Below are 243,793 nucleotides of genomic sequence, written 5' to 3'. Positions count from 1 at the left end.
TTAGAACAGAGGTGAGGGGGAATTCCAGAGGATGGTGAATCTGAGGAATTCATTGCCTCAGAGGGTTGTGGGGGTCAAGTCATTGCTTGTATTTAAGGCACAGTAGCATATGGTTTGTAAAGTGCTCGTGACTGGGGTTCAATCCCTGACATTGTCAGTAGTTTGTACTTCATCCCCATGACTGCGTGGGTTTCCTCTGAGTGTTCCCGTTTCCCTCCTGTTCCAAAGACATACGGTTAGCGCTGGCACTGGAAATGTGGTGACACTTGTGGACTGCCCTCCAGCACAATCCTCACTGATTTCACTGTACGATTCGATGTACACGTGACAGATACAGGCAGAGTTTGTTAGGCTCCTGATCGGTAAGGGCAAAGGCAGAAGAATAATTCAGAAAACCAGGATGAGACATGGACGAGAGGCGCCTCTAGGCCCTACCCCCTCCCCATCTCTATTACTGGGCTTCGGCCCTCTCTTCCCCCCCCCCCCATTCCTGATGAAGGGTCTCGGCCTGAAACGTTGGCTACTCTTTTCTCACGGTTGCTGCCTGACCTGCTGAGTTCTTCCAGCGATGTGTACGTATTCTCAGGATGAGACATGATCGGATGGTGCACCAGCCTCTATGTGTAAAATGGCCTAACTCTGTTCCTGCATCTTATATCCATTCCTGTAGTGTTATTAGAGCAACAGACAACCTGCTGGAGGAACTCAGAGACTTGAGCAGCATCTGAGGGGTTGGGGGAGGGGTAGAGTGGAAAAATGGTCAATGCTTCAACTCCAGACGTTGACAATTCCTCTCCCACCACAGATGCTGCTTGACCCATTGAGTTCCTCCAGCATGTTGTGTGTTGCTCCAGATTCCAGCATCTGCAGTCTCAGTTGTCCCCCATAGCATTATTGGGTAGAGTGCACACGGTCAGAATTGCTGTGTGGGCTAGCATAAACTCGATGGGCCAAATGTCTTCTATGTTGTAAAGAAACATGGAAACAAAGGAGGAATTCCCATGAGAGTATCAATACTGTTCTTAGTTGTGTTCGTTAGATCTCATTAATTTGTTTTCTGTATTTTAAATTGGCTTTTAATGTTTCTTAACCATTTGTTTAATTTGCATCAGTTTTATCATTTTAGAGATACAGCACAGTTACAGGCCCCACCAGCCTAACAAACCCACGCAGCCCAATTGCACCCATGTGAACATGTTAACCCGTACATCTTTGGAATGTGGGAGAAAACCGGAGCTCCCAGAGGCAACCCACAGGGTCACAGAGAGAATGTACAAATTCCCTACGGACAGCGGTGAGAATTAAACCTGGATCACTGGCACTGTAATATCATTATGGCATCATTATGTTACCATGCCGCCCCAGTTCTTGAATATATGTGTGTCTTCCTGCAGGATTTTGATTGGAAGCAGTCTATTAATCAGGCAACAAGCCAATTCTCATGCATTCTAGGCTATAGACTTGGCCAGCTCCAACACGGGCATAACTCTCCCCACCATCAAGGACATCTTCAAAAGGTGATGCCTCAAGAAGGCAGCATCCATCACTAAGGACCCTCACTGCCCAGGACATGCCCTCTTCTCATTGCTGTATCAAGGAGGAGGTACAGGAGCCTGAAGCCACCCACTCAGCATTTCAGGAGTAGCTTCTTCCCCTCCGCTGTCATATTTCAGAATTGTCCATGAACCCACGAACACTACCACAGTATTTATTTTGCATTGTAACTTACAGTAATTTTCATTTCCTGAACTGGTCTGCTGTCACAAAAAGATGAGTATTATAATGTACGTGTGTGTTTGATGGTGAGCATGGATTGGTTGGGCTGAAGAGCCTTTTTCCTTGCTGGATCCCTTGATAACTCCGTGTGTGTGTGTATTCTTATCGAGAGGAGGGTTATCATAATGGTTCATACATTTACGGTAAGTACTCCAAAGCTGGTGTGGATGTTATGGAGAAAATTTGAAATGCAACTGTTTGTACAACAAAGAACTGTATTTGTCCAGGATCATTTTGCTCCAGAACTTTGGATTCTCAGAATCAGAAGAATCAGGTTTATTATCATCGGCATGTGACGTGACATTTGCTAACTTAGCAGCAGCAGTTCAATACAATTCTACAGCCAATCCTGAGATTTGGCCAGTTGTCCCTGATCCATCCCTGTTCTGGTCTCCCTTTGCATACACTCCTAGTTCTAGGAGGTTCACTAGAGTGATCCTAGGAACACAAGAGTATTATCTGAGGAACTTTTGATGTCTCTAAGTCTGTACTCCATGGAGCTCAGAAGGTCGAGGGGGTGATCTCATTGAAACTCACTGAATACGGAGAGACCTGGATGGAATGGACATAGAGAGGATGTTTCCAACAGCATAAGAGTCTAGCAACTGAGGGCACTGCCTCAGAATAAAGGGATATTTTTTAAAGACTGAGATGAAGAAGAATTTCTGCTAATCGGTGGTGAATCTACGTAATTCATTCCCACAGAAGGCAGTGAAGACCAAATCATTGGGTGTTTTTAAAGTGGAAGTTAATAGGTTGCTGATTAGTAAGGTTGTCAAAGGTTATGGGGAGAAAGCAGGAGAATGGAGTTGAGAAGGAATAATAAATCAGCCATGATTGAATGATGGAGCCGATGGGCCGAATGGCCTGATTGTATGCCTACATCTTATAGTCTCTCCTAGGAAACACAGGATCTTTGCAAAAGGAAGTTGGCCTTTAAGCATCTTTATGTTTGGATCAGCCACAGAATTCTTAAGGCCATAGTGTGTAAACCAGACAAATTCTGATGCAGTGTTAGAGAAGCCAGGTGGGATTGTATTATTCAACCTTGTCTATCTAGGGGACAATGTGAAGTCACATGGAATGGGCAAAAACACAGGAAAATGAGACCAGGAATAGTTATAAAATCCAGAAATTTATTAAAAAATGTATATTCCTTGGAATACTGTCTATCATTCCCATCAGATGTGACCCCCCACCCCCCACAGTGGTTTAGAGTAGACACATCAACATTCCTTGACACAGGACATTTGACACAGTAAAATCCTTTACCAGTAGTCAATATCACGCATTTGACACAAACTGGGGCAGGGGTCCAAAAGCTGGGATGGACTTTGAGGAGGCTTGAAGGAAAGCTGGTGAAGTTTAGGGAGGGGTTTCTGGTGGTTGGGCAACAGGGTAGCTGAAAGGGCATTTGTCAATGTCAAAGTAATGGACATCTGTTCCTGGAGATGAAACACATTAGTAGAGGGGTGAAGAATGTAGCTAAGAAAGGGAAGGTTAAGGTCAGGGAAATGAGGGTGAAACCCTATTTGTTCACCATAAGCTGGTTTCCTCATGGACGTTGTGCCCAAAAGATCTGATCAGGTCAACACTGTTTTGTAAGAAGGAAGTTGAATTCATGTAGCACCTTTCACATCTCAGGATATTCTTTGTTACGAGTTTTAAGGCCTCCGGGAATTTGATTTTGGTGATGTTGATTGTCAGATTAAATTAAGACATACTTGCACTGGTATTTTAATAGCTGTAGAATGTGCCTTTATGACTGAGGTTCCATTTCTTTGCTGCATTTTAACTGATGTGACCATTCATGATTTAGACATATAATATGGAAAAGGAAAGATACCAGGAAGAACTTCTGTTTCACTCCAAAATACTGCTGTAGAATCTTCTGCAAACACTTGAGAGAGCAGAGACAATCTTGCTTTAATGTTTCATCTGCAAGACACCATTGACAATGCCACACTTTCTCAGCACAGCAGGAAGCCATTGCACATTCCTACTGATCACATGACTTAGAGGTGAGGTAACAAACCAATGAGCTAGGTGCAGAAACAGCCAATGATAAAGTGCTTCCATTACCTTAGGACCCTGTTCAGCCAATGAAATGACTTTTCATTGTGAGAAACATATTAGCCAATTAGTGCGCACTCCCTCAGACAAGAAGAATGAACAGTTAATCAGAATGTGAATATTATACTGGGTTAAATATCAGCTATAACTCCATTTAAAGACATAATTACATTGGTATAGTTTAGATCATAGGACATGCCTTTGCAAATTATTGTTCTGACACATTGATGCAGATTTATCAATGTGACCCATTCATTATTTCAACATTGACTATAATATACAAAAAGAATAATAACTGGTTCATATTGGATATCTACAGGATTGGTTAGGAGAGAGGCATGAAAAATTCCAGGACTATCTAAGTGAGGTGAGAAACCCGGATCTTCGGATTCTCCTATACAGAATGGCTTTCTACAGTAGTGATCTTTATGGCTGAGTTATCTTTGAGATCTCAGCTTAATGCCAAATGGGTTACATTGGCCAGACTGAGACAGCTGAGCGTTTTGGAAACCCCTGCAAAAACAGAGCCTTCCCAATGTGTCTTCACCTGCAAGTTTGTCTGTGCCTTCAAACTCAATGTGTGCTATGTTGTGTAATGTCCAGCAGGGCTACCTTGGGCCGAATGGCCGCCTTCTGTGTTGCATCATTCTAAATAAAGCGTAGAACCGACATCTCATTGCTGCCAAGTTTATGACCTCGTTTAGATACAGGTAGTCCTGTAAGAACCCAAAGTACTTTTTTACACCATGAAGTTGGTATAAATCACTGCTTTCTCCTTATTCCACCATCAGTTCCAAGCTAAACTCATTGCCTTCTCTGAGCTGATGTAAAGTCCTGGTGCGATGTGGATTCATTGCAAGTTAGGGACGACAAGAAGGGGCTTCCACTCTGAGAACGAAGGTGCACTTCTGTCAGCTAAGGTACCCATCCAACGCTCAGTGGGAACCTCCCGCAACCATCTCACCAAAGGAGATGCCACCAGTCCATCGCATCAATCCCGTTTCTTCTTCATGTCAAATGGAAATAATACAGGTGTGGAAAATATTGGACCAGTTCGGAAACTGCACAAAATTGACTACCTGGAAATGAAAGAAAGTAAATATGTCACATGGTGCAAACAAAATTTAAAAAAAGTTGCAAAGTAAATTTATTATCAAAGTATGTATAACAGATAGAACCCTGAGATTCATTTACTTGCAGGAACCCACAGGAAAATAAATAAATACAATAGAATCCATGTAAAACAAAGACAGATTCCCTGAAGATGAGCCTATATGCTGTGGAGTTAGCTGAGTTCTGAGGTGAGTGAAGCCATTCACACTGGTCCAGGAGCCCAATGATTGTAGGGCAATAACTGTTCCTGAAACTGGTGATTCAAAAACTTGTGATTTTTTTCCTGCAAGTTTCCCACCAATATTCCATGATCTCCACCTCATTTCCAGGAACCCTGCCCTCTCATTCTCAGTTACAACTCCGGCCTGATAAGTCTCTGAGATCACCACTGGCAGACATATCTTCAGTGTCCTGCCCTCTAAACTCTCTCCTGAAACCCAAGTCAGAGGGCCTGGTTAAACCAAAACTTAAAAGTTCAAAGTAAATTTATTATCAAAGTATCAAAGTTTCTGTCACCATATGCTATCTTGAGATTCATTTTCCTGTCAGCATCACAGTAGAACCAAGAAATACAATAGAATCAATGGAAAACTGCACACAAAGACCGGGGCTGATGTAACCGGGGTAGAAATGAAGGCAAACTATGTAAATACAACAAAAATATAAATGAATAAATAAGTAAATATTATTGAGAATGTGAGTTGTACAGTCCTTGAAAGTGAGTCCAAAAGTTGTAGAGTTGAGGTAGATGATGGATAACATCATCGTTCCGTTCAATACGGTGCCAGCAGACAATGATTCCTCAGGCGACATATTCTAGATAGCCATCCTCTTCAATTATTTCACTTTCTCTACATCTTTTTCTTGCTCTTTTTGAGTGATTAATAAGGTGAATGGTGTGTTGGATCTCATTAACTGGACTGAGTTCAAGAGCCACAGGGTAATATTGCAGCTATATAAAACTCTGTTAGACCACACCTAGAATATTGTGTTAATTGCTGGTTGCCTCATTGTAGGAGGACACAGAGGAGCTCTACCAGGATTCTGCCTGGATTAGAGAGCATGTACTCTCAGGAAAGATTAAGTGAGCTGGGGCTTTTTTTCTTTGGTGTGAAGGAGAATGAGAGATGACTTGATAGAAGTGTACAAGATGATAAGAGACATTGATAGTGTGGACAGCCAGAGGCTTCTCCCCAGTTTAATATGAGAGACTGTAATTTTAAGGTAACTGGAGCAAAGTATAAAGGGGATGACAGAGGTAAGTGTTTTTTTTCAAACACAGAGTGTGGTGGGTATGTGGAACACCCGGCCAGGGATGGCTGTCAAGGCAGATACATTAGGGATATTTAAGAGACTCTTAGATGAAAGCAAAATGGAGGGGTATGTAGGAGGGAAGGGTTAGATTGATCTCAGAGTAGGTTAAAAGCAAGATACAACAATGTGGGCTGAAGGACCTGTACTGTGCTGTACTGTTCTATGTAGATATAGATAAAAGAAAAATGGACTGCTATGTGGGAGGAAAGGTTCATTTGTAGTGTATTAAAGATTGTGAGCCAAAGGGCTTGTTCTATACTGTACTGATCTATGTTGCATGTTCTATATATTTCAGGAATACAGGACAAAAGGATGGATCAGGACAGCTGTCTAAAGTGTACAGTTCTAGTGTACAGAATAAATCATAAGAAACAAATATATCAATTAGAATGTCTGAGAAATAGGCACCCTGCCAACAAACATTCTCTACAGTATTTCACATCTGATAGTAATGATATTCGATCTCTCTTTTCTTTCGGATTAGCTTGCCTGATAATTCAATCACAGTATGGGTTTAAGGAGAAGCAGTTAGTGCTTAGGAAAACTTGACCTGCGACAATTTTTATTCACGCACCTTAAAAGCATCCTATCTGGATGCATCACAGCTTGTTGTGGCAACAGCTCTGCCCGAGACTGCAAGAAGCTGCAGAGATTTGTGGACGCAGCTCAGGACATTATGGAAACCAGCTTCCTCTCCAAGGACTCTATACATATTGCTGCCTTGGTAAAGCAGCTAGTACCATCAAAGACCCTGCCTACCCCAGGCATGCTCTCTTACCCCCTCTCAAGGGGCAGATGATGCAAAAGCCTGAAAGCACATAACACCAGGCTTAAAACAGCTTCAATCCCACTGTTAAAAGACTATTGAACAGACCCATAATATGATAAAATGGTCTCTTGACCTGAAAATCTATCTCGTTATAGTCTTGGACCTTATTGCCTACCTGCACTGCATTTTTTATGTAACTGTAAAACTTTATTTTGAACTTCATAAGACTATAAAACATAGAAACCAAATTAGGCCATTCAGCCCATCAAGTCAGCTCTGTCACTCGATCACAGCTGATTTATTTTCCTTCTCAACTCCATTTGCCTGCCGTCTCCTAATAACCATTTCAACACTGACTATTAACCCACGCTTTAAATATACCCAATGACTTGGCCTCCACAGCCATCTGTGACAATGAATACCACAGATTCACCATAATCTAGCTAAAGAAATTCCTCATTTATGTTCCAAAGGCATGACATTCTATTCTGAGGCTTTCCACTCTGGTCCTAGACTCTCTCACTATTTGAAATATCCTCTCATGGCCACTCTATCCAAACCCTTCAATATTCAGTATGTTTCAATGAAACATCCCCTTCATTCTTCTAAACTCCAGTGAGAACAGACCCAGTGCTATCAAAAGCTCCTCATTTGTTAACCCTTTCATTCCTGGGATCATTCTTGTAAATCTCCTCTGGAACCTCTCCAACGCCAACACATCCTTTCTTAGATAAGGGGCCTTATACGGCTCACAAAATTCCCAGTGCCAACTGAACAATGCTTTAAAAAGCCTCTGCATTATATCCCTGCTTTTATACTCTAGTCCTCTCAAAATAATTGTTAACATTGCTTTTGTCTTCTTTAACCTTCACTCTTATTGTTTACCTTTTAATACCTCAATGCATTATTGTAATGAATTGATCTATTTGTATGTTACCCAAAATATGTTTTCCATTGTACCTCAAGCAAACTGTTTTTAAATAGCATCAGTTGTACTGGTTTGTGTTCAAAAAGCAGTGATTTCTTTGGTGGGAAATAAGCAATAAGATATTTCAGAACTGTTTTGCTCAATGTGGTTTCAAGCATTCAGACTTGGAGTTGCCAAGAACAGCCAGGAGTGAAAATGAAACAATTTCACTACTTCAACAAGTTAAGAACTATGAAGAATTTGAAGGTATCGACAATCATCTTGAATATTAAACTTTGGTCCCACCGGACACTCAGCTCTCACTTGTGTGGCTCCAAGTAGCTGTTTGCATGCGACAGTGACCATACCCTGGTACACTGCTTTGACAGGTGGGCTAAACTTTGTGAGGGTAGCCTGAGTCTCATACCCATATGAAGCCACTTTCAAGGAATTATGGGTCTGTATACCCCGGTACCTTTGTTCTACTGCTCCTAGTTTTAAGCAACTCCCTGAATTTCTAAACAAATCCCTGAGAAGACTTATAACTGGAGGATCAAGTCATTCCTCAGAGCTGTGGAGGCACTTGGCATAGGCAGAGGTTAACTGCGTCCATGACAACCCGGAAGCAGTTAGAAGCACAAATGCAAGAGATTCTGCCGATGCTGGAAGTGTTGAGCAACACGCACAAAATGCTGGAGGAAATGCAGGTGGCAGCACATATTGAAGGAAATAATGGTCGCTATTTCAGGCCCAGGCTCTTCACCAGGGCTGGCGTTTTGTGTGTGTTGCTTCCATTTTCCTGCACTATCCCCATACCCGTTGCCTCTCGTGATATCCAGAACTTTATCAGTGTCTGCCTCAAATGAACGTGAAGACTGAATGCCCACAGCACTCTGATATACAGAATTCCGCACATTTAACATCCTCACCGCCAAAGTGCTGAATGGCAAACCCTTCTTTCAAAGACTGGGAACCGTTAACACTCCAGGCCGTTGGATACTAGTTCAGTGTCCACTCTGCTCCGTTATGAATACCCTCAGCAGTGGGATTGCTCCCTCAGGCAGCAGAGATCGTTTTGGGGAAACGGGACAAAGACAGCGGGAACAATTAGTGACTTAAAGAAGGCGCAGAAGACAGGAATCAAAAACATCCACACTGACCAGTTGTGCCTTCCTTTACGTTACAAGTTACATGTGAGACAAATGAAAATAAACACATTTATTGAAGAAATGACCTACCACATTATCAGCTGGTAACTTTATGTACAAGAATCTTGATTTTCAGCGATGAATTGGACATCTTGCTCTGTCTCCCACCTGTGGAACATTAATTAATATTAACAGGGTTGCACAGTGGCTAATGGAATCTTATTACAGTGCCAGTGACCAAGGCTCAATTCTGCCACTGTAAGGAGTTTGAATGTTTTTCACGCATGGGTTTCCTCCAAGAGCTCTGGTTTCCTCCCACAATCCAAAAATGTCAGTAGCTTGATTGGTCACATGGGTGTAATTGGGTGGTGCTGGCTCATTGGGCCAGAAGAGCCTTTTATCATGTTGAATCTCTAACTAAGTAAAAAAAAATCGCTCCAGTAATCTAGATAGTTTGCAATATTAATGTATTACAATTGGTGAACCTCAGATTTAAGGCTAAATTAGAACATAGAATATAGAACACTATAGCACAGTACAGACCCTTCAGACCCCATTGTTGTGCCAACCCTTTAGCCCCAAGATCCTTCTGTTGGTCCACACTCCTCCGAATCCTGCAACTAATCTTCTATTCTGCTTTCAGGTTCGCCTTTCCGAAGTGAATCACTCCACTCTTTTCCAAATTTAACTCCATTTGCTAATTCTCAGCCCAACTCTGCATCCTATCAATGTGTCGCTGTGACCCTCGACAGATTTCTACGCTGTCCACAATGTCATCAACCTTCACGTCACCTGTGAACTTACTAACCCACCCTTTCACTTCCTCTCATTCAAGTAGCGTATAAAGATCACAAAGAGCAGGAGTGCCAGGACAGATCCCGGTCACTGGCCTCCATGGAAAATACAGTATGTTCTAACTAAAATCACCTTCCACCTTCTGTGGGGAAACCAGTTCTGAATCCATGCAACACAACTGGTAACATGGAACTTACAGGAGACAGGGGAATTAATATTTCAGGTCAAAATCCTCCATCATTAAAGCCTGACACATTAACTCTATTTTTCTCTCCATAGATGCTGCCTGACTTGCTAGTAAAGTATTTCTACTGTTGTCTGTTTGCATTTTATGTTTCAAGTGGCTGTAGTTTCGTACATGTATGTTATGTGGTACCCAATGGACAGTAAGGTTTATACCACATGCACTCTGAGCAGTTCTGGGAGGCAGGTAGCAGGAAGGATGTGGGAAAAGTGTAGATGCTTCGATGGCAAAAGTTCAATAAGGGGAGTAGGCATAACCCTGGTTATTAGAGACCAGTAAGTCTTACTTCAGTGGGGGGCAAATATTGGAGAGGATTCTTCAAGACAGGATCAAGCTGCATCCATAGAGGGGGATAAACAGTTGATGTTTCGGACTGAGACCCTTCATCAGGAATGTTTATTCATTCCTATAGATGCTGCCTGACCTGCTGCATTCCTGCAGCACTGTGTGTGTGTGTTGCTCTGGATGTCCAGCGACTGCTTGTGTAAACTCTTGTGTTTACCTTGCTGCTTCACGCTCGTTGTCTGTTGGGTTACGTCTACTGTTTCGCTTTCTCTGTGGAGAGAGGCACACAAAGGGTTAACGGGTTAAGATTGAGCCTCCAGTCCATAAGAATGTTGCTCGTAATTGCAAGCTATAAGACCATGAAACATACAGTGCGAGCAGAATCAGGCCATTCAGCCCATCAAGTCTGTTCTGCCATTCTATCATTAACCCTCTCAATTCAGTTCTTCTGACTTCTCCCTGGAACCATTGACACCCTTACTAACCAAGAACCTATCAAGCTCTGCTTTAAATATACCCAGTGACATGGCCTCCACAGGCACCAGTGACCTACCTTCTGTGTCTGGACGATGAGGCACGTGAGAATCACAGTGATCGTCGCAGTGCAAGCAACGGTGGTCAGAATCACAGGAAAATGGTCCATTAATGTGGCACAGTTGATACAACCTCCCTTGATATGATTGAGATCGCTTAGTGGCTGATCTGTAAGGAAAGCAATATTTCTCTGTCAACACATTGCAGTGATACATGGATTCACGTGCATTAAAGTGAAGGGTGATTCCCTCTGGTAAAGTCTGAAGAAGTGCTGCGGGTTTACTGCTCTGGGAGATGGGTGGCCTGTAGCTCCCAAAGTGGCCACCGAGTGTAAATCACCATAGACTGAGGTCTGTTTTCTTGCAGGCTTTCACAGCAGATGGAAAGAAACACAACGGAATCAATGAGAAGCTACGCACTGAGAAAGACGGACAAACAAGTGATATGCAAAGGCAACAGATTGTGCAAATACAAAAACTAACTAATAATACATAAATAATATCGAGAACATGAATTGTAGAGTTCTTGAAAGTGAGCCCATAGGTTGTGGAATCAGTTCAGTGTTGGGGTGAGTGAAGTTATCCACGCAGGTTTAGGTGTCTGATGGTACTGCTTTAGGGGAGAGGTGATCTACAAGAGATCTTCAAGCTCATGTTGACATTCACAAGGGCGGCACGTGGAAAGGTCTGAGATCAGAGCTACGATATGAAAACGTCACAGATAAATCCCACTGAAGATTCAGGAGAAATTGTCCAGCATGGTAGCAGAGCAGATCGCGTAATGCTAATACAGTGGTAGCAACCCAAGTTCGGTTCTGCCACCATCTGTAAGGAGTTTGCACGTTCTCCCCATGACTCTGAGTGCTTCAGTTTCCTCCACAGTCCAAGGGTGTACAGGTTGGTAGGTTAACTGGTCACCTGGTGTAACTGCATGATGTCTCATTGGGCCAGAAGGGCCTGTTACCATGCTGTATCTCTAACTAAAATAAAAACAAAGAAGCTATTTTACCAGATAATTGCTGTAACTTGGGACTTGTTCCCACCAGGGTGTAGCTGAGATGATCTGCAGCACAGTGAAAAAGTTAATAGATGAGGAACTGTGGAAGGGGCACCTGGAATTTAAGAATGTTCATGGCATTTTTTTTGAGTTAAGTGGCCTGATTCTGAGTTGTAAATGATTACAATGGTAGGCTTTATAGTCCAATGGGAAGGCCAGTTTGGTCCATTCCGCCTCTGTCTGCAAGGAGTTTGTACGCTCTTCCCATGACGATGTGGGTTTCCTCCGGGTGCTCTGGCTTCCTCCCACAGTCCAAGGACGCATGGTTGGGCTCTGTAAGTTGTGGGCATGCTCTGTCGGCTCAGGAAGCACGGTGACATTTGCGGGCTGCCTCAAGCACACCTCGAACTCTGTGGGTCATTGACACAAAATGACACTGTATGTTCTGACATACAAGTGACAAAGAAAGATAATCTTTAATAACTTTATCTTTCTCCTGCCACTCTAACTCCCCTGGCATTGATTTTAGTTACTGAATTCCTCACAAGTCCGTGCAGGCTCGTTGGGCTGTAAGGACCTCTTACCGTGCTGTAAGGATCAGTTACCGTGTTGTAAGGATCAGTTACTGTGCTGTAAGGACCTGTTACCGTGTTGTAAGAGCCTGATGCAGCGGAGTTCATGGCACCATGGGTGGCTCTGCGGCACAGGAGGGAAGGAAAAGGAGTGGGAGAGCTATAGTGATAGGGGATTCGATTGTAAGGGGAATAGATAGGCGTTTCTGTGGCCACAAACGAGACTCCAGGATGGTATGTTGCCTCCCTGGTGCAAGGGTCAAGGATGTCTCTGAGCGGCTGCAGGACATTCTGGAGTGGGAGGGTGAACAGCCAGTGGTCGTGGTGCACATAGGTACCAACCATATAGGTAAAAAACGGGATGAGGTCCTACAAGGTGAATTTAGGGAGTTAGGAGATAAACTAAAAAGTAGGACCACAAAGGTAATAATCTCTGGATTACTACCAGTGCCACGTGCTAGTCAGAGTAGAAATAGGAGGATATTTCAGATGAATACGTGGCTTGAAAAATGGTGCAAGGGGGAGGGATTCAAATTTCTGGGGCACTGGAACCAGTTCTGGGGGAGGTGGGACCGGTCTAAACAGGACGGTCTGCACCTGGGCTGGACTGGAACCAATGTCCTGGGGGGAGCGTTTGCTACTGCTGTTCAGGAGGATTTAAACTAATGTGGCAGGGGGATGGGAACAAGTGCAGAGAGACAGCGGGATGTAAAATGAGGGTAGAAGCAAAAAGTAGTAAGGTGAAAAGTAAAAGTGTCAGGCAGGCAAATCCAGGGCAAAAATCAAAAAGGACCACTCTTCAACATAATTGTATAAGGGCTAAGAGTGTTGTAAAAACAAGCCTGAAAGCTTTGTGTGTCAATGCAAGGAGCATTCGTAACAATGTGGATGAATTGAATGTGCAGATAGTTATTAATGAATATGATATAGTTGGGATCACAGAGACATGACTCCAGGGTGACCAAGGATGGGAGCTCAACATCCAGGAATATTCAATATTCAGGAGGGATAGACAGGAAAGAAAAGGAGGTGGGTAGCATTGCTGGTTAGAGAGGAGATTAATGCAATAGAAAGGAAGGACATTAGCCTGGAGGATGTGGAATCGATATGGGTAGAGCTGCATAACACTAAGGGGCAGAAAACGCTGGTGGGAGTTGTGTACAGGCCACCTAACAGTGGTAGTGAGGTTGGGGATGGCATTAAACAGGAAATTAGAATGCATGCAATAAAGGAACAGTAGTTATAATGGGTGACTTCAATCTACATATAGATTGGGTGAACCAAATTGGTAAGGGTGCTGAGGAAGAGGATTTCTTGGAATGTATGCGGGATGGTTTTCTGAACCAACATGTCGAGGAACCAACTAGAGAGCAGGCCATTCTAGACTGTGGATAAATGTGAGGTTATCCACTTTGGTTGCAAGAACAGGAAAACAGATTATTATCTGAATGGTGGCCAATTAGGAAAAGGGGAGGTGCAACGAGACCTGGGTGTCATTGTACACCAGTCATTGAAAGTGGGCATGCAGGTACAGCAGGTGGTGAAAAAGGCAAATGGTATGTTGGCATTCATAGCTAGAGGATTTCGAGCACAGGAGCAGGGAGGTTCTACTGCAGTTGTACAAGGCCTTGGTGAGACTGCAGCTGGAGTATTGTGTGCAGTTTTGGTCCCCTAATATGAGGAAAAACATTCTTCCCAAAGGTGAGTACAAAGAAGGTTCACCAGATTGATTCCTGGGATGGCAGGACTTTCATATGAAGAAAGATTGGATCGTCTAGGCTTATACTCGCTGGAATTTAGAAGATTGAGGGGGGATCTTATTGAAACGTATAAAATTCTAAAGGGATTGGACAGGCTAGATGCAGGAAGATTGTTTCCGATGTTGGGGGAGTCCAGAATGAGGGGTCACAGTTTAAGGATAAAGGGGAAGCCTTTTAGGAACGATATGAGGAAAAACTTCTTCACACAGAGAGTGGTGAATCTGTGGAATTCTCTGCCACAGGAAACAGTTGAGGCCGGTTCATTGGCTATATTTAAGATGGAGTTTGATTTGGTCCTTGTGGCTAAAGGGATCAGGGGGTATGGAGAGAAAGCAGGTACAGGGTTCTGAGTTGGATGATCAGCCATGATCATACTGAATGGCGGTGCAGGCTCGAAGGGCCAAATGGCCTACTCCTGCACCTATTTTCTATGTTTCTATGTACCAACGCAATTAACTTCAATCACACAACTCTGAACTGATTCTACAATTTACAGACACTCTCAGGTACTCTTTACATCTCATGTTCTCACTTCTGTGTTACTTGCACAGTTTGTCTTCTTTTGCACGAGTTATTGTCAGTTTTTGTTTGAGCCTACTTTGCACTTTTCCGGATTGAACCCTATCTGCCTCTCCTCCATTGATTGGCCAGATATTCCATCGTGAGCGAGCAGAAAGTCTGACAGAGGTCCACCCACTCAGCCGGGCGTTAATCTTCCACGCCTGAAGTACCGACTCTTGCACTTTGCATTGCAGAAGAGTTCCCTTTCCTCTTGCCACTCAGGCAGGCTGGGATCTGATCCAAGTTTTACTAAACTCAAAGGAGTTGCTGAATGCAAAGTGTTGTGATGTGGTCAGAACAGGCTAAATTAACAATTTTAAGGTGGAATGGAGGAGAGCATTTCAGACTGCCTGTTCCCACTGGGAGCTTCATCCTTAACGTCTGAAACTGAAGAAGGAAGTGTTCTGCCTGTAATTCCTTTAACTGTTACCACTCTAATATTGACCTTATTGAGTGTTGTAAAAACAAGCCTGAAGGGTTTGTGTGTCAATGCAAGGAGCATTCGTAATAAGGTGGATGAATTGAATGTGCAGATAGTTATTAATGAATATGATATAGTTGGGATCACAGAGACATGACTCCAGGGTGACCAAGGATGGGAGCTCAACATCCAGGGATATTCAATATTCAGGAGGGATAGACAGGAAAGAAAAGGAGGTGGGTAGCATTGCTGGTTAGAGAGGAGATTAACACAATAGAAAGGAAGGACATTAGCCTGGAGGATGTGGAATCGATATGGGTAGAGCTGCATAACTCTAAGGGGCAGAAAATGCTGGTGGGAGTTGTGTACAGGCCACCTAACAGTGGTAGTGAGGTTGGGGATGGCATTAAACAGGATATTAGAATGAGTGCAATAAAGGAACAGTAGTTATAATGGGTGACTTCAATCTACATATAGATTGGGTGAACCAAATTGGTAAGGGTGCTGAGGAAGAGGATTTCTTAGAATGTATGCGGGATGGTTTTCTGAACCAACATGTCGAGGAACCAACTAGAGAGCAGGCCATTCTAGATTGGGTATTGAGCAATGAGGAAGGGTTAGTTAGCAATCTTGTCGTGCGAGGCCCCTTGGGTAAGAGTGACTATAATATGGTGGAATTCTTCATTAAGATGGAGAGTGACATAGTTAATTCAGAAGCAAAGGTTCTGAACTTAAAGAAGGGTAACTTTGAAGGTATGAGATGTGAATTAGCTAAGATAGACTGGCAAATGATACTTAAAGGGTTGACGGTGGATATGCAATGGCAAGCATTTAAAGATCGCATGGATGAACTACAACAATTGTTCATCCCAGTTTGGCTAAAGAATAAACCAGGGAAGGTAGTGCACCCGTGGCTGACAAGGGAAATTAGGGATAGTATCAAGTCCAAAGAAAAAACATACAAATTAGCCAAAAAAAGCGGCACACCTGAGGACTGGGAGAAATTCAGAGACCAGCAGAGGAGGACAAAGGGCTTAATTAGGAAAGGGGAAAAAAATTATGAGAGAAAGCTGGCAGGGAACATAAAAACTCATTGTAAAAGCTTTTATAGATATATGAAAAGAAAAAGATTGGTCAAGACAAATGTAGGTCTCTTACAGTCAGAAACAGGTGAACTGATCATGGGGAACAAGGACATGGAAGACCAATTGAATAACTACTTTGGTTCTGTCTTCACTACGGAGGACATAAATAATCTTCCGCAAAAAATTAAGGGACCGAGGGTCTAGTGAGATGGAGGAACTGAGGGAAATACATGTTGGTAGGGAAGTGGTGTTAGGTAAATTGAAGGGATTAAAGGCAGATAAATCCCCAGGGCCAGATGTCTGCATCCCAGAGTGCTTAAGGAAATAGCCCAAGAAAAAGTGGATGCATTAGTGATAATTTTTCAAAACTCCTTAGATTCTGGATTAGTTCCTGAGGATTGGAGGGTGGCTAATGTAACCCCACTTTTTAAAAAAGGAGGGAGAGAAAAACCGGGGAATTATAGACTGGTTAGCCTGACATCTGTGGTGGGGAAAATGCTAGAGTCAGTTATCAAAGATGAGATAACATCACATTTTGAAAGAGGTGAAATCATCGGACAAAGACAGCATGGATTTGTGAAAGGAAAATCATGTCTGACAAATCTTACAGAATTTTTTGAAGATGTAACTAGTAGAGTGGATAGGGGAGAGCCAGTGGATGTGGTATATTTAGATTTTCAAAGGACTTTTGACAAGGTCCCACACAGGAGATTCGTGTGCAAACTTAAAGCACACAGTATTGAGGGTATGGTATTGATGTGGATAGAGAATTGGTTGGCAGACAGGAAGCAAAGAGTGGGAGTAAACGGGACCTTTTCAGAATGGCAGGCAGTGACTAGTGGGGTACCGCAAGGCTCAGTGCTGGGACCTCAGTTGTTTACAATATATATTAATGATTTAGACGAGGGAATTAAATGCAGCATCTCCAAGTTTGCGGATGACACGAAGCTGGGCGGCAGTGTTAGCTGTGAGGAGGATGCTAAAAGGATGTTGGGTGACATGGATAGGCTAGGTGAGTGGGCAAATTCATGGCAGATGCAATTTAATGTGGATAAATGTGAGGTTATCCACTTTGGTTGCAAGAACAGGAAAACAGATTATTATCTGAATGGTGGCCGATTAGGAAAAGGGGAGGTGCAACGAGACCTGGGTGTCATTGTACACCAGTCATTGAAAGTGGGCATGCAGGTACAGCAGGTGGTGAAAAAGGCAAATGGTATGTTGGCATTCATAGCTAGAGGATTTCGAGTACAGGAGCAGGGAGGTTCTACTGCAGTTATACAAGGCCTTGGTGAGACCGCACCTAGAGTATTGTGTGCAGTTTTGGTCCCCTAATCTGAGGAAAGACATTCTTGCCATAGACGGAGTACAAAGAAGGTTCACCAGATTGATTCCTGGGGTGGCAGGACTTTCATATGAAGAAAGACTGGATCGACTAGGCTTATACTCACTGGAATTTAGAAGATTGAGGGGGGATCTTATTGAAACATATAAAATTCTAAAGGGTTTGGACAGGCTAGATGCAGGAAGATTGTTTCCGATGTTGGGAAGTCCAGAACGAGGGGTCACAGTTTAAGGATAAAGGGGAAGCCTTTTAGGACCGAGATGAGGAAAAACTTCTTCACATAAGGAGTGGTGAATCTGTGGAATTCTCTGCCACAGGAAACAGTTGACGCCGGTTCATTGGCTATATTTAAGAGGAAGTTAGATATGGTCCTTGTGGCTAAAGGGATCGGGGGTATGGAGAGAAAGCAGGTACAGGGTTCAGAGTTGGATGATCAGTCATGATCATACTGAATGGCAGTGCAGGCTCGAAGGGCCGAATGGCCAACTCCTGCACCTATTTTCTATGTTTCTATTGCTTCTATGACCTATTTTAATGGCATTTGTTGGCAGTTGGAATGAGGGATCACAAAGTACTTGGCAGAAGTATAATTCTAAACTGTACTCTTTTATATTCTGTGGGCACCTTATCAGGTACACCTGTGGTTTGAGTATCTCCGAAACTGCTGATCTCCTGGAATTGTCACGTACAATTATCATGTACAGGTCTCCTGGAATTGTTCTCTAGAATTTAAAGAGAATGGTGCGAAAAAAACCCTCAAAACATCCAGTGAGTGGCAGCTATGTGGGTGAAAATACCTTGTTAATGAGAGAGGTCAGAGGAGAATTCCCAGATTGGTGGAAGCTGACAGGAAGGCGACAACTCAAATAACCATGCGTTACCTGGGCTGATAATTTTGGTCACCAAATTATAGGAAAGGTGTCAACAAAATAAAGAGAGTACAGAGATTTACTAGAATGTTACCTGGGTTTCAGCACCTAAGTTACAGAGAAAGGTTGAACAAGTTAGGTCTTTATTCTTTGGAGCGTAGAAGGTTGAGGGGGGACTTGATAGAGGTATTTAAAGTTATGAGGGGGATAGATAGAGTTGACGTTGATAGGCTTTTTCCATTGAGAGTAGGGGAGATTCAAACAACATTACATGAGTTGAGAGCTGAGGGGCAAAAGTTTAGGGGTAACATGAAGGGGAACTTCTTTACTCAAAGAGTGGTAGTTATGTGGAACAAGCTTCCAGTAGAAGTGGTAGAGGCAGGTTCGATTTTGTCATTTAAAGTAAAATTGGATAGGTATATGGACAGGAAAGGAATGGAGGGTTATGGGCTGAGTGCAGGTAGGTGGGACTAGGTGAGAGTGAGCTTTTGGCACAGACTAGTAGGGCCGGGATGGCCTGTTTCCGTGCTGTAATTGTTATATGGTTATATGGTTACAGCAGTGGAGAAGAGAATGTCTGAATGCACAACACATTACACCTTGAAGTGGATGGGCTACGGCAGCAGAAGACCAAGAACATACACACTTTATTAGGTAGAGGAGGTACCTAATAAGGTGGTCACTGAATGCAGATTCTAGATGTTCCAAGCATTCACCCATTGTACCTCCCTGTGTCCCAGCTCTGGGTCTCATATGCAGTTCAGTGGATGCGAGCTTGCCTCAAGGTTTGGAGTTCAAATCTCTGTCTGATGGTTTCAACCAAATACCTGGGCTGATGATTGAGTGCAATGTGGAGGGAACGATGCCTCACTGCAGGCCATTCATTACTCCTGCTTACCCATCCAACGTTCTGTTCAATGTTTACCCATCAAGACATCACCAAGAGATCAAATGCTGCTTGCGAGAACTTGCTGTGCACAAGTTCCCATCTTAATGAGGGAAGAGTGGTTTGTAGTACAGAGACATAGAGTCATTCAGCACGAATACAGGCCCTTCGGCCCATCTGCACCATGCTGACTAAGATGCCCGTCTAACCTAGTCCCATTTGCCCACATCCCTCTAAACCAGGTGTTCCAAACCTTTTTTTATTTCATGGATCAATACCATTAATCGAGGTGTCTGTGGATCCCAGGCTGGGAACCTCTGCTCTAAACCTTTCCTATCCATGTATCCATAATGTTGTACCTTATTGTTCACCTGCCCAGCATTGTCTCCAGAAACAGCTAGGAATGAAAGCGTTAACATATGAGGAGCATTGGATGGCTCTGGGCCTGTATTCACTAGAGTTTAAAAGAATGGGGAGGGGGGATCTCATTGAAACCTATTGAATATGGAAAGGCCAGATAGAGCGGATGTGGAGAAGGTGTTTCCTATAGTAGGAAAGTCCAGATTCAGAGGGCACAGCCTCAGAATAGAAGAATATCCCTTTAGAAAAAAGATGAGGAGGAATTTCTTTATCCAGAAGGTGTGGAATCTGTGGAAGCCAGAGAATCTGTGCTTTATAGAGTTGATTTATATTTACATTCATGGTTATTCTGTTTTATTATTGTGTTCTTCATGCTTATCACATTATTTTATGCTGCATCAGATTTGGAGAAACAACCATTTCACTCTCATTTTCAACTGTCTACTGAAGAAATAATCTTGAACCCCTCTAAGTTCATCACCTTCTAAAGCAAAACAACACACTTGATTGGCATCCCACAGGGCACCGTGGCTGCTAAGAGTGTGACCTACAAAATGTCGCTTGCCCACATTATTTTGACTTGTAGCCTCCAGACTTGCAACCTCCCCCAACAAGGACAGCAGGCTTATGGGACCGTCACCCTGTCCCACATGGTGCATGTTTCCTTCACCCTACATGTTAGTCGGGGTGCTTAAGATTAGGAGGTGTGTTTGGTTTTAAAGCATGTGAATTGGGTTAGGAAATATTGGCTAGGGTTAGCGGGGGTTTTGGCTAGAGGAGGTAGGGGTGTTGCTAAGATTTGGTGGGGTTTTTGGCTGGGATTGGTAGGGGCATTGGCTAGGATTGGTGAGATTGTTGACTGGGGTTGTTGGGGGTGTTGGCTGGGATTGGCTGGGGTAGACTGAGTGTGTTAGGGGCTGGTGGTAGTGTTGGCTAGGGTCGGTGCATCCCAAATGGCTCTCTCTTTCATCATCATCGGCTGGAACCCTTGGCACACTCTCCCCAACAGGTCTGAGGACATCTTCAGCAGAAGGACCACAGGACTTCAAAAAGAAAGCTCACTACCATGTTCCTGGGAGGGGCAACATCCCCCCTCCCTCCAAAAAAGAAAATAAATCCTTACTTTACAATTATCTTTTGAAATATGGCCAAATTATACTGTCTCTTGCTTAAAGTTCTGCATTATTTGAAGAGATCTGGCATAGCTCCCAGAATCTCTTCCACATAAAGATCCGTTGTATTCCACATACTAATGACATTGCTGAGGACATCATTTATCAGAAGTGTCTACAGATAGATAATAGAGGCAATTAACATCTCCATGCTCCTGATTTTCCTGATGTCTATAACCTTGTCTTGCACAGTAATCTTCCAAGGGCTCTGTCCCTGAATTGAATTGTTCCATCTTGGGCACTGTGCCTTCAACTGCGAGAACCCAAAGCTTTTGGAATCCTTCCCAGAGTTCTTCTCCCTCCCTCCCTCTCTCACTCATTTCTTCTGCCTCTCTCTCTCTCTTTCCCTTTCCCTCTCTTCTCTCCCACTTCCCCTCTCTATACCCATTTTTTCTCTCTCTTTTCTCTCAACCCCACTCTCTTTCTCTAACTCAATCTCACTCCCTCTCCCTACTCTGTCTCTTTTCTCTCTCTGTCTCTCAGATATTTAAATAATGAGCAGGATAGAGAAAGGAGATTTGGTTGATGTTGGTGCACTTGGATTTTCAAAAAGCCTTGACAAGATGCCACACGTGAATTTGCTTAATAAGCTATGAGCCCATGGTATTACAGGAAAGATGGATGAATCAGTGGCTGATTGGCAGGAGGCAAAGAGTGGGAATAAAGGGAGCCTGTTCTGGTTGGCTGCCAGTGACCAATGGTGTTCCACAGGGGTGTGTTGGGATCGATTCTTTCGATTTCGATGATGGAATCGATGGCTTTGCTGCAAAATTTGCAGGCGATATGAAGATGGGGGAGGGGCAGCTAGTTTTGAGGAAATAGAGAGGCTACAGAAGGACTTAGACAGATTGGGAGAATGGGCAAAGAAATGGCAAGATGGAATACAGTGTTGGGAAGTGTATGATCGTGCACTTCGGCAGAAGTGAAAGGGTTGACTATTTTCTAAATGAAGAGAAAATACAAAAATCTGGGGCACACGGGGACTTGGGAGTCCTTGTGCGGGATTCCCTAAAGGTTAACTTGCAGGTTGAATCTGTGGCGAGGAAGGCAAATGCAATGTTAGCACTCATTTCAAGAGGACTAGAATATAAAAGCAAGGATGTAATGTTGAGACTTTATAAAACACTGGTGAGGCCTCACTTGAACAGTTTTGGGCCCCTTATCTTAGAAAGGATGTGCTGAAACTGGAGAGGGTTCAAAAAGAGGTACATGAAAACGATTCCAGGATTAAATGGCTTGTCATATGAAGAGCGTTTGATGGCTCTGGGCCTGCATTCAGAGGCATTCAGAAGAATGAGGGTGACCTAACTGCAACCTATCGAATGGTGAAAGGCCTTGATAAAGTGGATGCGGAGAGGGTGTTTCCTATGATGGGAGAGTCTAAGAGCAGAGGACACAGCCTGGTTGTCATTATTTGAGGAGACAGATTTAGGTGTGAAGTCCTGTGATAAAGTGGATGCGGAGAGGGTGTTTCCTATGATGGGAGAGTCTAAGAGCAGAGGACACAGCCTGGTTGTCATTAGTTGAGGAGACAGATTTAGGTGTGAAGTCCTGTCGGTAGAACAGGATGATGACTGGTAGTGGATCAGTCTGTGTACTATAGAAATTCAATAGATCACATCCTTTAAATTATGGAGTCTTACAGCAAAGAGAACAGCCCTTTGGCAGGTGACCAGGTAGAGAACGGAGGGAAATGGATCATGAGCAGGAGAGGAATTTAGTTTTAATTGGCATTATGGCCTGTGGGCTGAAAGGCCTGTTCCTGCACTGTACTGTTCTATGATCTATGTAATACATCGATCCAGTGGTCTATTGGAGTTATTGACCAGGAATGTACACCAGAGTTCATACACTAGATCAGGGGTTCTTAACCTGGGATCCACAGGGGTCCGTAGATTGATCCCAAGGGGTCCATGAACTTCAACAGGAAAAAATTTACATCTTTATTTTCACTAAAAGTTAACATTTACTTCAATTAGGAATGTAGGCAACATAGCACAGTAGTATTAACAATACCTGTGACTTTGTTACCAATAGAAATCACAGATATTTTCATATCACATTAGAGATGTTACAAATATCTCAAAATATTGCTCACTACTTGTTTTTAATGCATTAATAATGCGTACATATATTACTATATGACAGATTTCTTTTAAAAAAAATTTTGAAAAGTGTTTCAATATAATGGGCTTCTTTTGTTACCAATTTTTGTGACAAGTGTGCGCCTTGCTTAAAGTAAAAATGAACGTAAATAAGTGATTATGTGGACTCTCTTATTCTTCTTCTAATTGTTTTTATGTTTTAGAGTTACAAAACAGAACACCTTCCGTGACCTGTGGCACCAGGGAAACCTTCCACCCAGGATGGAGGTGCGGTGAAGATAGGCAGTTGTGGTGGAAGCAGTAAAATGATGGAATTTGATGAATAATCCATCCTATCAACCCGAGGAGGAACTTCTTCACTCGGAGGGTGGTGCAAGTGCGGGACGAGCTGCCAGTGCAAGTAGTGGATGCGTGCTTGATTCAACATTTAAGAATATGTTGGACAACCACATGGATGGGAGGGTTATGGAGGACTGTGGTCCAACCGCGGGCTGATGGGACTAGGCAGAATAATAATTTTGGAATGGGTTAAACGGGCCAAATGGCCTCTTTCTACGCTACCTCGCTATTTCTCTCTTGCACTTTTTCTTGTAACTTATAGCAACGTTTATGCATTGCATTGCTGCCACAAAACAAACAGTACAACATAGAACGTGGAACAGTACAGCACAGCACAGGCCCTTAGGCCAACAATGTTGAGCTGACCTTATCAGCCGACTCCAGGACCAATCTAACCCTTCCCTTCCACATAGTTCTCCATTTGCCAGCATGCTACGCTGGTGCCGGAAGCCTACTGACACTTGCACAATGCTTGCTGAGTTGATTTGCTGCCAGCGACACATTTCAGCATACGTTTGAATGCACATGTGAAAACAGCACTGTTTCATCCTGATCTTTATTTTTCTTTCGTCCATGTACCTATCTCTTAAATGTCCCTAATGTTTCTGCCTCTACCACCACACCCTGCAGTGTGTTCTACGCGCCTAACACTCTCTTTGTAAAATAACCTATCTCTGACTTCTTGCCTATATTTTCCTCCAATAACGATAAAACGAAATTCATGGCACATGTCAGTGATACTAAACCTGATTCTGATTTTGAATGTGGCCTGGGCTAGTCAGCCAAATGCTGAACCTTCCTCGGAAGGGTTTATGCCAGAATCTAAGCAAAGACATGCAAAGCCTACATTCCAAGGAGATCAAATCCAGATTGAGTGACCTGGGGCCAACAGGCTACGGAGAAAAAGTGTGGTAGAGAAAGTGAACCCAGTATTCTAGGTGAGTAAGATGCTGTCGCATCAAAGGAGATACCTTCTAAAGCATTCAGATACTGAAAATATTTCTTTGAAAGTCAGTGATTTGCTGTGCTAGCGGATTGAATGTTGCCCGCAATGTGAAACCATGTGCCCAGCTGACTCAAAGTCAAGTCAACCAGTCATTGCATGGCGGTAACGCACACACAAATTCTGGAAGAGCTGTGCAGATCAGGCAGCATCTATGGTGGGAAATAAACAGTCAAGTTTTCAGACCGAGACACTTCAGCGGGACTGCAAGAGAAGGAGAAAGAATCCAGAATAAGGTTTGGAAAGTTACCAGGTGAGGGGAAAGGTGGGTGGGTGGGTGGGTGGGGAGGGGGAATGATGTTGGAAGCTGGGATGTGATAGATGGTGGAGGTAAAGGGCTGAAGGAGGAATCTGGTAGGAGAGGAGAGTGCACCATCAGAGAAAGGGAAGGAGGAAGGGCACTAGAGGGAGCTGATTCAGCTACTCTGAAGTCACGGCAACTAGATCTCAGAAGACACAAGGGATGAATTTCCAGGGGCCAAGCCTGGGCTGCAACTTGGTTAATGTATAATTCAAATAAGGTGGGGGGGGAGGGAAAGGGGCACGAGCAGGTGAGGCCAGGTGAGGGGGAAGCCCGCTGGGTTCTTGCAGGCTGTTGTCAAGAAGTTACCAGTCAAGGGATGTCTGTCACAGGACCAGCTCCAGAGGCCACGCAAAACAGCAGGCTAGAAAAAGCACTGAGGGTGTGCTGCTTAAGAAGGAAGAACAGCCCAAGTCCCGGATGCTGCTGGGACAATATTTTAGTAATTTTACAGCAATGGGAATATTTGCTGTCTTCCACAAGAACCAGTTCACAGGAGGATTCTTGCCTCTATCTGGGCAGAAAGAGATAGCAGGGTTACTTGTGTTTCAAGGTGGTGAATGTGCCCTTGGCACAAATCTATAGATTGGGTGGAAGTAGTAACGCATACAAAAGGATGGAGAGAGGTCATACGGCATTAATAGAAAGCAATAAAGAGTCGATGTTTCGGGCCAAGACCCATCATTGAGACTCAAAATGGAGTCCTAAAGAATCACAGGATTAAGCAGTGAGACTGTTCATTTGTATTTGGCATATCATGTACAGTACCATGAGACTTAGGAGTCATTTGGCCCATTGAGTCTGCTCCACCTTTCAACCATGGCTCATCTATTTTCTCTATCAACCCCATTCTCCTGCCGTCTACCTGTAGACTTTGACATCCTTGCTAATCAAGAACCAATCAACCAAGATCAGGATTCAAATATATTTATCATGAGTACATCAAACCATACAATGAAATGTGTCTTTGACGTTAATAAGCAACACACCCAAGGGTGTGGTGGAATTAGCCACACATCCCTGCGCCAACATAGCATGCCCACGAGGCTTGACAGAACAACATAGGAATACAGGAAAAGATAATGTTGTGCGCATCCTGTAGAAGAATTATGTATCCATAAGAATTTTGTTATTTTCACAGTATAGTACAAAAGTCTTACACACATATATTGTATATAGTTAGGGAGACTGAGACTTTTGCACAGCACTGTAGTAATTTTATGTATCATACTGTACTGCTGTCACTAAAAGAAACAAATTTCATGACATGTGTGATGATGATAAACTTGATTCTGATTTGGGTCTCTATTGTGGACTGAGAGAGGGAAGGGGGCAGGGAGAGGGAAGGGGGCAGGGAGAGGGGAATCACGGTTGGGGAAAGGGGAAGGGAGAGGGGAGGGAGCAGGAAGCACCAGAGAGACATTGTGTAATGATCAATAAACCAATTGTTTGGAATCAAGTGACCTTTCCTGATGTCTCAGGACTGGGTGTATCTGCACCTGCGCCATTCCCTGCCCCAGCACACCTTCTCTGCCACGTGTCCCACACCCCTCCCGCGGTGCCCCATCCTCACCCTTCCCAACATCCTTTGCATCTGCCAGATTTACAAGCTCGCTCTCCGCTCCACGTTGACAAATACAGTCCTATGCAAACATTTTGGGACCCATAACTACATACATGTGCCTAAGACTTTTGCACAGTACTCTATATCAACTGAGTGGCCTAAATCAAACACAGATTGAGTTGGAAGTCAGACTGCATTCCACTGTGGAGCCCTGCCAAAAACTCCAACCACTTAATTGGTAATACCACAATAGGCATTTGACCTACTGATGTCAAGCCATCCTCTGAGGCCAGACACCCACAAGAGAGAATGAAAACAATCAAGGCAGAATTTTGAGCATTAATGTCACACAAGGAGATAAGTTTGTAACTTCAAGCAGCAAAGGGGAAACATCTGGATTCTAAAGCAATTTAGTGTGTCAGTCAGGACACCAAACTGAGATGGAGAGCCCTAAGAAGAAGTCAATGCTGTAGCCACTGAGTGCAAGACTTCTAATAATTTTTTGAAGTTTTTATTTATTGATTGAGATACAGTGCAGCTCAGGCCCTTCTGGCCCTTCATGCCATGCTGCACAGCAACCCCCAACATAACTGTAACCTCATCAAGGTCGCTTTACAATGACCAATCAATGTATCAACTGGCATTTCTTTGGATTGTGGCAGGAAACCAGACGGTCATGAGGAGAATGTACAAACTCCTTACAGACAGTGGCGGGAATTGAACCCGGGTCACTGGTACTATAAAGCATAATGCTAACCATTACGCTACTGTGCCACCCATAATTTAGCAACTACAGCTTGGTACTACAGTTGTCCAATACCCATTCATTAGGTACACCTGTACACCTGCTCATTAATGCAAATATCAGACAATCATGTGGCAGTAACTCAATGCATAAAAGCATGCAGACATGGTTGGGAGGTTCAGTTGTTATTCAAGCCAAACATCAGAATGGGGAAGAAATATGATCTAAGTGACTTTGACCATGGAATGATTGTTGGTGTCAGATGGGGTGGTTTGAGTATCTCAGCAACTGCTGTTTGCTTGGGGTTTTCATGTACAACAGTCTCTAGAGTTTACAGAGAATGGTACAAGAAACAAAACAACATATAGGGAGCGGTAGTGCTGTGGGCGAAAATGCCTTATTACTGAGAGAGGTCAGAGGAGAATGGCCAGGCTACCTTAAGCTAACAGGAAGGTGACCGTAACTCAAATAACCACACATTACGACAGTGGTGTGCAGAACAGAATCTCTTAAAGTACAACACGTTGAAACTTGAAGTGAATAGGCTACACAAACGTACACTCAGTGGCCACTTAATTAGGTGCAGGAGGTATTGAATAGAGTGATCACTACAGTAGATTCCGGTTAATTGGGACACATCGCGATCAGTACATTTTGGCCCAATAAAGCAGCTGCCCCAATTAGCCAGTTTCATGGAAATCGTTAAAAAGGTATACAAAAGACAAACTACTGTTTAACTGAGTAACAAATTATGTACTTAAATGAAATATGGAACAAATATGGAACCTTCATAGATGATTTTGACAACTACTGTACATGCTCCAAATCTTAATTTTCATTGTAGCATTCAAATTGATCATTGACATATTCAAATTCTTCATAGTTCCTAACTTGTTGAAGCAGTGAAATAAGTTCATTTTCACTCCTGGCCATTTCTGGCATCTCCAAGCCTGAATGCTTGAAAGTGCAGTTCTAAATTGTCTTACTGCTTACTTCTTGCCCACTATCAGAGACAAAAATCTCTGCTCTTTAAACACAAACGCACACAACTGACGAGCACAGTCAACGTTTTGGGCCGAGACCCTTCAGCAGTACTTTTTCCATAGATGCTACCTGGCCTGCTGAGTTCCTCCAGCATATTGTTTGTGTTGCTTGGATTTCCAGCACCTGCAGATTTTCTCAGTCCTGCTGAAGGCAGCATCCATTATCAAGGGCCCCCACCATTCAGGACATGGCCTCTTTTCATTACTATCATCGGGGAGGAGCTATAGGAGCCCAAAGACCCACACTCAATGTTTTAGGAACGGCATCTTCCCCTCCTCCATCAGATTTCTAACAGTCCATGAACCCATAAGCATCACCTCACTCTTTTGCTCTTCACCTGCACTGCCTTTTTCACACAGGTGGCTCCCAGGGCTGCGTCCTAAGCCCCCTCCTTTACTCTCTACGTACCCATGACTGTGTCACCACCAATCTGCCAATTAAATTTGCTGACGACACTACACTGATTGGCCTAACCTCAAATAATAACGAGGCAGCCTACAGAGAAGAAGTCGTTACCCTGACACAGTGGTGTCAAGAAAACAACATCTCCCTCCAAGTCGCAGAAACAGAGGAGCTGGTTGTGAGGAATGGAGACAGGTTCATCCTGATTGACATCAATGGATCTGGGGTTGACAGGGTGAACAGCTTTAAGTTCCTCAGCATACACATCACCGAGGATTTCAAGTGTTCTGTACATACCGGCTGTGTGGTGAAAAAGGCAGAACAGCACCTCTTTCACCTCAGATGGTTGAAGAAGTTTGGTATGAATTCCCAAATCCTAAGAACTTTCTACAGGGGCACAATTGAGAGCATCCTGACTGGCTGCATCACTGCCTGGTATGGGAACTGTACTTCCCTCAATCGCAGGACTCTGCAGAGAGTGGTGTGGGCAGCCCAGCGCATCTGTAGATGCAAACTTCCCACTGTTCAGGACATTCACAGAGACAGGTGTGTAAAAAGGGCCTGAAGGATCATTGGGGACCTGAGTCACCCCAAACAATAACTGTTCCAGCTGCTACCATCCAGGAAATGGTACCACAGCATAAAAGCCGGGACCATCAGGCTTCTTCCACCAGGCCATCAGACTGAGTAACTCATGCTGATACAATTGTATTTCTATGTTATATTGACTGTCCTGTTGTACATATTATTTATTATAAGTTACTATAACTTGCACATTGCACATTTAGACGGAAATGTAACGTAAAGATTTCTACTCCTTGTGTATATGAAGGATGTAAGTAATAAAGCCTATTCAATTCAATTCAATATATTCTTATTGTAAATTTATATCAATTTTTATGTGTTACTCTGTACTGCTGCTACAAAACAACAAACTTCACCACACGTCAGAGAGAACAAACTCGATCCTGATTCTGATTCATACAACATAGAACATTACAGCAAGCACTTTAGCCTTCGATGTTGTGCTATCCTTTTAACCTACTCGAAGACTAACCTAACTCTTCCCTCCTGCATAACCCCCCATTTTTCTATCATTTAAGAGTTTCTTAAAAGTCCCTAATGAATCTTCCTGTAATACCACCCCTGGCAGTGCATTCCACGCACCCATATTTTTGACTGAGTGTCTGGCTTCTACCACATGGTTTTATCAGGCACTGGTGCACATTGAGAGTTGATTGCCTTCAGAAATAATGTTTTATGGTTGGCTTTTGCCAGAGTAAGGAGAATACTAAAGAGGCAGCACGCTCAATGTGAAATGCGCTAATAAGTCTTCTCACATTAAAGGCGTGACCTGCAGAAACTTTCTTCAATCATTGATGTCCTGATAACAATGTCATTGTGCAATGCTTCTGTGAAAGTCCTACTGAGTCATAATCATACAATGCTTAGAATTGCATTTGCTTTTCTTGAAATTCTGGCGTAGCAGACCCACTTTTCACTCAACACACACAAAATGCTGGAGGAGCCCAGCAGGTCAGGCAGCATCGATGGAGAGGAATAAAGGTTTCGGGCTGAGACTCTTCATCGGGACTGGAAAGGAAGGGGGCAGAAGCCAGAAGAAGAAGGTAAGGGGAAGGAAAGGAGCTCAAGCTGGCAGGTGATAGGTGAGACCAGGTGAGGGGGAAAGGTGGCTGGGGGAGGGTGGGGGAAGGGAAAAGCTGGGAGGAGATAGGTGGAAGCAGTAAAGGACTGAAGAAGTAGGAATCAGATTGGACCATGGCAGAAAGCGAAGGAGGAGGGAGGTAATTCAGCTCCACTTAAGTCATTACGACCAGATCTGAGAAGCAATGAGAGGTGAATCTCCAGAGACAAGTCTTTCAACATTGGCCGGGCTGCAACTCAGATAAGATATACTCCAAATAAATATTCCCTATCTATTTCTCTCACATCGTTTGAGGAAGCCAATGGACCCAGCCTCTACCAGATCCCTTCCTGTAACTTTCTTAGGTCAATTGCCCTCTCTTGCACATTTACCTCTGCCCTCCTTGGCCTTGAAGGGGACGAAAATGTGGGCAAAATGAAGCAGACACCAGGAAAGAGGTGTCCCGACCCACCACAATCTCCCAGACCCTGTTGGGGGTGGGGGGATTCATGCTTTAATCTCACTGAATTTACAGCAGAGAAACAGGACATTCTCCCCAACAGGTCACCAAGGGGATGGGTGATGACACAGCAAAGTGGATTCAGTTGCGATTTGATTGGATGGGCTGGTGGAGTAGACTGTATGATCAACTGGGTTACCTCTACAGCCACTGCCAATGTTAGACCCATAGCTGAACTATTGTACCTCCTAAAATGGAATAGCATTTAATGGCCTGGCATTGGGGCATCAGGACATGATGTCCTTGCCCACCACTAAAGGATTTGAGGATATTCTCACTTGTCACATCTTGATTCCTAGCCACAAAGGCAATGTCCCTTCAAATGCTCTTCCAGTGCGCGCCACAGTAGCCTAGAGGTTAGGACGATGCTGTTACGGCTCGGGTGCCTGGAATTCAGAGTTCGATCCTATTGTCCTCTACAAGGAGTCTGTACGCCCTCCCTGTGGAGCGCATGGGGTTTCACCCAGGCGCTCCTGTTTCCTCCCACGTTTCAAAGAGGTACCAGTTAGTAGGTTAATTGGTCCTTGTAAATTGTCCCGCGATGAGGTTAGGGTTAACTTGGGGTTGTCGGGGGTTGCACTGCTCGATGTGCAGGAAATGCCTAATCTGCACTGTATCACTAAATCAATAATTTATAAAGGCACCTCCTGTAACTCACAGAGTGACCACTGAGTGCATATTCAAGGTCATCTGCTGCTGTAGACCATCCACTTCAAAGCTCGGTGTGTTGTGTTCAGAGGTGCTCTTCTGCACACACTGTTGTAATGAGTTACGGTTGCTTTCCTGTCATCTTGAAGCAGTCTGGCCATTCTCCTCTGACCTCTCTCATTAACCAGGCATTTTCACCCACAGGACTGCTGCTCACTGGACTTTTGATTTGTCTTTCTTGCCATTCTCTGTATATTCTAGGGACTGTTGTGCATGAAAATCCCAGTCTGCCACCAAGAATCACTTCACGGTCAAAGCCACTTGGATCACATTTTTTCCCCATTCTGATCTTTGGTTTGAACAACAACTGAACCTCTTAACCACGACTGCATGCATTGATGCATTGAGTTGTTGCCACGTGATTGGCTGATTAGATATTTATATTAACGAGCAGGTGCACAGGTGTACATAATAAAGTGGCCATTGAGTGTACCTGTGTTCATCTTAATTCCTATAACCTTCTGATCCTTGCCTTCTGAGTCCCCAAAATTAACATTCGATGGCAGCTCGTTTTTGGAAACATTTTAGTGGGATAGGTGGTGATCTAAATCAAGGACATTAAGATCTAACTTGTCATACGCAGAGCTTGTACCTGCCCTGCACTTTTGCTGTAGCTGTTACATTTTATTCTGAATTCTGTTATTGCAATGGACTCTGTAATGAAATGATCTGTACAAGCAGTATGCAAAGGTTAGCTCTAGTCATAGAGTTATAAAACTCTACAGCAGAGAAACAGGCCTTTTGGACCATCTAGCCCATGCTGAACTAATATTCTTCCTAGTCCAATCGACTTGCACCTGAACCACAGTCCTCCATACCTGTCCCATCCCTGCACCAAAGGTCACTTCAGTGTTGAAATTGAACTTGCATCCATCACTTCCGCTGACAGCTCGTTCCACACTCACAACCCTCTGAGTGAAGAAGTTTCCCCTTAAATATTTCACCTTTCACACTTATCTCGTGACCTCTAGTTCTAGTTATATCCAACCTCAGTGGAAAAAGCCTTTCATTTAACTTGTCTATACCCCCATAATTTTGTATATGTCGAGAAGTCCCCTAATTCTTCTGTGCTCCAGGGAATAAATTCCTAACTTATTCAACCTTTCTCTATAACTCATGTCCTCATGTCCCATCAACTTCCCTGTAAATTTTCTCTGCACCCTTTCAATTTCACCTTTCACCCTTAACCCCTTAAGCTTCATTTGTCTCAAGTACATTGATACTTCAAAGCAAGCAAGACAAGCTTCCTCACTGTATCTTGGTACATGTGACATTTCTATTCTACCTCAGTATTTACGACTCTGTATAGATATGATCTGTATGAATGGTATGCAAGACAAGCTTTTCACTGTATCTTGGTATACGTGAAAATGAACCAGTTCCAATTCCGAGACGTGGGAGGTTGGGTGCAGAAAAATGCTGATGCCTGGTGGGAGAACAACTGGAAGGGGTTTACAGTGGGTTCAGTCTGTAACTGCAGCTCCGTCCTCGGGCTTGTGGTGGAGATTTATTAGCTGGCATAATGGAAATGCTCAAGTTGCCTGGCTTAACACACGCACATGTCCGCAGAGGCCTTGGGTCACTCTACATGTTCCCCTGTGCAGTGCTTTAGTAAATACTTACTGGCTGTGAGAGAGTGTCTCTTAGCACGGACCGGCCTACCCCGCTCCGGATGTGTGTGTTCACACCTGGGCACACAGGTTTTAGTTATCTGCTCCAGAGTGTATAAGGTAGAGTTGGAGACACGCCCTGGGTAGAAAAGGGTGGGGTGCTGTCAGTGTGTTACATGAAAGAAAGACGCCTAGCAAACTACGTGATTCGTTCCCTACACATCTACTGAAAGAGGCCATCTGGCTTAAATGGTCTATGCTGCCACTTCTAATGCCTCCATCCCAATTCTTCCAAATCCTTTTGTCCCTCAACGACATCTAACTGCCCTCTACCTGAGCCTCAGTTTGTTCCTGTTGAAGCCATTTCTAGGCTTCCCTGTTTAATCTCAGCAACCCTCCCCTGAGAACCCACCACCCAATCACTTCTAAGCTGGGACCAGGGCGATTTAATTTATTATTTAGAAATATAGCGCGAATGGGCCCTTCCGGCTCCTTGAGTCATGCTGTCCAACAGCCCACCCATTTAACTCTAGCCTAATCACAGGACAATTTACAATGACCAATTAACCTACTAGCCCGTATGTCTTTGGATTCTGGCTGGAAAGCAGAGCACCTGAAGGAAACCCACACGCACACTGGAAGGAATGTACAAACTTGCTTACAGAGGACACTGGAATTGAACTCTGAACTCCAATGACCTGAGCTGTAATACCATTCTGCTAATCTCTATGCTACCATGGCACCCCCATTTGGAAGCCCAAACATATAATTCCACAATTATTTTCTGTTAAAACTCTTCCCAGTGAACTGTGATGAAAATTTGACACCTTAATTGATTCAATCAGACCATATTATCAATCTCAGAACATCACTGCCCTCGTTTCACGATAGCAGAGCGGCTACCATAACAGCTTACAGCACCAGTGATGGGAGTTCGATTCCTGCCACTGTCTGTAAGGAGTTTGTACGCTCAGCCCGTGACCAAATGGTTTCCTCCGGTGCTCCACCTCCTCCCTCATCCCAAAGACATACAGGTTAGTAAAGCTGAATAAATTGTAGGCATGGTATGCTGGTGCCAAAAGTATAGCCGTACTTGTGGGCTGCCCCTAGCATATCCTTGGGCTATGTAGGTCGTTGACGCATTTCACTGTACATTTATAACGTAAGGTACCTGTGACAAATAGAGCTAATCTTTTTTCAAAAAAATCTTTAAGGAGGAGATCTTTCAACTCCTCAAAAATCTTTCTCCATTCAATTAATTTTACTTATGATTAATTGGCCCCTGTATGTTGAAATATACAATGAAAAGAGTCATTTGTATCAAACCAAATCAGCGAGGAATGTGCGGAGCGTGCAAGTGTTGCAACACCAACAAAAGGGTTGGTGCCCCAGAAGCATGGTGACACTTGTGGGATGCCCAGCACAACTCTCACTGACCTTGCTCATCTTCATCCCCCAATCCTTGCTACCTTTGCCTGGGTACTTTAAAGCACTGGTATATGAAGAAGATTATTCTCGGGGCCTTTGATAGTTAAGTTACTTGATAGACACGAGGTGACTCAAAACCTGAATTACTAGATTGTAAATTAATTTTTGCAGAGTTATTTTCACTTGGTTGCTTAGAGTGAGAACTGAGATTTGGTGAAATAATGCTACGCTTCCACTAAAGATTCCCTCAGGGCATTCCACCTATTGTCTTTCCAAACTGTTAACACTTCAATCTCCTTTTCTCTGACAGCTGGTAAGGGAGGAGTTCTCCCTCAGAATCTAACAGCTGCTGTGCTAACAAAACCCAGGCCTATCCAGCCAACTCCACTCAGTCAATGAGAGTGGACCCATGGACCAAACACACTCACTCAGAAACACCTTTATAAGGAGAGCTGGGGTTGGGGGTGTCGGTGGGTCACCAAACCTGCAGCCTTGCCATCCCCTGCTACGTGCTCTGGGTACCTCAATGCCCCATTGTAATGTGCATTGCCTCAATGCAATGATGTAATGAATTGACCTGACAAACAGTATACAAGACTAGTTTTCCACTGTACCTCAGTACCTGTGACAGTAATAAACCGATTTACCAATTTATCAGTTTCCTACTGGTTTGGGATTGAGCAATGTAGCTGATGAGAAAACCCAGCCAAAATAATGGCTTTTGTGGACATGATCTCCCAGCAGCCACCCATTTCAATTTGACTTGCCATTCTCACACCAACATATCTGTCCATGGACTCCTGTATTGCCAGGAAGAGGCCAAAGACAGGCTGGAGGAGCAACAACCCATATTCCTTCTGAGTAACATCCACCTTGATGGCATGGACATTGACCTCCCTCCATTTCTCCAGTTCCTCCGGCATTGTGTGTGTGTGTGTGTGTGTGTGTGTGTGTGTGTGTGTGTGTGTGTGTGTGTGTGTGTGTGTGTGTGTGTGTGTGTGTGTGTGTGTGTGTGTGTGTGTGTGTGTGTGTGTGTGTGTGTGTGTGTGTGTGTGTGTGTGTGTGTTTTTCAAGATTTCCAGCACCTGCAGAATCTCTTCTGCCTCTAACTTGCTAAATGCACTCCTAAACAAAGTAAATTGCTTTTGGTTTTAATCATGTCCGGGATCAGAGCTGACCAATGCTTAATTTGGTGTCATGGGATGTGGAACATGTTTGGTCGAATCATCTGAACATCTGTTTGTCAGAACCATTAGATCAATCATTTTGTGTCACTGATCGTCACACAAACCTCTGAACTTTGTGACCTCAGCACTGGCAGAGAGGCTACAGCCAACGGTAACTCACTTGTGAGTTTTCACTGGATTTACACTGTCATATTATGTTCAAGTTCTGGAGTTCATACCTTTAAAGGTGAGAGAGATGAGGAAAGTTTAAAGGAGATATGCGAAGAAATTTTTTTGAGACAGGGAGCAGTGGGTGACTGGAATGGGCTGACTAGATAGGTGGTAGAGGCAGATATGATAGTGATTTTTAAGAGGATGTTAGACACGTGGATGTGCAGGGATTAGAGAGATATGGGTCACATACTGTCATAAGTATTTAGTTTAATTCAGCACCGTGCTTGACACAGACACTGTGGGCTGAACGACCCGTTCTTTGGCAGAACAGCAGCACCCCAACTTCCTTAGAGGGCTAAGGAAATTTGTCACATCCATGTTGACCCTCACCAGTTTTTACAGATGCACCACAGAAATCATCCCATCAAGATGTATTGCAGATTGGTACAACAACTGCTCTGCACCATATGAAACAGCAGAGAGCAGTGGACAGAGCCTAGTCCATCAGGTCCACCAGTCTGCCCCCCACCGACTCCGTCTACACTTCCCACTGCACCAGTAAAGTCCCAGCATTATCGAAGATCCCACTGACCCAAGCCATTCCCTCTTCTCCTCCCTCTCATTGGGCAGAACATACAAAAGCTTGAAAACGCACACCTCCAGGCTCAAGGATAGCTTCTACCCTTCCTGTTATTGGACTGTTGATTAGAGCTCCTGTAAAATAAGATGTCCTTTTGACCCTGCTATCTACCTTGTGGCCCTTGCTCCTTTTTTTCCCATAAGATACAGCGTGGAGCCAGCCCTTCTGGTCCTTTGAGCTGCCGATTTAACCCTAGCCTAATCACGGGAAAATTTACAATGAACAATGAACCTACCAGCTGGTACATCTTTGGACCTTGGGAGGAAAGCCACGCGGTCAAAGGGAGAGCATACAAACTCTGTTCAGGCAGTGGTGGGAAATGAACCCCAGTCACTGGTACTGTAAAGTCTCATGTTTATCACTACGCTACCGTCTAGCTGCACTTCGCCTGTAACTGTACACTGCGGGCCGTTATTGTTTTTCCCTTGTACTACCTCAATGCACTGATGAGACGAACAAGGGGAGGGCAGTGAATGAGAGAGACCCTAGGAAGGAAGAGCCTGTGGCTCAGGCTGAGAGTCAGGAGCATTGGAGGAGTGGGGAGGGGTGGGGGGGACTTGTGAAACACAGTAATTGACTTACTGTCCATTTCTTTTCAACTACTGAGGACATCTGCATTAATTTTGACCTGATTTTGCCCTTAATGACTTCAAAAACCTCTGAGCAAACAATTAAACAAATCCAGAAAATTGGGGTATTTTGTACTTTATAATTGGGTCCTTTGTCTAAGAAAGGATGTGCTGGCATTGGAGAGGGTCCAGAGAAGGTTCGTGAGAAAGATCTGGGGAATGAAGGGGTTAATGTTTGAGAAGCATTTGATGGCTCTGGGCCTGTACTCACTAGACTTTAGAGGAACGGGGGGAGGGGGGAAATTTCATTGAAACCTATCAAGTATGGAAAGACCTAGATAGTGTGGATGTGGAGAAGATGCTTCCTATAGTAGGGGAGTATAAGACCAAAGGACAAAGCTTCTCAATAGAGGGGCACCCCTTTAGAACAGAAATGATGAGGAATTTCTTTAGCCAGAGGGTGGTGAAGTTGTGGAATTCATTGCCACAGACGGCTGTGGAGAACAAGTCATTGGGTATATTTAATGCAGAGGCTGGTAGGATTTTTGATTAGTCAGGGTGTCAAAGGTTATAGAGAGAAGGCAGGATAATGAGATTGAGAGGGATAATATATCAGCCATGATGGAATGGCAGAACAGACTCAATGGGCTGAATGGCTAGATTGCACTCCTATGTCTGATAGTCTTACAGATCTCCTCCCAGTAAGCCTAGCCAGTTGGAAAGCCTTCCTTTCTCCCCACTGCCCACAAGAAGGTGCAAAGACTCAGCAGGTCAGACAGCATCTATGAAGGGAAATGAAAGTTGAAGGTGTGGGACAGAACCCTTCATGAGATAAACTGCGGAATTCCTCCAGCATCTTGTGCACTTTGCTCAAGATTTCCAGTATCTGCATAGCCTCTTGTGTTTTCCGCACTGCCGTCAAGTCCTTCAACTGACCTGAGAAACCTTATCATCTCAGTCCACGTATATGTTACCTCTCTCAATTTTGCACACGTGTAATTTATGCTAACTTAAGTTTATGTCAACTTATGTTTGTCCTCATCATGGTAGTGCAGTGATCAGAACATAGAACATAGAACCTAGACATCTACAGCGTATTACAGGCCCTTCAGCCCACAATATTGTGCTGACCATGTAACCTACTCCAGAAACTCAACCTATTCTCATAAAACATGCTCTCCAATCTAAGCAACAGGCTTGTAAATCTCCTCTGCATTCTCTCTAGAGTATCCACATCCTTCCTGTAATGAGGTGACCAGAACTGAACATAGTACTCCAGGTGGGGTCTAACTAAGATCTTGTATAGCTGTAACATTACCTCACAGCTCTTGAACTCAGTCCCATGGTTAATGAAGGCCAACACACCAGAAGTCTTCTTAACAACCTGCACAGCAGCTTTGAGTGTCCTATGGACACAGAGTCCAAGAGATATTTTAAGATCTACACTGCCAAGAGTCTTACCATTAATATTATATTTTGTCTTCAAATTTGACCTACCAGAATGAACCACTTTATACTTTATTGTCACCAAACAATTGATACTAGAGCGTACAGTCATCACAGTGGTATTTGTTTCTGCGCTTCGTGCTCCCTTAAGTACAAATTGAAGTAAATATAATAAAAATTTAAATTGTAACTCATAATTAGAAAATAGAAAAGGGAAAGTAAGGTAGTGCAAGTCAGGTCCGGATATTTGGAAGGTACGGTCCAGATCCGGGTCAGGATCCATTTAACAGTCTTATCACAGTTGGAAGGAAGCTGTTCCCAAATCTGGCCGTACAAATCTTCAAGCTCCTGAACCTTCGCCCTGAGGGAAGTGGGACAAAAAGTGTGTTGGCTAGGTATGTCTTGTCCTCGATTATCCTGGCACCATTGCTCCGACAGCGTGCAGCGTAAAGTGAGTCCAAGGATGGAAGATTGGTTTGAGTGATGTGCTGGGCTATGTTCACGATCTTCTGCAGCTTCTTCTGGTCTTGGACAGGACAACTTCCATACCAGGTTGTGATGCACCCTAGGAGAATGCTTTCTACGGTGCACCTATAAAAATTAGTGAGGGTTTTAGGGGACAGGCCAAATTTCTTCAGTTTTCTCAGGAAGTAAAGGCGCTGGTGGGCCTTCTTGGCAGTGGACTCTGCTTGGCTAGACCAAGTCAGGTCATTTGTAATATTCACCCCGAGGAACTTAAAGCTTTTGACCTGTTCCACTTATCTGTTCTATTATTCTTATCTCTTACCTGTTCCACTTCACACTTATCTGGGTTGAACTCCATCTGCCACTGCTCAGCCCAGTTCTGCATCCTATCAATGTCCTGCTGTAACCTCTGACAACCCTCCAGACCATCCACAACAGCCCCAACTTTTCTGTCATCAGCAAACTTACTACCCCACCTTTTTACTTCATAATCCAGGTCATTTATAAAAATGACAGAGGAAGGGTCCCAGAACAGATCCCTGTGGAACACCACTGGTCACCGTCCTCCATGCAGAATGTGAACCTTTGCCTTCTGTGGGCAAGGTGGGTCTCCTTGGATTCCATGCCTCCTTACTTTCTGAATGAGCTTGGCATGGGGAACGTTATCAAATGCCTTACTGAAATCCATGTACACTATATCCACTGCTCTACCTTCATTAATGTGTTTTGTTACTTCGTCAAAAAATTCAATCAGGCTTGTAAGGCATGACCTGTCCTTGAAAAAGCCATGCTGACTATCCCTAATCAGATTATGTCTCTCCAAATGCTCATAAATCCTGCCTCTCAAGATCTTTTCCAACAAGTTGCCCCCCCCCCCCCCCAATGGAGTAAGACTCATTGCTCTATAATTTCCTGGGTTATCTCTACTCCCTTTCTTGAACAAGAGAACAACATTTTCAACCCTCCAATCCTCTGGTACTTTTCCCATCCCTATTGATGATGTAAAGATCATCATCAGAGCCTCAGCAATCTCCTCCCTTATATCCCACAATAGCCTGGGGTACATCTCATCTGCACCTGGTGACTTATCTAACTTAATGCTTTTCAAAAGCTCCAACACACCCTCTTTCTTAATGTCTACATGCTCAAGCGTTTCGGTCTGCTGTAAGTCATCCTCACAATTGCCAAGGTCTTTTTCCCTGGTGAATACTGAAGCAAAGTATTCATTAAGTACCTCTGCCACCTCCTCCAACTCTATGCACATGTTTCCACTATCGCACATGATTGGTCCTATTCTCACAAGGATCATCCATTTGTTTTGCACATATTTGTCGAATGCCTTGGGATTTTGCTTAATCCTGCTTGCCAAGGCCTTCTCATGGCCTCTTCAAGCTCTCCTAATTTCACTCTTAAACTCCTTCCTGGCAATCTTGTCATTTTCTAAAGCTCTAACAGTACCTAGTTTCTTAAACCTTTTGTAAGTTTTTCTTTTCTTCTTAACTAGATTTTCAACATCCTTTGTACACCATGGTTCTTTTACCCAACCATCCTTTCCCTGCCTCAATGGAACATTCCTATGCAGAACACCATGCAAATATTCCCTGAACATATGCCACACTTCTGCCGTGCATTTCCCTGAGAACATCTGCTCCCAATTTATGCTCCCAAGTTTCTGCCTAAAAGTATCATATTCCCCCCTACCCCAGTTAAATATTTTTTGAAATTGCCTACTCCTATCCCTCTCCAGCTCTATGATATAGGAGATAGAGTTGAGATCACTATCTCCAAAATGCTCTCCCATTGGGACATCTGACACCTGACCAGGTTCATTTTCCATACCAGATCAAGTACAGTATCTCCTCTAGTTGGTTTATCTACATATTGTGTCAGGAAACCTTCTTGAACGCACCTAACAAACTCCATCTCATCCAAGTCTCATTGCTCTAAGGAGATGCCAGTTAATATTAAGAAAATTAAAATCATCCAACACAACAACCCCATTATTATTAGTGTAAAGCTATATAGCACCAGCAACCCAGGTTCAATTCCTCCTGACATCTGAAAGGAGTTTGTACTTCCCGTGATCGTGTGGGTTTCCTTCAGGTGTTCTGGTTTCCTTGCATGTTCCAAAGACAAATGGGAGACATTGTGGGCATGCTATGTCGGTGCTAGAAACATGGTGACACTTGTGGGCTGCCCCCAGCACATCATCGGACTGCATTGGTCATTGATGCAAACAAGGCATTTCACTGAATGTTTTGATGTTTCAATGTACGTGTGACATAGAAAACTAATCTTTCTCTTTCTCTTTATAAATGTAACCACCTATCCACAGACAAGGACCATGTGTAGGCAGATGGAATCAGTTTAAGCTGACATTGTGATTGGCATTGATGTTGTGGGCCAAAGGACAGGTTTATTTTATTTAGAGATTCAGAACTGGTTACCTACTGTATGATGAACATTTGATGGCTGTGAGTCTTACTGGACAGAGGAATCTCATTGAAACCTACTGATTATTGAAAGGCTCAGATACACCATAAGACCATAAGATATAGGAGCAGAAATAGGCCATTCGGCCCATCCAGCCTGCTCCGCCATTGAATCATGGGCTGATCCAATTCTTCCAGTCATCCCCACTTCCTTGCCTTCACCCCATGCCCTTTGATGCCCTGGCTAATCAAGAACCTATTTATCTCTGCCTTAAATACACCCAATGACTTGGCCTCCACAGACGCTCATGGCAACAAATTCCACAGATTTATCACCCTCTGACTAAAGTAATTTCTCCGCATCTCTGTTCTAAATGGACGTCCTACAATCCTGAAGTCGTGCCCTCTTGTCCTAGAAACCCCTACCATGGGAAATAACTTTGCCATATCTAATCTGCTCAGGCCTTTAACATTCAGAATGTTTCTATGAGATCCCCACTCATTCTCCTGAACTCCAGGAAATACAGCCCAAGAGCTGCCAGACGTTCCTTTCATTCCTGGAATCATTCTTGTGAATTTTCTCTGAAACCTCTCCAATGTCAGTATATCCTTGCTAAAATAAGGAGTCCAAAACTGCACATGTGGTCTCACGAGTGCCTTATAGAGCCTCAACATCACATCCCTGCTCTTACATTCTATACCTTTAGAAATGAATGCCAACATTACATTTGCCTTCTTCACAACTGACTCAACCTGGAGGTTAACCTTTAGGGTATCTTGCACAAGGACTCCCAAGTCCCTTTGTATCACTACATTTGAATTCTCTACCCACCTAAATAATAGTCTGCCCATTTATTTCTTCCACCAAAGTGCATGACCATACATTTTCCAACATTATATTTCATTTGCCACTTTTTTGCCCATTCCCCTAAACTATCTAAGTCTCTCTGCAGGCTCTCTCTTTCCTCAACACTACCTGCTCCTCCACCTATCTTTGTATCATTGGCAAATTTAGCCACAAATCCATTAATACCATTGTCCAAATCATTGACATACATCGTAAAAAGCAATGGTCCCAACACCAACCCCTCTGGAACTCCACTGCTAATTGGCAGCCAGCCAGAATAGGATCCCTTTATTCCCACTCTCTGTTTTCTGCCAACCAGCCAATGTTCCACTCATGCTAGTAACTTCCCTGTAATTCCATGGGCTCTTATCTTGCTAAGCAGTCTCATGTGTGGCACCTTGTCAAAGGCCTTCTGAAAATCCAAGTACACCATGTCTACCGCATCTCCTTTATCTACCCTGCTTGTAATTTTCTTAAAGAATTGCAGTAGGTTTGTCAGGCAGGGTTTTCCTTTCAGGAAACTATGCTGGCTTTGGCCTATCTTGTCATGTGCCTCCAGGTACTCCATAATCTTATCCCTAGCAATCAATTCCAAAAACTTCCCAAGCACTGATGTCAGGTTAATAGGTCTATTGTTTCCTTTCTGCTGCCTCCCACCCTTCTTAAGTAGTGGAGTTACATTTGCAATTTTCCAGTCATCCGGTACAATGCCAGAATCTATCGATCCTTGAAAGATCATCGTTAATGCCTCCGCAATCTCTCCAGCTACTTCCTTCAGAACCTAAGGATGCATTCCATCACGTCCAGGAGATTTATCTAACCTCAGACCATTAAGCTTCCTGAGCACCTTCTCAGTCATAATTTTCACTGCACAAACCTCACTTCCCTGACACTCTTGAATATCTGGTATACCGCAGATGTCTTCCACTGTGAGAACTGATCCAAAATACGCATTCAGTTCCTCTGCCAACACTGCATCTCTCATTACAATATCTCCATCGTCATTTTGTATTGGTCCTATATCTACCCTCGATTCTCCTTTACCCTTTATATACTTAAAAAAAGCTTTTAGTATCTTCTTTGATATTAGTAGCCAGCTTCCTTTCATAATTCATCTTTTCCTTCCAAATGGCCTTCTTAGTTTCATTCTGCAAGTTTTTAAAAGCTTCCCAATCCTCTATCTTTCCACTAGTTCTGGCTTCCTTGTATGCCCTCTTTTTTGCTTTACTTTGGCTCTGACTTCACTTGTCAGCCACAGTAGTGTCATTCTTCCATTCAAAAATTTCTTCTTATTTGGAATATATGTCTTACACTTCCTTCATTGTTCGCAGAAACTCCAGCTATTGCTGCTCTGCTGTCCTTCCTGCAAATGCCCCTTTCCAGTCAGTTTCGGCCAGTTCCCCTCTCATACCATTGTAATTTCCTTTATTTCACTGAAATACCAACACATTGGATTTTATTTTTTCCTTCTCAAATTTCGATGTGAACTCGACCGTATTGTGATGACTGTTCCCTAAGGGTTCCTTAACTTTATGCTCCCTTAACACCTCCGGATCATTGGACAACACCCAATCCGGTACAGCCAATCCCCTAGTGGGCTCAACAACAAGCTGTTCTAAAAAGCCAATCCTTAGACATTCCACAAATTCTCTCTCTCGAGGTCCAGTGCTGACCTGGCTTTCCCAATCCGCTTTCATGTTAAAATCCTGAATGATTATCATGACATTGCCCTTCTGACACGCCTTTTCCATCTCCTGCTGTAATTTGCAATCGAAATCCCGCCTGCTGTTTGGAGGCCTGTATACAACTGCCATTAGGGTCCTTTTACCCTTGCCATTTCTTAACTCAACCCATAGAGACTCTACACCTTCCAATCCTATGTCATATCTTTCCAATGGTTTAATATTATTTCTTATACACAGAGCCACACCTCCCCCTCTGCCTACTCACCTATCTTTCTGATACACCGTATATCCCTGGATGTTCAGCTCCCAATGGCAGCCATCCTTTAGCCATGTTTCAGAAATGGCCACAGCGTCATACTTGCCAATCTGTAGCTGAATTTCAAGATCATCCATTTTATGCCTTATGCTGCGTGCATTCAAATACAACACTCTCAGTCCAGTATTTGTTGCTTTCTGTTTTAACTGCACCATGCCTCTATTGCCCTGTAACTCATGCCATTGGCTTTGATTAAGCCTCATCTCCTGCCTGTCCTTTTATCATCTCTGTCGCACGCTATCTTTGATTTATTTCTATTTTCCGCTTCCTCAACCCTATCACTCTGGTTCCCATCTCCCTGCCAAATTAGTTTAAACCCTCCCTAACAGCTCTATTAAACGCTAGGATATTGGACCCCTTTGGGTTCAGGTGTAACCTGTCATTTTAGTACAGGTCCTACCTCCCCCAGAAGAGGCCCCAATGATTCAGGAATCTGAATCCCTGCCCCCTACACCAGTCTCTCAGCCACACATTAATACACCTGATCATGCTATTCTTGCCCTCGCTAGCACCTGGCACAGGCAGCAATCCTGAGATTACTACCCTAGAGATCCTGCCTTTCAGCTTCCTACCCAATTCCCTGAATTCCCTCTTCAAAACCTCCTCCTTATTCTACCTATGTCATTTGTACCAACGTGTACCAAGAATTCTGGCTGCTCACCCTCTCCCTTCAGAATACTCTGCACCTGATCCGAGACATCCCGTACCCTGGCACCTGGGAGGCAACACACCATGTGGGTATCTCTGTCAGGCTGACAGAGCCTCACTATGGAATCCCCTATGACTACCGCATTCCTCATCTTCCTCTTTCCCTTCTGCTCCACGTAACCAGGCTCAGTGCCAGAGACCCGATCGCCGTGGTTGTCCTTCATCAGGTCACCCCCCCTCAACCGCATCCAAAATGAGATAATGATTACTGAGGGGGTGGCCACTGTGGTGCTCTCTACTATCTGAGCTTCCCTGACTGTCACCCACTTATCTAACTCCTGTAGCCTCGGGGTGACTAACTTCCTGTAGCTCCCATCTTTCTCCTGTTCACTCTCCCTAATAAGCTGTAGGTCATCGAGCTGCAGCTCCAGATCCCCGAATGGATGTGGAGAGGATGTTTCCTACAGTGAGAGAATGTCAGACCAGAGGGCACAGCCTCAGAATAGAAGAATGTCCCTTTAGAACAGTGATGAGGAGTAATTTCTTTTGCTAGAGGGTGGTGAAGCTGTGGAATTCATTACCACAGATGGCTGTGGAGGCCAAGTCATTGGGTATACTTAAAGTGAAACTGATAGGTTCGTGATTAAACACGAGGAAATCTGCAGATGCTGGAAATTCAAAAAACAACACACACAAAATGCTGGTGGAACACAGCAGGCCAGGCAGCATCTATAAGGAGAAGCACTGTCGATGTTTTGGGCCGAGACCCTTTGTCAGGACTAACTGAAAGGAAAGATAGTAAGAGATTTGAAAGTAGTGGGGGGAGGGGGAAATGCAAAATGATAGGAGAAGACCGGAGGGGGTGGGATGAAGCTAAGAGCTGGAAAGGTGATTGGTGAAAGTGATACTGAGCTGGAGAAGGGAAAAGGATCATGGGACGGGAAGCCTCGGGAGAAAGAAAAGGTGGGGGGGGGGGGGGTGGTGGGGAGAAGCACCAGAGGGAGATGGAGAACATGCAAACAACTAAATATGTCAGGGATGGGGTAAGAAGGGGAGGAGGGGCATTAACATAAGTTAGAGAAGTCAATGTTCATGCCATCAGGTTGGAGGCTACCCAGCCGGTATATAAGGTGTTGTTCCTCCAACGTGAGTTTGGATTCATCTTGACAGTAGAGGAGGCCATGGATAGACATATTAGAATGGGAATGGGACGTAGAATTAAAATGTGTGGCCACTGGGAGATCCTGCTTTCGCTGGCAGACCGAGCGTAGGTGTTCTGTGAAACGGTCTCCCAGTCTGCGTCGGGTCTCACCAATATATAAAAGGCCACACCGGGAGAACCGGACGCAGTATACCACACCAGCCAACTCACAGGTGAAGTGTCGCCTCACCTGGAAGGACTGTCTGGGGCACTGAATGTTGGTGAGGGAGGAAGTGTAAGGGCAGGTGTAGCACTTGTTCTGTTTACAAGGATAAGTGCCAGGAGGGAGATCGGTGGGAAGGGATGGGGGGGACGAGTGGACAAGGGAGTCGCATAGGGAGCAATCCCTGTGGAAAGCAGGGGGGGGGGGGGAAGATGTGCTTGGTAGTGGGATCCCGTTGGAGGTGGCAGAAGTTACGGAGAATTATACGTTGGACCTGGAGGCTGTTGGGGTGGTAAGTGAGGACAAGGTTCATGATTAGTCAGAGCATTAAAGATTACAGGGAGAAAGCAGGAAAATATGCTCAGTATACCTGTCCACCTGCCTGTTATTGTAAATATCCAATTTGCCAATCATGTGGCAGCAACTTTATGCATAAAAGCATGCAGCCATGCTCAAGATGTTCAGTTGTCATTAGACCAAATATCAGAATGGGGAAGAAATCTGATCTAAGTTACTTTGACCATGGAATGATTGTTGGTGCCAGATGGGGTGGTTTGAGAATCTCAGAAACTGCTGATCTCCTGGGATTTTCACACACAACATTCTCTAGAGTTTACAGAGAATGCCGCAAAAACACACACAAAAAACGTGCAGGGAGCAGCTGTTCTGTGGGTGAAAGGTCAGAGGAGAATGGCCAGACCAGTTCAAGCTGACAGGAAGGTGACAGTTACTCAAATTACTCAAGGAACCACACGTTATAACAGTGGTGTGCAGCAGAGCATCTCTGAACAAACAAGATGTTGAACCTTGAAGTGGATGGACTACAGCAACAGAAAACCATATCGCGTTCCACTCCTGTACCTAATAAAGTGGCTACTGAGTACAAATCTGCCCTGGTCGAATGGTAGAACAGATGCAATGGGCTGAATGGCCTGAATGTGCTCCTATGCCTTATGGTAAAAAGCTCTTCCGACTCAATAAACTCCTGTTGCTGAATTACACCCATGTGACGTCTTTGGAATGTGAAAGGAAACAGGAGCATCTGAAGGAAACCCATGTGGTCACAGGGAGAGCGTACAAATTCCCTACAGACAGCGGCGACGTTGAACACGGGTGACTGGGGCTGTAACATCATCACGCTGCCACGTTTAAGCCTATGCTCTACCCATAAGGAGCACTGGGGTCGACGACCTTGTGATGCGGAGACACAGCTCCTTAGGCAAGTCCTGCTCTCCCATGGTGGCTACTGGTCAGTCGGCAGGACTGGTCCGAAACATCGACTGTACTTTTCACCACAGATGCTGCCTGGCCTGCTGAGTTCCTCCAGCATTTTGTGTGTGTTGCACTAATGGAACACTGCCTGGGTCCTTGTATGATTTATTAGTGTCTATTTTACTTATTACCCAGTAATAAGCTCTATGCCCTTTCTGCGTACTGTTTGACTGAAACATGATCCCAGGATGGACACAGGTACCTTGAGTGTTGGACCACAAGTCTACTGATTAGATGGCCACACCACTGTGTCCAATAGTATATTGATCAACAAGACCTTTGGTAATATCAGACAGACCAATCTCTTACTCAACATGGCAACTTCCTTTCATAGAGGTGCCTTTTATCGAACCACATTAAGCACACATACAGTGCTGGCCAGGACACTTCACTGGGACTTTCCCTATAGTCACACGTTCTTCAGCTATAATCATTTAAGTGACATAAGCTCAGTCATTACCACGTTTTTCAGATGGTGAGACTGTACATTCACTTTTAGGTTTGACTTTGGTATTCTAGTTTTGCACACATCTTCATGTTTATAACAGAAACACAGAAATTAGTTGAAAGCTACTAAAAGAGGTGAACGCAGGATAGAGATGTACAAAATTATGAGGGGTATAGATAGGGTAAGTGCAAACAGGTTGTTCCAACTGAGGTTGGCTGAGACTAGAACTAGAGGTCACGGGTTAAGCATGAAAAGTTTAAGGGGAACCTGAGGGGGTACATCTTCACTCAGAGAGTGGTGAGAGTGTGGAATGAGCTGCCTGTGGAAGTAGTGGATGAAGACTTGATTTCAACACTAGAGAGAAGTTTATAAAGATACATGGATGGGAGGGGTATGAAGGGCTACGGTCCGGGTGCGGGTTGATGGGACTAACCAGAATAATAGTTTGGTATGGACTAGATGGGCTGAAGGGCCTGTTTCTGGGCTGCAGAGCTCTACGATTCTATGATGGCAGGCAATAATGTCAAAAGTATTACTGCTAACCCTTAATCAACTGGAATGCTAAATTCATGCAACATCCCCTCTTGCACTGGGCTATTTGTTAGTTCCATTCTGCTGAAGGCAATGAGGCCATTCACCCCATCACCTGCACTAGTCCCTGGTAAAAGTGGCTCAATTTAGATCTTCAGCACCGACATGGTAGTACAGTATATTTATGTAATTATGCCAATTTTATCCGTCCCATTCTTTAACCTCCAACTTCATTTTTTTGTAAGATTTATTATTCTTTATAATTGTTGAATGCTGTTTTACTGTTGCATATCACACACTAACCAACACACTACAGCAAATTCTTAATACATATGAAAGTATATGATGAATCACCTTAATCCTTGATCCTAGTGACTCTACAAGTGAGTCTTCTAAGAGCACAGATTTTCCTTGCAGTCCCTTGCACTCATGTTGTTAGTTAATCAGTTCCAGAATAACAAGTCCTTTGCATGGGAAGAGAATCTCCCAATTTCCCTTCTGATTTCTGAGCAATTATGATTAAAAAAAAACTGGCATGCAAGATCATTTTCTGGGGATTTCTGAAATTTCAGAGAGGTGTAACCAAGTTGAACTTCAGAATGCTTGCTGACTATAATTAGGCTTAGTTGAATTAGATGTTTAGTTTTCACATTTGTTTGCATTTTGCTAAGCTTTAGTTGAAGCAAAGTACTTTACAGGCTTATTTTAAACTTGAAACAGTTCATTATTGAACTGAAGCCTACTGGGGAAAAAGTAAGTCTGTTTGAAAGTTGATGTCCTCAAAGGAAGAGAGTGAATTAGTGTATTTCACAGGCGAATTAACAGTCACTTGAATCACAAATAAAATAAGACTTTTACAGCATTTTTGACTCTGCAATTGATTCACTGGCCAGAGAAAACATCTTTCCCATTCGCATTTTCTCAAACGTCTTAAGTGTAAACACCACCCCTTAAACTGTTCCAACTGTGAACTCTCTGAGCTCTCTGCTGAACCTTTATCCCAGGTGATGTCTGGGTGAAACTTCTCTGTTCAATGTCCAGGATTTTAACATCCTTCCTAACATGTGTTGGCAGGAACTGTGCACAATGGTCCCAGTGTGACCTCATCAAAGATCTGTGAAGATATCTCTATTTTTGCAATCAGTGCCCTCCTGTATAAAGCAACAAAGAGCATCTATTTATATGAAAATGACTAAATGCAAACAACACAAAACATCCTTACTCAGAGACCGTCTGGAACATAGAACTAATTACATCAGGAAGTGATTGATATAAAGAGTTGTGCATGGGCTCTTTAAGTTAACTCTGAAATTCCATTGATCTTCACACTGCAGCCTCCAAGTATGCACAATGTGTAAACATCGACAATGGCCTGTCCTAGTCCAGCTATGTTGATGTCAAGAGCAAGAAAGCTCAACAAGGCCTCCACTTCTTCAGAAGGCTAACAAAGTTGGCAGGTCCCCATCGACCCATACCAATTCACCACAGAAAGCATTCTATCTGTTGTGTCATGGTTTGGTACGGCAATTGCTCTGCACGTAACTGCAGAGAGTTGTGGACACAGCTCAGCACATCACGGAAACCAGCCTTCCCTCCATGGACTTCCTCCACACTTCTCACTGCCTCAGTAAAGCCGACAACTTAATCAAAGACCCCACCCACCCTGAACAGTCTCTTCTCCCCCTCTCCCATCAGGCAGAGATACAAAAGCCTGAAAACACGTACAACCAGGCTCAAGGACAGCTTCTATCCCACTGCTACCAGACTCTAGAATGGACCACTTGTACGATAAGATGGACGCTTGACCTCACAATCTACCTTGTTATGATCTTGTACTTTATGATTTACCTGCACTGCATTTTTCAGTAGCTTTTACGCCTTCTTCTACCTCAATAAACCATGACGTGATTTGATCTGTATCAGCAGTATGCAAGACGAGCTTTTGTACATGTGACAATAATAAACCAATAGCAATACTTGCACAGTCCCAGAACTAGGGGGACTGTTTGTGCCATACAACAACGCACTGCTGTAGGGTGTACATTTCTGTCTGGAGTGTCTCGGAAATTGCTGCAGAGTTTCTGAGGGTCCTTTCATAAATTGCTGGTGTCCCTTCATCTAACCAGGAGACTAGCACTAAAATGCAGGGGTGCTGAAATTCTGAGATAAAATCAGTAGGTTAGACAACTTCTGTGGAGTGAGAAGCAGAATCAACATTTCAGACTGGTTTCAGCACCCTCTATTTCTCTCCACAGATGCATAGTATCTCCCATTTGAACAGCTAAAATTCCTCACTCTCTGGGGTTGTTAAAAGGAGTTAAAAACAGCCTTTGGCCTTCAGCGTGGTTTGGGGGGTCTGTGGCCTGAGGCCTAGATGTCACTAGCAGCCTGCTCTATCCATGGAGTCTGCAAACAGACAGAGGGGTGGAGAAGGCAAATGATATGTTTGTCTTCACGGTTGACCCATTAAACATAGCAGTTGGGAAATCATGATACAGCTAAATAAAACTCTGGTTAGGCCGCACTTGGTGTATTGTGTGCAGCTCTGGTTGCTCCATTGTAGGAAGGATGTGCAGGCTTTGGAGAGGATGCAGAAGAGGTTCACTAAGATGCTCTCTGGATTAGAGGGTATGAGCTGTGCGGAGAAATTGGATAATCTTGGTTTTCTCTGGAGTGGTGGAGGCTGAGGGGAGAGCTGACAGAAGATTATAACATTATGAAAGGCTTTGATAGGGTGGACAGTCATAATCAGGTAGAATATCACTGTCATACATCATATTGTTTTGCAACAGCAGTACATTACTATACAAAATAATAAAATACCAGAAGTTACAATAAGAAACAGCAAATTAAATAAAATAAGCAGTGCCAAAAAGAGAGCACAAAATAGAGTGGTAGTGTACATGCATTCATTGTCCATTCAGAAATCTGACAATGGCGGGGAAGAAGCTGATCCTAAAACATTGACTGTGTGTCTTCAGGCTCCTTGATGGTAGCAATGAGAAGAGGGCATGTCCTGGGCAATGGGGATCTTAAACGATGGATGCTGCCTTTTGGAGGCATTGCTTTTTGAAGATGACTTCGATGCTGGAGAGGTTAGAGCCCGTGATGGAGCTGTTGAGTTTGCAACTTTCTGCAGCTTTTCCTGATCCTGTGCAGTGGCCCCTCCATATCAGATGCTGATGCAATCAGTTAGCATGCTCTCCAGGGTAAATCTGTAGAGACTCGTGAGAGTCTTTGGTGTCATACCAACTCTCCTCAAACTCCTAATGAAATATATTTGCTGCTGTGCCTTCTTTGTAATTGCATCAATATGTTGGGCCCAGGATAGATCCTTGGAGATTCTGATTCTGGCTCTTCTAATTCTGACAGCATTGCTAAGAGGCCGTTAGATGAGCACATGGGTAGGAAGGGAGTGGAGGGATGGGGATCATGTACTGGCTGACAGGTTTCTGGTTAATTTACCATCTTGGTTGGTACAGACATTATAGGACAAAGGGCTTGCTCCTGCACTAAACTGTTCAGTGTTCTGTGTAATCCGAGCCCCTGGGTTATTGCAAACAACAAAGGCACAATATGTGAAATAGGGTGGGGAAGGGCTGTGGGAGGCAGTGATAGTGTAGGTGGGGTGATAACACTGAATTTGGCAACAGGCCCAGTCAAGTACTGACATAAACCCAGCCCTTACATAGTTGAACCCCAAGTCAAGTTTCTCAAATCAGCATCTGGTTCATGAACTGACTGTGACTCGACTCTGGTTCGTGAACAGTCCCTAACTCGACTCTGGTTCGTGAACTGACCCTGACTCGACTCTGGTTCGTGAACTGTCCCCGACTGGACTCTGGCTCGTGAACTGTCCTTGACTGGACTCTGGTTCGTGAACTGTGCCGGACTGGAATATGGTTCGTGAACTGACCCTGACTGGACTCTGGTTCGTGAACTGTCCCTTACTGGACTCAGGTTCGTGAACTATCCCAGAGTGGATTCTGGCTCATGAACTGACCTGAAGAAGGGTCTCAGCCTGAAACGCTGACTATTTATTCATTTCCATAGATGCTGCCTGACCTGCTAAGTTCCTCATGCACTTTGTGTGTGTTGACGTGGACCGGAATCTGAGTCATGAACCGAACTGGACTGGACTCTTGTTCTTGAATTGACTCCAGACTTATTAATGCGGCTGATTCTTACCCTCCCTCTGAAATGGCCCACAAGTGTAATTAGCAATGGTCATTCGTGTGAAATGAAAAAGTAGATTTAGAAGGATTCGTTTTTAACCAAAGCAACTGCTGTCAAACTGTGCCCGGATATGAGGATGTTTGGGGCCTTAACAATGACACCCTTTACTTCAGAGCCTGTGATCAGCAGCAGAGTAACACAAATCTCAAATAATCTCACCGATGCGATCAGTGTTCCTTGATGGAGAAAACATTCCACTCCCATTAACCTCCTGCTCCCACGATCCACAGACACAGCAAACTGTGTGTCAGGCATGTCGGAATATGAGCTTCTGCTTTTAGTAACCTAACATTCACTATTAATCGTCTGTGCTTTCCCCCTTGCAAATAGTTCAAAGTCACTGAACATTCAGGTTACACCATAAACTGATTTTATCTTTTAAAGATAACATTTGGATTTGAAATCTCACACAGCTTAGGCACTTCCAAATGCCTTTCACACATTGTACTTGCACCCACCTCTACACCCTTCCATCTACCCACCATCCTGTGTGAAAATCTGGTCCTTCAGGTGAGGCTTTATCAGGCACTGCTCAGACCACACTTGGAGTATTGTGAGCCCCTTGTTTATGAAAGGATGTGCTGTCATTGGAGAGGGTTCAGAGGATGTTCAGGAAAATGATGCCGGGAATGAAAGGGTTAACGTATGAGAAGTGTTTGATGGCTCTGGGCCCGTACTCACTGGAGTTCAGAAGAACGAGGGGCAAAGGGGGATCTCATTGAAACCTACTGAATATTGAAAGGCCTCTATCGAGTGGACACAGGAGAGGATGTTTCCTGTGGAGGGGGAGTCTAGGATCAGAGGGCACAGCCTCAGTCTAGAGGAATGTCCATTTAGTACAGAGATGAGAAGGAATTTCTTCAGCCACTGGGTGGTGAATCCCTGGAATTTATTGCTGTGGAGGCGAAGTCATTAGGTAAGTTTAAAGTGGAGGTTGACAGGTTCTTGATTAGTCAAAGGTTACAGAGAGAAGGCAGGATAAGGGAGTTGAGAGGGATAATAAATCAGCCATGAAGGAATTGAGGAGCACACTCGATGGCCCAATTCTGCTCCAATGCCTCATGGCCTCATGGTCTTATTTGACTCTTTCCCCTTTTGCCTTAAAGCTTTGCCCTCACTCACCCTGGGAATAAAGGATGTGACCGCTCACCTTATCTATGCCCCCTTGTGATTTTAAACGGCTCTGTAAAATCACACCAGAGGAAACGTCTCAAGCTGCCATGTGACTGGCTGATGAGATATTCGTATGAAAGAGCAGATGTAAAGGAGTACCTCGTGGAGCGGCCACTGAGTGTAGCTGTGGACCATGCTAGGAATGAGCATCAGAGTTGTTGTCGATGGGTCTGGTGTGTGCTGTTCAGTTCCTGTATGAGGCTGGTGTATCTCACCCTCTGCCTATCAGATCGCCGGATGCCAGCGGCCCAAGAAGAATACGATAGTGTCTCGAAGCTGCATTGCTGCAGCGCCATTGTTTTGTGCCATGAAAAAGCAAACACTGGCGTTTCAGTGCATTCTCTTGCAAAGACAAGATGCTGGAGCAGAATTAGGCCAGTGGCCCATTGAAACAATACAAAACACTGGAGGAGCTCAGCAGGCCGATCAGCATCTATGGAAGCAGCAGAGGTTTCGGGCCGAGACCCTTCTTCAGGATTGGAAAAGGAGATGAGAAGTCCAGTCCTGACCCAGGACTTTTCCAGTCCTGATGAAAGGTCTCGGCCTAAAACATCCGTGGATGCAGCCTGGCCTGCTGAGTTCCTCCAGCATTTTGTGTGTATCGCTTGGATTTCCAAAATCTGCATATTTTCTCACACTGCTCCACCATTCAATCATGGCTGGTTTTTTAAACCCCATCCTCCTGCCTTATCCTCCTTTGCAATCAATCTCTGCCTTATAAATACTCAATGACCTTTGGGGCAATGAATTCCACAGCTTTACCATCTTCTGGCTGAAGAAATTCCTCTTCATCTCTCTTCTGCTGTGCTCTTGGATCTCATGATATTGTGTATTCCCTTATTTTGTTCCACCTCCTCACATGTGGATGTTCTGGCATTGGAACTGGTTTATTAATTAATTTACTGAGATACTGTGGAAAGCTTATTGTGTATACTTTTCATATGGGTCAAATCATTACACTGTGCATTGACGTAGAAAAATAAAACAATAACAGAATAGAGTGTTACGGCCACAGAAAAAGTGGAGTACAGGCAGTCAATAAGGTGCAGGGTCATAACTCTGGGCCTCTTCTCACTGGAATTCAGAAGAATGAGGAACGGCCTCATTGAAACCCACTCAATGTTGAAAGTTCTTGATGGAGTAGATGTGGAGAGGATGTTTCCTATGGTGGGAGAGTCTAAGACTAGAGGACACAGCCTCAGTATAGAGGGATGTCCTTTTACAACAGAGATGAGGAGGAACTTCTTTTGCTAGAGTGTGGTGAATCTGTGGAATTCTCTGCCACAGGCGGCTGTGAGGGCCAGGTCATTGGGTATATTTAAGGCAGTGGTCGATAGGCTCTTGATAAGTCAGGGCATGAAGGGATAGAGGGTGAGAGATCGGGGCTGAGAGGGAAATAGATTAGCCATGATGAAATGGCAGAGCAGACTTGATGAGCCAAATGGCCTAGTTCTGCTCCTATATCTGATGGTTTTATAATGAGGTAGATTGTGAGGTCAAGAGTCCATCTTATCATACTACATTTAATAGCATTTGTAATGGCGGGTTAGAAACTGTCCTCGAATTTACTTGTACATGCTTTCAGGCTTAAAGAAGGATTAAGATTAGCTCAGTTTTATGTCCCACACATACATCAAAAAATCAAAAGACAGTGAAATGCATTGTTTGCACCAAAGAGCAGCAGAGCCTAAGGATGTGCTGGGGGCGGCCTGAAGTGTTGCCACACTTCTGGTGCCAAGATAATATGCCCACAAATTCCTGACCCTAACCTGTACAACCTTCAGAGTGTGGGAGGAAAGCAGAGTACCTGGAGGAAGCCCGCCCTGTCACGGGGAGATCGACAAACTCCTTACAGACAGTGTGGGAATTGTATCTCCATCTTATGCCAAGCACTATGCCACCACGCTGCCGTGTGTATCATCTGCCCACTATGAGGGGGTAGAAGAGAGAATCTCTGGGGGAGAGTGGACTCTTTGACCATGCAGGCTGCTCTACTGAGCCCCCAACCCTGTGTTGAACTTAGGTAATAGACACCTTCCCTTCAGTCCACACGAGCAGACACAGGGACACAGTGGGTGTGGAATTTCTCTGTGTTGTGCGTTTCTCCCAGGTATACCGTCCTTACACACGTTGCCCGAGCAAGCTCCCAGAAGGTTTTCGTGGACTCTTGCACCTTCAGTGATTGCTTTTCACTGGCCTAGACTCTGACCCTCTGAATTCCTCCTCTTTCATTATAGCTGGACACAGAGAACATAGAACATGACAGCACAGTAAGGCCCTTCAGCCCATGATGCTGTGCTGACCTTTTAACCTACTCTAAGATCAATCTAACCCTTCCCCCTCACACAGTCCTCCATTTTACTTTCCCCCCCGTGCCTATCTAGGAGTTTTCTAATGTACCTGTCTCTACCACTCCCAGCAGCACATTCCAGGCTCTGTGTAAAAGCTGTAGCTCTGACTTTCCTCCAGTCACCTCACATCTTGCTGATATTGAGATATGCCTCTTTAAGAGCTGGACACAGAGACTGCATCTGCTGTGTAGATACCGGCAGCTGTGAGGGGGACAGCACCGGAGTGCCGTTGGTAGAGCCACTGCCTCACAGTGCCAGTGACCCGGGTCCAACGTGCCCTCGGGCACTGTCTGCGTGGCATTTGCATGTTCTCCCTGTGACCATGTGGGTTTGCTCCAGGTGACCAGATCCTTTGCCCATCCCAGAAAATTGCAGGCTGATACAGTAGCTCAACGGACCACTGTTAAACAGCCTCTGGTGTAGTTGGGTGGTAGAATCTGGGAGAGATGATGGGAATGTAAGGAGAATAAGAGTTAGTATTGATGTAGAATTGATGCACACGGGTGGTTGATACTCAGTGTGGACTTGAGGGACAAAGTGCCTGTTTCTCTGTGATAGTCTCCCTCTCCTCTCTTGCGCTAAAATTCTTGCAACACAAGAGAGAACCCAACTGGACAACTCCGTGATCCTTGAAATTGAAAGCCTTGATCTTTGCAAGTCTTTCATTAAGATGACCAAAAAATATTAATCTTATTCTATTAAAAGTAAAATTTATTAACATATGTTACCAAATACTACTTTGAGATTCACTTTCTTGCAGGCATTTACAGAAAAAGAAATATCCAGTAATAGAATTTATGAAAAGCCATACATAAAGACTGATAAACAACTAACGTGAAAAAGAAGACAAATTGTGCAAAAAAAATACAGTAGATTCCGGTTAATTGGGCTAACAGTTAATTAGGGCAACAATTTATTTGACCATAAAAGGATAATCATCAGACTTTGGAGCAGAATAAGGCCATTTGACCCATTGAATCTGCTCCGCCATTTCATCATGGCTAATCGAATTATTCTCTCAGCCCTAATCTCCTGTCTTCTCCCCATATCCCTCCATGCCCTGACCAGTCAAGAATCTATCAATCTCTGCCTTAAAGACTCGGCCTCCACAGCTGCCTGTGGCAAAGAATTCCACAGATTCACCACTCTCTGACTCAAGAACTCCCTATTCATCTCTGTTCCAAAAGGACGCCTCTCTATACTGAGGCTCTGGCCTCTGGTCTTAGACTCTCCAACCATAGGAAACATCCTCTCCACATCCACTCTATCAAGGCCTTTCAGCATTCGATAGGTTTCAATGAGGTCACCCCTCATTCTTCTGAGTTCTAGTGAATACTGGCCCAGAGCCATCAAACACTCTTCATATGACAAGCAATTCAATCCTGGAATCCCTCTCCAACTTCAGCACATCCTTTCTGAGATAAGGGGCCCAAAACTGCTCACAATACTCCAAGTAAGGCCTCACCAGTGCTTTATAAAATCTCAATATTACATCCTTGTAATAGGACGACTCTAAAAGAACAAAAGCTAAATCGTTGAAATTGCTGGGATTCCTTTATTTATTTGGGACATTATGCCATTTACTTGGGGCAGGAAACTATATATCAACAGTTTTTAACACGTGTTAGTCACGTGCACTTGCGTGGCCATTAGACACTGCACTATGCCTAGAGTTTTTAAATAGTGTGTGTGTGTGTTTTTGTGTTCAAAAAGCAGTAATTTTTGCCAGTGAGAGTTGGTGAGAAGTAAGCAGTAAGCCAATTCAGAACTGTTTTGCTCACTGCATTCAGTCTTAGAGGCGACAAAAACAGCCGAGTGTGAAAATGAAACGATTTCACTACTTCAACAAGTTAGGAGGTACGAAGAATTTCAAGATATCGACAATCATAGAATATAGAATATTATAGCACATTACAGGCCCTTCGGCCCACAATGTTGTGCCGACCCTCAAACCCTGCTTCCCATAATAACCCCCCACCTTAAATTCCTCCATATACCTGTCTAGTAGTCTCTTAAACTTCACTAGTGTGTCTGCCTCCACCACTGACTCAGGCAGTGCATTCAACGCACCAACCACTCTCTGAGTGAAAAACCTTAAAACATTGTGGGAAATTAGTCAGTTATCTGCATTAGATGTTTAAACTGATTTTGTTCATTTATAGTCCATCAAAAGACCACAGCAGGTGAATTCCTCTGTTAATAACTATTAGGAACTAATGCAGTTTTATATTATTGTGGAAATATTGGTAGTGTTATTGTCTATAATATATTTCATTAAAATGCACTACATTGTTACTCAGTTAAACAGCAGTTTGTCTTTTTTCCAGTCTCTTGACTATTTCCATGAGACTTTGGCTAATTGGTCCAATATGTATTGTTCCAGTTGTGTCCTAATTAACCAGAATTGTAGAGTCCTTGAAAGTGAGTCTGAGGTTGTAGAATCAGTTCACAGCATCTGTGGAATTGTTGACATTTTAGTTTGAGTCCCTGCATCCTTTTCTCTCATGGATACAGGTCAATCTGCTGAGTTCTTCAGGCCATTGGTTCAGTGGTCCAGATTTAGACCATGAGACATAAGACCAGAATTAGGCCATTCAGCCCAGTGAGTCTGCTCCACCATTTCACCATGGCTGATCCCGGATCCCATTCAACCCCAGACACCTGCCCTCTCACCATATCCCTTGATGTCCTGACCAATTGGGAATATATCAACTTCCCCTTTGAATATACATCTTCTACATCTTTCTGCATCTACAATATTTCTACATCTCCTGTCTCCCGTGTCCCTCTCAGACATTGTTGTGTTGTTTTCACCCTGGCCCTGTTCATTCTCCCCATATTCCCATGAACCACCCCATTTGGGAACTGACAGGGAACATGGAGAGAACTAAAGCATGGACTTATTGTAGGATGCATGTAAACGGGTTCTCGGTGGTTGTTATGGACTAGGTGGGCCTATTTCCATGCTGTACCTCTCTACGACTTACACCGAAGCAAAAAGTCCCAGGACTTTGAAAGGAAAGACATTATGAAACTGGGGAGGATGCAGAAAAGATTAACCAGGGTGCTGCCGTGCCCCGAGGGAAAGATTGGCCATTCTGGATCTTCATTCCGTGGAGCACAGGAGAATTCATAGAAATTTACAAAATCATGAGAGGCACGGATAAGGTGGATGGTCACTGTCCTTTCCCCAGGACTGGGGAGTACAAAACTAGTGGAAAGTTTGAGCGAGATGGGGCTTTTCTCTGTGGAGCAAAGGAGGATGAGAAGCGGCTGGGATTATGTGAGGCACAGACAGAGTGAACAGCCAGCAGCTTTTTCCAGGGTGGAAATGGCCAATAACTAACAGCTGGTTAAGGTGAGTGGAGAAACGTTTAGGGAAGATTCTAGAAGTTACTCAAGAGCCCACGGCAGCATGGCGTTTGCGTAACATTTTACCGCGCCATCTGTAAGATTGGGGATCAATTGCCACTGCTGCCTGTAAGGAGTTTGTACGTTCTCCACGTGACTGCGTGGGTTTCCTCCAAAATTCCTAAGATGTACAGATTAGGGTTAGTGAGTCATGGGCATGCTATGCTGGCGCTCGAAGCATGGTGACCCTTGCAGGGTATGTTGGCGCAGATGGCACATTTCACTGTATGTTTCAATGTACATGTGACAAATAAAGCTAATCTTTATCTTTAGCTTTTATCCTGTTATCAGACTCAGAAAGGAGCTCTCATACACAAAAGACAAACACTTGATCTTCTGTTGTCTATGGAGCAGCTGTTGTTCCACCTGGATCTTGAACTAGCTTTTAAGCAGTGGCTGTCGCCAGGGCAGCAAACTCTCTTTATCTTCAGCTGTCCTAGGCTACACACAGCAGGAGCTTAATAAGGTCCCAAAGGCAGCCACATCAGGGAGTGCAGAATTCCCAGCAAGAATTTCTGGAGAACACTTGGACCACAGGGCAAGAAGTGGCTTGCACAGTTGTTCCCCACATGCACAACACTGGCATCCTTTTGAACAGCTGGTGTCAATCCAATTCATTGGCACTGTCAAGTCAGGGAAGCACTCGATGATTCACCAGCCGTGTCTCTATTGTCTAGTGTTCCATAGCATATAAGGCACTGGGACATCTGAACTACCTCATCCCCAGAGGTAGCAATGCCCTCTCAAAGGGTGGATCTTTGCACGGCAATTACTGCTCCAAGTGACCCAACACTAACCTTTTTCCCACTGTGTTTGGGTTCCGTGAGAGCCCAAAGGCAGCTGTTACATGCATTGGCCTCTTCTGCACCCACAATGCAGTGTAGCATACCGGGTACCTTCAACATCACCCAGGGTGTAAAACCCTCTGCAGTGTGGAGCAACAACCATCCCCTTGGAGATTAGTCAGCCACTTTCCAACTGAGGCACACTGAATTCCTCACTTCCCTTGGGGTCAGGAAAGTGTTGTCAGACCCCAGACGCACATACAGAATCGAGACACAAGGCCGGCACAGTTGCGCCACAGTTAGAGTAACACTTTACAGTGCCGGCGACTGTGGTTCAGCTCTCACCGTCCATAAGGAATCTGCACATTCCCTCTGTGACCACACGGATTTCCTCCGGGTGCTCTGGTTTCCTCCCACACTCCAAAGACACATGGTCAGGGTTAGCGTTAGTAAGTTGTGGGCGTGCTACGTTTGCGGACTGGCCCCAGCACACCCTCAGCCTGTGTGGGTCATTTTTGCAAACAATGCATTTCACTGTATGTTTTGATGTTTCGATGTACATGAGACCTAAATCTAATCTAATCTTTAGATGCCCTTTGCAATGTGGTCCTGACTGGGTGCTGTCTATTGAATGGACTTCTGACCACACAATCTACCTTGTCATGACCTTGCACCCTATTGTCTACTAACACTACACTTTCTCTGTAACTGTACCATCAGTTCATACATTGCTTTGTTTTTTCTTTGTATGACTTTAAGATTAACTTTATTTACCACATGTACATTGGAACATACAGTGAAATGCATCATGGACATAACATTATTATCAATACTCGCTCTGCTTTTCCTTTAATTGGGCTTATTCTATGGTACGCCTTTTATCTGAGACTTGCTTGCTGGTCTCTGAGCTGACTTCACCGGCAATCAAAACGTAATGAGGCAGCACAATAGCGTAGTGGTTAGCACGGCGTTTTACAGCAACTGGGGTTCAATTCCCACCACTGCCCATAAGGAGTTTGCACGTTCTCCCTGTGACCACGTGGGTTTCCTCCCACAGTCTGAAGGCGTTCCAGTTGGTAGGTCAATTGGGCATTGTAAATTGTTCTGTGATCGGGCCAGCATTATATCGGGGGATTCCATGCAGTAACACAATAAATGAATAAATAAATAAATTAACTAGTGTTTTTTCCTGCCAGCAAACCTCTCCTCCAAGACCAAGAGCAGAGCCACTTCCATACTGACTGAGCGCTAAAGAAGAGGCTGGTATCGGTGTTGGTTTATTATTGTCACATGTCGTGTTCAAATGGCACAGCAGACTTGATGGGCTGAAGGGCCTAAGTCTCATCAAGTATCTAATGCTCTAATGGATTTGGGTGGGATCAACTGAGCAACAGCGGATGTGTTTCTGCACATGCTATCCATAAGACTATCCCGCTTTCACGGATTGCAAGTAGATTGGTGGTAATGTAAGGTGTAAGGTTTCTGGTGTCACACTATCATGATTAACCTCCCAGCTGGTTTTAACAGGTATTGGAAGAGTCACTGTTGTTTTATGAATGGTTAAAGCACAACAGAGTGGGTGGGAAGCCAAGTAGCCATATGAACTTCCAGCCTCCCTGACAATGCCTACAATGATCTGGCTTTTCTCATGAAAAGATCACTAGCCTGTCAGGGATTATACTCAGAGCAGAATTGTTTACTACTCCACAATTATCCCCTCTTGGATGAACATCTGGAATGTCTGCTTAATGCACAAAAGTTGGATTGGACAAGTAGAAACGAACTCCAATATAACTGTTCTTTTCCAAGCTTGTTTTCAGAGACTTAATTAGAAGAGGCCAAAATAGATTTGTTTTCCTAAAGTAATCTTTATTATGGGGATGAAGTCATGCACCATTTGACCTTTTACCAGTGGTTTTCTCACAGGAACGAAGGACAGACTGGTAAAACAATGCAACAGAAGGCCTACAAAAAAGTCCAGTCCATCACAGGAAAAGCCATCCCCACCACTGAGCACCTCTACAAGGTGCACTACCACAAGAAAACGTCATCAAGGACCCCCAGCTTCCAGGCCACACTCTCTTCTCGCTTTTACCATCGGTCAGGAGGTACAGGTGCTTTAGGCCCCACACCATCAAGTTCAGGAACAGTTATTACCCTTCAATCATCAGGCTCCCGAACCAAAGTGGATAACTTCACTCAGAACAGAACAGCTTCCTCAACCGATGGACTAACTTTCAAGGACTCAACAACTCATGTTTTCAATTTTATTCATTTATTATAATATTTTTCTTTTTGTATTTGCACAGTTTGTTGTCTTTTTCACATTGGTTGTGTCAGTCTTTGTGTGCATGTATTTCCAATTGATTCTTCTGTGTTTCTTTGTATCTATAAATGGCTGCAAGAAAATGAGACTCAGGGAAGTGTGTGGTGACATATACATATTTGATAATAAATTTACATTGAACTTTGAACTTGGTTCTCTGTTCTGGCAATACCTTGAAGTCCTTTTTAATCCCTTGCTAGGCCTCTCTTCCACTGTACCCTCCTTTACCCCTCCCACATTGTTAATTCATCTGTCCCTAAAGACATCCAAAAATCCCTCCAAATCTGGCCTCTTTTATTTTGTGAGGGTCTCAATCTATATCTCTTTGCCTTTCTCTTCCTTCTAAATCCTTGGCCAATTGACCTCATTCATCCCAGTGCAGTTTTTGTGATGAACATAGAACATAAAAATTTATAGCATGTTACAGCCCCTTCGGCCCACAATGTTGTGCCGACCATGTAACCTACTCTAGAAACTGCCTAGAATTACGTTACCGCGTAGCCCTCTATTCTTCTAAGCTCCATGTACCTATCTAATAAAGACCCTATTGTATCCGCTTCTACCACCGTCACTGGCAGTGCATTCCACACACCCACCACTCTACGTGTGAAAGACTTACCCCTGATGTCCCCTCTCTACCTACTTCCAAGCACCTTAAAACTTTGCCCCCTCATGCTAGCCATTTCAGCCCTGGGAAAATGCCTCTGACTATCCACACAATCAATGCCTCTCATCATCTTATATACCTTTACAAGGTCACCTCTCATCTTTCATCACTCCAAGGAGAAAAGGCCAAGAATCTATTGGACAGTATACTTAATGTAAGATTTAGGGGTTTGGATAAGCATGGGATTATGAGAGATAATCAGTGCGGCTTTGTGTGGGACAAGTTGTACCTTAAAGTGTGATTGCTTTTTTCTGAGGCAACAAAGATGATTGATCATAGAAGGGCAGTGGATATTGTTTATACTGACTTTAGTAAAACATTTGTAAAAGGTTCCTCATGGTAGGCTGAACCAGAAGATTAAGATGTGAGTTTAAATTCATACAATGGCTTATTCATAGAAGAGAGAGGGTGGGTAGTGGTGGAGGGGTGTTATTCTGACTAGAAGTCTGTGACCACTGGTGTTCCAGAAGTGTGGATACTGTGTGGATTAGAGGATGTGTGTACTATAAGGAGAGTTTGGTTAAACTCATTAACACTGGAGCCTTAAAGACTGAGGGGATATCTGACAGAAACTTATCAGAGGCATAGAAAGAATTGTCAAATACTAGAAGGCATAACTTTAAGATGGGGGGTGAGAAAAGTTTAGAGATAGCATACAGGAGAAGTTTTTATTTTAAACACAGTGACAGCTGTGTGGAAAGCCCTCAGGATTTGGTGATAGAAGGAGACACGTCAGTAGCATTTCAGCAGACACATGACGATGCTGGGAATGCTGGGAGCGACACAGACCATCGGCAAGGATGATGGGATTAGTTTAATTTGACATCATGATCATCACAGACGTCATGGGCTAAAGGCTGTACGGTTCTACAATAGGAGCAGAAATCCTGATTTTCCAGTGAAGAAAGGGAATGTGGTGGAGGATCCCATTTATTCTCCCTGTCTCACCCTGGCATTTAAAACATCGGTTCCTCTGTCATATTCATTGGTCAGTGTTAACCTGCTTGAGTGGGATTACACACAAGCCTAATGAAACAAAGGTTCTATGATTAATATCTCTAATCCTGTCTAATCCACAGCCCACTTTCAGATACCCAATACAATTCACTTTCAAGGACTCTTCATCTCATGTTCTTGATATTTATTGCTTGTTTATATATTTTTATTTTTTTTCTTTGTACTTGCACAGGTTGTTGTTTTTTTATTGCACATTGGTTACCGTCTGTCCTGCTGAGTGTGATCTTTCATTAATTCTTGTTTCCTGTATTCACCATGATGAATTGTCTGATTCAAACAAATCTACTGATTTAAGATGGTGCTGGTGAAGCACAATGACTACTTATCAGCAGCAAGCAAAACGAAGAAAACTACTAACTACTTTATTAATCACACTCTTTCTGGTAAACAATCATGGCAATCAATTATCTGTAACTTTTCTTTCAGAGTTGAGCTTTTGAACCATCGGTACAACCCAGCACTCTTTTATTACTGTGAACTGAAGTCTCAAAGGTGCAGGACGGTTGCGACAGAGCGTGTACAGGCCGAACTGAGGCAAGGTCCGAGATCAGGGAATGAGCCAATGTATGACCGTTGCTTGAGTGGACTTGGAGGCGATTTGATGCAGCAGAACCAAAGTGAGGCAGAGCTGAGGTGCAGGACAAGGAAAGAACTGAGGTTCGATCGATTTAAGAGCCGGGTTGAATTGGAAAGGTCAGATACAGACCAAATGGGTCAATGGCCTTAGACCTGAGAGCATATCGAACTGGCAGGGCCCAGGTCTGAGAGCAAGGTACAACCGGAGGTTTGTTTAAGTGTTGAGACAAATTGGAAAGGTAAGGTATGGGCTGAATCGAGGTGGTGGGGTCCAGGTCTGGGCCTGAGAGCGAGGACAGAGCTGTGGTTTGATCAATTTAAATGCTGGGCCAAATAGAAACATAGAAAACCTACAGCACAATACAGGCCCTTCAGCCCACAAAGCTGTGCCTAACACAGGGGTGTCAAACTCATTTTAGGTCACGGGCCGGATTGAGCAAAATGCAGCTTCATGCGGGCCGGATCAGTCGGACGCGTGCGAACGCACCTTTCGTTGCCTCCGTTTTTTCAGCCTGCTCTCATGTGTCTCAGTCTCTGCTATAACTACAAAGTGTTTCACTTTACAAATTCCGTTTCTTATGAAGAAGACTGCCGAGCAAGACTGCCGAATAAACACTAAAAACCCTGAAAACCTGGTACCTGAATAAACTCAGCATTAGCCATATCATACGCCATAGGCGCTTCGATTACTGGGGCCAGCTTTAATAGTAATTAGATATTATCTCGCAGGCCAAAGATAATTCCACCGCGGGCCGGATTTGGCCCGCGGGCCTTGAGTTTGACATATATGGCCTAACATGTCCTTACCTTAGAAATTACATAGCCCTCTATTTTTCTAAGCTCCATGTACCTGTCCAGGAGTCTCTTAAAAGACCCTATCGTATCCGCCTCCACCACCATCGCCGGCAGCCCATTCCACGCACTCACCACCCTCTGCGTAAAAAACTCACCCCTGACATCTCGTCTGTACCTGCTTCCAAGCACCTTAAAACTATGCCTTCTTGTGCTAGCTATTTCAGCCCTGGGGAAAAGCCTCTGACTATCCACACGATCAATGCCTCTCATCATCTTGAACACCTCTATCAGGTCACCTCTCATCCTTTGTCGCTCCAAGGAGAAAAGGCCGAGTTCACTCAACCTATTCTCATAAGGCACGCTCCCCAATCCAGGCAACATCCTTGTAAATCTCCTCTGCACACTTTCTATGGTTTCCAACTCCTGTATCAAATACTGTATTAAGGGTGAAAGGTAAAATATTTAAGGGGAAGCTGAGGGGGAGCTTCATCACTCGGAGGGTCGTGCGAGTGTGGATCAAGCTGTGAGTGGAAGTGGTGGATGTGGTTCCAGTTGCAACATTTAAGAGAAGTTTGGATAGAGAGTGGAGGGCGATGGTCCAAGCATGGGTTGATGGAGGAGAACAGTTTGGCATGGATTAGATGAGACACAGGACCTGTTTCTGTGCTGCAGTGCTCTATAGCTCTACGAGAGGTTGGGTTGTCTTCTTTGGTATGTCTGGGGCTGACAGGAGACCAGACAGCAGTTTAAAAAGTATAACAGGCATACTGTAGATAGCGTAGACTGGCAGAATCTTTCTCCCAATGTAGAAATGTCAAGTACTAGACATGTTATTTAAGGCAAAAGGGAGAAAGTTAAAGGAATTCTGCAGGGCAAGTTTTCTTACACTTTGATAGTGGTGTGTGCTTAGTATGGGCAGCCGGGGGGGAGGGGTGGTACTTAAGCATTTGGTAGATGGGCAGGTGAATACACAAGAATAGACGGACACAGATCATGCACAAGCAGAAGAGAATTAGATTAACTTGGTATCATGTTCAACATAGACATTGTGGGCCAAATGGCCTGTTGCAACGATGTACTGTTCTACATTCTATCCACAGTGTAGGTTGCTAAACTCCCGGGTACAGTTGGAGCACTGCACTGTCTAATGAGATGATAAATGGGGCTCCATCTCGCTGTTACAGCCCACGTACAAGGTCCCCCTGCTACTTTTCAGAAAGAAAATCATGGCCTTTGCCAACATGCTCCATTCAACACTAACCAGACACTTTAACTGTTGATCAATAGGATGGTTTGTGAAGTCTTGTTCTTTGTGAATTGGTCCTGCATCAGTCTACAAAAGAACTGTGATTAGACCAATTCATTCACTATGAAACTCTCTGGCACAGGACATGAAAATTATTTCATGGGACGAGCCAAAGAAGGGATCTGGGATTCCGGTTTGAATGCTGATGTGCAATTTTGTGTTTTTGTTGGTTTTTTTTCAGAAGTTTCCTCTCTGGAAATTCCTTTCTCAAGGACTGTTGGTAGCAAGCTTCCAGTGGTATGACTCAGCCCTCCCATAGCAGGCCACACTCCAAGTCCTTCTCAGGCAATGAGTCAAGGCCAAACACTCCTTGTCATAACAAGGGATCTAGTCTAACCTAAGCTGAGAGATTCCCTGATACCTGTCAGGCTTCACAGTCTTCCGATCAAAGAACAGCTGCAATTTCTATAGATGTAACTTGGAGAGCACCCCAACTGGTTGCAATACCATCTGCTACGGAGGGACCGATACACAGGAATAGAAAAAGCTGCAGAGGGTTTTTAATATATTCTTATAGTAATCTATAGCAATTGTTATATATTGCATGGTAATACCCACACCATCCAGGACATGCCCTTTTCTCATTAGGAACATTGGGGAGGAGACACACTGAACGTTTTCAGAATACCTTCTTTGCCTCTGCCATCAGATTTCTGGGCAGTCCATGAACTCGAGTTATTTCTTATTGCAATTTAAAATATCAATTATGCCCTGCACTGCACTGCTGTCACAGAACAACAAATTTCACAAAATATGTCAGTAAAAATAAACCTAGTTCCGATTCAGACTTGAGCATGACATATCTGAAAATATGACAATGGGACGTAATTCCTTCCAACCTCTCAGGCTGCACTGTTGCTCAAATGGACCATGGCTGATCTGCATCGGATCTCCACTTTGCCACTAAACTCCGTCATTCCAAGGTCAATTACCTTAATTTTAATATTTTTGATTAACCCCCCCCCCACCTTCCCCGAGCCTCAACAAATTTTAAGAAAAAAGTAAGCATTCATATAGCACCTAGAGACCTTTTTAGAGACATTTACAGCAATTTGAATGCGGAGGGATATATGAAGCTTTAGGAAGTAGAGGACTATGCTCATTTAATCACTGATGGATGTGCCTGGCACCTGCCAATGCTTAACTGAGTTTGTATGTTCTGCCCGTGACTGTGTGGGCTTCCTCCTGGTGCCTGTTTCCTCTTACATTCCAAAGGGGTTCAGTTAGGGTTAGTGAGTTGCGGGCATACTATGTTGGTGCCGGAAGCATGGCGACACTTACAATCTTCAGGCTGTGCTGGGGGGGTTGCAGACGAAAAGCTACACTTTAATTGTTTTGATGTATGTGTGACAAATAAAGCTCATCCTTGAAACTTTAATCCTTCATCTCTTGATCTACAGGAGGCGCAGCCGCAAAAAGGCAGACATCCATCATCAAAGATGGCCACCATTCTGGCTATTCCATCTCCTCGCAGCTACCATTGGGCAGGAAGTACCGAAGCTCAGGTCCCACACCAGTAAAAGTTCAAGAACAGCTACCTCCTTCAATGCTTTAGTTCTGACACCAACCAGCGCAATGTGAATCACTACTATAGCAACACTATCAACACTTTGGTCACTTTATGCTACAATGGACTTAGTTTTATTTGTCGTTTCACACAGCATGCAGGTGCCCAACAATATGGTGACCTGGTCATTAAGATCTTTAGGAATTCAATGAATCTATTCATTTGGTAAACGAGTTAGTAATCAGGTCCTGTCAGATGGAAGTAAAAGGAACCTTGCACACAACATCAGTAAGACCAAGGAATTGATTGTGGACTTTGGGAAGGGGAAGTCAAGGAAACATACACCAGTCCTCATCAAGGGATCAGCAGTGGAAAAGGTGAGCAATTTCAAGATCCTGGGTATCAACATCTCTGAAGACTTATCCCGGGTGTACCATATTTATGCAATTATGAAAAAGGCATGACAGCAGCTATATTTCTTTAGGAATTTGAGCAGACCTGGTATGTCAGCAAAGACTCTCACAGGGGTACCGTGGAAAGCAGTTGCATCAGCCTCTGGTATGCAGGGGTGACTGCACAGGATCAGAAAAAAAGCTGCAGAAAATTGCAAACTCAAAAAGGTGGCACCTGTCATTAAAGACCCCCATATCCCCATCACACAGGCCATGCCTTCTTTTCATCACTACCATCAGGGAGGAGGTAAAGGAGCCTGAAGGCACACACTCAATGCTTTAGGAACAGCCTCTTCCCCTCAGTAATCAGATTTCTGAGCAGACCCATGTACACTACTTCACTATTTCTCCCCTTTTTTTGCTCTTTTTGCACTACTTAATTTAATTTTTATACACAGTATATTTCTGTATTTCACTCCACTGTTGCCGCAAAGCACCAAATTTCACAACATACTATATGCTAGTGATATTAAACCTGATTTTTATTCTGAGGTAAAACACCTCAAAGTCACCCTGATTTATAAAAGGGATGTGTTCTTTGAAAGCATTTCATTAGCCAAAATATCACTAATTGAAATTGTATGATTGGTAGTTTTGGAATTGAAATTGGTTTATTATCCTCACGTAAACTAAGATACAGTGAAATGCTAGTATCTTGCGTACTGTTCATACAGATCAGATCATTACACAATGCACTGAGGTAGAAAAAGATAAAACAATAACAATGCAGAACAAAGTTTAACAACTACAGAAAGGTGCAGTCCAGATAAACAATACAGTCCAAGAATATAACGAAGTGATTGTGAGGTCAAAAGTCCATCTTATACAAAGAGTACATTTGAAAGATTTATAACAGCGGGATAGAAGCTCTCTTTGAGCCCTGTGTTACGTAATGTCAGGCTTTTATACCTTCTGCCCAGTAGGAGAAGAGAGAAGAGAGAATGCCATTTGGTGCATCACTTTTCTATTTGTGCAGAGTGGTGTGTTAAGGGAAAGAAAATTTGTAAACTAAAGATTCATAGCCTTGGTATTAAAGCAAGTTCTTGCAAATCAAACATTCATGAATTGAAGAATTACTCTTTTAGAGAAGCAAGCAGGGGTGTGACCAGGAAGATCATCCTCATAGCTTGGGTAATGTTTAGACCTCAGCCAACTTTACCTAAAATGCTAACTGTTAGGTCTTTGTCACGTTGCAGTTTGTAGGAGCTTGCTCTACACAAACTGGCTGTCGTGTTGTAATACTGAAAGGGAGAAGGGGATGAAGCTGTCTCTCTTTTGTCTGGGGGAGCCTGGGACCAGAGGGCACAGCTTCAGAATAGAAGGACGACCCTTTAGAACGGAAATGAGGAGGAACTTCTTTAGCCAGAGGGTGGTGAATCTGTGGTTTAGATTGGCACAGACGGTTGTGGAGCCCAAGTCATTGGGTTGATAGGTTCTTCGCTAGTAAGGGCGTCAAAGGCTATAGGGAGAAGATAAAAGAATGGGATTGAGAGGGAAAATAAATCAGCCATAATGGAACGGCGGAGCAGAGTCAATGGGCCAAATAGTCCAATTCTGCTTCAATGTCTTGTGGTCTACTGCATTCCTATGAACACCACCTTGTTCTCCACACCAGCTTCAGTCTGACGTGTCTCTGCCTCATTCTCTCCGAGGTCGAACTACACATCCAGAGGGGTAGTTTGCTCACCTCCAGGTGAAAGGACAGTCGGGGGACACTAAATGTACTCAGACAGAAAGAACTGGGGCATCGTGCACTCCTCTGATAACCTCACCAACTACAGGTAGGGCACGACTGTAGCAGAGAAGAGAATATCTCCTGGCTTGGAGAATTATAGTTGCAAAGGGAGATACAGGCTCGATTTAGGTTGCTCTTTTCAGGAGAGTATGTGGCTCTGGATAGAGTAGGAAGGAAGATGTTTGAGAGGCATGGTACACTGGTGCCAGTCTTGAAGCACTCCAGAGACCTGGGTTCAGTTCTGTCTCTGTCGCATCTTTGTGCGGGTTCCTATGACAAAGTGGGTTTATTCCGGATGCTCTGGTGTCCTCCCGTGTCCAAAGGAGCTGTGGGTAGGCAGGTTCGCGGTGTGGGTGAGTGCAAGAGGCTTAGGCGGAGCGTGGTGATGAAGTGCTTGCTGACTGGCATGGGCTTGACAAAGTTGTTTCTGTGCCGTGTGACTCTTTGACTTAATATGTAGACAATATGGATTCAAAGCAATTGATTAGAGGGGACCCAGGAAGTTTGTTATACCCAACTGGTCTGGAAAACACCGCTGAGCTATACTTGGAATGAAGGAATGAGAAACTGTGGACTCAAAACTGGGAACAGGGACAAAATTGGCCAGCATGGGTATGATGGGCCAAAAGGCCTCTTGCTGTGCTGCAATTTTTTTGCAGCCCTGTGGCCATCCTGGTCTCCCAACGTCTTATGCTGAATCTCACCCTGTGGTTTAGACAACGCCAGGAATGCTGCTGGAAAACCTGGATGCCTACCTGCGTCTGGCTCCTCCACCCTGCAGATGACGTCGGAGTCACACGGGCTGCTGTCCTCTGCTGACTGGAAGGCGCCAATGATTTCGTTGAAGTAATTGAAGTATTGCCTGGGCTCCAGGTTGGATTTTTCACAAGTGTATTCGGATTCATCCACGTAATCCTGCATCAAAACAACAAGATAGTTAATTAGACCCCCAGAGTGTCTGGATACAAACTTGATTATATAGAACACCATTAGACCAAAGACAGAGGAACAGAATTAGTCCATTTGGCCCATCGAGTCCATTCCGCCATTCCATCATGGCTGAATTATTATTTCTCTCAACCCCATTCTCCTGCCTTCTTCTCATAACCCTCGATGCTCTGACTAGTCACTTCAAATGTACCCAATGCCTTGGCCTCCACAGCCACCTGTGGCAATGGATTCAACAGATTCACCTCCCACTGGCTGAAGAAATTCCTCCTCATCTCTGTCCTAAAGGGATGTCCTTGTGTCTGAGACTCTGTCCTCTGGTCCAAGGCTCCCCCACTATTGGAATCACCTCTTCAGGTCCACTCTATCTCGGCCATTCGATATTTGGTAGGTTTCAATGAAAACCCCTCATTCTTTTAAACTCCATCAAATGCTCCTCATACTTCGATCCTCTCATTCCCAGGGTCATTACTTGTGAACCTCCTCTGCACTCTCTCTAGTGCCTGCACATCATCTCTTAAACAATGGAACCAAAACTTGTCACAATACTCCAAGTGTCTTCTGAGCAATGGCTCAAAAAGCTACAGTATTACCTCTTTGCTTTTATATTCTAGTCCTTCGAAATGAATGTCACCATTGCCAAGGCATTGGGAATACTAACACTGGGTACCTTTCACTGGAGAAAGACATCACCCAACCCACACTTTCAAGGAATCTACAACTCATGTATTCAGTATTTTATATATACACATTGTTTGTATTCTTTTGCACATTGTCTGTTTGTCAGCCTTTGGTGTAGTTTTTAATTGATTCTATTATATTTCTATTCTACTGTAAATGCCTGCAAGAAAATGAATCTCAAGGTGGCATGTGGTGATATATTTGTACTTTGATAATAAATTTACTTTGAACTTTGAACACTGCATCAAAAGTCACAACACATGATCTGCACAGCTCTTCAAAGGTACATGTATACAGGGGTAACTCCAGTCTCATTGGCGGGGGGGGGGGGGGTGGTTTTTTGTAGAAAATGTCTACATTGCGATATTTCATATTGCGAAGCTGCACCCATCAAGAAACGTGAGTTGACAAAAGTATAACTTTTGTGTAGTCATGGTTACAATGTTCACATAAATTTCAGAAGGAATTTTAATTTGGCATCCCACATTATCAGATAGTACTTCTGTGAATTCTATTAGGACAAATTTTCATTTCCTGAACACCATTTCCCCTGGCAACCCCACTCAAACAGCTAACATTTGTGAAATTATATGATGAATCAATTATTTACAGAGATGCTGTATTTTTGCCAGGATTTAAAATGAAAACATTTAAAATTTAATTATGAATTCTTAATCTTCAACCACACAAAGCTCAACATTCCAGACACATAAAATCTCCACATTATTCATCCAAATATTTTCAAACACAACTGATCTCACATCTGGTATTAAAATTTTTAATGTTGCTTGAAGATGTTTCCAAGCATCAGTAAGATATGGGCTAATAAAACTCCATTTATACATGCACAGTAGGGAGGATCCTGATTAGCTGTATCATGTCCTGGATAAGGAAGTGGAGGGATGGGTTAGTAAATTTGCTGATGACACAAAGGTAGGGGGTGTTGTGGCTAGTGTGGAGGGCTGTCAGAGGTTACAATGGGACATTGATAGGATGCAAAACTGGGCTGAGAAGTGGCAGATGAAGTTCAACCCAGATAGGTGTGAAGTGGTTCATTTTGGTAGGTCAAATATGATGGCAGAATATAGCATTAATGGTAAGACTCTTGGCAGTGTGGAGGATCAGAGAGATCTTGAGGTCCAAGTCCATAGGACACTCAGAGCAGTTGCACAGGTTGACTCTGTGGTTAAGAAGGCATACAGTGCATTGGCCTTCATCAATTGTAGGATTGAGTTTACGAGCTGAGAGGTAATGTTGCAGCTATATAGGACCCTGGTCGGACCCCACTTGGAGTACTGTGCTCAGTTCTGGTCACCTCACTACAGAAAGGACGTGGAAACCATAGAAAGGGTGCAGAGGAGATTTACAAGGATGTTGCCTGGATTGGGGAGCATGCCTTATGAGAATGGGTTGAGTGAACTTGGCCTTTTCTCCTTGGAGCGACGGAGGATGAGAGGTGACCTGATAGAGGTGTTCAAGATGATGAGAGGCATTGATCGTGTGGACAGTCAGAGGCTTTTCCCCAGGGCTGAAATAGCTAGCACGAGAGGGCATAGTTTTAAGGTGCTTGGAAGAAGGTACAGAGGAGATGTCAGGGGTAAGTCTTTTACTCAGAGAGTGGTGAGTGCGTGGAATGGGCTGCCGGCGACGGTGGTACAGGCGGATACGATAGGGTTTTTTAAGAGACTCCTGGATGGCTACATGGAGCTTAGAAAAATAGAGGGCTATGGGTAAAGCCTAGGTAGCTCTAAGGTAGGGACATGTTCGGCACATCTTTGTGGGCCGAAGGGCCTGTATTGTGCTGTATGTTTTCTAGGTTTCTATGTTTCTGTGACCTGGTATATAAACACCAATGGCCAAGAATGGAAAAGCCTATAAAAAGTGATGGATACAACCCAGTCCGTCACAGGAAAACCCTTTGCCACCTTTCAGCACATCTGCGATAATCAGTGCCACAAGAAAGCAGTGCCCATCACAAAGGAGCCCCACCATCCAGACCATGCCACCTTTAGTACCTCCTGTACCCAATAAAGTGACCATTGAATGCATGTCTGTTTCAAGGTTCAACATGTTGTGCATTCAGAGATGGTCTTCCGCACACCACTCTTGTAGCACGTGGGTATTTGGAGTTACTGCCACCTTCCTGTCAGCTTGAACCAGTCTGGCCATTCTCCTTACAGCTCTCTCATTAACAAAGCGTTTTCACCCATAGAACTGCCACTCACTCGATGTTTTTTGTTTCTCGCACCAGTCCCTGTAAACTCTAGAGGCTGTTATGTATGAAAATCCCAGGAGATCAGCAGTTTCTGAGATACTCAAACCACCCCATCTGGCACCAACAATCATTCCATGGTCAAAGTCGCTCAGATCACATTTCTTCCCCATTCTGATGTTTGGTCTGAACAATGTCTGAACCTCATGACCATGTCTGCATGCTCTTATGCACTGAGTTACTGCCACATGATTGGCTGATGAGATGAGTGTGTGATGAGCAGGTGTGTGACTGAGTGTATATAAGATTAGCTTATACGTATGCACATAAAGTGACGTCATGTGCAGAAGTATCTCAACATAAGTTGACTGCCCACACAGAGTGGACATTAGGTACCTTACCTTTCCATCTTCAGACAGACAGTTGTGAATACCATTCAGAATCCGGTGGAGCTTCTCAATAATTAAATAATTTGATGAGTTCTTGGCAAACTTATCTGAAAGGCTGTCTAAGCTGAAGGACATTTCGGGTACTGTTAGATGCAGCCAACATGTATCTGTCTGCAAGGGGGAATAAATGAACAAATTAACCAACAGTAAGGCAACATCATGGAAGAGATGTTCAGAGAGCTGAGCTGAGATGGAATTGACCAGGGCTCCCGGGTATCATCGCAGCTCTATAAAACTCCAGTTAGTTCACACTTGGAATATTGTGCTCGGTTCTGGTCACCTCATTACAGGAAAGATGCGGAAGCTATGGAGAGGGTGCAGAGGAGATTTACCAGGATGCTGCCTGGATTAGACAGCATTTCTGATGGGGATAGGTTAAGTGAGCTAGGGTTTTTCTCTTTGGAGTAAAGAGGATGAGGGGTGACTTGTTAGAGGTACACAAAGTGAGAAGAGGCATAAATCGAGTGGATAGCCAAGGACCTTTTTCCCAGGGAGGAAATGATTAATACCAGGAGACATAATTTTAAGGTGACTGGAGGAAAATATAGGGTGATGTCAGAGTGATTTTGTTTTCTCACAGAATGGTGAGTGCATGGAACATTCTGCCAGGGGTGGTGGCAGAGACAGATATATTAGGGACATTAAGAAACCCTTTGATAGGCATTTGGATGATAGAAAAACAAATGGCTATGTAGGAGGGAAGGGTTAGATTGACCGTGGGGTAGGTTAAAAGGTCGGCACAACATTGTGGGCCAAAGAGTTAGTACTGTGCTGTAGTGTTCTACATTCTATATCCTAATATATAGAAACCCGGTAATGATATAGAAGTTAAATCAATCCTGTAAGTGGCACTCTCGTTAGGAGTTTGAGAATACTTGGTATGTTAGCAAAGACTCTTATAAAGTTGGACAGATGTTGAATGGAGAGTATTCTGACTGGTTGCTTCTCAGCCTGGTAGGAGGCTCTAATGCTCAAAATCGTAAGAGGCTGCAGAGGGTTGCAGGCTCAGCCAGATCCATCACGGGCACAAACACTGAGGACGACTTAAAGAGGTGGTGCCTCCTGAGGCATCCACTGCTAAGGAGCCTCATCATCTGCGACATGTCCTCTATTCATCACTACTATTAAGGAGGAGCTACAGGAGCCAGAAGACCCACACTCAATGATTCAGGAACAGCTTCTTTCCCTCTGCCATCAGACTTCTGAACTGTCTATGATTCTCTCTATTCCTATTTTTTTCCCACTACTTATATTTTTGCTGGAAAGGGAGGTGCTGCCATACTAATGGGGCTTGTGGGATCTTGCTGTGTGCATTTTTGCTACCGTACTTGCATACATCCTGCATGGAAAGTGTGCCCTTGGATGCGAGGTATTCTGGTTGAGAAGAGTGAAATAGAAACACAATTTCCTTTTGATCGTCAGCAGTTTTTATCGGTGCACTGAAAGCATTCTGTCTCGATGCATAATGGCTGGCGATGGCACACGACCACAAGAAACTTCAGAGCATTGTGGACACAGCTCTGCACATCACTGAAACCACCGTCCCCTCTATGGACCCCATCTATATGTCTTCCTTCCTTGGTAAAGCAGCCAGCAACATCAAAGTCCCATCCCACCCCAAACATTCTCCCCTCTCCCTCTTCCATTTGGCCAGAAGATACAAAAGCCTGAAAGCACAGTCCACCAGGCTCAAGGACAGTTTCTATCCCACTGTTATCAGACTCTTGAACGGACTTCTTGTACACTCAGCTGGACTATCTACAGTGCCCTGATATAATCATGCACTTTATAGTTTACCTGCACTGTACTTCTTCAGCAGTCTTTACACTTTATTCTGCGTTGTCAGGGCTTTTACCTTATTCTAGCTCAATGCACCGGTAATGACTTGATCTGAATGAACAGTAGGAAAGACAAGTTTTTCAACGAATCTCGGTACACGTGACAACAATAAACCAATACCATTCTCAACTGGGTTTGGTTTTAAATACATGAAATAAAAATAGGATTGGATCACATGGTCCCTCCTGACTCTCTACCATTTGGTAGAATCCTGGTTGATCTTGACAACTACCTCACTCTTCTTCAGTGAGCTAAAAGAATAACAACAAAGAAGCTGGAGAAACTCAGCGGGTCGGGCAGCGCCCGTGGGGGGGGGGGAAATGTACAGTCAACGTTCTGGGTTGAGACACTTCATCTGGACTTAAAGGTGAAGGGGTTGTGGCCAGTTTAAAGGGGTGAGGTGAAAGGTGGACCAGGTGAGGAAATGTGGAGGAGGGAGAAATGGAAGTAGTGATGGAGGCTGGAGGTGAGAGATGTGGTTGATGAAGTGCTGCAGATGATGGAATCTGATGGGAGAGGAAGATGGAGCATGAAACCAAGTAAGGGAGTTGGGGAGAACATACGGAAACAATGGGAGGAGGTGGGCAGATGGAGTGGGTAAAGGAGAAGAAAGATGGGGTGAAGAGTGGGTCAGGATGGACTGTGTGTACCAGGTGGAGAGGGCAGGATACCTGAACTTGGAGAACTCAATATTCATACTCTCTGGTTGTAGAATATGAGGCCTCTAGTTTCAGCCTGGCAGTAGAGTAGATTGAGGACAGCCAGGCTGGTGTGGAAATGTGGAGCAGAATTGAAATGACTGGCAGCCAGGAACTCCAGACAACCATGGCGGAGAGTGTGCAGGTACCCCGGTAATGAGATCGGTAAAAAACTTTAGGAACTCACTAAACGTCCCAGAATGTGAAGGGCCTGTACTGTGATGTAGCGTTGTGTTCCAAGTTGCATTTCCCATGTTCTATGTTCACTAACTCTACTCACTTGGTAGAGAGCAACGCCAAAGATTTTAATTTCTGGCGAGCGTTCTGTTCAGAGTCATCTTGCATTCCTTCAGGTTCAACCTTAAAAGCTGCCCTGTTTCTTCCAGCTTTCCTGCATTGTTGGCAACTCTCTGCTGTCACAAGACCTGTGGCAAGTAACTTGGCAAACCTCGGAATGTCAAAGAACCTGCCAAAAGTGGGGAGCGGTGACCCACGGCACCGGGATCCCGATCCGGCACGAACAATGGGTGTGCGAGCTACGGAAACATCATTGGAGAATGGAGACACACCACAGTTTTCACATTCCCTGGCTTTTAGAACATAGTACATAGAACATAGACCAGTACAGCACAGGAACTGTACAGGCCCTGGGATCCACAATGCGGTGCTGAAAAGTAAATGTCTAACTAAACTAATCCCTCTGCATACACAATGGCCATTTCCCACATAATCTTGTGCCTATATAAACATCTCTTAAAAGTCTCCAATACATCTGCCTCTACCATCACTCAAGGCAATGCATTCCAGGTATCCACCACTCCTTCGAACAAAAGGTGCAGTTTAAGTTTACCTTCGCTGTTTCGAAATTCAAAAGGAGGCGTACAAAATGAGAAGAGGCACAGATTGAGTGGATGGACAGAGACTTTTGCTCAGGGCAAAAAATAGCTAAAACAAGGGGGGGGGGGGTCATTTTAAGGTGATTGGAGGAAAGTATAGCAGGGATGTCAGGGGTAGTTTTCTTTATGCAGAGAGTGGTGCGTACATGGAATGCTCTGCCGGGGGTGGTGCTACAATCAGATACATTAGCGACATTTAAGAAACGCTTAGATAGGCACAGATTAGGCACAGATAAACGCTTAGATTATAGAACAATGGAGGACTGTGTAAGAGGGAGAGTTTGATTGATCCTATAGTAGGTTAAAAGGTTTGCATAACATTGTTGACTGAATGGTCTATACTAAACATAGAAAACCTACAGCACAATACAGGCCCTTCGGCCCACAATGCTGTGCTGAACATGTACTTATTTTAGAAATTACCCATAGCCCTCTATTTTTCTGAGCTCCATGTACCTATCCAGGAGTCTCTTAAAAGATCCTATCCACCACCTTCACCGGCAGCCCAGTCCATGCACTCCTCACTCTCTGCGTAAAAAAACTTACCCCTGTCATCTTGTCTGTACTGTGCTGTACTGCTTTATGTTCTATGTTCAAGGGCAGTTAGTGGAATGGGGAAGGCAAGTTCATGAAGAAAATAAGAGCATGAGTAGGCCACTTGGACCCTCAAGCCTGGCCTGCCACTCAATATGATCACAGGCTGTTCTGCCCCAGGCCTCAGCTCCTCTCTGTACTGGTCACGCAGCCCTCAACCCCTTGATCTTTTCAAAACACATCTACTTCCTCCTTGGGTGCCCACAGTGACTCAGCTTCCGCTGCTGTCTGCAGTCCAGAATACCAAAGATTCACCACCCTCTGCAAGATCTGGAGACAGCAACAAGGAAAATGATCTATGTAGTACAGTGCAGCATAGGAACAGGCCCTTCAGCCCACTATGTCTGTGCTGTACACAATGCTGGATCTGCTTGTGCATAATCTACATCCCTCTATTCCCCGCATGTTCATGTATCTATTTAACAGCCTCATAAACATCACGATCGTATCTGCTTCCGCAACCACTCCTGGTAGCTATTCCAAGTGTTGTAATGTGAGTGTAAGTTAATACTGATTGGGAGCTGTTGGTAACGAGAGGCGGGCTCCGGGGTTGGCGGGGGTTTTTACTTCCCGTGTGCATTGTATGCAGTTCCACCGCCCAGGCCGCACGAGGTACCTGAAAGCCTCTGTATTGTAAATATCATTTGCCGTCCTTGATAAAGATGTTCTTTTGGCTATGAACTTGCTGAGTGGTCCTTTCGTAAAGTAGAAGTTACCACACCAGGCACTCATCATGCTGTGTAAAATACTTGCTCTGTACACTTCCCTAAAGTTGAACTTTCCTCCTGTTGGGATGAAGGCATACCCTCTACAACTTGACATCTCTACTCTGGGGAAAAAAGATTCTGATTATCTACCCTATCTCTGCCTCTTATAATTTTATAAACTATTCTGTCTCCCCTCAGCCTCTGCCGCTCCAAGGGAAAAAAAACGTAAGTTTTCCCAACCTCTCCTCATAGTTCATACTCTCTAATCCAGGCAGCATCCTGGTAATCCTCTTCTGCATCCTCTCCTAAGCCTCCACATCCTGTAATGGGGTGACCAGAACAACACACAATACAGCCGGCCCTCCTTATCCACAAATTCCGCATGCGCGAATTCAACCAACCGTGAATCGCCAAAACCCGGAAGTGCTCTTCCAGCACTTGTTGTTCGAGCATGTACAGACTTTTTTTCTTGTCATTATTCCCTAAACAATGCAGTATAACAACTAGTTTACATATCATTTACATTGTATTAGTTATTATAAGTAATCTAGAGATGATTTAAAATATACGGGAGGATGTGCGCGGGTTATCGTGGATCAAGATTTTTAAAAAATCGGAAGTTCTCTTACTAAGTAAGTCCGAGCAGGTACATTCGGTATTATTTAGCATCAGTTAATCAAACATTTGTCTTAATATATAGTATATATTTTACCTTTATATGCATATAAAACGCTTAAGAAAGTATGTTTCAGTGCTGGGCTCGGGAACAGAAGTTCCCGAGTTTGATCCAGTGACAGACCGCTCTCGAGTGCGCTCTCCACCGTGCTGGGTTGATGTGGAGGATCGAAAACCCAAAACCCCCAAAATTAAACCACTGTGTTGTTTAGTAATAATTGTAGCCTTCATCAGGGCAACTTTATCCTTTAAAGTTGTTCTGATCGTTGACCGACGTAGCCTAACACTTTTCCAATGACCGATGGCGTTTCACCTCTTTCCGATCGCTTTATTATTTCCACTTTATTTTCAATCGTGATAGTGATTATTTTTGTGAACAGAAACACTGCGGATTCAGAGCTCTATCGCTGGGTCCTAATGTCCACCGCACTGAGACAGGTTAAATAAGGTCTGGGGTTCCGCTGGGTCCTAAGGTCCACCGCATTGAGACCCAGTTTGGATGAGCATCCGCGTTTTTTGGTATCCGCGAGGGGTCCCAGAACCAATCCCACGCGGATAAGGAGGGCCAACTGTACTCCAAATGCAGCCTAAACAAAGTTTTATATAGCTGCAATAAGACTTCCTGACTTACACGCCCTTTTCCAGTTGTTCTCCAAAGAAAGTTGGAACCTTAGCCTCTACTTCACAAAGGAATCAGTATGCCAGAACTAATTGGTGCCAAGGCTAGTTTTGTGTTTTAAACTAACTCAAGGCCAGAATTTTCTGAAATTCTAAGCCAACTACACTCTCTTTAGTGAGTCTTCAGAATCAGAAATATCCATGTGATGTGGAATAATGAGAACCTCTATATGAATTTCTCCAGTGCGTGGGGCATAAATAATAGGGGAATTGGAGACCATTAACGGTGCTTTATCTTGTTAATTCAAACTCTTTCAATGATGAGTAATGAAAGCATCTGAGAGGGACTCTTTGATTGGACAAGGAGATCGGCGGGGTAGTCATGTGACAGAAGCACCATAGGTGGCTCAGAGAGAGCTAGACTGGGGTCACCATTATGTGATGTTGCCATGGTAACTGTTTAGTTGTCATGCAACCAATGGTATACTTTAACGAGAACTAAAACACTTTAGCATTGATTAGAAAAGAACAGATATACAAGATTATGCAAGATTAGGGAGGTCATATTTAACTATACAAAACATTTGTTAGGCCACAGCTAACAAGTTTAGGTCACACTATAGGAAGGGTGTAGAAGATGTTTACATAGATATTACCAAACCTTGAGAATGGTAACCAGGAAGGTCTGGATTATTTTCTTTGGGAGAGAGGAAGTTGTGGAGAGATTTAATTGAGTTGTTTAAAATTGTACTGAGACTTGCAGAGTGTGAATTTCTTGAGCACCTTCATCCCGTCTGCTGAAACAGGTGGGATTTCCTGGCTGCCCCCAATTTAATTCTACTTCCCATTCCCATTCAGACATCCCAGCCCATATCCTCCTCTATTGCACTCACAAGATTGGAGGAGGAACATCTCATATCTCATCTGGGTAGCCTCCAACCTGAAAGTACAAACACTGAATTTTCTAACCTCTTGGAATTTCTCTCCTCTCCCCCTTCTCTCTTTTCATTTCCTCATTCTGATTCCCATCTTACCCCTTCTCCTCTCCTCACCTGCCTCCCTCTCTTGCCCTTTCTCCTATGGTCCACTGTCCTCTCCTATCAGATTCCTCCTTCTTCACCTCTAAGTTTTCAAGCTATCACCCCCTCCTCACTTCACACCTCCCTCTCTGACCCACCCAACTTCCCCATCACCTGGCTTCACCTACCACCTGCCGGCTTGTACTCCTTCTCCTCATTCCTCCTTCTTATTTTGGTTTCTGCCCCCTTCCTTTCCTGTCCTGAAGGGTCTCATCCCAAAACATCGACTGTTTATTCATTTCCATGGATGCTACCTGACCTGTTGAGTTCCTCCAGCATTTTGTGTGTGTGTTGCCCTGAATTTCCAGCGTTTGCAGGAACTTGTGTTTATTAGTTTATTATTGTCAAGGTATGCCTTGCAGATGGATCCTTCCAAACATTAGTACAATGAGACGGCACAAAAAGGAAAAGCAATAACACTGCAGAATAGAGTGTTACTTTATGATAATAATAACAAATTTCTCAAGCTATTTTCAAAGTTAACTTCCTTTGAAGTTAAGTGGAAAAGAAACTTACTAAAGTCAACAGGTAAAATGTTTACATACCACATTAGGGACTTTAGAAATATATCTTATCTGGATTTTGTAATCACTTGGCAAGTTCCCAACCTAAAAGAAAAATAAAGAAAAACTTAAGTGACAGAAAGATAAACCTGACATTCTGCAAAGAACAAAATAGAGCTTCAATCATAAACACAAGAGATTCTGCAGATGCTGGAAAGACAGAGCAACACACACAGAATGCTGGAGGAACTCAGCAAGTCAGGTCGCATCCATGCAAATGAATAAACAGCCGATGTTTTGGGCCAAGATTCATCTTCAGGACTGGAAAGGAAGGGGGTAGATGCCAGAATAGAAAGGTGGGGGAGGGGTGGAGGGAAGGAAGACTTGCTAGAAGAAGTTGGATGAAGCCAGGTGAGTGGGAAAGGTAAGAATGTGAAGGAATCTGTTGGGAGAGGAGAGAGTAACTTGGGAGAAGGGGAAGGAGGAGGTGATAGGCAGGTGAGTACAAGTGGTGAGAGGCCTGGGTGGGGAATGGAAGACGAGGGAAGGAGGAGGGAATTTTTTTTACCATAAGGATAAATTGATGTTCATGCTTCAGATTGGAGGAGTCTGTGGACTGATACGTTGGAACAGGACGGGGATGGGTATTATAACGGTCGGCATATTTGTATATTTACACTTGCAACTGCGTACATTGAGCACGGTTACAAGGAGCTCTGCTGCAAGAAACGTTAAAATCCTCCACCAGCCAGACCATGCTCTTCTACCGCTGGCTAGGAGGAACAGGAGCCTTAAGACACACACATCATGTTCAGGAACAATTATTACACTACAACCATCAGGCTCCTGAACTGGTGTGGGTCACTTCACTCAACACTGGACTAATTCCCCAACCTATGGACTCACTTTCAAGGCTCTGCAATTCATGTTCTCAGTATTATTTTATTTGTACAAATTGTACATTGGTTGTTTGTCAGTCTTTATGTATAGTATTCAGAATTTCTATTGTATTTCTTAATTTTTCTGTAAATGCCTGCAAGAAAATGAATCTCAAGATAGTATATGGTAACATAAGCATTTTGATAATAAATTTATTTTGGCTTTTGACTATGTATGCAATTAAGTACTAAATGCATGATGTGGCATTGGACCTGGATATGGGACTGAGAATTACCTCAGCAGACAAGAGGCTCCGGCAGAAATCGGATTGTACTTGAATAAATCTTAAAGGGAGGGACAGACCTTCACTGTACGGTTGATATGGAGTCTACTTATAAAAGACAAAGGATTCGACCCCAATGCAATCTTGGAGCCCGTGCCCAATCTGGAAAGGCCTTGTGCAATATTTGGTGCTTTCCTCGCAGCTGATCCTCTTCCACGTGTCTAGTCCGGACACTGTCTCCGCTGGAGGAGAAAGGTGTGATCAGTCCTCCATCCCGAGACCCTGACTACCTCCAGCAACAGTTTCAGATCCAAAGTTCAAAGTAAATTTATTATCAAAGTGCGTATATGTCACCATATACAACCCTGAGATTTATTTTCTTGTGGGCATTCATAATAGAGTCAATGAAAAAAACACAAGCAAAGACTGCAAACAACCAGTGGAGATCCATCCACAAGAAGATGTCAAATACACCCCTAATTCCACGCATCTAACATGCAGGCCGTGCTCTGCTGGAGGAACTCAGCGGGTCACTCGGCATCTGTGAGTGCAGGAGGATAGTGCAAAGGAGGCAGTATTATAAAGAGGAGGAGGAGAAGGGGAGTGAAGGTACCAGCCATCACACCTTTTAACACTAAGACCTGATACAGCGTCTCGACCCTACACATTGACCATCCTCCTTTGCCTCCACAGATGCTGCCTGCAAAGGGGTCTGGGATTGCAGATCCATAATTCCTTGAAAGTGGTGTAAGGGGATAGGGCTGTAAAGACAACTTTTGGCATACTTGCCTTCATAAATCAAAATACTAAGTACAGGATTTGGGAAGTTATGTTGAAGTTGTGAAGGATGTTGCTGTGGTCTAATTGGGAGCACTGTCTGCAGTTCTGGTCACCAACATACAGGATAGTATGTCCAATCTTATCAATAAGATTGAAAGATTACAGAGAAAATTGACAAGGAAGTTGCCAAGGCTACAGGACCAGAGTGAAAGGGGAGGGTTGAATAGGTTAGGACTTTATTCCCTGGAGCGTGGGAGGCTGAGGGGAAATATTAAGGGTATGCAAAATAATGAGGGCTATAGTTCAGGTAAATGCAAGTTGGCTGCTTCCACTGAGGTTGGATGAGACTAGAATTAAAGGTCATAGGTTAAGGGTGCAAGTTGGAGTGGTGAATGCGTGGAGTGAGCTGCCAGTGGAAGTGATGGATGTGGGTTTGATTTCAACATGTAAGAGAGGTTTGGATAAGTATATGGATGGAAAGGTGTGGTCAATGGAATTAGGCAGAATAACAGTTCAGCATGGAATGGAAGGGCTGAAGGGCCTGTTTCTGTGCTTTAATGGTCTATGACTATGACTCTTTTCCTCCACCCTACACTGTTAGTGTTGGCAATAGGGCTTCCATTGCAACCATGCTTTGAACTTTTAGAAGAGGCAGGTTTAGGACGAAGACTAAAAACTTCCACAAATACTTCTGCATGGATCTGCTTGGGTCGGGGGTTGTCAGAAACTCAGGACTTGCTTCTGTGGTGTAATGCTTTACGACTCTCTGACTCACTGAGATCCCCCAGCAGTTTGCAGCTCACTCCAGGTTCCAGCGTCTGCGGTCGCTTGTGCCTGCAGCTACCGCGCACAGCTCTGCAGGAGACACAGCGGGATCAGCCCGCTACACTGGGGACAGACGGTAGACCCCACCCCAGCAAAGAAATGCTGTTTTTTGATGTGAAGGACATTCCCCAGACCAATGCATTTCCCTTTAAGAGGGACAACTGTTTAAAATGCACACAGCTAAGGTCAGCGGGAAGATATTTACATGTAAAAAGGGACACCGCTAACTCACAGCACGTCAGTCACGGACACCAGGCAGAACAGCGCACTGACCTGAATTACTGGTACTCTCTCTTTCTCCTAATCCACTGAATATTTCCAACAAATTAATTTGGATGACAGAGATTTTCTTTACAGTTGACTGCTTATTTCATTCACAAATTATATTTCAAATTTCTTGTACTATTCTATCACTTTGAGGCTTAGTTTTACAGGCTAGAGAAACAGGCCCTTCTGCCCATTGAGTCTGTGCTAACCATCAAGCATGCACTCACTCAAATTCCCTTATATTCTCCCTAAATTGCTTTCCCAGATTCTCCCGCTTACCTACACACACAAGGGGGTCACTCCTTTACATTTTAAACAAACCAGGATGGACTTGAAAACTCTGGGTGCAATGGACCACTTAAAAAGGAAAGTTAAAGTCTGTCCCGAGCCTTATTGGCTCATCAGGCCAGTGCTTATGCCGATTTCTGTGGCGTGAAGCGACTGAGAGTACAAGACTCCTCCCACACCACCCCCTCCCAACCCCGCGGATAGGACGTCAGTCTATTGCAACTTGAAAAGGAGTTAAAGGCAATTTTGTATCCTGTGGCCCTAAATTACCCAGCACCACAGAAAATAAGAGAAAAGAGAAGCTGTTGATGCTGGAATTTGGAGCAAGACAGAAAAAAAACCAAACTCCACGGGTCACTCAGCATCCGTGGAGGTGGAGAGATGGTTGGCTTTCAAGTTGAGACCTTACATCAGTTCCAGTTCATGTAAAGGCTCTGGACCTGTACTCACTACAATTTGGAAGAAGGAGGGAGGATCTTTTTGAAACCTATTGAATGCTGAAAGGCCTAGATAGAGTGGATTTGGAGAGGATGTTTCTTATAGTGGGCGAGTCTAGGACCAGAGGCCACAGACTCAAAATAGAAGGTTGGCCATTTAGAAAAGAGGTGAGGAGGAATTTCATTAGCCAGAGGGTGGTGTTCATTGTCACAGGCTGCTGTGGAGGCCAAGTCACTGGGTATACTTCAAGCACATTTTAATAGGTTCTTGATTAGTCAGGGCATCAAAGATGGAATTATGACATTGTAGCCTTTAGTGAGACTTGGTTGCAAGAGGGGAAGGACTGGTAGCTCAGTATTCTAGGGTTCCATTGTTTTAGACAAGATTGAGCAGGGGGGATTAAAGGGAGAGGGGTGGCAATACCAGTCAGGGAAAATGTCACAGCAGTGCTCAGTCAGGATGGACTGGAGAGCTCGTCTAGTGAGGCTTTATAGGTAGAATTAAGGAATAAAGAGGTATGACGATGTTAATGGGATTACATCGTAGACTACACAACAATCCACAGGATTTAGAGGAGCAAATTTGTAGAGAGACTGCAGACTGTTGCAAGAAACATAAGGTTGTGATAGTAGGTGATCTTAACTTTCCACATATCGACTGGGTCTCCCATATTGTAAAGTGGCTGGATGGGAAAGTGTTTGTCAAATGTGTTCAGAAATGTTTCCTTAATCAGTACATAGAAGTCCCAATGAGAGAGTGTGGGACTAGATCTTCCATAAGGGAATGAGACAGGGCAGGAGGTGGAAGTTTGTGTAGGGGAACACTTTGCATTTTGTGATAATGATACCATTAGTTTCAAGGTAATTATGGAAAAGTACAGGTCTAGTCCTCAGGTTGAGATTCTAACTTGGAGAAAGAACAATTTTGATGGTATCAGAAAGGATCTGGCAAGTGTGGATTGGGATAGGTTGTTTTCTGGCAAAGGTGTAGTTTGTAAATGGGAGGACTTCAAAAGTGAAATTTTGAGAGTACAGAATTTGTATGTTCCTGTCAGAATAAGGAGCAAAGTTAACAGGCTTAGGGAACTTTGGTTTTCGAGAGATATTGAGGCTCTGCTTAAGGAAAAGGAGGAGATGCGTTGCAGGTACAAGCAGGTAGGAACAAATGAGGTACTTGAGGAGTATAAGAAATGCATGAGAATACTTAAGGAAATCAGGAGGGCTAGAAGAAGGCTGAGGTTGTTCTAGCAGACAAATGTATTAAGAGCAAAACGATAGCAAGGGACAACATTGGTTTTCCAGATGATTGGAGTGTTAATCTATGTGTGGAGCCGAAAGGGATGGGGAAAATGTCAAATGGATCTTTTTGCATCTGAATTTACTGTGGAGATGGATACAAAGTCTATTCAAGCGAGGCAAAGCAGCAACAAGGTCATGGACCCCATAGAAATTACAGAGGAGGAGGTATTTGCTGTCTTGAGGCCCATTAGGATGGATAAATCCCTGACAAGGTGCTCTCTCGGACCCTGTGGAAGCCTAGTGCAAAAACTGCTGGGACCCTAGCAGGGATATTTTAAACAGCCTTAGCCAGGGGTGAGGTGCCGGAGGATTCGGGCTGGCTAATGTTGTCCCGTTGTTTAAGAAAGGCCCTAAGAATAAACCAGGAAATTGTAGGCCAGAGAGCCTCACACCAATAGTGGCAAAGTCACTGGATGGTATTCTAAGGAACTGAATATACAAGTAACAACACACACAAAATGCTGGTAGAACACAGCAGGCCAGGCAGCATCTATAGGGAGGAACGCTGTCGATGTTTCGGGCCGAGACCCTTCGTCAGGGCTAACCGAAAGGAAAGATAGTACGAGATTTGAAAGTAGTGGGGGGAGGGGGAAATGCGAAATGATAGGAGAAGACCGGAGGGGGTGGGATGAAGCTAAGAGCTGGAAAGGTGATTGGTGAACGTGATACAGAGCTGGAGAAGGGAAAGGATCATGGGACGGGAGGCCTCAGGAGAAAGAAAGGGGGGGAGGAGCACCAGAGGGAGATGGAGAACAGGCAAACAACTAAATATGTCAGGGATGGGGTAAGAAGAGGAGGAGGGGCATTAACGGAAGTTGGAGAAGTCAATGTTCATGCCATCAGGTTGGAGGCTACCCAGCCGGTATATAAGGTGTTGTTCCTCCAACCTGAGTTTGGATTCATTTTGACAATAGAGGAGACCATGGATAGACATATCAGAATGGGAATGGGATGTGGAATTAAAATGTGTGGCCACTGGGAGATCCTGCTTTTTCTGGCGGACCAAGCGTAGGCGTTCAGCAAAACGGTCTCCCAGTCTGCGTCGGGTCTCACCAATATATAAAAGGCCACACCGGGAGCACCAGACGCAGTATACCACACCAGCCGACTCACAGGTGAAGTGTCACCTCACCTGGAAGGACTGTCTGGGGCCCTGAATGGTGGTGAGGGAGGAAGTGTAAGGGCAGGTGTAGCACTTGTTCCGTTTACAAGGATAAGTGCCAGGAGGGAGATCGGTGGGAAGGGATGGGGGGGACGAGTGGACAAGGGAGTCGTGTAGGGAGTGATCCCTGCGAAAAGCAGAAGGGGGGGGAGGGAAAAATGTGTTTGGTGGTGGGATCCCGTTGGAGGTGGCGGAAGTTACAGAGAATTATATGTTGGACCTGGAGGCTGGTGGGGCGGTAGGTAAGGACAAGGGGAACCCTATCCCGAGTGGGGTGGCGGGTGGATGGGGTGAGGGCAGATGTGCGGGAAATGGGAGAGATGTGTTTGAGAGCAGAGTTGATGGTGGACGAAGGGAAGCCCCCTTGTTTAAAAAAGGAAAACATCTCCTTCGTCCTGGAATGAAAAGCCTCATCCTGAGAGCAGATGCAGCTGAGACGGAGGAATTGTGAGAAGGGGACTGCCTTTTTGCAAGAGACAGGGTGGGAAGAGGAATAGTCCAGGTAGCTGTGAGAGTCTGTATGCTTATAGTAGATATCAGTAGATAGGCTGTCTCCAGAGATGGAGACAGAAAGATCAAGAAAGGGGAGGGAGGTGTCAGAAATGGACCAGGTAAATTTGAGGGCAGGGTGAAAGTTGGAGGCAAAGATAATGAAGTCGACGAGCTCAGCATGCATGCAGGAGGCAGCGCCAATGCAGTCGTCGATGTAGCGAAGGAAAAGAGGGGGATGGATACCCGTATAGCCTTGGAACATGGACTGTTCCACAAAGCCAACAAAAAGGCAGGCATAACTGGGACCCATACGGGTGCCCATGGCTACAACCTTGGTTTGGAGGAAGTGGGAGGAGCCAAAGGAGAAATTATTGAGAGTAAGAACTAATTCCGCTAGACAGAGGAGAGTGGTGGTAGAGGGGATTTGGTTAGGTCTGGAATCCAAAAAAACACCGAAGAGCTTCGAGACCATCTCGGTGGGGGATGGAGGTATATAGGGACTGGACGTCCATGGTGAAAATAAGACGGAGGGGACCAGGGAACTTAAAATCATTGAAAAAATTGAAAGCATGAGAAGTGTCATGAACATAGGTGGGAAGAGATTGAACAAGGGAGGATAAGACAGTGTCAAGGTATGCAGAAATGAGTTCAGTGGGGCAGGAGCAAGCTGAGACAATAGGTCTACCTGGACAGGCAGGTTTGTGGATCATGGGTAGGAGGTAGATACGGAAAGTGCGGGGTGTGGGAACTATGAGGTTGTTGGCAGTGGATGGGAGATCCCCAGAGCTGATAAGGTTGGTGATGGTATAGGAGCAGTGGATGGGAGATCCCCAGAGCTGATAAGGTTGGTGATGGTATAGGAGCAGTGGATGGGAGATCCCCAGAGCTGATAAGGTTGGTGATGGTATAGGAGCAGTGGATGGGAGATCCCCAGAGCTGATAAGGTTGGTGATGGTATACAAACCTCATAGTTCCCACAGCCTGCACTTCCCATTTCTACCTCCTACCCAAGATCCACAAACCTGCCTGTCCAGGTAGACCTATTGTCTCAGCTTGCTCCTGCAGTATGCGGTAGAAAGGAGGAATCTGGGAATGGGAATTTGGGAATCTGCAATCCGTAATCCCTTGAAAGTGGTATTACAGGAAGATAGGGTCATAAAGAGAGCTTTTGACACATTGACCTTCATAAATCAATGTATTGAGTACAGGAGATGGGATGTTATGTTGAAATTGTATAAGACTTTAGCGAAGCCTCATTCGGAGTACTGTGTGTAGATTTGGTCATCTACTTACAAAAAAAGATGTAAAAAAAGATTGCAAGAGTGCAAAGAAAATTTTACAAGGATGTATCCAGGACTTGAGGTCCTGAGTTATTGGGTAATGTTGAATAGGTTAGGATTTTATTCTACAGAACACAGAAGATTGAGGGGAGATTTGATAGAGTTATACAAATTTATGAGGGCTATAGACAGTATGTTCCTTAAGGTTATCATAGCTGGGGGTAGTAGTGGGGAAAAGCACCCATTACCTATTCAATGTTCCCAATGGCATGCATCTCGAATAGCCTCCGTCGACTATGTTCAACTCCTGGGCTCCACATGTGGCTTATGAAGCCCAGTGGAACTGTTTCTACTGACAGGAGAAGGGGCAAAGGTGGGTTACCGGTGCTTGAAAACCAGTCGCTTCAGGCAAATGGGGCTCATGAGGTATGGTTGGCAGCTCACACAGGTGAAGGACAACTCTGATCTCAAACCTTTGCTGCCTTTGTGGCTCGACCACTTATGGAGGAGGTTTCAGGAGAAAACCCTGAAGAAAAATCCGGAGCTGGAGTCCCTAAGGCAGTCCTACATTGAGTTCAGTCCTGACTAGACACACTGCAGTTCCAAAACTATTCCTGTCGTTCCTTCGGATTCACCAGCTGTGTGGAGAAGGGGAGCATGCTACATGGACAACAGCTTGTGTATCTCCATATCGTATTGCCCTGGCTCGTGTATCGCCATATCATATTGCCCTGGCTCGTGTATCTCCATATCGTATTGCCCTGGCTCGTGTATCTCCATATCGTATTGCTCTGGCTCGTGTATCTCCATATCGTATTGCCCTGGCTCGTGTATCTCCATATCATATTGCTCTGGCTCGTGTATCTCCATATCGTATTGCCCTGGCTCGTGTATCTCCATATCATATTGCCCTGGCTTGTGTATCTCCATATCTTATTGCCCTGGCTCGTGTATCTCCATATCGTATTGCCCTGGCCTGATTCCCTTTACACGGTCTGGAACATACTCAGAGACAGACTCCTCAACAGTTTTGAGTCTAGAATTCCACAGATTCACTGCACTCTTGGTTGACCTTGACCAATGGACGGCCTCAAGTGGATAGGTTTAATGCAAGAAGGCTCTTCCCTCTCAGGTCAGGTAAGACTACAACTAGAGGGCATGGGTTAAAAGTGAAAGGTAAAATGTTTAAGGGGAACGTGAGGAAGAATATCTTCACTCAGATGGCGGTGAGACTGTGGAACGAGCTGCCAGCACAAGTGGTGGATGTGAGGTCGATTTCAACACTTTAGGGAAATTTGGAATAGGTATGTGGATGGGAGGGGTATGGAGGGCTGTGGTTGGGGTGCTGCAGGTCAGTGGGACTAGGCAGATTAATGGTTGGCACAGACTAGGTGGGCTGAAGGGCCTGTTTCTGTGTGTGGTGTCCTATGACAAAGGTTATGAAGAGAATGCAGCAGTGTAGGGTTGAGATGGGTAATAAATCAGTCATGATGGATTGGTGGACCAGACGATTGCTAATTCCAGTCCTAATTCTGTCTCCATGTTTTGTGGTTCACCTGAAGCATCTGCCATGCTACTGAGTTTGTACCTCAGCCTGTTTAAGCATCACACAGAATAAGACTGTCTGTTCATCTCGTTGTCTGTGCGATCTTACTATGTAGATCTGGACAGAGAGCAGGTCGGTTGGTTATTATACTATTTGGAAGGTTGTGTGATTGAGCCTCTTTATTACATATACCTGCACACCTGCTCGTTAATGCAAATATCTAATCAGCCAATCATGTGGCAGCAACTCAATGCACAAGAGCATGCCGACATGGTCAGGAGTTTCAGTTGTTGTTTAGGCCAAACATTCGGATGGGGAAGAAAAGGAATCTAAGTGACTTTGACTATGGAATGATTGTGGCTGCCAGACTGGGTGCTTTGAGTATGTTAGAAACTGCTGATCGCCTGGGATTTTCATGCACAACAGTCTTTAGAGTTTACAAAAAATAGCATGACTACAAAATAACATCCCATGAGTGGCAGTCTGTGGGCAAAAATGCCTTGTTAATGAGAGGGTCAGAGTAGAATGGCCAGACTAGATTAAGCTGACAGGAAGGCAACAGTAACTCAAATATCCATGCATTACAACAGCGGTGTGCAGAAGAGCATCTCTGAATGCAGAACGTGTCGAAGTGGATGGGCTACAGTAGCAGAACACCATGAACGTACACTCTGTGGTCACTGTATAAGATGGCCTCTGTACCTAATTAAAGTGTCCACTAAGTATATGTTCCAATCTCAGTGCTGTACTGTAGCTTTAACTTTAAATAAATGGGCTACGTACCGCACCCAACCCGATTAAAGTCCACGGGTTATGATACTGTACATACCAGCTGGTATCAATCAGAAAAAAAGACAGCATGGTTGTAAACAGTGAATCTGGTCCACCACAGGGAAGGCAATATGGTGTTCTTACAAAATCCAGTGACTTCAGACCCACCAACCAATGTGACTGGTATATTATTGCCCTCTTGGGACAAATTGGTACAGACAAGCCCTGGTCTTGTCAATAAAGCCCACACATGTACGAAGGAATTAGATAAACAGCTGCAATGCTTAACAATAAGACAAAGAAATATATCGTGCATGACGCAATTTGGGAAGAAATCAATATAATTGGATCAGCTCATTTGCAGATGACACCAAAACTGTGGGTGTAGTGGATAGTTACGAACCATCAAAGCTTGCAGTGGGATGTGGACCAGCTGGAAAAATGATAAATGGAATTTAAAACAGGAAAGTGTTGCACTTTGGGAGGAAAGGACTTACATAGTGAGCGGTAGGGTACAGGAGAGGGATCTGAGAATAGAGATGCATAAGTCCTTAAAAACAGCATCACAGGTAGATAGGGTCATAAAAAGAGCTTTTGGCACATGGGCCTTCATAAATTAAAGTATTGAGTTAATGTTTCATAGGACATTAGTGAGGTCTAATTTAGAGTGTTGTGTGTAGTTCTGGTTACCTACCTACAGGAAAGATGTAAAGAGTGCAGAGAGAATTTACAAGAATGCTGCTGGGACTTGAGGACCTGAGTTATATGGAAAGGTTGAACAGGTTAGGACTTTATTCCCTGGAACGTAGGAGAATGAGGGGAGATTTGATAGAGGTATACAAAATTATACAAAAGGGTACAGACAGGAAAAAGTAGGCAGGATTTTTCCACGGAGGTTGGGTGAGACTAGAATTAAGGTCATAGGTTAAGGGTGAAATGTTTAAGGGGAACATGAGGGGAAACTTCTTCGCACAGGGGGTGGTGAGAATGTGGAATGAGTTTCCTCCGGGAGTGATGGATGCAGGTTCATTTTCAACACTGACACAGATTTGGATAGGTACATGGAAGGAGGGATTTGGAGGGTTATGGTCTGGGTGTAGGTCATAGTGTGGCATGGACTAGATGGATCAATGGACCTGTTTCTGTGCTATGCTGGTCGATGCCTCTAAGACTCTATGAGATTGCGAGGGCAGTAGACAGGTGTAAGTTTAAAATTTTCTCTGGGAGGGGATACTGAAAACAAGAGGACAGGGTTTAAGAGATTTAAAAGGGACACTAGGGGCAACTTTTTCATGCAAATGGTGCTGTGTGTTTGGAATATGCGGCCAGAAATAGTGATAGAGATAGGCATATTTGCAATATTTAAATGCCACCTACATAAGTGTCTGGATAGGAGAGGTATTGAGGGCAATGGGTCAAATAGAACATAGAACATAGAAGTCTACAGCACATTACAGGCCCTTTGGCCCACAATGTTGTGCTGACTATGTAACCTACTCTAGAAACTGCCTAGAGTTTCCCTATCTTCTGTTTTTCTAAGCTCCATGTACCTATCCAAGAGTCTCTTAAAATATCCTATTGTATTCGCCTCCACCACTGCTGTTGGCAGTGCATTCCATGCACCCAAATCTCTCTGTGTGGAAAAACCTAACTCTGATATCCCTCTTGTACCTACCTCCAAGCACCTTAAAACTATGCCCCCTCATGTTAGCCATTTCAGCCCTGGGAAAAAGCCTCTGACTATCCACACAATCACTGCCTCTCATCATCTTATACACCTCTCATCCTCCGTCACTCCAAGGAGAAAAGGCCAAGTTCACTCAACCTATTCTCATAAGGTACGCTCTCCAATCCAGGCAACATCCTTGCAAATCTCCTCTACACTCTCTATAGTATCCATATCCTTCCTGTAGTGAGGTGACCAGAACAGAACACAGTATTTCCAGGTGGGGTCTAACTAAGGTCTTATGCAGCTCTAACATTACCTCATGGCTCTTGAACTCAGTCCTACGGATGATGAATGCCAACACACCAGATGCCTTCTTAACAACACTGTCAACCTCCACAGCAGCTTTGAGTGTCTTATGGACACGGACCCCAAGATCTCTCTGATTCACCACACTGCCAAGAGTCTTACCATTAATATTATATTCTGTCTTCAAATTTGACCTACCCAAATGAACCACCTCACACTTATCTGTTGAATAAATGCAGGAAGATGGGTCTAGCTCACTGGGTAAACACAGCTGGCATGGATGAGATGGGCTGAAGGGCTTTTCCATGACCAGATTTCTAAACATCTTAGAGCAGAGTTTTCAAATTGTAACTTCAGTCCCAGCTGAGCTTGCTTAGCTGGCAGTGATAGGGGCTCTCCCAGTCAGATCCTTCCTCATACCTGGACTACCACTTCGATGGCATGTTGTATGGATGACTGTACTGGGGATGAGATGGTTGGTCACCTCTTTGTGGGCTGTGTGTTTGCAGGGAGGGCTTGGAGAAAGATGCAAAGGCCTGTGTTACAGCTGCATCCCGCGGTCTCTCTGATCCAGACACACACATACACCGCCTTTGGTCTGCCTGAAACATCGAGATGTCCATCAAGGGATGCTGCTGACTGTCACATTGCAGGGGTACAGTATGTGCTGGGAGACGTACCAACGCTGGGTGCAGCCACCACAAAGGCTCGGTGGGGGAGGACTACGGTGTAGTGTACTTCCTCTACTGGACAGGCAGGGGCCAGGTCAGGTGAGGAAGCCCTTCAATTATTGTAGCAGCGTATCACCCCAGGAGGTCATGAACAGCAACAGTGCTATTGACTTTACAGAATGTCATACAACAGAACTTAACGCATTGACTATGAATGCAAAGTCTATTTTTGTACATTTTTATGAATATAGATTAAATAAAAAACTACTATGATTAAGGTGCTATGACAAGGTTATTACTTACCAGTTCATCAATGCGTTTTATATCATCAGTCACTGGGTTCCCTGTCTTGCATATAGGTCCTCCAAATATATTGGGCAGAAATAACTGCAGGCAAATCACGCTATTTATCAAAGTCTGTGAAAGAGAAGGGTAATAAATCAGAAACTCAGTGAGATATCAGCTGCCCTTGTTACACTTTCAGATAACGTCCTCAGCCTCCACCATTTATTCCCCTCCGTAGATGCTACCTGACTTGCTGGGTTCCTCCAGTGTTTTGTGCATATTGCTCAAGATTTCCAGCCCCTCCCATGTTTAATGTTTTCAGATTTTGTCTGTCAGGTGCATTCTTTACTTTAAAAAAAAATCAAGATCTGAAAACAGATAAAAACTTAACAATTGTGGGGAGGAGACCTTTCGGGACCTTGTGGATGGTCAAGTGTCATCTGCTACCTTCACATGGTGTTCCTGCACAGACCACGTGTCCCTTGACAACAACTCACTTTCAAAGCCTCTACAAATTATGTTCACTGTATTTTTTATTTGTACAATTTGTCTTCATTTGCACGTCGGTGATTGTTTGTGTATAGTTTTCATAAATTCTATTGTATTTCTTTATTTTCCTGCTGGAATTGTCCACAAGAAAATGAACACACACACACACACACACACACACACACACACACACACACACACACACACACACACACACACACACACACACACACACACACACACACACACACACACACACACACACACACACACACACACACACACACACACACACACACACACACCTTGATAATAAAGTTACTTTGACTTTAATATCCAAAACTCTGTCGATCTCTGGCCTGAATATGGTCAGTGACAACGTTCTTGCGTGGAGAGTTCCAAAGATGCACTACTGTCTTGGTGAAGCTTTCTTTTACCTGAATGACCAGCCCCTTAGTTTAAAATAGTGACTGCTGGCTTGAGGTATCAACTCTGCATCTGCCCTCTCATGCCGTTAAGAGTTTTACATGTGAGACCAATTCGCATTCTGCTAAGGTCAAGGAGAGTAAAGATCCAATCTGCATCACCTCTCTTCTTAGACAAACCAGCCATTCTGGGAATTAATCTGGTGAAGATTCAGCACACAGTCATATCTCTCTTCAGTAAAGGAGAGCAAAACCGGAACTACTCTAACTCTGTCCCACTAGGACCCTTTATAACTTCAGTACGAAATTATAAATCCTCATTTGGATGCGATAAGAAGGTCACAGATTTAGGGTGAAAGGTGAAATATTCAAGGGGCACCTGAGGCAATCTTCTACACTCAGAGGATGGGGTGAGTGTAGAATGAACTGCTTGATGTGGGCTCAGTTGTGAGATTTAAGGGAACTTTGTATAGGTATGTGGATGAGAGAGAGGGTTTGGAGGGCTGGATGCAGGGAGATAGGACAATGTGGAAGATTGGGTTAGCATGGACAATTTGGGCTGAAGGGTCTGTACCTGTGCTATGCCTCTGATCCCATTATTAAATCCCTATAACAAGGAGACTTGGGTTCAAAAATAAAAGCCATTGCTCTATTTGCCATCTGATTGCTTGCCACATCAGTGTTAACTTCGAGAGATTTATTTGCCATGACACTCTGAACACCAGCATCTTTTGCCATTGAAGAAAGAGCGTGATTTCTAACTCCTTCCACTGGAGTGGATGACCTGAGATAATTCCATCTCAGTGTGAAGTCTCCTCTATCCCCCAGATCCTCACAGCCCACTCAGCTTTGCATCATCAACACATCAGGCCACAAGGAAAAGGAAATAGAAGTCTGTTCATCAGATGACACATTAACATCCAGGTGCAGGGTGCTGGCACTTTGGTCAAACTATATAGATGCACAGTGGAGAATATCCTAACTCTTTGCACCCTAGCTTGGTATGGAAACACCAAAGCCTAGGAACAGAAAGTGGAGGATACTGACTAGTCCATCACAGACAAAGTCCTCCCCACCACTGACCACAGCCACATGGAGCAGTGCCAAAAGAAAGCAGCCTCCATCATCAAAGACTCTCTCACCATCCAGGACACGCTCTCTTCTCATTACTACCATTGGGCAGGAGTTACAGGAGTCTCAGGTCTCACATCACCAGGGTCAGGAACATCTATTACCCTACAACCATCAGCTCCTGAACTGGAGCGGGTAACATCACTCGCCACAACACTGAACTGGTTCTACAACCTACAGACTCACTTTGGAGAACTCTTGAAAACTCAACTTTTCAGTATTTTTAATTATCATTTTTTACATTTATCTTCTTTTGCACATTAGCTGTTTATCACTCTTTGTTTATTAAAACTTTTTCATAAATTCTATTGAATTTCTTTACTTTCTTCTAAATGCCTGCAGGAAAATGAATCTTGAGGGCATATGGTATCATATATGTATTTGATAATAAATTTACTTAAACCTTGAACTTTGACCCAGCATCAGGACTGAGAGTGGAGAAGGGGAATGGCCAGTATTAAGAGGAAAGGGGGATTGATGAGACCAAGATCAGTGTTCTCCACTGCCAGTCCTGATGTCGGGTTGCAACACAAAAAGTCGACAATTCCTTTCCCCTCTCCACAGATGCTGCTTGACCACTGAGTTCCTCCAGCATAGGGATTCTCAACCTTTTTAATGCCGTGGACAGGTCAATGAAGTTTGGGAAAGCCCTGCTTTATCAGATCATGTGTTGCTCCATTAAGAAAGCACTGTACTTCAGTTAAGACCAATTCAGTCTTCACCCAATTTCTTTATTGTTAAGTAGCAGAATTCACAAGGGGTGTGCTTCTGAATGAAATAGTGACTAGACCAAGTACTGTTTTACAAAGGCACCTACAGGTTGAGAAGTTCATTCACAAGGCAGCACAATTAAACTGTTTACTTAAACAGATGCAAACTGAAAGTACGTGCCAACATTAACCTGTGAGCAGGCACACTGCCTAGTTCTGCTGTCTAACAGGGCCGCAGCCCTCTAGATAGCGGCATGAATCATTAAAGACCCTCATCACTCAGGACCCGCCCGGTTCCTGTTACTACCATCAGGGAGGAGGAGGTAGAGCAGCCTGAGAATCAGAATCAGGTTCATTATCACTGAGATATGTTGAGAAATGTGTTGCTATACGGCAGCAGCACTGTGCAATGCATAAAAAGTACTATAAATTGCAGTAAGGAATTAATCTACAGAATGAAAAAAATTAAGTAAGTCGAGCAAAAAGAGAGCAAAGATAGTGAGTTACGACGCACTATTTACGAGTTTCTTCCCTCTGACATCAGGTTTCTGAATGAACCCATTGAACACTCCCTCACTATTTTACTCTCTTTTGTAACTATTTATTTATTTTTAATATTTTTTATTCAGGGATACAGCACGGTACTGTCCCCAATGAGCCGGGCCGCCAAGCAGCCCACTGATTCAACCCCAGCCGAATCACAGGACAATTTACAATGACCAATTAACTTAGTAGCCACTACATCTTTGGACTGTGGGAGGAAACTGCGGCACCCGGAGGACATCCACACGCTCACGGAAAGGACGTACAAATTTTCTTACAGAGGATGGCGGAATTGAACTCTGAAGTTGGACGCCCTGAGCTGTAATAGTGTCACAGCAACCTCTATGCTGCCGTGGCACCCAAAATATGCTAATTTTTAAATGCATTGCTGCAAAACAAAAAAAAGTCACAACATATGTTAAAGATAGATGCTCCATAGATGCTGCCTGGCCTGCTGAGTTCCTCCAGCAGTTTGTGTGTGTTGCTCTGGATTTCTAGCATCTGCAGATTTTCTCATGTTAGTGATAATAAACCAGATTCTGATTCTGATCTGCGTCAGATCAGATCTCGAACAGATATTCCTGTCACTCTCTCACCACCTATGGCCTAACCACTGCCTGATGATGATGATCGACAAGCCTCCAGCTTTCAGTGACCTCTATTGGCAATTCATCAGTCCTCTCCCCCCTTGGGCAGGGTGAGACGAGAACTCCTGGTCATAGGTTCAAGGTGAAAGGTGATACATTAAAGGGCAGTCTGAGTGGGAGCTCCTTCACTCAGAGGGTGGTGCAAGTGGTATGAGCTGCCAGTGGAAGTGGTTAATGTGGGATCAAGTGCAACATTTAAGAAAAGTTTGGATATATACCTGGGTGGGAAAGTAATGAGCAGCTTTAGTCCAGGTGCAGATCAATGGGGCAAACTACAGTTCAGTACAAACTAGATGGGCCAAAAGGCCTGCCCCTGTGCTGCAGTCATCTATGACTTTAGGAACAGCTTCTCCTCCTCCACCATCAGATTTCTAAATGGACAATGAACCAACCCATGAACACTATCTCACTAATTCTGCTCTCTTTTTGCACTGCTTGTGTAACTTAATTTTTAAAATATAATTTCTTATTTCCTTATTTCACAGTACTGCTGCTGCAAAACAAGAAATTTCATCACATATGTAGGTGATATTAAACCTGATTCGGATTGTATGGCCCGACAGGGTGCATCATGAGACACTTAAATCCTCACCTGCCCCGTCTCGCATAAAGCCTATTTTTGAACCTGTCCATAGCTCATGCACAAAGGCTGCCATCACTCAGCTCCAGCAGTTGTTGAGAAGAATTTAATTAATATTAATTAGCTGCCTTTGATCTATTGTCAGTCATCGAATAACATGGCCATTCTGAGCAAAATATTGAATTAGTCTTACCTATTCAAGTCATGATTTGTTTAAGCCATTCGCTCAATTGAAAATTTCACTCAAATTACAGGAGCGTTTGCCATGGGCAAAAGAAATTGTGGACTATGGATATTAATAAAGAGCACAATATTAGGTGGCACCAAGAGGGGTTTTGATTATCTTACTGCATGCAAATTTAGTGTCTATTATGGAGAGAATACATAGAACAAAGAGTTGTGTGCTTTTGTATATTGAGAGATTGGTTTTATTTGTCACATGTAGATAGAAACATCAAAACACATGTGACATTTGCATCAATGACCAACAGACTGTGAGGATGCACTTGGTGCAGCCCGCAGGAGTTGCCATACTTCCAGTGCCAACAGGACACGCCCACAAACTTACAAACCCATTCGGAATATGGGAGGAAACTAGAGCCCCCGGAGGAAATCCACTCAGAGAGGGCATAGAAGCTCCTTACAGGCAGCGGTGGGAATTGAACCCTGAATGTTAATCGCCGGCTCTGTAATCGCTCTAGGTCCCATAGGCCTGGGATCAGGACTCATTCAGTGAGAGATGTCGGGGTGGCTCAGTGGTGCAGATGGTGGAGCTGCTGCCTCATAGCGCCACAGGCGCGGATTCAATCCCGGCCTCAGGAGCTGTCCGCGTGGAGCTCGCAACTTCTCCCTTTCACTGTGCGGGTTTCCTCTGCATGCACTGGTTTCTTCCCATATCCCAAAGACATAGTTTGATAGGATAATTATTGACTGAAACTTGTGTGTAAAAGTGGTGTGGGGTGGAACCTGTGTTTGGGGGGGGGCATGAATGAGTTGCGGGAAAATGGTGAGCAGAAAATAGGTTAGGATATGATGGTTGTATATGGATGGTCGGTGGTCAGCATGGACTTAGTGGGCTGAAGGGCCCGACTTTGGGCCATGTGTCAATGGGAAAACTACATTGGGATAAATGGTCGGCAGGCTGTGAGTTAGTAGATTGGTATTCATTCCTTACTGTCATATGTACGGAGATAAAATGAAAAGTTTGTCTTTCATACTGTTCACACAGATCAGATAATTACACAGAGCACTGAAGCAGAACAAAGTAAAACACCTGAACACTAAACAGTAGGCAAGATCACAATCAATTGAATAGATCAAAGCTCCGAAGTCTTATCTTGTTATGAATGTGCTCTGCTATTGACAGAGAGAAAGGAACCGAAATCTATCATCACACCCCACCCGGTTTCATACAACCATCAGATTCTTAAACTGACCTGCACAATCATAATGCTTGTACAGCACTGGAACACCACGCAGCACCTCTTGCACTCCCATGGACTTGACTGATAGTGTGGGGTTTTTTTTAGCTGTGCTAAAACAGGACAATTTTGAATCTTATGATATTTTTGGTCTCTTCCTGTCTATGTAATTTATCTCATAACTTACACTCAGTAGCTCTTTATTCAGTACCTCCTGTATCTCAGAAAGTGGCCATTGAGTGTAGATTCATGGTCCTCTTCTGCTGTAGTCATCCACTTCATGGATCAATGTGTTGTACCTTCAGGGATGCTCCTCTGCACACCACTGTCGTAACACGTGGTTATTTGAGTTACTGTCACCTTCCTATCAGCTTAAACCAGTCTGGCCATTCTCCTCTGACCTCTCTCATTAAAAAGGCATTTTTGCCAACAGTCCTGCTACTCACTGGATGTCTTCCTAAAAATTTTTCACACAATTCTCTGTAAACTCTAGAGACTGTTGTGCGTCAATATCCCAGGAGATCAGCAGTTTCTGAGATACTCAAACCATCCTGTCTGGCACCAACCACAGTCAAGGTCACTCAGATCACATTTCTTCCCCATTCTGATGTTTGATCTGAACAACAACTGAACCTCTTGACCTTGAGTGCATGCTTTTAACACACTGAGTTACTGCCACATGATTGGCTGGTTAGATATTTGCATTAATAAGCAGCTGTGCAGATGTATCTAATACTGAGTCTATTATAAGACATAGGAACTGGATTCGGCCATTCAACCCAATGAGTAGGCTCCACCATTCCATCATGGCTGATATATTATCCCTCTCAACCCCATTCTCCTGCCTTCACCCTATAATCTTTGACATCTTTACTAATCAAGAGCTTATTAACCTCCACTTTAAATATACACAATGACTTGGCCTCCACAGCTGTCTGTGACAATGAATTCCACAGACTCACCACTCTCTGGCTAAAGCAATTCCTCCTCACTTCTGAAGGAATGTCCCCCAATTCTGAGTCTGTGCTATAGGTAATATCCTCTCTACAACCACTCTATCTCTTTCTGTATTCAATGGGTTTCAGTGAGACTCCCCTCTTTCTTCTTAAGCTCCAGTGAATACAGGCCCAGAGACATCAAACACTTCTCTAATATGAACCTTTTCATTTCTAGGATTATTTTGTGAATCTCCTCTGGACCCTCTCCAATGCCAATGTATCTTTTTTTCAGCATTTAAAGCCCTGGACCAATTCCTCATATGGCAGATGGGGAAATTATATTCAATAATATTTAAATAGTTAAATAATATTGAAAGAAATATTAAGCTCCAATCTGGTAGTCTGTCATTGAGAACCTATCTGACTTTGTCATCTGTTCAGGGACTGCAATCTTTAATAAGTATGTAATTAGCCATATCCTGCTTACGAATAAAACATCTGGGCAAAGTTAATTAGCAAAAATAATGGATAAATTAATCAAAGTCATTATGAATTCACAAATTATTAAGGTCAATTGTGTTTGCGTGGTGCAAGTTCTATAGTTAGAAAATGGAAGAAGACTGATATGATTCGGGTTTAGGGGTGAATATTGGCGAAGACCCTCCGAATAACTGGATCCACCCTTTGGGATAAGCAAGTCTTTCCCAGTTTGCATATGGGGTCTTTGAGCAGAGATGTGAATTCTGTGTCTCTGTCCATAGATCCTGCCTGACCTGTTGAATGTTTGCAGCAGTTTAGTGTTGTTATTGCAGATTTCTAGTTCTCCCTGATTTCTATTTAATGTGGAAATAATGAAGAAGGACAGTACAGGGTCAGGGGCAGCTACCGATGAGGACATCAGTGAACCGGACGAAGATGAAGTTTGGACACACAAACCTGAGTAGGAGCAAACTGAAAGATTACATGACGTTGGTGTTGGAAACAAAACAAGTGATTTATTAAAATCTGGTGCTCACCAGGAGGCCAGCCAAAGCTGATCTACCTGAGCATGAATTTGATGCAGCTTTTACATTCTTAGTTGATGAGATTACCAGTGAAATGCTTTTTCATAACAGAATGGTAGCTCATAACAGATTAGGATCTGATTACAGAATAGACTTATCCACAGGTCTATAGGTATATCTAAGTTTCTTTTACAGCAATGGGTGTACACATAATTAGTGAAGTTCTTGAAATTTGGGTGTTGTCACTGCTGCACTGCATATCTGTACTTCTGCCTACCTATTAGCCCTCACTATTCTTTCCCTACAACCGCGAGAAAGGAGGCACGTCAGAGCCAAGCTGAGACATGGGGTGAAGAAGTGGTAGTGAGGTGGTCTCGTGAGATTATGAAACCTATATAGCGAACCTAAAGAACTTGATGTGAGCAGCATGAGGGCACTGAGGTAAGGCTAACATTATTACAGTGCCAGTGACCCAGGTTCAATCCCACCGTTCTCTGGAAGGAGTTTGCACGTTCTCCCCGTAATCTCATGGGGTTTCCTCCAGATGCTCCGGTTTCCTCTCATGTTCTAAACAGGTTTGGGTGAGTAGGCTAATTGGTGTGATTGGGCAGCGTGGGCTCATTGGGTCAGAAGGACTGTTGTATCTTTAAGTAAGTAACATATACACGGACATAATTTCCTGAATGAGACCAACTTGATTGTGATTGATCGTTGGTTTATGACTGATGGTGGCTTGAAAGCAGGTGGGATTTTCACTAACTTTAAAAATTGTGCCAACTTATCAGTGTCTATACAGTATTGAACTGAATTGACTTTATTACTTACATCCTTCATATACATGAGCAGTAAAAATCTTTACGTTACATCTCCATCTAAATGTGCAATATGGTACTATAATAATTTATAATAAATATTATGTACAACAGGATAGTCAATATATCATGGTTCAACTATTTAAAAGATATACAAACATCGGCTTGAACGTATATCCTTGAGCATGAAGTTTTGTGCTTTCAGACTTCTGTACCTTCTGCCTGAGGGGAGGGGAGAGGCTCGGGAGAAGAGAGAATGGCTGGGTGGGGTCTTCCATTACCTTGGCTGCTTTCCCAAAGCATTGAGAAGTCATGAATGAACTTTGTTAGCTCAAAGGTTGTGATTTAGTTCGAAGGTGGAACGATTGTTTCAATGCCCGTGTGAAAAGATGTTTTATACACAGGAGAATGTCCTGGAGCAGTACTGAGTACAGGAGTCGGGCTGTTATGTTGAAATTGTATCAGGCATTAGTGAAGCCTAATTTGAAGTAGTGTGTCACCTACCTACAGAAAAGATAGTAATAAGGAAATTTACAAAGTTGATGTTGATTCGAGGACCTGAGTTAAAACAAAAGGTGAATAGATTAGGACATTATTCCCCGCAGCGTGGGAGAATGAGGTTAGATTTGAGAGAGGTATACACAATCATGAGGGGTATAGGGTAAATGCAATCAGGCATTTTCCACTGAGATTGGGTGAGACTAAACTAGAGGTCATAGATTAAGTGTGAAATGTGAAATTTTTTATGGGGATTGTGGGGGGGGGGGGGGGGGAGCGCGGTGGAGAACTTCACCGAGAGGGTGGTGAGAATGTAGAAATAGCTGCCAGTGGAGGTGGTGGAGGCAAGTTGATTTCAAAACTTAAGATAAGTACATGGAGGGGAGGGGAGGGGAGAGCTATGGTCTGGGTGCAGGTCAATGGGACTAGACAGAATAATCTTTGGTTTGGACTAGAAGGGTTGAAGGGCCTGTTTTTGTGCTTTAATGCTCTAGAACTGTACAACGTGGATTCTGATAATAGCCTGTTGGCTTGTTGATCACAGTGATTACAATCATAGAGTCCCAGTTCAATATTAAGTAAGATTAATCAAACTCCTGTCTAGTCCTGGCAGATGAGGAATTAACTCAGTATAACCCTGGTCACAGGAAGTTTAAATTAAGAAATTGCAGCAATTGCGTGTCGAGACCCTTCATCAGGACTGGAAAGGGAGGGGAGGGAAGCCAGAATAAGAAGGTGTGGGGACGGGGGAGGCGTACAAGGTGGCAGGTGAGGGGGAAGGTGGGTGAGTGTGTCGGGGAAGGGAGGTGGAGTAAGAAGCTGGGAGGTGATAGGTGGAAGAGGTAAAGGGCTGAAGAAGGAGGAATCTGGTAAGAGAGGACAGGGGAGAAAGTGCACCAGAGGGAGTGATGGGCAGGTGAGGGGAGGGGAAGGGGCATGGGAGTAACCAGAATGGAGAAATTACCGGTACTTTGATTTTGAATGAAAAGAATGGAAAAAGAGTGAAGGAGGGAGGGAAGAGAAATTACTGGAAGGCAGAGCAATTGATGTTCATGCCATCAGGCTATTCAGACGGAAAGTGTCACTCCACTAACCTGAGTTTAGCCTCAGTGTGGCAAAAGAATAGGCTGCGGACAGATTTGTCAGAATGGGGGTGGCCACTGGGAAATCCTGCCTTGCCTACTTGTCTTTTCTATGGAGGGAAATAAACAGTTGATGTTTTAGGTCTGTTGAACAGTCTCAGCCCAAAATGTCGACTGTTAACTTTCCTTCATAGATTCTATCTGACCTGCTGAGTTTCCTTTGCACTTCTTTGTGCGTTACTCAAGATTTCAAGCATTTGCAGAATTTCTTGTGTTACCAGGACGGTGCCTGGATTAGAGCAGATGCCTCAGGAGGAAAGTCTGAGTGAGCCACGGGTTTTCTTTTGGGAGCAATGGAGAACGAGAGACGACTTGTTAGAGGTGTTACAAGATAATAGGTTATAGACAGGACAGCCAGCAACTTTCTCCCAGGGTGAAAATGGCCAGTACCATGGGAATTCTTTTAAGGAGAGTGAAGGGAAGTTAGGGGAGACGTCAGAGGTAGTTTTCATTTTACACACAGTGAGGGGCACATGCCTGGAATGTAGTGCCAGAGGATTCACCAGGGGCATTTGAAAGGCTCTTCGTTGGGAACATGGGTGAAAAAAAAAGGAAGGTGATGGGCTGTGTAAGACGGAAGGGTTAGTTTGATAATGGCACAGTAATGTGGGCCAATCTGTGCTATGCTGTTGTCCCTTCTATGTTTGAACAGCCCCTGGGTTTTGTCATATAGTCCCAGGGATGTAGTTATCACTTGCTTGCCACCTCTGATTATACATTAGATGGTGGTGGGGATCTGGTGAAGATGCTGTTGATAAGAAGTTCCAGGATTGAGACCCAGCGATAAAGGGAAAGCACTATAGTTCCAAGTGAGGACAATAAGTGGAGTAGTTCAAAAGACTGGCACAATGTTGTGGGCCTAAAGGCCTGTACCGTGCTGCTCTATACTCTGTGCCAACTTTAATGACCTCTCATCAGAATTGGAAAGGCCTAATTATACTGTAGGGCGGATTAACGAGTGAGCTGGCCAATGTCCATCCCGCAACCTGCAGCAACGGATTTGGTAAATGATCAACATTTCCCCACTAGTGAAAACATCTCCACCCCTAACCTACCATGTACGCTTGGGATCATATTTACTTCAGTCAGAACACCGCTCACTCTCATCAGCTCCAAGGACTATAAATCCAACTTCATTAGCCGGTTCAGCCAGAGGGACAACTCCCTCATCTCAGGAATTATCTGAGTGAACCGTCCCTGGACTGTCGGGTTCGGATTCATTTATGGACGTCCAAACCTACACTGAAATGTGTAGTCTATGTTACAACCCACACAAGTTAATGAGGTGCTGGGGGCAGTGTGCAAGTGTCGACATGCGTTCCAGCGCCACCATAGCGTGCCCACAATGTTCAGCAGAGCAACAGCAATGCCTCCCTCCCACTCAGCATACCGACAGGCCTCCAACACCAATACAGCCCACCTCCAGCCTCCAGAGCACTTGCAGACATTGGGCCCCCAAGTTCCGGACTCAACATCGGGGAGAACATATCTCCACTATTGTGTCAACGCTTAACCAAGATCAGCATTCAGGCAACCCGTGGCTATTAGATTCCTCTGCTCATTTTGATGGACGTTTGCGGAAAGGGAGACTTCAGGGATACTTTTTAAGCACTCCCGGGTGATTGAATTGTGTTGCCTGTCATTGAAAGATCACTGACTTGACTGTTCTGTTGAAAGTATCCTGACTGGTTGAATTATGGTCAGGTACAGCAATCAGATTGTGCAGGAACACAAGAAGTCAAATCAAGTCAGGTTTATTGTCATTTTGACTATAAACCGCTGGTACAGTACACAGTAAAAATGAAACAACGTTCCTCCAGGACCCTGGTGCTACATGAAACACAAAACTAGACTATGTGAGACAGCACAAGGCTTCACTAGACTATGTAAAACAACATAAAAACTACACTAGACTACAGACCTGCACAGGACCACATAAAGTGCACAAAGCAGTGCAGGGCTGTACAATAATTAATAAACAAGACAATAGGCACAGTAGAGGACAAATTACAATATAATAATAAATGATGTAGATGTCAGTCTAGACTCTGAGTATTGAGGAGTCTGATGGCTTGGGGGAAGAAACTGTTACATAGTCTGGTTGCGAGAGTCCGAATGCTTCGGTGCCTTTTCCCAGATGGCAGGAGGGAAAAGAGTTTGTATGCGGGGTGCGTGGGGTCCTTCACAATACTGTTTGCTTTGCGGGTGCAGCGTGTGGTGTAAATGTCTGTAATGGCGGGAAGAGAGACCCCGATGATCCCTTCAGCTGACCTCACTATCCGCTGCAGTGTCTTATGATCCAAGACGGTGCAATTTCCGAACCAGGCAGTGATGCAGCTGCTCAGGATGCTCTAGATACATCCTCTGTAGAATGTGATGAGGATGGGGGGGTGGGAGATGGACTTTCCTCAGCCTTCACAGAAAGTAGAGACGCTGCTGGGCTTCCTTGGCTATGGAGCTGGTGTTGAGGGACCAGGTGAGATTCTCCGCTAGGTGAACACCAAGAAATTTGGTGCTCTTAATGATCTCAACGGAGGAGCCGTCAATGTTCAGTGGAAGGTGGTCGCTCCGTGCTCTCCTGAAGTCAACAACCATCTCTTTCGTTTTGCTCACATTCGGAGTCATGTGTCTGTGAGGAAGCCGCAGAGAGCAGTGGAATAGGGTTACAAATCATGGGCGCGTCCCTCCCCACCATCGGTAGTTTTTACAGGAAATGCTGCCTCAAGAAAGCAACATTGAAAGATCTCACCATTCGGATCGAGTCATCATTGGGCAGGAGGTACAGAAGCCTGAAGTCTCACACACCAGATTCAGAAACAGCTAACTCCCATCAACTGTCTGGTTCTTGGACCAACCTTAATCACTACGATTTAGCAACACTGGGAGCACTTTGATCACTTTGCACTGAAATGGACTTTTCTGTTCTAATTGTGTTCTTTCTTGTAAAATTGTGAGTAACTTACGTTTAGTTGTGTTATCGTCGATGCTGCTTATCTGAAGCCATGTGCCTGTGAGGAAGCTGCAAGTGAGTCTTTCACAAACAAGAGAAAATCTGCAGATGCTGGAAATCCCAGCAACACACATAAAATGTTGCAGGAACTCAGCAGGCCAGGCAGCACCTGTGGAAAAAAGTAAAGTTGACATTTTGGCCCAAAACGTTGACCGTGCTTTTTTCCGTAGGTGCTGCCTGGCCTGCTGAGTCCCTCCAGCACATTGTGAGTGTTGCAGTGAGTTTTTTGTTGCCCCTCTGCATACATGTACTTGTGCATGTGACAATAAACTCAGCCTTTAATTACACCTTCTCTAGAAGGAGGACTATCTCAGGGCAGTGTTCACGGATTGTAGACTATAAGACAAAGGAACAGAATTAGGCTATTTGACCATCGCGTCTGCTCCGCCATTCCATCATGGCTGATTTATCTTCCCTCTCAACCCATTCAAGATGGCGGCGAATCTGTGAGAATCATTGCTACAGATGGTTATGGAGGCCGAGTCATTGGGTACACATAAAGCAGGGTTTGATATGTTCTTAAATAGTAAGGATGTCAAAGATTATGAGGAGATAACCATGTTCCAAAGGTCAATGGGTCAGGGTTAGTGAGTTGTGGGCATGCTATGTTGGTGCCGGAAGCATGGAGACACTTGCGAGCTCAGGCTCAAAATCTTCAGATCGCGTTGGTTGTTGCTGCAAATGAAGTATTTCACTGTATGTTTCAGTAGTCATGTGACAAATAAGGTACTGGAAAGACATTTATTTATTTATTGAAATACAGCGTGGAATAGGCTGTCCAACAACTCCCAATTTAACTGGGGCCTAATCACAGGACAATTAACAATGACCAACTAACCTACCAACTGCTACGTCTAACCTGCCAACTGGAACTGTTCGAGCCTGCGATTTATTGATTGGAGATCAACTAGGTGATCCAGCATTTTGCTGTCTCCAAGAAGATTCCGGGACGTGAGCGAGTACTTGGACAGCCTCGAAGCAAAGAAACTTGGAGACTGGACGCAAACCGATGATCGATTCCACTTTGCCGATTAAAACATTGAGGAAGATAAAGACAGGGAGGTGAATGCGGAAAGTGTGCAAGAGTTCAGTACTGACTGCCTGCATTTTGATCACTGCTGGAGAAGGAGTTCCTGTGTGGCCTATCACTGTGTGGCTCACTGTGGCAGCCGGGTAGGCCTCTCTGCCTCGTGTGGTATCCCTCTCTTTCGATGACATCGGTGATGTCGGAGGATGCTACCGTGGCTCTGCATTTACGGATTGGATTATTGCGTTTATGGACTGCGGACTTTTTCAGACTTATGGCTTGTAAATTCTGTGCTTTTCCATCCATTTATTTTCTGTTTTGTTGTGCGGAGGAAGGGTGGTTAGTTGGGGGGGGGGTTAGTGAGGGAGGGGCTGTTTGGTTGATGTTGCTGCCACATGATTGGCTGATTAGATATTTGCATTAATGAGCAGATGTACCAATATAGTGGCTATTGAGTATGTGTGTATGTACGTGTGTGTGTGTGTATGTACGTGTGTGTGTGTGTATGTATATCTATATATATATATATATATATATACACATACCTATACACACACAATATAGGCAGTATATTGTTTTATTTACATTAATGAGCAGATATACCTAATATAGTGGCTACTGAACACACACACACACACACTATATATATATATACAGTTTATAATTGTTTTCAAATGGCTTTTTAATTTTTTAAGCATAGAGAATCAACATAAAAAATCTATCACTAATCCAGATTGCTGTAAATCAATAATTAAGTGTTAGCATATAACAGTTACATTTTATATTACTAGCACCGTCTACACCAGCAAGGTTAATTTTTAATACCCAAGTACTGATTTCTATTTGTCATACTAGGGAAGTCTGCCACAGAAAGCCAGCATCTATTGGACATTTCAGAGGTTACAGTCAGTGGTGTTGTGTAATGATGGCAAATGCTGTCATTTATTTGCAAAACTCTGGCCATGATATCAAAGTGCAACTCCACAGCAAGTTTACAGAGTTGGTGCAGAGTGAAAGTGAAAGGCCCTGAAGAATCATTCAGCTCTGGGTTGATACAAGGGAAAAATAACTGCTGTAAATCCAAAACACAACAGGAATGTTGGAAGCACACAGCAGGTCAGGCAGCAACTGAACAAAGTTAGTAGAAACTCAGCAGGTCGGGCAGCATCCGTGGAAACGAGCAGTCAACGTTTTGGGCTGAGATCCTTCATCAGGACTGAAGAGGGAGGGGGCAAGGGCCCCCCTTCACCCATCCCAGTTTCACTCTGCTTCCTCCTCCAGCTGCCTACAGCACCTCTCTCATGATTCTGCCTTCTTCTACTACACAGTGCTTTCACCTTACATTCCTTCTTCACCTTTCCTGCCTATCCCCTCCCTGCTTCCCCTCCCCCTTGATCTTTCCTCTGATTGGTTTTTCACCTGGCACCCACCAACTTTCTCCTCCCCACCCTCCCCTACCTTCTTTATAGGGCCCCTGTCCCCTCCCTCTTCAGTCCTGATGAAGGATCTCGGCCCAAAACGTTGACTGCTCGTTCCCACGGATGCTGCCCGACCTGCTGAGTTTCTCCAGCTTGTTGTACGTGTTGATTTGACCACAGCATCTGTAGAGTACTTTGTGTGAACAAAGTTAGTATTTTAGGCCAATGACCTTGCAAAGAGATCAAGCAGATTTTTGGCAAGTTCGGAAACAGGAAGGGGAAAAAGGGGAAAAGAAAGGATGGTGATAAGTTGGAAATCTGGTGAAGGGTCTCGGCCTGAAACATCGACTTTATTCCTCTCCATAGATGCTGCCTGTCCTGCTGAGTTCCTCCAGAATTTTGTGCACGTTACTCTGGATTTGCAGCATCTGCAGAATCTCTTCCCTTGATAGGTTGGAAGGTTAGGAGACTGGAAGCTGGGAGTTGCCCTTGTGAATTAAATGCAGGTGGCTTGCAAAGAGGTCACCCAGTCTTTGTGGTGACTGGTTGTGAACTAAGTTGAGAGCAAAATTGAAATTCAGATTCAACCAGAACTGTTATAGATCCATAGCGTCATAGAGTCAAAAAAACAGGCTCCTTGGCCTACCCACCATTACCATTATTCTGTCTAGCAGTTTGTTCCACACTTGCACCATCCTCTCAGAGCGAAGCAGTTCCCCTCATGTTCTTCTTAAATATTTTGCCTTTCACCCTTAACCTATCATCTCCGGTACCAAACCTCAGTGGGAAAAGCCTGCCTGCATTTACCCGATCTATACCCCTCAATTTTGTATACTGTTGGCTTTGAGAACTGGTGACAGGTCGCTCCCAATTATGTGGTGGGTGCAAGGTTCATTGCTGGAGTCTGTTTTATCTCACCTTGGTAATCTAAGAGTTGAGAAGTCACGCTGAGGGAGTGTGGTGCAGTGGACGGGTTGGAATTTTCAAAAGCTGCTAAAATATGAAAATAAGAAATTTGTAGAGAAAAGAACCATTCTCTGGCACGGCTGCATGTGCTCGAGTAACAGAAACCCCTCGCTTTTCCATTCTCTGCTAAAATACGAAAATAAGAAAATTGTAGACAAAGGAACCAGAGGATAATTCGAGGTCCCTCTTCAGAAAGCTAACAGTGTCGTACTAGGTTAACCACTTTCCAAACCCTAGGGCTCTCTTTGGAGAGCAGGAGGATGAGCGGTGACTTGATAGAGGCATACACAGATAGAGTGGACAGTCAGAGACTTTTCCCAGGGTGGAAATGGCTAGTTAATGCAAGGGGGCAAAACTTTAAGGTGTTTGGTGGGGAAAACATGGGGTGGAACATCAGAGATAGTTTTATTTTATTACACGGAGAGTGGCAGGTACATGAAAAGTGCTGCAAGACGCAGTGGTAGAGGTAGATATTTTATGGACATTTAGAGACTTTTATTTTCATGGATGGAAGAAAAATGTAGGGCTCTGTGGAAAAGGAAAATTAGGTGGATTTTGGAGTAGGTTAAATGGACAGCACAACATTGCAGGCCGAAGGGCCTGTATTCTGCTGTACTGTTCTATGTTCTTTCACTCAATAGTCAAGGAGACTGATTGAGCGCAATTAGTTACATGGAGTAGGAAATAAACTGCTGGAGGGACTCAGTGGGAATATGGAGTCGTGACAGATGAGTTATAGGGAGAGGTTGGACAGTCCAGGACTTTTCCTTGGAGCACAGGAAGAGGTAATGTTATAGAGGTGTATAAAATCACAAGGGGCATAGATAGGGTACTGTCTTTTGCCTAGGGTGTGAAATCAATGACAAGAGGCATAGGTTTAAGGTTTATTTTATTTTTTCAGTAATACAGCATGATCCTCAAGAGGACCACAACCTTGTTGTGGTTTGGAGGCTTGTGCACCTCAATGACATGGAAAGCTATGTTGGCTGGAGTCAGGGCTTTATCTTTGGCTCTAGGTAGGGTCACCCACGCCAAACAGGTCAAAGGGTAGAGGCCAGATTAAGAGTCGCCCACCAGGCCACCAGGTTCGGAGGTTTCTCCTCAGGACTAACAACCCTGACTGGTCAAACAAAACTGTTACGGAAACGGCAATGAAGAATCTTTCTACACCTGAGTGCAATGGTATTCCTGCATCTCCACCTAAGACTCGCATGGCCGACAGGAGTGAACACTGAGGGAAAGTTACTGGCATGATGAAGGAAGACCTGGCCACCACCAAGAACAAGACCAAAATTGGCCAACGATGAACAGAGCTGGAGGAACTTCGACCCTGCCCTAAACGCTGGTGGTGTACCAGGCAGTAAGTTATACAACATAATAACACGGCTTTCCAGCCCAACACTGCCCAAATCAACCCTTGTGCCTGAGTAACCTAGCAACCCTAATGTCTTTAGAATTAGGAAGGAAGCTGGAGCACTCAGAGAAAACCCTTGAGGTCATGGTGAGAACATACAAATTTCCTACAGATAGCTGTGGAACTGAACACTTTTCTTGGCACCGTAATAGTGTTTGACTAATCGCTACACTACAGTGTTGCTAGAGGAAAGAGATTTAATAGGAACCTGAAGTGTTTGTTTTAATTCAGAGGTGGTGCATATGGAATGAGTTACCAGATGAAGTGGTTGAGGAAGGTACAATAACAAGTTGTAAAAAAAAAATTGGACAGGGACATGGGTTGGAAAGGTTTAGAAGGATTTAGGCCGAAGGTGGAGAAATGGGTCTAGCTGGGATGGGCATGTGTTTGCATGGAACATTTTTGCCACTGGTATGTTTCTGTGCCGAATGACTCCATGATATTTTGTACTGAGAAAGTGCATCAGTCCTGACGATCCATCAGCCCCTCAGACACTGCCTGGCCCACTGAGTTTCCCCAGCAATTTCATTTTTCCCCCCTCCAAATTCCAGCATCTACAGCGCCTTTTGTCTCCAAAAGGTTACCTGTGTGTTCTGACAGTTAGTGAACAAGTGAGAGCAATAGATTAACAAGTACTATCGTGTCAAGAATTCCACTGGCTCCCTGCCACATCTGCAAGCTCGTCCACGGTCGGAAGGTCACCATGGGTGGAACATCATGAGAAAACAATTTTCTCTGTGATCACTGTTGTTACTGAGTACCCAGCTACAATGGAACCCTTTCAAATGCCACACGAAACTGCTATTCCAAAGAAAGTCTTGGAATACAACCATATAATTATTTAAAAACTTGACTATAATGTCATACAATTCTTAGATTCTGAGAATTATTGAGTCACACTGACCCTTCAACTCAACTGGTCCATGGAAAATAAGATTCCCATCAGAATGCATCTAATTTGCATGGGTTTGGCCCATATTCCTTTAAACCTTTCCTATCCAAGTACCTGTCCAAGTGCCTTTTCAATGTTGTTATTCTACCCGCCTGCTCCAAGAGGACCACAACCTTGCTGTGGTTTGGAGGCCTGCGTGCCTCAGTGACCGGACAGCTCCGGCTTTATCCTTGGCTCTTGGTAAGGTCGCCCATGCCAAACAAAGGGTAGAGGCCAGACTAAGAATGGCCCACATTCTTCCAGGTTCAGAGATTCAGCTCAGGGCTGACAACCCTGACTGGTCAAACAAAGTTGGTTCGGAAACAGCAATGAAGAATCCTTCTACACCTGACTGCAATGATATTCCTGAGTCTCCACCTGGGATTTGCATGACTGACTGTAATGAAAACCGAGAGGAAGCCACTAATATGATGAAGGAAGTCCTGAACACCACCAGAGATGGAGGAACTTCATTGGTGTCCTAAATGCCAGCAACGTAACGGGCAGTAAGTCTACCTGCCTTAACCGCTTGAGTGGTACAGTAGCATAGTGGCTAACACAACGCTTTACAGTGCCATCGATCAGGGTTCTCTTCCCCACCTTGTCCTTAAGGAGTTTGTATGTTCTCCCTGTGACCACGTGGGTTTCCTCCGGGTGCTCCGGTTTCCTCCCACATTTCCAAGATGTACGGGTTAGGGTTAGTATGTTGTAAGCCTGCTATGTTTGCACCAGAAGCTTGGCAACACTTGCAGGCTGCCCCTAGCACATCCTTTGACTATGTCGGTCGTTTCTGCAAAAGACGCATTTCACTGTATATTTGTACATGTGACGAATAAAACTAATGTCTGCTTCCCAGACAACAGAAGAGCTACCACCTTCTGACCGGAAGGAATCCAACATTCCTTTCTCCATTGCAGTCTACAAACAGGGTTAGAGGTGGCGAGAGGGATTTGCATACAGTGAAAACTCCTGTCCTGTCTGCCTGCATTTCACCTGTCACCCTCTCTTCTCGATACTACCACCGGGCAGGAGGTACCGAAGCTTTAGGCCCTCACACCATCAGGTCCATAAAGCTATGGGCTCTTTTCTTGTTTAGCAGCCTCAGGACCTTGCCAAAAGCTGCAAGACCTGGGGTGTATACTGGAACTCCCTCCCTAACCTGGGCTGAGAAGTGGCAAGTAACTTCCTCAAACTTCAAAAGTTCTAAGTAAATTTATTATCAAAGTATGTATATGTCACCATATACTACCTTGAGATTTGTTTTCTCAGAGGGAGTTACAGGTAAAAAAAAAAGAAAAACAACAGACTTCATGAAAAACTAAAAAATAAAGGCTGATGAAAAACCAATGTGCATTGGGCACAGAACTTAAAATAAATAAATAAATAACACTTGAGTTATAGAGTCTGAGTGAACCTATAGGTTGCGGAATCATTTCAGCATTGAGGTTAAGGTTAAGTATCCACATTGGTACAGATAGCCTGATGGTTGTAGGGAATCTGTTCCTGAGCCTCTGGCGTGGAATCTAAGGCTCCTGTACCTCCTGTCAATGGTAGTAGCGTGAAGAGACCATAGCCTGGATGGTGAGGGGACCTCGACGGATTCTGCTTTCTGGCAGTGCTCCTTGTAACTATGTTCAATGATGAGGGGGGCTTTGCCTATGATGGACTGTGCTGGATCTGCCACTTCTTGTAGGCTTTTCCATTCCTGGGCACTGGCGCTTCTTGCCAAGGAGTGACAATATCCAACAAGAATACAGCTCATCACTCCCTGACCTTCAATAGCACTGCCATCAGTGAATCCCCTGCGACCGATATCTCAGGAATTACCATTAATCACAAACTTAAATGGAGCAACTATAAACACAATATTTTAGCAGAACAATCATTCTGTAGTGCTTTTTAAGAACCTTCTCTATTAAAAAGTCTCTTAGTTTTATTTTCATTAGCAAGAAAATGTCTGCAACTTGACATGAGTAACCAGCTGGGTCAGCAATGCAGACAATTCGCAATTAAAAATGAAAATAAAACGGACTGTAAATGCTGGAAATCTGAAATAAAGCCGGGAACTGCTGGAAAAAAACACAATGGGTCAGGCAGCGTGTGTGCAAAGAGAAATAGAGTTCATGTTTCAGGTCACAGACCCTCTTTCGGAAATGGAAGAAAGGGGAAAAACCAAGGAGGATGGATGCAGAGAAGCGAAGGAGATACTTCTGATAGGTGAGACCAAGTGGATTGTTGTGTTAATGTGAGAGGTTAGAGAAAGAAAACACAAAGGAAAAATAGGACCATAGGACATAGGAGTAGAGTTAGGCCATTTGGCCCAACGAGTCTGCTCCACCATTCAATCATGGTTGGTTTATTATCCCTCTCAACCCCTTTTTCCTACTTTCTTCCCATAACCTTTGACACCTTGACTGATCAAGAAGCTATCTTTAAATATACTCAATGACTTGGCTCTACAGCCGTCCGCAGCAACGAATTCCATAGATTCACCACCCTCTAGGTAAAGAAATTCCTCCTCACCTGTTCTAAAGGGATGTCCTTGTATTCTGTGGCTGTGCCCTCTGGTCCATGACTCCCCCACTATAAGAAACATCCTCTCTATGTCCACTCTATCCAGGCCTTTCAATATTCAATACGCTTCAAAATAAGATCCCCCCCTCATTCTTCTAAACTCTAGTGAGCGCAGATCCAGAGGCATCAAACACACCTCATATATTAACGCGTTGATTCCCAGAATTGTTCTCGTGAACCTCTTCCGAACATTCTCCACTGAAGCTTTAAGCTTCAACCTCAACTTTATCAACAGCTTATCACCAAAGTGTCCCTGTCCTCACTCCACAAATATGTTGGGCAGGAGGGGAAGGATATTGAAATAGTCCTTTGAAATTTATTTTAAACACAAGAGGTTTGGCACATGCTGGGAAGCATGAGCAATACACACAAAATTCTGGAGGAACTTCAACAGGCCTGGCAGCATCTGCAGAGAAGAACAAGCAGTCGACATTTTAGGCGCAGACCCTGCATCAGGACTCGATTTGTTAGGTTAGGTTTTTAGATTTGTTTTCTTTCTTTCCAGCTCTGACAAAGGACCTTTGACCTGAGACATCACTGTTTCTCTCTCCACAGATGCTGCCTGACTTGCTGAGTGTTTTCAGCCTGAATGGCCTTCAACTGGGCGGATGAATCTATTACTGAACAGGGTTCAGAGGCAGGTGCGTGTGGCCGGCTCGAGCAGAGCAATAAGCGATTAGCTCCTCCTTGCATGGCCTGTTCCCATGTCACTCCCATTCCCCACCTCTTTTCACTTACGGACAATACATTCCCCCTGGATACACCCAGCTCCTATTGCAAAACGTCTGACTGAATCTCTTTTCTCTGTCCGTCCAGGTCTGTGTAAAACAAAGGAAGTCTCCTTCACTCCTCACCGATTGAAGGTGATTAAATTACTGGACTGGTATCTTAGCGTGATTAAAGATCAGTTAAAACTAATCTTTAATTGACTAGATTAATAAACTAGTCCTACTCTTAGACTAGCATTTTAACTGTCACATGTACATTGAAAGATACAGTGAAATGTGTTCTTCTGTGTCAGTGGCCAACACAATTCAAGGTTTGTGCTTGGGGCAGCCTGTAAGTGTCCCGGTTTACTAACCCTCATCCGTATGTCTTTGGAATGTGGGAGGAAACTGGAGCACCAGGAGAAAACCCACATGGTCATGGGAACAACATATAAATTGTATAGGCAGTGCTGGGAATTAAACCCCGATTGGTGCTGCAAGGCAATGTGCTAACTGTGAAGTTACCATGCCACCAGAAGGCTAAGAGATGTGAACATAACTACAGGTACCAGAGTTAGAATCCTACCATTGACTGCTGTAGAGTTTAAATTCAGATATTCATCTGAAATTTGTAAATAAAAACTGTCACCAAAGACCAACAAACTACAGGATTTCTGTTGAAATCCATCTGCTTCATCAATGCCTTTCAGCAGGAAGAAATTGGCTGAAAACCAAAATCAATTTTGGTCTATGTATACTCAGTGGCCTCTTTTTTAAATATACCTGTGTATCTGCTCGTTAATGCAAATATTTAATCAGCCAATCCTGTGGCAGCAACTCAATGCATAAGAGCATGCAGACACGGTCAAGAGGTTCAGTTGTTATTCAGACCAGGCATCAAGCACATCGCTCTCTAGGGTTATACAGAGAATGGTGCGGAAAACAAAAAAAAATCCGGTGATTGACCGATCTGTGGGTGAAAACACCTTGTAAAGAGAGAGGTCAGACGGAGCCGAGGCAGACTTGTTCAAGCTGACAGGAAGGCAACAGTAACTGAAATAGCCTCGTAACAGTGATGTACAGAAGAGCACCTTCGTACACACAACACGTCAAACGCTGATGTGGGTAGGCCACAGCAGCAGAAGCTCAAGTCAGGTCAGGAGAGTTTCTAAAGTGGTGAAATGCAGTGGGTGGGAAGACAGCTGGTAGGAGGGGTGGTGCAGAATATGTTGGAATTATCACAGAAATTTCAAAGTCAAAGTAAATTTATTATCAAAGTTTGTATATGCCATTATATACTACCTTGAGATTAATTTCCTTGCAGACATTTGCAGGAACATAAAGAAATACAATATAATTTATTAAGCCTATACATAAACAAAGACTGACAGACAACCAATGTGCAAAAGGAAAAAAACTGCAAATAAACATTAATAATACTGAGAAAATGAGTTGTAGAGACCTTGAAAGTGAGTCCATAGGTTGTGGAATCAGTTCAGAGTTGAGATGAGGGCAGTTACCCACACTGGTTCAGGAGCCTGATGGATGAAAGGTAATAATTGTTCTTGAACCTGTTGCTTTGGGATCCAAGGCTTTTGTAGGTCCTGCCCAATGGTCATAGCGAGAAGAGAACGTGGCCTGGATAGTGGGGGTTCTGGATGATGGATGATGTTCTCTTGTGGCAGTGTTCCAGGTAAATATGCTTAGTGGTGGGGAGGGAGGGGTCAAAGGTTATGTCATTATGTCACTAAGGGCAGAGGTGTGAAATTACGGTGTCAACTGACCTTGAAAGGAATGAAAAATGCTCCAGGAGTCAGAGTCAAAGTGGAAGTCAAATTGATTATCAAAGTACCATCTGATCACATCAAAATTAATCTGAAGAAATTCAACTTTACATATAAAAACAGGGAAGATATTGCACTCAATAGATAGACCAGGAGGAAATCCGTTCAAGAGAGAACTGTGCAACTTCTACTCTGCAGCAGAGAACAAGCGGCTGCTGCCAAGGAAGAGAATGATCAACCAAAGGATTCAACCACTAACCACAGCCACCACTTACTCTTGCCACACTCAACATTCCCTCTAAATATTTTTCTAAACAGCTGTGTGAACCAACTATTGCCCCGAGTAGGAATCCATTCTAATTAATTAATTAATTAATTTGTTTTTACACAGCCTGAAAACTGCGTGGCACTTTACATGTTCTGTTTGTAATTACGTATACCATGAATATTTAGATTTACATCAAACACAAACGACACTCACAACACAAGTGAGTATTGTCAGGTCGTCAAATCAACTGGTGACTGTGTTTAGCAGGGCAGTGTTTATTTCCATTGTGTTTATTGTTACAATTTGTAACAGTGTTGTAACTTGAAACACTGACGATGTAAATACATTGAAGCTCTAAATTATTACAAAATAAAAGCTATGGTGCATTTATTATTTCAGAAATTTATGCATTATATTCATTAATGCCAAATTCATTAGAGGGTATTTCACAATTATATTAGCATAATTACAAAATTATATTAACAGAAAACTATATTAAAAGAAAATTCCAGCTTTGTGGCAACAAGGCTATGTGCATGGAAGCATTGCAGTTACTGTGTGGCCGTGCACCCGCTCAGTTTAAAGGAAGCAGTGCCCACACTGCACCAGAATATGTGGATCCCGGATCAGCCTCTACCTGAGGACCCACCAATAAACAATTCCTTCGGAGAACATCATACTCGACTCGAGAGATTGCACTACAACTTTACCTCACCATATACTGTACTACCTTGAGCTGGTGTGTAACCAAGTGGTTAAGGCATTCGTCTAGTGATCTGAAGGTCGCTAGTTCGAGCCTTGGCTGAGGCTGCATGTGTATCCTTGAGCAAGGCACTTAACCACACATTGCTCTGCGATGACACCAGTGCCAAGTTGTATGGGTCCTAATGCCCTTCACTTGGACAACATCGGTGGCGTAGAGAGGGGAGACTTGCAGCTTGGGCAATTGCCGGTCTTCCATAAAAGAAAAACGTTGCCCAGGCTTGAGCCCTGTAAACTTTCCAAGGCACAAATCCATGGTCTATTGAGACTAATGGAGGCCTACACTACCTTGAGATTCATTTTCTTGAAAATAGAGAAATAAATGTACCTTGAAGGAGTGTTGGGCCCCTCAGTCCCTTACATAGCAAGCAGTTGAGCTCTTCTTGTCAAATTACAGGACCTTTTACTCCCTGGCATCTTCCCGTTCCATGTTGCAGTCACAAGCAAATGTGACACCTTACCAGGCAGAACAGATCTGCCATCTCAGGTGGAACAATCCAGAAGGAACTTGGTCTTTATCTGGTTGCAAAGCAACAGTCTGGGTCAAGTCAATAAAAAGTTCTGGCAGCCGAGGAATGCTTCAGTGAACTTTCCAAATTGGACCGTAACTCACAGAAGCTGAAGAGCGAATTAAGGTGGAAGAGGTCAGTAAAGGTACTGCCCTCTGTTCCATCAGCTCTGCAGAGTAATCAGTTTATGCGAATCTACCAATGGTGCCGGGGTAGTGCAGCAGTTCGCTCAATTGCTTTACAGTGGCAGCAATCACTGATCACTGTCTGTAATGAGTTTGTACGTCCTCCCTAGGATCATGTGTTTTGATGTTTCAATGTACATGTGAGAAATAAAGCCAATCATTAATTGATCTTAAAATCTAATAGTCTTAAGCCTTATTCCTGATATTGTCAGTACGGAGTTTGTGTGGAAGTCTGCAGTTACAGAAGAATATTGTTTTGTTTCGTTGTATACATGTACAGTGAGATGACAATAAACTTAAACTTTCTCCCTGTGACCATGTGGCTTGCTAGGGTGTCTAAGACTTTTACCCAGTTCTGTAGCAATTTTATGTATTGTACTGTACTATTGCCACAAATAAAACATATCAAGAGTGATGATAAACCTGATTCTGATTTGGGTCTCTACTGTGGACTGGGAATGGGAAGGGGGCAGGGGGAGGGGAATTATAGTTAGGAAAAGGGGAAGGGAGAGGAGAGGGAGCAGGAAGCACCAGAAAGATGTTTTGTAATGATCAATAAATTAATTCTTTGGAATCGAATGACCTTGCCTGGGGTCTCAGGGCTGGGTATGTCTGCACCCTCACCACCCCCCACACTGACATTCCAGTGATCATTAATGGAGAATGTGTGGAGCAGGTTAAGACCTACAAGTATCTGGGAGTACAGTTAGACGAGAAGCTAGACTGGACTGCCAACACAGATGCCTTGTGCAGGAAGGCACAGAGTCGACTGTACTTCCTTAGAAGGTTGGCGTCATTCAATGTCTGCAGTGAGATGCTGAAGATGTTCTATAGGTCAGTTGTTGAGAGCGCCCTCTTCTTTGTGGTGGCGTGTTGGGGAGGAAGCATTAAGAAGAAGGACGCCTCACGTCTTAATAAGCTGGTAAGGAAGGCGGGCTCTGTCGTGGGCAAAGTACTGGAGAGTTTAACATTGGTAGCTGAGCGAAGGGCGCTGAGTAGGCTACGGTCAATTATGGAAAACCCTGAACATCCTCTACATAGCACCATCCAGAGACAGAGAAGCAGTTTCAGCGACAGGTTACTGTCGATGCAATGCTCCTCAGACAGGATGAAGAGGTCAATACTCCCCAATGCCATTAGGCTTTACAATTCAACTGCCAGGACTTAAGAACTTTTTTAAAGCTATTATTAATGCTTTTTGAGTTAGTGATTTAGATGCATATCATATTATTACTGAGTTAAGTATTGTATGTAATGAGTTTTTGCTACAACAAGTGTATGGGACATTGGAAAAAAATGTTGAATTTCCCCATGGGGATGAATAAAGTATCTATCTATCTATCTATCTATCTATCTATCCTTCTCTGCACCTGTCCTACACTCGATACGCACATGGCAAATAAGGCAGTTCTCTTTATATTAGATGTTTCAGAGGTCATACTCCTGTGTTACAGTGATAAAGGACATCTCCCATCTGGGTCATTCACTTTCCCAACCCACCCCACCCAACACCAGGCAGAAAATACAAAACTTTGAGAACACGTACCACCAGACACGAGATCAGCTTCTTTCCTATTGCTATAAGATTCTGGAACAGATTTCTTGTATCATAAAGTTAATCGTTTGGTCTCCATCATAGCCCTTGCTCTGTCTACCTGCTGTGTTTCTACATCAATATACTCATTTTTGTTTTATTTTCGTACTACGTCAGCGTCCTTATGTATTGAATGATCTGTCTGGAGAGCAGGCAAACCAATGGCTTTCACTGCATCTTGGTACATGTAATTGGTAACGGGTTTATTACAGTCACATGTACAGAAGCCCTCCGTTGTTCGGGGTTGCGTCCCAGCTGTCTGCGTGATACACAAGCCGGGGCAGTACAATATGGAGAGCAAGCACGTGCTGAGAGTCTATCCATCTCTACAGATTACTTTGAAATCTGTTGAGGTAGTACAAGGGAAGCACAAGAACAGAATTCAGAACAGAGTGCTGCATTTACAAAGAAAATGCAATGCAGGTAAACAAATAAAGTGCAAAGGTTATCAGTGAGGCCAGGAGTTCATCTTTATTGTATAAGAATTCCGTTCAAGAGTCTTACAACTGTTATTGCAGCCAGACAGCATAGAGGCTCAAATCCCTCTGCTGTCTGTAAAGAGTTTCTACATTCGCCCCGTGAGCATGTGGGTTTCCTCCCACTTTCCAAAGGTGTACGGGTTAGCAGGTTAATTGGTCACGTGGCTGTAAATGGGTAGCGTGGGCTTGTTGGGCGGGAAGAGCCTGTCACCCTGCTGCAGGTCTAAGCAAACTCTAATCCAGGCGGCTCCCAACCTTGGTTTAAATATGCCGTGGAGACTTACCATAAACTGAGGGGTCTGCGGACCCCAGGTTCTGAACCCCTGCTTTAATCTAATCCTGTAACAGTGGAATAGTGCGAGGCAACAGAGTGTCTGGGATAGGAAAGGTTTCTGATTATGTGAGAATTATAAACTAATTACCAGTTTCCAGCAACGAATCTCTGTTGCACAGCCGTGACGTTACAAAGCCTTGTAATGAGCAGGAAAATGGTTAAGCAATCATTTCATTGGGTTGTATTAGGGGAGGTGCTTCAAATAAATAAGGTGAATCAGTAGTTAAATATTATACAAGTCCTCCTCCAACTTTCAATTTCAATGAAATCTGATGAGTGATGACATCCACTAAATAAATAGTTTTTCAAGAAACACAGGACGATGACAGCTCCCTCCGGCCGAACGAGCCTGTGCTGCCCAATCAGACCAATTAATATTAACCTGGGAACATGGGAAGTACACCCAGAGGAGACTCACACAGTCATGGGAAAATGAACAAACTCCTTACAAACAGAGGTGGAATTGAACCCGGGTAACAGGTGCTGTAGGAGTTATGAGTCACTGTCTCTCCAAATCTACCACTGACTCAGCTTTATACTTCTTACCAATTCCACCCCTCCCCCCACCAAACACCTCCATAGTCACCTCTGGCCTGGCCATCCCACAGGCGCTCAACAGGTGTTCAAATCTGGCCTCTTGCATCACCCGAATTGCAGCCATCTCCTCACCTCTGATCCTCAACGCTTCCAAATTCCCTTCCCAACCCATGTACACCCCTGTAATCACGATGTTTGAAGACCGAAGACAAATTGGATGTCTGGCAGAACCACTGGGGAGGTTGAAGCCCGATGTCTGCTGGAGGCCTGTCCTGGGGTTAGAAGACTGTGTATGCTTGAGGATGGTAGGGGAAAAAATGGGGCCTGTTTTTGCTGTTGTTTTGTTGCTTGTTGTGTTCTGTGTTGTTCTGCTGAGCATTCTGGCCATGCCATGTTGGTCGGAATGTGTGGTGACACTTGCGGGCTGCCCCAGCACGCTTTCAGTAAAACGACACATTTCACGACATGTTGCAATGTTTTGATGTACATGTGACAAATAAAGTTAACCTTTAATTCTCAATCTTTCTCACCTTATCTTTGCTACCTACTCCTCTGGACCATGGCTGTGAAGAAGCCGTAAGTGAAGCAGTCACGGTGACATCAAAGACAGGAATCAGTAAGTAGGTAATTGAAGACTAAAGGTCATATATAAGAGGAGCTTTATTTGTCACAGATACAAAGTGTACATCGAAATGTCATATATGTCAACGACCGACACGGTCTGAGCATGTGTTGGGGCAGACCACAAGGGTTGCCGTGCTTCCAGTGCCAACTTAGCATGCCCACAACTCACAAACCCTAACTATTTGAGATACTTTATCAACAATACATCCAGTAATCTTGTGGAAAGGTAGACTTATCGGACGTTAATTATCTAGATTAGATTGCTACTGCTTTCTGTGAACAGGAAGTAGCTGAACAATTTTCCACACTGTTGACTAGATGCCAATCATGTAATTGTTGTAATTCAACAGAGTTAGAGGTGCTCTAAGGACTACCTCAGGTCATTCATGGTCTTCAGTACCAATAGGTCTATCCTGGCCCCAACATATTGATGCAATTACAAAGAAGGCATTGCAACGGCTGTAGGAGTTTGAGGAGATTTGGTATGTCATCAAAGACTCCAGCAAGTTTCTACAGGTGTATTGAGGAGAGCATTCTGACGGGTTGTTTCATGTCTGGTATGGAGGCACCAATGCACAGGACTGAAAAAACCTGCCGAGGGTTGTAAACTTGGCCAGCTCCATCATGAGCACAAACCCCCTCATCACCAAGTACAGTACACCTTTAAAAGGCAATGCGTCAAGAAGCAGCATCTGTCATGGACATCACCATCCAGGACACACTCTCTTCTCGATACTGCCATCAAGGAGGAGGCACAGGAGCATGAAGAAAAACAAACTTCTAGGAGCAGCTTCTTCCCCTCTGCCATCAGATTTAAGAACACCCATGAACCCATAAACACTACCTCATTATTCTGCTCTCTTTACAGAATTATTGTTACATGTATTTTTATTGAAATTTATAGCAATTTTTAGTATTACACAGTATTTAAAGTCACAAAACAACTAATTTCACAACACAAGAGATTTTGTAGATGCTAGAAATCCAGAGCAACACACACAAAACGCTGGAGGAACTCAGCAAGTCAGGCAGCATCTGCGGAAATAAACAAACAGTCAGCGTTCCAAGACCCATTATCAGGACTGGAAAGGAAGAGGGCAGAAGCCAGAATAAGGTGGAGGTAGGGGCATGAGCACAAGGCAGATGGTGATAGTTGAAACTAGGTGAAGAGTTTCCACAACGTACGGCAGTGACATTACAGCCCAGTACTAAATATCATCGTCCCCTCAGAATTAATCAATGAGCCCCAAGGCCTTGGACTCAGTACCTTTTTGTGCAATTCGATCTTGGATTTCCTCACTTGCAGACCTCAGTCAGTTCTGATTGGCAACAAAATCTCCTCTACAATCTCCATTAGCAGAGGTTACACCACAAGGCTGTGTGCTTAGCTCCCTTGCTCTACTCAGTTTACACTTATGACAGCGTGGCTATGCACTGCTCCAATGTCATATTCAAGTTTGCTGGAGACACAACTGTCATAGGCTGAATCAAAGGTGGCGATGAATCAGCATATAGCAGGGATATTGAAAATCTAGCTGAGTAGTATTATAAGAATAACCTGTCTCGCAACGTCAGCACGAGCAAGGAACTGTTTATAGACTTCAGGAGGAGAAAACCAAAGGACAACGAGCCAGTCCTCTTTGGAAGATCAGAGGTGGAGAGATTAGCAAATTAAATTTCTAAGTATTATTATTTCCTGGGCGCAGCATGTGAGTGCAATTATGAAGAAAGAATGGCATCACCTTTACTCCCATAGGTGTTTGCAGTGATTCAGCATGTCATCTAAAACCTTGGCAAACTTCAATAGATGGGTGGTAGACAGTATAATGACTGGCTGTATCACAGCATGGTATGGAAACACCAATGTCGTTGAGCAGAAAGTCCTACAAAAAGTGGTGGATACAGTCCAGTTCATCACTGTTAAAGACCCCCAACCATTAAGCACATCTACATGAAATACTGCCATCAGGAAAAAGGCACAAGTCTCAGCACTCACAACAGCAGGCTCAGGAGCAGTTACTACCCCTCAGCCATCAGGCTCTTAAACCAAAGGGGATACCTTCTCTCAAATTCACTTGCCCGATTATTGAACTGTTCTCATAACAATGGACACACTTTGAAGGTCTCCTCATCCTGTTCTCGATATTTATTGCTTATTTATTTATATTATTGTATCTCCTTTCTTGCATTTTCACAGTTTGTTGTCTTCTGCCCTCCGGTTGAACACCCAAATTGGGCGGTCTTTCATTGATTCTGTTATTATTCTACAGATTTGTTGAGTATGCCCAGTAGAAAATGCATCTCAGGGTTGCACATGCTGACAGATATGTACTCTGATAATAATATTTACTTTGAACTTCAATAATAAACTGGATTGTGATACTGGTAGGTTAATTGTTTACTGTAAGTTACTCCTTAGTTGGGAAAAAAATAAAAACAAAGTTGATGGATATGAGAGGAAACAAGTTGAAGGCAGGGAATTAAGGGGAAGTGACTAAAATCTAACGAATATTGAAAGGCCCAGATAAAGTGAATATGGACAGGATGTTTCTGATAGTGGGACAGTCTAGGACCAGGGGGCACAGCCTCAGAATAGAGGGATGTCCATTTAGAACAGAGATGAGGAATTTCTTTAGCCGGAGGGAAGTGAATCTGTGGAATTCATTGCCACAGATGGAAGCCGAGACTTTGAACATATTTAAAGTGGAGTTGATAGGCTCTTGATTAACCTGGGTGACAAAGGCTTCAGAGAGAAGGCAGAAGAACGTGGTAGACAGGGGTAATAAATTAGCCATGATAGAATGCCCAAGCAGATTTGATGTGCTGAATAGCCTAATTCTGCTTCTAGGTCTACAGGTTTATTGGTAAGGTGGTGGTGCATTTGGTTGCAGTGGCTTCTAAAGGTCCAACCAAAGGTGTTATTGTCTTTTCTAAACATGTTTTTTATGATCACAAGACCCTGCTGGACATTAAGAATTTGATGGTCTACCCCATCAATGAGTTGCTAATTGGTGGAGAAACTGAAGGAGCTGGATTTGGCATGGATCTTGCTGCTGCCCGAGTCAGCAAGGTGTTGGTGTGCAAAGGCGGTGTGCAGTCTAACATCGAGTGTTTGTCTTAGTCGCTTTGCCTGTGATCGCAAAACCCTGTTGGACCTTGTTAGTGTGGAATGCTGCAAGTCCGAATCACTGATTCATTAACGGACAGCGGGGCGGATGATGGGGGGGGGGGGGGGGGTGGCTGTGTGACCTCGATTGTAGTGAGGACTACGACTCAAGCCACGATATCGCCTGTTTACTGCCACCCAGGAGAGAGGTGTTGGAGTCAGTGCACTCCACTGATGCTGCTCCCTAGAGTTTTCTTGGCAAAGACCAGCCACACCGTGTTCGACTGCAGACTGATGTAACATTCATATATATGAATTACCTTATATTCTTTTTACCCCATACATATATATATATATATATATATATAAATTATCCTTTTTTGTGTAACTGTATTTTTCTGGAATTGTATAGGTGTTAAATTTGCCTCATGCTGTGTAAGAGCCTTGGCACTGTGTTTTGCACTGGAGCTAGAGTAACACTGTTTTGCTTGGCTGTATTCATGGGTATTAGGGTTCTTCGACTGGAGCCAGAGGGCCAAACAGCCTCCTTCTGTGTTAGGAGGACTAACTTTACAGTTGGGATGTTATCTGCTCCCAAAGGGTGTGCGGTATCCAATACTTTTCATATGGAGTGAATCGAGTTGGTTGCTTCCACGGGGAAACAGTGATTTCATTTAGAGTCATAGAACACTACAGCACAGAGAAGGGCCCTTCAGCCCATCTACTCTGCTATGAAACTTTTATCTGCCGAGTTCCATTGACCTGCGGCCAAACCAGCGCTCTCCATACCTCTCTCATCTATGTGCCTATCCAAATTTCTCTGAAATGTTGAAACTGACCCCACATTCACCACTTGAACTGCTAGCTCATTCCACAGGCTCGCCACCCTCCCAATGAAGTATGCCCTCATGTTCCCATTAAACATGAGCTCCAGCTGTAATTTCTCTCAGCTTCAGTGGAAAAAGCCTGCTTGCATTTACCCTATCAAACTTCCCCTCAATATTCTATCTTTTAGGGAATGAAGACCTACCTATTCCATCTTTTCCTGTAACTCAGGCCCTCAATTGCCAGCAACATCCTGGTTAATTTTCTCTGCACTCTTTCAATCTTACTTACATCTTTCCTATAGGTGGTCAGAACTGCACACAGTACTCCAAATTAGACCTCACCAACACCTTATGCAATTTCAACATAACATCCCACTCCTGTCCACAACACATTGATTTATGAAGGTCAAAGTTATAAAAGCACTTTTTACAACCCTATCTATCTACCACTTCCAAGAAATTATGGTTCTGTATTCCCAGATCCTTCTGTTCTACCACACTCCTTAAATAGCACATTAAAAGCTATTATTAATGCTTTTTGAGAGGGTGATTTTAGATGCATATCATATTTTTACTGAGTTAAGTATTGTATGTAATTAGTTTTGCTACAATAAGTGTATGGGACATTGGAAAAAAAGTTGAATTTCCCCATGGGGATGAATAAAGTATCTATCTATCTATCTATCTATCTATCTTAATGCCCGACCATGCACTGTGTAACAGCCACCCTGGTTGCTCCTCCCAAGCTGCAACAGATCACACTTGTCTGCATTAGCTGTCCTCCAGTCCTGTGGCACATCGCCCATGGCTAAGGATGTTTTGAATAGCTCTGCTCGGGCCCCTGTCATTACTGCACTAACCTTCCGAAGGGTCCAAGGGAACACTCTGTCGAGCCCTGGGGAGTTATCCACCCTAAATTGCCTCAAGACAGGAAACACCTCCTCCTCCATAATCTGTATAGGGTCCATGACCTCACTGCTGCATTGCCTCTGTGTCCATCTCCCAAGCAAACACAGATATAAAAAATCCATTTAACATTTCCCCCATCTCTTTCAGCTCCACGCATAGACTACCATTCTGATCTTCCAGAGAATCAATTTTGTCTCTTGATATCCCTTGGCTCTTAACGTATCTGTAGAAGCCATTGGGATTCTCCTTCACCTTGTCTGCTAGAGCAACCTAATGTCTTCTTTTAGCCCTCCTGATTTCCTCCTTAAGTGTTCTCTTGAATTTCTTGTACTTCTCAAGAAACTAATTTTTTCCTACCTGCCTATACCTCCTTCTTAACCAGGGTCTCAGTATCTCTTGAAAACTAAGATTTCATAAAGCTGTTACATCTTATTATCTCTTATTCTGACAGGAACATACAAACTCTTGTATTCTAAGTTTTTTACTTTTGAGGTCCTTCAACTTACTAAGTACAACTTTGCCAGAAAACAACCTGTCCTAATCCACGCAAGAAAAGAAAGACTTTCTGATCAAATCCAAAACTTCGAAAAAATAACTGGAAGAGAGTCAGTACAAAAATCAATAAATCAAATCGTATGAAAATATTGAATACAAGGTCGCCAGATTTCTTCAAAATTTAAAGGATGTATCAAATGTCCAACTTCTTATTTTCTCTAAACTTAAACAGGACATGATGGAGGAAAGCCAATAATAAAAAAAAAAAATTAGGTAGATTAGGATCCTTCCATTTAAGTAAACTGGCTCTCCTAGCCAATAAAGTTGAAAAGGTTATCATCCACTGAGCGGAAACAAGAAGATACAGTATCCTGCTTCCGATGGAATAAACCCAAAAATTGCTCTAAATAAATTTGGTTGTAGGTCCAGATTCAAGACATCTTTCCAAAAATTGTCCAACTTTATGCAAGACCAAAACAGGTGGGTTAAAGTGGCCACCTCAATATTACATCTATCGCAATTAGGATTGATATTGGGAAAAATATGGGCTAATTTATCCTTTGACATGTGTGCCCAATGCACTACCTTGAACTGTACCAAGGAATGATGGGTACAAACAGATGAAATATTTACCAAATGAAAAATTTTACTCCACTGATTATCTGAAAGTAAGTCTTGAAATTCCAATTCCCAAGCACCTTTAATTTTATTGTTAGATATCATTCGTAAATTCAATAACCATTTATAAATTGTAGCTATCAGTCCTTTTTGAAGTGGTTTAACCTAAAAAAGGGTATCTATCATATTAGGTGGATAAGCAGAAGGGTAACTTGGAAGTAAAATACATTAAAAATTCCTAATTTGTAAATATCTTAAAAAGTGTGCATTAGATAAATCATATTTATCTGCTGAGTGAAAGACATTAAACAATCCCCTATAAACAAATCTGAAGAAAGTTATTATTCTTTTGGAAAACCTACTTCTTGTAGGGGAAATTATAATGTATGCTAATATCTAGTCAACAGGGGTGTGGATTGTGTGACTATTGTGACAAGAAACCGCAGACAAACGTAGAGACGTGGAATGCAGCAGTGACAACACCTAAATCCCAGGAACTTCACTAATTACATTAAAGCATGCACCCATTGTTGTAATTGAAAACTGGATTTCCTACCAGACCTGGATAATCATTTTATTGTGTAATCAGCACCTAATCTGTCACTTAATTACCGGTAAGTCTTCTTATAGCCACCAATCTATTATGAAAATGAAGTTTTACTGGTAATCTCATGAGCTGAGAATGTAAAAGCTGCATCCAATTCATGTTTGGGTAGGTCAGCTTTGGCTGGCTTCCCGGTGAGCACCAGATTTTAATAAATTGCCCATTATTTTGAACACCAACTCCAGGTGATTTCAGTTTGCTCCTGCATACTGCATCTGGATGCACACGGGGTACGATAAGATGGACTTGACCTCACAATCTACCTTGTTGTGATCTTCCACTCTATGGTTCAGCTGGACTGAACTTGCTCTGTAGCTTTTATATTTTATTCTGCACTGTTACTGTTTTATCTTATTCCACCTCAATGCACTGTGGAATGGTCTAACTTGTATGAATAATAGTCAAGACAAGCTTTTCACTGTATCTCCATACATCAAGCTATCAGGCATAGGAGCAGAATTAAGTACTTTGGCCCATTGATTCTGCTCCACCATTCAATCATGTCATGTGACAATTATAAACCTATTCCAACACCAACCTCATCTTCAGCGTTCAGCCAGTAAGGACAGAGGAGGAAGCGGTCCTGCTCTTGGTCTTGGGGGAGTATTTCACCGTTCGGAAAAGCATTATAATGTTTTATCTGCCAGCGAACTTGGCTCCAAGACTGACGAGCAAGTCTCAGATAAAAGACGTAATGCAGATTTGGCCCAATTAAAGGTAAAACAAAGAGCGACTATTATAGAAGGTGAGCCTGTTGATAGTAATGCTACATCTGTTGTTGACAACATTGAGGTTAATTCAGATTCTAGTGATGATATTCTTGTTGAAAGTGATTTAGTGTGCCTGTAGATGACATTTTAGTGAATAATGGTTTTAGTGGGGATAGACCTTCTATGTCAACCTTTGAGGAAGGTAAATATTCTTCTATCTGGGGAGGAGTCCTGTTACCACTCTGGGCTCCACTATCTTTGAGAAAGGTGATATTCTAAGAACTTCTGTTTAAATTGTACACTACCTTTTGTGACTACTACACCACCGGCTATGGGATTACTTAGTGCTGTTTCTGATTAGTACAATTTTAACCCCTTGTGCATCGCTGCCAGGTCAGCATCTTTTTCAGTCCTGCAGCTGCTCGCAGCATGGTTTTCTGTTTTCCTCATCGACCCCTGGTTTGATGGTGATGGTGGAGTGAGAGGTACAGAGACCATGAGGTTACCGAGTGTGGTGCTGGTATACTCTCCCACTTCTGCTGATGGTTCACAGCATCCAGCAGATTCTATAATCTGGGGCAACAAACAAAATGCTGGAGGAACTCAGTGTGTCTGGCAGAATCAGTGAAGGGAAACAGACAACCATTTTGAGACCAGATGAAGGGTCTCGACTCAAAACGTCAACTGTCCATTTCCTTCCATGGGAGCTGCCTGACCCACAGAATTCTTCCAATAATCTTGAGCCTTAGCTATCTTGATTCTATTCCACTGGGCTTGATGGTAGTGCCACATATCATGGGGGGCATGCTGTGTGTGAATGCAGGACTTTATCTTCACAAGGACTGTGCAATGGTCACTCCTACCAAAGCTGCCAGGTATGGGTGGACAACGCACCTGGTACAATGGTGAGGACCAGATACAGCTTCTTCATGGTCATCTCACTCTGATGTTCAACTTGACAACCATGTCCTTCAGCACTTGGCCAGCTTGGAGTGTGGTGTTGGTTGGAGCCTTTCTTGGTGACAGTCATTGACGTTCTTTTCCCTTGATACTTTCGTTGTTTCTTACAAATATTATTCGGCACAAGGAAACATTGACCGAGTCATCAAGTGGTGCCGGGAGACAATTGAGCTGTTTCCTTCGCCATGTTCGAGTTGAAACCACGAAACCTCCTGGAGTCGGGAGTCCAAGTGTGAACTCAAAAGTTCAAAGTAAATTTATTATCAAAGTACGTATATGTCACCATATACAACCCTGAGATTTATTTTCTTGCAGGCAAGAACAATGATATCCAGTAGAATCAATGAAAAACTACAAAGGCTTACAACCAATGTGCAAACGAAGACAACTGTGCAAATATAAAAGAAAAATAATAATAATAATAATTAAATAAATAATATTGAGAACATGACTTGTGGAGTCCTTGAGAGTGAGCTCATAGGTTGTGGAATCAGTTCAGTGTTGAGGTGAATGAAGTTATCCACGCTGGTTCAGGAACTTGATTGGTGAGGGGTAATAACTGTCTCTGAACCTGATAGTGTGGGACCTCAGGCTCCTGTGCCTCCTTTACAATGGCAGCAGTGATCCCGAAGCTTCTGCTGCCCTCCTCTACGCCAGAGTACTTGCACCTCGAGTACATCTGTCCTGTTGGTGAGACTGGACATACACTGACATTGTAACGGAGACTTCCAACACATTGTCTATGTGGCATGACTCAGGTCATGACCACATCCAGCTCACCCAATACAGATATATAGCGGGTGTAGACATAGATACTGTATCTACAGATAGGACTGCATGGCAGCATAACACTTTACAGTGCCAGAGATGGGACGATTAGGGTTCAATTTCCGTACTGTTTGGAAGAAGTTTATATGTTTTCCCCACGACCACGTGGGTTTCCTCCAGGTGCCCTGGATTCCTCCCATATTGCAAAGAACGGTACAGGTTAGAGTTCGTAAGTTAGGGAGTTGTGGGCTTGTTGTGTTGGTGCTAGAAACATGGTAACACTCACGAGCTGCCCAGCAGCACAATCCTTGGTTGCTGATGCAAAGATGAGTTTCACTGTATATTTTGATGCATATGTGACAAATAAAGCTAGTCTTTATGGAAAGGACCAGGCCGACTTCCGAAGTCCGGGAGTGATGGTGCTGTCTCTGAATTCAATCCTGAGGTTAATTCGGGGGAGTTTATCCACTTGTATCCTTTGTTCTATTTCACATAGTGACAATGGTACAAATGTCTGATCTACTAGGACAAGTTCAGAGGGCAGCTAAGAATTAATATCATTGCAACACACAAAAAAATACGGGAGGAACTCAGCAGGCCAGGCAGCATCCATGGATTAAAGTACAGTTGACATTTCAGGCCGAAACCCTTTGGCAGGATTAATATCATTGCTGGTTCTGCAGTCATCATCCACTGGATGAGAGGGATGACAACAACTGCAATTATTCATTGCTGATGTCTGTTTAATCTGACCAAACAGGAAAACTGTCCTAATTAATAACACAATCTCCAAATCTAATACAGCTCCTCTGGACCATAATAAATAAAATCTCTGAATTGCTTCTAAACACGTATCAGAATCAGATTTATTTTTACTGGACATGTCGTGAAATTTGTTGCTTTGTGGCAGCAGTACAGTGTATTACATAAAAATATACCATAAATTATAGTAACAAATATAAAAAAACATGTAGTGCAAGACTTCAGCAGAAACACTGAGGCAGTGTTCATGGGTTCATTGTTCGTGCTGAAATCTGACGGTGGATGGGAAGAAGCTGTTCCTAAAATGCTGAGTGTGCGTCTTCAGGCTCCTGTACCTCTGTACTGATGGTAGCAATGAGAAGAGGACAGGTCCTGGGAGGTGGAAGTCCTTAATGATGGATGTTGCCTTTTTGAGGCATCGTCTGTTTAAGATTTTGAATAGGTCTTTCAGCCCCTTGTCATAAACTCAGGAGATTCTGCAGATGCTGAATATCTGGAGCAACACACACAAAATGCTGGAGGAATTCAGCAGGCCAGGCAAAATCAACAGAGGGGAACAAAGTGTCAACCTTTATTCGTCCTTAAAGTGTCAATCAAGGGTTTCGACCCGAAACATCAACTGTTTATTCCCCTCCATAAATGCTACCTGACTTGCTAAATTCTTTCAGCATTCTGTATGTGTTGCCCACATCCTGGTAAACCTCCTCTGAACCCTCTCTTAAGATTCCACAACCCTTCCTATAATGAGGTAACCAGAACTGAACACAATTGTCTAAGTTGGTGAAAAACTCACACACTAGTCATCAGACAAATTCGACAGAATTATTGTGAATGGGCAGAAGGGAATGTTTTGTAGCTACATTGAGAGTCTGGTTTCTTCCTCAGACTCCTGGCCAATATTCATTTAAACATAGTTCCGTCTCTGACTCAGCTAGAAACTAATGGCCACTCTTAAGCACTTTGTAAAACTGTGATTTTTTTTTTGGCACCTCTCCATCCTAAAGAAACTTGTTTTATAAGAGAGTTAGAAGCCGGAACTAAAGTCAGGCTACAAAACCTAATAAAGAACATCAGGACTGGAAGGAAAGTGGGGAAGAAGGTAGAACCAGCTACCTATCATCAAATGTCTTGGTGTTAGGGAGGGAGTGCCAGTATATTAACCCACTCTTCCACCTTCTCCCTCACGTATCATTTTCAGCTTGTACTCTTTCTCTTCTCTGTCTGGTTTCTTCCTCCTTGCTTTTCAGTCCTGATGAAGGGCCTCGACCTGAAACATTGACTGTTTATTCCCCATAATCCCCTGACCCGCTGAATTCCTCCAGCATTGTGAGAGTGAGGGTCAATTAGCCCCATTGTATTTGCTTCCTCATTCAGTAAGATTGTTGCCTCCCCTTTACCCCAGGCTCACTTTCTTCCAGCAATTCCCCATTCTCTTGGAGTTTCTTAAATGACCCTGTTGTATGTCTCTATCACCACCCCTGGTAGTGCATTCCACGCACCCAGCACTCTGTGTGTAAAGAGTTTAGTGTGACCCTGTTACAGCTGTGGACCTCGGGCATCGTCTGTAAGGAATTTGTACACCCTCCCAATGAACGCGTAGGTTTCCTCCAGGTGCTCCAGTTTCCTCCCATGTTCCAAAAACGTACCAGTTAGCAGGGGCTAACTGGTCATTGTAAGTTGTCCTGTGATTTAAGTGTTAAATAGGTGGGTTGCTGGGCAGTGTGGCTTATTAGGCTGGAAGGATCTATTCTGCACTTATCTTTAAATTTAAAAAAAATTACCTCTGACATCCTTCTGAACATTCCTCCAATTACCTTAAAATCTGGCCCTCTTATATTAGCTATTTCTGCCCTGGGAAATTATACCACTATTTCTTCTGGCAGCTAGCCCCTCCTACCCCCCCCCCCCCCATGTAAAAAGCTTGCCCATCAGATTCCCTTTAGAACTTTGCTGATATTTGGGATGAAGTGTGAAAAACAAAATTCCTTTTGCCCTAAAGATGCTTCTCAACTCACTGAGCTCCTCCAGCAGATTGACTGTGTACCCCCCTTTAAGTCCATGAGACCATCAGACATAGGAGCTGAATTGGGCCCTTTGGCCTTTCGACTCTGTTCTGTCATTTCATCATCAACCTCATTCTCCTGCCTTCCCCCCATGAACCTCTACTTTAAATACACCTGATGGCTTGGCCTTCACAGCTCTCTGTGGCAATGAATTCCACAGATTAATCACCCACTGGCTAAGGAACCTTTGTTCTAAAGGAATGCCCTTGTACTCTGAGGCTGTGCCCTCTGGTCCTAGACTCCCCTTCTATGTGAAGCATTCTGTCCATGTCCACTCTATCTAGGCCTTTCAATATTCAACAGGCTTCAGTGAGATCCCCCCTCATTCTTCTAAACTCCAGTGAGCGCAGGCCTAGGGCTACCAAACGTTCTCAGATGTTAACCCTTTATTCCTGGGATTCTTCCCTTGTGCCCTCTAATTTTAGACTCCCTAACCCTAGGGAAAGAACTGATCATCTACATCATGGGTTCCCATCTTGGGGTCCACAGACCACCTGATTAATGGTAGGGGTCCATGGCATAAAAAAGGTTGGGAACCTCTGATCTACCTGAATTAAGTCCCTCATGATTATAAAACCTCAGTGAAGATCCATCACTCCATTATTCCAGTGAAAAAGTCCCAGCCTATCGCCTTCTGATTTTCATGAATTTTTTTTTACATCCTCTCCAGCTTTTTTAAATCCATCCTGCGATATGGCAAACACAGACGCTGGAAATCTGAAAGAACACACACAGAATGCTGGAGGAACTCAGCAGTTCAGGCAGCATCTAGGGAAATGAATAAACAGCCGACATTTTGGGCTGAGACCCTTCATCAGGACTGGAAAGGAAGGGGGAAGATGCCAGAATAAGAAGGTGGGGAGAGGGGAAGCACTAAAAGTACAAGGTGATAGGCCAGGGGTTCCCAACGTGTCTTATGCCAGGAACTAACAGCATTAAGCAAGGGGTCCGCAGACTGCATGTCGAGAACCCCTGTGACAGGTGGGTAGGAGAGGGGGGAAAGAAGTAACGCGCTGGGAGGTGATAAGTGGAAAATGTTGTATTATGTTGACATATTGTCCTTAGGCACAGAATTCCAAAGATTTATCAGTCCCTGTATGACTCATCTGTCATCTGACCCTTTATTTTAAGACAGTATCAAGTCAGTTCTGGACAAACTGGCCACAGGAAATCACCAACTCCAAACCCCATAACAATTTTGTACAGATGCCAAATCATGATTTTTTATGGGATATAAAATATGCATACACTGAGTTCTAGGATAGCATTTTGACACCCACCCAGTTTCAAACTTGTATTCCACCTCCCCCCCCCCCCCCATCTTCTTATTCTGGTATTTTCCCCTTTCCTTTCCAGACCTGATGAAGGGTCTCTTTCATCTCCATAGATGCTGACTGACCTGCTGAGTTCCTCCAGCAGTCTGTGTGCCCTGCTCTCGATTTCCAGCATCTGCAGAATGACTTGCTGCTCTGCTGTGGAATCTCTTCGCGGTATGCCTATCCTGGAGCAGTTAAACTCTCTTCAACGCGAGTTCAGTCAGACCCCCTCTCACTGCTCCCCCGTTAGTGATCTCTGCTGCTCTCTGATTCTCCGATCAAACTCACTACGGTAGCCATGTGTCCTTCCTGGGAACCTGACACCTATCACCTGCCAATTTGTACTCCTTCCTTCCCCTTCCCCTTCCCCATTCATATCCTCTCTTCTGGCCCTTTACTTCCCAGTCCCGATGAAGGATCTTGGCCCCGAAACACCGACTGATTACTCCTGTCTATAGAAGCTCCCCCAGCATTTTGTGTGCGTGGCTCTGGATTTCCAGCATCTGCAGAATCTCTTGTTTCAATGCTTGCATCCTATTGTGATCGCTCTCCGCTTTTTAAACCCCTTGATATTGGCATTATAACTAATGGCTGAAGTTTATTTAAAATTAAATACAAATTAACCCAACCTGCACACAGTAAGAGCCGGTAGACAGTTCCGGACTGGCTTGAGAACTCTTTCTGAGGATACCGACCGTTCCTGCGTGCCTCTGAGTTTAATCCCTCTGCCACGTTACACTTCTGCTATACATTCCAACAGAAATAACACTTCTTCCATAATAATGCGCGAGCTTGCAAAATCCGCTTCACGCGACACAGAACGTGCTGGTTTCGCATTTGCTTTAACTACAACAGCATGTATGCATATGCCAGAAAGAGAAAGAGAGAGCAATAGTCTCCGAATCTGCGCGCCCTCCCCGCCCAACCCCCTCACATTCTTGAAATTAAGACTAAAAAACGTGAAATAAATAGACAATAAGGCAGGATTCTCACCTACAGAGACTCCACACACACACACACACACACCCACACAAATCAGGCAACGCATGTGGTATCACTAACACTGAAATCGTCTCTCCCTTTTCTTCTCCCTCTCCCTCTCCGAGACTGAATCCAAACCAGAGAGACCTGTTTCCCCAGGACATACCAGCGCTGATTTTACATTTCACTTACATTTGCCTCCTTCATAAGGAATCTTGGTGATGTTATTCGCACTCTCCCTTCACGAAGATCCGGTTAGTAGCGACAGTTGAATTCCGACTGTTGTAGTGGCATGTTTTCTGTGGGAGTCACGGAACAGATTCACTATCACCTCTCGCTACAGCAGAAGGGGGGCTTGTAAAATATATATATATCGATGTGTATTTATGCAAAAAGGCAGTTTCCTTGTGCAGAGAACAGGCACGCCTTTTTTTAAAAAAAATTATGTTTGGCAAGAGAAGGAAACAGAAAGCGAAACACATGTGGGAGACGCCAACAGTCCCATGCAACCGGTCCCTCGCCCAGAGTCTACACACGCAGCGGAGCTTCGGGGGGCTCCTGGGCTCCCGCTGACTGACACCCGGGAGGTCGGCGAGAACCCGCGCAAGGCGCTTCGCATGTGTTGCCTTATTCCCGACGATGAGTCGGACTTTGAAACTTGGAGCTCTGAGCGACAGTCACTCCGGTGTGCGGCAGGTCGAGCAGAATGGTACCGAGGGTCAGGACAACTCGTAGTTATTGAAAGACTTCAGCGGCTCCTCCCTCCAGAAAACCCCCGCGGGCCAATGGGAAGCTCTTTTCCCCCTCGGCTTAGTAATGTCGAGTCAGTGCCAATTTGTACACAGCAAGCTCCCACACACAGTGATCAAGCGACCGATGGCACGATTCAGTGATGTTAGTTTAGATGGTGGTTGGGGGGGGGGGGGTTTCATGTTACATGCTGGAGAGGGTACAGAGATTCGGAATCACAACTTTAACATAGAACATCACAGCGCTGTACCGGCCATTCGACCCACGATCTTGTGCCAACCTTTTAACACACTCCGAGATGAATTTAACCCTTCCCTCCCACATAGCCTTCCTATTATCCATGTGTCCATCCAAGAGTAATAATTGTCCCTAATCTACCTGCCTCTGCCACTAAACCTGGCAGGGCGCTCCACACACCCACCATTCACTGTGGGTAAAAAAAAACACTTACCTTTCTTTCTTTTTCAATCTTTTTTCAAATTCATATACATAACAGCATTAATATTGCAAAGAGAATGGCATTACATCATTGATAAATGCATATACGAATATAAACTAGAAATAACATGTATAAATATACTAAGCCTCCCAAACTCTTAATGTAGATTAAACATGATAAAAAAAGATATAAGTGAAAAAATATCAAAAGAAAAAAAACCCAAATGAAAAAGGAAAACAAAATATATACTAAACTAAACAAAACGACACTAAACAAAGCTGGGCTATTATAGTACATCGGATAAAATCATTAACGTCGTTAGTTCCGCTCCTCTATCCATACATTTAAGGTTGATAACAAGAATTTGGAAAAATACTTACCTGACATTCCCCTATATTTTCCCTCGTCCACTTTAAAATTATGGACCCTCCTATTAGAATTAAAATCAACTTCACTACCACTGACATACGTCGTGAAATTAGATGCTGTGCAGCAGCAGTACAGTGCAATACATAAACATATTTATAAACTACAATATGGATGTATAAAAATGTGCATAAAGAGAGTAAATTAGTGAGGGGATGTTTATGGGTTCATGGACTGTTCAGAAATCTGATGGTGCAGGGGAAGATGTTGTCCTTAGAGTCTTCAGGCTCCAGTGCCTCCTCCCTGATGGTAGTAAAGAGAAGAGGACATGTCCTGAGTGGTGAGGGTTCTTCATGTTTGATTCCAGCTTCCTGAGGCATTATCTCTTAGCAGATGTCACCGACGGTGGGGAAGTGTGTGCCTATAATGGAGCTGGCTGAGCTTACAAACCTTGGCAGCCTGTGCGTTGGTCCCACCATACCAGTCGGTGATGCCACCAGTCAGAAGGGCCTCCACAGTACATCTGTAGAAACGTGTACCATATCTGCTCAGACTCCTAATGAAACATAGCCGCTGCCGCACCTTCTTTGTAAATGTATTACTATGTGGAGTCCAGGATAGATCTTCAGATCTTAATGCACATGAACTTGAAAATACTCACTCACCCTTTTCACTGCCAACCCTTCGAGGAGATAGAGACAAGAACATCGGCAAAGAGATTGGAAAAATTGTTGGACAACTATGTTCCCCTTGTGTATATTGTGTGGCATGGTTTAATGATTGGTTGATAAGAATTATTTTCATTCTTTTACTACTTAAACAATTTTCTTTCTTTCTGGATTTATTCCTTGTATTAATTTAATAAAGTAATTTCTTATAACCTTGCTTTGTGCACAGTGCCTCCTTTGTTTGTGGATACTGAATCACAAAAGGAGAAGGAATGACTGTAAAATGTTTTCATTACAGTTGACTGTCCATTTCCCTCTACAGACACTGCCCAACTTGTTGAGTTCCCCCAGCTCCTTTGTGACTTACTCCACATTCCAGCACTTGCAGCCCCTTGTAAGACCATAAGACATAGGAGCAGAATTAGGCCATTTGGGCCATTGAGTCTTCACTAATTTATCATGGCTGATTTATTATCCCTCTTCACACCATTCTCCTGCCTTCTCCCATAACTGTTGACATCCTTACTAATCTAAACTATCAACCTCTGCTTTAAATATCCTAATGACTTGGCCTCCTCCAAAGCTGTCTGGCTAAAAAAATTCCTTCTTATCTCTGTTTTAAAGGAACATCCCTGTATTCTGAGGATGTTGACTTTGGTCTATGACTCCCCCACTATAGGAAGCATGCTCTTCACATCCACTCTATATAGGCCTTTCAATATTCAATAGGTTTCAATGAGATTCCCCTTCCTGCTTCTAATCTCTAGTGAGTATAGGCCCACAGCCATCAAATGCTCCTCATACAATAGTCCCAGAATCATTCTTGTGAACCTCCTCTAGATCCTCTTCAATGCCAGGACATCCTTTCTTAGATAGGAGGCCCAAAGCAAGATGGTGGCACGACGCAGCACGCAGCGGCCACTCCAGGAATGAATATCTGTAATCTGTCATGTAGGATGCCGTGTACAATCCTGATTTGATGGAGACGGACGTGTGAAGCATGGAGGAACATCTGGTGAAACTTTTGAAATGCCTGTTTCGCTGCCGCTGTTACTGTGAGATCGGAAAAATCTCCGGGAGGAAGGCCCCAAATGCTCGGCTTTGCCTGTTGCTTGGCGGCAGGGGTTAAAGCACTCGGCAGAGGTGGTGCTCGGTGTCGGAGGGCTGGTCGGAGGCTCGAAGTTTTCGGACGGATTCGGAGTTGGCTGTGGTCAGAGCTCCCAGGGTGCTGTATCGGCAAGCTGCAGCGCTGGAGGTTCATGGCAGGAAGGGTTTTTCTTCCTTCTACCGTCTGCGTGAGATGATGAGCTGTTGGGACTTTGAGACTTTCTTTTAAACCGTGCCATGGACTGCTCTTTATCAGATTACGGTATTGCTTTGCACTGTTGAAACTGTGTGTTACAATTATGTGGTCTTTGTCAGTTAGTCTTTTATCAATGATGGTATTGTCTGCAATGTTGAAACTATATGTTAACTATAACTATGTGTAATCTATGTGGTTTTGTAGCTTTAGGTTTGTCTGTTGGGTTTGTAGTTCCTTTCCAGGGAACGTGCTAAGATGGTAGCGCGATATCGATATGCAGCAGCCTCTCCGGACTCTGGATTGGGGATTACTAAACGTTATGTGGTTTTTCTTGTGTGGTCTGTTTTGTGCTTTTTTCATGATATCATTCCGGAGAACGTTGTCTCATTTTTTAACTGCATTGTATTTGTGGTTTATAAATGACAATAAACTGAATCTGAATCTGAATCTGAATCTGAAAACTGCTGAAAATACTCAAAGCATGGTCCGGCTAATGTCTTATAAAGTATTACATTCTTGCTTTTATAATATATTCTTGTACCTCTCAGTTAACAACAAGAACTGAACTGCAGCAGCTGACGGTTCCGTGACAGGATGTCAGGCTGGCTGTATATGTGACCTCCTGGCCCTTTGCTGCACTGACCCCTGACCTCTATGGTGGAACCTGGCTTTCCTTCGTCAGGTCTCGGCCCGAAACGTTGACAGCGCTTCTCCCTATCGATGCTACCTGCCCTGCTGTGTTCCACCAGCATTTTGTGTGTGTTGTTGTTTGAATTTCTAGCATCTGCAGATTTCCTCGTAAGTGCAGTAAATGTGCAGTTATTTTCAATTTTAACTTTAAATTATTTATTACTAAGATACTTGAGTTAAAATTGATTTTTAATAATTTTAAATTGTATTGAAAGTTTTTAAACAGTTTCATTTTGGGACTAGCTATTTTGGTTACAGACCACTGGGAGCAAAGTTCACTCTCTCACCATAACTCATTCCCTCTAGAAACACCCTCGTAAATTTCCTTTGCAATCTTTTCAACTTAATGGCATCTTTTCTAGAGCAGGGTGACCATAACTGAACATAATACTCCAAATGCAGCCTCACCCATGTCTTGTACAAATGCAACGTGACATCCCATAAGACCATAAGACATAGGTGCCGAATTAGGCCACTCATCCAACAAGTCAATGGGATTGAGAAGGAAAATAAATCAGCCTTTTAATCATGGATGATCTATTATCCCTTTCAACCTCACTCTCCTGCCTTCTACCTGTAACCTCTGATGCCTTTACTTATCAAAAACCTATCAACGTCTGCACTAGGTATACCCAATCACTTGGCTTCCACAGCCGTCGGTGGCAATGTTTTAGGAACAACTTCTTCCTCTCTGTCATCAGATTTCTGAGTGGCCCATGAACCTATAAACGCTACCTCACTCATTAATCCTCTTTTGCACTATTTATTTATTTTATTTCTTATTATAGCTGAATAATAATGCTTTATCTATTGCACCGTACTGCTGCCATGAACCGAAACATTTCACAGCGTATGTCAATGATAACAAACCCGATTCTGAATGTGATTCAGATTATTTCAGACATTAGAATCTGGAGCAACACACGGTCTGCTGGTGGAACTCAGCGTCTGTCGGGAGAAAGATACTAATACAACATAGAAACTTACAGGGTAGTACAGGCCCTTTGGCCCACAATGTTATGATGACCATTTAACCTATTCTATGATCAAACTAACCCTTCCTTCCCACAGAATTGAATTGAAAATACACATGGACTAAGATGTTAACTGTCCTGTGCTATCACCAGTGGGATCATCAGGTGATCTGCCACCTGTCTTCAGGAGATTCGGCCCGCTTATGATCAAGACTCCGTCGAGGTGGTGGGCCAGCAGTGCTAAAGCACCACCTCCCACTGGTGAGCTTAAAAACTTGGCATCGGCCTCTATCAGAGATGTTGGTCGCTTCCATCCAACAGATAGTCTACACTTCAGGTATCTATGCAGCCACTGAAGAGTTTACAAAAGATGGATACACTGTCCGTCTATCTGCCCCTCTGGACTTACTTCGTCCACACCCATGATGATCCTGCCTCTGCTGCCTCAGCTACAGCCCTGCTGGTTGACTTGATCTCTCTTCGAGTAAAGGCAAGTTCTCTCAGTCACTTCTGGAAAGTGAACGTAATAAAGCCACGGCACCCTACTTCGAATGGATAGCATGAAACCTTCCACCCTCTGTCTCTGCACTCTGATCTTAATTCTGCATACTTGATTAACGTGCGCTCATGGGCTTCATCGATGTTGTCTTCCCAAGAGACAGTGAGTTCACCAATAACCACTTCTCTACTGGTGTCAGACCAGACAATTATATCTGGATGCAATGTGGTGAAAACTATTTGCTCCGGAAAATTGCCTTTCCCATCCAGGTCGGCCTTGACACACCAATCATTGGCTGAAGAAAGTATGCTTGATCGTGGGCCTGCGCTGTACACCCTTGACTTAGAGCCTTCTTTCACAAATGATATGTGATGTTCTGTGCAGCATGGGGCATGAGATAAGTTGTGCTGCAGTACTCTCTGCTCAACCGCTTCTGTTACAACTTTGAGAACGTTGCTATGTCTCCAAGTGTACATGCCGCTGGAAAGATTGACTCTGCGTGCACTCAGAATGTGTTGAAGTATTCCCTTCTTGCCACAAGCAGCACACCTGTCTGTCTTATCTTCATACCAGATGCTGAGGTTGGCAGGTGTTGGGAGCAGGTCATACACTGCTCTATATAGAAAAGAAATGTGGAGCGGTTCCATCTGCCACAGGATATTCCAAGATAGATGCCGTTGTTCAGCACTTTCCCACCAGGTCCATGCCCCTTGTTTGGTCAGGCCAGCTGCGTTAGTTAACCTCTTCTCCTCTTCTACCTCTTGTATTTCTTGTGTTACAAACTCACGACGCTCCTTACCTGTAGAAGATGACCACCACTTGTGGGTTGTCCATCCAAGTCCCTGGCGGCCTAGCTGGGTAGCCCCAACTATCTCCATGTGCTTCAATCTAGACTCTGCCTCATCAACTGCTGCCCAGGCTGATCACTTCCTGCCTGATCTCACATCCGGCTGGATGCTCTTGATGACAGGGGATTTTGAGTCTCGAAGCATCAAGAATAATCATACCTTGGCTACCTTGACCTCTTCAACAAGGGATTGCACTGGGATGGTAAGCTTTGTCTGGCTACTGTGGATTGCAACATTAGTGAGGCTGCTCGGTACTCCAAGCCACATCTTCACATACTTGTTGATCTTCCGTTCCATTGCCTCAACATGGGACATTGCCATTTCATAGACAGTTAGTGGCCACATGATCCGTGGCATCAGTCCGTACTGCAAGCACCACAACTTCAACTTGCCAGACAAGCCACACTTGTCAACAGACATCAGACCTCTGCTGATCTGTTCTCCTGTCTCTTGAACCCTCTTGGTGTCTCTCAGCTCCTCTGTGTACCATCGCCCGAGGCTCTTAACTGGTTGGTCCTGAATGGATGGAATCTCCTCTCCACAAAGGGTGAAATGAAAGTCAACCAGCGTTCCTCTCCTAAGAACAAGACTCCTTGACTTCTTGGTCTTGAACTTCATTCTTCCCCAATCCATTATCTCCTTGAGTCTAGATGTACAATTTCCACTGCCTCCGTGCTAGGACCCAAAAGGGTGAGATCGTCCATGAACACTCATATTGGTGGCAACTCCCCTCCTGCATTAAGTGCGACACCTGGTCCTACTGATTCTGCAGCCCTCACAATGACCTCCATGGCTAACACAAAAAGGATGGGTGAAATCGCACATCCCATTGGGATACCAACGTCCAAGCTCTGCCACCTAGTTGTAAACTGCTGAGTGGAAAACCTCATCCGGAAATCGTTGTAGTACTGCATAACGAAGTTCCTCACCTTAGCAGGAAACCATAGGAATTCCATCGCAGACTCAATCAGGGCATGGGGAACAGAACCATATGCATTTGCAAGATCAAGCCAAACTACAGCCAGATTTCTTCTCAACCTCTTCGACTCCTGGATGGTATGCCATATCATACTAGTATGTTCAAGGCATCCCGGGAAGCCTGGTATTCCTGCCTTCTGCACATATGTATTTACCAATCCATTCTCCATCACAAATGGAGATATTCTTTCTGCTAGAATGCCAAACATAATCTTCTCCTCTACATTCAGGAGTGAAATTGGTCAGAACTGACTCAATGTAATAGAAATCTTTTCCTTCGGGCTGTATACTCCTTCAGCCTCACTCCATGACAAAGGAACAACACCTTGTCTCCACATCACCTTTAACAATCTCCACAAGTATTTCCTCAGCTCTTCACACTTCTTGAACACCTTATACGGCACTCCATTAGGTCCTGGCACTGAACCTGACCTTGCCTTTTTGATGAACTGCTCAACTTCTGCCAGTTTGGGTTCTGACAGATCGAACATCACTCCAGGCTAGGTAGGCTTCACAAGCCCAGAAATGTCAAGCAAAGGAGCCTTCCTCTGTTTGTTAGAGTAAGTGCTTGTCAGGTCATCCTCAAGTTCTTGTTGAGAGATGTTAAGCTGCCCGCTCTTATTTTGATCAAACAATCTCTTTGTGATCTGGTGATGGTTCTTAAAGGACGCCTTTCTTGCCTTCTCTCTCTTCTTTCTCTTTTTATGCTGTGACTCTGCACGACAGAGTGATGCTAACTTTATTCAAAACTGCTCTCAGAGATCAGCAAGCCCTGGCTTGTCACCCTCACTTGCTACCTTCCACCTCTGTCTCAACGATCTAAACTCTCTCCTCAATCTACTAATCTCCTTCTGGCGCCTGCTTGGTTGCTGTGTGGGCTTTGCTTTCTTCAACTCAACTAAACCAAACCTGTACTTTCCAACATTATAAATCATATCACCCATCACTTCCAACTTTCTCTTTGATGTTCCCCTGAGAGTGTTCTCCAATTTCACATTGATATCCTCATCAAACACACACCAAGCCTTCTCATCTGCCATTGCTGGCCACTTGACCTTCCTCTTCTTCTCTACCACCTCACCACCGCCGTCATGCGAAGGATCTACCTGGGTACTGTGATCTGCAACCTGACCTGAGTTACCTCTCGTCAAACCTGGAGTATGATGGCTCTCTCCAGAGCGAATCACTGTGGCTTGTGTATCAGTGGTTGAAAAGACCACATCTTCTGTGCTTGGTGAAGTAATTTCATCTTCATCCACTGGGATGGAATAGCACTTCAACTTTGCTTGGTGGACGTAAACCTTTAATGCTGGAAAACGCTCTCCCACACCAAGACAATGGACACTCAGAGCTTCTTATCCTAGCTCTTGGTCATAGTCATTCCCTGTAATTAACTGTATCTGTCCAGTTGGGTCCATCATTCTCCCTCCCTCTCAGAGGACCCCGAGGGTATGTTTCTCCATGTAAACTAGAAGCTTCAAGAAATGGGTGCTCTTCTGAGCTGGTGCCTGGACTGCCAATCCCGTGCCAGTCTTTCCTGGCTGTCCGCTGTCTCCCCAAGTTGCCACCGGACATAGTGAGACCTGGTTGCAGGAGAGGCAGGACTGGCAGCTTAATGTTCTGGGGTTCTGTGTTTTATATGTGCTAGAGTGCGAGGGATTAAAGGGGAAGTCATGGCATTACTAGTCAGGGAAAATGTCATGGTAGTGCTCAGTCAGAATAGACTGGAGCACTCATCCAGTGAGGCTTTATAGGTAGAACTGAGGAAATAAGAAATGCATGAGTAAATTAATGGGATTATATTATAAAGCACCCAATAGGGATTTAGAGAAGCAGGAGTAGGTGATTTTAACTTTCCACATATTGACTGGGGATCCCATACTGTAAAAGGGATGAACAGGAAACGGTTAGTCAGATGTGTTCAGGAAAATGTCCTTAATCAGTACATCAAAGTCCCAACTACAGAGAGTTCCAATACTAGATCTCCTATTAAGGAATGAGATAGGACAGGTGCCAGAGATTTGTGTAAGGGAACACTTTGCATCTAGTGATCACAATGCCATTAAGTTCAAGCTAAATTATGGAAAGGGATAAGTCTGGTCCTTGGTTTGGCATTTTAAGTTGGAGAAAGACCAATTTTGATGATATCAGAGAGCATCCAGCAGGTGTGGATTAAGAAAGGTTGTTTTCTGACAGAGGTATACTCAGTAAGTGGGAGGCCTACATAAATTAAACTTTGAGAGTACCGGGTTTGAATGAAAAGGCAAGGATAACAGGTTTGATTTCGAGAGATATTGCAGCCCTGATTAAGTTAAAGAAGGAGATGTTTAGCAGGTATGGGTAGGTAGAACAAATGAGGTACTTGAGAGTACAAGAAATGCTAGAGAACAATTTAAGAGGGGAACTGGGAGGGCTAAAAGAAGACATGAGGTTGCCCTAGCAGACAAGGTGAAGGAGAATCCTAAGGGCTTCTACAGATATATTAAGAGCAAAAAGACAGCAAGGGACAAAGTTGGTCCTCTGGAAGAACAGAAAGGTAACCTATACGTGGAGCCAAAAGAGATGGAAAAGATCTAAATGGATTTTTTGCATCTGTGTTTTCTTGGTTGATGGACACAGAGTCTATAGAAGTGAGGCAAAACCACAGTGAGGTCATAGACCGTATAAAGATCACAGAAGAAGAGGTGTTTGCTGTCTTGAGGCAAATTAGGATGGATAAATCCCTGGGGCCTGACAAGGTCTTCCCTCGGATCCTGTGGGAGCCTAATGCAGAAATTGCAGGGGCCCTAGCAGAAGAACTTAGAACATCCTTAGCCATGGGTGAGGTGCTGGAGGATTGGAGGATAGCAAACATTGTTCGGTTGTTTAAGAAAGGCTCTAATAATAAGCCAGGATATTATAGGCTAGTGAACCTGGCGTCAGTGATGGGAAAGTTACAGGAAGGTATTCTAAAGGAGCTGATATATAAATATTTGGATAGACTGATTAAGAATAGTCAGCATGGCTTTGTGCATGGCAAGCTGTGTCTAACCAAGCTTATAGAGTTTTTCAAGGAATTTACTAGGAAAATTGATGAAGGCAAGGCTGTGGATATTGTCTACGTGGACTTGAGCAAGGCCTTTGACAACATCCTGCTTGGGAGTTTGGTCAAGGAGGTTCAGTTGGTTGGTATTCAAGATGAATTAGTAAATTGAATTAGACATTGGTTTTGTGGTGGAAGCCAGAAAATGGTAGGAGATGGTTGGCTCTCAGACTGGGGGCCTGTGACTAGTGGTGTGCCACAGGGATCAGTGCCGTGTCTGTTGTTGTTTATCATTTATATCAATGATCTGGAAGATAATGTGATTAACTGGATCAGCAAAATTGGGGCTGTAGTGAATAGTGAGGAAGACCATCAAAACGAGCAGCAAGACCTGGACCAACTGGAAAAATGGGCTAAAAAATGGCAGATGGAATTTAATGCACAGTTGTGCTGTATGGAACTTTGTGGGGGAACAGCAGATTAGGTCTTACACAGTGAGTGGTGGGGCACTGAGAAGTGTGGTAGAACAGAGGGATCTGGGAATACAGATCCATATTTCCTTGAAAGTGGCATCACAGGTAGATAGGGTCATGAAGAAAGCTTTTGGCAGATTGGCTCTCATAATGTTGAGTACAGGAGATGGGATGTTATGTTGAAGTTGTAGAAGACCTAATTTGAAGTATTGTGTGCAGTTTTGGTCACCTACCTGCAGAAAAGTTGTAATTAAGATTCAAAGCATGCAAAGAAAATTTACAAGGATGTTTCTGGGAATTGAGGTTTAGTTAAAGGGAAGGGTTGAATAGATTAGGACTTTGTTCTCTGGAACATAGAAGACCAAATGGAAATTATGTGGGGTATAGATAGAGTAAAAGCAAGCAGGCATTTTTCACTAAGGTTGGGTGAGATGCCAACCAGAGGTCTAGGTTAAGGGTGAAATGTGAAATGTTTAAGGTGAACATAAGTGGGAACTTCACCTAGAGGGTGGTTGAGTGTGGAATGAGCTGCCGGCTCAAGTGGTGGATGTGAGTTAGATTTCAACATTTAAGAGAAATTTGGCTAGGTACATGGATGGGAGGAGTATAGAGGGCAGTTTAATGTGACTGGGCATGCTTTGGCATGGACTAGATGGGCCAATGAGCCTATTTCTGTGCTGTGGTGTTCTATGACTGTGACTGTATAGTCTCCATTTTTTTGTCATCCATGTGCCTATCTAAGAGTTTCTTACATGACCCTAATATATTTGCTCCTGCCCCCACCCCTGGCAGGGTGTTTCATGCACCTACCACTGTCTGTAAAACAAGTACCCCTGCCATTTCCCCCTATGCTTTCCTGCAAGTCCCTTAAAATTATGCCCCCTTGTATTAGCCATTTCTGCCCTGGGCACAAAACTGTTGATGTTTCATGTTGAAGTTAGGTAGTTTATTTGACCACTGTAAATTGGCTGAGGGGGTAGAACCTGGGGGGGGGGGGGGAGATGATGGAAAGTGGGAAAAATAGAAAGGGGGATTAATGTAACTGGGTGGTTGATGGTTGGAGTGGACTTGATGGGCCGAAGGGCCTATTTCTACACTGTATCTCTCTATGGTGATTGAATCTTTGTCCAGATTTTTCTTGAATGTTGTGAGCATCTCTGTCTCCACCACCATCTCAGGCAGTGTGTTTTAGGATCTAACCAGTGAGAACCTGCTTCCTCAGATACCCTCTGAAGTTTGAGATGTATTACGCTTATTGTGATCATTATTTTAGACATACAACATGATAATGGCTCCTTCCAGTTCAACGAACCTGCACCGGCCAATTGCACCCATATGACCAATTAATTGACTATTCTGTACACCTTTGGAATGGGGAAGGGAAGCTGGAGGAAACCCACATGGTCACAGGGAGAATATACAAACTCCTTCCAGTGACGGGAGTTGAACCCTGTCATAGAGTTATGCTAACCACCACATCCCCAAACTGCCCCTTAAGGCCTTGAGTTTTACATACCTCTGCTCTGCAGAAAGGTTTCCAAAGATCTTACTCTATCTGGGCCTCTCCTAATTTTGTACGCCTCTCACCTTGTCTATTTCATCAAGGAGTCAACAGTGGAAAGAATGAGCAGCTCCAAGTTCCTGGCTGTCAATAGTTCTGAAGATTTATCCCGGGCCCAGCATATTAATGCAATCATGGAGAAGGCGCTCCAGTGGCCGTACTTCATTAGGAGTTTGAGGAGATGTGGCATGCCACCAAAGACTCTTGCCAATTTCTACAGCTGTACCATGGAGAGCATCCTGGCTGGCTGCATCACTGTCTGGTATGGTATGGGGAGGGGGTACTGCACAGGACTGGAAAAGGTTGCAAGCTCAACCAGCTCCATTGTGGACCCTAGCCTCCCTACCCTCAAGCATTTCTTCAAAAAGCAATGCCTCAAAGAGGTGGCATCCATCGTGAAGGACTCTCATCATTCAGGACATGCCCTCTTCTCATTGCTGCCATAATGCAGGAGGCACATGATGTTTTCAGCACAGCTTCTTCCCCTCTGCCACCAGATTTCTGAACAGTCCATGAACTCATGAACCACTTCAGTACACTGGATTCTGGTTAATTGAGCCATCAATTAATCGAGATTGCTGCTTATTTGAGCCAACTCTTAAGAACAAAAATGAATCAAGAAAATAGGCCAGGGTCTCTTTCTTTTATTTGGGACATCATGCCACTGAATTGCGACAGGAGACTTGCCAAACAGTTTCTAACTAGCGTCAGTTGTGTGCACTTGAGTGGCTGTTAGTCGCTACACCCGTGCTTAGAGTGAACAGTTTTTAAAATAGCTTCAGTTGTGTGTAACACACACAAAATGGTGGAGGAGCTCAGCAGGCCAGGCAGCATTCACAGAAAAGAGTAAATAGTCGACGTTTTGGGCCGAGACCCTTCAGCAGGACCTGTACTCCTTTACATAGATGCTGCCTGGCCTGCTGAGTTCCTCCAGCATCTTGTGTGTGTTGCTCGGATTTTCAGCATCTGCAGGCTTTCTCTTGTTTGTGTATTCTCTCAGTTGCGTGTGTTTATGTTCAAAAAGCAGTGATTTTTGTCACTGATACTTGGTGAGAGATGTCTCAGAACTGCTTTGCTCACTGCGGTTTCAAGCGTTCAGGCTTGGAGACGCCACAACGGCCGGGAGTGAAAATGAAACAATTTCACAAGTTAGGACCGATCAGGAATTTGAAGGTATCAATTATCATCTTGAATGTTACAATAAAAATGGAGATTTTGAGGATATAAATTGGAAAGGATTGCATGAAGGCAGTCTACTATCTGCACTAGGTGTCTACGCTGATTTTGTTCATTTACAGTCAATGAGAAGAACACGGCAGTGTACACTCCATTGATAACTATTAGGACAGCTTTTTGGCACCATAGTAGCATTGGTAATTTGTTCTGTACTTCATTTAAATATATGAATTTTTACTTAGTTAAACAGTGCAGTACTTTGTTTTTTATACCTTTTTAAATATTTCCATGACACTCCAGCAAATTGGGGCAGCAGCCTAATTTGATCAAAATGTACTGGTCCGCTGTGTCCCAATTAACCGAAATCCCCTGTATTTTTGCTCTCTTTTTGCAGGATTTATTTATTTTTTATATCTACGTATTCAGTTGACGTTGCCAGATAGAGTCTTTCAGAAACTGCAGATCTGCTGGGATTTTTCACACAAAGTAGTCTGTAGAGTTCACAGAGAATGGCAGAAAAAAAACCTCATCCAGTGTTGGCAGTTCTGTGGGCAAAAATACCTCGTTAGTGAGAGGGGTCAGGGGAGAATGGGCGGACTGGTTCAGGCTGACAGGAAGGTGACAGTAACTCAAATAACCAAGCATTACAACAGTGGTGTGCAGAAGAGCATCTCTGAATGCACAACATGTCAAACTTTGAAGTGGATGGGCCACAGCAGCAGAAGACCATGAACATACACTCAGTGGCCACTGTGTTAGGTACACATAAAGTGGCCACTGAGTGTTTGACTTATAGTAATTTACTGTATATTTTATGTATCACACGTGTTATGCCCAGGTTCATATTCTTTATGTTATGCTGTATGTATTTCATTTTGTGCAGCTTTGTAAGAGCTGTTTGTTCTGCTTTCAGCCTGTTTGGGTTATCGTTGAAGATGAGGGAAGATGTGGAATGTGTGCCATCCAGTTAGCGGGGGGTTTTCTTGGTGAAGGACAATAAGGTTGGTCTTGGGCTTTTGTTTGAGAAGAGATGAAGAGAGAAGACGCTGGGGAGAACCGGTTATAGCATATGATCCGGTGGGGTGGGAGACCCGTTTGTTCGAGATGGATTGTGAGCGATGTTCAGAACCTGTGGACCGAGGACCCAGTGCGTGAGCGACAGAGAAGTTCATGATGAGCTCCAACTTGTGCACATTTGACTGTTTAATTAATTCTTTTTGTTATTCTGTACTAACCATTCCGTTAAGATTCATAAATATAATTCCTTTAATTGTGTACAGTGTACTCTCTGTTATTTTGTGGCATTAATTTGTTACAGGGTAGGAAATGACACAGCATCCACACAAATCGAGGTCTGGGGTGGGATCAAGCATGCCTCAATCTCACGGGTTTGACGGGGCCAGAGGTTGTCTTTCCTAGACTTACACAGCCAGGGAAACTGGGGTGTTTCACTTGGTACTGCTGCTGCAAAACAACAAACCTCACAAAATATTTCGGTGATACTAAACCTGATTCAGATTCTCCCTTGGCTTCCAAAAAAACCCAGATTCAATCTCTGATGTCTCTCCTCAGAACTGAAGCACTCTGCCTATGGAATCAATCTCGATAGCATTCTCTCCAGTGCTATCACATCCTCATTCCATTCATCTAAATCTCATTAAAGGAGCCACTTCAGAAGGAAAAACAAAAGCAGATAGCATGTGCCAAACAAACACAATGGTTGACCAAGGATGAACCTTGCACTGTTTTGTGTGAAGGAATAAATCTCGAGTCGAGACCTTGTTAGATTTCAACAATTGACTTAAGTAACAGACCCTGTTGAACTTTGGCCCACTGTGAATGATCACAGATGCAAGCATGCCTGAGAGAACCAAGACTGGGGATGTGCTACATGAAGAAAATGCAGATGTAAGAAAGCTCAACCTAGTTTGTCATTGCTGTTCAGGCAGCATCTGTGGAGGAAAAGGACAGTTGATACTTTGCTTCAGGATTCTTCATAGAATCTTAGAGCACTATATCAAAGAAGCAAGCCCTGTGGAACATATGCTCCATGCTGAACTGTTATTCTGCCTAGTCCCATCGACTTGGATCACAAGTCTTCATACCCGTTCCATCGATGTACTTGCTTACTGCCTGTGACACCGCTGACGTTTACAGTAGCAATGAAGTTCTGCCATCTCTGGTGTTCAGGGCTTCCTTCATCATGTCAGTAGCTTCCTCTCGGTTTCAGTCATGCAAGCCCTGGCTGGAGACACTTGGTTGTAGTGGGATTCCTGTTTCCGTAACAATTTTGTTTGGCCATTCGGGGTTGTTAGCCCTGAGCTGAAGCCCTGAACCTGGAGGACAGGTGGACCACTCTTAGTCTGTCCTCTACCCTTTGACCTGTTTGGCATGGGTGACCCTACCAAGAGCCAAAGCACAAGGCCCTGACTCCAGCCAACATAGCTCTCCGGGTCATTGAGGAACGCAAACCACCAAACCACTTCAAAGTTATATAATTCCTCTTAAATGTTGAAATTGAACCCGCATCCATCACTTCCACTGGCAGCTCGTTCCACATTGGTGCACCATCAATAACTCTCTGAGACGTGAGGTGAGATATCGGCTTTTATTGGCTGGAAGAAAGAACAAGCAACAATTGACCACCACACTGCATCCTGGAGACTGAGGCCGGAGCTGAGTCCCCAATCACCTTTATACCGGGGTCTGTGGGAGGAGCCATGGTCAGTGGGAGGAGCCACAGGAGCAGTCAGCGGGGGGACGTGTCCAGACAGGTATATGTAGTTCACCACACACACCCTTGCCGCCCTCTGAGTGAAGAAATTCCCCACATATTCCTCTTAAATATTTCATACAGTTAAACAGGTTTGGCTTGTCACTTATCACTCTAACGCGCTTCTACAGATGTACTGTTTAAGTATCCTGACTGTATCCTGACTATGAACACGAGAAATTCTGCAGATGCTGGACATCCAAAGCAACACACACAAAATACTGGAGGAACTCAGCAGGCTAGGCAGCATCTGGGAAATGAATAACCTGTCAATGTTTTGGACCGAGACCCTTCCTCGGGACATTATGGTCTGGTAAGGCAATGTGAGGGCATGGGGATGTAAGAAGCTACAGGCTTGTGTAGTGGACTTGTTACCACTGGGATCCTCCATTACCCTCCACCTACCCCTTCTTTGCCACTAGCCACCTTCCTCTTGGACTCTCAGGGCAATGAGAGGTGAACCTTAGTCTTGTTGCTCTGTCCAGCTCACGCTGGAGCTTTTGCAAGTGCAGCCTGCACTTTGGTGGGATGGGTCTTGCCAGCAGAACTCAACCCTTTCTGTAGCTTCACGTCTGACATCAGCGTGCGGCCCAGATACACCATCAATAACTCTCGGAGACGGGAGGCGAACGATAGGCTTTTATTAGCTGCAAGAGACCACCACACAACATCCTGGAGACTGAGGGAGGAGCAGTGCCTCCAATCGCCTTTATACCGGGGTCTGTGGGAGGAGCCACAGGAGCAGTCAACAGAGGAGCGTGTCCAGAAAGGTATATGTAGTTCACCACAGGCCCTGAGGTGTAGATGTGATTCCTGAAGGGGGTCAACTGCACACAGTGAGTCACTTTGCACCATAAAGGATGTTACGTAACATCCACGAAATGCCGGAGGGACTCAGCAGGTCAGGCAGCGTCTATGGTGGGGAGTAGAGTGCTGCCCTTCTGGGACACGACCCTTCATCAGGATGCAGCCTCAGCTCGAATCGTCGGCCATTCACTTCCCTCCATAGACACTGCCTGACCTGCTGAGTTCCTCCAGCTTTCTGTATGCAGTGCTCAAGACTTCTAGCAGCTGCAGAATCTCTTGTGACTTTGTTCTAATTTTGTTCTTTCTTCCAAAAAAACATTTTTATTTTATGTTTTCCTTGTGAATGCTGTTTATCAGACACTTTGTTCCTGTGGCAGTCCTACAAGTAGCTTTTTAATTGCACCTGTGCATACATGTATATACTTGTTCAGATAAAAATAACTTGACTTTGACAATGTAACAGTGTGAGATTAAGATTGAGATTCAGATTTATTTACCACACGTTCATCAAAACATAGAGTGAAATGTGTTATTTGCACTAACAAACAGCAAAGAATCCCAGAGCGTTGTACAGTATTTAAATTAACATCAAACAAGCGAAAACTTCACACATACAGTGGCATGCAAAAGTTTGGGCACCCCTGGTCAAAATTTCTGTTACTGTGAAGAGTTAAGTGAGTAGAAGATGAACTGATCTCCAAAAGTCATAAAGTTAAAGATGAAACATTCTTTTCAACACTTTAAGCAAGATTAGTGTATTATTTTTACTTTGTACAATTTTAGAGTGAAAAAAGGAAAAGGAGCACCATGCAAAAGTTTGACCACTCCAAGAGATTTGAGCTCTCAGATAACTTTTACCAAGGTCTCAGACCTTAATTAGCTTGTTAGGGCTATGGCTTGTTCACAGTCATCATTAGGAAAGGCCAGGTGATGCAAATTTCAAAGCTTTATAAATACCCTGACTCCTCAAACCTTGTCCCAACAATCAGCAGCCATGGGCTCCTCTAAGCAGCTGCCTAGCACTCTGAAAATTAAAATAATTGATGCCCACAGAGCAGGAGAAGGCTATAAGAAGATAACAAAGCATTTTCAGGTAGCCATTTCCTCAGTTTGTAGTGCAATTAAGAAATGAAAGTTAACAGGAATGGTGGAGGTCAAGTTGAGGTCTGGAAGACCAAGAAAACTTTCCGAGAAAACTGTTCATAGGATTGCTAGAGAGGCAAATCAAAACTCCATTTGACTGCCAAAGACCCTCAGGAAGATTTAGCAGACTCTAGAGTGGTGGTGCACTGTTCTACTGTGAAGCGACACCTGCACAAATATGAGGGGTGATTGATAAGTTTGTAGCCTAAGGTAGAAGGCGGCAATTTTAGACAACCTAGAACATTTATTTTTCAACATAGTCCCCTCCTACATTTACACACTTAGTCCAACGGTCGTGGAGCACATGGATCCTCCTTTGTAGAATTCGGTGTCTTGGACCTCCAGAAGTGGTACACATCAGGGGTGATTGATAAATTCATAGAAGGAGATGAGTTATACAACTCTCCTAACGTGCACGTGCAGATCAACTCCTTGACAATTATGCAGAAAGTTTGAAGTTAATAACTCATCTCCTTCTACCTTAGGCCACATACTTATCAATCAACACTGCTGTGGACACTTCCTGGAGGTCCAAGATCTGTATGCTCCATGACCGCTGGACTAAGTGTGTAAATGTAGGAGGGGACTATGTTGAAAAATAAGTGTGCTAGGTTTTCTAAAATTGACTCCTACTTTAGGCCACGAACTTATCAATCATGCCTTGTATGACCTTCATGGAAGAGTCATCAGAAAAAAACCTTTCCTGCGTCCTCACCACAAAATTCAGCATCAGAAGTTTGCAAAGGAACATCTAAACAAGCCTCAACACACACAAAATGCTGGTGGAACACAACAGGCCAGGCAGCATCTATAGGGAGAAGCGCTGTCGACGTATCGGGCCGAGACCCTTCGTCAGGACTAACCAAAAGGAAAGATAGTAAGAGATTTGAAAGTAGTGGGGGGAGGGGGAAATGCGAAATGATAGGAGAAGACCGGAAGGGGTGGGATGAAGCAAAGAGCTGGAAAGGTGATTGGCGAAAGTGATACAGAGCTGGAGAAGGGAAAGGATCATGGGACGGGAGGCCTCAGGAGAAAGGAGGTGGGGGGAGCACCAGAGGGAGATGGAGAACAGGCAAACAACTAAATATGTCAGGGATGGGGTAAGAAGGGGAGGAGGGGCATTAATGGAAGTTGGAGAAGTCAATGTTCATGCCATCAGGTTGGAGGCTACCCAGCCGGTATATAAGGTGTTGTTCCTCCAACCTGAGTTTGGATTCATTTTGACAATAGAGGAGACCATGGATAGACATATCAGAATGAGAATGGGACGTGGAATTAAAATGTGGCCACTGGGAGATCCTGCTTTTTCTGGTGGACCAAGCGTAGGTGTTCAGCGAAACAGTCTCCCAGTCTGCATCAGGTCTCACCAATATATAAAAGGCCGCACCGGGAGCACCGGACGCAGTATACCACACCAGCTGACTGACAGGTGAAGTGTCACCTCACCTGGAAGGACTGTCTGGGGCCCTGAATGGTGGTGAGGGAGGAAGTGTAAGGGCAGGTGTAGCACTTGTTCCGTTTACAAGGATAAGTGCCAGGAGGGAGATCGGTGGGAAGGGATGGGGGGGGACGAGTGGACGAGGGAGTCGCATAAGGAGTGATCCCTGCGAAAAGCAGAAGGGGGGGGAGGGAAAAATGTGTTTGGTAGTGGGATCCCGTTGGAGGTGGCAGAAGTTACAGAGAATTATACGTTGGACCTGGAGGCTGGTGGGGTGGTAGGTAAGGACAAGGGGAACCCTATCCAGAGAGGGGTGGCGGGTGGATGGGGTGAGGGCAGATGTGCGGGAAATGGGAGAGATGCGTTTGAGAGCAGAGTTGATGGTGGACGAAGGGAAGCCCCTTTGTTTAAAAAAGGAAGACATCTCCTTCGTCCTGGAATGAAAAGCCTCATCCTGAGAGCAGATGTGGCGGAGACGGAGGAATTGTGAGAAAAGGATAGCCTTTTTGCTCACATTTAATTGACTCTGCCTCCCATTGTTTCTCCCGGCGAGCTCTGAGGGCGACACTCTCCGCCATGAGAAGGTACCTGGCGTCCCTATCACAATCCCTTCCACGCCTCCAGGACATCTTTTTCTCCGTTTGCAATGGACCTGTCCGTTGTTTCATCCTCCGTCGGATCCACGCGTGCAATCGCCGTTTCTTTGACTTTATCACGTCCTGAAAGGATTGCAAGATCTTCCATCTGTAGACCCCAGAGCCTACTGGCTCCACCACTAGCAGGCATGGACTTCGTATCGCGGCCCCGGGCCCGGCCGTCGATCTCGGCTGCCCCAGCGACCCAGGGCATGTTCAGAATCCGGACTCCAGCACCATCAACGTGGGTTTCAACAACCATGGATTGGCCCCGGCTGTCGATCTCGGCTGCCCCAGCGACCCAGGACATATTGAAAACCCAGACTCCAGCACCATCACCGCGTGTTCCCATGGCCATGGATTCGCCCCGGCTGTTGATCTCGGCTGCCCCAGCAACCCAGGGTATGTTCACAACCCAGACTCCAGCACCATCAACACAGGTTCCAACGGCCATGGATTCGCCCCGGCTGTCGATCTCGGCTGCCCCAGCAACCCAGGGCATATTGAAAACCCGGACTCCAGCACCATCAACACAGGTTCCAACGGCCATGGATTCGCCCCGGCTGTCGATCTCGGCTGCCCCAGCAACCCAGGGCATATTGAAAACCCGGACTCCAGCACCATCAACACAGGTTCCAACGGCCATGGATTCGCCCCGGCTGTCGATCTCGGCTGCCCCAGCAACCCAGGGTATATTGAAAACCCAGACTCCAGCACCATCAACACAGGTTCCTACGGCCATGGACAGCTTCAAAGCGATTGCACAACCACCGACTGCGACTCCAGCCTTGACCTCCAGGCCGGGTCTTCACATGCTGCGATTGTGACTCCCGGCTCCCCTTCCCCCACCACCACTCTGCAATCCCCTCTCCCTCAGATCCCATCGTCAGCTCCTGGGCCCTCAGAGGCTCCATCATCCTCTGACCACAACCCTTCCCTCTCCACTGACACGACCAGCCTCCCTCCCCCCTCTGATCCCATCTCTCATCCATGCCGGGTCTTTACCATTCCCTCTGACCTTCAACTCTCTGAGGCAGAGCGCTCTGACCTCAGTAAGGGCGTCACCTTTGTCCCCCTTCGCCCACTCCTCAGCGAGTTCCATGTACGCCATGACGCTGAACTCTTCTTCCGCCGGCTCCGTCTCCGAGCTTACTTCTTTGACAAGGACTACCCCCACCAATGACCCCTTCTCCCGTCTTCAACCCTCCTCCTCTTCATGGACACCCCGCTCTAGTCTTCTGCCTGCTCTGGATCTCTTTATTACTAATTGCCGACGGGACATCAACCGTCTTGACTTCACCACACCCTGTTCCAATTCCAACCTCACTCCTTCCAAACGCTCTGCTGTCCGCTCCCTCCGCACCAATCCCAACCTCACTATAAAACCTGCTGATAAGGGGGGAGCTGTTGTTGTCTGGCGTACTGACCTTTACCTGGCCGAGGCACAGCAACAACTCTCTGATACCTCCTCTTATTTACCCCTTGATCATGACCCCACTAAGGAGCACCAGGCCACTGTCTCCTATACCATCACCAACCTTATCAGCTCTGGGGATCTCCCATCCACTGCCACCAACCTCATAGTTCCCACACCCCGCACTTCCCGTTTCTACCTCCTACCCAAGATCCACAAACCTGCCTGCCCAGGTGGACCTATTGTCTCAGCTTGCTCCTGCCCCACTGAACTCATTTCTGCATGCCTTGACAGTGTTTTATCCCCCCTTGTTCAACCTCTTCCCACCTATGTTTGTGAGACTTCTCATGCTTTGAATTTTTTCAAAGATTTTAAGTTTCCTGGTCCCCACAGTCTTATTTTCACCATGGACGTCCAGTCCCTATATACCTCCATCCCCCACCGAGATGGTCTCGAAGCTCTTTGCTTCTTTTTGGATTCCAGACCTAACCAATTCCCCTCTACCACCACTCTCTTCCATCTAGCGGAATTAGTTCTTACTCTCAATAATTTCTCCTTTGGCTCCTCACACTTCCTCCAAATCAAGGTTGTAGCCATGGGCACCCATATGGGTCCCAGTTATGCCTGCCTTTTTGTTGGCTTTGTGCGGTATCCATCCCCCTCTTTTCCTTCGCTACATCGACAACTGCATTGGCGCTGCCTCTTGCACGCGTGCTGAGCTCGTCGACTTCATTAACTTTGCCTCCAACTTTCACCCTGCCCTCAAATTTACCTGGTCCATTTCCGACACCTCCTTCCCCTTTCTTGATCTTTCTGTCTCCATCTCTGGAGACGGCCTATCTACTGATATCCGGGATCCAGGATCCTCTTCAGTTTGCGTATAAGGAGAAGGTGGGAGTGGAGGATGCTATCACGTATTTGCTGCACAAATCCCTCTCTCACCTAGACGGCGTCAGTGGTGCTGTGAGGATTACATTCCTGGACTTCTCTAGTGCCTTTAACACCATCCAGCCCAAGATCTTAAGGGACAAACTAACGGAGATGGGAGTAGACTCTCACATGGTGGATTGGATAGTGGACTACTTGACAGATAGACCTCAGTATGTGCGGTTGGGAGACTGTAGGTCTGACACGGTGGTCAGCAGCACAGGAGCGCCGCAGGGGACCGTGCTCTCTCCGGTCCTGTTCACCCTGTACACATCAGACTTCCAATATAACTCGGAGTCCTGCCATGTGCAGAAGTTCGCTGATGACACGGCCATAGTGGGGTGTGTCAGGAATGGACAGGAGGAAGAGTATAGGAAACTGATACAGGACTTTGTGATATGGTGCAACTCAAACTACCTGCGTCTCAATATCACCAAGACCAAGGAGATGGTGGTGGACTTTAGGAGATCTAGGCCTCATATGGAGCCAGTGATCATTAATGGAGAATATGTGGAGCAAGTTAAAACCTACAAGTATCTGGGAGTACAGTTAGACGAGAAGCTAGACTGGACTGCCAACACAGATGCCTTGTGCAGGAAGGCACAGAGTCGACTGTACTTCCTTAGAAGGTTGGCGTCATTCAATGTCTGTAGTGAGATGCTGAAGATGTTCTATAGGTCAGTTGTGGAGAGCGCCATCTTCTTTGTGGTGGTGTGTTGGGGAGGCAGCATTAAGAAGAGGGACGCCTCACGTCTTAATAAGCTGGTAAGGAAGGCGGGCTCTGTCGTGGGCAAAGTACTGGAGAGTATAACATCGGTAGCAGAGCGAAGGGCACTGAGTAGGCTACGGTCAATTATGGAAAACCCTGAACATCCTCTACATAGCACCATCCAGAGACAGAGAAGCAGTTTCAGCGACAGGTTGCTATCGATGCAATGCTCCTCAGACAGGATGAAGAGGTCAATACTCCCCAATGCCATTAGGCTTTACAATTCAACCGCCAGGAGTAAGATATGTTAAAGTGCCGGGGTTAGGACTCAATGTATTAAGTAAACTACTTAAGTAAACATATTTTTACTGAGTTAAGTATTGTATGTAATTAGTTTTGCTATAACAAGTGTATGGGACATTGGAAAAAATGTTGAATTTCCCCATGGGGATGAATAAAGTATCTATCTATCATCTATCTATCTACTATAAACCTACAAACTCTCACAGCTACCTGGACTATTCCTCTTCCCACCCTGTTTCTTGCAAAAAGGCTATCCCCTTCTCACAGTTCCTCCGTCTTTGCCGCATCTGCTCTCAGGATGAGGCTTTTCATTCCAGGACGAAGGAGTTGTCTTCCTTTTTTAAACAAAGGGGCTTCCCTTCGTCCACCATCAACTCTGCTCTCAAACGCATCTCTCCCATTTCCTGCACATCTGCCCTCACCCCATCCACCTGCCACCCCACTCGGGATGGGGTTCCCCTTGTCCTTACCTACCACCCCACCAGCCTCCAGGTCCAACGTATAATTCTCCGTAACTTCCGCCACCTCCAACGGGATCCCACTACCAAACACATTTTTCCCTCCCCCCCTCTTTCGACTTTTCGCAGAGATCACTCCCTACACGACTCCCTTGTCCACTTGTTCCTCCCATCCCTTCCCACCGATCTCCCTCCTGGCACTTCTCCTTGTAAGCGGAACAAGTGCTACACCTGCCCTTACACTTCCTCCCTCACCACCATTCAGGGCCCCAGACAGTCCTTCCAGGTGAGGCGACACTTCACCTGTGAGTCGGCTGGTGTGGTATACTGCGTCCGGTGCTCCCGGTGTGGCCTTTTATATATTGGTGAGACCCGACACAGAGTGGGAGACCGTTTCGCTGAACACCTACGATTGGTCCGCCAGAAAAAGCAGGATCTCCCAGTGGCTACACATTTTAATTCCATGTCCCATTCTCATTCTGATATGTCTATCCATGGCCTCCTCTATTGTCAAAATGAATCCAAACTCAGGTTGGAGGATCAACACCTTATATACCGGCTGGGTAGCCTCCAACCTGATGGCATGAACATTGACTTCTCCAACTTCCATTAATGCCCCTCCTCCCCTTCTTACTCCATCCCTGACATATTTAGTTGTTTGCCTGTTCTCCATCTCCCTCTGGTGCTCCCCCCACCTCCTTTCTCCTGAGGCCTCCCGTCCCATGATCCTTTCCCTTCTCCAGCTCTGTATCACTTTCGTCAATCACCTTTCCAGCTCTTAGCTTCATCCCACCCCCTCCGGTCTTCTCCTATCATTTCGCATTTCCCCCTCCCCCCACTACTTTCAAATCTCTTACTATCTTTCCTTTTGGTTAGTCCTGACGAAGGGTCTCGGCCCAAAACGTCGACAGCACTTCTCCCTATAGATGCTGCCTGCCCTGCTGTGTTCCACCAGCATTTTGTGTGTGTTGTTGTTTGAATTTCCAGCATCTGCAGATTTCCTCGTGTTTGCTATCTAAACAAGCCTAATGCATTTTGGAAATAAGTCCTGTGGACTGATGAAGTTAAAATACAACTTCTTGGCCGCAATGAGCAGAGATATGTTTGGAGAAAAAAGGGTGCAGAACTTCATGAAAAGAACACCTCTCCAACTGTTAAGCACGGGGGTGGATCGAGCATGCTTTGGGCTTGTGGCACGGGGAACATTTCACTTGTAGAGGGAAGAATGAATTCAATTAAATACCAGCAAATTCTGGAAGCAAACATCACACCATCTGTAAAAAAGCTGATGACGAAAAGAGGATGGCTTCTACAACAGGATAATGATCCTAAATACACCTCAAAAACCACAATGGACTACCTCAAGAGGCGCAAGCTGAAGATTTTGCCATGGCCCTCACAGTCCCCTGACCTAAATATCATCGAAAATCTGTGGATAGACCTCAAAGGAGCAGTGCATGCAAGACGGCCCAAGAATCTCACAGAACTAGAAGCCTTTTCAAGGAAGAATGGGCAAAAATCCCCCAAACAGGAAATGAAAGACTCTTAGCTGGCTACAGGAAGTGTTTACAAGCTGTGATACTTGCCAAAGAGGGTGTTACTATGTACTGACCATGCAGGGTGCCCAAACTTTGGCTTTGGGCCCTTTTCCTTTTTTGTTATTTTGAAACTGTAAAAGATGGAAAGAAAAAAGTAATCTTGCTTAAATTTTAAAGAAATGTATCATCTTTAACTTTATGCCTTTTGGAAATCAGGTCATCTTTTACTCGCTTAGTAATGCTTAGTACTCACAGTAACAGAAATTTTGAGCAGGGATGCCCAAACTTTTGCATACCACTGTACACACAGAGACAGATGATTAATAGAAGTACAGTCCCATGCTGCTTTTACTAGGAGCTATTTTTCACGGTATTTATAGCCTTTCTATGTTTGTCCATGGCAGTAAACCTGAACTTTGTCCAAGGATATTCCACTAATGTTTCCCAATTGCTATTACATTATAATTAAACCAAATACCACATTAACAACAGTTCACGCAAGTGCCTTGTTGCCCTGGTCTGTCTAGTCATAATGCTACTTCCTGCCATGACAAGTACTAATATATTACCAAATAATGTAATTAGTCCAACAGAGAAACACAAACAACACTGTTATAATATGTTGCTGGGCAAAACAGTGAGTTTGTCAGAGCTTTCATTTGAAACCGTGTCCTGGGGAGAAGAAGTACCTTTTGAGTTTTTAGAAGGTTGATCAATGTGGGATAGGATTTGAACAAAACAATGCTTTTCAAGTCAAGTCAAGTCAAGTCAACTTTTATTGTCATTTCGACCATAACTGCTGGTACAGTGCATAGTAAAAATGAGACAACGTTTTTCAGGACCATGGTTTACATGACAAAGTACAAAAAACTAGATAGAAACTACGTAATTTAAAAAAAACACAGAGAAAGCTATACTAGACTACAGACCTACACTGGACTGCATAAAGTGCACAAAAACAGTGCAGGCATTACAATAAATAATAAACAGGACAGTAGTGCAAGGTGTCAGTCCAGGCTTCGGTTATTGAGGAGTCTGATAGTTTGGGGGAAGAAACTGTTATATAGTCTGGTTGTGAGAGCCCGAATGCTTCAGAGCCTTTTCCCAGATGGCAGGAGGGGGAAGAGTTTGTATGAGGGTTGCGTGGGATCCTTCATAATGCTGTTTCCTTTGTGGATGCAGTGTGTAGTGTAAATGTCCCTGATGGCGAGAAGAGAGACCCCGATGATCTTCTCTGCTGACCTCACTATCCGCTGCAGGGTCTTGCGATCTGAGATGGTGCAATTTCCGAACCAGGCAGTGATGCAGCTGCTCAGGATGCTCTCCATACAACCCCTGTAGAATGTGATGAGGATGGGGGGTGGGAGATGGACTTTCCTCAGCCTTCGCAAAAAGTAGAGACGCTGTTGAGCTTTCTTTGCTATGGAGCTGGTGTTGAGGGACCAGGTGAGATTCTCTGTCAGGTGAACACCAAGAAATTTGGTGCTCTTTACGATCTCTACCGAGGAGCCGTCGATGTTCAGCGGGGAGTGGTCGCTCCGTGCCCTCCTGAAGCCAACAACCATCTCTTTTGTTTTGTTCACATTAAGAAACAGGTTGTTGGCTCTGCACCAGTCCGTTAGCCGCTGCACCTCCTCTCTTTAAGCTGACTCGTCGTTCCTGCTGATGAGACCCACCACGGTGGTGTCATCAGCGAACTTGATGATATGGTTCGAGCTGTGTGTTGCAGCACAGTTGTGGGTCAGCAGAGTGAACAGCAGTGGACTGAGCACACAGCCCTGGGGAGCCCCCGTGCTCAGTGTGACGGTGTTGGAGATGCTGCTCCCGATCCGGACTGACTGAGATCTCCCAGTCAGGAAGTCTAGGATCCAGTTGCAGAGGGAGGTGTTCAGGCCCAGTAGGCTCAGCTTTCCAATCAGTTTCTGGGGGATGATTTTGTTGAATGTTGAACTGAAGTCTATGAACAGCATCCGAACGTATGTGTCTTTTTTATCCAGGTGGGTTAGGGACAGGTGGAGGGTGGTGGCAATGGCGTCATCTGTTGAGCGGTTGGGATGGTACGCAAACTGCAGGGGGTCCAGTGAGGGGGGCAGCAGGGTGGCTAAAGTGCAGCAGAGACATAAGTATAAGGGAGTGAGTAATAAATCCAACTGGGAACGCAAAAGTAACATTAATCGTCTGGGAGTGTTGACTTAGTACCACTTCATATGAGCATACATTCTGTTACCCCCCTGTACCTACTAAAGTGGCCATTAAGTGTACATTCGTGGTCCTTTGCAGACCATCAACGTCAAGGTTTGACATGTTGTGCATTCAGGGATTGCTCTTCTGCACACCACTGTTGTAACGCGCGGTCATTTGAGTTACTGTCGCCTTCCTGTCAGTTTGAACCAGTCTGGCCATTCTCCTCCGACATCTCTTGTTAACAAGTTGTTTCCACCCACAGAGCTGATGCTCACCGGATGTTATTTTCTGTTCTTCACACATACCATTCACTGTAAACTCTAGAGATTGTTGTATAAGAATATATGAGGAGATCATCAGTTTCTGAGACACTCAAACCACCCTGTCAGACCCTGACAATCATTCCAGCCTCAAAGGCACCCAGAACACATCTCCTCCCCATTGTGAACCTCTTGACCAGGTCTGCATGCTTTAACGCATTGAGTTGCTGCCACATGATTGGCTGATCAGATATTTGCATTACTGAGCAGGGGTACAGGTATACGTATAGAGAGGCTGCAGAATGCAGAATATAGAACATGGCCCCTTGGCCCATGATACTGTGTCTGAACCGTATCAGATCAGTTGCAAGAATGTGGCAAGTGCACGTGTAGATGTTTAATTGTGAGGTAGGTCAATTGAACCTCCTACGCATGGAAGGCCCTCTCTTTATGCATGGGCTTTTGAGTACGAGCATTTTTTTTTTGTCCTGGTAGCCCCAGTTCATGCTCCCACACCTGTAGATTACCCAGTGTGTACTGTATCTAAGGTGACTCAGGAAATATGTTTAATCTTACTAATCCGTTGTTGTTCTTAGTCCACACATATATGATAGTGGAAACTTTATAACCTACTCTCAGATCAATCTAACTCTTCCCTGCTACCTTGCCCTCCATTTTCCGATCATGCATGTATCTCTCAACAACGTTCCACCCTCCTTAGTAAATTCAATTGCTTTTCACCTATTCCTACCTCTCATCATGGTGTACTGCATTTATGGGTTCCTGTTGACCTACATTCTGCCTCATTTGTTTATGTCCGCCGTAATGCACACCAACATCCCCTTAGGCCCCCTTACAGTGGCCCGTTCTGTGGTTGGGAATGGGGAGGAAAGACTTTTATCACAGAAAAGAGGGGTAAACTCGAATGTGTTTTGGTAGATCATCTCAAACTGGCCCACCAAAATTGGAAGATTCCACTACCATGCCCCCACTGTCACAACATGACCATGAGTGTGTCAACACACCTCTGGATGAACCTGAGGCCTCTGCTCTTCCTCCAGCCTTGGAACACAGGACACAAGCTGGGTGGCTTCTCTGAGCTCACAATGCTGGTTTTAGTGAATTCTGGGGAAGCCTCTATAAGATAAATAATTCACAACCACTGGCATTGAGTTAGTTTCACTCTAAGAGGCTGGTCTGAAGTGATGATGTAATTACTTTAGCACACTTTAAGTTCAGATCTTAGGTGTTCAATAAATGGGTTGCTACGGTTTTTCGAAACATAAAACAACTCTGCAGTTTTATTTTCGAAAACCTACACCACCACACCTGGCAGAGCATTCCATGCACCCACAACTCACTGTGTGGAAAACTTATCTCTGCCATCTCCCCTATACTTCCTTCCAACCACTTTAAAATTTGAACTGTCATATTAGCCATTTCCACTTGGGGAATAAAGTCTCTAGCTGTCCACTCAACCCTTGCCTCTTATCCTCTTGTATGCTTCTCATCCTCCTTTGCTCAAAAGAGAAAAGCCCTCACTTGCTCAGCTTATCCTCTTAAGATGTCATCTCCAGTCCTGGCATCCTCCTGGTAAATCCCCTCTGCACTCTCTCTCAAACTTCCATATCCTTCCTATAATGAGGTGACCAGAACTGATCGCGGTACTCCAGGAGTGGTGTAATCAAGGTTTTACAGAACTGCAACGTTGCCTTGCTGCTCTGGAACTCAATCCCGACTAACAAAGACCAACACACCATATGCCTTCTTAACAATCTTGTTAACTTCCACAGCAACACTGAGTGACCTGTGGACTTGGAGCCTAAGACCCTTTGTTCCTCCACACTGTCAATAATCCTGCTGTTAACCTTGTTGGCTGCCTTCAGGTTCGACTTTCCAAAGTGTGGTCTGAGCAGAGTTTTAGAGAGCTTCAACATCTCCTCACTGCTCTTGAACTCAGTCCCCTAACTAATGAAGGCCAACACACCGCTGATCTATGACTCTTACCATCTTCTACACCACCATCTTGCCCCCCTCATCCTCTTTTGCTCCAAAGAGAAAGGACTTCATTCACTCGACTTTTCCTCATAAAAGTGGCTGAGCAACACTGCTGTGTTAATGGAGGAACAGGTTAGACACAGAAGTCGTAGAGGCATACAGCATGGAAACAGATTGTGCTGATCAATTGCCCACCTGAACTAATCCCATTTGCCTATGTTTGGACTATATCCCTCTGAAACTTTCCCGACTATGTAGCTGTCCAAATCCAAAAATGTCCATCACAGGCCAAGTTCCCCCCCACAGCTGAGCACATTTACAAGGCACAACGCCACAAGAGAGCAGCACCATCCAGGTATTGCTCTCTTCTTGCTACTAACATTGGGCAGGAGGTACAGAAGCCTTAGGCCCCACACCAGCAAGCTCCAACGTTTCAAAGGTTTGGAAATCAGAGTATATATATGTAGATATCATCTCAGAGTATATCATTTAATATCAGAGTATATATATAGTATACAACCTGGAATTCGTCCTCTTCACAGACCTTCACAAAACAAAGAAACTCATTCAACAATAGAAACACTGAAGCTCCAAAGATTCCTCCCTCCACCCACACTACCAGTAGCACTGATCACCCCCATCTGCAGCAGAAGCACCAAAGTACCCATTGACAAACACGACGAAATCTGCAGATGCTGGAAATTTAAGCAACACACACACAAAATGCTGGTGGAACACAGATCCAGAGTCCAACAGACTACAGCTCATAAACTAGAACTCCAGTGTCTCAGACAGGAGCAGGAACAATTATTACCCCACAACCATCAGGCTTCTGAACTGGTGTGGGTAACTTCATTCACCTCATTTTTGACTTGATTCTACAATCTTCTGATTCACTTTCAAGGACTCTATGACTCATGTTCTCAGTATTATTTATTTTTATTTGCACAGTTTGCCTTCTGCATATTTGTTATTTGTCAGTCTATATACGTGTAGGTGTAGGCCTCCGTTAGTCTTGATAGACCATGGATTTGCACCTTGGAAAGTTGTTTTTTTTTATGGAAGACCAGCAGCTGCCCACGCCACCGATGTTATCACCAGTTTGGCACCAGTGTTATCGCAAAGCAATGTGTGGTTAAGTGCCTTGCTCAAGGACACACACGCAGCCTCAGCCAAGGCTCGAACTAGCGACCTTCAGGTAACTAGAGGAACACCTTAACCACTTGGCCACGCGCAAACATAGGTATATATAGATAGATAGATAGAGCTAGGGTGCTAGGAATTTTGCACAGTTATGTATTGCCCTGTACTGCTGCCACAAAAAAAAACAAATTTCATGACATAGGTGATGATGATAAACCTAATTCTGATATGGGTCTCTATTGTGGACTGAGAGTAGGAAGGGGGCAGAGAGAGGGGAACCATGGTTGGGAAAAGGGGAAGGGAGAGGAGAGGGAAGCACCAGAGAGACATTCTGTAATGAAGAATAAATCAATTGATTGGAATCAAATGTCCTTGCCTGGTGTCTCAGGGCTGGGTGTGTCTGAATCCATGCCACACCATGCTCCCTCCCCCCCCCCCCCCCCCGACTCCTTCTCTGCCACCTGTCACTCATGGCATTCCACTCTCATCATTCTCAACATCCTTGGTTCCCACCAGATTTACAAACTCACTCTCTGTTCCATGTTGACAAATACAGTACTATGCAAAAGTCTTTGGCACCCTAACTATATATATGTGGCAAAGACTTTTGCACAGTACTGTAGTTTTTCATAAAATGCTGATGTATTTCTTTTCCTCTTGTTAATACCTGCAAGAAAATGAATCTCAAGGTAGCATATCGTAACCAACGTTTCCTCTAATTTTTTTTGCAGTTGTGTGGACTAACGATTGTTCTGAGCAGAACATTTCTCCACAGCCTGAAAACTGTGCGGCACTTTAAATGTTTTTGTACAAAGTATGCATACTATGAATATTTACTGTAGATTCACATCCGACTAACAAAAGCCATAACTCACATTACAAGTAAACAAGGTCAGGGAGTCAAAACATCTGATAGGGCACAATGTCAAAAGTAAAATGTCTGGATTAAATTGCGTTGGCGTTCAGCGGGCCAGCGGTTTATTAAAAGTGAGCTACCAAATTCCATTCTGTGCTTATTGCTACAATTTAAAATAGGGTTGTAACTTGACAATGTAAATACACTGAAGCTCGAAAATGTTTCAAAGTAAACATTGTGATACATTTATTATTTAGAAAATTTATGGATTATATTCATTAATGTATAATTAATTACAGGGCATTTCACAATTATATTAACATAGATTTCTAAATTAAATTAGCATAATTTTACATTAACATTATATAAAAGAAAATTCCAGCGGTGTTGCAAAAAAGGCTATGTGCACGTGAGTATTTCAGTTAATGTGCGGCTGTGCAGCTTAGAAGGAATAATGATAGTAATATATACATACTTCGATCATAAATTTATTTTGAAATTTGCACTTTGAAATATCTTTTAAGTCATGCTGTAGTTCCTCAACCACTTTCTCAAGCAGAAGGATCAAAATGATTTGGTGAAGAAGGGTTAAATGGATAGCATTGGCTAGTTGAGCCAAATGGTCTTTATCTTTCCTGTTAGTACAGAAGGTAGTAGACCCAAGCTCAGTTCTTCCTCTAGGACCTTCTGGTCCACTCTTCCCAACCTCTTCTTTGCCTCAAATGGGCTTTCCAGAATCTGTTCCCAAAGGAACTAAACCCAGAAGGGGATGGTAAGAAGATGAAAAAGCCTGGATTGCTCTTATATAGAGCAAGCATGGACCCAGTGGGCAAAATAGCCTCCTTCATTTCTGTAACCTGTCCATCCTATGAATCAGAAATGATAGGTCTTCATTAACCAGAGAGACTGGTTACATTGGGACTAACAAAGTCAAAGTAAATTTATTATCAAAGTACGTAGACTGTATGTCACCGTATACTACCTGGAGCTTCATTTCCTTACAGGCATAATCAACAAATCCTTAATAGAATAATAACCATGATAGAATCAATAAAAGACTGCACCAAGTTGAGCGTTCAACCAGTCTGTAAAAGACACAAACTGTGCCAACACAAAGAGAAAGAAGTCTTAATATAATAAGTAAATAAGCAAAAAGATTGAGAACATGAGATGAATAGTCTTTGAAAGTGTGTCCATAGGTTGTTGGAACATTTCAATAATGAGGCAAGTGAAGTTGAGTGAAGTTATCGCTTCTGGTTCAAGAGCCTGATGGTTGAAGGATAATAACAATTCCTGAACCTGGTGGTGTGAGTCCTGAGGCTCCTGTACCATCTTCCTGATGGCGACAACGAGGAGAGAACATGTCCTGAGTGGTGGGTGTCCCTGATGATGGATGCTACTTCCCTGTGACAATGTTTCATGTAGATACGCTCAATTGCTTTACCCGTGATGGACAGGGCTATATCCATTACTTCTTGTATGATTTTCTGTTTAAGGTCATTTGTGTTCCCATACCAGGCTGTGATGTAGCCGGTCAATATATTCCTCAGAATACAGCTATAGAAGTTTTTCAAAGTTTTAGATGTCATGCTGAGTCTTTTCAAACTCCTAAGGAAGTATCTCAAGCCAGATGAAGTTGTGTTTATTATCATGTGCCCAAGAACACTGAGGCAGTGACATCACAGGCACATAAATTACACCTCAAACACAGTATATGAATTACACCAAAATGGGTTCTATTCCTTTGCTCTCTGTAAGGAGTTTGTACATTCTCCCAATGACCGCATGGCTTTCTTCCAGGTGCTCTCACTTTCTTCCCAAGTTCTGAAAACATATGGTTAGTAGGTTAATTGGTCATATCACTGTGTTTCAGAATGTTAACTGGTCACAGGGGGGTAACTGGGCAGGGCAGGCTGAGAACCAAAGGAGATAATCGGCAGTGAACCTGGAAAATGAGGACGCTCAAGATTGTAGATGCTGGAATCTGGAGCAACAAACAACCTGCTGAAAGAACTCAGGGTTCTGACCTGAAACGTCGACAGCTCCTCTCCTCCCTGCAGATTCCGAATAGCCTGCTGGGCTCCTCCAGAAGACTGCTTATTGAACCAGAGGATGGGAATGTTTCATCCCATCCCTGTGATGTGACTAAAAGGGGTTAAAATCAGATTTAACTTGCAAGACAAGTATACAGTATGTAAAGAGAAATTTGGGGAAAAAAATTGAGGAATCTCCTCCAGCCTCAGCAGAAGGCCGACCTCAGTCCTATTTGGGTGGACATTGGATTACACTGGGGGCACTAATGAGCTTCAAATATTCAGGAAACCAGCAGCTCCTAATCAGGGGATTAAGTTACTTGGGACGGTTTTGGGGATGGAGAGGAGAGTTAGGAGTTAAGTTAGGGTTTAGGGACTGTGATGTAAGGAGTTAAAGATCAGATTAGAGCTTAAGAGTAGGGAAGTGGAGGAGTTAGAGGTGAGGCCTGCACTTCGCACTCTGCGTACAAAGATGAGCGAGGTGGATGAGGGGCACAGGACGTCTGCAAACTGGGCCTCTGCTCTGTGCTCAAGTAGCCAGCGATCTGGTCATGGGACAAAAGATACCTGGTGTCCAGACCTCCACTTTAAGCTTGAAAGGCTAGCGATGTAGACAAGGGGGGACGAAGGACACCTGTGGTCCGGCCACTTTACTAGATACCTCCTGTATCTAATAAGGTGCCCCCTGAGTGTGTGTTCATGGTCTTCTGCTGCTGTAGCCCATCCATTTCAAGGTTCAACGTGTTGTGCATTCAGAGATGCTCTTCTGCACAACACTGTTGTAACGTGGTTATTTGAGTTACTGTCGCCTTCCTGTCAGCTTGAACCAGTCTGGAAATTCTCCTCTGACCTCTCTCATTAACAAAGAGTTTTTGTCCACACAGCAGCCGCTCACTGGATTTTTTTTTGGTTTGCACTCCATTCTCTATCAACTCTGGAGACTGTTGTGCATGAAAATCCCAGGAGATCAGCTGAGATACTTAAACCATCCTGTCCGGTATCAACAACCAATCAACAGCAAAATTCACTTAAATCACATTTCTTCCCCATTCTGATGTTTGGTCCGAACAACAACTGAACCTCTTGACTGTGTCTGCATATTTTTATGCATTGAGTTGCTATTACATGGTTGCCTGATAAGATATTTGCATTAATGAGCAGGTGTACAGGTGCACCTAATAAAGAGGCTACTGAATACAGACTGTACATGATGTAAGTACTGTTTTATATGGCTCTTTCAGTGAAGCACAACTTAGTTCATATACACATTTCATCCCAATGTGCTTTGCTTACACAGAGCGCGTGGACAACCAGAAGAACCGGTGAGAAATTCTTGGCCCATTTGGTTTACATCAGAATGGAAACCAAATCCCTCAAACACATGAGCATCAAATCAGCCCCAGACATATAAAGGAGGGAGATGAAGAGAGGCCTCTTCACACAGCAAGGACGAGGAACGCTTTGAGGTACGAAATCGAAGACAGGTTCAGAAAGGTATTGGTTGTCCTTGCTAAAGGACAGAAGAGCTAAAGCTCTGTGTTGATCATTTAAAGGTCCCGCCTCTTCCACATAACATCATGCTTCTCACCTTTTGCCTTGTCCTTTGAAAACCATAAGACCATAAGTCATTTGGAGCAGACTTTGGCCAGGCAGCTCATCACGTCTGCTTTGCCATTCAATATCCCTTCTCAACCCATGTCTCAATCCCTCAGAAAAATAAGGTGGGGGGAAATCTCATTAAAACCTGTTGAATACTGAAAGGCCTAGATAGAGTGGATAGGATATCACCTATAGTGGAAAGAGTCTAGGACCAGTGGGCTCAGCCTCAGAATTGAGGGATATCCATTTCAAACAGAGATGAGGAGGGAATTCTTTAGCCAGTTGGTGGTGAATCTGTGGAATTCATGGCCGTAGATGGCTATGAAGGTCAAGTCATTGGGTATTTTTAAAATGGAGGTTGTAGGTATTGATTAGTAAGGGTGTGAAAGGTTATGGGGGAGAGGCAGGAGAATGGGATTGAGTGGGATAATATATCGGCCATGATGGAATAGCAGAGCAGAGTGGATGGGTCGAATGACCTAACTCTGCTCCTATGCCTTACGGCCTTATACTGTGAGAAATAGGACATTCTGTGCTTTCCATTCTCTGAATGGTTAAACAGACGCACGGGTCTGTGAGGTCAGTGACAATTAACTGGGAGCAGGAACTGGAATTCAGGAACGTCACCATTTGGAATGCTGCTGTGGAGCTCTGGGTAGGTTCAGTTGTCAGGGACAGAAATCGTGTCCCATAATATCACCCCAGCTGTTCATTCATTTATGTATTTATCACATGCGTACCGAAGCGCACAGTGAAACGTGTCATTTGCATTAACAACCAGAACGATCAAATGATGTGAGGGCAGCCCACAAATGTCGCCACACATTCTGTTACCCCCAACACTGCGTGACCACCGTGTTCAGCAGAGCAACTGGAAAGGAAGCTCTATTTGTCGCATGCATGTCGAAACAGAGAGTGAAATGCACCCTTTGTGTCAAATCCAATCAGGGAGTGGTCCTGGAGTGTCCAGTTGAGGTGTGGGGAAACAGCAGCGCCCGAGGAAACCCAGGTGGCCACAGGGAGAATGTGCAAACCCGTTGCAGGCAGCAGCGGTAATCAAATCCCAATCTTACAGCAGGCACCCGAAAGCAACACACTCAGCCATTGGGCCTTGGTTTCCTGAATTCCGACTGACCTTTGGTATCGACCAGGACTCGCCAATGGTGACCAGTGAGGAAGCAGGATGGGACCCAAACTCCAGGCCTCAAACGTCAGACACCACTTGTCTTGGAAAATGGGAAACGCCAGTAAACTGTGGAATGTAATGAACAGGCCAGGCTTACTGAGGAAGAGAAGTTTAGAATTGCATGCAAAGTTAAGGAGCTTTTAAAAAATTTTTGGTTATTCTCATTGGCAAAAATTCAGTATTTTTGATAATCTGAAAAAAAACTCAGACAAATGCATCTACTTTTGATTACTATCAGAGATCATAACTAAATTGGTCACTCAAGCATCAGTTGGAGTTAATTGTTGACTTCTTAGTAATACCACATCACATTAAAAAATGAATAAATAAATGAAAGTTCAAAGTCACTCATATGGCTCCTGTTTATGTCAATATGCCTCTGTTCCCAAGATACCATCATGTCATTGACAGCTGCATTTCATTCCATATTCAAAAGCATTTGGAATTGGTCAGTGGTTTATGCATAACATCCGCACTTTCATAAACACATTACCACTGAAAATACTTACAGTTTTCAATTTTAAGCTCAAGGGATTCTGCAGATGCTAGAAATCCAAAGCAACACACATTAACAAAATTGCCGGGTGAACTCAACAGGTCAGGCAGTATCTGTGGAGGTGAATCAACAGCTGATGTTTCAGGCTGAGACCCTTCATCAGGAGAGATGGATTTTAAGCTTGTTGTCATTTATAAATGCCATGAAAGTTAGCTTTTGCAGCAGCGGCAGAGTGTTTTACAGGGAGTTGTAGAGGAAATAGTGAGAGCTAATAACTAGCAAATGGAAATGTGGACTGTGTTAATGTGGTAACAGGGAAATGCAGTCAAAAGTAGAGACATGGAATGCAGCAGTGACAACACCCAAGTTTCAAAGTTCAAAGTAAATTTATTATCAAAATACATATATGTCACCATATATAACTCTGAGATTCATTTCTTGCAGACACACTCAGTAAATCCATAAAATAATAATAACAATAACAATGAAAGCCTGTGCCAACTTGAGCATTCAACCAGTGTGCAGAAAACAATAAACTGTGCAAATACAGAAAGAATAATAATAATAATAATAATAATTAATTAATCAATAAATAAAGAAATAATAATAATAAATAAATAATCAATAAATTTCAAGGACATGAAATGAAGGGTCCCTGAAAGTCAGCCCGTAGGGTGTGGGAACATTTCAATGATGGGGCGAGTGAAGTTATCACCTTTGGTTCAGGAGCCTCATGGCTGAGGGGCAGGAACTGTGCCTGAATCTGGTGGTGTGAGTCCTGAGGCTCCTATACCTTCTTCCTGATGGCAGCAGTGACTTCAGGAATTTCACTAATTATGCTACAGCGTGCACCCATTGTTGCAATAGAAACAGCTAAACCTGTGGATAATCATTTTACTCGGTAATCAGGGCCTAGGCTGGTGCTTAATTACGTCTTTCTGCAGCCACCATTCTGTTATCAAAATGTTGTTTTACTGGTAACCTCGTCAACTGAGAATGTAAAAGCTCGACCAAATCCATGATCAGGGAAGTCAGCTTTATTTGGTCTCCTGGTGAGCACCAGTTTTTAATAAATCACCGTTTTTTTTCCAACATCGATTCCGTGCAATCCTTCAGTTTGCTCCTACTCTTGGCATTGTGCTCCTAAACAAGCCGAGGACAAACATAATGTAACAAAGATTTAAATGAACATGATTTATATATAACTGACATAACAAGATAAACTAAAATAAACAAAGTGTCAGTGCAAATTGAGAGGGAAGAAAGGAATATGGTCTGAAGCTGTGCTTCTCAGATCAGTTCAAGAATCTGATGGCAGCGGGGAAGAAGCTGTTATTGAAACTTGTGGTCTGAGATGTGTAGTTAATAATTAAGCTACATATCAGACATTGTATAAAGTGTAAAAAAATAAATCTGGCATCTTCTTAAAACACAAGAGTTTTTTGCAGATGCTGGAAATCCAAAGTATCATACACAAAATGCTGGCGGAACTCAGTAGGTCAGGCAGCGTCCATGGAGGGGAATAAGTTGCTGATATTTTTAGGGTCGAGCCCCTTCATCAGAGTGGAAAGGGAGGGGGAAGAATCTGGAGTGAGAAGGTGTGGGAAGGGAAGCGAGTACAAGCTGGAGGTGATAGGTGAGACCAGGTGAGGGGGAAGGTGGTGGGTGAGGGAGGGGGAGGAGTACAAAGTGGAGGGTGTACAGAGAAAAAGATTCCAGAACCTCAGGGTTTAACAGAAATATCTATTACCAGTTGCCCTATTGCTAACTGTAGCTGATCAATAAAACTATTAATGCCACTGTATTGTTCTGTTATATGGTTATATGGTTACACTTGTGTGTATGGCAAACACTGTTAATCTGGACAAGCAGACTTTCCAGACATTTGGATGTTAGCCTGTTAATTGTCCAATGAAGCTTTTTTTTCTAGATTTTACACAGTAATTGCACGCAATTGTAAACCGAGTAATTTTCAAGAAAGCAAGGAAACCACACCTTATTGATTTAGAGAGGAATGTGGGAAACATCATGTGGAGAGCCAGGCACTGAACTATCAGGAATTCTGGATAGTGGTTTAACAGAGTTTTACTGTACCTTTACTTAGAGGACAAAACAGTAGCATAGTGGTTGGCGTAACACTTTAAGTGCCAGTAATTGAGATTGGGGTTTGATCCCCACTGACTTCTGTCAGGAGTTTATACATTCTACCCATGACCATGTGGCTCTCCTCCAGTTGCTCAGGTTTCCAAAGGCATACGGTTACTGTACAAAAGTCATAGGCACCCTCGGTTTTTATATGGTTTCAGATGGTGTGGCCTCCACAGAGCCCTGATCTCAACATCACTGAGGCTGTCTAGGATTACCTGGAGAGACAGAAGCAAGCGAGGCAGCCAAAGTCTGCAGAAGAACTGTGGCACGTTCTCCAAGATGCTTGGAACAACCCACCAGCTGATTTTCTTATAAAACTGCACGACAGTGTACCCAAGAGAATTGATGCAGTTTTAAAGGCAAAGGGTGGTCACAGCAAATTTAATTTGATTTAGCTTTTTACTGCTTACTGATTTTTATAGATTTTTTTTTGATGTTTAGAAACTTTCCAATTCATTCTTTACAGGATTTTTAAACATGTCTCGGACTCTTGCAGAGTACTGTATAAATTAGGATTAGTGCGTCCTTATACATTTCTAGTCTATAGTGAAGCATGCAGTAATCAGGTTATTTCTCCATAAACCAGGAACGAATAGGGAAAATTGTGGAGGCATTTTGATAGTTTTCCTGTAATCAATTCCACACGCAATTGTTCTCCCTGATGTGGCTGATTTACTTGAGGATTTTCTGCAAATGGATGGCAGGCTAGTGTATTGATTAGCCCAATTACTTTACAGTGCCAGCAGTTACTGATCGGGGTTCAATTGTAGCTGTCCATAAGGAGTTTGTATGTTTTTCCCTGTGACCATGAGTGTTTCCTCTGGGTGCTCTGGTTTCCTCCCACATTCCAAAGGCATACGGGCTAGGGTTGGTAAGTTGTGGGTATGTCTTATTGGCACTTGAAACATAGCGACACTTGCAGGCCGCACCAGCACATCCTCAGACTGTATTAGTCGTTGACACAGACAATGCATTTCACAGATCAAAGATCTGATGTACCGTAGATTCCGGATTATAAGCCGCTACTTTTTTCCCACATTTTGAACAGCTTTGAACTCTGCGGCCTTTAATCCAGAGTGGCTAATACATGGTTTTTTTTCATGCCGCCTCGTAAACATTTTGCCTCGTAACAGTAGACCAATAAAATTGATGAGTAGTTCACAGAGGTCCAATGAAATTGTACGATAAATCAAGCGCACTTTCACAATTAAATTATTGTAAATCAGTCATTTGTACTCACCCTCATCAACATGGAAAACACTCGAAGAAAAGCAAGACCCGAGCGCGTCAGACCCGAGCACATCAGACCCGATTAGACCCGATCGCGTTACGCGAGCGCGTCAGACCCGAGCGCGTCAGACCCGAGCGCATCAGACCCGATTAGACCCGATCGCGTTATGCGAGCGCGTCAGACCCGAGCGCATCAGACCCGAGCGCATCAGACCCAATTAGACCCGATCGCGTTACGCGAGCGCATCAGACCCGAGCGAAAACGCTGCTTTTAAGTTAAAGGCGATCAATAGGACTTTAGGAGATCTAGGCCTCATATGGAGCCAGTGATCATTAATGGAGAATGTGTGGAGCAGGTTAAGACCTACAAGTATCTGGGAGTACAGTTAGACGAGAAGCTAGACTGGACTGCCAACACAGATGCCTTGTGCAGGAAGGCACAGAGTCGACTGTACTTCCTAAGAAGGTTGGCGTCATTCAATGTCTGTAGTGAGATGCTGAAGATGTTCTATAGGTCAGTTGTGGAGAGCGCCCTCTTCTTTGTGGTGGCGTGTTGGGGAGGAAGCATTAAGAAGAGGGACGCCTCACGTCTTAATAAGCTGGTAAGGAAGGCGGGCTCTGTCGTGGGCAAAGTACTGGAGAGTTTAACATTGGTAGCTGAGCGAAGGGCGCTGAGTAGGCTACGGTCAATTATGGATAACTCTGAACATCCTCTACATAGCACCATCCAGAGACAGAGAAGCAGTTTCAGCGACAGGTTACTATCGATACAATGCTCCTCAGACAGGATGAAGAGGTCAATACTCCCCAATGCCATTAGGCTTTACAATTCTACCGCCAGGACTTAAGAACTTTTTAAAAGCTATTATTAATGCTTTTTGAGATAGTGATTTAGATGCATATCATATTTTTTACTGAGTTAAGTATTGTATGTAATTAGTTTTGCTACAACAAGTGTATGGGACATTGGAAAAAAAGTTGAATTTCCCCATGGGGATGAATAAAGTATCTATCTATCTATCTATCTATCTATCTAATAACTTTTCCTGGTAGGCTGCAGTATATATATTTTTACCAGTCGCTAGGAGATATTGGAATGTTGTTCGTGCTGTTCAGTAAAAAAGTATATGCAACGTAATTTGTGTTACTGATACGTATGTATATTTAAAAGTAGCGGTGCGGCCTAAAATCCGGTGCGGCCTTTACAATTAAAAAATTGATTTTATTTCTAAAATTAGAGCCAGCGGCTTTTAATCAGGTGCGCTCTGTAGTCCGGAATCTACGGTACATGTGCCAAATAAAGATAATCTTTATCTCTCTTTTAAGAACTTTGTGGTATGAGACCCTCGATACAATGTTGTTTTCAATCCCTGGATTTAGTTGGGAATGGGATGATGTCTGTCCAGAAACTCATCTTATGAGAGTAAACATGGTATCGCAAGTTGCTGTAGGAATAGCGGGTCAGGCCGCATCTGTGGAGGGAGATGGACAGTTGATGTTCTGGATCATGATGCTTCATCTGGACTGAAAGAAGGGAGATCGTCAATATAAAGAGTTGTGGGGAAGGTCTGGAGCAAGAACTGCCTATTGAATGGTCGATCCCAGACACAAAGGATTCTGCAGAAGCTGGAAGTCTTGAGCAACACACACAGAATGCTGGAGGAAGTCAGCAGGTCAGGCCGTACCTATGGAAGGGAATAAAGAGTTGACGTTTCGAGCCGAGACCCTTCATCCAATCGTCACATCAATTGTTCACACCGCTCTGTAGACTGCCTGACTGCCGACTTCCCTCAGTGTTCGTCAGTGGATTCCAGTGAGGAGAGTTGATAGGCAGATGGGGGAGGAGAGAGGGGAAATGACTGAGGGTGGGAGGAGGCAACAGAGGGCTGCAGATGGTGGAATGTGATGGGTGAGGAAGGTGGTGCATGGAATTGCATAAGGGAGGTGGCAGATCAGATGGAAAAGTAGGGAGAGGGCGATTGTTTGGGAGGGGTGAGTGATGGGCAGATGGTGGGGTGGGGGAGGAGATAGAAGATGGGAGGATCATAAACCACCCCTGTTTAAAAATCCTACAGTGGTCTCATTTTAATACTCCCCCTCCCCGACATTCTCATCAACTCCACCCTTCACACCAAGATTCCCACCCATAAACCCCAGGCAATTCATCTGCTGGCCCCTCCATCAGTGGGAGGATGGAATAGGAAATCAAAGACAGTGCAAGGGGAGCCACTGCCTCACAGTGCTATAGACGCAGGTTCAAGCCTGACCTCTGGTGCTGTCTGTGTGGAGTTTGCACATTTTCCCTGTGACCACGTGGGTTTCCACTGCCTCCCTCTCACATGCCAATGACGTGTAGGTTGGTAGGCTAATTATCTTCTGTAAATTGCCCCCCTCCCGCAGTGTGTAGGTGAGCGGTAGAATCTGAGGGGGGGCAGGAGTTGATGGAATTGTGGGGGAATAAAAACATTTCAGATGAATGTGGGATGTTTGATGGTCAGCATGGAGTCAGTGGCATGTTTTAGTCCTGGATGGCTCTTTGACTTCTTGGCTCTCTATCACGTGAAAGAAAGCCACGAGGCCACTGGAGGTGCATGTAAACCCCACACAGACGGAGCCTGGGGTCGGGGCTGAACCAGCTGCACCACATCACATGCCAAACAGGTCAAAGGGTCGAGGCCAGACTAAGAGTGGTCCACCAGTCCTCCGGGTTCGGGGGTCAGCTCAGGGCCTACAACCCGAAATGGAAAAGCAAAACTGTTGCAGAAAGAGCAACGAAGAAGAGTGGTGCATCTGAGTGTGACGATATTCTTGAGTCTCCACCCGGGACTTACATGATTGACCGTAGTGAAAACCAAGAGGAGGCTACTGACACGATGAAGGAAACCCTTTAGTTTTTTAATACATTTTCTACATCGCTACAGATAAAAAAAAACCCAGATCGAAATGAAGAACATTAATACAGTGCAAAAATAAACATACAATAATAATATAATACAAAAGAAGATAATTGAGAAAGCACCCAAATTGAAGATATGTAAAATTAGTATCCTCCCCAAGCCCCGCAACAAAAAAGAACTCCAGACCAACCACAACACAATCTAGAGAGTATACATCGGGACATTCAAACCCCCAAAACTGTAAATACACTTAGCAACAGAAGATATTAATGCCTACTACCAACAAAAAAGGAGCTGAAAGCAAGGGACCGAAAAAAAAAACCTTAGTTAAGAGGAAGGTTATGAAAATACTCAATAAAAGGTCCCCAGACCTTATGGAACTTTGTATCCGAATTAAGAACTGAATAATGAATTTTTTCAAGGTCTAAGCAGGACATAATATCATTAAGCCATTGAGCATGCGTGGGCGGGGCAACATCCCTCCATCTAAGGAGGATTAAACGTCTAGCCAGGAGAGAAGCAAAAGATAATATTCGACACTTAGTCGAACTCAGACGTAAATCTGTCTCACCCAAAAAACCAAACAAAGCAATTAAAGGGTGAGATTCAGGTTCTAGGTGGTGATTCAGAATACAAGATAACGTTATGAAGACGTCTTTCCAAAATTTCTCCAAGCTAGGACAAAACCAGTACATATGAATGAGAGAGGCCTCGCCCCTTTTGCATTTATCACAGAGAGGACTAATGTTAGGGTAAAATCGGGATAGTTTAGATTTAGACATATGGGCTCTATGAACAATCTTAAACTGTAAAAGGCAATGGCGAGCACAAAGAGAGGTTGAATTAACCGATTTGAGAATCGAATCCCAAGTCTCATCAGATAAGGAGATATTTAAATCATGCTCCCAAGCCATTCTAATTTTATCCACAGGGGCACGCCGTAAGGATGCTAATTTATCATGAATAAATGACATTAAACCTTTACCTAGTGGATTAATAGAAAGAAAGAAATCCATAACATTTTTCTCAGGCATTTCAGGGAAGTTAGGAATTAAAGGATTAACAAAGTGTCTAATTTGGAGATATCTAAAAAAATGAGCATTGGGCAGATTGAACTTAGCAGAGAGCTGTTGAAAAGATGTGAAGCGATTATCAATAAAAAGATCTTCAAAATGTCTAATGCCCTTCCTATACCAATCATGAAATGCTGAATCATACGTAGTAGGTAAAAAAAGGTGATTATGTAAGATAGGGCTAGAAAAAGAAAAACCATGGAAACCATAAAACTTCCTAAACTGAGCCCATATACGCAAAGTGTGTCTAACAAGAGGATTAACAATTAATCTGGACAAACTACTAGGGAGTACAGAGCCAAGAAGTGCAGAGATCGATAAATCTTTAGTGGAACTCAACTCCATTGCCACCCAATTAGGGTACCCGGGTTGGCCATGGAAAAAAGACCAAAAGGTAGCACAACGTATATTGGCTGCCCAATAATATAAACGAAAGTTAGGTAAAGCCATGCCACCCTCTTTTTTAGATTTTTGGAGATAAACTTTATTAATTCTAGAGCGCTTATTCTTCCACAGATATGACAAAGTAATAGAGTCTAAGGAATCAAAAAAAGATTTAGGAATAAAAATTGGGATTGATTGAAATAAATATAAAAGTTTAGGGAGAACATACATTTTAACAACATTGATATGACCTACCAAAGACATAGATAGAGGTGACCATTGTAACAGACTCTGTTTTATAGTATATGAAAGATTGGCAAAATTTTCACGAAAGAGATCTTTAAACTTCCTTGTGACTGTAATCCCAAGATAAGTAAATTGATTATGAACTACTTTAAAAGGGAGATCACGAAATGTTAATTCTTGTGCTTCTTTATTAATTGGGAAAAGTTCGCTCTTATGTAAATTAAGTTTATAGCCAGAGAACTGGCTAAACTGATCAAGAAGTGAAAACATTGGAGGTAAGGATGTAGACGGATTTGAAAGAAAAAGTAATAAGTCATCAGCATAAAGAGAAACTCTATGCTCAACACCCCCTCTCCAAATCCCGGTCAATTCAGGACAATTTTGAAATGCTATCGCCAAAGGTTCTATAGCCAAATCAAAGAGAAAGGGACTTAAAGGGCATCCCTGGCGGGTGCCACGTTTGAGGTTAAATAACTGGGATTTCTGAAAATTAGTCAAAACAGAGGCAGTAGGACACAAATACAGCAATTTGATCCAAGAGATAAAACTTTGACCGAAGTCAAATTTTTCTAAAACTGCAAAAAGTTAGTTCCACTCTATACGATCAATGCTTTCTCCACATCGAGGGAAATAACACATTCAGGAATCCCAGTTGAAGGTGAATATAAAATGTTAAATAAACACCGAATGTTAAAAAAAGAAGACGATTTTTAATAAAACCAGTTTGATCATCAGAAATAATAGAGGGGATAACAGTTTCTAATCTGTAAGCCAAAACTTTGGCCAAGATTTTAACATCAACATTGAGCAAAGAAATCAGCCTGTATGAGGAACACTCTGTTGGGTCTTCACTCTTTTTTAAGATGAAGGAAACCCTGAACACAGCCAGAGATGGAGGACCTTCATTGCTGCCCTAAACTTCAGCAGTGTAATGGGCTGTAAGTAAGTAAATTGTCTGTAGAGTATTTTCCTTTCAAACAATGTAATCACAGAGCATTAACAGCTTTAAAAGCAAGAAAGAGAATTTTAAGATCAATTCTATATTAGCACATCTGAGGTTACCGTACTAGTCAGACTGAGAATGGTGGCAGATTTTCTTTTCTGAAATAATTGGTGAGCTGGATGGGGTTTTATAGTCACTGGTAGATTTACTTAAATTCCAGATTTGTTTAATTAACTCAATTTAAATTCCTTAGCCACCATAGTGAGATATAAGCTCAGGTCTCTGCATTATTAGACTAAATCTCAGCGAGCAAGTCTAGTAACTTAAACATAATGTCACTACTTGCTCATTGAATGCTTGGTCAATACCACCCAATGGGGCAATTGCTCCCACCCTTTCTCTGCCATAATTCCACCCCACATCCAAGCCCCTCCTGGAGCTCACACCCACTCCACACAGCCAGTACCTGAGGCCAGGATTGAACCCAGGTCAGTGGGATAGTTCTACCAATTGTATCACTTCTGTAGCTGGGTGTACAGATCCAGTAAGGACAGCTAGAAAAAATACTGTAAATGTTATGAAATCTCCATAGCTCATTGAACTCACCTGTTAACTTGCAATTCAATAGTTGTACCTCAAGTCATACCTGATCAGTGATTCATGTCTTCCAGCGAAAGCAAGATTATATAACAACTGTCTGACGTAGAGTTCCTGGAATGGGAAGCCTGACAATGTTCCTCCTCCGGTTCAGGTGGAGTTCTGGAATCAGCACTGGCATGTTGAACCAGAGCAGTGTGTTCAGTTCGCACCACAGCAGCCAGCCATTTTAAATCCCAATCAGAATCTGGTTTTTCTCACAGATTTATGTCATGGAATTTGTTTTGTGGCAGCAGTGTGGGTGTAACAAATTAGTATAAGTCACAACAAATATAAATAAACAAATAATGCAAGCCTGGAATAGTGAGATCGTGTTCATGGACCATTCAGAACCTGATGGCGGAGGGGAAAAAGCAGTTCCTAAAACATTGAGTGTGAGTCTTCAGGCTCCTGTACCTCCTCCCTCGTGGTAGTAATGACACGAGGATATGCCCCTGGTGGCGAGGATTGTTAATGACGATTACTGCCTTTCGAAGATGTCCTCGATGGTGGGGAGGGTTATGTCCATGAAGAAGCTGGCGGACGCCATAACCCTCTGAAGCCTGTTCCGATTCTGTGCATTGGAGCCTCCACAACCAGTCAGAAAACTCTCCCCTTACATCCATTTCGGTCTTTCGTGACAGAGCAGATCTCCTCAAACTCCAAATGACATGTTGTCGTGATTGCTAGGTGCAGAATAGATCCACTGAGATGCTGACGCCCAAGAACTTGAAGCTGCTCAACCTTTCCACCAATGACCCCAGTAAGGACTGCAGTGTGTGCAAATCTAAACTCAGATAATCAAGGGTCAGGTAGCCAAGATGATTATGGTTGTTATGCTGACCTTTCAACTTACCCTAATCTAACTCTTCCCTCCTCCTCCTTTTTTTATCATCCACGATGCTTAAATGTTCCTTATGTATATGCCTCTACCACCAACCTGGTAGGTCATTCCACGTACCCACCACTCTTTCTGTAAAGACATTCCCCCTATACTTAACTCCAATCACCTTAAAATTATACTCCCAAGTGAAGAAGCGATTTTCCCAATCCACAGATGACTACACAAACGGACTAACTTTCAGAGAGAAAGCTGAGCTTGGTGAATTAGAAATGAATTTGAAGAGTGATTCCTCTTTGTGGTCAGATCTAGATAGATCTCAGCAGTAATATGCGGACATGCTCTAAGATCTGCGTACAGGGGTAGAAAGCCACAAAGGCTCAGTGGGAAAGGACCACAGTATAGCATTCTTCCACTGCTGGACAGGGAAGGGCCGTGTTGTGTGAGGAAGCTTCTCAGTTATTGTAGTAGTGTAGCACCCAAGGGGATCACATGAGTGGCAGCAGGTCTGTTGGCTTTAAGGAATATAATAGAGCTCTACTTAAAGCATTGACTATGAATGTTAGAATGAAAAGGAATTACACTCTTTAGACTACAAGACCATAAGACTTTGAAGCAAATTAGGCCATTTGGCCCATCGACTGTTCCAGCATCAATATGACATGGACATGGAGAGGATGTTTCCAACAGTAGGGGAGTCTAGGACCAGAGGGCACAGCCTTAGAATACAAGGACGTCCCTTTAGAACAGAGACAATGAGGAACTTTGATGGTCTGCTTGATCTAATTCTTCTCCTATGTCTTATGGTCCTATATGCACAAGTACATATATACACAGGTATAGAGGCAAGCTTACCTGCAGCAGCATCATAGGCACATAGCATCAGATAAGAGGCATTAACAGAAAAACTTAGATTGATCATACGTTATACACATTTTTTTACAAGACCCAACAAAACCAGAACAAAAATAATTCACTTTTGTGAGAAGTTATTGTTCGCTGAACTGCACCTCAGTGCACTGTTGCAATGAAATGATCTGCTTGGATGTCAGGCAAAAGCAAGATTTTCACTGTACCTTGGTAGTGAGATTAGTAAAGGATTTGGGTAAACAATGGTTGGTATGGACTTGGTAGAGCAAAGGGTTTGTTCCATGTATGTTGGCATGAAAATATAAAATGTTTTTATCGCAAATAATTCAATTCAGGCCACAGAGTTACAACCAAAGGACTATGATGTAGAATAATAGAGGGGGTTAACTTGAAATTCAGAGCTCTTATCCTTATCTTTTGGCTCAGCACAGACAAGGTTCTGAAAGAGCAAGTCGGCAAGTTCAGCGTCTGCTGCAGACGCTGATACCGTGACGCGCAACGGCCATCCAATTATAGAAAAAGTCTAAAGACAAAGCCTGCTGTGGGAACAGTGCAGACCACTCCTGGTACTCATGGATGGACATTCAGCGGAAGTTGTAGCAATGGAAAGGGTTAAAATGGTGCGCTAACAGAACGAGAGCACAAACACTTTGTCCAAGCTCTTCTACGTGTGGAAGTTCAGTAAGGCAACAGTCAAGCTGTTCTCTGTTCTCCTGCGAGGAAATGAATCTCAAGATAGTATATGCTGACATGTATCTACTTTGATAACAAATTTACTTGGAACCCTGAAGATGATATGCTGATAGAGACAGTGTGCAGACGTAGTGCAGTCACCTAGTAGGCTAAACATGGCCCTTGGAAGCCTTGCTCCCCTCCTTTGTACAGCCTTTCTGTTCGAGACTGGGAACAAAGGTCACCAAGACAAGATAAAGATGCAAGCGAAGGATTCTAACACTTACTATTGAACAGTTATTTTACTCATTCTCAAGTATTATTGGCCTTAAACAAATTGGTTTGATTAGTTAAAGACACCAGAAGTATGTATTTTGATTGGAACTTAAATATGCAAATAATAGAACATAGAACAATACAGCGCAGTACAGGCCATTCGGCCTACAATGTTGTGCTGATCCTTAAATGCTGCCTCCCATATAACTGTCCACCTTAAATTCCTCCATATAGAGTACCTATCTAGTAGTCACCTAAATTTCACTAGGGTATCTGCCTCCACCGTTGACTCAGGCAGTGAATTCCATGCACCAAACTCTCTCTGAGTAAAAAAGCTTCCTCTAATATCCTCCTTGAACTTTCCTCCCCTTACCTTAAAGCCATGTTCTCTTGTACTGAGCAGAGGTGCCCTTGGGAAGAGACACTGGCTGTCCACTCTATCTATTCGTCTTAATATCTTGTACACCTCTATCATGTCTCCTCTCATCCTCCTTCTCTCCAGAGAGTAAAGCCCTAGCTCCCTTAATCTCTGATCATAATGCATACTCTCCAAACCAGGCAGCATCCTGGTAAATCTCCTTTGTACACTTTCCAATGCTTTCACATCCTTCCTATAGTGAAGTGACCAGACCTGGACACGTACTCCAAGTGTGGCCTAACCAGAGTTTTATAGAGCTGCATCATTACATCGCGACTCTTAAACTCTATCCCTTGACTTATGAAAGCTAACACCCCATAAGCTTTCTTAACTACCCTATCTACCTGTGAGGTAACTTTCAGGGATCTGTGGACATGTACCCCCAGATCCCTCTGCTCCTCCACATTCCCAAGTATCCTGCCATAATAGAATTCAGAAGTGCACAAAGTTTCTATTGAAACAATATCTGTACCATCTAGTCAGTTTCTGTACAAAACTGGCATTTCTTTGTTCAAATTTCAGAGCAGTTTGGTGACAGGGGTCATGGTATTTTCTTTGAGCACAAGTAAATGTGACTGAGGAATGAGTGGGGACTATCAGAGCCCAGCTAATTGGTGATGGCTCTGTGTGGCCTCTGCCCATGTAATCCCTTTGAAGACCAGACACAGCTCCTCCACGGGTTATGACCCAGTTTTGTCAAAACACAAATTGTTTGCTAGTTGGATTGCGGCATCCAGCAATGTATTTAAATAATGGCCTAGGCCAATGTGTAGTTAAAGCAGGCTGTTTAGCTCACCAAATCAGATATTGCCACAAGCAGAATTCCCAGCAGGCAGAAGATGCCTGCAGCCCAGAGGCAGTCAGCAAATCCAGCCAGCCAGTCTCCCAAACGCTCGCTCCTGTGTGCCGGCTGTATGTAATCCAGGTGTCTTTAACCTGAGAGGATCTGCACACTATGTCCTCAATTCTATTTGATTTTTGAAGTGGGTTATTTCCTTCCATACAACTGTTGGTGCTATTGACTCCTGCATTATGCCCTGTTATAAGGCCATAAGACATAGGAGCAGAATTAGGCCATTTGACCCATCAAGCCTGCTCTACCTTTCCACCATGGCTGATTTATTATCCCTTTCAACCTCATTCTCCTGCCTTCTCCTTATAACCCTTGGTGCCCTTACAAATCAAGACCTATCCACCTCCGTGTTAAGTAAACCCAATGACTTGATCTGTGTCAATGATTCCCACAGATTTACCACCGTTTGGCCAAAGAAATTCTTCCTCGTCTCTGTTCTAATGGGACGTCCATCAAATCTGAGGCTATGCCATCTGCTCCTAGACTCCTGCACTATAGGATACATCCTCCCCATGCCCATGCCCACTCTATCAAGGCCTTTCAACATCCAATTTCAATGAGATCCACTCCTATTTTTCTAAACTCCAGCAAGTACAGGCCCAAAGTCATCAAACGATGCCATTGTATCAGTAATCAATTCCAGAGTGGCTGAGGAATGAGTCCAGTTAATCGGATGTTTGGTCGTACAACACCAGTGACCACCCTGTCCGACATCGGGCAAACCCTTTGCTTTGCTGAGTCATGGGCCTGCTCTCGTATTTGTCCGTCTCGCTGCACTTTCCCCGTAAGTGTAACACTATACTCTGTATTTTCTTTTCTTTTTCTACTTATGTGTGGAATGATCTGTCTGGATAACACACAGATAAAAAGCTTTTCACTGTCTTTCGGTACACATGTCCGTAATAAACTAATTACCAATATGAGGACAAACAAGAGTAAGTCTGCCAATGCTGGAAATCTGAGCATCACACATAAAATGCTGGAGAAACTCAGCAGGCCAGGCAGCATCTATGGAAAAGAGTACAGTCGACATTTGGGGCCAAAACCCTTCGGCAGGACTGGAGTCCATTCCTGTCGAAGGGTTTTGGCCCGAAGCGTTGACTATACTTTTTTTCATAGATGCTGTCTGGCCTGCTGAGTTTCACCAGCATTTTGTGTATGATGCCAATATAAGGACACTGATCCATTTCCACAGTGTGAGTTGTTTACATTGAATAATAATCTGCAACTTTGATCTTGACAGCATGAGCCAAAGCATGTGAAAGTACTGAACGTGAACCGTCAAGTTTCAAAGGCAGAGCTGAGAGATCAGTCTGTACAGAGAAGGAGGCCTAAGACTGTAATTTATGTAAGATCCCTCTGTGCACCAATTACGTGCAGATATTTCCAGAGCTCTGCCGTATACTGTAACCACACATCACGGTGGTGTGCATTTAAACATGCGTGTTTCATTGTATGTATAAATATCATGAAGACTGTGGTGAACTAGATATACCTGTCTGACTGCTCCTGTGGCTCCTCCCACAGACCCCTGTATAAAGGCGACTGTGGCCTGCTGCTCTCCCTCATTTTCCCCAGGATGTAGTGTTGTTCTTCAGTCAATAAAAGCCGATATCTCACTTCCTAAGTCTCGGCGTGAGTTATTGATGGTGCATCAATTTTATTGACTGAAGAACAACACTACATCCTGGGGAAAATGAGGGAGAGCAGCAGGCCACAGTCGCCTTTATACAGGGGTCTGTGGGAGGAGCCACAGGAGCAGTCAGACAGGTATATCTAGTTCACCACAAAGACAAAGGTTAGCTTTATCTGAAATGACAAAACGTACTGTGGAATGCGTCATTTGCATCGATGACTGATGTGTGTGTGTGTTGGGACAGTTCGCAAGCATCGCTACAACTCTGGAGCCAACATGGTGTTATGACCGCAGCCCCCTCCTTTGCGAGAATCGCAAGAGCACTGGGGGGGGGGGGTGGGTCAGTGGACCCAGGAAATGGGAGAGAGATGTGCCGGATGCCTCGTTCCCCGGCGATGCAAAATAACGTGACATTGGCCATTGTCTCTTGGAGACACATTTGTGGATTGGGGACTAGGCTACGTGCAAGCCCTCGGGCAAAGTGGGCTGGTTGAGAGAGAGATTGCATCACCCCCAACCTGATTGACATCTACTACCCTGCGAGTCAAGATAAAAGAGGGGCTGTAGAGACGGCCCCTCAGACGCACCAGAAGAAACGCTAGCGATCCCGTAATGGCGGGAAGCCATTTGAAGGAAGCCACGTGCGTTCGGTTCCCTTGCCTGGGAGCCGGTGGCTGTTACCACAGAAACGATTTTCTTGAACTAACAACGGGGAACCAACTCCCCCGACTCAACGGTTTGGCCTCATCAAAAGACCCGGGCAAGTTTCTTTTCTCACAAATCTCTCTCTCTCTCCAACAAGTGAAAACCCAGCGGTCCCCAAAGGCTGAAGCCTGCAGGAACTGAGTGACTTTTATATTTCCATCGGACAATACATTATCCCCTAGACAAACGACAGAGCTATTTCTTATTGATGATTATTACTATACCCGCACTTTTAGATTGAGTATTGACGACGTATATTATCTGAATGTTTGTATTAACCTTATTTTGTGCCCCTTTATAAATAAAGACTTTTAAAAATAGTACCATCAGACTTCAACGGACCTCTCTATCTTTGCTGGTAAGTGACCCAGTTACGGGGTACGTAACAATGGCGTGGCCATAGCTCACCAACCATAACCCGTACGTCTTTGGAACATGGGAGGAAACACATGTGCTCACGGGGAGACCGTACAAATTCCTTACTGAGAGCGGCGGGATTGAATGCTGGCACCGTAAAGCGATTGCACTAACCACTACACTCCTGTGCCAACCATTCTGAGAAGAACCGCAAGTAAATGAGAAACACCAGGGAGAGTGATTGCGTGTGCAATCTATTTTGAGAAAACTATCAAAATGCTACCACAACTTGCCCTGTGCATTCCTTGGTTTGCATAGAAATAACCAAATTATTGTACACAGAACACAGAACATAGACCAGTACAGCACAGGAACTGGCTTTCAGCCCAAAATGTTGTGCCAATCCAAATAAATTGGTAATCAAATGACAAGCTAATATAATCTCTTCTGCCTACACAATGTCAGCATCCTTTCATTTCCCTCACATTCATGTGTCTATCTAAATGTCTCTTAAAATTCCCTAATATTTCTGCCTCTACCATCACCCCAGGCGGTGCATTCAGGCACCCACCACTCTCTACATGAAAAATCTTGCCCTTCACATCTCCTTTGCTCTCCTTTAAGGCCCTCCCCTTAAATGCATTCTCCCTGGCATTAGACATTTCAACCCTGGGAAGAAGATATTCCCTGTCTACTCTCCCTATGCCTCTCATAAACTTAGAAACTCTTTCAGATCTCCCCTCAGCCTCCACTGCTCCAGAAAAAACAACCCGAGTTTGTCCAAACTCTCGTTATAGCACATGCCCTCTAATCCAGGCAGCATCCTGGTAAACCTCTTCTGCACCCCCTCCAAATCCTCAACACCCTTCCTATAATGGGGTGACCAGAACTCTATGCAATTCTCCAGATGCAGCCTAACTAGAGTTTTATAAAGCGGCAACATAACCTCCCAACTTTTGAACTCAATACCTTGACTAATAAAAGCAAGCATGCCATAAGCCTTCTTAACTACCTGATCAACCTGAGTGACCACTTTCAGGGAGCTATGAACCTGGACCCCAAGATCCCTCTGCTCATCAACACTGTTAAGGATCTTGCTCTTTGCATTTGATCTACCAAGGTAGATCATTTGATTGGGTTACACTCATTGGCCATTTCTCCACTCATATCTCCAACTGATCTATATCCTGTTGATTTCTATGCCATCCCATTATCCACAGCACTAACAATCTTCGTATCATCTGAAAACTTACCACCTCACCCATTTACAAGTTCATCCATGACATTTATATACATCACAAACAGCAGAGGTCCCTGTACAGATCCCTGCGGAACACCACTATGGCAGATCTCCAGCTCGAGTAAGATCCTTCGATCATTATCCTCTGTTTTCCATGGATCCCATGCATCTTAATCTTCCTGATGAGCCTCCCACAAAGGACCCTGTCAAACACCACATTAAAATCCATGTAGACAACATCTATTGCACTACCTTCATCAATCACGCTCGACAAGTCAAAAAGTCAATCAAGTTAGCAAGTCTTGCCCCACATAATGCCATTCTGGCTGTAGCTAATTAGATCATGATTTCCAAATGCTCATAGATTCTATCCCTAAAAATTCTCTCCAGTAACTTCCCCACTACTGACATTAGACTCACTGATCTATAGTTTTGAGGATTATTCCCAGTTCTCTTCTTGAATAGCGGAACAGCATTAGCTACTTATCAGTCCTCTGGGACAAGAGAGGACACAAAGATATTAGTCAAAGCCCCAGCAGTCTCTTCCCTTGCCTCTTTCAATCACATGGGTATATCCCATCAGGCTCTAGGGACTTATCCACCTTAATACTCTTTGAGAAACTACTACTACGGGCTCCTTTATGTTGCAGCTTTATAAAACTCTAGTTCAGTTGAAATGCCCCAGAATATCAATACACACAGCACTGATCTTCTGATCCTCCACGTCCTTCCCCTGGGTAAATATTGATGTAAAGTAGTCATTAAAGACCTCACCCACATCTTCCCCTCTCTACCCTTGAGTGGCCCTACCCTCTCCCTATCCTCTTGCTCTTCATGTATGTATAGAATGCCTTGGGAATTCTCTTTAATCCTTCTTGCCAATGACTTTTCATGGCCACCCCTGGCTTTCCTAATTTCCTCCTTGAGTTTTTCTGGTTTCTTTATAATCCTCAAGGCTCTGTTTGATTTTAGCCTCCTAAGCGTTAAATATTTTGCCTTTTTTCTTTTTAACTAAATTTATCACCACTGTCAACATCCAAGGTTCTCATACCTTGCCATCCTTATCCTTCCTTCTTACTGGAACATACCTGTCCTGTAGTCTGTACAGTTGGTCTTTTAAAATCCTTCACATGTCAGATGTGTACATGCCCAAAAACAGCTGTGCCCAATGAACTCTCCCTCGTTCCTGCCTAATGTTCTTGTAATTTGCCCTGCTCCAATTTAATACCTTCCAGCAAGGTCCATACTTAGCCTTATCTATAGCAAACTTAAAACTTAAGAAATTATGGACACTGTTCCCTAACTGTTCACCCACTGAAAGGTCAGTCACCTGGCCAGGCTCATTACCCAACACCAGATCCAGTACAACCCCTCCTCTTGTTGGACCATTTACATGTTTCAATAGAGACTAGAAATTTATAAGGAATCCACAGTAAAATCCGATTCATCTGTTACCTTTTCAAGCTGTACGTTCCAGGTAAGGTCAGCAGCTCTGTGACAAAAAAAAGAGAAATCTCCTTCTTTCCCTTCTGTTTTTCTTGGCAGCTATTTTAAATCTGTCCACCTGTTCCTGCTTGTGGAAGTAATTAAGGAAGAGCAATCAAGGGCCCTCTACAATTTTCCATGGACCTATTCTGGTATGAGAAGTGGTCTAGTATCTTCTGACTCTCTACATATGTGTTGGGGTGATATGGTGCTGTGGTTTCAATACCAGACTCATCTTGAGAGCCTTGAGCCAGTGATATGGTAACATAGCTTTGGACCTGGCATAACAGCTAAATTCAAATAGCTGAATAACTCTGGAATTAGTTATTAATTATCAGTAACAGCAAACATTAAAACTATAACTTTTGCTGAATATCAACGAACAATCAAGCTTTGTTCAGGAAGGAGGTAGAGAGCATAGAGGCATAGTGTCATGACAGCAGCTGTTTCTTTATCCTTCTTGGAAAGGAGAGGCACTAATGTGCTTTGTAGGCCATGGTCTCTGTGTGGACGGGCCTGGACAGGCTTTTGATAATAGTCACTCCCAGGAGCTTGGAGCTGACCTCAGCACCTTAAGACCATAAGACTATAAGACATAAGAGCAGAATTAGGCCATTTGGCCCATTGAGTCTGCTCCGCCATTCCATCAAGGCTGATTTATTATCCCTCTCTAACCCCATTCTCCTGCCTTCTAACCATAACCTTTGATACCCTGACTAATCAAGAAGCTATTAACCTCCACTTTAAATATACCAAATGACCTGGCCTCCACAGACATCTATGCAATGAATTAACAGACTCATCACTCTCTGGCCAAAGAAATTCCTCTTCATCTCTGTCCTAAAGGGATGTCCTTGTATCAGAGACTGTGCCCTCTGCTCCTAGGCTCCCTGCTATTGGTGTGAAAGATTACGGGAGAAGGCAGGAGAATGGTGTTGAGAGGGAAAATGGATCAGCCATGATGGAATGGTGGGGCAGACTCAGTGGGCTGAATGGCCTTATTCTACTCCTAATGTTGAAAATGAACCTGCATCCACCACTTCCTCTGGTGGCTCGTTCCACACTTGCACCCCCCCCCCCCCCCGCCCCAAGTGAACATCCCCTCATATTCCCCTTTGGGATGGAGATAGAGAAGATTCTCTACCCTGTTTTGAGGTCGTCACATACCCAAGGCCATGCTGTTCATTTTCAATCATAGGATGAGACATAAGACATACATGAGCAGGATTAGACCATTCAGCCCATTGTGTTTGCTCCTCCATCTCATCATGTCTGACCTATTACCCCTCTCAACCCCATTCTCCTGCCTACCCCTTGTAATCTTTGATGGCCAGACTAATCAAGAAATTCTCAACCCCACTTCAAATACACAGAATGACTTGGCCTTCACAGCCAGCTGTGGTAATGGATTCCACAGATTCACCATCCTCTGGCCATAGAAATTCTTCCTCATTTCTGTTCTAAAGGGACGTTCTTCTATTCTGAGCTGAGGCCTCTGGTCCTAAACTCCTCCACTACATGAAACATCATCTGCAAGTCCACTCTATCTTGACCTTTTAATATTCAATGTGTTTCTATGAGCTCACCCTCTCCCCATTTTTCTAAACTGTAGTGAGTACAGGTCCAGACGATCAACCACTCACCCATCCTGTGAACTTGCTGTTCTCCATAGCATGTCCATCCCTTGAGTGGCATTCTTAGAATTGATTGCTCCTCTCTAACGCTCTTACCTCAAATCCTCAGGGGCTCTTTAAATAAATATTATTCACACTCATCGTCCATCTGATGCATAAATATAAAATATTATTTTGATTAAAGGAAGAACGTTCAAAATAGATTAGTTACCTCAAGCTATGAAATGCAATAAAAAGTATACCCAGAACAAATGATTTGAATTGCTGTTTACTGTTTTGAATAGTTTGAGTATCAAATATCTTTTGGGACTTTCAAACTTGTAACTACGAAGGTGAGAGGGAAAACGTTAAAGGGTGCAGAAGACATGTGTTTTTCACTGATATTCAGACTCATTATCTGTCACATGTACATCGAAACATCTAGTGAAATGTATCGTCCTTGTGTCAAAGACCGATACAGTCCAAGGATTGTGCAGCAGAGGGCCCGCATGCATTGCTATGCTTCTGGGGCCAACGTAGCATGCCCACATCTTACTAACCCTAACCCATATGCCTTTGGAATTTGGGAGGATACCAGAGCACCTGGAGGAAACCCACGTGGTCGCAAGTTCAAGTTTATTGTCATCTGACTGTACGTATTTACAATCAAACGAAACACCATTCCTCTGGACCACGATGCACCCCCTAAACATATACCATACAAAACACATAAAACAAAATATTACCATAAATAAATTAATAAAAAATATTGAAAATGCATGTAGTGTGCAGTGCTGGTAAATAGCGAACAGCTCACTGTCCTAGTGATAAGATCTCCATGGCGGCAGGATATTAGTTAGTTTCACAGCTGAGGGAAGAAGCCGATACCCAGTCTGGCAGTTCATTCCTGGTGCTGCAGTACCTCCTTGCTGATGGTAGTGGGTCAAAGAGATTGTGGGACGGGTGGTAGGGATCCTCAACACTTTGTATACAAATGCTCTTGTTAAATGTCTCAAGTGGTGGGGAGAATAAGAACTTGGTGATCTTATTGCTGGTTCTTACTATCTTCGGTAGGGTCTCGCGGTTCAACACTTTGCAGCTTTTGTACCACACCTGAGGCCAGGCAGGACGTTCTTGATGGTGCTTCTGTAGAAGGTCATTAGAATGGGGGTGGGAGACCTTGCATGCTTGAATTTCCTCAGAAATGATAAATTGAGTGGAATACAGTGTGGAGTTGGCCCTTCTGGCCCTTTGAGTCACGCCACCTCAGCAATCCCTGACAAACCCGACAAACCCTAACCTAGTTACGGGACAATTTACAATGACCGATTAACCTCCGCTGTATGTGGAAGGGAACCGGACTACTCAGAGAGACCCCATGTGTTCCAAGGGGACTCCTTACAAAATGGTAATGGTGTTGTGCTAACCGCTACACTACTGTGGGACCCACAGTGGCTGAGATGTAACTTATTGGAGGTGTACAAGGTGATAAGATGCATACATTGAGTAGAAAACAGAGACTTACTTCTATGGCAGAATAGCAGGAGGTATCATTTTAAAGTGTTTGGAGGTAAGTGTAGAGGTATTTATTTTGCGCAGAGAGTGGTGGGTGTGTGGAATGTGCTGCCAAGGTTAGTGGCAGAGGCAGATGCATTAGGGGTATTTAACAAACTCTTAGGTAGGAACACGAGTCAGGGAAAAATGGAGGGCTATGAAGGAAGGGAATTTAAGAGCAATCTGAAAGGATGGCATAACATAGTGGGCTGAAGGGCCTGTACAATGCTATAATTATCTATGTTTTTATGTTCACCAGTATCTGAGAACAGAGACTTCTACAGACTTGGTTTAAACGATCAACCCCTTATATTGTAGCTCTGTTCCCCTGGAGTGTCCTACCAGCAAAAACAGTGCAACATCTCCCCTGTGAAGCCCCCTTTTGGATCTTATATGCTTGAAGAAATCTAAGTATTGAGTACAGGAGTTGGGATGCTGTGTTGAAGATATACAAGACATTGGTGAGACCAAATTTGGAGTATCGTGTGCCGTTCTGGTCACCACCCACAGGAAAGATGTCACCAAGATTGTATATGGTGACATACGGTATATGTACTTCGATAATAAATTTACTCTGAACATTGAACTTTGAATGAGTACGGAGAAAATTTACACAATGTTGCTAGGACATGAGGAGCTGAATGATAGGGAAAAGCTGAATAGGTTAGGACTTTATTCCCTGAAACGTAGAGGAATGAGGGGAGATTTCAAGATTCTTTACTGTCATTTTCAGTACATAAATGTAAAGGAGAACGAAATAATTGTTACTCAAGACCTGATGCTGCACAAAAAAAGAGATAGAGGTATACAAAATTCTCAGTGGTATAGATAAGGGTAATGCAAACAATAGAGGTTGGGTGAGACTAGAACTAGAGGTCATAGGTTAAGGGGAAAGGTGAAATATTTAAGGGGAAACTAAGAGGGAACTTCTTCACTCAGAAGGTGACGCAAATGTGGAATGAGCTGCCAGTAGATGCGCTGGATGCGGGACTGATTGCAACAGTAAAGAGAAATTTGGATAAGTACATGGGTGGGAGAGGTATGGAGGGCTATAGTCCAGGTGCAGGTGGATGGGACAAGGCAGGATAGGAGTTCAGCATGGACTAGATGGATGGAAGGGCCTTTCTCTGTGCTGTAGTGCTTTTTGACTCAGACTCTCGGAAGGTCACCTCTCTTGGGAATACGGACCCAGACAGTGCAGGCTCTCTCAAAAGGACAACCCTCTCATCCCAGGAATTAGACTGATGGACCTCCTTTGGACTGGCTCCAGTGTTGCCATCTCCCTAGTAGCTGTGCACAATATTATAGACATAGTCTCACCAACACCCCATACAACTGTAGCCAAACTTTCCAATTTATAACCTTCAACACCTTCACCAAAAAGGCCAGAATATTGTTTAATGCTTAAAGGCTCGTTGAACCTTCCTGCTAACATTTTGGATTTGTGCACTACAGCACTGAGACTCCACTCAGATTCACTCCTTTGCAGCCTCCTTCCATTTAGAATACAGAACATCACAGCACAGTTCAGGCCCTTTGGTCTGTGATGTTACGCTGACCTTTTAACCTACTCTAAGACCAATCGAACCCTTCCATACTACATAGTCTTCCATTTTTTAGTCTCATCTATGTGCCTATCTGAGTTTTTCAAAGCACCCATGATCTATCTGCCTCTACCATCACTCTACCAGTGCATTCCACACACCCACAACTCTCTGTGTGTGAAGAACCTCCCTCTAGGATCTCCCAGTACTTTCCTCCATTCACCTTAAAATTATGCCGCCTTGACTTAGCCATTTCTGTCCTAGGTAAAAGTTTCTGGCTATTCATATGATCAATGCCTCTTATCATCTTGTATTCCTCTATCAAGTCACCTCTCATCTTCCTTCGTTCCAAAGAGAAAAGCCCTAGCTTACTCAACCTATCTTCATAAGACATGCCCTCCAGACAACACCCCGGTAAATCTCCTCTGCACCCTCTCTAAAGCTTACACACCCTTCCTATAATGAGGTGACCAGAACTGGACACAATATTCATAGAACATAGAAAACAGAACTCTTACAGCACATTACAGGCCCTTCAGCCCACAATGTTGTGCCGACCATGTAACCTGCTCTAGAAACTGCCTGGAATTTCCCTACCGCATAGCCCTCTATTTTTCTACATGTAAGCTCCATGTGTAATTTTGGAATTGTCCTTGGGATGCCCTTCATGATATTGGAATTGCAAATGTAATAATCCACTTTCTGGTTCCTCTCACTGAAATAGCAACCACACATTAAACTCTATATGCTAATTTTTTGTACAGTCACAATATCCCTCTGCAGATTCACAATCTCCTCATCATGCACATGCTCTTCCACATATCACATGTCATCGGCAAACATGGAAATGTTACATTCTGCTTTCTTCTCCTGTCATTAATACAAACAATGAATAATTGAAGAACAAGAGTCAATACAAAATAATTAAAGGCTCCACCCACCCCAGACATTTCCTACTCTCACCTCTCCCATTGGGCAGAAGTTACAGAAGTGCAAGCACCAAACATCAGGCTCAAGGACAGTTTCCACCCCACCGTTACAAGGTTATTGAATAGTTCCCTTGTATGATAAGATGGATTCTTGACCTCACCATCTACCTTGCACCTTATGGTCTACCTGTGCTGCGCTTTTTTCTGCAAATATTACACTTTGTTCTGCGCTCTGTTAATGCTTTTCCTTGTACTAACAAAATGAACTGTACGGATGGCATGCAAAACTAAGATTTTCACTCTGCCTCCGTACATGTGACAATAATAAACCAATTTACCAGATTTAGTGGGTTATATCTCACGTGCATGAAAAACACATTTACTCCTATTCTCTGTTAGAAAGAAAAATTAGACGGATTACTTGTCACATGTGGATTGCAACATCAAAACACACAGTGAAATGCAACATTTTTCAAATCAGAAAGGATTGTGCTGGATGCTGCTCTCAAGTGTTGTCACGATTCCAGTGTATACCCACAACTTAATAACCCTAATCCTAACCATGCGTCCTTGGAATATAGGAGGACCCAGCGGAAACCCATGGGGGTCACGGGAAGAGCGTGCAAACTCCCTATAGACAGCTCTGGTTGGTGATTGCTGGTGTAACTCTTGTGCTACCGTTCCACTCTTTATATTGAATGGCCACCCTGTTTTTGATGTGGCAGCCTGTTTTCACTCTATACTTACACAACTTATGTGTCAGTCTCCTTTGCGTGTAAGCATTTTTGAAATCTAGGTGCACAGAGCAAACAAGTTCCCCTCTGTCAGCACTCCTTCTATCCTTGGATAATCTGAGTTATTTTTATCAAATATCATTTATCACTCATGAATGTTTTGATTGTGATAATCACTTTCCTAAGTGATTTGCAATTTCCTCTTTATTGACTCTAGCATCTCGCCAACACTAGACCTGACATCAAATCGTTTTGAATTCATAAACACAAAAGATTCTGCAGATGCTTGGAATCTTAAGCAGCACACGCACACAGTCCCATTCCCTTCCCAGTCCTGATTGAGTCTCAGCCCAAAGTATCGATTGCTTGTTCCTGTCCGCAGATGTTGTCTGACCTTCTGAGTTCATCCAGCTCAAGATTTCTAGCGTCTGCAGAGTCTCTTGTGTTTATGATTTGATACCTCATTATTCCCTTCACAAGATCTCTCATGGACAACACACACAAAATGCTGGTAATTTCTCCCTTTCCCTTCTCTCTTTTTTTCTATTTCCTATTCTGGTTAGCCTCTCACTCCTTCTCTTCTCACCTGCCCATCAACTCCCCCTTGCCTTTCTTCTGTGGTCCAATCTCCTCTCCTATCAGATTTCTCCTTCTTCAGCCCTTCACATCTTCCACCTATCACCTCCAAGTTTTTTGCTTCATGCCCCTCCCCACCCACTCGCACTAACCCTCACCTGGTCTTACCTATCACCTACCAAATTGTACTCCTCCCCCATTCCCACACCGACCTTCTTACTATCCTTCTCCACTGGTTCTCCACCAGGGTGCAGACGCTGGAGGGGATGTGGCAGGCCAGGCACCTGTGCTCAGTCTGGGGGCTGGCCCCCTTCCACTGGTGCTGCCCTCCAATTTTTGCCTGCTGGAAGACAACCTGGCCGGTGTTCGTCAGTGGCTGCACTAGTGCGAGATGAGGAACTGCTACTTGTTCTTGGATGAAAATGTGTCTCCAACATCCCATGCACCATCAATCTACAATCCATGACACACAGTGACTTGGGCTATATATATATTTTTTATGACTGTTTTTAATTATATAGTACTATGTTCTGCGCCTTGCACCTTGTTTCATTTGGCTGTGTTCCTGCGTATGGTTGAATGACAATTAAACTTCAACTTGAACCTGATTGGGGCTCCCGCCCACTCTCTCTCCATTCCTGAAGGGTCTCAGCCCGAAACGTTGACTGCTCGCTCCCGTTCATAGATTCAACCTGACCTGTTTGTTTCTACCTCTCCTACTGAACCTGCGTTCTGAGAGTCACAATGGTTTACTTCCAATCTTCGTGCCCTCCCGGAGTGGAGTAAGTTTTGGTAAAGTTTAACCAATGGCTCCACTATCTTTGCAGCCACTTTAAAACCTTTAAAAACATCCTTCATCCCTGCTAAACCTCCAACTTCGCCCCCCCACCTGCAGAGTCTAGCCCGTGGGATTCCAGGAACTGTAATCTAATCTCCAGGTAAAGATCACCAAAGCTGATTGTAAATAAAACATTCTTTGAACATTTTTGTTTAAAGGTTGGTGATGGAAGTGTGGTGCAGCGAGTAGACTGAGAGGTCATGTCGACCATTTTGGTGGTGAGACTGCGTCAGGTGAGTAAAGGTCTTTAATGAAAATTAAGAGACCGCAGATGCTGGAAATCTGAAACTGTCACGGCCAGAACTATAGCTGAATGTCCGGTTGTTGCCTTGTGGGATCTTGCTGTGTGCACCTTTCTTATTGTGGTGAACTACATATACCTGTCTGGACTGCTCCTGTGGCTCCTCCCACAGACTCCTGTATAAAGGCGATTGAGGCCTGAGCTCGGCCTCGTTCCCCAGGATGTACTGTTGTTCATTCTTCCAGTCAATAAAAGCCGATACCTCGCTTCTTACATCTCAGAGTGAGTTATTGATGGTGCATCACTTATACATCAGTAGTATAAAACACATTGGTGAGGCCAAATTTGGAATGTTGTGTACAGTTTTGGCCATCCACTCACAGGAGAGGTACCAATAAGATTGAAAGAGTGCAGAGAAACTTTACAAGGATGTTACTGGGCCTTGAGGACCTGAGTTATAGGGAAAGGTTGAATAGTTAGTACTTTACTCCCTGAAGATTAGGAGAATGAGGGGAGATTTCAGGATTCAAGATTGTTTAATGTCATTTCCAGTACGCAAGTGTAAAGGGGAATGAAATAATTGTGACTCCGGATCTGATGCAGCAAATAAAAAGATAGAGTTATACAAATCATGAGGGGTAGAGATAAGGTTAATGCAAGCAACTGAGGTCGGGTGAGACAAGAACTAGAGGTCATAGGTTAAGGGAGAAAGGTGAATTGTTCAGAAGGAATCTGATGAAGGAACTTCTTCACTGAGGAAAGTGAGAGTGAGGAGTGAGTTGCCAGTGGAAGTGGTGGATGTGAGCTCAATTTCATTATTAAAGAGAAGTTTGGATAGGTACAAGGATGGGAGGTGTATGGAGGGATATGGTAGGGGGAGCACCATCTCCAAGGAGTGGTGTCTCAGAAAGGCAGTGTCCATTATTAAGGACCTCCAGCACCCAGGGCATGCCCTTTTCTCACTGTTACCATCTGGCAGGAGATACAGAAGCCTGAAGGCTCACACTCAGCGATTCAGGAACAGCTTCATCCCTTCTGCCATCCGATTCCTAAATGGACTTTGAAACTGTGAACACTACCTCACTTGTTTAATATATATTATTTCTGTTTTTGCACTATTTTTAATCTATTCAATTTATGTATACTGCAATTTATTTATTTATTAGTTTATTATTATTTCTTCCTTCTTCTATACCATGTATTGCATTGAACTGCTGCTGCTAAGTTAACAAGTTTCACGACGCATGCCGGTGATAATAAACCTGATTCGGATTCTGAGGTGCAGGTTGACGGGCAGGACGACTGTTCAGCACAGACTAGATGGGCCGAGGGGCCCTGCTTCTGCCAGGTAGTGCTCCATGAATCTATGACCTCAGCTCTATTTTAGTGATCCGCCCGACAGAGGAAAGTGATGGAGGTCCTCACGACTGTGTCGTTTGCTTCATTTCTTAGGCAGCTTTGATTTGACGCCCCAGTGATCATCTGGAATTTGTTTGTTAGCATGTTGTGGGAACGTCTTGATGCATAGGCAGTCAGCTCCATGGTCAAAAGTTGGCCTAGAAATCAGTCTGAACTTTTCCCGTTCACTAATTGAATCCTGAAATCAAGTGTGCACGCTGGATGATCAGCCATTTTATGTCCAATATTAAGCGCAGCAGTTAGATACTTGTGACTAAAGACACCACCTGGCTGGACGTTGAGCAGTCTCTCACACTCTCTGTTGAGTTGCTAGCTCTGTTTTTGGACACGTTTTATTGGCAGCCCCTCCTTGTTGATGCGGTGCAGGGAAGAGACGCTTGCAGTCTACACAACAATATATAAAACTACAGGGCACAGGAGCAGAATTCAGCCATTCAGCACATTGAGTCTGTCTGATTTATTATCCCTTTCAACTCCATTTTCCTGTCATCTCTCAGTAACTTTTGATGCCCTTACTAATCAAGAATATATCTACCGATCTTGATCTATCACCAGGACCATTCAACAGATCAGACGTTGAATATGGGTGTCTCGGTAGGACAGTGGTTACTGTAACGCTATCCCAGCGATTGGAGTTCGATTCCCTCTGCTGTCTGTGAGGAGTTTGTCCGTCCGACCACAACCAAGGTGAGAAAGATCCTAGCCAGGGTGAGCCCACAGAAAGCTGTGGGGCTGGACAACAAACCTGGTTGAATGCTGAGGGATTGTGCAGCCCAGTGAACAGGGGTCTGAATGGACACCCTTGATACCTCTCTGAAATAGTCCACTGTCCCTGCATCCTTCAAGGCAGCTACCATCATTCCAGTGCCCAAAAGAGTGATGGCCACTAACTGGCCCAAACGATTACTGCCCGATGGCACTAATCTCAACTATCATGGAGAACTTTGAGCAGCTGGAAATAGGTCGTATAAAATTCCACCTTCCAGCTGCATTCGACCCTTCCCAGTTTGCTTACCGCTCAAATCGGTCCACTTCCAAACCATAGCCTGATGCAGCTATGGCCTCCCTCTCCGCCCCGTCCCACCAAGGAAATGATGCCTCATTTGCCAGGCTGTTGTTCACTGGTTTCAGCTCGGTGTTTGACATGGCCATCGCTCAGAGGCTGGTGGGTAAACTGTCCTGGGTGGAGCTCAACACCCCTCCCTGTGAGCGGGTCTGGGTTTCTTGTGGAAAGATCCCAGTCGGTCTGAGTTGGCGGCAATATCTTAAGCTCCGTTATGCTGGGCACTGGTGCCCCCAGGGCTCTGAGCTCAGTTTGCTACTGTTCACACTGCTGACTCACCACGGCACTGTCAGATCCATCTCAAACCGCTTCATCAGGCTTGCTGGTGATACAACTGTGGTTGGCCTCATCAGCAACCATAATGAGTCGGCACACGACAGGAGGTTGAGAGGCTTGTCAAATGATGTGAGAACAACAGCCCGAGTCTCAATGTGGATTGAATTGACTTTATTTCATGCATCCTTCACATACATGAGGAGTAAAAATCTTTATGTTACGTCTCCATCTAAATGTGCAATGTGATTTATACTTGTGCATACGGGCTATGCCATAGGCCTGATTTTCACTTCTGTGTCGCCCTACACCGTAGCGACCACGCGTTGGTGTGCACCAAAACGCTAGTTGGCGGTGGGGTTTCTATGCCACTGTGTTGAGTTTCTTCGTGAGAGACATGGACAAGGAAACGCATTTCAAGCATTTTTGCATGCCGGCAGGTAGATTTGACGATTTGGTTCATCTATTTCGCATTGGTGTACAGACGTGGCAGAGAAGAAGCAACCGGAAATGCGTAGGAGGAAATGCGATGCTACTGTGGTGAACTACATATACCTGTCTGGACAAGCCCCCCAGCTGACTGCTCCTGTGGCTCCTCCCACTGACTGTGGCTCCTCCCACAGACCCCGGTATAAAGGCGATTGGGGACACAGCCCCAGCCTCAGTCTCCAGGATGCAGTGTGGTGGTCAATTACTGCTTGTTCTTTCTTCCAGCCAATAAAAGCCGATATCTCGCCTCACGTCTCCAAGAGTTATTGGTGGTGCATCAATTTTATTGGCTGGAAGTTTTAAAACATGGAAAGCATTTTACGTCCGGAAAAATTAGACTTGGACCCTCAAAACTCAGAAGCAGCTCTTGCCTTTGAACTCTGGCTTGCATGCTTCCAATCATACTTGGAGGAGGTTCGTGTGACTGAGCCCACTATTATGCACAGAATCCTCCTTTCCAGGGTCAGCCCCAAAGTTTACTCACCTATCAGGGACCTGCCGACCTACCAAGGGGCACTGGACGCCCTCAAAAGACAGTACCTGCGGCTGGTGAACACCGTCTACGCAAGACATCGCTTAGCGACGCGGCAACAGCGACCCGGCGAGTCGAGCGTCGAGTTTCTCCGAGCCCTACAGACACTCGTGCGAACTTGCGACCGCAAAGGACTGACGGCGGAACAGCATGAGGAGCTGCTAGTACGAGACGCCTTCGTTACGGGGATCAGGTCAATGTACGTGCGCCAGCGGCTGCTGGAAAATGCCGATCTTACCTTACGCTCGGCGATCGAGACGGCCGACACACTGGAGGCTGCTCTGCACAACGCTGACACTGTCCAGCCGCGCGATCTCCCGCCGGCCCTGTGGACACCTCAGACCCCGCCACTCGCCGCTGCCAGTCGCGAGTCCACGAACTCCCCGAAACCGACCACAGCTGCTGCCAGTCGCAAGTCTGTGCAGTGTTACTTCTGCGGACTCGAAAAGTACACCCGAAAACGCTGCCCGGCCCGAGAAGCGACCTGCTCCAGCTGCGGGAAGAAGGGCCATTTCGCCAAGGTCTGTAAGTCTAAACCACAAGCGGGGTTGAGCAGCGCCGCGTGTGAGGCATGGGGGCGGCCATCTTTGTCAGCGCCACCTCGCCCCGCCCCCGACCCACGGGTGCTTACCGGGCACCAAGACGGCAGTTCAACTCTGGCCTCTGTAACCCTTGACCAAAGCGCCCCACACCAGCTTGCAAGGTCAATGATGAACATCCTGGTGGAGGGGCACAGGACTAGCTGCCTGTTTGACACGGGCAGCACTGAGAGTTTTATTGACCCGGACACAGTGCAACGCTGTGGACTCGTGACACGGCCGGTAAGCCAGAAGGTCACCATGGCTTCTGGGTCGTATTCCACAGACATCCGGGTGGGTTGTGTAGCGACATTGGTGGTGCAGGGCACAGAATATCGGGACTTTGCGCTACTGGTCATGCCTCAACTGTGCGCACCTGTGCTATTGGGGCTGGACTTCCAGAGCCACCTAAACAGTGTGACTATGGCATATGACGGGCCCCTCCCACCACTCACTGTCAGGAATCCTCAGTTTTGTGGGACTTCGTCATATACCCCGCTACTGACCACACACACACACCGACCCACACATCCCACCCAGCACCATGCCGACAGCTGCGCTACTGACACCACTTGCAGCCTCTCCACCCTCAAGATCCCTCCCCCACCACTGTTCGCCAACCTGACCCCCGACTGTAAACCTGTGGCAACTAAAAGCAGGAGGTACTGCGCGGGGGACAGGGCCTTCATTCAGTCAGAGGTGCAGCAGCTGCTCAGGGAGGGGATCATTGAGCCAAGCACAAGTCCTTGGAGGGCCCAGGTGGTCGTTCGGACCGGGCAGAAAAATAGGATGGTCATGGACTATAGCCAGACCATCAATAGGTTCACGCAGCTTGACGCGTACCCCCTACCCCGCATCACGGATATGGTCAACCAGATAGCTCAGTACAAGGTGTACTCGACAATAGATCTGAATCCGCCCAGAGGACCGTCCCTACACCGCCTTCGAGGCGGGCGGCAGGCTCTATCACTCCCTGCGCGTCCCCTTCGGTGTCACAAATGGTGTCTCTGTCTTCCAGAGGGAAATGGACCGGATGGTGGACCAGTGCTAACTGAAGGCCACATTTCCCTATCTGGATAATATCACCATCTGTGGTCACGACTGGTCGGATCACAACACCAACCTCCAATGATTTTTCCAAGTGGCCAAAGCCCTGAACCTTACTTATAACAGGGACAAGTGTGTGTTCGGAACCACCCGACTTGCTATTCTTGGATATGTCGTGGAGAACGGGGTCATTGGCCCTGATCCCGACCGTATGCGCTCCCTGTTAGAACTCCCTCTTCCCACCACTCTCAAAGCCCTCAGATGGTGCCTGGGCTTCTTTTCCTATTACGCCCAATGGGTCCCCCATTACGCAGACAAGGCCCGCCCCCTGGTCAAGTCTACCACTTTTCCCCTCTCTGCTGAGGCCTGCGCGGCCTTCAGCCACATTAAAGGGGACATTGCCAAAGCAACGATGCATGCGGTGGACGAGACCATTCCCTTCCAAGTAGAGAGGGACGCCTTCGACTTCGCGCTGGCTGCTACCCTCAATCAGGCAGGCAGGCCAGTAGCATTCTTTTCTCGTACCCTTCAAGGCCCAGAAATTGGGCACTTCGTGGTGGAGAAAGAAGCCCAGGCCATAGTGGAAGCTATTAGGCACTGGAGGCACTATCTCGCCGGCAAAAGTTTCACCTTGCTGACCGACCAGCGCTCAGTTGTGTTCATGTTCAGCAACCAACAGCGGGGCAAAATCAAAAATGATAAAATTTTGCGGTGGAGAATAGAACTCTCCACCTACAACTATGATATCCTGTATCGGCCTGGAAGGCTCAATGAGCCCCCTGATGCCCTATCCCGGGGAGCGTGTGTCAGCGCACAGCTCGACCAGCTATACGTCCACCAATGCCACTCCTCACGAGCGCCTATTCTCTTTTCCCAGGAAGTCTGCCACTGGGACCACCCTACCGGCTTGGCTGATGTCCCCAGGGCCAGTGCTGCTCCGGAAACATGTGAGGAACAATAAATATTCCCCGCTGGTCGAGAGGGTTCACCTTCTACATGCGAACCCCCAGTATGCCTATGTGGTCTTACCTGATGGGCGGGAGGACATGGTCTCCATCCGCGACCTGGCGCCCGCAAGAGCAGCAGACCCCTACCCCGAACACTCCACGGTGACTATGAACCCTGTACCCGAGGTGACACCGCGCACACCAAGCCCTACACAGACTCCTCATGGCACTCCCATACCGGGCGTCTCGCACACGCATGAGGGATCACTGACGCCTAGTGGGCTGACACCTCCAGTTAGGCCGGAACCAGCACAACCACTGTCTCCGGTGCAATCACCACCGGCACCTGCGCAATTACAGCCGGTGCTACGTAGATCGCAGCGACAGATTCGACCACCTAATAGACTTAACCTGTAAATATACTTGTCAGAAACTTCGCCCCATGGGGACTCTCTTTTAAAACAAAGGGGGGGGGGTGAATGTGGTGAACTACATATACCTGTCTGGACACGCCCCCCCTGCTGACTGCTCCTGTAGCTCCTCCCACAGACCCCTGTATAAAGGCGATTGGGGACTCAGCCCCGGCTTCAGTCTCCAGGATGCAGTGTGGTGGTCAATTGCTGCTTGTTCTTTTTTCCAGTCAATAAAAGCCTATATCTCGCCTCACATCTCCAAGAGTTATTGATGATGCATCAGCTACCAATTGGAGCAATCACAGCTGTTGCGGTCTGCGTTGCCACGATGCATGAGTAACTTTTCTGGAGAGGAACACATCACCCTACAGCGTAGGGTACAGCATAGGTATGGCGTAGGGTACACGTTACCTATGGCGTCAATGTGACGCACAAGTTTAAATCAGCCTTAATGACTGGCGCTGAATGTTGGTTGCGAAGTGCGTCAGGCCACCCTGTGGCAGTGTAAGGTACTGCAGAACTTTAGTGCCTTCTCAGAATCAAGGGAAATAATCAGAAACAAAGTAAGGCACATAATCACAGACATACGTTGTGAGCAACGTTTCCTCTAATCTCTTTTATAGCTGCATGGACCAACTATTGCTCTGAACAAGAAATTTTTACATGGCCTGAAAACTGCATGGCACTTCAAATGCTTTTTTTGTAATATGTATTCTGTGAATACTTGGAATTAAAATTGAAATGTCATGTTCTTTTGATTTAATTTGCTAACTGAAGGGTGTAATGAACTTCAAGTGTAACACCCTGGTTCACATTTTTACTGCTATGCCTGAGGTATTTCATTTTGGCAGCTCTGAAAGAGGCGCCTGTCTGCGTTCAGCCTATTTGGATTATTGCTGAAGATAAGGGATGCTGAGGAACGTGTGTCATCTAATTAGGATGGTGGAACTGGGAGTTTTCGTGACAGACACTAAGCTTGGCCTTGGGTTTTTTTGTTTGGCGGGAGATAACAAGAGAAGATGCTGGAGAGAACCGGTCGTAGGATTCGACCCGGTACGGAGATCGTGATTCAATGGAGCGAGGTGCTGGGGTCTGCAGAGGATCGGTGAATATGTGTGACCTTTGGAAGAGTTGTCCAACTGTTTAATTATAATGGGCCCCTTTTTGTTTTCTTTTCTTTCTTTGCTTTACTAACCTTTAGTTAAGATTCTGTCAGTACCTCCATTCGAACTTTGTCGTTTTGTGTGTTTCCCCCTAGCTGTCAGTCTGTGGTTTTGTATTGCCATGTGCTCTTGTTCCCTTTCCTGCTCTACTCCGGCCCCTGTATCACTGAGTACTCTGTCTCTCATCTGTTTCTCATTATTACCTGTATTGCTGCCACCTGTGTCTCATTGTGCTCCACCTATCATCTGCCTCTCTGTTTATTGCTCAGTGTATTTCAGTCCTGTGTTTTCACCTGGTTGTTGTCACATTGTGCCAGTGAATTTTCCTAAGCCTTTCCAGCAGTTGTATCTGTACTCTGTCTGTCTGAATATTGATTTTCTTGTTTCCCCATTCTGGTTTTTGGATTTCTCTGGATGTTTTGATCTCTGCCTGAACTTGGGCGCTGACTTTGTTTGCATCTTGGGATTTGTTACTCAATTAATGTCACAGTGTGCACAGTACTGGGTCTGCGATTGGATCCCTGCTCCAGTGTCCTGACACATTCACAAACATAATTCCTTTAATCATATGCAGAGTGCTGTCTGTTATTTCATGATGCTAGTGTTACGTATTCAGGCAACAATAAATATATGTGAGTTAGGCAAGGGTTTTTATAACAAACAACACTTTTATTAAACACTGAAAACAAACCCCCCAAAAGTAAACAAACACTAACGTAACCGGAAATCAGCTGCTGTGTGCCAGCTTAACAGTTCTTAAAGCGATGCAGCTCAAACAGTTCTTAAAAGTGGTATTGCCAAAAGTTCAAAATGCTCACAGTCCATTTAAAAGGAGAGACTTTTTAAGATGATTTAAATTCTCTTCCACGTCGCTTTGCTTCGATCCCCGGCGTCGAACTTTTCCCACGAAGAATTTACGAAACAAAACGGCTTAAAGGCACTGACCTTTCCTTTATCACACTGTCCTCAATCTTCTGCTATCCCGCAGAGATTAACACGAGAACAGTCAACGAATTCCTTTCGAATAAGGATAAAATAAAGTCGAACCTGTTTCACCGTCGAAATTCGATTCTCCTCGATCTTTAACTCCTGGACTCCGATCTTCACTCTCCACTGATTCTTAACCAACAGTATTGTAAAGAAACTGCTGGCAATGACCTTTTAAACTTTAGGCATTAGATAAAACTTCATTTTTCAACTAAACTGCGTCATCACATTAAATCACGCAGTGGCATGAAGTCAACATGGCAAATCCCGCCACGAACTGCCCCACCTGACAGGGTGGGTCTTCCTTTTATAACCTGTAAAAAAAACCTGTCACATGACCTCTACTGGCGGGAAAATGACGTCACTCCACCATCACAAGACCATTACCTCAAGTCCAGTATAGCTTCAACCCCTGTCACGTGACAAGGGTACCACTGTCACGTCACGAGTACGTAACACTAGTTTGTAACGGTAGCAGCTGCACAAACCAGGGTTTGTGGTGAGAGAGCTGTCTCAATCTCATGGGTTTGGCGGGACCACAGAGTGTTTTCCCTGGACTTACACGGCCAAGGAAACCAGGGGGTTTCAGAACGAAGAAAATCTTTCACGTTTCTTATTTCAAATCTATTGTCTATAAACACTGTACAGATTAATTTCACATCCATATGAAAGATAGGTCTTAATCCTCATTAGATCATCCAAATGTTCCTCTTCCAGTCTGTTTCTGCATTTACATTTGATTGAATTCATAATTCTGAATTCATGTCCACAGTCAGTACCAGAAATTTGAATTATTCTAATTTTTTTTTGAAAGATTACTTACCAAAAAAGTTGGAATATAGTATTTTTCACATCATACAAATACAAAACATGACTCTGCGTGTTACAGCTATCTAGGACTCTGGTTAGACCCCATTTGGAGTACTGTGTTCCGTTCTGGTCACCTCACTACAGGAAGGATGTGGATACTACAGAGAGAGTGCAGAGGAGATTTACAAGGAAGTTGCCTGGATTGGAGGGCGTACCTTATGAGAATAGGTTGAGTGAACTTGGCCTTTTCTCCTTGGAGTGACGGAGGATGAGAGGTGACCTGATAGAGGTGTATAAGATGATGAGAGGCATTGAGCATGTGGATAGTCAGAGGCTTTTTCCCAGGGCTGAAATGACTAACACAAGGGTGCATAGTTTTAAGGTGCTTGGAAATAGGTACCGAGGATATATCAGGGGTAAGTTTTTCACACAGAGAGTGGTGGGTGTGTGGAATGCACTGCCCATCAAAGTGGTGGAGGTGGATACAATAGGGTCTTTTAAGAGCCTCTTAGATAGGTACATGGAGCTTAGAAAAATAGAGGTCTATGTGGTAGGGAAATTCCAGGCAGCCTCTAGAGTAGGTTACATGGTCGGCACAACATTGTGGGCCGAAGGGCCTGTAATGTGCCGTAGATTTCTATGTCCTATGTTCAATTTAGAGTTCCAACATATTTACATCGTCAGTGTTTCAAGGTACAACTCTGTTACAAATTGTGACAATAAACACAGAATGGAAATCGGTAGCTCATCGTTCATAAACTGCTGTCACTGAAAGCTGGCGCAGGTTACAGTGTTGCGTAGTTTTCAGACCAGGTGAAAACTTGCTGCTCAGTGCAATGGTTGATCCGTGCAACTGTAAAATAAATTCGAAGGAACATCGGCCTTAAATCATCTGAATGATATAATACTTATATTATGCAACTGTTTATTGCCTACAACTCAGCGTTCAATGCCATCATAATCTCAGTTCTAATTAACAAGCTCCAAAACCTGGGTCTCTGTGCCACCCACTGCAACTAGATCCTCGATTTTCTCTTCAGGATAGCAAAAGTCTGTGCAGATTGGTGATAGCATCTCCTCTTCACTGACAATCAACACTGGCACACCTCAAGGATGCGTGCTTAGCCCACTGCTCTACTCTCTCTATACTCATTATTGTGTGGCTAGGCACAACTCAAACACCATCTTTAAAACTGCTGATGATCCAACTATTGTTGGCAGAATTTCAGACGGTGACGAGGAGCCAACAGGAGTGAGATAGATCAGCTGGTTGAGTGGAGTTGCAGCAACAGCTTATACTTGTGCTTACGGGCTATGCCGTAGCCCTGATTTTCACTTCTGCATCGCTCTACGCCATAGTGAGCTTGCATTGGTGTGCGCCAAAGCGCTATTTGGCAGTGGGGTTTCTATGCCACTGTGTTGAGTTTCTTCGTGAGAGACATGGACGAGGAAATGCATTTCAAACATTTTCACATGTTGGCAGGTAGATTTGACGATTTGGTTTATCTATTTCGCATCGGTGTACGTGCAGCCTACAAACATGGCGGAGAAGAAGCAACCGAAAATGCATAGGGGAAAATGGGATGCTACCAAGTGGACCAATCACAGTTGATGCGGTCTGCGTCGCCTTGATGCATGAGTAACTTTTCTGGAGAGGTGCACGTCACCCTACGGCATAGGGTACAGCGTAGGTGTGGCGTAGAGTACGCGACACCTATGGCATAGATGCGATGCACAGGTATAAATCAGCCTTCAATAAGACCAAGGAACTGATTGTGGACTTCAGGAAGGCGAAGTCGAGGGAACATACACCAGTCCTCATCGAGGGATCTACGGTGGAAAGGGTGAATGGTTTCAAGTTCCTGAGTGTCGACATCTCTGAGGGTCTGTCCCGGGCCCAACATATTGATGCAATTACAATGAAGGCATGACAGTGGCGATATTTCATTAGTAGTTTGAGAAGCTTTAGTACGTCACCAAATACACTCGCAAATTTCTACCGATGTACTGTAGAGAGCATTCTTACTGCTTGCTTCATTGTCTGGATTGGAGGGGACATTGCAGAGGATCAAAAAAAGCTGCAGAAAGTTGTAAACTCAGCCAGCTCTATCATGGGCACTAGCCTCCCCAGCATCGAGGACACCGTCAAAAGGTGATGCCTCAAAAAGGCGGCATCCATCATTAAGCACCCCCATCACCAAGGACATGCCTTCTTCTCATTGATACCATCAAGGAGGAGGTACAGGAGCCTGAAGACACACAATCAATGATTCAAGAACAGCTCCTTCCCCTTTGCCATCCGATTTCTGAATGGACAACGAACTCTACCTTAGTATTTTTTCCTCCCTTTTGCACTACTTATTTAATTTAATTTTCTTTTTTTAATATATATTCTTCTTATTGTGGTTTATGGTTTTTATTATTTTGTTTGCACTGCACTGCTACCGCCAGACAACAAATTTCGCGACATATGCCAGTGATTTTAAACCTGATACTGAGAAGGTCTCAGGTGGTGAGGGTCTTTAATAACAGGTGCTCCGTTCTTCAGACATCCCCGTTTGAAGGTGTCCTCGGTGGTGCCCATGATGGAGCTGGCTGAGTTTACAGCTTTCTGCCGCCTCTTGTGATCCTCTGCACTGGAGCCCATGTACCAGGCAAAAATTTACCAGATGGTTAAATAATAATCTTTTGTTTAAAGTCTCAGTGGTCTTCCTCTTCTCTGTAACAACTATTTGTCCATTTACTATGATTTTCTTTGAAGTATTATAAAACTAAAATTAACAACACAAGGGTAATAAAATGTGTCTGACATCTGCTCCTGATTTGGGCCTTCAGTCGCACCTGTACTTGCACACCTTCACCACTAGATGGAGGTGTCTGCTCACCTATACACCTGTACCTGACATCACCATTACAACAAAGTTGATATTTCCATTTTTTCATATTTTCTAACAAGGAAAATCATTAGGGTTTCTGGATTGGTGTATGGGTTCTATTCTGTGGTTTGGGGGAGGAGGTGGCCAAAAATAAAATTAGCTGTGATTGAATGGTGAAGCAAACTCAATGGGCCAAATGGTCTAATTCTGTTCCTTTATCCAATGGTCTTATGGTCTGCAAGACAAGCTTGACACTGTATCTTGCTTGGTACATGTGGCAAAAATAAACTAATTCCATGAATTAATATTTCAATTATTGTGCCTTCATTAGAATGGGGGAAATGAATTGAAAAAACACTCTGTTCGGCCAAATGGATCCAAATAGACAATTTTTACTCTTAAGTGTTCTCTGCCAACTACTAATTGGATCTAGAATTGATCTATGAGTGCGTTCATGCTGTTATCAACTTCACCCAGACTCATAAGTACTGGCATAAGCTCAAGGAGCATTCCTACCCTTTCCAACACCACCTTTTAATTCCAGAAACATGGAAAATACCTTGGAATAACTCGCTGTCAGGAAGCAGAGCACAGTCTGGGGGGTTTCATCTCATTGACTGGAAATTGGTAATTTGTATATTATTGTCATATGTTCCAATATCCAGTGGGAGACCTTCCTTTGGGCGACACCCAGACAGATCCATGCTCAAGGTTCAAGATTTAGGGTTCAAGTTTATTTGTCACATGTACATTGAAACGTACTTGCATTTAGCAACCGACATACATCCCATTCGAGGTCGTAATAAAACAGAATGGAGAATATTGTGGTACAGTTACAGAGAAAGTGCAGTGCAGGTAGACAAATAAAGTGCAAAGGTCACGACGAGGTGACTGAGAGATCAATAATTCATTGAAATGTCTTATAACAACTGGGTAGATGCAGTCCTCGATCCTGATGGTTTGTGTCTCAGGCTTTTGTATCTTCTTTCTGATGGGTGGGAGGAGAAGGAGATGAGAGAATATCGGGGTGGGGGTCCTTGTTTATGTTAGCTGTTTTCCCAAGGCAGGCCGCATGTAATCCAGGTTGTCATTCCACTGACTGAACACTAGATGGCAGCACCAACAGGAGGGGCCAGCCCCCAACCCAGCATGGCGGCATGCTATACCGTCTCCAGCATCTCCTCCCATGGACTGATGCCACAGGCAAGCCGGTGGGTCGCGTTCTAGTCCCCGCTATGACTTGGGCTACGCAGCTGCCCTGCTGCCAGTCTCACCAACAGACGAGGGAAACGGACTTGCAACAACAATGTCCAGCAGGGTCTAGCGATTGCAAGAGAAACATCAAAGACTCAAGGTTTAGTGGCTCCTCTCAGTATCGAGGATGTATACAGAAGGCAAACTGAAATTCGTACTCTTCACAGACGTCCATGAAGAAAACCCCAAAGAATGAATGACAGTAAAGTGTTGGGGCCCCAAAGCCTCCACAACCCCCACCCATACACAAGCAGCAGCAAAGCATCACCCCTCCCCCTCCCTCCCCTCCCTTCCCCTTCCCCTCCCCCCACATGTTCCAACCGGAAGCATCAATGCCCCCCCACCCATACACAAGCAGCAGCAAAGCATCACCCCTCCCCTCCCCCCACATGTTCCAACCGGAAGCATCAATGCCCCCCACCCATACACAAGCAGCAGCAAAGCATCACCCCTCCCCCTCCCTCCCCTCCCCTCCCCCTCCCTCCCCTCCCCCCACATGTTCCAACCGGAAGCATCAATGCCCCCCCACCCATACACAAGCAGCAGCAAAGCATCACCCCTCCCCCTCCCTCCCCTCCCCTCCCCCTCCCTCCCCTCCCCCCACATGTTCCAACCGGAAGCATCAATGCCCCCCCACCCATACACAAGCAGCAGCAAAGCATCACCCCTCCCCTCCCCCCACATGTTCCAACCGGAAGCATCAATGCCCCCCACCCATACACAAGCAGCAGCAAAACATCACCCCTCCCCCTCCCTCCCCTCCCCTCCCCCTCCCTCCCCTCCCCCCACATGTTCCAACCGGAAGCATCAATGCCCCCCCACCCATACACAAGCAGCAGCAAAGCATCACCCCTCCCCTCCCCCCACATGTTCCAACCGGAAGCATCAATGCCCCCCCACCCATACACAAGCAGCAGCAAAGCATCACCCCTCCCCCCACATGTTCCAACCGGAAGCATCAATGCCCCCCCACCCATACACAAGCAGCAGCAAAGCATCACCCCTCCCCCTCCCCCCACATGTTCCAACCGGAAGCATCAATGCCCCCCCACCCACCAAGCAAGCAATAGCAAAGCCCCAAGAGTCTATGTTCTCAGTCCAACAAAAAGCTACAGTCCATAACCCAGCACTTTGACATGCCACATGCTCTCTGTCTCTCTCTTTCTCTCACTAACAAGGGGCAGAGAGGTGTCATGGTGAGAAAGAGACCGACAGATCGCTGTTTTGATGTTGCAGTCTGAAGCGATGCTTATTCAAGATGGCCCGACTCGAGCGCCAGCAGACTGCCCACTGCTTTTGCGCACCAACTACAATGCATTCCTGTAGCAGGCGGTAACACGGTCCCCACCAAGCCCAGCTCCTCCAGCTCGCCGATGGGGGAAACCTGTAGTACCTGACATTCTTAATGTCCAGCATTGTCTTGCGTTCATAAAAATGTTTAAAGAAGATCTTTGGTCCCCCCCGTGAGGCTGCTGTATCCAAACACGCTGCCATCTTATTGGAAGAAGCTCGAAACACTGCTATGTTTTCTCCTTTCCCTCTCTGAGGTGGAACATTCTGTCCTCAGCAAGAGTCTCACCTGCCACAACACCGAGCTCTTCTTCTGTTGCCTCTTTCTCCAAGTCTACTTCTTTGACAAGAATTCCCCTCCCTGCACCAATGACCCCCTTCTCTAGTCTCCGAGCTTCCTCCTCTTCTTGGACACTCACTCTGGTTTTCTGCCTCCTCTGGAACTTTCCATCTCTAACTACAAATGAGACATCAGCCATCTTGACTTCAGCAGTCCTCTCGCTTCCTTGAACCTTACCCCGTTCTGGCTTCTGCCACCCTACCTTCACCGTCCCGAGGGTCTCGGCCCGAAACGTTGACTGTTCATTCATTTCCATGGATGCTGCCTGACCTTCTGAGTTCCTCCAGCATTTGTGTGTCTCGATCTTTATTATCACTGACATATGTTGTGAGGTTTGTTGTTTGGTGGCACAGTACAGTGTAACAACTCAAATAAAAACATTATAGGTTAAAATAAAAAATATTAAAAGATAGTTCAAAAAGAGAGCAAAATAGTGGGCTAGTGTTCATGGGTTCATGATTTATCTAGAGACCCGATGGCAGAGAGGAAGGGGCTGTTCTGAATATGTTGCATGTGTGTCGTCAGACTCCTGTACCTCCTCCCCAATCGTAGTAATCATAACAGGGTGTGTCACGGTGGTGAGTGTCCTTAACGCTAGATACCATCTCCTTGAAGCATTGCCTTCTGCAGATGTCCATAATGGTGGAGAGTCTAGTGCCCACAATGGATCTGGCTGACTCTACAATTTTATGTGGCTTTTTCTGATCCTATCCTCTGATCTTCTAGGTTATTTCCGTGTAATCTCAATATTATCACCAATAAATGCAACAAATAATTCAGGAGGAGCTTCTGAGGCTCAGTCACACTGCTGAGAGAGCTGCTGCCTCACAGTTCCACAGACGCTGGTTCAATCCCCGCCTCCGGCTCTGTCTGTGTGGAGTTTGCATGTTCTACTTGTTACCATGTGGATTTCCTCTGGGCGCTCCCGATACCTCTCAGATCCCAAAGGCTTGCGATCTGCAGGGCAATTGGCCTCTGTAAACCAGCTCCCAGTGCACAGCTGAGTAGGAGAGTCTTCGAAGGGAATTAAAAAGTAGGGATTAGTATAAATACACACAGTGGCTAAATTACTATGTGCCTCCTGTACCTAATAAAGTGGCCATTGAGTGTACGTTCATGGTCTTCAACTTCTGTAGCTCAACCACTTCACGGTTTGACGGACTGTAGGTTCAGTGACACTCCTCTGCACACCACTGTTGTAACATGTGGATATTTGGGTTACTGTCACCTTCCTGTCAGCTTGAACCAGTCTGGCTGTTCTCCTCTGACCTCTCTCATTAACAAAGTACTTTTGCCCACAGAGCTGCCGCTCATGGATGTCCTTTTTGTTATTTTCCACACCATTCTCTGTAAACTCTGAAGACTGGTGTGGGTGAAAATCTCAGAAGATCAGCAGGTTTTTAGATATACAAACCACCTTGCCTGGCATTTCAAGGTCAAAGGCATTTAGATCACATATCTACCCCTTTCTGATGTCCGGTCTGAACCCCTTGACCGTGCCTGCATGCTTTTATGTATTGAGTTGCTGCCATGTGATTGGCTGATTAGATATTGGCATTAATGAGCAGGTGTACAGGTGTGCCTAATAAAGTGGCCACTGAGTGTAGGTGGTTCTAGGATAGCACGTACTTGGTAGGCTGAAGGGCCATTTCAGAGCAATGTGACCATCAGTTATTATGTAGAAGTCCTCTCCGAGGATCATCACCTTGTCGTGGTGGAGAGGCGTGCCAGTTCCTGAGACCCTCAGAGCGACGCCGTCTGGTGCTTAGCTCCAGGTAGAGTTGCCCATGGTGCGCAGATCAATGGGAAGGTCCCTGACAAAGAGCGATCCAACCAAGACCTGAACGGTGGAGGATGGTTTCCTGTCATCATCTGGCAGGAGATGATGACCCATCACCACGGCAGTGAAGGGTCCCAGTCATCTTGCATTCCAGCCCACTGGACCCTGAACCCCATCTGTCAAGGACTATGTGGTGGCTGCCCGTGTATCAGGCTCCCCACGTTAAACAAAGACGTGCACAGGTGTTTATTTATTTACTGATTGAGAAACAGCAGGAAAGGGCCCTTCCAACCCTTTGAGACAGGCCCCCAGTAATCCCCGATTTAATCCCAGCCTATTCACGGGACAATTTACAATGACCGATTAACCTACTAACTGGTACACCTTTGGACTATGGGAATAAACTGGAGCACCCTGAGGAGACCCACGCAGTCATGGGAGAACGTACAAACTCCTTACAGGCAGCGGCGGGAGCTGTACAGTGTTATTATTAATATTATTTATTTATTGAATTTTAGAAATTACAAGAATAAATGTAATAATAAAATAGTGATACTAACCCTCCCCCCCTTAGCCCTTATCTAAAGAAAAAGAAAAAAAAGAAAGAAAAGAGAAGAAAGATTGCCTGGATATCGGAGGATCCCCACATGTTCCATGGAGTTCAAAATAATTTTGATATTTATTTTCACTTTCCCCAATTACTATAATTTTATCTTCAAAGGACCTGAGCTGTACAGTGTTGTGCCAAGCACTACACTGCCACGCCGCCCCGTTCTCCATTAAGGGAATCCACCCTGATATCCCGGAATATGTGGATCCCAGATCGGCCTCTAAAGCCACCGAAGGACCCACCAGCAGACAAACTCTTAGGAGAACATCACACTCGACTCGAGTGATCACATTACTTGTATGTAGAAGTGGAGGGAATCAGGAATTTAGAGTGGCTAAGGCAGGAACACGATGAAGAGGGGGTTGAATAAATGTAGGAAGTAGAGAGCAGGAGAAGGATTTGTATGAGAGGGTGAGATGAAGGTTGGTGGGAGGAGATTCCTGTAGCATTGACCATCTGGGCCGAATGGCCTTTTCCCATACTGTATAGTCTCCACCTCTCAGTGAGGCAGATACTGATGATATAATTCAGGTCCACCTCCACTGCGCTGATGGGAAGAGCATTTTCAATCCGAGTCTCAGCCTGGAAAGCGTCCTGGCTCTGTGGAAAACATCGTGTGTGGTCCCAGTTTCCAAGAAGGGCCAACTGAAACTCTTGAATGACTACTGTCCAGCGGCCCTGACCTCACACATCATGAAGACCCTAGAGAGGCTGGTCCTGGCTCACCTCTGACCCCTGGCCAGATCTGCCCTCGATCCCCTGCAGATTGCCTACCAGGAGCACATTGGAGTGGATGATGCTGTCTTCTACCTGCTGAACAGAGCTACTCCCATCTGGATAAGCAGGGCAGCACTGTGAGGATCATGATTTTTTGATCTTTCTCATGCCTTCAATACCTACAGCCCTCATTGCTGGGGAAAGGCTCCGTTCAGTGCAGGTTGACACTTCCATTGTATCCTGGATAATGGACGACCTGACTGGCAGACCACAGTTTGTGTGGCTTCAGAGCTGTGTGTCAGACATGGCTATAAGCAGCACTGGGGCCCCACAGGGGACTGTACTGGCTCCCTTCCTGTTTACCCTGTACACTTCAGACTTTAGATACAACACTAAATCGTGTCATCTGCAGGAATTCTCTGATGACCTAGCAATAGTTGGGTGTATAAAGGAGAATGGGAGGATGAATACAGGGCCCTGGTGGAGGACTTTGTCAAATGTTACAAGCTGAATCATCTGCAGCTCAACATCAGTAAGACAAAGGAAATGGTGATGGACTTTTGGAAGACCAAGCCTGCACTGCTCCCTGTTCCTATTGATGGTGAGGATATGAATGTTGTGAGGAACTACAAGTACCTGGGGGTGCACCTGGATGACAGTCTTGAGTGGAGCACCAACACAGAGGCCGTGTATAAGAAGGGACAGAGTTACTTCTACTTCCTGAGGAGACTGAGGTCCTTTGGAGTATGCAGGCCTCTCCTTCACAGGTTCTACCGGTCTGTTGTCGCCAGGACAATCATCTATGGGGTGGGGCCAACACCTGTGTTGAAAGGCTGGCTCCGTTATAGGAGTCAAACCGGACACACTGGAGGCTGTGCTAGAACAAAGGACCCTACAGAAAATCCTGGCCATTCTGGACAATGTTTCTCACCCTCTGCATGCCACCTTGCCTGAACAGAGGAGCATTTTCAGTAATAGACTAAGACAACTGCGCTGCTCCAAAGAGTGCTATATGAGGTCATTCTTACCCTCGGCCATCGGGCTTTAAAGTGAGTCAGCCTATAGCTGAGGAAGTGATGACCCCCTCCTGTTAGACTGTTTGTGGTAACTTATTTTCTATTTTTTCTACTTCTGTTCTAATATTTATATCTGGCACTTGTAATGCTGCTGTGACTCTGCAAATTCCTTTGGGATCGATGAAGTATCTGTCTATCTAACACAAACAGTGTGAATTGAATGTTTTTATGTTTGTTTATTCAGATACAGTGTGGAGTAGGCCCTTCCAGCCCAACGAGCTGCATCGCCTAGCAACACACCTATTTAACCCTCGCTAACCATGGGACAATTTACAATGACCAATTAACCTCTTGGCCGCTTGGCATGTGGGAGGAAACCGGAGCACTTGGAAGAAACCCATGTGGTCACAGGGAGAACATACAAACTCCTTACAGACGGGTCCAGGATCGAACTCCGAACTCTGATGCCCTGATCTGAAATAGCGCTGTGCAACCTGCTACAATATAGTGGTGCCCGTGTGAGAAATACATGTGTTAAGTAAATATGAATCCGATTTTGATCAGGCTCGTCTTTTCCTTGAAGCTGCACTAATTTTCCCTTTTCCGGCGTTCATTCAAACTGTTACGGCGAGCCAGAACTATCAGCACCCAGTGGTCAGTGAAACCAATCCCAGCTGCCTTTCACTGACAAGTCATTGCCCCCCTCAGGGACTCGATTGTTCTGGGGTAAACCATTTAAATAGTCCTGGGGACTGTGAGTCTGAGCTGAGTTTTGAGGCTGGTGTGGTCTTACCGAATAAAGGGTGATTTTGATTCCAGCTTGGTCTGTTGTGTCATCTGTGGTTACAGGCAGGAGAACACAACACAAACCCATTGGGAGGTTTCTGCTGAGTCTGCATCCACCTCCCATTGAGGCAGATCCCGACTCCTCCCTCCCTTCAAAAACGTCTCCCTCTTCTCTGCATCAGATGCAGTTTAAGCTTGTTGCTTTGGGGTTGGGTGTGTTCAGAGGCTGAACAGGTGTGGACAAGCACGATCCATATACCTGTCCAAGTATCCTTCACATGTTGTCATTTGCCACCCTCTGCTCTTCGCGCAGTGTAGCCCAGTGAGACTAAACCCATGAGCACACGCCAGGCCCACAGGCTCCACGCCTTGCCTACCTACGGGCATGGCTTTTAGGTTATGCCAGAGGTAATTTATTTGTACATAGAGATCGGTGGGTGCATGGAATGCTTCGCTAGGGCTGGTGGTAGAGGCAGATCCATTAGGGGTATTTAAGATACTCTTAGATGGGGACATGGATGAAAGAAAAATGGAGGGTTACTTAGGAGGGAAGGGCTAGGCTGATTTTAGAATAGGTTAAAAGGCCATTGTGGGCCGAATAGCTTGTACTGTACTGTATTGTTCTATCTTTTATTAAGTCTGTCTAAATGCTTTTTAAACATTGTGATTGTATCTGATTCTACCACTTCCTCTGGCAGTGTGTCTACTCCCTATATATATAAAAAATCACCCCCCCCCCAAAACTCCTTTGTCTCTCCTCCCCCCTCTGTCCTACCAAGGGAAAAAATTCTGAATATCCTCCAAACTGCATAGTTCCATCAGGTCACCCCTCGGTCTCCTTCACTCCACACAGAGGTTTAAAGGGGATTTTGGGTCCTCCTTAACCTTTCCACTCTCACCTTACACCCTAGTTCTAGACTCTCCAACCTTGGGATAATATCTATGATCGCCCATTTTATCTATGCCCCTCTGTAAGGCCTCCCCTCAGCCAGCTTCGCTCTGGGGAAAGCAGTCCCAGTCTATCCAACCTCTCCTCATATCTCAAACCTTCCCATCCAGCAACATCCTTTCCTGACTCTGGCCGGCTTAATCACATCGGGTGCTTCTTCACCTGGCTGCACCGGCTGTTCCATTACTGCAGCCGTGTGCTGCAGCACTAAAGTCAAGTTTGTTGTCACGTGCACCAGCGCCCGTCTGCAGGGGTGCAAAGCAAAACTCGCTCGCTGCTGCTTCCCAAGCACAGATCATCAGACAAGCAGCATTCACAAAAAAAAACATGAATTAGAAATAAAATCCACACAACTTTTACATGGCAAGAGCACAATGATAGCAAATACAAAAGCAAGGTCCACTCCAGTGCAGAGTGCTCAAAGTGGTCCTTGCTTTACTGGCAGAGAAGTGTCATAATGCTTTACAGCGCCAGCAGCCGAGGTTCAATTCCTGCTCTGTCTGTAAGTCCTCCCACATTCCAGAAGTCATCCAGGTTAGGGTTTTCCTCTGTTGGCACCAGAAACATAGCAGCACTTTGCGGGCTGGTCCCAACACATCCTCGGACTGTGTTGGTTGTTGACGCAAATGCTTCTCAATATTTCGATTTACATATGACAAATAAAGCAAAACTTTTAATCTCTGTTTAAACTGTAGCTATGCGTGTTGGTTCAAGAACCAAATGGCTTAAAAGCCGTAGCTATTCTTGGACCTGGTGTTGTGGGACACGCACTGCTGGGCAAGTGATGTCAGTGATTTGAGCCTGAGGGTCTCTCGGTCTCTGGGAACCACCTAGATGGGCACAAGCCACGACATTTCACAATGACAAAGGAGAGAACATCCGCAGAAGATAGAAATCCAAGCAACACACACAAAATACTGGAGGAACCCAGCAGGCCAGGCAGCATCTACGGATAAAAGTACAGTTGACACTTCAGTCCGAAAAGCTTCAGGGGGATTCAAGAGAAAAAGCTGAGGAGTAGATTTGAAGGTGGAGGGGAGGGAGAGAGAAATGCCAGGTGATAGGTGAAACTGTGGGGTGGGGGGGAAGAAGCAAAGAGCTAGGAAGTTGATTGGTGAAAGAGACAGAAGGCCATGGAAGAATGAAGAAAGAGGGGTGGGAGAGGAGCACAAAAGGGAGGTGATGGGTGGGCAAGGAGATAACATGAGAGAGGGACAAGGGGTGGGAAATGGTGAAAGGAGGGCGCGGCAGGTATTACTGGAAATTTCAGAAATCGATATTCATGCCCTCAGGTTGGAGGCTGCCCAAATGGAATACAAGGTGTTGTTCCTCCAGCCTGAGTGTAGCCCCATCACAACAGCGGAGGAGGCCATGGATGGACAGATCGGAATGGGAATGGGAAATAACACACACAAACTGTTGGAGGAACTCAGTTAAGTCAGGCAGCATCTGGAGTATAGAGAGGAATAAATAGTCGATGACCCTTCATTAAGACTTTGAATTTGAAGATTTAATGAAATAATAAAATATACCTGTATATTTGTTTGGAAATCATTTTTGCTTTCAGCAATAATACTTTGTGGAGGTTATAAACCCAGAATTTATGATTTCATTCTATTAACTTTAAGAAAGCTACTTGTGGCTTTCAAAGTGCTGACAACTGACTGATTAAAGATAGATTTTCAGTGTCTTCAATCTTCCTCATCGTGGCACTTTGGGTTTTATTTTTCTGCCTGCACGACACATTTCCATTTAATTCTAACACTGTGTTCTGTATTATGTTTTCCTTTAGGACCACTATCAATGTAATTTCCTCAGAGCTCCTTCAATCTTAGTGATATCTCACCTACCTATAGGAAGGAGATCAATAAGATTGAAAGAGTTTACAAAAGATTTGCAAATGTGTTGCCTGGACTTGAGGACCCCAGTTATAGGTGAAGGTTGAACAGGTTTAGAGTTTATTCTGTGGAATGTAAGGGGATGAGGGGTTTAGATCGGGTAAATGCAGGCAGGCTTTTTCCACTAAATTTGGGTGAGACTAGTTTGATGACAACACTTAAGAGAAGTTTGAAAAAGTATGTGGATGGGAGGGATATTGTAACACTTGTGGTCTTATCTGGTGTGACTGGTTGCCGCACTCTTACGAGAAAATCAAATTAAGTAGTACTACACTAGGTACTAGTAGTTCATCAGAAGCTCCAGTTATTGGAAGCAGGTAGTGAATAGAAAACACACACTTCTGGAAGCAAGTTTTGTTTATTAATAAATAAAAGGTATATGAAATATTTACATGGGTAAGAGCAATTCAAAATTCCAACATTCTGTTAGGTTCCAAATCTCAGATATCAACAAAAGCCAAGTTCCTGTTTAGTTAGAATCAGTGATATTCATTAGAATAACCTTCGTTACTCCAATTTCTCCAACTAATTAGATCTAGTGTTATTCACTATTTTAAGGTTTACAGACCAACCTTTCCTTTTTTTTAATCTATCCCCAGTTTGTTAGGAGTCTAATTGAATTCCTGTTCTGAAGTGTTATGGGTAACTTCAGTTTCAGTTCAAGTCAGTATGTCGACAAATTCAAATACGATCTATCTACTCAGCTTAACTCCTTTCACAGCAATTCTCCAACGTCACAACTTCGAAACAAAGTAAATCTCATTCAGTGACTTATCAAAGTCTTTGCAAAAATAATCAGTTCTCACAGAAAATCAAGTTCCGATCCTTTGAATGAAAATAAACTTATAGATCCAACCGTATTAAATCCTCTATGTCCTGAAACATTTCGTTCCCGCGTTGGTTCTTCGATCTTGGGTGGCTCGTCATCTTGTCTCTTGTTTCGTTGGATGAAATAGTTGATCATTCACGGAAAGCTGATTCACAATACTCACACAAAAAAACCTGACCAACTCCCTTGGTGTGATTTAACACAACTAATTCCTGGTTATGTGGTAGAGACCTTGGACACTCGTCTCTGCTGATATTGTCTCATTATAGCTGCTGTGTGTTATAGCCATAGCTTCAATAACCCTTTTATGGCTATCGTCTCTCCTCCATGGTTTCACCCCGAGGTTTTCAAGTAAGTAGGGTAGAGATACTCACTACTATTTCCACTTTTAAGTTTCTAATAGTTTGCTGCATTTCTCTCATTTTCCTGTGCTGTGTCAGCTGCACCTCGTTGTTGCATAGATCCCCCCCCCCCAGTTCTTTTTTTAAATTCAGTAAACCTTGTTTTCATTCCTCCACAGATGGAGCTCTTTAACATTAACCTGGGTTACACTATGGTTCAGGTGCAATTTAATAGGGGTGGGCAGAATAATAGTTTTGCACAGACTAGATGGGCCAAATGGCCTGTGTGGTGCTGTAGTGCTCTGTGACTATAACTCTATGAAGAAGAAGAAGAAGAAGAAGAAGAAGAAGAAGAATAGCCTTTAACTCGGCAGTGGAGTTATCGGGGCACCATCATGACGGTGTTTCTGTAGCAAGCTACTCTTGTTTTTACAAGGCCGAGTTGCTAGCTCGGCATTCAACCAGACTTGGATTGGAACTCGGGAACCTTTGCTGCGGAGTCCGGCGCTGATGTCATTGCGCCAGCAAGTGGCGCATAACTCTATGACTCTACCTCAATGTACCACGTATGTATGGAATGGGAACGATCTCCCTGGATGGCACACAGTTTCTCAGCATGCGTGACAAATAAGAAACCAATTCTACCAATCCCCTCTGTGGTGCCATGACGAGGGTGAAGAGGACAGTAGTGGAGAGAAGTGGAGCGAGAGGCAGAAAGTTATCACAATTAAATGAAAATTGTCGAAGAGGTAATTCTGGGTGAAGTCTCAGCAATCTGACTGTAGTTCTGCTCTACAGAGATTGACAACTGATTTACAAAAAAATGAAATATGTGAATTTTGAATGCTTCCATAAGCCCAGAATGCTCCCTCTCCTCCACCCAGCTTGAGGTGAACAGAAATCAAGATTCAAGCCTCATTAGTGCAGGGAAGTGCTGAGCATATTTAGCAATCGATTCTGCGCCCACACTCAACATTTTAGGAACAACTTCTTCCCGTCTGCCATCAGATTTCTGAATGGTCCATTGACCCATGAACACTACCTCGTTAATTACATAGGACATAGAACCATACAGCACAGTACAGACCTCTTGGCCCATGATGTATCGACCTTTTAACCTATCCTAAGATCAATCTAGCCCTTTCCTCCTGCATATCTCTCCATTTGTTTTCATTTATGTGCAGTGTGCAGAGCAGACCCAGTGATCTTTTCCATGTCTTATGGTCTATCTAAGAGTTTCTTAAATGCCCCTAGAGTATCTGCCTCTACTGCTGCCCCTGGCTGTGTGCTGCCCACAGATTACTCACTATAAAAAACTGCCTCTGACATCCCCCCCATACTTTCCATCAATCTCCTTAAAAATATTTATTTTTGCAACAGAATTTTCATACCTTGCACTGTACAATTGCCACAAAAGCAACGTCGGTGATATTAAACCTAATTCTGATTCTTCTCTCTCAGCCGACTGCCCGACAAATGACTAAAGCAATGGCTCCCACGCTACGGTGCACAGCACAGCTCCGGGAGGAGCTGTTGGTTACAGGGGTGACAAGACGCTTTAATAATATTATGGTCATTTAATTAGAAAATTGACAAAAAAATCAGAATGTACAAATGACATTCTGAAGATGTTGGAAATCTTGAGCGACGCACACAAAGCGCTGGAGGAACTCAGCAGGTAAGGCAGCATCTATGGAAAAGAGTAAACAGTCGATATTTCGGGCTGCGATCCTTCATCAGGACTGCAGGTGAGAGGCTTAACGTCAGAGTGGAAAAGTCCAAAGTTGAAAGTAAATCTATTACCAAAGTACATATATGTCACCAAATACGACCTTGAGATTCATTTTGTTGCAGCATTCATCGAGGAACAAAGAAATATATAAAACAGAATCAATGAAAAACTACACACAAAGACTGACAAACAACCAATTTACAAAAGAAGACAAAGTGTGCAAATATAATAAAACTAATAACTAAATAAACAAATAGATAGGTAGGTAAAGAATACTGAGAACTTGAGCTGTAGAGTGCTTGGAAGTGAGTTGTGCTCAGTGTTGAGGTGGAAGACGTTATCCACGCTGGTTCAGGAGCTTGCATGGTGCAACTGGGCGTTGAGCTTCCTGACGGACAGACCTCAGACAGTCAGGACGCGCACCTGCTCCGCCCTCCACATCCTCAGCAAAGGTTTCCCCAGGGCTGTCTGCTGTACACTCTGCTCACACGTGACTGCATGGCCAAACGCCTGAACAATCACATCGTCAAGCTCGCTGATAACACCACAGTGGTGGGGCTCTTCACCAGCAGAGGCTACAGAGGGGAGGTGGAAAAGCTGGAGGCCTGGCATCAGGTAAATAACCTCTTCCTTAATGTCAACAGGACAAAGGAGATGGTTATCGACTTCAGGAGAACTTGCACTGCTCACACCCCTCTTTAGATCGGCGCACAGCAGAGCAGTTTCAAACTCCTGGGAGTGCACAGCCTGTCATGGTCCCAGAACACATCCTATACCACTGAAAAAGATCACCAATGCCTCTACTTTCTGAGGAGGCTGAAGAGAGCTGGACTTTACACATCTATACCCACATCATGCTACAGATGCGCAGCAGAGAGCATACTGACAAGCTGCATCACAGCCTGGTACAGAAACTGCACTGTGGCTGACAGGAAGGCTCGACAACGAGTAGTCAAAACTGCCCAACAGCCCGCCTGGTCTCAAGGGGATATACAGAAAGGTGCTGGAAAAGGGCCAGTAACATCATGATGGATCCCACCCTCCCTGCTCATGGATATTTACACTTGTGTACAGGACAGTAAACAATCTTGCATCTTCATTGTTGAAGGCGCGTGGCCAAGTGGTTAAGGTGTTTGTCTAGTGATCTGAAGGCTGCTAGTTCGAGCCTTGGCTGAGGCTGCGTGTGTATCCTTGAGCAAGGCACTTAACCACACATTGCTCTGTGACGACACCGGTGCCAAGCTGTATGGGTCCTAATGCCCTTCCCTTGGACAACATCGGTGGCGTGGAGAGGGGAGACTTGCAGCTTGGGCAACTGCAGGTCTTCCATAAAAAAAAACCTTGCTCAGGCTTGCATCCTGGAAACTTTCCAAGGTGCAAATCCATGGTCTATTGATACTAATGGACGCCTACTATACATCATTGTTGAAGGGTAATACCTGCCTACTGTATTCACTGATGGAGAGCTGCTTTGGGAATCAGGTTCCAGGTTCCCTGAGACAGTTCCAGCTCTTTAAAAGGATAAGTCTGTGATGTCATTAAGTGTTTTATGTTGGTGAGGGATTATTTTACTGAATATTATTAAGGGGCTTTCATTCAAGAGGGTAGGAACCAGTCCTGACTGATACCTGCACTTCTTGGTTTTACCTCCGGAGGGCGCCAGAGCTCACTGCAGCCGCTGAACCCTGAACTAAAAGGCGGAATGTCCGACCCCAGGATATTGCAGTCCTGGGTGTTGGTCTGGACCAGCACCTTACATTAACACAAATAGCATTAAGAAGTAGATTGGAGGGAGAAGATCACTGGAGAGGAAACTGCAGCAGGAGTGGTATGAAAACGATCACAGGGTATAAAAAGACCGGAGACCAGGTGATTGAAGGGAACTGGGATGGGGCCAATCAGTTAAACTGGTTTTTCAATAGGTTTGATGAGGAGGCTTCTATTTACCCCTCTACAACCCATCCACCCCCAGTTCCTCCCCTCTCACCCCTCGTCTCTCTCAAAGGACTCTGGGGAGCCAACACATGGACTGTCACTGCTGAGCAGTGAGGAGAGAGCTTCGCAGACCTCACCCAGGCAAGGCTGTGGGCCCGGACGGCATCAGCCCAGGGTGTGTGCTACTCAGCTGGGTGCAGTCTTTCAATACATCCTTAATCTGAGCCTGAGCCTGGGGAGGGTCCCTGTGCTGTGGAAAACATCCTGCCTAGTCCCAGTACCCAGGAAGACATGTCCCACCACACCCAGTGACCACAGACCAGTGGCACTGACCTCACACGTTATTAGAAATACCAGCCCTGACACACCTCCAGACCATCGTAAATCTATCACTGGTCCTCCTGCCGTTTGATTACCAACCACACATTGGAGTCGAGGACGCCATTGTCTTCCTGCTTCAACGGGCTTACACCCATCTGGAAGAGCCGCACTGTTCTTTGATACCTCCGGTGTTTTTAACACCATACGACCTGCTTTACTAGGGAGTAAGCTCACGGAAATGCAGGTGGATGCTCCACTAGTGTCCTGGATTACAGACTACCTGTCCAGGCAGCCACAGTATGCGAGATTGCAGAACAGAGAATCAGATACCGTGGTTAGCAGCACAGGGGCAACTCACCGGATTGTCCTGTTCACCGCCTACACCTCAAACTTCAGATACAAATCAGAGTCTTGCCACCTGCAGGGGTTTTCGGACGGTTCTGCAGCTCTGGGCAGTATCAGCCGGGGTCAAGAGGCCGAGTACAGAAGAGAGGTGGACAACTTTGTTGAGTGATGTGGACTGAATCACCTGCAGCTCAACATCACCACGACAAAGGAGATGGTGGTGGACTTTAGGAAGGTGAAAACACCTCACATTCCCATCTCTATCAAGGGAACGGATGTGGAAGTCATCCAGGACAACAAATACCAGGACAATAAACTGGACTGGACTGAAAACACAGAGGCTCTGTACAAGAAGGGACAGAGCCAAATGTGCTTTCTGCAGAGGCTCCGGTCATTCAATGTCTGCAGTACTGTGCTGCAGATGTTCTGCGACTCAGTCGTGACCAGCATTCTATCCCTCGCTGTGGTCTGATGTTCTGCGACTCAGTAGTGACCAGCATTCTATCCCTCGCTGTGGTCTGATGTTCTGCGACTCAGCCGTGACCAGCATTCTATCCCTCGCTGTGGTCTGATGTTCTGCGACTCTCTATCCCTCGCTGTGGTCTGATGTTCTGTGACTCAGTCGTGACCAGCATTCTATCCCTTGCTGTGGTCTGATGTTCTGCGACTCAGTCATGACCAGCATTCTATCCCTCGCTGTGGTCTGATGTTCTGCGACTCAGTCGTGACCAGCATTCTATCCCTCGCTGTGGTCTGATGTTCTGCGACTCAGTCGTGACCAGCATTCTATCCCTCGCTGTGGTCTGATGTTCTGTGACTGAGTCGTGACCAGCATTCTATCCCTCGCTGTGGTCTGATGTTCTGCGACTCAGTCGTAACCGGCATTCTATCCCTCGCTGTGGTCTGATGTTCTGCGACTCAGTCGTGACCAGCATTCTATCCCTCGCTGTGGTCTGATGTTCTGTGACTGAGTCGTGACTGGCATTCTATCCCTCGCTGTGGTCTGATGTTCTGTGACTGAGTCGTGACCAGCATTCTATCCCTCGCTGTGGTCTGATGTTCTGCGACTCAGTCGTAACCGGCATTCTATCCCTCGCTGTGGTCTGATGTTCTGCGACTCAGTCGTGACCAGCATTCTATCCCTCGCTGTGGTCTGATGTTCTGTGACTGAGTCGTGACCAGCATTCTATCCCTCGCTGTGGTCTGATGTTCTGCGACTCAGTCGTAACCGGCATTCTATCCCTCGCTGTGGTCTGATGTTCTGCGACTCAGTCGTGACCAGCATTCTATCCCTCGCTGTGGTCTGATGTTCTGTGACTGAGTCGTGACTGGCATTCTATCCCTCGCTGTGGTCTGATGTTCTATGACTCAGTCGTGACCAGCATTCTATCCCTCGCTGTGGTCTGACATTCTACGACTCAGTCGTGACCAGCATTCTATCCCTCGCTGTGGTCTGATGTTCTGCGACTCAGTCGTAACCGGCATTCTATCCCTCGCTGTGGTCTGATGTTCTACGACTCAGTCATGACCAGCATTCTATCCCTCGCTGTGGTCTGATGTTCTGTGACTCAGTCGTGACCAGCATTCTATCCCTCGCTGTGGTCTGACATTCTACGACTCAGTCGTGACCAGCATTCTATCCCTCGCTGTGGTCTGATGTTCTGCGACTCAGTCGTAACCGGCATTCTATCCCTCGCTGTGGTCTGATGTTCTACGACTCAGTCATGACCAGCATTCTATCCCTCGCTGTGGTCTGATGTTCTATGACTCAGTCGTGACCAGCATTCTATCCCTCGCTGTGGTCTGATGTTCTGCGACTGAGTCGTGACCGGCATTCTATCCCACACTGTGGTCTGATGTTCTGTGACTCAGTCGTGACCAGCATTCTATCCCTCACTGTGGTCTGATGTTCTGCGACTCAGTCGTGACCAGCATTCTATCCCTCGCTGTGGTCTGATGTTCTGTGACTCAGTCGTGACCAGCATTCTATCCCTCGCTGTGGTCTGATGTTCTACGACTCAGTCGTGACCAGCATTCTATCCCTCGCTGTGGTCTGACGTTCTGCGACTAAGTCGTGACCAGCATTCTATCCCTCGCTGTCGTTTGCTGGGGCGGCAGGTTGAGAGCAGTTCACGCCAAGAAGATCAATAAGCTCCTCAGGAAGGCTGGTTCAGTTCTGGGGTGGAACTGGGTTCCCTGGTGGTGGTGTCAGAGATTGGTGCTGCAGAAACTACAAAGCATTATGAACAATCCCCCTCACCCTCTCCATGACATACTGGGCAAACAGAGGAGCACCTTTAGTAACAGATTGATTCTACCAAGGTGCACCACTGAACACCACAGGAGATCCTTTCTCCCTGTGGCTCTAAGACTCTCCAACTCCTCCTCCTTAACTATACAAGTGTGTGGTTTCATTGCACACCTGTATTCTGCACTATTACACTTTAATGCACATTTTGTAAACTTTTTCACACCTCAATGCTTACATTTTGTATTTTAAAGTATATATTTCTGAGTGAACAACCTTGCAACAATAATTTCCTTCAGGATAAATAAAGTTTTATCTTATCTTAATATCAGATCCCCTGAGTGAAGGGGATTTAATCTGAACCCAAGTGAGAAGAGTTTACCTCTAGAATATGTGCTGTCTTCTTCCCCCCTCTTCCCTCTCCTGCTCTCTCTGACTTCCCTCCGTCACTCCCATTCTTCTTCTCCACACCCCTCCCTTCCCTTGGTTTATTATTGTCACATACAGTGCAGAACTTGCCTTACGTACCGTTCATGCAGGTGGCTTTACTCCGATGGTACATCGAGGTAGTGCAAAGTAAAATGATAACAGAATGCAGCATGAAGTGTTTCAGTCACAGGGGAAGTGCAGGACGGGCAGACAGTGAGGTGAAAGATCATAATGATGCCAAAAGTCCATCTTACCATTCTACGGGTCTGTTCAATAGTATTATAAGTGTGGGATAGAAGCTGTCCTTGGGCTTGGTGGTACATCCTTTCTGGTTTTTGTATCTTCTGCCTGATGGGAGAGGGGAGAAGAGAGAATGCCTGGGTGGGTGGGGTCTTTGATTGTGCTGGAGACTTTACTGAGGCAGGGGGAAGTGTAGACAGAGTCCATGGAGGGGAGGCTGGCTTCTGCGATGTGCTGAGCTGCGTCGGAGAGGGTGATCAGGGACATTCCATATTTCTTTAGTCAATTGAAGATGTAGAGGTGTTGGTGAGATCCTTGGGCATGACGTCAACATGGTTGGACGAGGACTAGGACTGGTGATGTTCTCCCTGTGACCGTTTTGGATTTCCCCTGGTGCTCATGTTTCCCTCGACATTCCACAGTGTGGTTTGGGCTGGGTAGTTAACTGGCCACTGAAAACTGCCCCTATGCTTTTGGGCCAGGGCAGTCTATTGGTGCGGTTGTCCCTGTGACCGTTTGGGATTCCCCTGAGTGCTTGCGTTTCCCTCGACATCCCACAGTGTGGCTTGGGCTGGAAGTTAACTGGCCACTGAAAATCGTCCCTACTCTTTTGGTGTGCGCTAGGAGCTGAGTGAGAGGACTTGATGAGATTGTGGCGAGAAAAAAATCAAAATGGGAATTAATGCAGGACTGGTGTAAAAGGATGGTAGATGGTCAGCACGGACCTGGTGGGCAGAAAGGCCTGTTTTCCTGCTGCATCTCTCTATGACTACAACACTTCCAACAGGTGACAAAAATAAGGAAAGCTCCTTTAATGAAGAAATGAAATCATTAGGTTTGTCACTGAACCTCATAGGAAGATGATAGAAAAACACAAGAGATTTTGTGGGTGATGGAAATCCAGAGTAACTCAGCAGGTCGGGCAATATCTATAACTTCTTCCCATTTCCCGATGAAGCGATTCGGCCCAAAATATTGACTGATTATTCCCCTCCGTAGCCCTGCTGACCTGCCTGACCCGCTGAGTTCCTCCAGCATTTTGTGTGTGTTGCTCAGATAGTAACACGCACAGTAAAATTGTTGACCAACCGTTTGACCATAAGACCATGAGACATTGGAGTAGAACTAGTCCATTCAGCCCATCGAGTTTGATTTATTATCTCTCTCAACCCCATTCTCCTGTATTCTTCCCGTAAGCTTTGACACCCTGACTAATAAAGAACCTGTCCACATCCACTTCAAATATACCCAATGACTTGGCCTTTGCAACTGTCTGTGGCAATGAATTCCACAAACTCACCTCCCTCTGGATAAAGACATTCCTTTTCTTCTCAATTCCAAAGGGACATCCTTCTATTTTGAGGCTGTGGTCCTGGACTCTCCCACTGTTGAAGATATCCTATCCGCATCCTCTCTACCCAGGCCTTTAATTACCAGCAGTTCAGAAAATGACCCGAAAAATGATGCTCACTGCCATATGTCAACACCGGTTTCTCCAGGTCATAAAAATGTTTATTTACTTACGTTGCCTTACAGCGTGGAGCTGACCCTTCTGGGATCCACAGCGCCCCAGGAACACCCGACAAACCCGACTAACCCTAACCTAATCGCGGGACAATTTACGATGACCATTTAGCCCAGACGGTACATCTTTGGACTGTGGAGGAAACCGGAACACTAGGGGAAAACACGCACGTTCCATGGTGAGGATGTAGAAGCTCCTTACAGACAGTGCTAGAATTGACCTTTGAACCCCAGAATGCCCCATGTTGTAATAGTGTCATGCTAACCACTATGCTCCGTGGCGTATGTCAGTGAGAACTATGTTAGACGTCGCTCTGTAATTAATTACTGGTGAGCAACTCACTTATCCGTCGGGAAGAGCTGCAGACGGCGCACTTAGTGTTTCTATGGGCATCGGGTGTGGTTTACTGTCGCTGCGGAGTCGTGGGATTCTGCGCTTACGTACTGCGCCAGAAAACAAGCGGGCACAATCCGGCCAGACACCACAGAAACACTGCCCAGTAGGTGTTTGACTTGAATGAGGCATGAACGCAAGTCCTGTTGCAGGGTCCCGGCCCGAAACATTGACTGCTTATTCCTCTTCACCACTACATTCCGGTTCAGCTGCTCCTGTCCACAGCCCCTCAGCACCCTTCACCTCCCCCCCCCCCATGCACTGCCACCTTACCCTTACACTCCACACCTCATACCCACACTGACACAGTCCCTGTCCCACTGTGTTTTCACCCGTCCTGGTGACACCCAGATTTCCTCTTGCCAAGAGCTACTTTGTCACTTTTGCCTCCATTACTACTGAGGGAACACGCTCACACGTGCCAGCACAGAGGAAAGTTCACTGCACGATTCAGAGTGCGATAGGGCAGTGGGTCCTGACTGGCACATAAAGGGTGCCTGCTGACATGCTGGTCGCAGATATATCTGCTGGTCAAATCCCATGACTACAGCTCCAAAGAGGGCAGCTAAATCTGAGAAGACCCTTACTCAGAACCACGCGCATTACAGATATTGTCAGGCATTCGCAATGTATTTTTAGCTTGGTCCGGGAAGGAATACTCCTTTAAATAGCCAGCAAATGTTAAATTCTTTGCATGTAAATCTAAACAGTGTCAAATCATATGCCCCACACTGGAATCCTTCAGCTATTTAAGGGCCAAGCACTAGAAAATGACTAATTATAGAGCAGAGAGAAAGTGAATAGGCAGCACCTTTTTCCCAGGGTGGAAGTGGCCAAAGTGGAGGATATCTGTTTAAGGAGAGTGGTGGAAAGTTTTGGGGAGATTCAGAGACAGGTTTTTACAGAAAAAGTGGTAGCTTCCTGGAAAACACTGCTGAGGATGGTGGTAGAGTCTAATATAATAGGGACATGGATGAAAGAAACATAGAGAGCTTTGTGGGAGGAAATGGTCAGAGTAGGTGAAAGAGTTGGCACAGCATCGTGGGCCAAATGACTACTGTGCTGTAGTGTTCTATGTTCTACCTGCAGAGAGAGATAAGCAGAGCCAACATTTCATTAACACAAGCAAGTCTGCAGATGCTGGAAATCCAACACACACACAAAGTGCTGGAGGAATTCAGCAGCTCAGGCAGCACCTGTGCAAAAGAATAAACATTCGACATTTCAGGTTGAGACCCTTCTTGAGGACTGAAAAGGGAAGGGGAAGATGCCAGAATAATAAAAAAAAATGTTTGGGGAGGAGTGGAAGGCTGGCTGGAAGGTGATGGGTGAAGCCAGGTGGGTGGGAAAGGTCAAGGGCTGGAGAAGAAAATAGCCGTTAGAAGAAGAGAGCAGACCATAGGAGAAAGGGAAGGAGGAAGGGACCCAGCAGAAATAATAGGCAGCTGAGAAGAAGTGAAAGGTTCAAAGTGGAGAAAAAAAGGAAAAATTGATTTTCATGTCACCAGTTTGGAGGGGACCCAGACGGAATATAAGGTTGAGAAACTCTGCAGACGTTGGAAATCCTGGACACACAAAATGCTGGAGGAACTCAGCAGGCTAGCCAGGTCTCCTCTCCCCACTTTCTTGCTCTAAATGATCTTTTTTCATGTCCTGATGAAGGGCCCTGGTCCGAAATGTTGACTGTTTATTCTTTTCTGTAGATACTGCCTGGCCTGCTTGAGTTCCTCCAGCGTGTTGCGTGCATTGCCTGGAATATAAGGTGTTGCTCCTCCCCTCCAAGGGTGGCTTTTTCTTGGCATAAGAGGAGGCCATGGACCGACACATAGGAATGAGAGTTAAAATGTTCGGCCACTGGGAAGTCCCGCTTGTGGCAGATGGTGTGGAGGAACTCGACATTTCAGCTTACTGACCCATCATCAGGACTGGACAACCCTCCATGCGGTCTGACCAATGTTTATAAAGCCTTAACATTACATCCTTTTCTTAATTCCCATCCTCTTGAAATGATGGCTAAAATTCATTTTTATGACCAACACAACTGCAAGTGAAACTTTAGGAATCCCACTTGAGGACTCCCAAGTCCCTCGGATTCCTGAATTCACCTCCCCCTCCCCCGCCCGTTTAGAAAATAGTCTGTGGATTTACGCCAAAAGTCATACCGGCAAGATGACACATAACTATTACTAATGCTGACATTGTGTGGGATTGAGAAGTTAAGGAACTTGGTCTGCTTGTTCTAAATGTCCTTAACAGTTGATAACCTTTCTCACAGGCTCTGATGATTATTTGACTTCTGACTGGTGATGAGACAAGGGACGCAGCTAGGACACGCTGGGAAATGATGAGTGAACCCGCCCAGCTGAAGGGTTAATTGCTGGTCATCTAACCTGTGATGATCTGGTCTCTTAACACCACAGGCTCAGTAATCCCTCCAGATGAACTCTCTTGACGATGTCCGTGAGTTTCAGTCCCTGACAAATGACATACATTTTAAAAAAACATGGAGAAGAACAAAGGACACACATTTTTTTTGTGGACAGAAGAGACTGCAGACGCTGGAATCTGAACCAACACACAGTCTGCTGGAGGAGCTCTGCGGGTCAAGCATAGCACTGAGAGTGCAGAGTGGAGAGGGATGAGACAGGGACCAGAGGAGATCGGCGGTCTGTTGAAAGATGACAGGTGTAGTGTGCTAGGTAGGGGAGGGGAGTGGGGCGGAGTTGATAGGTGGATGGTAGATAGAGGCAGACAATAAGGTTGAGAGTCAGATGGAACGAGGTGGGGGGAGTGTAGTGTGATGGTGGAGACAGTTGCTAAGCAGCGACACAAAGAGCTCCCAGTGCTGGAACTGGACAAGTAAAGGCGGTGATAAATGGAATCATTAGGGGAGAGGTGCACAGAAAATTGAACTAGAAGCAAATGGTGACAGGTGAGGGAGGGAAGGGTAGAGTCTGTAGATGAAATGGGTGGGTAGTGGGTGGACGGAACCACTGATCACCTCTATCACGTCACCTGTCATCCTCCTTCACTGCATGGAGAAGAAACCCTAGCTGGTTCATGTTCTCTAATCCAGTCACTATCCTCTGCACCATCTCGAAAGCTTCCGTCCGTATCCTTCAGAATACTGTCTGACCTTCTGGCATTGACAGTTTTTTGAGTGAGATGTCTGTCAGGAAATTTCCCTCTCAAAGACTCGAGGCCATCGACTGTCGTGGTTTTTCGTGCCTCACAAATGACCAGGAGACGCAGAAGATTCTTCAAGAAGGGTTAAACTTTAATTTGCAAATCAAAGCTGAGACAGTCATTGAGCTAGTCGCTGATTCCCCCCCCCCCCCCCCCCCACCGATCCTTTGGACACAGCATTTTTTATAGCAATCTCCTGGTCCAGTTGCATTAGCATATGTAATCGATCTATAGTTGCGTATTACAGTATTACACGTACTGCACGTACATCATGTCCTTATTGTTCCTATCAATTGACTTAATCATGTTCTAATCTACATCTCTTAGCTACTTCTCATTAACACACCATTGTCTTCTACATTCTTAAGATTTCAGTCTCCTACCAAATTGGGTACATGCATAGCAAATAATAAACTCAGAACTGAGCAATGTTCTAATCTACATTTCTTTAGCTCTTTAGCTACCTCTCATTAACACACCATTGTCTTCTACATTCCTAAGATTTCATTCTACTAAATTGAGTACATGCATAGCAAATAACTGACTTCATAGTTAAAATTTATACTTTTATACTCCAATACGACCAGCTATGTTTTAGGGACAACAGTTATAAAGAGGATGCAAGGGAGAAGGAGCCTGGGGTGCTTTTTGTACATTGATCTTTAAAGGAAGAAAGACATAATTAATAAAGCCTATGGATCCTGTATTTAATAAAGACAAGTCGATTACTCTACCACAGTTGGGAAGTTCTGTAAAATTAATTTGAAGCACTAACTTACAACCAGGAGTACAGTAGCAATTCTCTCTCCACGTTTTTTGAAAGAAGTCAAGGCTTTGGGGATGATACAAAATTCGAAGTTCAAATCCAGATAAATTCATAATCCAGATATGTATACCATTTATACATAAAGGGTGTAAAGGTAGTAAAGCAGAAGGGCTAAAGGTTGTGTACTTCAATGCAAGAAGCATCAAGAACAAAGGTGATGAACTGAGAGTTTGGATACATACATGGAATTATGATGTAGTGGCCATTACAGAGACTTGGCTGGCACGAGGGCAGGAATGGATTCTCAATATTCCTGGATTTCAGTGCTTTAAAAGGGATAGAGAGTGGGGACAAAGGGGAGGAGGAGTGGCATTACTGGTCAGGGATTCTATTACAGCTGTAGAAAGGGTGGGTAATGTAGCAGGATCCTCTTTTGAGTCAGTATGGGTGGAAGTCAGGAACAGGAAAGGAGCAGTTACTCTCGGGGAGCACTGTCACCTGGCTGGTCGGAGGACACACCACATGCCAATCAACATTTGGTCCCTCCCAACTAATCAATGCACACCTAAATTATTGGTCACCTTAATTGGATTATCTCGCCCAGCCCCATGCTTTAAAAGGTGAGACTTGCCCTAGGCTTGCCCTCTCTTACAGAGGTAAGTGGGTTGATTAATGTTTGGGAAGGTCTATCGTTTGTCCTGGTAAGGGAGCTGTGGTCAAGGGGGATAGCTGTCGTAGTGCTTTTCCCTTGTTCTTTGTTTGTGTAACCGTACCCTGTCCCCACACCACTTTCTGTGTATTGTAGTTGCTTGTGTTGACCCGCTTCCCCTTGTAAATAAATTCCTTATTATTAAAACTGTGTGTGTCCAGGCCTCTACTGTTGAGACTCAAAGAACCAGTTATTTCCATCACAACATTTGGCGCTGCGAGCAGGGTCTCATTGGTTTTGGCTGGACACAAGCACAGGGGATAATGTTCTGGAATAAGGGGAAGAAAGCCAGTGCAGGCACCCAGGATAAGATCCCCAGGTGGGCTGATGAAAGGGAGGGATTTGAGAGTCTGGCCAGCATACTGGCAGACCACGGAAAACCAGTGGACTGGTCTGAGCAGTTAGAGCCCCATGGAGAGAAGCTGGGCCATCATGTGGTCTCCCTCCTGAAGGAATCAGGGTTACCCAAAGCCAAGGGGAGTCAAAGGGGTGCCTTCTGGTTGTTTGCGTCCCTGCTGAGATGCCAGGTTAGAATTACTGATCACCTGCAGCACTTGTGTGGTCAGAAGGACAGGGAAATTGAAGACCTCAGTCAGCTTTGTTGCACGCTGAAGGAAGCAGCACAGGCTGCCCAGGCCCAAGCCAATGACCTTGAAGTTAGGGGAACTGAACTTGCCTGTCGCCTCATAAAACTTCAGCGGGCCAGGGCAGCCCGTCGGTCTGGCTGACAGCGTCGTGGTTTCTCGTGCCCCACAAATGACCACGAGACGCAGAAGATTCTTCAAGAAGTATTAAACTTTAATTTGCAAATCAAAGCTGAGACAGTCATTGAGCTAGTCACCGATTGCCCACCGATCCTTGTACGTAGCATTTTTTATAGCAATCTCCTGGTTGCATTAGCATATCCAATCGGTCTATAGTTGCGTATCACAAGTACATCAGCCACTATTGTTTCTACCCATTGACTTAATCATGTTCTAGTCTACATCTCTTAGCTAGCCTCTCATTAACACACCATTATCTTCTACATCTCTTAGCTACCTCTCATTAACACCCCATTATCTTCTACATTCTTAAGATTTCATTCTCCTACTAAACTGGATACATGCATAGCAAACAGCAAGCTCAAAGCTGACTACATAGTTTTGGTTACACAGCAATGCAAATTTTATACTCCAATAGCAGCTGGATCCATTAAAGATTCGAGCCGTAGTCCAGTGTGGCGACAAGCTGGACGCATGGCTGGGGGATGGGGACATCTGGCTGGATAGTGATGACGAGGGGGTGCCCGAGGAACCAAGGTCCCACAACCACCGTTCCCCCTTCTCACCCGAGCTCCAACATGCCCGACCCGTCACCACGCGGTCCCAGGTTTGCCGCAGGGAGGAAGGGAACGAGGGGGAGACAGCCGGACCTTCCCCTAGTCACTCCAAGACCATGGAGACCCGGGACTTCTCCCCCAAGGAGCTGACCCAGTTGGCGGATCGCTACCGCCAACGACCAGGCGAGCA

The 243,793-nt window shown here is 44.6% G+C and overlaps 1 protein-coding gene across 3 annotated transcripts; it reads right to left on the bottom strand.

The window, feature by feature from the left end:
* Nucleotides 1-2,892: 2,892 nt before the first annotated feature.
* On the bottom strand, nt 2,893-140,163 carry kitlga (kit ligand a). 3 transcript variants are annotated; one of them, XM_073058854.1, is made up of 10 exons: nt 139,653-140,163; nt 95,897-96,010; nt 82,681-82,743; nt 74,982-75,140; nt 71,495-71,654; nt 32,985-33,110; nt 10,978-11,126; nt 10,642-10,694; nt 9,191-9,268; nt 2,893-4,928 (listed from the first exon to the last, which is right to left on the bottom strand). In XM_073058854.1, exons 1-9 carry the CDS (start codon nt 139,665-139,667, stop codon nt 9,211-9,213), a joined length of 897 nt encoding a protein of 298 aa, XP_072914955.1. In that variant the 5' UTR covers nt 139,668-140,163; the 3' UTR covers nt 2,893-4,928; nt 9,191-9,210. The 3 variants fall into 3 exon arrangements, with proteins under 3 accessions (XP_072914955.1, XP_072914956.1, XP_072914957.1); XM_073058855.1 differs by lacking the exon at nt 32,985-33,110; XM_073058856.1 differs by lacking the exon at nt 74,982-75,140.
* Nucleotides 140,164-243,793: the final 103,630 nt, after the last annotated feature.

This window comes from Hemitrygon akajei, chromosome 10, assembly GCF_048418815.1.
Source record: "Hemitrygon akajei chromosome 10, sHemAka1.3, whole genome shotgun sequence".
Classification (NCBI taxonomy): domain Eukaryota; kingdom Metazoa; phylum Chordata; class Chondrichthyes; order Myliobatiformes; family Dasyatidae; genus Hemitrygon; species Hemitrygon akajei.
The sequence above is the reverse complement of the archived record's forward strand: the minus strand, read 5'-3'. Positions and strand labels throughout refer to the sequence as shown.

Bases quoted from the DNA above. Each gene is read 5' to 3' on its own strand.
- kitlga (XM_073058854.1), bottom strand. The intron at 75,141-82,680 runs GTATGTAAACAT...TCCCCCTTGCAG, and splicing joins TTTCTAAAGTCCCTAATGTG to ACAGATACATGTTGGCTGCA. The intron at 71,655-74,981 runs GTAAGGTACCTA...GTTTTGATGCAG, and splicing joins GTCTGTCTGAAGATGGAAAG to GATTACGTGGATGAATCCGA.